The 288,358-nt window shown below is 39.1% G+C and overlaps 7 protein-coding genes across 8 annotated transcripts; 4 read left to right on the top strand and 3 right to left on the bottom strand.

Moving 5' to 3' along the window:
- Nucleotides 1-56,792: 56,792 nt before the first annotated feature.
- On the bottom strand, nt 56,793-64,211 carry drd1b (dopamine receptor D1b). Its single transcript, XM_035952312.2, has one exon. The coding sequence runs from the start codon at nt 62,384-62,386 to the stop codon at nt 60,992-60,994; it is 1,395 nt and encodes a 464-aa protein (XP_035808205.1). The 5' UTR covers nt 62,387-64,211; the 3' UTR covers nt 56,793-60,991.
- A 20,054-nt stretch (nt 64,212-84,265) lies between these two features.
- Nucleotides 84,266-111,598, top strand: rad50 (RAD50 homolog, double strand break repair protein). Its single transcript, XM_023279113.3, has 28 exons — nt 84,266-84,373; nt 85,806-85,943; nt 86,147-86,230; nt 86,512-86,663; nt 86,787-86,972; nt 87,142-87,346; nt 87,620-87,748; nt 88,686-88,851; nt 91,228-91,286; nt 91,517-91,651; nt 92,241-92,447; nt 92,770-92,952; nt 93,228-93,385; nt 93,492-93,667; nt 94,273-94,510; nt 96,792-96,981; nt 97,273-97,399; nt 98,277-98,470; nt 98,720-98,830; nt 99,314-99,406; nt 99,646-99,759; nt 100,134-100,261; nt 100,469-100,570; nt 101,726-101,848; nt 109,148-109,233; nt 109,342-109,484; nt 109,650-109,783; nt 110,701-111,598. The coding sequence occupies exons 2-28, from the start codon at nt 85,815-85,817 to the stop codon at nt 110,885-110,887; spliced, it is 3,939 nt and encodes a 1,312-aa protein (XP_023134881.2). The 5' UTR covers nt 84,266-84,373; nt 85,806-85,814; the 3' UTR covers nt 110,888-111,598.
- Nucleotides 111,599-127,818: 16,220 nt separating this feature from the next.
- Nucleotides 127,819-130,364, bottom strand: pou4f3 (POU class 4 homeobox 3). The gene is made up of 2 exons (XM_023279124.3): nt 130,117-130,364; nt 127,819-129,699 (listed from the first exon to the last, which is right to left on the bottom strand). The coding sequence occupies exons 1-2, from the start codon at nt 130,237-130,239 to the stop codon at nt 128,761-128,763; spliced, it is 1,062 nt and encodes a 353-aa protein (XP_023134892.2). The 5' UTR covers nt 130,240-130,364; the 3' UTR covers nt 127,819-128,760.
- A 4,308-nt stretch (nt 130,365-134,672) lies between these two features.
- Nucleotides 134,673-153,795, bottom strand: rbm27 (RNA binding motif protein 27). The gene is made up of 21 exons (XM_023279112.3): nt 153,605-153,795; nt 152,045-152,163; nt 150,465-150,592; nt 150,146-150,225; nt 149,301-149,512; nt 148,527-148,838; nt 147,544-147,771; nt 146,186-146,368; nt 145,167-145,313; nt 144,892-145,045; nt 144,195-144,348; nt 143,839-144,066; nt 143,585-143,716; nt 143,089-143,214; nt 142,870-142,944; nt 142,537-142,716; nt 142,230-142,334; nt 139,639-139,866; nt 139,027-139,110; nt 138,798-138,917; nt 134,673-137,220 (listed from the first exon to the last, which is right to left on the bottom strand). The coding sequence occupies exons 1-21, from the start codon at nt 153,661-153,663 to the stop codon at nt 137,119-137,121; spliced, it is 3,156 nt and encodes a 1,051-aa protein (XP_023134880.1). The 5' UTR covers nt 153,664-153,795; the 3' UTR covers nt 134,673-137,118.
- A 216-nt stretch (nt 153,796-154,011) lies between these two features.
- On the top strand, nt 154,012-176,427 carry lars1b (leucyl-tRNA synthetase 1b). The gene is made up of 32 exons (XM_023279111.3): nt 154,012-154,169; nt 154,450-154,571; nt 156,392-156,479; nt 156,615-156,695; nt 157,037-157,174; nt 157,784-157,945; nt 158,172-158,284; nt 158,453-158,516; nt 158,742-158,830; nt 159,041-159,266; nt 159,552-159,639; nt 160,563-160,639; nt 160,831-160,884; nt 161,006-161,146; nt 161,428-161,505; nt 161,724-161,809; nt 162,039-162,104; nt 163,021-163,103; nt 164,432-164,570; nt 164,838-165,050; nt 165,823-165,880; nt 166,268-166,331; nt 167,379-167,562; nt 168,246-168,336; nt 168,529-168,669; nt 169,494-169,634; nt 171,251-171,361; nt 171,591-171,701; nt 172,983-173,087; nt 173,962-174,057; nt 174,313-174,445; nt 175,326-176,427. The coding sequence occupies exons 1-32, from the start codon at nt 154,164-154,166 to the stop codon at nt 175,529-175,531; spliced, it is 3,555 nt and encodes a 1,184-aa protein (XP_023134879.2). The 5' UTR covers nt 154,012-154,163; the 3' UTR covers nt 175,532-176,427.
- A 153-nt stretch (nt 176,428-176,580) lies between these two features.
- plac8l1 (PLAC8 like 1) lies at nt 176,581-183,468 on the top strand. Its single transcript, XM_023279127.3, has 5 exons — nt 176,581-177,808; nt 178,164-178,352; nt 178,774-179,006; nt 180,528-180,664; nt 181,015-183,468. The coding sequence occupies exons 2-5, from the start codon at nt 178,327-178,329 to the stop codon at nt 181,144-181,146; spliced, it is 528 nt and encodes a 175-aa protein (XP_023134895.1). The 5' UTR covers nt 176,581-177,808; nt 178,164-178,326; the 3' UTR covers nt 181,147-183,468.
- A 25,052-nt stretch (nt 183,469-208,520) lies between these two features.
- Nucleotides 208,521-225,382, top strand: LOC111574498 (glutaredoxin domain-containing cysteine-rich protein 2). Of its 2 annotated transcripts, none has more exons than XM_023279126.3 (6): nt 208,521-216,105; nt 216,534-216,687; nt 217,132-217,315; nt 219,296-219,405; nt 221,781-222,008; nt 224,093-225,382. In XM_023279126.3, the coding sequence occupies exons 2-6, from the start codon at nt 216,631-216,633 to the stop codon at nt 224,264-224,266; spliced, it is 753 nt and encodes a 250-aa protein (XP_023134894.1). In that variant the 5' UTR covers nt 208,521-216,105; nt 216,534-216,630; the 3' UTR covers nt 224,267-225,382. The 2 variants fall into 2 exon arrangements, with proteins under 2 accessions (XP_023134894.1, XP_035808203.1); XM_035952310.2 differs by lacking the exon at nt 208,521-216,105 and adding an exon at nt 216,132-216,337.
- The last annotated feature ends 62,976 nt before the right edge of the window (nt 225,383-288,358 follow it).

Raw genomic sequence — 288,358 nt, 5'->3', positions numbered from 1 at the left:
CATCCACCAGGTGGCGCTGCGACCGAGAGTGTATATTGGCCAGTGGATGTGATCAGGGTCAGACTGTGATTCCACATATAAAATTTCAGGCAGATCGGACCATGTACAGGCTAGTTATAGAGCTTTTCCTTCTATCCACCAGGTTGCGCTATGACTGTGGCTGTATTTCAGCATGTGAATGTCATCAGGGCTGGACTCTGATCATACATGTAAAGTTTGAGGCAGATTGGAGCATGTTTAGGGCGGTTACACAGCAGTTGATGTTTCATGGCGAAGCATCAAAGTTCAGGAGGCCGCCATGGCCACGCCCTCAGACTTTTGCGGAGCATTTTGATAACTTTTGATCACCCATGTGTGTAGTACATCCTGGCCGAATTTCATCTCTCTCGGTGTTACCCTGTTTGAGTTTATAGCTTTTGAAAATGTCTAAAAATGACCCAAAATCGTCAAAACATATGACATATAATTCAAAATGGCTGACTTCCTGTTGGATTTTGGTCATGGGTGTCAATTACATTTTTGTGTGTCTTGATGAGTTACATATGTGTATGTTTTTATGTTCAGCTAATATCATTTCCTCTGGACAATGTTTGTGGTGTTAGAAGTGGACGTTTGTAGGGAGTTTTCAGTTGCGATACTTTAATGCATAAATATTTGCAGTGGTGGTTTCACTGCAAGCATCTACTGATGTCACCAGTGAAGTAAATAAAAACAGCATTTGTTGACCTTTACGCCTCTCAGTGTCTGCAGTTAGTTTAGCTGAATCAATGCAAAGATATTTCTATTTTTCTACATGACAGGAATGTCAGTGAAATCCAAATGCTAAGAATAAACAAGTGATCTGCCTGGTCACAGATCCCACTTTAATCCAAAATAAAGACTTTGCAAGGAAATGAACTTGAAATATGAGCCACCAGTAAAAGTTGTGATCAGACAGAAGGGCCTGTATTTTATCTTTGGAGAAGTTTAACATGTAAGTTTGTGCAGCTGATCAGTGGTGAGGCCTGTGGATGACTGGAGATGTGTGTGGACACTTAGACGAAGCAGCAAATGTGTTGAAAATGAGTTGTCTTCTCAGAGTCTTGAAGATGTTTTGTCAGAGCTAAGAAAGAAGTAAGAGATCCTGCAGGTGATTGTTGAGTGGTGTTGAGGAATTTGAATGTAGAGGAATAGCAAAGAGATTTTGAAGATATTTAAGCCATAAGTTGTATTTTATTTGTTTGCTGTTCTCTCCCATTTGTAGTGAAGAGAAGTGATTTGACATGAAGAATGTGATTTGTGTGGCTTTGAAATTGTGTTAAAATGTAAAAATGAGTGATGAGGAGAAGAGTGTGACTTTTTAGTATTGTGTTTTTTAGCGTGTTCTTTAAAAGTTGTAGGTAGATTATGTTCTTTTTTTGATTTTGTGGATTGTTTTTTTTTTCTTTCAGTGTTGATGTCACCGCCTTGACGAATAGAAGAAAAGCCTGTATTTGGGTATGTAGGACCGGTAGTCCAGAGGTAGTGATGGTGGTTTGGAACCTGGAGAGTGCAGGTTCAATCCCCCACTCTGCTCAAGCTTTTTTTTTCACATTTGGGCAAAATTCGCCAAAAATCTTCTTGAAAGACTCTTTGCGCTCTTTGCGCTCTTTGCGCTCTTTGCGCTCTTTGCGCTCTTTGCGCTCTTTGCGCTCTTTGCGCTCTTTGCGCTCTTTGCGCTCTTTGCGCTCTTTGCGCTCTTTGCGCTCTTTGCGCTCTTTGCGCTCTTTGCGCTCTTTGCGCTCTTTGCGCTCTTTGCGCTCTTTGCGCTCTTTGCGCTCTTTGCGCTCTTTGCGCTCTTTGCGCTCTTTGCGCTCTTTGCGCTCTTTGCGCTCTTTGCGCTCTTTGCCTTTTTCAGCAACTTCTTGGTTTTACAGGAACCACCCTTCAACTCCAATCCACTGACACTCCACACCACAGACCACAACCTTTCCACTCCACTATCATCCTCCGCAAGGTTCCCAGTGGGGATTCGAACCGTGACCCCCCACATGACAGACACACAACCTATGTGTGAGCTATCTTTCACACAAGGTCCTTCGTGGACTTTGTTGTAATGATGGTTGAAAGAGGTTGTCATACAGCCAAAGTATGTATATATTGTAAATAAAGCTGCTGTAACAATGTAAATTTCCCCTGGAGTGGGGAGAAATAAAGAACTTTATCTTATCTTTATCTTATCTTAAAAAGTGTCAAAAGAGCCCTGGGCTGGATTCGAACCAAAAACCTCCTGGATGAGAGGCAGATAACTTACCACTGCACTATCCTTCCTACTGGGTGTAACTGTTAGTTTTCGTAAATGATGGTACACAAAACTATTAAGGAGGTGAAGATAATAAAGGTACTAAGGTGGATTTCAACCGGGGACCTTCCACATGCCAGGCAAAAAACTTACCTCTACACCACCTGTCCTACAAGATGCTGCTCTAACTTTGCTTAAATGATGCTAGCAATTAGTACTGGAGCATCCAAAGGACACATAAAAAGTGTGAGTGGGGATTTGAACCATGGACCTTCAACATGTGAGGCACAGAACTTACCTCTGCACCACATTTCCTACAAGGTGTTGTTGTAAATTGGCTTAAATGATGGCATCAATCAGTACTGGAGCAATCAAAGGACAAATAAAAGGTGTGAGTGGAGATTTGAATCATGTGAGGTACAGAACTTACATTGTAGGTTTGTTTCTGAGACTGAATACACCCAATCTCATCTGATCTGCAAAGCTAAGCAGGGTTGGGCCTGGTTAGTATTTGGATGGGAGACTACCTGGGAATACCAGCTGCTGTAAGCTTTTTACTTCTCCTCACAACCTGAACAAGACACTGCTGGTCATTCACAAGAGACAGCTATCAACTAAAACCTCTTGGTTTCTTTATTATACACTCTATGAGGTGGATAAGCTGCAGCTCATGCTGATTTATTGCTGGTTCTGGTTGGAGCCAAAGAACAAAGGCGTCACCTGTTGGAGCAGCTGATGTCCTGCAGCCTCTTCACCACAGAAAGCCTCTGACAGCTTCAATTCTTTACACTCTGACTGCAAGACACCAATCACATAGGAACATATACATGTGTGGAACAAAGAGCTGAACTGACACTCAACATGTGTTTGACCATTTATTGATAAAGACATTCAAACATGTCTAGAGATAGAACACCAACGCACGGTGTAAGAAAGGTCAGAACAGACTTCACCTGCTCAGGAAACTGAGGTCCTTCGGGGTGCAGGGAGCAATTCTGAGGACCTTTTATGGTTGTGTGGTGGTATCAGCCATCCTGTATGGAGTGGTCTGCTGGAGCAGCAGCATCACAGCTGCAAACAGGAAGAGACTAAAGAAACTGGTTAAGAAAGCAAGCTCTGTCCTGGGCTGGTGTTAGACAGGAGGATGATGACAAAGCTGTTGTCTATCATGGAGGACATCTCCCACCCCCTGCAGGAAACAGGACCATCACCGGCAGCTCCTTCAGGGACAGACTGCTTCACCCACAATGTTTGAAGGAGGTCCTTCCTTCCTGCAGCAGTCAGACTGTGTTCAATCAAACCTGCTCCCAGTAGTTCAGATCACCCATGAAGTAACTGCAATAAAATGTAAATAAGTCAATATGTGCAATTTCACAAGGTTTTTTTTTTTACAAGCATTTCTATTTCTTCTCTAAGGAGAAAGCATCTATTTGTATCTGTGCACTGAGTGCTGCTTTTCTTTTTACTTTTTTTCCTATCTGCTACTGCCACACTGAAAATTTCCCCACTGCAGAATCTACCTATCCATCCATCTATCTATGGTCCATCTACCTCCCTACCTATCTATCCATCCATCCATCCATCCATCCATCCATCCATCTCTCTCACAGGTGTGGGGGTTGATTCACCTGTTCTCAATCACCTTAATCCACGAAGGCCCGGTTCTTCATTCTTCCGCTCTCTGCCAGACCAGAGACTTTGAAACCAGAACCTTTCTCCTACAATTAGTCTGGTTTCCCCTTTTTGTTTTCACCTTGGTTTAGTTATCCTTTCTGTGTTGGTTTTAGTTTCATTCGTTAAATAAACTCCTTGTAATCTTTGACCTGTGTCTGCAGATGTCCTGTGACACCAATGATCCCATCTGATATTTAGCATGTTTTCAATTATTGGTCCCATTTCTTAAAAAAAAAAAAAGCCCCCTGAAATCTGATCAGATAAATGAATGTGAAACTACTTTGGGTCTGCTGCAGCTGCCTCCCTCTGATCTTGTTCCTGCCCACAGCACAATCTGATCAGTGAAACACTGAAGGACAACTTCAGCATGTAAAACATAAATAAGCAAAGGCTGCAACTCGTGATTATTTTAATTTTAACTTAACTTTATGTGCTGTTCAAAAACTTTATTTTTTCTGCAAATGTGTAGTGATTCCAAATCTTGGTTATTGATCTCCTTGATTACAAAAAAAATCTGTATCGACCCGGAAAAAAAACAAACATGTCAGGCACCCTATGATGTTAACTGTTTGCCTGAATGTTTTTGTTTAAAATCCTCAGTAATAACCTTTGACTGGTTGCTCTTAACCCTGTAAAACTCACTGCTGCAAAAATACAACATCAGTTTATTTTTTAATTACTATTTTCTATTATATATATCTGAAATAAACCCTAATCTGGGGTCTGACAGCAGCGTGAGGTCAAAGAAGCTGCCATCAGCTGCTGCACTTCTGTCCGTCCAGCAGATGGAGCCATGGAGCTGCAGTGAAGTGAAGAGCAGCACAAGGCAACCACCACTTCCATCCACTGACGCATTCAATTTGACTGACGCTAATGTTTTATTGACTTCCAACCACTAAACCAATAAAAGCTGCAAGCAGCGTTGGACGAGTCCTCGCATCCGAGCGGCCCGACTGGCCCACGCATATCCACCAGGAGGCGCTGCATCTGAGAGAGTAAAGTTTCAGGCAGATTGGAGCATGTACAGGCTACTTACACAGCACTTCCTGTTTCATGGCGAGAAATCCAAAATGGCCGCCAAGTGGTGCAAAGATGTGATTATTATCCCTTATTAATCCCACGAGGGGAAATTCTGATTTTCGCATCTCTCCCCAATTGGAGGAGTCAGAGCGATGGGTCAGCCACAGTACAGCGCCCCTGGAGCAGGAAGGGTTAAGGGCCTTGCTCAAGGGCCCAACAGTGGCCACATCGGGGCTTGAACCTCTGACCTTCTGATCAGTAGTCCAGAGACTTAACCGATTAGGGCCGGACTCTGATCATACATGTAAAATTTCAGGCAGATTGGAGCATGTACAGGCTGGTTACACAGCACTTCCTGTTTCATGGCGAGAAATCCAAAATGGCCGCCAAGTGGCACAAAGATGTGATTAGGGCCGGACTCTGATCATGCATGTAAAATTTCAGGCAGATTGGAGCATGTACAGGCTGGTTACACAGCACTTCCTGTTTCATGGCGAGAAATCCAAAATGGCCGCCAAGTGGCACAAAGATGTGATTAGGGCCGGACTCTGATCATGCATGTAAAATTTCAGGCAGATTGGAGCATGTACAGTCTGGTTACACAGCACTTCCTGTTTAATGGCGAGAAATTCAAAATGGCCGCCATGTGGCGCTATGACTGTGAGTGTATATCAACCTATGGACGTGATTAGGGCTGGACTCTGATCACACATGTGTAATTTGAAGCAGACTGGAGCATGTACAGGCTAGTTAGACAGCACTTCCTGTTTCATGGCAAGACATTCAAAATGGCCGCATTCCGCTGGTAACTATGGCCACGCCCTCAGACTTTTGCGGAGCGTTTTGATAACTTTTGATCAACCATGACTGGTGTCCATCCTGACCAAATTTGAGCTCTCTCGTGGTTACGCTGTTTGAGGTTATAGCTTTTGAAAATGTCCAAAAATGACAAAATTGTCCAAAATATGAATCATATTTCAAAATGGCCGCATTCCGTGGCTCGCCATTTAATTAGTTTCCTTCACATTTTTCTGTTTGGAATATATTGCGGAGAAACATAAAATCAAAGACACACGATTTCCAAAAGCGCACACCTCCCGAATGTCATTAACATGTCATGTTGATCTAACCACATCATGCTGATTAGCTGATGCAACTCCTCTCAGGACACAGGTTGGAAACAGAGAGGGAAACAAACATGAACTGAGTAGCGAGCACAAACTTTCATGGCTCAAGGAACACGATGGAGGAACACAAACCGACAACACAAGTGACGGCAGAAGGATGTGAAACAAACCAGAATAAATGAGGAAAGCGATCAATACATAACAGCAAAGGAAAACCAAAATGAATAAATAACTGAACAAATCCATAAAGAAAAATCAAGCTGTATCTACATTTTACAAACTTCTCCATATTATCAAATATTTAATGATTCATAAGTCTCTCCATATTAGTGTAAATTGTTAGCTTATATGAGAAATATATAATATTCTCCTGTTTATGCATGCCTTTGCTGTAAACTTTTGTTGATCACAATTGTGGAAAACTGGTAGTAATTTAAAACAAAAACAAAATATATAGCTAAAAAAAAGCCCTGTTTTTTTCTGAGGTTACGAGCAGCGCAATGAATGTGTTGTACTCGCATGGTTTAATCAATACATCACTGGAAAACACTTTGCATGTCTTACAGATGGATGTTGGCAGCTCACTCCCCAGCAACAACAAATCTGCACAGTGTGGAGCAAGGATAGTAAACAATCTACTCATCAGGTTATTTCACAGATGATTTCCTCTGATCAGGCTGATGTTGTATTAATCGATGACACCACATGCAGCAGATCTCAGCCACAACAAGCTGTCATTCCACATACATCTCTGCAACAACGAAACAACAGCAGACGTGTTGGTGTGACGCATCTGTACTAATTATCCTGTAATACATTATCCTCATTACCAACTTCTCTGTTTCCCACGTCTCTATAAATAAACGCCAGTAAATTAGCACTTATTTCTCTCTTCTAATTACATATATATTTATAGTTTATTGATTGTGGCATCTGCACGCAGCACTGGAGTTCTTGTTTTTAAACCGTGGGATTCGCGATATGCCAAAATACCATATTGAGCTTCTAACAACAAACCTTCTTGTTCATACGGCCTCTGACCTGATATTGGCAGAAATTCTTAATTCACTGCTGATCTCCATCACACCAGCAGGGCATAAAACAAATTCAGTTTTACTTTGGAAACTTTTACTGGTCTGCTAAAGTGCAGGAATGCTGAAAAATCCTGTGGGATTCTATGGCAATTTACTCTCAAAAACTGAAATCTACCTGTCAACCTGACATTGCAATGCTAAGTAATTATGTCATAAAGTCCTAGAGATAATGAGTGCTATAGACAGCGCTGTGCTGCACAACTACAACATGTATTCCCAGCAAATGTAAAACATGTGATGTTAAAAAATGATCCACAGCAGCTATAAAAGCCTCTCTGTCATTGTGTACCCTAAAGCGTATGTTTGACATATGACTCTCTAATGACTACATGTATTACACTGAAGTCTTCATTCACTGATTTGGCACATATATGGATGCTACAGTGTGGATTATTTCAGCCTTGTAGGAAATACAAGGAAACACTGTCTGCCAAGGAAGACCACTGATAATACTAACTTTGTGCACGACATTCACAGACACATTTTCACGGATTATCAAACCAAAAGCAAGAACAATCTGACTAAGCTGTCTTGTACTAAACAACGAAATCTGCATTTTTTCCCCTTCTGGATACACAGTGGTGAAAGATGTTTTCAGATTTTGTATTAAAACAAAATTTACTATACCACAGTGTAGAAATCCTCAGTTTGATCCTAAACTTTCTTATTTGATTAGAACTTATTTGTTGATTATTTTGTGTATTCTTCGATGAAATCTGCAAAGCAACTAGTTTCTAAAATTTAAAATAAATGTAACAGTGGAAAAAGTGTAATATTTCCCAGCAATGCAGGCATAAAGTAAGAAAGAATGGAAATACTCAAGCAAAGTGCACGTAATTAAAAACCGTACTTAAGCAAAGAACTTGAATAAAAGTGTTCAGCTAATTTCCCCAATCTGTCATATTTTGGGAGAAAATATTACTAAATTGCACTCAGATCCTTTGCAGAGTTCCTTCAATTTAGCAGACTGGTAAAATTTCCCAAAGTAAAGCTGAATCTGCTTCATGTGCCATATTTATTCCGTAGCCTTTAGATGAAGGGTAAATACATCAAGACTAAGAACTCAAACTGAGGAAGAAACATGCATCTGATGTTGTTCTGACCTGCTGCATCACTCAGCTTCACAGCTATTTTTTTTATTTGGGATCTGGAGAGATTAAATTTTGTCAAGCGGCTAAAATAAAAAATATATAACAAACATAACAGCTTTTATGGGACACTAGGAGATAAGACAGGCTGGAAGATTTATGTAAAAAGCGTATCTCAAAGAGGTGAAAGAGAAAAAATCTCTCAGTAGGACTAGTCTGGTGAGAACCCACTGGGCTGTTTCCCCTGAACGGTTTCGATGTGTTTCAGTGGATGACTGCCAAGCTGAAAGATAACCGCTGCTGAACCAAACAAACTGCCGCTCATGTGTGACAGGGGAGGCCGAGTGGAAACAAACAACGCATCGAGTGCAGACCTCTGACTTAAAAATAACTCACTTGGACTTATTATTTCTGTTCCACCCACTTAAAAAAAAGGCAAGCCCAGCTATTTAAGAAGGGAAATAAATCCGTTATTGAACCATACTCAAAGGAAGGAGGCGTAATATTGAATAAAAAAGAAAAAAGAAGGAGAAATACCATGAGCTATTTTAAACTCAACTGGTCTCCATCTGCAAACACTTTCACTGTATCACTTAACTGCTGTGTATTCCTCCTCTAAAATGACCAAATACTTTCACATAACAGTGTGTGTTGTATTGTGACTTCCTCCTTTCCACCAAATAAATGTAAACACACATTTCTGTCAGACGTTTAAAAAAAAATAGAAGGAAAAAATGAGATCCAGTGCAACATTTCCGTTCTGTGCTGTTATGGAAAGCAGCGAGCTTATGACGGCCCATCACTTGAGGGAGGGCTGATCAGCCAATCAGATTACAACCTGAGTGATCCTGTTATGGTGTATGCATCTGCTCATGTGCACGAGCAGCTGTGGTGTAACCCTGTGTGCACTGTGCGTTGACCTTGGAGTCTTCCTATGCTGGCACTCAGGATGTGACTCCACAAATAACCAGTGCCAAACATTGATTACCGCTAGCACACAACGCCGCACAGTGCAGTGTAGAAAAAGGACAGGGACAGAGATATTGGCTGCACAGTTAACAGTTATTTCCCCGTCTCTGTCTGACTGACTGTCTTTCCCTCTGTGGCCATGCGCTTTGCTGCACTTTCCATTACTCGCAGGCATAGCAAATACAATATCGGTTGGTCAGTGAGTCGTGCACTATCAGCAGCTCAGTCAAAAGGTATTTCAAAGCCACCCTCGGACCTGCGAATTTAAACAAAAGATGACAGAAAAGCTTCTCTTCAGTTAGCTGCCCTTTTCTGCCTTCAAGATGGAGAGTAACAGATGCAGATAAACACTTTTGCAGTTCGACTAATTTCATTACCGTCTGGAATCTGGACCTGCTCCCTCTTTGTGGTGATGTGAGGTCAGACAGATGAATAGGAAGCAACCAGCCAAACTCTTAACTTGATAATTTTCTCTCACAACTAACCTGCAATCCTGAGATTTAGAGTTAAGCTCTTGTTGGCAGTCATTCCAAGGTCCCCTGCAATGTTTACAGACGCATCCTCCCTAATTTTAGGAAGGCAGGCATGGCTGTAATGGAAAGTGACACTATCTAGCCAGCACTCTTACTTGCTGGAGGGCATTTTAAAGCTGCGGCTGTGGCAGTAGCCACCCGGATGAAAGTCCCTGTGACCAAAACGCTTGATTATTTCCACGTGCACAAGAAGCAGCATGATCACCAGCATACTCGAGTGTTCATTTTGTTTTCAGCAGCAGGGGATATGGTGGCTGCAGGCAGTGTTAGCACTTAAGAGAAGGAGCTTGATGCTATGTTGGCACTAGTAGTAGTGGTGTCACAACGGGTCTGGAAGCACTGAAAGGTCACAGCTCTCTGATCATCGAGGTCTGCGGGGAATTCCACACATCGATCTGCGAAATAATGAGTCTCTGCCACCGTCCTCCACTCAAACCTCCTCTGTTGTTGCTGTAATTTTAACATTGCTGATTTGAAAATTAATGTTCATGTATGCAGTCATCCATTTTCCCTGGAAGTCAGAAGTCAGAGCTGAGAATGACGCCACACTTCCTGTTCAGCAAGTGGGAAATCCAAGATGAGTGCCTTTGTTTAACACACAGAACACAATATTATTATAACAAACACTGCAGCAACATGTCCACAGATCAAAGTTGAACTGTACATGTGTGTACAACTAATTTAATGAGAAATAAATACAGAAGAGCGCACACAGAACACACCATTAGCTGTCCTCCAACTCCTAAGTGCACAACCATTTGCACTTGAGTCTAACTAAATTTCCTTTTGCATCGTAAGACATAATAGATAGAATAGTGTGTCAGAGTGATTTGTGCACCAGCAGCACTGTAATTTTGTCACTGATATCAGTTGCCACCAAAAGATATTTGGGAGGACTTGGATATACCAATCGCTGTTGCATAAAACTGCATAAAATTGTTGTTGTTTTATATCTGCATGTTATTAATGCATTACATAAACATATTTTAGCTGAATAAAAATGTAAAATTTGGGCCAGTGTGCCGGATTTTGTGGCAGATTACAGCCAACTGAATCGCCCTCACTTATGCCTGTGGGAGAACCAATACTGAAACATAAATATTCAAAAGGTCTTATCTAGAGGCACCGTTTGGTTTTTCCACTGTGGGATCCTGGCTGCACAACATGTTGAAGTCTGTTGAAGAGACGTTGCTTTTTATGTAGATATGAAGGGACAATGAAAACACAAAGATTTTACATGTGATTGTTGACTGATGAAAACATAATTATGAGTACTGTGTTCCATTTCTGTTGAGAAATCCTTCTACATGCTCCATGTTGCTTCTTTAAATCTCCATAAATGTATTTAATAAAAACCAGTTTTGACATATACTGTATATTAAAGGGTGCAGGTAATGCACAGACTGACTATAGAACTTTCAGATCATTGCATTGGCACAGCAGGGATCCTGATGCAAAAACTCAGTGGCGATGCAACTACATGCTGGCACGAAGTAGAAGGTCTTGTAATGTGAAAAGCTGTGCAACGTTCTGGCATCTGAAAAGCCTCATGGATAATTTATTCAAATGGGAATAGTTGACAAGGGCCCAGGTTTGGTTTTAACATCAGCAGAGAAACTTCTTTTTTGTCAAGTAACCAATATGCATAGGGGTGTAGAAACATGGTCTTTATGTGACTCAGAAACACACCCACGACAGCTCAGACCTTTTACTTTTTCTTTATAGGTGTGCATTTATATCTGAACTCAATTAAGTTGTCACACATTCCTATTTCAGTTCAGGTTACAGCGGAGGTTGAAGCCTACTGATATCCTAACAACAGGCTGGAGGTCAAGAACAGGACCAAGACATTAAAAAAGACATTTCACCTGATGGGAAAATAAGAATTTCTATTCAGCTCAGCTTGATATTTGGCATTGTGTGGAAAAAAAAACACTGTGTACCTGATGGAAACTAAATGGGATACAGTCAAAACAAAGGTAAAAAGAAAAAAAACCATCAGAATGATGTGGTATTTTCTTTGGGGGTTAAATTCTATCTTCTCTTTCCAGCTCCTTGAAAACCAATTACTGTGTGGGTTTTTATGAGGTTTTCTTTTCAGTTTGGTGTTAGCTGATGGACCGTAAAAATGTCTTGGACAGTAATGGAAATAAGTTCAGGATTTAATGCGAATGTGTGTGTTATATTATACACCTGAATCTACACACAAACCAATGAAAACCATGCCAACTCCACACTTTGGGGATATGTTTTTGTTTGACTGTCAGTTTGCTCTTTATTTTCAGCAGGGTGAACAGGCTATAGTAAGACTGCGGTCAAGAGGAGCTCACCATAGACAAACATAGTCAAAATTGAAGTTATGATCATGCATTTGGAAATGTTAATGCATGTGATTGCAGGGACTCAATAGAGTGGTTCTGTCCAGTATAATGACATCAATGTACATTCTATTTAGTTTAAGTTAATTAAACATATATTTAGCCAAGACCTGCTTTCTCACAAGCAGATATAACCAGACTTTACCGCGGCATGATAAGCATTTTTTTCCCGAATGAAGGATGTTAAAAACAAACAGAAGTCAGAGAAAAGACAGATTTATTCAGTGAAAGGAAACATAAGTAAGAGGAGAGGAAGAGCTGATAGTGTGAAATGAAGGCCCCAACAGCTATGATAGAGGCAGATAGAAATGCAAACAGTTGGTTGTCCTAAACTGTTGTCATATTCAAAACAGGAGACATTTCCACCAGGAGATATGCTATTAGGTTGTGGTGCTCAGCCGAGACAGAATGGAGAGACAGATTGTCTGCCCCAGCATGCTAGAAAGCCCTCAAGAAAGGACAGAAACAACAACAAAAAAAAAGTTTTAAGTTGTGTAACATTTACCCCCATAGCGCTCCTCCTGCCCTGTCCTCATGCTCAGCTTAACCGCTACCCTGAGGTAAACTCCACCAAATGACCAATCTTTCTTTTTTTTTTTAAAGGAATGTACTTAAAGAATATTTTTTTAAAAACTGAAATGTTTGTTTCTACTATTACTCTGGTGACTCTTGTTGCTGCTGTAGTTATATAAAAATTCTCTGATTTGTCATGATGAAGCCAGAAGAACCAAAAACCTGTTGTTTGCTCATGAGGAAGTGCTTTAACCTGTAAATGGAGACAGGCAGCTGTGTCAGTCAGACACTTTACACTAACCTTGCTATCTGCACTCAGAAGATAATCAGCGCAGAAGTGCACAACACAGCTGTCGTTGAAAAATCGCAAAAGTCTTAAAAAGAACAAAGCGGGAAGCTCAGCAGGCAGCCTGCGACTTTTCTTTCCTCGTTTTTAAAATGTAAGAAACAATGAGACAAAGAAGCTAAAGTTTTGCAAAAAGCCAGCAACCATCCACCACCACTGTGATGGTAAGTCCTGAAAGAAATGACACACATGTGACCCTCTGGTAAACTGCAATGAGCAGATAATTGAGGTGTCACATCACAGCCACTCTGTTCCCCGGGGCAAGACATGACAAATGCCAGAAAAATAGTAAAAGGACAATGCAACCAAACGGTTCCATGTTCCATAGCAAGAACAGTGTTTTATTCCTGTGTGTATGTTCAAATAGTGTATCAGTTTTGTTTTACAATATCACCTAATGAACAGAGCAAGATAACCACGCCTTGAAAAACTCCCGGTGTAAATCAAAAGTACTGAAATAGCCAGCAAAGAAACAAGAACGCAATTTATAATGTGGAAACCCTGCTGTTATCACCAGTATTCTATTTCAAAGCAAGCTCCCCTTGGGGATAAGACAAGAATAGGAGCAACTACAATAGATAAGGTAAAAACCCGAACCAGGTCAGACGGGGGAGACTTGTAGACTTCTAAAATATATGAGGGAGGACCATGATTCACCGTATGTCGAAATGCAGAGGAGGGAAACTTGTGGAGAGAGAGATTATGAAAATGAATTCAAACATATGTAGAAAACAGGAAGGAACATTTGAGAGGAAATGGTCAGGTAAATGTGTCAACACTTCAATGCTTTCAAGGACTAAGGAAAGTGTGAAACTCACCATATGGAGCTTAGAATATTGTAGCAACAGCCTGCCAACAAAGTGCAGTCAATTTAAACAACAAAAAACATACACACACCTATTTCCAAGTACTTAACAGGTATTTTCTTGCATACCTCTTTCAGAACATGCTGCAGTTCTTCTGAAAACTGCAGAATTGCCTCTAGCATGTGGTTCCAGACTGACGGTTCATATCAAGGCTCTGTGGGGGTCATGCCATCATCTTCTGCTGCTGAAGATGGTTCTTTGTGACTCCGGCTGTTTGTTCATGGTCATTTTTGTTCTGTAGAATGAATCTAGCGCAGACCTGACATTTCCCTGATGGTATTATGGTGTCATGTTGAGCCTTCAACACCTCCCCTCCTTCAAAATACCACCTGTATCTCTCAATTGGCTCAGCATCAGGGCTCACACTCTATCATCGCCTCTTTCTTCTTCTCACCTACAGTAAATCATCTCACCTTCTGCCCCCCCGTTCTTTTTTCCCTATTATACAGCGCTGTATGTTCAGTTACACACAACAGCTCGGACGTCGAGTTTCTTGGAGGTTTTGAGGATTTCAAGGAGTGAAATGCTCATATTTGATACATTTTTGATACAAAAAGTAAGACATCATTACTTTCAATATCATGCTGTTAAAGCTCTCTCTGTGTGCTCTTGAAGCGAACCCAATAATAGGTAACAGTGGGAAAAAACACACCAGAGTAAAAGCTATGAAGTTGTTACATCTAATATATCACAATAAACAACACCTCTGCAGATGCTGTGAAGTGGTGAAAAAAAAAAACTTAAAGATGCAGCTGTTTTAGATAATGTTGTCATGGAAATGAGAATTCATAGATTGGACCGAATAAGAAAGTTAATCTGTTGCCATGGAGACCCACTTCAAATGACCATCCTATAAAAACTATGTTTATTCATTTAAGTTTTCTCAAGAAGCTACTCATGCACCGACTTTCGATCCTTGCAGCAAATCTGTATGGAAAAAATCTTTGATGCAGTTCTGTCAGTCTTAGATGCTGTGTTGTTTCAATCATTTGTTTTCAGAATACATATTGAATTGCTGGCTTAAGAAACTCTTAACTGACAAGTAATGTGCTGTCACATGTTTCATTTTTCTTAGGGGAAATGCTAGATTCTTGGGACAAATTCAAGACAAGACTGTAACATTACAGTGCAAACCCTGGTGATTCTCAGTCCTTTTACTATGTTTTCCCTTTAATGCAAAGCAATTTGTGCTGCAGCAACTCAGCTCAAGCTGCCTCCCGATGAGCAGTGAGGACAGTCTGAATGTTGATTCTATCTGTTCAGACTGTTTTATCTGAATACTTGCAAGTAAAAGGTACAGTTAAAAAAAGAGTGAAAATAAATACTCTGCAGCCCATTTCACCTTGTGAGAGAAAAACCCTCAAAAGCAACACTGCCATATCAATACATAACAAAACTAATAATAGAGCAAAACAACAACAAAAAAATTCAAATACCTGGTTTGTTTGTGCACTCTGTGTCACAGTTGGTTCCAACAGATGGAGAGGAGCATCCAAACTGAGTCAAACCAAGAGAGGCAGAAAAGGTTTGATCATTTATTTTAAAATGCAAGCGTGTGAGATTAACTGAAAAGACATAAAGGCAAGACAGTCAGATAAATGAGTGGGGTTGATTGGAGAATTTGGAACAGAGGAAGTAGGTGGCAAACAGGTGACTCGGAGCAGAATGAAAATCCAAGGACATCTGATGGATAAATGGATGATACAGAGGATACGAGAGAAACTACACAGTGGGTTTCACTCTGGTACTTTATCATGTGAAACAGACTTGCAAACTGAGGTTTTTACTGATGCATTCTGTAGCATGTTGTCACCCAAGACTGGCTTGTTGAATCCTTTTGATCCACCGCTGTATCTAGCTTTTCCGCTGACTCTGAAGGCTGGTATCTTCTACATGCATATGTTTCACATTCTAGAGTCTGGTACTGCTCAAGCACTCTGTCTTAAAGAGAGATTCTCCTGGAAACTCCCGCGACTACCTTCATACATCACACTAAATGGCCACGTGTTCACTGGAGATGACAGCTTGAATAAAAAGCCAGCCAGTGGGCTCATTATCTAGATAAAGTGTTGCTGAGCTGCACGCTAATGAACCTAGAAAAGCAATTTATCTATGTGAGTTTTGTTTCAGAACTTCAGATGTTGCTCTGATATCAGACCATTAACACGGTGGAGCACTTAAATATACACTGTAAAGAAAAATCCATCCATCCATTTATTGCTTAGTAGTGGGTGAGAAAAGGGTTACGTATGAAAAACCAACCTCCATGATTACAAGAGGCAGCATTCAACCCTTTAAACCCACGGATTCACAAGTTACCAGCTTGATGGATGTTGAGTGTCTCTCCTGTGAGACACAAGGCTCATGTGATTTGCTAAGCAACATACATAATTGATGCTATGTTAAGTGTGTAGAGCCTGTGAGGACTGGAGCATCCTGATTTGCTTTTATATTAATAGCAGGAGCTCAAACAGAAGTTTACCATTACTAAGAAATTTTAAAAAGAAATAAAAAAGACAAGGTAGTCCACGGTTGTTTTCTAATTATGCTGTTTGGGAACAGATTGTTGCCGGCTACTGCACAGACTACATTAAAATGTATTTACATTTGCCCTTTACGGACCTTGCAACATATGCCTTTATCCTCACATAGGGCCCTTCATAATGTGTATTTTTTCCCACAGAGACCAGAGGTGCAAATGGGCCTCTGGTGTTCCTTCAGTTTTGATTTGACAGCTGATCCCTGTGGCTGCATTAAACATATATTCCACCACATCCACATCCCACACACTGTCAAGAATTATTTAGCCTGAGCAACTTAAGAAAACACAAGCATACATATGTGCATAAATAAAAAAAAGAAAAAACATCTTCACCAGTTTGACTGCACATATGACCGATTTAGAGAAAAAAAAACTCTCTCGTTTAAATGGCTTCCTGTGTAAAACATGTCCAGAATCCCATGAGTACACACAGAAGTGGCCAGAATTGCAGCAACATACTAATTTTCCACTCTCAAATATGAATCTCTGGTCTTCACCTTCATGCAAGAATAGATAAGAAAGAAAAAAAAACAAATGTATTTACCTGCTTTCGCCTGTCTGGGAGGTTTAATTTGATTTCCAGCTCCTACCTCTGTTTCAGAGAGACTCTCTTTATCTTCCTGGCTTTGGCTGGCCCAAGTGTGTATGAGTGTGTATGAGTGTGTCTGTCTATGTGGAGCAGGCCCATTCATCATCCCCGTTACCCGTTCAGCTAATGAATCTAACCCTGGCTACACCTCAGGGACAAGAGATGGGGTCAGAGATTGTCCCTCCAAGATGCACGAAACCCCTGAGAAGCCACACATGTAGCAGACCACAGTCTTAAATCTTGCAGCAGATTACTAACTGGCTTAATACATCCCACATCAAATACAGACAGAAATCTCCAGCTGTGCTCTCTTTCACTGTAATTTCACCCACCATATTTTTTGAAGTAAGTACTTCAGTCAATGTGGAGTCTTTAATTGTCTTTTTCTTATACAACACTGAAATTCTGAGAGGCTGGATTTGAATACTGTCATTCAGTGATAAGACTGAGCCTACGCATTTTTCTTTTTTTTTTTTTTTTTGCTCTTGCCCGTCCTCTCTCTTTGCCCTATCCAATTTATTCTCTTTCTCCATCCCTTCTCTTGCTCGTATCACAAGCACAAAATCACTACTCTGAGACCTACATACCAAAAATCACTCAAAGTCACACTGATCCAGCTGCCACTGTCAACCTGGTTCAGTTTCAAGTGCAGCAAAGTCAGTTGGATTGACATTTATACATCCTACTTATCTCGGTCAACATGAAAGTGAAATACCATGAATGAATGCAGAGATCAAGCAACTGCCCTCTGAGAATCCATCACCAACATAATCTCGTCCTCTTCAGCCTTCTGAATTTTGAAATGCAAATTACATCACATGCAGATCCCTTATTTCCTGCCTCATCTAGAGGATTGCCAACCTTGTTAAGGGAAATCTATCCAGTCTCACATTGCAGTTGGCTATTGTGGTCCATGATCTTGCTATGGAGCCACCTAGATGACTTATATCAGGGTTCTCCAGCCTCAACATGCAGGTACTTGCTGTTAAACCTGTTCTATCTATCCATTGTTTATACCAGTTTATGCTTTACAAGGATACAGGAGGCTGAAGCCTATTTTGGATGAAAGTACACAAAAGGAAGACTACATTTTGGAAGTGTTGCCAATCTATCAGAAAGGTGAGCATATTCTGAAAGATAACCAGTCACTCTAGTCACACCTACATTCAGTTTACCATCCAGTTCACCTAACCTAGTGAGAGTTTCCCTCTTTTCATTGAGGGTTTTACTTTGCCCTTCATGAACTTTCTCTAAAAGCACACTGACTGATGTGGCTTAAAAGAGATGTCATGTGCTGTTATGTCAACCTACAAGTCTCCTTTTTTTTCTCCCCCATGTCTGTAAGCATGCATCCCTTTAATATATTCAGAGACAACCCAGCGAAGGTGCTGCAGCTGGCACAGCAGAGAGAACCAAATACCTCATCCATCCCCAAGCAGCCTTCAAACAACCACCACTCCCTGTGCCTCAGTGTTGCTCTACAAATGGAACAGTCTTAGTTTTTTTTTCTTTTAAATCCTGTCACACAGAGATGAGATATTGAGGGTTCTTTTAATGCTTGCTTCTCAGAGTTTAAACACCTCTATCAACCCAGATGTTATTGATGCAGATTGTTTAAGGCAACGCCCATTCTATTTCAGTGTGGTGTTTTTCTGTGGCAACAAAGCCTTACACTTGGCCATAGGTGCAGCTTTGTGGTCAAGGATGCTGTAGAATGCCTACAACATGATAATGGCCAAAACATGCTATTGACAGGAGCTGATTTCAGATTTCTCCGTGAAGAATCTGGGCCAAGGCTGGTAGAACCGCTTGATGTAGATGTAGAAGAAATTCAAGTTCATATCTCTCCTTGCCTGAAGACGTCTCTACCAGTCGGATAGTACTTCTTAAGATCCATATATTGAAAAAATGCTTCATGTTAACAGTGTACTTTGTCAAAGTGGGTTGTCTACATAGGCTAGGTTAATGGAAATACATAGCTACCCAACCACATCGTCCCCATCGTTCCCTTGACCTACTTCTCGCATTCGAGCACCATCTAGCAACAAGAACCTCACCAGGATAATGAGAGAGGTTATACACCAGGTGGTGGGAGGTGACACATGACAAATTGATCACATGTACGTTTGCTTAAAATAGAGTTGAATGGAATAGTAATAACCTTGTGGGATTTATACTGCAGGGACTCGCTGGACCTCTCATGTTTCTCCCATCTGTTGTCTAAGATACGAGCCAGTACCATGCTCACCAGCACTCGCCAAATAGCCACACAGTATCCTGCATTTTAATCAGGCCTGGGTGACTGGGCAACAGCGTGACATTGGTGTAAAAATATCCTGAAAGGTTGCACAGGACCGGTTCCTCTGACTTGCTCTTTGAGAGTGAGTAAACATATGAATTAATGGGGTTAATTGCCTTCAAGGATCAAGTTTAGAGAAACAGCATCATCATCATCATCACATCATCTGTGCATATCAGATACAGAAGATAGCTTCACATATGTAGCAGAGAGAAGTGTGATGGTAATCCTGAGAGTTGCTTAACCTCCACTGGAAAGAGGTTCAGGAGACCCAGATGTAGCAAAGCAGAAGAATTTTTAAGCTCGATATCAAGGAGAAAGTCAGTGCAATGTCACCCCAATTCTGAAAGTGTTCCTCCCCTTGGGGAGTAACTTATACAAACACAAGCCTCTATCTCACTAATAAGCAACCTGTGTTTGAACTGGGAAAACAGCACTTAAAGAAGGAAAAAGTCCTTCACAATAAAGATAACTTCTCTTTCTTCTTGTTCTTTTTATGGTATCATAAAATTATGATGAAGCCACATAGACTATCCCACTTCTTTGGTTATTGCATATTGCTATCTAACATCAGGCTTGCAGGTCTGTTGAATGCGTGAACTAAAGAAGAAAAATATATCTCTACAGAGGATTTCCAGCAAATGTTCTTTTTTTGCTCCAAGATTTCTTTGTTGATGATAAAATAAAAAAAAAATCTTGCCAAACTGGCAGATTATTCAGCCGCTGGCATTTGCATCACCTTGAGGTAACCTTCCCCATTTATAATTTTCAAGTTAGGTCAGTGGATGGCTTGCATATTTTCAGGCACAGAGCTAAAAATATAAAACATGTAACCATAATCCTAACTGGAGCAAAGAGGCCTGTGCCCTATGATAGATGGGTCATTGGAGGCTCAGAGTCGACATGGTGCCAGCAGGGAGAGCACAAACAGCAAAGGAATCTGTCATAAATGCCATGTACACACTCATTATGAATAAATAAGAATAATTTTGTGGGTTTTTTTCTCAGTTAGACGACGCTCTGGACAAAAAAAATTAACATTCTGATAGGCCATTTGAGGCAAATAAAATGGCAGGAGGAACTGCCTGCTCTGCCATCCTCCTGTGCACACCACAGCAAAGAGCTGGCGTCTCATACTTCCAGATCCTACACACGGATGTCAGTCTTGGAATTCCAGCTAAGTTAGACAGGGATATGGAGGAGGACAGAAAAAGGTGCAGAAAGGTCAGAGAGGGAAATGAGAAAGTGATGAAAAGATTTAATGAACCTTTCTGTTAAAGACAGAAGATCTACATTTCAAATAAAGACAATCAGAGAACGAAGAGAAGGTTATCTTTCTTAATTAGAAGACCTTTAAACTATTGTGCAAATTATTGATGCCTCAACAAAAAGAAGCTGGAAAACCTTTCCAGACTTCCCATTAGCTGATGTCAAATGTTTATGTTGCTTCACTGTTTTTGGGTGTATTCAAAAGTCGTATTATTGCAGTAAAGCACATTTATTTCTTGTTTTCATGGATTTGGAGGTGCATATTCGCCTCTGTAGGTTTGCTGAAGCTAACTCAAACTGGAGGTAATATCCGTGAACAGCTGTCCTTAAGCCATTCTATTGATTTCTAATGACTATCAGAGACAGCTCTGAACTCCAGCTTTTGTTGCTCCCAAACAATTGCAGTGTTCATTGAGCTTTATGTCTGAGATCATTAAATGTTTACATCATTCCCCTTATCCAAATATCCTAAATTTTCCATTGCCTTTTGCTGGGAAACACTGACATGATGCTGCCGCCATCATGCTGCAAAAGTAAGTGCTTTAGTCTGTGATGATCTATGTCCTATATTGCTGGTTTTTTGAAATGTCACAGTATGAAACGCACCAGTGCAAATGATACATTTTAGTTGCTTCAGTTTTTAGGGTTGCAGTTTTGTGCATGTTGGCTCACTATCATGGGTTACTGGGAGAACTGAACATGACAGATTTACTGTTAAAAGCAACTAACTTCTCCCAATACGACTGTCAAACTCATTTACAATACCATTTATTCAAGTAATTGCACAACCACCAAGTTACACTGCCTTATTCTAGGATATTCAAAGAAACTTTTACCATGTATTGGAAGTTTAGGAGCATTACTTGTCTGGTTAATTTGTGTTTTTAAGGCATGTGTGACTCTGTGAAGGTAATGTCAGCTGGTTTGTCAGTCCACCACTGTGTTCCAGAGTGAAATATTTTGACAACTGCATAGACTGCCTTGATATTCTCTACAGACATTCATGGTCCAACAGGATAAATCTTGCTAAGCTCTACACTTTTCCAAATCTCCCACCAGCAGGTTGCAATTTATAGCTCAGAGTGTTGACAATTGTGGAATTAATTGCAATGCAATGTGTTGCCGACAGTGTTAGTCTTTAGGGACTTTTTCATTCAGAATAATCATGGTTATGTTGGTGCATAATTATTTGTGACTACAAATTGTTGTCTGCACTTAAAATCTACATCCGACGTGGCTTTTTCCCATGGAGTCCACCATACAATAGCCCAGGACAGTCAAATCAACCACTGGTTCCAGAGAAATCCTTTCACATTTTTGCCTTCAGGTAAAACCGCTGTAGATTTTCCTACACACTTGAAAAGCAGCTAGATGCCACTAAATCCTATATACTGGCACTGTACTGTAGTATTACAGCCTTATGGAAAAGTAGTATGATGGCAGACTCTTCATCTTTTCAAATTAATGTCTGGTTCAGTTCATATTTTGGTGAGTTTGGATGGCAATGGAAAAATGTAATCAATCACTTGTTTTTTATTCAAAAATAGATGAAATTTAAAATGAAATTCAATCCTTAGTGTTTCCGCCAAGGCACACAGTAGGAGTCTTTGTTATTTAATTGGTTGGTACTGCTGGCACTGGAATGCAGAGTTGGGTTTTCTACAATTTTTTCCTCATTATTTAACTCTGCAATCCTTCAAAATGTCATGCAATGTCACGTAATGCTGAAAACTGGTCTCATTATTATTGTTATTATCATTACCTCTCCATCGTCATGTTTCCAGTTCAGTTCATATGTTTTTGCATATAAAGAGATGTAATACTGGGCTGTGGTACAAGTTTTAAAACTGTAACAAATGCAAGATTCACATATGTTTGTTTGTTCTAAAGCAGACAGTACTAATGCTGTTTTATGATAAGGGAGAGATAAAAATCTGGTCCTTTAAAAGATACCTCCTTTTTTACTGGAGTAGATGTACGGGTGTATCTTTGTCAAAACAAAAGGAGGCAAGAGTCAAGATACAAAGAGAGTCAGTGAGACTGACCACAGGGGAGTGACAGAGTCTGTCTAGAAAATCTAAGCAGGGTTTAATTTCCCAGAGGGACCCTGCAGGGATCTTGTGGTCCCCACAACACCATTCTGGGTTGAAGAGAACTCAGTATGATCAAATGAAACCAAATGGAAACCCTACCATAAGAGACAGGCCAATTAAAGCTCAACCAATACCCAGAGTCTCAGATGACCACTGACAGGTCAGATTGTATGTGAGGAGGGAGATAATCCATGTTCAGTGCTACCACTGGCTCTGAAACCTATCAACTGTGTGTTTATGTGGATGTGTTTTCTGTCCTAGCTAAATTTGATTAATATTTGGCTGATATCTACTTAAAAGCAGTCTTCTTGTGCAGTGATACACTGTTCCCTGTGCTCCTGCCACATTTGGAACACTCCTATTCTGTATTTGCTCTGGATCTCTTCACTGTGTCAAAATGGCTGATCCTTTAACTTGAATGTCATTTGGGGGAAGAGGAAGAACCGACTCTGGGACCAGAGCGACAACTATCTTGGTATGTAAAATTAAACTGCCATTTTTGCTGAATGCGCTCAGCACTGACTGTCTTGCCCTGGGGGATGATGCTACAGTACACCATCCTGAGAATGTCAACCAATACAAAGAACAAAGTCTTGGTCACACTGCTGACCAAACGCAACTTCGTCAGTCTTGGAGGCTGTGAGCTCTCCCATTGGAGACTCTGTTCTTGTCTCCAGGTTCTGTTTCATGCCAAATTTGATTCAAATTTTGCTCTCTGTAGGTCTGACATCCATGGTGAAACAGTAAATGCGCAAGTCCAAGTGGTGGGACTTTCAGAGACAAGGCAGGTGCAGGGGCAGATCTACTGCGGTGGCAGTTAAAAGATGCCTTGCCACCCTGGTGGCCACCCCAGTTCTGAATGATCTAATTCAAAAGCATGTATACGAAAGGTTGTGGCCAGCCTCAGAGCAAAAGTCTATCATCGAATAACAAGCAAAATTCTGATGTCCAAGTGCTAGTGAATGCACCATGAAGACGAAATGGTTCTGTTATACAATCTCTGCTACTTCAGATACAAGGTGATACAACTCCCTCTATGCCACCCCATTAATATTTCTCTAGAACCACCCCTGGACAGGTGCACTTGGAACAGTGTATGGCTGCACAAGAATAATGCTTCACAGAGGACATTGGCCAGATTTGCGTTTGAAAATTCATGGTTGCAAATCATATGTGGACATATACCTTCTGTAGGAGGTCACATAATTACATTTTTACACACTCAAAGTGCAAATGCCACATGGATTCCAAGTGTTTCACCCTCAACTCATGAAACAAGATCAATTTAGTGAGGAGTTATTATTTTAATTAATTTTATAGCCATTTATAGTTTTATTTTAGATTAGTACACATCAGCTGGAACTGTTAAAAAGCAATGGCAAAGAGAAAAAAAAGCTTGATCTGGTCTCTGCATGCAGTCATAGGACTGTGCTTCTTTCATTCTAAGTACAGCATTAAGGCGTCATGAGGGGAAAATCATTAGAACTATAGGGAAACCCAGGAGTCACACTTTTATTAAGAAATTCTCAGTTACCTTCATGAGTACATCATTATACATTCTTTAAATGTTCAGGATCTTTATTTGGGGAACATGACATATGGGTTAAGTAGCCCGCAGAGACAATGCCCTGTGAATAGCTAATGTGTAAACAGAATTGCTTAGTGTTAAACCCAAACAACTGTTGGTGATTGATATTAATAACTTGTCTAACATGTTGCTGAAAGTAATCAGTTTCCGTGTGATGGGTGTCATTTATTACCCTGTTCCATTATACCACAAGACTCCTGCCAACTTGCGTTGATCTTGGCTTCTTTCCAAACAACAGAGAAAAAACAAGCACTAAGCTTCTGAATAAACATAAGTAGCAGCATGAATAAAAATGAATATCAGAAAGTAATGCCAATCCATTAAACTGTATTTCCACAGAGAACATTGGAAAGTCTACCTACAAATTGACTATGGATTAGAACTATGCTTGTGCTGGTACTGGAAAGATGCTTTTAATCTTTTCAGGAACAACCTAGTTCCATTGAAATCCATGTATGTACATGAATTGCTATGGTGTCATCATACAAATGACATCAAGATAACAACAAAAAACATTACCTGAGAACACAGAACAGCCAGAAATGCCATTTGTCACCACAACATAACTGGGGCAACGGAATATTTAAATGGAATTTAATGAAGACAAGGTGGCTTGTAAATACATGGCAGTGTGAAGTCATGCTATCATAGCTTGTTAGTGAATGTGAATGTTTTGAGAGAAAAACTAAAGATTAAAAAAGGCAAATGAAAGAAATAGTGTATATTGTCTGTGCTGTAACTCCTGGACAACATTAGTAGTAATACTAGTAGTCTACAGCCATGGCAGCTGCTCCTTAAGGCTGTACAGCTGTTCAAGAAACATCAAGGGCTGCTAAGAATAATGGAAATTCCTATTGTTTAACAGACAGTTGGGCATAAAATGCACCAGTAATGACAGTGTCATCTATGGAGCCATGCTACAAACATGGATAAAAATAATTGCACAATAAAAAAGAATGCTATTAATCTGAAATGTTTTAGTGCAGACCAAATGCTAATACAAGGTTTCCTAAAAATAAATCCTGAAAGAGTTCTCTGTCCCTATTAAATGGAAAGTATAAACAGGTTTTAACAGTGTGCCCTGCTTTTTTATTTTTCATGACTGTGTAACATCTCAAAAGTTTACATCACACTTTCTTACATCACATCAGTTCTGCCGTTTTCTAAAATTAACTACAAGCAAAAAACCGTGAAGCCGCCCCATGAGACTCACTGTGTCAGCTAAAAGTGACCTGCTCTTTAATGAGCATTTTATTGTAGGCACTAAAAGGAAGTTCAATGAGAAGCACATTTATTTAAACTACTTTAAATTCCCCCAGTACCTAAATCAAATGAGAATGCTGAACCAGGCAGGCAGATACATGTATTTTATCTCCTTTTGCTGAAGAAATTGACAGTGATTTACACAGTAAGTTAATGAACCAAACTGTTTTAGCAAGTGCATTTCTGAATAGATTACACAATTGAAAATATCTATGTGACATCAAGTTGCTACAATAAAATATTTCAACCAATCTTGTGAAATGTATTTCAAATGTAACCAACAAATTTCAACATGTAAGAACCAAAAATGTCATTTTTTTTGTTTGTTTTTGTGAAAAATAGGTTGCAGGAACCTGCTGTCATAACATGCTGCAGTTACACTTTCCTCTTGAGTCAAGAGAATTACTCACATTTCAGCACTGGTGATAAATGCGATTAGTCCATGTCACACAAGAGGAAACCCTGTTTAGTTTGTTTTTAGCTGATTGGTGTTGAGTTTTGTCTAAAATTTAAAAAAAATAATGTTATTGCAGTGTAGGATCTAGTGGCTGCACCACAAATTAGCTCAATTCAATTTACAAATATTTATTATAAATATAAATATACAGAAAAATGTTCAGTATATATAGAAAACAATCTCCAGGTTCTGACTGTACTGCCCACAAATCAATAATCTGCTTTTCAGAAGAAACCTTTCTCGGGGGATCTAGTTCTTCCAATCCAATTTGTGCCCATACATGATTAGAAAATAGGTTATTTCAGTGAATGGATGAACTTTACAACAAAAAAATGTAATTGAATTTGTACCACTGAGTTCTGACCTCCTGTGGTGAGAGCTTAATAATATTCATGAGTACAGCGTTCATGATATATTTATGTATTTATATCATCAACCACAACATTAAAACCCCCTGGCTAAAATTGTGTAGATTCCTTTCATACCACCAACACAGCTCTGATCTGTCAAAATATACACTCCATATTACCTGTGAAGGCGTCCTGTGGTGTCAGGCACAAAGATGTTAACAGCAGGTCCCTCAGGTCCTGTACAGTGTGAGGCGCTTCAACTGAGAGGACTTGTTCTAGCACAACCCGCAGATGTCTGATCGGACAGAAATCTGGGCAATTTAGAGGTCAAGCCAACACGAATGATATCTTGTCATGTTCCTCGAGCCATTTCTAAATAGTTTTTGCAGTGTATCAGAGTGCATTATTCTGCAGAAAGAGTCCAGTGCATTCACAGAATGAAGGGGTGTACAAGGTCTGCCTCAGTGTTTAGGTAGGTACATGTCAAAGTAACATCCACATGAATACCAGGACCTGAGGTGTCCCAGGAGAGCATTGCTCAGAGCATCACACTGTCTCAACTGACTTGTCTTCTGTCCATAAGTACATCTTGTTGTTTTCTCATTACCAAGTAAACAACACGCACAGACTTTGCTATTCACATGATGTGACAGGAAATGTGATTCATCAGACCAGGCTATTGTTCCGTTGCTCTATAGTTCCATTGTAGGTGACTTAAGAGGTGGATAGTAGTCAGCATGGGTACTCTGACTTGTCTTCAGCTATGTAGCTCCATATACAGAAACCTGTGATGCACTGTGTGTTTCTGACTCCTTTCTATCCCGGCCAGCATTAAGGTTTTCAGCAGTGTGTGTGTGACAGTAGCTCTTGTGTTGGGTTTGTGCATCAATGGACCTTGGGTGCCCCCACTCTGTCACTGGTTCACCAGTTGTCCTTCCTTAGACCACTTTTGGTCCGTAGCTGTCTAACCACTGCAAACTGAGAACACCCCACGATATGCTCTGATGCATTCTTCTAGATGTCACATCTTGGCCCAATAAGAGTAAAGCTGTCCTTATCCTAACTTCCAATAGTCAACTTCAGGAACTATTCACTTGCTACCTAAGGTTTACCACCTCTTGGAGGACGTCAGTGCAGTAAGATAATTAACAGTGTTCACTTTAAGTTTTAGTGGTTTTAATACTGTGGCTGATCCATACACATCGAAGTAGGTTAAGTCTGGTACATGTTCAACATATCGCCACATAAAAAATACATGAAATACATTTGCATTAACCTCATTGAGATGCCTACAAATATTTATTATGCATAGAAGTTATTTCTCAGACCCTCTACTCCTTGTAGAAGGAGTTCTGCATGTGTGAGCATCGTTGTGTGTGTGTTACTTTCAAGTGCCTAACTGGGACAAAAAGACTATTACTGCTGTAATACATTCATGTTTTACAACAACAATTCATATTATTACATCTGGAGTAATGGAAATGTAGAGCGTGGTGAAAGATTTTAATAATTATGTGTGTGTTAGGCAGGATAGACGGGGAATATAGAAGAGAGAAAAATGAAGGACGGCCATGAAGGTGGAGAGGGGAAAATGATAAGCTTTATATGTCATCCTTGGTGCACACAGATGCTAGTTGATTTTAGAAATAATCACAATTTAAAAAACAACTTACTACTTGATTTGCATTCCTGTTCAGAAACAAGAATAAATAAGTATAGACTGACCTGATTAAGGAATAATATACTTTGCTCTCCAAACTATGATGACAGTAGGGTGAAATCCAGCTATTTGAGAAATTTGAATTTGAGATTTAAAAAAAAAAACAAAACTGTGAGACAAAGGTACATACTTTAATTCACACTCTTCCTATCAAATTACCATACTGTGCGGCTTCTGCTCACAAACCCTACCTTACAGAAGAAGCTTGTCAGTTTAAAATACAGCTGCTACTCATTTATGATTTTGCTGCCAAAAGAAATACATCAATTCAAGAATGAGATTATTGTAAGATAATGCAGGCAGAGCCCAGGTGACACATAAACATGAAGGCACCTGTAAAGAGTGATCTTCTTCATATCTTCTGAATGGCCAACCCTTTCCAAACCTTTGAGATATGAATTGTCCTTTAAAGCAGACGACCAAACCGAGGGAGATTCATTTTATGATCCCAGAGGGACAGAGGCACCAATCCTCACAAGTGCCAGTGATTTAAGCATGCAAGTGAGGGGAGTGCAGCCATTGAAGACTGATGTCTGGCCCTCAGGACCTCCTGTACTGCACACAGAAGAATGAATGGAACAGCTATATATCTGAGATTAAATCTATCCAACATCACTGGATTGGGATTAACAGTAGCAAGAGCTAAATGTCTTCGTAGGAACTCAAAATGCTCTTATGAGCTAATTTATTGACTTGTTTGAATGTATATACTTGTATTTCAACATCAGATCAGATGTTTATATTAATTTGGCAAAAGGGCATAGTCTATGCTTTGCAAATGTGTTCTAGTAATTTTTTAACTGTGAAGGATTAATATGTCATTCTTGGTTTCTTTGTCTGTAGTAATCACAGTAATAAATGTTTAATAAATATAAATCCTTTACTATTGTGTTGTGTTGTTTAATTCAAATCATTTTTGATACTTTACTATGTGGTTAACTCCATCCTTAAATCACTTTGTACAAAAAGAAACTCAGAAAAACTGCTTTTTCCTCTTATTAAGATGACTTTCAATGCGCTGGATAAATAGCATAATAAATTATGCTTAATGATGCTAATCAATACTGTATTTACTCAAAGTCAATTGAATTTCTAGATGTATTTATAGTTAAATATTTAGTTCTTTTAACTTACCATTGGCGCTGTTCTATACACAGAACACTATATCTATGCCAACACAGACTGCTTACATATTACATGGACAAACATATATGTGACCAGAGTCTCATTTTTAGTCATTGTTTTTATTGATTTCAAAGAAGATACATAAGATGTACACTTTCTGAACACACAAAATCAGTGTCACAATATGCAAACGCCACTACACACCTAAATACACTCTTTGTTTCCAGAGCAGACATGTCAAACAAAGCGCGCACACACACACATATGCACACACACACACACGCATGCATGCACGCACACACACATAATATATAATTCAAACTGCGTGCTTAACTGCAAAACCCTCCCCTGAGGCCTGAGCTCAAGATGCTGTCCAGCTCCTAGAGGGAAACGGCTTGGTTGCCTCAGTGAGCCATCGGTGTCATGCAGCACAGCAGGAAGCAATGCAGGGACTGGAGTCAGTGTAACATTTAATAGCCCCATTTTAAATCTGCAGCAGGCGGAAACCGTAGTGATACTGTGGTTGCTTTCACACCTGTGGTTTGTGCTATATGGTCCAGATCAAGGGAATAAAAACATTTAGTGCTGGCTTTCAGCTCTGGTCTAGCTTGCCCTCACGCTGTGTTTTTACCAACAAACCAAGAGCAGTAATAATGAAGTCATTTGGAGTGACAGATCAGTAATTGCATCAGCAGCACTATGCAAACCTGCACAGGGAAATCTAATTCAGATAACTGACAGCAAGTGTTCCTGCACTTCAAATCAGCCTCATCTTTTTTTAATGATGACAACCAGGTAGAAACAGGATGACAAGGAGGGTTCTTGCACTGTAACATTATGCAGTGGGAATAAGCAAGTACACTTCACTAATACAATGCAAAGAGTTGGATACAACAACAACACAACTCTGTTGAGCTCTTTCTTACTTTGATCAGGGAAATCACTTACATGCTGATGCCCTGTATGCATAAACATGGTCATCTGCTTAATATCTAATCATATACATGATGCCTCCCCTGACAGATGTGAAGACATGCTTGTTGCACAGTAATTTTAGCTTTTGAATACGTGGCAAAAACTACGTATTCATTGTCAGCAAATCTTGTGTTTGATACATTTGGTCTCCCAAACAAACAGCACCAAGTCTGAGTGAATTAAACCGTAACTTTAAAAAAAATATATGAACCAATCTGCAATCTGTTACCTCTCACATGTGACATGAAGAGCATTTCCTCAAGATAAACATAAGCAAGACAAAGAAGCTCCTCCTGGACTTTTCAAAGGAAGGTTGAGATCATTCCACAGATGAAAGGCTGGAGAGCTTTAGCAGCTGTAAGTGCCTCAGGACCACCGTGGACAGTGGACTGATTCTCAACGACTATCATCTTCAAAAAGTGCCAGCAGCAGATCTACCTCCTACGCAAGCTGAGGCATCAGGATGAAGCCCCTCTCATCCTCCGCAGGTTTTACATCTGCAACACAGACTCATGTTTTCTTTTTCCTCTCTGGATTGGTTTAGGCAGCTTTCTGAGAGGTCAAACTGCAGAGTGCTCATTTTGGGGTCCAAAATCCAGGCTTCAAGTGGCACTTTAACCGAGAGGACAGTGACCAAGGCAAGATCGCAAGGGACTCAGCTAATTATTCAACACCTGCTTTCATATCCTGCCCTCTAGCAGGAGAAGTGCTGCCTCTGTATCAAACACAAACAGGGGAGTGTGGCCAGATCCCCTCTTCTTTTTGGCTTTCAAACAAACATAACCCCCAAGAAACCCTCAAGAGTTGGACCTTCTATGTTAACGCCCTCATGCAGACATACACACACAGAATTAGTAGAAAGAATTGATTTTCTTTAAAAAAAAAATAAATAAAAATTCACACGTCTTTTAGAATCAGGTTATACAGCGGCGTTTGGCACGTTACGACAACACAACACAACACTGACCAGCAGAAGGCAACACATGCAAGACCCAACATTTAGAAGATTATGCCAAATTGTAATCAATTTTATTAGAGTTTGAAGGCCTGCCAGAAAGACTAAAAGGATGAAGGGAGTCAAAGAGCTGAAAGACCCTGATATTGCCACTTCTAACCTAACAAGACAGCCCACAAACAAAACTAACAAACACAATCAGAGAAAACTAGACTACTGGAGCTCAAAAGACAGTAAAATGAAAAACAACAGGAAGATAAACAAGGGAGTAAGACAGCAGGAGGGCTGCTCCGTCTGAGAGAGAGCTTCCTTTCTTTGAGCTTTCTTTAAATAGGCCTATGGGCCAGAACTACCCACTAATCATTGGAAAAAAATAGGAGCACTTGAGAGAACAAGAGAGGAAAGGAAAGAGGGAGGGAAACACAAAGAAATGGGGAGCAAGTAGCAGTACTGACACAAGCAATATATTATTTTAGTGTATTTATTTCTTGCTATATGAAAGGTGACAGTTGCAGTAAAACCTACAGATACGAGACACACTTTATCTTCAGGACCTTCTTCAGTACATAGAAGGTCAAAGAAAGATACTTACCGAAAACCTTTCCTGTCCAGTTGTCATGGTAACGGGTCTACTTACATTATCTCTTAAACAATCAGAGATGTTTTGTATTTTATGCTCACTTGTAGTACGATCAGTTGGCTGAGGATGTTGGGGAGAAGGGACTGTCAGAGTGGAGGTTTTGAGCCTTTATTGTTCTCTGCTGGATGCGTAGTTGTTGCTATGACACAACTTTGCTAGTCTGCTGGAGTGCACTTGGAGATACAGGCACAGCGGATCGGCATTTACATGTACGGCTCATGTGTCCACAAGTGCATGAAGGTCCACCGTACACAAATTTCGGTTCAAATTTTGAACCCCTCCGTTGAAAATTTGTCTCTACGTTGGATACTTAGTGGCACATTTTAATGTAGCTGTAAGAATATATTTAAGTGCTAATTAATGTAATGTGATATTTCTGTTTTGCATTATTGCAGCTGTGCTTTACTATATTGTCAATTATCGTCTTTTTCCACAACACAGTGTGGCTAAAGTTGTCCTCACATTCTACAGTTTCATTAGGCAGACGCTTTTATCCAAAGTGACATATATCTAAGAGTAGATACAACACAAGCAAGGATCTACTCAGGAGAAAACAACCTGGATAAATGCCATAAAATATATCTGCTATCTGCATGCATCTACATTACAGTGTATTCTTCTAAGTGGAATCCAAGCACACTAGAAAGTAATATTATAACAAAAACTACACAATAGGGTTGATTGAAGAGTTGGAGAGGACAGAAGGGTCAGGAAAGAGAGAAAAGGGTGACGGGATATAAAGAAGAGAAATTATGCTAATCCACTCTTTTTCTCATTCTTTCTGTCCTTCCTTTCCTTCCATTTCCTTCTATTTCTTCTATTATTTTTAGCTTCTTTTAATCATTCTTCTCACTTTCCTTTTCCTCTTTCTCTTCTCTCCTTCTCTTTCCTGTCCTTCATTATCCTCTTATTTAAATCCTTCTTTGGTTTCTTCTCCCCTCGTTCATTCTTGTCTTTTCTTAATCAGTTTTTAAGATGAATTCCTGAAAAGACTGAGAGCAGATATTCCAGTATTTTCTCCTCTAAAGGTTCAATCTGTGACAAACTGTTGCAAACCATCCTTACTATGTTCATCTAAAGATCCGCTGATGTGTTGTACCAGAAGCTTAGCATTTTGCTGGATCAGGAGCTTGATCTCCCCTACAGCTTGTTTTCCTGGTTGTACCACTCCTCCTCCTTGGCGAGTCACATCTCCTCTGTGTCTTTGCTCTGTTTCTGCAGCTCCTCTGTTTGTTTGAAGACCTTTTTTTTTTAGCTGCAAAGTCGGAGCTAAGACGATCCTCCAGAGCTTTGCACTTCTGTTCCCATTTCAGTCTCTCTCTGGTGGGTCTCTGTCTGCATCGTTTTCAGTTTGGCCAAGTTCCCACCCACCACTCTGTTCTCACACTGGTAACTGCATCCTCTTTCTTTTGTGATGTTGCTCAGCTTTGTCCCATATGAAGCGAGATGTTGCATGATTTGGCATTATCTGTACCATAAAACCATAGAAATTTGGATTTCTTTCTTTATAATTTACACCAAACCAACAGTCGTTTGGATTTGATGTCCATGTGTGGATTTGCACAACAAACAGACTTGTCTTGTGACAGTATAATGTTTTTTCTTGAAGTTCTGGTGACATATTTAATTTCAAATGTCTTCTGTGTTGGGAATAAATGCTGATCGTTTCTCCTTATATAATCTCAGGCAAACGAAACATCCTTCAACATGTGGTCATCTCATGCTGAACAGCAAAACACGAAGGTGCAAAGTGGGTGCAAAAATTGTTTGTCGGATAGATGCTACACCTTTACTCCACAAAAAAAACCTTTTAGGTTATTGAAATAATCTTGCCTGCAAACATTTCTTTAAACAAAGACCTACAAAGAAATTCATTCTTTAGGAACCATGAATGGTAATCCAAAGAACGTCAGCATCAATAGATTCTTGAATACACCCTTTTTAGTATATAATAATTATCATCAAGTCCCATTGAAGAATAATATGTAGTATACACTAGCATTATTATTACAATTCTTAACTATTTTTACCAATGTGTAACTTAATGTATCATAATATTGAGTACATTTTTGATATTTGACAGTGATTTCAGCTCTGTCTGTAGGACTTGGACAATAAAGAACCTCTATATGTCTATTTATCACAGTTAGATAACCTGAAGGCACCGAGGCAGGTGTGATTTCAAGAGAACATCACACACACACTCACAAAGACTTGGAAAAGGAGGCAACAGAACCAGACAATGGTACATAAATCAGCTGACAGGAAAATAGCATGGTTTTCTCTCTTATCTTTTAATGGCAAATTAACTCTTGATGTGTAAGAAGGTTAACAACAACGACAACCATTAATTATGTGAAGACTGAATATGTAGATATCAATGATGGACAGGACTTTGTTGAGGCTTTCAGCTCCACCTCTTATAAGTGACACAATAAATGAGAAAATTAACATGAACAGGAACAGTAATGAGTCGGAGGCAGTATTTTTTAAAATATGTTTAGGGCAATTCAAATGCCAATGTAACTAATTAGTTTGACTCTACTGAGCAGATTTTAAAAGGAAATACTAATTAAATGCTCAGTAGCCAGGACCAAACTAGATACACAAAAAGTGTCGACTTCCAGACTTAAAAATTAACAATGAGGAAACATGTTTTCAGAGTCTTCCCTCCTGCCTTTCCCACTTTACTGCACATTCTCCCCAGGGCATGCTGTGACATAAATTTGCAAGAAAATAACATTCCAAGTTCAAGATACCTGACCTCTCCCCCCTGGACAGGTGTCACTTCTGCTAGTGTCAATAAAACCATTCAAGCTGTTTTGATGAAGCAGCACTGGAAGGAAATGTAATTGAGCCGAATCTTTACTACTGGATAATCTCCTCACACAGCTCATGCTCTGCGGGGAATTGAATCAAGCACAGCAAGAGCACTTCTGGCCTAAATCAGCCACCCACCACCTTCTCCCCTGGCTCAAAGCCTCATCAATCAGGCTTAATCACTTCCACTTAAAAATGCACCCCCTCTGTTATCTGGATGCGTTGTAGCTCTATAAAGCCAGGAGCAACAGAATTTACACTGATGATACCGAGTGTTTTCTTTTTCTATTCCGTGTTTGGTTGATATCTGCAGGACTTGCTGACAAATTTGATCTGTTATCTATAGTCTGGGATAGACCAGCCTTTTGCAGGAAATCCATGAAAGCGATTGAAGGTGCGTTTGTAGTCGGCTATGCAAAGGCACGAAGCGGGAGCAAATATATGCAGGCTGATGTTAAATCATTCAGTGAGGAGGACATGTGTTAGCTTAGTTGAACACACAGAAATGCTTCTAATTAACAAGGTGGATAAAACAAAAATTCAGTCACCTCAAAAATTCAGATCGACAAAGTCGGAGGTGGGTCTTGCAGTGGCATTGACTATTGCTTACATAATTACATAGCTGACTTATTGCTCTGTGTTTTTACTTTATTGGCAAACAAACTATTGGGTTCTCCTCCATTTTCTCACTTCATCTAAAAGGAACCCATCTGAAAAGTTTGAAGATTTTAGATGCATTTATTCACATCACTTCAAGAAGTCACCTATGTCTAAAAAAATGTTTGTTTTTTTAACCCTTTTAAAGAAACTGACCAGTTTTGGCTGGTAAGGCTCCTTTTTCCCCCCAGTGGAACTGAGCATTTCAAACAACTATAATCGAGGATTGTAGAAACTTAAAATGATGTGTCCTATAATTTTTCCCTCAGTCAATGGATATCCCCAACGACCAAGGATTTTTTAAGTTTCTCTTTGACAAATTCTCTTCCTTTCTCTCATTATTGATTGTCACACCAAAGCGACCTCTGTAAATACAGAGAAAGAACAGAGAAAAGTTGGCAGCTTCAGGAAGGGAAGTTACAGTCGAAGACAAACATGCAAAGATGAGACAAATTCTAATATTTTATTTCATGCAAACTTGTTAATTTGTGTACACAGAGTCAAGGCACTTGAAGACATTAAATCACGATCACAAGTGCAATTAGTGACTGAGCCAATTTGTAAACGAGGAGAGAAAACAGGTATCTGAAAGCAGAATGCAGTCAATTTGCTTGGTAATAAGTGAATATATTATAGTTGTTGAGAGAATAATTTTATTGGAAAAAACCTTGAACCTTCTGTTAGCTTAATATGATGGATAGATGATACGTTTGTGGTTGTCAATGATTAAACCACACAGTACTGTGTTTGATGAATCTGAGCAACAAAAGCTTATAGAGAAAGCAACAAAACTCTCGATGGGTCAGAGGTAGATGTTTTGACAGGGGAGATGGATGTTATAAAGAAAGCACAACACAACTAACCTCATGAAGTCCTGGCATGATGTCGATATCACTCGTGTCAGTCAGAGAATCTAGTCTACCTTCTTCTTATTTCTTCGGCTGTCATTCCCCTGTAATTCTTGTCTCATCTGTCATCCTGACAAGTTTACATTAATCTACTTGGCCCCACTTTTTCTTTTTATGTATTCTGCCTTTTATTATCTGGATGTCTCTCATCTTACATCATTTTGTGAGGAGAATATGAGATTGCACTGTCTTAAAATGATATCTAAATTGCCTAGGGCAGCAAGACCACAAAGTAAATAGGAAAAAACTTTGTCTGACTACTACCCCTGCAAGAGTTGCTTGTTTGATATCTCTGTTATAAATGTCACCCAACTAAATCAAAAGCAAAAGGTAAAAGCAATTTTATCTTGAGAGGTTGGAGATGAAAATACGCTCTGGGAGTAGGGTGGAGTTCCCAGGAAGACATTCTATTTTTGCTGTTCCCTAGTGACTAAACTGCAAATTTCAGTGCAGAACTCTGCAGAGATTAGTGGGACAAAAAAACCCCCCCAATCAAATCTCCAAATTTAGCAAGAAAATATGTCGCTTGTTTAGGCATGTTAAATCACACAGAAAAGTATTTTCCACTCTCACGGAAAACTTGTCTGTTGTTCCAAAATCAGTTTAAAAAACGGTCCTATTATTATAGAAAAAAATATTTTACGTTGTGGCAGTGCTTTGGTTGACGTTTTTAAGGTTTAGGTATAATAACTTCACTGGCTGTGAATCCTCCCATTTCCTTGCAGATCTCCTGTTTTATCTAATCTGTTGTGTTTCTTATTCATTCTCTCTGTTTCTGGTGGGTAAGTTGTGCTTCAGATAGTTAACCCTCGTGTCATGTGTGGAAATGTGGAAAAAATATATATATTTTCACAGTGAAAATTTCCACATTTTCGGGAATTTTTGGAACATTTTTTGGTGGAAAAAAAGAAATGTTTAAAAAAAAAAAAAAAAAAAAGCATTTCTTTGAGAACATTCAGAAAAAAATCCACCAAACTCCAGTGAAATTCGCTGGATTTTGGTGGATTTTTTTCTGAATGTTCTTAAAGACAATATTAGAACATTTACTGATATATATGGAATCACTTTAGATATTTTTCGGATTTTTTGGGGGGGGAGATTTTTATTCATTTTTTGAAAATATTTACAATTTTTATTTTATTATTTTTTTAAAAATTTTATTTCTTTCCAAATTTGGGATTTTTTTTTAAAATAAAACTTTTAAGGGAAAGTTTTAAGGAATTTTCTTCCTGAAGATTTGGCAAATTTTTATAAATTTGGGGACTTTTTTGCTGAATTTTTGGATTTTTTTCAGACAAGGGAACAATATTTTTTGGTGCTGTAAATGAGGACAACAGGAGGGTTAAGCAGGTTGTCCTATAATAATAGAATGGCAGTTCGATGTGCCAAACTGCCCTGAGCAAGACACTGAACCCCAAGCTGCACCCAATGGCAAGTGAACACCTTACACCACATTGGTGCCATTGCTGACTGCCAATGAGAGACACTGTAAAGTCAGTAGAACCTAATTAAGGTTAAAATAGGTACTATATATCTGCAGATCATTTCTGTCTCTCTCCTTGTGTGTTTTAGGCATACCAACCTACTTGCCAGTTCAGCTGAGACTCATCCTCCAATCAACCCTCTCCTGTATTTAAAACCTCACTCCATTCGTTATCAGAGTTTCTCCTTGCTCATGTGCTATAACCTTACCCAGCCTCGGCCTTTGCTTCCGAGTGTTATTTGAAAACTAGTCTCACCTCGTACCTCCTTCTGCCTCAGGTTCCCATTCTTCTCTAGCCAGCTTCATCAGCCACCATTCAGTCAGCCATCCCCCTCATCTCACACCATGCTAAGCTTCTCCAACAACTCATCTTTTCAGTTAACCCCTTCAACGTCTACTCCTGTAATGCTACAGACATTCAGTCACTCACCCGCCATATATTTCCTCTCCAAGCCTCCCTTGTCATTTCCCAAAGATTATTGCAATAAATTGTTTTAAAAGTTGCCAGTGTTTCTTGTTTTCTGCTGCTGGATCCAGAAAAAAAAACAGCTGAACTACTTAGTTAGGCTTAGAGAAAGATTATGGTCTTGGTATAGTTATGGATTTTTGTTGCCAAGGTTATGGAATGACTGCGGGCAAGCAGTTTTATAAATTGGCAAGTGATTTTCCTTCAGTATCGGCTAACAACACCTACAAGTTTAAATAATGTTCTAAAGTTAGTAAGTCAGCATAGTAAACTATGCATTAGTAGAGCAAATAAATTGTAGCTGGGATGACTGCTGGCTGGAAACAGGTAATAAAGAGCAGTTCCTCTATTGAAATCTAACTTTCTTGACACCTCTATCTGAAATTGTCATTTGGTCACCATCTAGAGGGATGCTTTACAGATAGAGATGTTGCTCAATTGAACACTTAGGGGCACTTGCTAAAATGATAATGCATTTCCTAACCCGTGAAATACCTCAGTTTGTACTCATAGATTTACAGTCATGAAAATATGACCTTTCTTTCCTTAACAAGGACTCACCAGGCAATTTGCTTTGCTGTACAGAGACTTGGGAATAACCTTGACAGCAAAGACGTATTTGTTTTCCACTGAGGCTTTTCAAACATATCTCGCCCTACCTATACCTATCTCTTCTCCCTTTGCTGCCATCCTGACACCAGCCCTTTATTTTCTTTTTCTTCCCCTCACATAAACCTCTCTATCCATTGTCGTTGTTTCTCTGATGTCCGTGATGTGCAGGTGGAGAAGAAACGCCCGTTGACACTGACTTTCTTAATAAGAACTTTATTAAAAGAAAGAACAGTATCGTACAGACAGGAGCTGTCTGGAAGGATGTGGCCCAATGATCCTCCTCGAACAAAGACCAACGGTCAGTTTTTATACCTTCTAGCAACGTATAAAATTACAGCATCTGGTTTACAACCCCACTAAAGAGTGACAACTCCTCAGACAAGACTCCCCTTCTGTGCATTCCTAAGGGTCACAAATCAGCTATAGGTTAACAGTGGACCCCAAAGTCAACACAGCATAGGATTTCTGGAGCCTGAAAACACATCTTCAGTACTTACTACCATCTGTTAAAAGTTCACTCTATGGTCAACAACCACCAGAACCACCTGTTAGTTAAAAGTTCACTCTATGGTCAACAACCACCAGATCAGATACTTCACCATCTTGCTCTTTTCATTGAGCTACATAATATCTGGCATTAATCAAAAGAAAGGATTAATGAATTAAACCCAAATAAGTAAAGCTCACAGCTTGTTTAGCATAGCGTTATATAAAAGTCTAAATTTCAGTCTCTAAAACAATCTCAAAAACTGGACTATTATGGACAATACCTGCCACTGCAAGTTTTTTGTGAGAGACCAGAAAAGCATCCTCTGAGGGATATCATCATACATCACGTACCTCTATGTTGCTTATATACGTGATTATTGAGCCTTGAAATGACTTGCCAAATGTTTGTTGTTTCATTTGGTGTATTTACTGCACCTGCAACTAAAATTTAAAGTAATGTGCTTTTCCGGTCTCTGTAAATGCACCTACAATCATCTTCTCACAGCCCATAAGGGTTTCTTAAACTTCTGAAGCAATCCGCCACAACTGCAAGAGACAGTGAACGTCTGACTCAAACACCAGGGGGTATAGTGGGAAGCAAATAGAAAAGTCTCACCATGAATGAGCAGCACTGTTGTGTACGTGTGTGTGTGTGTGTGTGTGTGTGTGTGTGTGTGTGTGTGTGCATGTAACTGAGGGAGACACAGTGTGCATCATTCACAAAGTCAGCCTCATGCAGGGTTTTAAACACAGCATGCAAAATAAACAAGTCATTCAGCAAAAAGGAGGGGATGCGCTAAATTTTTCCCCATCTGCCATTCCTCTTCCTCTCGTGCATCCTTTCAACCCTGCTTCTCCTCCTTTAATCACCTCCTGTGTCAGTCTCCCAACAACACTTGGTTTATTTATTCCATGAATCCCTTCTCAGTGTGTTTATCTCTTGTTTTAATTGGTTCCCTTTCTCCTTTTTTCTTCCCCCTGCAGTGGTCAGCTGCTAAGTGATTCATGCCTCCACCCCTCACCCCTCCATGACTGTAGCAACTCCTTGACCATGTCTGCATGTCTAATCAGTCCTTCAACCTCACACAAACACACAGAAACATAAAAGAAACAATTTAGAAGGAGGAGAGAGAGACAGATGACAGATAGACAAACATGCCATTAGTCAGTGGCATATGTCCTTGTGGGCTTTCGTGCCCTTTTTAAGAGTTGTGTCTTGCTCTGATTAACATTCCAAACCAGCTTCTCGAGGCTTTTTACCATTGTGGAAAATGGACAATCTGCACTTGTCAGGTATTATTTATACGTTTTACAGAGATAGATATGGCGTTGGCACAAGGGACAGTGTCCCTGACTGGATTCTTGGCCAGCACACATTGTCACATTTTCCAAAGCCAGGTTCCCATTTCTAAATTACACCTCTTAGAGTCCAGACATGTCAATACACTACTGATATATTCACCTCAATTCCACATATATTTTGTGTGTGTTGTCTTATCTGTATACCACCAATCTGTAACCTCTTGTAAAAACATCACATAGTCTCTAGCTGTGGATAATATTACTAACCACATTCTGTCTGCCTCAGTTTCTGTCCACAGTAAGCACAGACCACATGAGGAATCTGTGTTTGTTTTGTAATGATTGCCATTCTTTGTGAGTCTGGCTTTCCATTAAGCCATCCTTCTGTACTGTCGATATCAGTGCGGCCGACTGTTGAGCCAGAAAGGAAATCCCATGACAGGGTAGACATGGAGTTGATGTATTGGCTCACTTGAAAGGCTGAAGCTACAAATCAACAAAGCTCATTGTACCCTGGGACTCAAAGGTCTACTGCACAGGTGAAGTCACTGTAAGTGGGTGAAGGATAGCTAGGAGGGAAAAGTCGTGAGATATCTGAATTCCTTCTAGTTTATTTCAAAAATATTGAAAAATATATAAAATTCTACATGAAAAACAATCAAACCAGTACATATGAAATTACAGTAAATGTCTTGTCTGTTTTCATTTATTCAAATCAAGAAGTAGTGTGTAATATCCTGCCTCACAAAAAACTAAATATAAATGGTAGCTGGACCAAAGTGGCTTCAGACTTCATTTTGAAAGCAGCTGATAAAATCAAGTGTCAAGTAATTAAGATCTGAAAGTAAATTGAGCTCATCATTAAGTAGCACTTGAGATAGTTTTTCGTCCATTGAGAGAGTTATTGGCACCAAAAGGTAATGATGTCATAAAGTATAATGCAAGGCTGATTTGTCGCACAGCTTTGGGAAGCCACATTACTGATATAAGACTTAAGAAGCTTATAAATATAGGCCGTTCCCTCTGCAGAGAATCTAGGTCTCCGAGATAATAAATCATCATCATACAAAGAAAAGGTGCTCTGACAGCATTGTGAAGAGCACGCTGGTCTGTGCATCTAAGTGCAAAATGTACAGCAAGTCTTGGGTTACCGTTTCAGTTGTGTGGCCACAATCAAAGCACTTTCAGAAAACTGGCCACTTGAGACAAGAAGTAAAAATAGTGCAAATGACATTTAGGCAAAACACTTATTGAAGGTCATAGTGTGTGTATAAATTACATAGGTCTACATATGAATAAAAACTCATTCTTAGAATAAAAAAAATAACCAGTTGATACTGTAGCAAACAGAGAAAGGGTTGGACAATCCTGTCTTCCAAAACCTATGTTCCTATACAAGTGCATTCTCAGTTACATGTACAGCTTTTGCTTAGTAGGCTTACTAAAATATTATGACTCAGGTTAAAATTGCCTTGAAACTTTTCCTTCATTTTCTCAGTTGCCAGGATGACGAGTCCATCTAGAATATGATGAATTAAAGAAGTAGTTGGAAAGCTTTGCTATAAACAGCATGACATTTTAAAGGTATTATTAATTATTTTAAAGCTATGAAATTAGTACACACTGACGCATATATTGTTTGATTAGACAAGAATAGTATGCAGGCATGCACGTTAGTTTTAACATTAACGCCACCACAGGATCTCTCTTTACTTCAGAAGTAAGGGGAAAAAGCCCCATGGATCTTTTGCATTTACTCTGCATTTTATGCTTGCGTTTTCAAAGAACCTAGCACTAATGCTCAGACTTGCCAGCCCAGAGTAAAGGTCAAGTGTGTGTCACAAAGAGCAAAGGCTCTTCAAGCCTCTTCAATTATTCAGATGAGAGTCATGTTCATCACCTTGTAAAACAGTGCGCAGTGAGTGAACACACACACTGTGCATAAGAAAAGATCAAGGGCCACTTTGTGTTACTCTGTGCCTTCTGTCTCTGCATAAGAGTTCCCAGGTCTTTTTCATATAGACAAAGCTGAGAAGTCATAGCTTTATGTCACTCCTCTTCGGTTTTATATATGCTGGCAATATCACCACACATGATCACTGTTTCCACAACGATGAATTGAGGATTGCTTCAGTTTAATTTAACTCATCTTGAATGTTAGGTTGTCAGACTAATACTGAAGGTGGTGCATGTTGTCTTTACACTAATACATCAATGTTTCATTTAGAATCTTTTGACCGAAAGTGCAAAAAATTCTGACAGGAACAAAGAAAATTGATAGGAAATGGGATCTGAGCTTCATGATCACATTAACCTGAATGTGACATTGTCCCACTGCCTCATAGCAGTTTACTTCAGTCTTTCAAAAAAAAAAAAAATAGGTATATAATGATGATCTACCTCCACAATGTCTATTCATTATCTTCACTGCCTATTCAAAATATAACACATTTTCAGATCAGTCTTTTCTGATATAAATGTATACATGTGCATGCTGACATGAGTTTCAGTATCCCTTGAAATCATACATTGCTAGTCAAAAGTTTGGACACACCTTCTCATTTAATGGTTTTTCTTTATTTCCATGACTATTTACATTGTAGATGCTCATTGAACTCATCATAGCTATGAATGAACACATATGGAATTATGATGTAAACAAAAAGGTGTGAAATAAGCACGTTTTATATTTTAGATTCCTTAATATAGCCATAATTACTACTTTGCACACTCTTAGTATCGTCTTGATGAGCTTCATGAGGTAGTCACAACAACCCCTTTAAGAAGGCAAGAAATTCCACAAATTAACCTTGACAAGGCACACCTGTGAAGCGAAAGCCATTTCAGGTGACTATGGCATGAAGCTGATCGAGAGAATGCCAAGAGTGTGCAAAGCAGTAATCAAAGCAAAGAGTGGCTATTTATATTATATTGCACCTCCCAGACATGTTTTTTTCCCAGAAAGGGCCTGGACTCTGATCCTGGCTCCTAAAGGAGGTGAGAGGAGCAATGGTTGGTGGGGGCAATGTAAGCCAGGAAATGAAAACATGGAAGCCTTTAAATAACACTGGCACGAACATCACACAGGGAAACATGGATGGAGTTTCTCCTTATGTTCCGCTCAGCTTGTTGGCACCTTTCGGCAAGGTCACCAAACAAATCCTCCGCTCATGTGCCTGAATTGAATTTTTCAATATTTGTCCATCCAACCATCTATTTTTCTATACACTGTTATGTCCTATAGAGAGGGCAGCTGACTTAGGGCGAAAAGCAGTATACAACCTGGACAGGTCACTGGATTTTTCGAGATGCTATTGTCACTGCCTACATCACTAATACAAAGGTTGTTTTTTCCTGAATTAGGAATTCAAATGCCTCTGTCTTACTGCTGAACTTTTAGGGAGGGTTTTCATTCTCTCATTGTATTTCTGGTGTTTACAGCAGACACCCACTGGAAGCATAGTGTTAGATGGACACACTTACAAGCTGCAAAATCGGAAATACAAGTACAGTTGATAACTAAATATATTTAACCTCAAGTCGCACAAGGAAGGGGACAATCGACTGGTCCATCTCTAAGTAATCTTAATCAAGAATAAATAATGCTTGTTTTAATCTCATATTGATTTTGCGTGACCAACTGCTGTCCTGCGGGATCAACTGGCTGCCAGGGAAAACTCTCTGTGGTTCCACATGGTCAGTGTGATCTTACTGATGAGGCAACTATGCTTTTATATCCTGCTAGTCATGACAAATTGGTTAGCAAATCATCAATAAAAAATGGAAGCTATAAAACTCAATAGATCCCCAAAACAAAGATAACCGATGTCTTTTTATCTCAGTAAAATTCATCTAAACCAATTGAGTGGGTTAAACCTGCCATATTGTCAAAACCCACTGACAACATTTCAACAAAATCATCTGCTTCACAATACTAAGATAATAGAGTGTGATATATTACCTTAACAATACCATTATCCTGAAAGCAGTGGGTGTAAATAAAGCATCCTGCAGTGTTAATGGTTTCTCTAGATGCTGCCATCCATAAACAGTCACTGGATCTGCAAGATCTGCTGTCTCCGGGACATATTTTTTGCTTTGTTTTTGAGACAAAGGTTCCACATCATTTAAAATTCTTGGCAGGTACACAGCAAAAGGCCATGCTTAATTGCTGTGACAGGACAGTTTTCTCTGCCCAAGTAAATCTCACTAAGCATCTATTATGTCAGCTTCCTTTATCAAAACCCTCTCGTCTCAGCAGGGAAAAGACATCCATTCAGCAATTTCACTAAAGTTTTTGTTCTCAAAAATGGAAGTTCTTTCTTTGTGGTTCATTTACATTAAAATATACAGTATTCGGTCATCTGTCATCTCTTTCTTTACGTTTGGATATTTGAAAGTCTGAGTCTAAGAATTTCTAGGTAGCCCTCTCAAAGAGGAGGGTAGGAAATCTGAGTTTTATTTTCAGCTTTATGCTGTTGATGGGAGGCTTGGTTTGAGTTTGTTTGGCTAAACATGCTGAATACATACCACTTTACATTATATAATCTGAATAATTCATTTTGAAACCAAGTGGATCTGTATTTTGACTAATTATATGCATATTCTCTGAGAAAAATAAATGTAAGTAACGTGGTATCATCGAGGCAAAAAGCTTGCAAATATAGGGATTCATTTGAGTGTACGATAAAAATGCTCTGAATTTTTATTTGGTTCCTCTGGACATCCTAGTGCAGTCTAAAATAGGGCACACCGGCGCTGCCTCAGGTGAGTTGGACAAAAATCATTACATTACAAATAAAAGGAAGCAAAGAGGAGACAGGTGCTCAGTGCGGCACAGAACATAGCAGACACAGCACTGTTCAGGGGCAGATAAACGCAGCAGCTGCACACAGTCGCAAACATATAACACTCCCATAGCAGTAGATAGATGCATCCAGTACATCTGCACATGTATATATGATCACTTCATCATCCTGCTTTTGGTAACCAAACTTGACCTACTGAGGTGAGGTGATACTGGAAGGTATATTTGTAGTGTTTGCTTGGATGAAACAGAGGAGTATAAATGTGCCTTTTCCAGATCATTGATCCATTATTTTTGTCTTCAAAGTATAACTTTAAAGGAATCACAATGAACCCAAAACATGATACTATAGAAGACTACAGCTTAGGGAAGCATCAGAGTTCAGTTTTACTAACAAAAAGGGCTTTTGCAGGGCTGCAAAACCAGGCAAGCAACTAAAACTAGAGAAAAGGTTGTAATGGGATCTCATCAGCCACTATATCTGTCAAAATGGTGATATTCTGACCAACGAGTACCCTGTAGTCATTGCTACATTATTATTACTACGCGAGCACTCATTAACCATTGGTTGGATCACATGCATCTTTGAAGTTGGCTTTCATTTTGATCTCAGCTTCCCACCTGTAAAGTTTAGTGACTGCAGAATGCATGGTTGTGATTCCATCACATTATAGAATCTGTCCATAGACCGATGTATAAACACCTGTCAAAGCCATATTTGTGGTACTTTCTGCTACAGTAGGTTTTTCCATAATTACATACTCACAAGATGAAAACATGACCAGGTATGCTCTTGTGGCTGGAAAAGGGAGCAGTCAAGGCCAAAAAACAGACAAGAATAGATAAACGGACAGCTATGTCACTGGGCACAAAGACAAGCTGGTGAGTAAGTAGTGGCGAGCTGAGGGTATAAATACTGCACAGGCTGGTCAGTAAAGTGGAATCAAGCCAGCAGAAGGGTTTGGAAGATAGGTTGATGGACCTGTGAGGAGATCATGGACACAACAACAAGCGACTGTTTGAGTGAATGACAAAAACCTCCAAACCATGGCAGAAAGTCTTGCAAGTGAAGACACTAAAGGCACTTCTAACATTCATTTTCAAATGTCTTGATGGTCTGAAACCCAGCCTTTCTCATTGAGAATAAATGTAACGAATGTCAAGGGTTTAAATGTGCTCGTCTTGAGTATGTTTAAACCTTCCAGCTGCAGTACATACAGAATAATCATTTTAATCTTATGACTGTGATCGCAAGTAATGCTCCGCTGCCCCGCTGCAAATCTTAGCATCAAAAAACAGACAGTCTCGCTCCATGTCGTCACTAGTCTCCTTCACAGTCAGACACAAAATGTGATTGAACTTCTACTTTCTTCTTCATATGGAATTTTAAAAGAAACATTCTATGAATCTAATAGACTGAAACTTATGGCCATGACAGCCAGCCATATATTCCTGCAAGGAGAGCCAAGATATGTAGAGAGCCACATCAATTAATTCAGAGTGAAACGGGCCTCATCTTTAATTCAACTGGGGGCACTTCAACACACATGAATATGAGATCTGGAGATCTTGACAGAGCACTCTGCAGGAGGCCTTTTGCTCATCCCGAAGCCTGTGGTAGAGGATGGAACGAAGGTGGCAGTCAGTGCCAACATGAGTGGGAGAAATGGAGAACAAGGGACAGTCAGCTTATTTGTGTGAGGAGACAAAAGTGAAGATTTAACACATGCGTTCATAGGGTGAAAGATGGAAAAGAAGAGCCTGGATCAGAATGGCTGGCTTGAAAGGATTTGGCTCAGTTTTGTTGTCTTCTGATACTCCAACGGCAAACAAAGAGACAGAGAAAGGTTTTTTCGACCACCTGAAGAATTTTGCCCAGTATTTAATCTCTTTTAGACTCTGTATTGGTCTTGTCCAACTACTGAGGGAAAAGTCTGGCCCTGGTAAAAAAAAACTCCTGACTGGCTCACTTGGTGGATAGCTCAGTGACAAACACCCATGATTTGGGCACGGGAGATTGGTGGTTCAGTTCCTGGTCATGATGCAGTTGTCCAGCGAAGACCCATAGGCAAGGTTCTTAGTGCTACCACGCTTACCTACCATGGGTTGTATCTACTCTTAGATGTATGTTGTTTTGGATAAAAGCATCTGTTTAATGACATTGTAAATTTACACACACACACTATGTTTGTCTGCTGCTTTGTGTTAGACCAGCTTGGTCTCTGCTGCAACATTTGAAAGCAAGGTGAGCCCTTTAGTGTCAAGTCCAAGATGATCTAAAAGACTTTTAGAGGTTTTACATGTAACATGCGGTTAATATTGTGAAAGTTCATATTTAACACAAGTCACAATCATTTGATAAAATTAACCAAGTCATTTTGGTGACTAATTCTAACCAAACAGTGAGTGAAAATAAAAGTAAGCAGATACTGAAAATGTCTTAAATGGCTCAGATGTAATTCTACACCATTGCTTCCTCTAGAATATGCAGATCAATGAAGTCCTCACTTCACATGATCCAACCATCCCTCCCTACTAACTGCAGCTCAAGCACACCAGCTCACATAAGACACACTATAAAACAACTCTGAACTACACAAGGTTTGTTAGGTATGAAGATGGACATGCACACAGAAATACTAAAACTTGACCTCCACTTGATTGAAAAAATGATGGACCAACACAAGCCATAAACCTCAGCATCCTGGATGAAAACCATGTGATTTACTCACCACTCCAGCATCTTTATGAGATTTTTTTTCTAAACTCTATTTGGCTATTATACTATACTTTCTAATTCTAAATATCTACTGATGTTGAATTTTGGTTGACAACAAACTTCATAATTAAAAAACGTGGTCTGCTGTCCCCATTAAATGTACTGCTTATAGTTGTGAGAGGAAACCAAAAGCGAAAATTCTGAGGGTTTATCCATGTGAGTGACCCCTTTCATATACATGTACCCATGTGATCCATTCTTAATAGAGAAACATCGATTGTGACTGATTCAAATAGTGAAGTCTTATGTTTTATAATTAGATTTACAGTTTATGTAACAACCTGGCAGCAACCTCTGGATGGAAATTGGGCTAAACTGAACCTAACTGCATGCTGGTAAATTGAAGCTACAAATACGTCCTACTCTACATTGCTGTTCTACAAAGTTTTCCATTATTGCTTCTTTTGTTGGATTTTCTGAAGTTTGAGATGACAACTCACTGTCCGTCTTTGTTCTTCAGATATACAGTGGCAGACACTAGTCCATGCTGACTATTTCAAAACTGATAGCAGAGAGAAACTGACCCGAAACTGATATCAGCAGAATGATTGTGCAGAGTCAGAGCATCTGAATAAACAAGTGGTGATCAGGCCCATGAATTACAATATATGTTTATGCAGTGCACTGTCTCAACATTCCATTCACAAGTGTTGCACCTATATGTTTAAATCAAATAATGCATTTAATTTGTGATTTCACTTTATGGCCTACTAGAGAGCAACAGCCTTGACTTCTAAGTTTCTGGATTTGCAAGTGAAATGCTATGCTAAAACTTTCAATAAACATCTGTGCATGAGCAGTTTTGTTTTTTCTAGGTTAGGCTTCATAATTATGCAGTGTCATAGAAAATACCCCACACACATTGTTATTTTTCAGTGACAATGCAATAAAATATTCCACCAAAACAAAAGGTTGGTACGAACGAAGAGGGAAAATGGCTTGCTTGATATGACTTGAAGGACTATAAATTAGCATTATGATAATGGAAAATGGAAAACAACTGGCTTTGCATGCAAGCCAGGCCCCAGAGTGGAGGGTACAACCAAGAAATGGCAGAGGAAAGAAGAGGAATGCCTTTATGAATAAAACATAATGTGAGAAGACAAGAGGAAACTTTTGCTACTGAGCTTACTGAGACTTATTGAGTGTAGAGACCATTAATGTAATAATGTCCTGATATTGAAAAAGAAAATGTCTGAAAATGGATCTGCACTTAGTCTGATCGAAAATGGAATAAAACTCAATGATGTAATAGTCTGACTAATAATCTCACAAAAATGTTCTTTCTGATAATAATAATCCTTTTTGTAAACAATGTTTGTACTAGTATATTGGATTTGGAATGGAAGAATGAAGCAGACTTTGAGCACCATACAGTCATATGTACATGGGCAGGAACATGCAGGTCGCATTGAGTGAAAGATAAACTGACTCCTTGTGAAACCACCTTGTAAAAAAAGATCTAAAATACCTTATCAGAGAAGCAGCTGAGCAGCACCATAAGCCTTCCCCTTCATGCTTTATACCACAAACTATCAACAAAACGCTGCCTCATGAAACAACCACAATCCAGTGAAACTAGTTATGGTAACCTGCATTTAATAGAGGTGTACATTATCATTCATACGTTACGTTAAAGAAATGAATGCTTCACCTGGTCCTAAATGTTCAGAATGTCGCGTTTAATGTCAAATTGACATCAACTTCTTTGTCAAGTGACACGACAATATTTTGACATACTGACATGTTATGACACTTTCTGCATCAAAGTGACATGCTTTATCACAGTTGATGTTCTGTGTGTCTCTAATTAAGCAAAAATAATACAACAAACTGAAAACACCCCCAGGACTACACTCTGCATGCAAGTTTCTCCCTATAAGAAATGATTGTTTGGCAAAGTATGAAGTTCCATAGATGCCATCTCTGCCAATTTCTGTAGGATGTCAGGAAAAAACATTGATAAAATATAAGGTTGTAGTGGCATTAACAACATCATACATGCTAGTCAGAAGTTGTTGCTTGTTGATGCCCACTTTTTTATCACCTCAGTCAAGATAAAGCTCCCTCTTTGAATAGATTTCTGTCTGGGCAACCACAACCAAGTAATAAATAGTTTAGTTTCTTTTATTCATCATATATTCATGGAATCTGTATTTTCCACAAAATACTAAAAGAAAAAAAAATACTTTCACACTTTCAACAATCCAAACATTTGTCATATTTATACATTATCCATTAAAGTATTACATCAGTTTGGAAAAAAGTTATTAAATCATATGCACAAATATTATTCCAAAATCAATCAGGTCACTTTATTGTTGGTCAAGCTGTTACATTAGCTGGTTGTATTACATTTTTGAACAGGCTAAGTGCATTTTCAGGAATTATTGCACTCTTGGATGTTACACTGAGTTCTAAAGATAAAGCTAAATAAAGAAAATATCACTAAGAAGTTGCCACTCACACATTATGTTACACTACATCAACCTCAATGCTTATTCATATGATTTTAATTCTCTAGGTTTACTATAATTACTGTAAGTCTTTATGTAACACCTTGCCAGTCTTCTTCTGCAATGCAACAGTAATGCTGCTCATTAACCCTCCAGAATTTACTTGGGCAACATGATAAGATTTATTGTTCTTATCATATTTACTATGACATTAATAGGCTGGAAAAATTCCTTTTTTAAAATGTTGTTTGTTCTTTATTAAAATCTAACAAATATGTTAATTAACTTTAATTAAGGAACATGTTAACGAGATGAAGCACTTCACAGCAGAGGGAGTGTGAGTCACTCCAGTGGTTTCAGAGAGGAGAGGAAAGAAGATTAGCTGGAGAATATGTATGGATAAGGAGTATGAGAGTATGTTCAGTAAGGAGAGAAAAGTAGAGGAGACAAGAGAGGAGCGGATGAGAGGGGAAATGCTATTAGGCTTTTCAAATCAGCACAAAGCAATAAAATAGAATTTAGCCTTTAAATGTGATGGCACTGACATGTTATTCAAAGTCTGTGTGGGGGAAAGCTGGAACAAGAGTGAGGACAACTTTCTTCATCTTCACAGAGTTGAGTGAGTGTAAAGTTAGTGAGCTGTTTTTAGTGACAGTTCTGTGATCTTGTTTGATTCCTTTTGATTATCTTGACAGTTTGATCCTGATTGTATTTGAAGTTGTTCTGTGCAGTACATGTGCATGTGATGTTACGTGTCATGTCAATCATATTACAGTTGACTTCAACAGGAATCATCTGAAAATCAACTGTAGAATTAGATGTAACCAGAAAAAAAAAAAATAAAACAAAGAAAATGAAACGATATGTAACTTAAACATCTAATATAGAAACAGCGAGAAGGGGGCAGATGGAGGTCTTCAAAACAGCCATCTCAGCCAAACTGTAGCAGTGACAGACAGGGTCCTGTCAAAGGGAGAGCGTTCTTTGTTGACGCCTTCAAAACAGAGTCACTGAATCAACAGCATCGAAAACAAGGTTATGATGCTCCTTGCAGTGAGGTCAGACTCAGCCTTTAAAATTTATGATATTTCCGTGTGGCAACTTTTACAGCACTGTAATGCTGTCATCTAACTGCAGCAAATTCTTTCATTTTTTATTCTTCAAGGGAGCTGACGAGTCAAGCAGATGCTATAAAAGTGATCAAATTACCCGGCCCCTTAGTGTTGAGCAGGGGCACTTGAGTAATGATGGAAGTAGCTGTCAAAAAGGCCTCAGAGAGTTTTCTGGCAGAGACTGAGGTAAAGACAGTGGTTCAAGGACATGTTCCTTTAAATGAATACTAGACTACGCTGAATTAAATGAAAAGATGCAATGAGATGAAGGAAAGTCCCACGGGCAATGGGTGGTAGACAAGGCTGTTACAAATATCAGGGATCTTTAGCATAATCAAGAACAGCAGTTCACAGAGGCCTTGCATGTCTCTCAGGGATAACATCGGAGAAGCATCTCACCCTCGAGAAACAAACATGGCAAAGTTAAAGGATGTGGGAGGCTGTTTGAAAACAGTTCTGTGGATCATCACCAGCCTACTCTACCATTACCGCCCAAATTATTATTTTTTTGTCATTTGCATTGTAGAAGCCAGAAATATCTTACCTGAAAACTCTGGATTCCAGCAGATATCAGGGATCAGTTATTTGCTAACTTGTGCATAGTAAGTCTACCCTTAAATTAATTATTTTTGCACCTCACACTGTCGCAGAGCGACATAATGTTCAAATTAATCAAATTGAGTTGGGCGCCAGACAGGGGAAATAAAGGTTATTACTCCCCTGTCACTTTAAATATATTTTCATAACTATCTAAGAAGACAGAGGAGAACCATAATCATCCATTTCATTAAAGAATAAATGAGAAAAAATTAGGTCAAATATTACTCCAGTCAAAATTAAACAAGGAAATGTCTCAGAATAAGGTCATTCAATCAAGAGAATACCATCTTCAAACCACAAAACAATAGAAGATACTCTTTCAATATTCAAAAGCGTCTTAAGTAGTTGAAAAAAACATCCAAAAAGTAACATCTGTTCAAGAAAGAAACATTTCAGTTCATTTTAGAGCTGAAATGAGATATGAGAGTGTTGGTGAGGGGCTAAGAAGCTAAGGAAGGTAGCAAGGTTAGTGAAAGTGATAATGCCGCCTGAGCAGAGGCAAGAGAAAAGGGGAGAAGCCTATAGAACTGGTAAGAAATAAAAGAGGCTTACCTTAACCTCGGTCCAACAAGGCACAGACGTCCATGTAGCCGTCCAAACAGGTCATAGAGGTGGTGGAATGAGGTGCATTCAGTCCTGCTTCAGGGATCAGCTCAGAGTCATTGCTTTCTTATTGATCACATATCACATATAAAGCTGGTTCTGGGTTCCACAGCCACTTTATTGATTTTAATGCATCCAATTTGGATTAGTCTTTCTGAAATCTCCTGTCCGCACCTTCATTCTATTGCTCCCCATGCCTCCTTTTTTTGCCACACTCGGCTCACAGGTGTTCCTGCTTTAAGACCTCACTTCCTCTCTATACTTCCTGCCAAGAGAGGGAAAAAAAGGTTGTTCTGTCTGATTATGATCTTCTTTTCTGCTACAATACAACATGTTAGCACAGAAAATATATTTAAAATGCTACTCCACTGGACTCACTGTGGAAAGATACTTAAAGTATCAAATTCATCTAAATTAATCATCTGTCTCATCCCACAGAAATCCTCTTCCTGTACAAAATGCACTGCCTGCATTACCCACAATGCAAGTCACGTTCTTTTTTTCGCAAAAGCAACATCCATCCATCCATCCATCCATCATCTATACACCGCTTAATCCTCACTAGGGTCATGGGGGGCTGGAGTCTATCCCAGCTGACTCAGGTGAAGGCAGGGGACACCCTAGACAGGTCACTAGTCTGTCACAGGGCTACATACAAAGACAAACAATCACTCTCACATTCACACCTACGGGCAATTTAGAATGAGCAAAAGCAACATTAACATTCAAATGTCGTATCACACTTTATGCTACGATGAGGCCATTTATGATGTGAGATGCAACAGAAATATGACTGGTGTAGCTCTGATGGATTGTGGTCACATAAATTTCTATCATCATTGTATAAGGTAAATAAAAACCCACACCATCTGCCTCTGGCTGCAGATTTGAGGTGTTGAGTGTTCCGGTAATGGCAGCATTCAGACAGTAACACAATTTCCCCCCAGAAACTCAGCCCGTTTATTCGAACTGGTGTTATGAGTCTCTGAGATTGGCGCAGTGTGATGGGAATGGCCAAGAGTGAATTTAATAACCATCACACCTTCGGCCACTTCAGGATGCCCTTTTGCACTTTGTGTTGCTGCCACCGACACCCAAAACGTTCTACTTTTTACCCGTCTTTGAGCTTGCATAGTTCAAATATGGTCTGCTGATTGAAATTACATTACTGAGAGCAATTTACATGTGTCAGACTTTAAGCTTGGATAGAGCTTTTCCACATATGCAGTGATAGACCAGTAAACAGACTTTGGTGTAGCCCTTGAACGGTTTCCAAAGATAACACAGCTCTGATCACAAGTCTGTCTGTTGCAGGCAGTATCGTGTGTTTCCACCTATCAGCCAAACAAGTCATCCTGAAATAAGGTCAGGAGTGGCATCAAAATTATATGAGCAAGTGAACCTTGAGGGGAAGGAGCAAATTGAATGACTGTGTTTAGTCCTCTGTTAATCCTCCGGGTTCTCTATGTGACTAAAGCAATAATAGTGTTGCACTTGCGAATAAAATAGCAGTTTTAATATTTATTTTCAGTTAATTTATTTTGTATTTAGTGAACAGAATTATTCGCTGGAGGCAGGGAGGACGGTGTTTAATTTGTGAACATGTTTTAAACATTTGCTTGATCAACTCTGTATACCCTAATATCTATTAAGAGCCTAAAATTCAAAGGAAGTGCTGCCTCATTTTAAGCCATTCTGCCTTCTGCTCTCTACTATATCAGAAAATGTGGAGGGCTCTTTATTTTGGAGAGGATACTGCCTGCTGTTTCTGTTAAGTTGGGACTGAGCAAAGGAGCTGAATGAATGCTGGTGCAGTTACATAAGCACATAACAGCACGGTGCATGGATGCACACACTCACGCACACGTACACACACCATGTTGCATTTTGCTGCCTGCAGTCTATCATTAACCTTGACTGTATTTCCACTGTGACCCGACTCCTGTCCCTCTCTCCCTCTCAGGCTGGATCAGGATAGGTTAACTATCAATAGTAAAGGCTGATATGGGAAGTGCCGGCATGTCGGTAGTGCTGAAATTTAAAGCTAGTCATTTTTTTTAAAAAAAAACTTAAAGCGTATTAATGTGTCGTTTCCCATCCTATGTGCACACACTGCAGCATAATCTGATAGCTCTCAGAAATGTACCTCTCTGCTGCTGCCAGACTCTCAACTGGGCTTCAAAACATTTCAGTGAGAAACTGATAAAGCCTTCAAACACCGTGATACATCTCCTTTTGGAGCCATCAGGCATGTCTCTATATGTTCTAACGACTCACATTAACACAAACCTGCTTTTTCAGGTTTCAGGTTTTGCTGATTTTATGTCTCTTATCTACACATCCTCCAGGGGTTGTGCAAAATAAAGCCAATTATATTACACAATGCCTAGCAACCATATTTAAAGAACATTATGCTTTCTTGTTGTCAGAAGGAGATTTATCTTTGTGTCTGAAAGTTAAGCGATCGCCCCCATCTGTGTTAAATGGATCTTGTGCCTGTTCTTTAAATACTAAGTGGTGCTTCCCTGTCAAATTAGGCTCTCTGGATAAGGGATGACTGTTTGAATCCTCTGATAGTTGTTCTTTAACCATTATTTCAGCAAATGCATCGTGACTAAGAGCAAGCAGGGGCTGTGTAAACACTGTAATGGGCTCCAGCTCACATTAGCAGAGACGTGTATGTGTTGACAGTGTGTTCAATATAGCCAGAAAATTGAATTTAGTCACAAGTTCTTTGCAAGAAAAAGTAAACAGAAAACAATGCAACCAATCTGAATGGAATTTCTGAAGAAAGGCTACCAGGGCTGTGGGGAAGATTGCTTAATTAGCTTAAGAGTGTACATCAGATTAGTGAATTTATGTAGCAAGTGCAATCCATATATTAACTTACAGGGGAATAAAGCTGGTTGATGAACAAGCAAACATTTACATTGCAGATGTGCACACTGCACAAACTTTGAGTTACTTTTTTTAATTCCAGTGCAATCAATAGGCTTATTTAACTCAGCAAACTAACAAACACTGACTTCAGTCCTGAACTGTACAAGCTCTGCTGTGATCCAGTTTTATTCTGAAATACCCCTGTATCATTTATTTTTTTTCTGACATTATTGACCACATTCTAGGTGGTCAAAAATGTTTTGTCTCTTGAAGATCAGACTCATCCTGAAGCACTTTTCCCAATTTTAATATATTCAACCGTACAGAGCTACAGTAGACTAATCCACTCATGGCTGATTCTTACTTTGCTTAATTCACCACAGATATGCAAAACAGTGCTTTGAAGAATAATTCACTCAGACAGTTTAACTCTGAGGTCATGGGGTTTGTCAAGTCTTAGTAAAGAAATCGCACGGATTTTCATTTATTTTTCCTTTCAGGTTAAATGGTGATGAAAAAAGTTCTAACCAAGCAACTGAAAAGAGATTATTGATGTTCACTCACACTCTATAGGCATGAAAATGAAAAGGCTGGGTCCTCACAGCTGTCCACACTCCTACACACTACAAACCCAAGAGACCGATCAGTAAGGAAAACGTAGGAAAACATCTAAAAGTGCCACAATTCTTGTCTGCTAAGGGAGGTATTTTTTTCCTTTCAACAGTAACTAGCAACAAAAAGCCGTTTTCTTCATTGTAGGGGGTTAATGCTCTTCAAATGTGCAACTGTGTGTCTGCATGTGTTTACACCCACATTTAAGTTAGCAAATGAGGCGGGAGAAAGAAAAGAGGAGGACATGTCAACTGTCAAGGGGCTGTCAGGTTATGTAAATGCAGGGCGAAGGCAGGAACACAGCGAGGACACCATGCTCAGGGAGCTGGAAAAAAAATATGCGTCATTGTTCAAAATCAATCCGCATCGATCCCCCGCAGTGACATGATCTTCCAATAGCCACAGAGTGTCAAAGGTAACACATCACTCACATCCAGGCAGAGAGCCCTCTCCAATAAAACACAAAGCGCTGATGAAAAAAAATACATACATGTTTATTTTACAAGAAGGGCCCGTTTTTTTTAAATACTTTTTTTAATACAAACTGTAAACTAAATACTGTAATAATTCTGAAGGGTTATAATCTTTGACATCACTTTCATGAATGGACACCAGAAACATGTAAAATAAATAAATATATAAATAGTCAGTGACCATTGCATTTTACTGTAAATTATAATCCCATACCAGAGAAGAAAAAAAAACATACAGCATGTAAGTTTGCTACACACATTAAGGATTTCTTGAAGATAAAAAGCACTTGTGTTCATCACGACTACATTTTGAACATCATTGTACAATACTCTGTACAATACTACTATATCCCTGCACTCCACAACCCTAAATACTGCCATTTAATGTTTCTTTTTTTTTTACATGAAGCTCTGTCACTGAATTGAGGTTGAGGTAGGGACTCCGTCCTTATTATAGACAGTTAAATAAACTGAAACATCACTATTCAAATGTCTCCACATTCCCAGGGCCTGGGAGTGTTGTTCAGCCCTATGTCTACTGCTTCCCTTTGCCAGTCATCGGAGGAAGAAGAGGAGGAGGGAGAGATTCTGCACTGTCAGATTTGCTTAAGTTGTCATACCTCATGTAAGTACACTGATTGAGAGACCTTGTACTGTCACTACGGTGCCCCAAAGCAACTTGTAGGGCAGCCGGAGGGAAATGCTCCAGATCAAACAAAACATTTTGCTTGTGGGACTATTGCCTGACATCGCCCCTTCTCCAAAATCAAAGCAGTGGCAGCTGGAAAGATGACTCACCGAGTTGACAAGGTGAAGGCTCAGGTTTTTTTTTTTCTTTTTTGTTGGCTTGTTTTTTGTTATTTTTTTAAATGGAGCCACAATACAGCAAGAGATCCTTTCCGCTCTCAGCTGGAGGTATGTTTCTATAAATGTGTACATACAGCATATACGAAAGAACATCTGGTAAACCCATGAATGCCAATGATCTCACAAGAAATGGCAGATTAATCTCAATATCATGACGAGTACCCATGCCCACCCCCCCTCCCAAATCTCAGCTTATAAAACACTGGTTAAATCACAGCATATGCTACAGTACAGCCACATTCAGCCAGAAATAAAAGGAATTTCGGCCAAAAAACAGATTTAAAAAAACCCAAAACAACACATTAATAGAACAATAAAGAAACTGCCAGGTGGGACTTTGATTCAGCTCTTTGACTTAAATTACAGAAAGAAACAGGCTCTGTCTGTTTAATAATAAATTCAATCTCTGTTAACATCGGGCACGCTCATCAAGTCGACAGAGGCAGCCAAGAGAAAAAAGAAAGAGATGGAGGGAAAAAAAGGAGGTGTGTGGGAGTGGGAGGGAGTGAAAGGGGAAGGGGAAGGCAGTCTTCCCCAAGGCAGTTTCCTTCCATGTCCAATCATGACAAATTAGGTGCAGTTCATGTTTTATTGCATGTTTGAGCAGGCTTGTGTTTGGAAATAATTAGGAAGTAAAAATAAAGGAACTGGTGAAGAGTGAAAGGGGAGGTCTGAGCCGAGCTGATACGGCTGATGGGACAAGAGCGTACAGTGGGGGGTTACGGTACGTTGTGGCACTTGAAATAGCTCGAGCACTTGTAGAATTAATTCATAATTCAACACTGCTAATCCAAATTGCACTTGATTTTAAAAATTTAAACTGGTGGAGCAGCAAGTGGCTGAGGACAGAGAAGGCAGAGAGGACAATGAGTCGCGTTTGTGTCACAAGCCGAGCCACATATTGAGCTAAAAGCTTCACCCCCCCCAATCCTACCCCGCGTTGTTGCCATCCAGATAGCATTGGATTTTCCAGAGCAGGAAAATCAAATGCTTCATTCAAGACCAATTCCCATCTATTGGATCAGCTCTTCCTTTCTCTGATGTGCAACAGTTTCACGCCTTCATGGACACAAACAGCACGAGGTGGACGCTGAGCACAGAATGTCAGAAAGCATGTTGCAGAGAATTCTTTCCCCGGCAACACTGAGCAGAGCAGAAGGAAGTGCTGCAGAGATTTTGACTAGAGAGCTAAATATGTCTGACTCTCACAGGTTTTCAAAAATTTTGTTTAAGTCAGTAGGAATTAGACTTTCGTTTTATATTATGTAGCTGGAGATCACGAATAGGGAGTTTTCTCTCTTCTTCCTATATTCTTATTTCCTTGATTCTAATCTATATTTTTTAACAAGCACAACAACATAACTTTAGCTATAGAAATAACACAATCTTCTTCAATCCATTAATAAAACACATCATTGCTCCATTAAACTCAGGAGTTTTGCTGCTGCAGCCTTACTTTGTCAGTGCTGTCACTAACATTAATTATTAGCAAATTCTACATAGTGCCAGCCTTGAAATTACCATTGTGGAGTCACTTTGATCAGTGCAAACAGTGGGTTTGTTTGCAAACATGAGATTTTGAAAATGCATGTTTAAAGACACACTTTATTTCTCTGTGAAACAGATTTCAGAGCAAATATGTGCAATGAAAACCTTTCATAATTCAACTAACTTTCTTAAAATTGCCTTTTTTAAAAAATAAATAAATAGAATTATTCGGACTGATCTTAATACTTGTAAACTGCATATCTTAGTAAGGAGTCCTGATTTTTCAAATGCATCTGTACAAAGAAAGAAAATACGTCTGATATCTAAGCAATCCCCAACATGGTGTTTTCTCTTTGGCTCCACCTCTGCAAAGCGAGCGACTGTCACACTGCATGCTCCACATCGCCACTACAGCACAGTATGGCTCCCAGCATGAACAATTTACAAAATCGGATATCTGCAAGTTTGCAAAAGGTCACTAAGTGTCATTTGCGTTCTGGCTGAGTGAACTCTGCTGCTGCTGCTGCTGCTGCTCTGCCTCCCCTGTCCAAGTGCCAGAGTTTTAGTTTACACATTTACATTTTTTTTTAAATTGTCGACTGATGGCATTTGCCAAAAATAGATTCATTAGCACCACTAAGTGGGAAGAGAAAGGACTTAAATGGAGGGCTGCCAAAGGAGATAGTGTGGAAGATGCAGAGGGAAGGAGAAAAAAAACATAAAAGGAAGGTATGGTGCAGGTGTAAAAGGTCCCTGCTCACAGAGAGAACGGTGGAGGCGAGGAGAAAGGAGGAGAGAGGTTGGCAAATACAGGCAGCATGAAGGAGGAGGGGGATTTGCTGACTGACGAAAGGACAGCAGGAAAATGGAGAGGAGAGGGCTCTAGAGAGGGTTTGCTGAAAATCGGCAAGAAGAAAGGGGAAGAAATGGAGGAAACTTCAGGTGAGCCGGTCTGTTCAGTCCCAGGATACAAGGGAAGAAAAGAAGACTGTAGCATTGACTTTCTCCATTACCATCCCTTTCTTTCTCTCACACACATCAGCTGGATCTGTGAGAATTTAAAATTTAACAAGAATACTAGAATACAGTAGAAAAATACATGTGCAAAACTGAAAGAAAATGAACAACTTGGCTTACAGTATCAAACTCCATTACCTTCCCCTTGCTTGTTTAAGCTTGAATGAGAACATTGTTGCTTTGGTGTCTGAGGAAATCAAAATAAATTATCACTAATAGAAGTGTTTCGACATTGCAATAAAACTGCTGTGTACCGAAGAGAAATCATTGCAATAAACAACTAATTAGACTGTACCAAAACCAATTTACCCACATTGTTCTCTCTTTCATGAAACACATACGAAGCACCTAGCTACAAGATATTTTACTAATACTACATGTTCCTCCACTGTATATACTGTGTTGAAGTCCTTCCAGAAGAGTGTCAGTACTGTACAGTATACACATACACATGCACATGTATACATCTTTGGAAATACTTAAAAAAAAATGTATACATGTGCATTTAGCTAGTGTTCTGCTTTAATATTCACATTATCAACATTTATCATCAAATGTGTCAATTTCATCAATAAATGCTGAAAGTATTTTGCAGATAGTTGTATCCAGGATAAAGTGCCTTTACTTTAAAACATTCTGTAGGTTTTTTTTTCTATGTAGGTTTTTGTTGACAGTCTTATGGTCCCATAAATCCCACTCACTGGTTCCCTGTCAGGCATGTCCTTAGAGATGTTTGTCTCTAATGTTTCTTCAGCTGTCCCCCTCTGTGAGCTTTCCTTCCCCTCTGTGTGTACATACACGTTATTTCGATCCACCTTTGCCTTTTCTCAACATGACACGGCTTTATGCTGGCCATTCTGTGTTATGGGATTGATCTTTTCCAGTGTGACCTCTGTATCGCTGTCTAAATTCCCAGAGATGGCTGGGGAGTGTTTCTCCAGGGCGTTGTTTACCACCCCTGCCTCGATTTCACCTCCACATCCGTCTTTCTTCTGTAACTCCTCCTCCTGACAAAGGATGCTGTGGGGAATCACATAGCCGGCCGAGTTGTTGCCCTCTTTTGGGATGTGGCTCTTGGGCTGATACTGACAGCTGGGATTCGAGGTAGGGGCGCCCATGTTGTTGTTAATACTGACGATCTCGATGGCGTTGCTCCCGGGGCAGAGCCGGTGGCAGCCCAGGAGGATGGAGAAGGCCTTGCGGAAGTCGGCGTTGAAGGCATAGATGATGGGGTTGAGCGAAGAGTTTGCCCAGCCAAACCACACAAACACATCAAAAGTGGTGGAGCTGATGCAGGGGAACTCCGTGGAACCGTCCGGCAAGTTCGCCTCACAGAACGGAACCATGCAGTTGAGGATGAAGAAGGGCAACCAGCAACACACAAACACACCCATGATGACCGAGAGCGTCTTTAAGACTTTGGTTTCTCGTTTGAATGACATTTTGAATGAGCTCTCACTCTCCATGTTCGAAGTATTCCCCATGCTGCTGTGGCGGTTTTTGGCACTCTCTGCTGCCCGCTCCAGGGCAGATATTCTCCTTATCTGCTTCTGGGCGATGCGGTAGATCCGGGTGTAGGTGACGATCATAATCGCCACTGGGATGTAGAAACTGATAAGGGAGGACGAGATGGCGTAGGTCCTGTTAAGGCTGGAGTCACAGTTGTCGTCAGGGGGCAGCTCACCAGAGTACGTTCCATTTAGCTCTGAGTAGCCGGTGGTCTGAGCTCTGTGCCAGTTGAGCTGGACGGGAATGAAGGAGATAAGTACAGACAGGGTCCACGCCACACTGATCATTAGACACGCCACTTTCGGGGTCATCTTGCGTTCATAGCGGAATGGGCTGGAGATGGCCCAGTAACGGTCGACACTAATCACACACAGGTTCAAGATGGAGGCAGTGGAGCACATTATGTCAAACGCCACCCAGACGTTGCAGAACGCCCCGAATGGCCAAAAGCCCATGATCTCTGTCGCTGCCTTCCACGGCATGACCAGAATAGCCACCAGAAGGTCAGAGATGGCCAACGAGATGACAAAGAAGTTGGTGACCTTCGACCTCAGGTGTCGGAACTTGGTGACGGCAACACACACGAGAGTGTTGCCTAGCAGCGTGGTGAAGATGAGCAGGGAGAGGAAGCATCCTGTCAGGACACGTTTGGATGAGTCCCTCTCGGAGGTGAGCTGCTTGCCATCTCGAACCGTTGAGAAATTCTGATCCATTGTTTATGTTGCAGTGCTAATAAAGCGAGAGAGGGGGTGGGTGAGGGGGGTGTCAACAGTCACCCCATCACATCCCCAGCCTGCAGCAGCTGTGCCTCTCCGGGGAAGAGTTTCAGACGGACGGCGTAGCTGGTGGAGAGGTAAACTGTCTCGGCACCAGCTCTCCCACAGACTGGGTCATCCATAGGCTCTTTGTCACAGCCACCATTCTCGTACAAGAGCTGCTATAAATATTTCAAAAGTCTCTCTGTGGAAACTTGCCCTCCAAAAATGCCTGGTTCACAAATTCCTGCAGCAGCAGTGCAGGCAGCAGACATTCTAGTTCGAAGGGGAAAAGGAATATTCCAGCTGTTTGCAGTTGTTGTTTTTCTAACAAGCACTGTAGTCATGAAATAATCTGAATGCAGCAGTGAAAATAAAAGATTTTAACGTAAAGTTCTTGTTCCTTTTGCTCCTCTCATTGCACACCTCTGCTGTCAAGCCCTCAGCAAAAGTTTCACAACACGCTGTTGCCGAGCTTTTGAGTAAACGGAGGCTTGGTCAGTCATTAGCCTTATATACCACCTCATCAATAACTTCCATTGATGATTTTGGGGCTGCGTTTATCTGATTTGTTTAATGATCTTCGAGGCGTGTCCCTGTGCTTATTGGTCCCTGTATTGACGCTGATCCACCCCGGCTGCTAGGTGTTGCCTTTTTTATATTTCTTTTCTATTTATATCTCTTTGAATGCCGATCTCTGGTAGTAAGTGGCACAGTCTTCAGTTAACATTTCCAGCTGAGGTCCCGTCCCCCCAAAAATAAACAGAATTCAAAAGTCCAATTTGAAAATAAAGGAATTAAATGCCCAATTCATTAGGGAAACACACCTCTCGTTTTATGCAGACATGCTGCTTTAATCCAGATGCGTTTCTGTTGTCTTTTGGTTTAGTTTGGCTGCGTGTGAACACAGCAGAGCGACCGCTTTCCTTTCAAAAAGAAAAAAAAAACGAAAAAAAAAAACATTCGAGTTATTTTGGTCACCCACCTAAATCATCTCTGGTTGTATAATCCCTGTTTCTTTGCAATAGGGGAGCAGATTCTCTTTTTGTAATGTTCAGGTTTTTTGGACACCGTGCGCTTCGCTCTGTGGATGTGGACAGCTTCGGAGCACTCTGACGCGTCTTGGTTAAAAAATGTAATCCAAAACTCAGTGTAACAAACTAATAATAAAAAAGACAAATAAAATCAGTCCCACATCAACATCTCTTCGGCGTACATCCAACTTGTATCTTGGTACGAAGTGAAGGAGCTCACCCTCTCCGCGCTCTCCTCCATGGGGAGTCAGTCACGCTCTCTCTGCTGCGACGGTCCTCAGGTGTTTTTTTTTTTTTCAATCAGTCCTTATGCTTTTCTTTTTGGGGTCATCCTTCTGTCGTGCAACATTCGGATCCTATGTATCTGCGGTCCTGACTGGCCCGGCGGAGAGCAATGGGAATGACTCTGGTCTTTCCAAGAGCGTTTTTCGTGCGCGCTCCTCTCTCTCCGCTCAGCTGCTGCCTGCTGCTGCTGCTGTGCGCCACGGTCTCTGCCACAACTGCTCCATTTATCCAATGAGAAAAGGAAGGGTAAAGCCATATAAATTCACTTTATAGAGCGCACGGATTGTTTGTCAGAGAGTTTCCCCCGCATTGGCAACCTGTGCGTCTTGGATTTACGGCAAAGGGATGGAAGCTTTATTATAGGAAGGAAGAAAAACTTTTCTGTTCCTCAAATGATGTGAAAATCTGATTTGAGTTTCACTCTGATTTACCACTTTTAAAGCCTACATCATAATCTTCCTGTTTGATTGTAACAATAATACAGGCATCTGCTTTATTTGCTTGCATCTAACAGAGCAAAATCTCGAACATCCCTGCCATAAAGTGGTAAAAGAGAGAAGAAGAGCTTAACATGAAGGTGGCGTGATGTCCTGAGATGAACCTGTAGCCAGCAGGCATGCACAGAAAGGCACAATGAGGCCATCTACTGGATGCAGGGCTGTAGGAAGGGTTATGTGAGAGTGGGAGATGACAGGCTGAACTGCAGCGTTGTTGCATTAACGTCACCTCAGTAAACATGACTGACCAACACTGAATTACAGAGTCCCAGGAGCCAAGCTGCAGCAGGAAGACCCATGAATTAACAGAGATGCTGAGTGCTGAGACATGACACTGTGTGTGTATGTGTCCGTGTGTGTGTGTGTGTGTGTGTGTGTGTGTGTGTGTGTGTGTGTGTGCGTGTGTACATAATTGTGTTGCTCACATTGTGGGGACACATCTGGTTGCACATTTTTGGGATGCAAAGCAAATCTCATAGTTGATTTTAGTGGGAATATTTGATTTAAGATTAGGGTTAGGTGGCTAGAATACAGGATAAAGCTCCAGGAAATGAATCTAAGTCAATGCAATGTCCTCTGAAGTGATGGCAAAACTGCTGTGTGCATGTGAGTCAGTGACAGAGAGAGAGAGAGAGGGAGGTAGATGTGAATTACAGCAGCTAATGCTATCATGCCACTGGCTGCCTGGCAGGCCTGGCCAGTTTGAATATTAACTATTTAGCAAGATGAAATCCTCAATGGACTCTGCCTGTGTGTGTGTGTGACTTTTGTTTTGTTTTTTTTTTTTTGTGCATGTGTGCATGTATGACTGTGCGTGTTTCTGTGTGTTGTGCTGATGTTGTAGACTACATTTGTGTGTGTGTGTGTGTGTGTGTGTGTGTGTGTGTGTGTGTGTGTGTGTGTGTGTTTGTGTGTGTGTGAGTAATGCATGTAGACAAGCCAAGTGTAAGAGGCCTGGCAGACACAACGCCCACATTTCCCTGTAGCACAGAGCCAGGGTGTGCGTGCGGCTGACAAAGTTCAAACCGAGACCACGTCACACACAAACACACACGGTCTCGCTCATTCGCTTGCACACACGCACACACAACCAGTCATGCAGGGTGATTTATGTCTGCTCCAAAAAGCAAACAAAACAGAATAGAATAGAATAGAATAGAATATGGCTTCAGAATCAACTGTTAGGTTTGACTTTATACATTTTTCTCATGGATTATGCAGGACAAAAGTCATGTACGAGTTAGATGTTTCATTTTATTTCTCTTCGAATTCACACAAATATGGTTTTACGTTTGATTTCCCAGCACAATCTTTTTGTTCTAGAAAATTGCAAATCAATTTTGAAATCAATATGTGCCTCAATGAAAGTCCTTTGATTTTTTTAGAAGTGGCCATCAAAAGTATGCTAGCACATCTGCTGGTTTGGTTGAAATTACACAAAACCAAAACATAAATGCAGCATGTAAAATCATAATTCTGTTTCTATGTCTGTAAAAGAGTTAAAGCCAGCTCTGCACAAAAAGCTTTCGAGCTGTTCAGCAGGTGACAAATTCTCAACCGAGTTCATTCACATCCTGGTCAGGTGCAGCTTTAAAGGACAATGATCAGCTAGTGTGACCAAAACACAGTGACTATAAAAGATCACTTTAAAATGTAGCTTTATTCAAATGACTCGATGCCACAGATGACAAGAGGACGATGAGAATGGGCTGATGCCAACATGTCAGTTAGGCCACTTGAATGTCCACAACCCCATCATTTGTCATGAAAGAAATCATTTCAGACAGGTTGATAGGACAGATAATCTGACACATGATGCTCTGGTGTCTGTCAACATGACAAAGTGCCCAAAAATGTCTACCAACTTCGCCAAGTCGACAACACTCCAGATTTCAGATGTATGACTCTTAGCTGAATTGTGATTTCTGGTCTATGACCCCACTTTCAATCTGCACATTATCATTTCCAATATGGTGCATACTTGGTTGTTTCATGACATCCATTCTGTTGTAGACATGCTGTGTTTCTATTTTTACTCAGTACTGTGTTGTAAGTTTGCTAATGAACTAGGGTCGGAAAGTTTGCATAATTTTCATGACACCAGTAAGCGAGGCAGCTCGACTCCCCATGGGAACTTAATCAAGTGGCACAATTTGCCATTCTGCTGCTCCTCAGTTATTCCTAACGGCAATGAATTGGAGGAGATGATCTAAAAGCTCTCTGGAAAGACTTCTCGCATCACTCTATGGTCTATTCTCATCTCCGAGGGCAGTAAAAGTGCTATCCTTTAATTTCTGAGGATTCATACTGAACCCAGTCCAATTATGCAAGCAGGTTTTCATCCATTCAATCTGTGAAGGAAATGCCAAAGATGTAAAGGTTGTTGGGGGGCCAAAATCTGCAGAGGACGACTCTGATATTAATATCTGGCACTCAGCACAAGTTTCATAAAACACCTGAATATTGAATAAGATTCAGACAGCAATGATCCACACATACACACACACACACACACACACACACACACACACACACACACACACACACACACACACACACACACACACACACACACACACACACACACACACTCATACATTTGTATTAATGCTATCATAATAGATAACTGCTGCCAGAAGGGATGTGTGAAGCCAAGCTGCATCATCAACACAGCACAGATGATTTGTATATGAACACTGGCATTCATGCTGTCAAGCAAATTCCTCTAATTAAAACAAAGCTGCCTTTGCATAACAACTTATTTGGGACAATTTCCTGAGTTATCAACCAAATGTTCTGCCCTGATTTGAAATTCAAAGCTGGCGCAGTAAATTTAGAGAAGTTAATGTAGAATCCAATTAAAATTATTGCTTTTTTATGATATTTACCAGAGGCAGCATTCATTTCTTATTAGCAGAAGCCAAGACAGTTTCTTCTACAGTAAGTTGGGCAATTACTTCAAAACACTCTGGATGCTGTGATGCAGATCTGTCTTGAAAGAGTGTAATTATGCTTCAAAGAAGTGAAAATGCTTTCTCTCACAGAATGTAATCTTTGAGTTAGATCAGAAATGGCACAGTAAATGTTTAGAGACAATGTAAATATGTAGCCAGCTGTGATGATGATACAGTATGTTTGTTGTTTTGTTTTGTTTTTGCATAGTTTTCTGTTTGAAATTCTTGATTCCTCCCCCTTTAACAAAAATCTAGAGACCATACTGTCAAAAACATTTTGAGCTACTTTTTTTAAGCTACTTTGTCTGTCGACAAAGTAGCTTAAAAAAACATCAACAGTAGCTTTCAATGTCAGATTTCTTTTTAAAGATTTTTTTTAGGAGAGCAAGAAATCCCATTTTAAAGTGATAATAAAACATCATAGGAAATTGATGAGACTTGCATCAAGGTTTTCAGTGTGTCAAGTCTGTCAACAGCATTATTCTCTGTGAAATGCCGGAAAATAGAATTTAAAAATAAGAACTGTCAGATGTTACTGAGCCACGCTTTTCCAGTCTTTTACTGATGCGTTACAGATCATAGAAGGGCTTGTGTGTGTGTGTGTGTGTGTGTGTGTGTGTGTGTGTATGTGTGTTCATATGTTAGAGGTGAGAGAGAAAAGAAGGGGTCAGGAAGACCATGAGACTAATCCGTCAACAAAAAAAGACACCCCAGCTTGCAGACTAAGCGTCCTTCTCTCTCGCTCTCTGTCACACACACTTGCTCTCTTTCTTTCTCTTCCTCTGTCCTCTTCTAAATCCTCTTTGTCAGCGTAGCATCCATCAGGTCTCTCTGGTTGTTGTTGTAGCCTCTAACCTCCTAACACTCAGCATGAAGAAAATGCGCTTCGCTAATCTCACCGCTGAGATTTACCAACTGATAACATTTTTCCTTACATTCAACAACGTAATTACACTCACTTAAGAAATCTGAGGCAATGGAATCAGCCTATAGTGTTTGTGCATTCTAACATGTATAGGGCTGCTTTTTACAGTGTGTGACAGCATTTTACGTGAAGGGATACTAGAGACCTCTAAAGTGATCTCGCTGAGCCATTAGGTCTTTAATTGTCGCTTTGCTTGAATACCTCCAGAGCTAAAAGGGTGTTTATTTACGCTGCATGAGACAATGTGGGCAGAGGTGAAAGCATGCAAAAGTGAAGAGATGACAGGCTTGGTTGAGGATAAAAAGACACTTTCATCATCAGTTGCAGCCATAGAAAAGCTCCGTGGGGTCAGGTTCAAAAGACTATTTCATAAAATATAAATCCAGAAACAAACATTCAAGTTTCACACAGTTACAAAAAGACATCTTTACTCTGGTGGAACCGTTTCATCTGGTACCTCTGTAATCTTGCAGGGAATTTCCAGTGGTGCACATGCACTGAAACCTGTTGTGATTTTATCTCGCTTACTTCCTCTCATGCTCCGTTGTCTCTTCCTTTGCATGAGGGGATAAAAGATTCGCTGCAGTTGATATTTTTGACCATCTGTCTGCAGTTTCATTTGTTAAAGTAGGTTGGTAAAGAAGTGGAGGCATCGGTCACGCAAAAGGTTAATCTCTAAGTATATTACGCACATGTACATTTGTTATTTCTATCTTTGAGAGGACACTCATTGATCTAATGCATTCCCCAGCTCTTTACCTAAATAATCTCATCTAAATGCCTGATCTTGGGGTTTAAATTGAGCCAGGGTTGTCTGGTTTGGCACATTCATTCATCAGTGCTCTACCTCACTACATCTATCTTCAATCATGTCTATGCTTTTACAGTGTTTGTCTTAATATATCAGACAGTTACGAAAAAGCATCTTCAGTCATGCCATTAGGTCTGACAACTCCAACCTGTTGCAACTGTAGAGTTTAAAGACTGTAGCAAGATTCAAATATCAGGATCCCTATTTATATTGAAACAAGTTTTCCTACAGTTTGCAGGTCAACCTCCTTCTCCATCAGTCAGATGCTGCAGATGCTATGGATAGCAGGATGGGAGGAAAATAGGGGGAGAAAAATACATCAGAAACTCACAGAGAGACCATTTTTTGGTTCGTAACTACATGAAAATTGGTTTTGATATTCTGCCTAAAAACAACACACACATTGATTTTACTAAATGCTGTTTACCCTCATCAGTACACCTGGTGTCCATGCGGAGCCCAGGGGTATGTAACTTGTGATATTTTAGTATTTACAAGTTGGATTTTTTAGTCCCTTTAGGTAGCTGTCACCCACATAGTTGCCATCACATACACCAAAGCTTATTTGATTGCAACTAGGTTTGTGGTGTTTATATAAAAAAATCGTTTGGGGCCCCAGACAGACGTCAGCCGAACCCTGCATCTTTTATTTATGTATGTTTGTGTTATGTTGCTCTTGTGATGACTACTTCAGTTGCATTGTGTCATATTTCAATTCAGGAGTTCTTACACTAATATTGTACGCAATACACGCCAGTAATCATCAATAGTAATTTCATTGTTTCTTTCATATTCATATGTATAGATGACACACATTTTAGGAAAATGTATATTGAGAGGATATGAGCAGGTACAGAAATGTGAAACAGATGAAATACTACTGGGGTCCACTCCAAGTGTACGGATTAATGGGTTTTGCCACGTGTACTGATGAGGGTTAGCACAATGTCGGCCGACCTGAGATAAGCAAGCTAACCGGTACATTAGCTGGCCAGCTCCAGTTCAAGTTGAACTGTTACTGAATTTCAAAGCAACTCTAATTACAACACGGCTCGTTAATGTCAGCGCGTTTGATAATATCTAGCTGCAACATCGATCATGCCTGCATTATTTTAACACTGCAGAATTGAAATAAATTTCACATTAGTGCATTTTAATTAACTGACATCAACTTATTTTCTTTTGTCTTTTTTAGTTAGCAGTTCAGCGGTTATGGCTCTTGGCCATTGATCTGTAGGTCGATGGTTCAAGCCCCAGCATCACAAAGTTGCCACTGATGGGCCCTTGAGCAAGGCCCTTAACTGGACCTGCTCAAGGGTGGCTGTAGTGTGGATGACTTTGTCCTCAGCCCCCCCAGCTTCCTAACAAGCTGGAAGATGTGTGCAATGACAATAAATTTCAATACTTTTTTTTGACATTGCCACATTCAGAGCAGTGAGTTGCCCAGGAACATTAAGCCTTGTAGTAGAAGTGCTGTCTGTCAGATGATATCAATAATAAGCCTGATCTTAATAATCTATGAACTAGTTTAGGCCTTTGTATATAGAAATATTTTGAATGTCACTGTTGCTGAAACCACAAAGCCCTGCACCATATTAGAAATTCCAATTTAGACTTGCCTTACCTCAACCCTTACTCTAACCGAATTCAAATCAAAACACTACACCACATCCACACCCTCAAACACACAAAACTCTCTCTGTCAATCTATAGCCTTTAGAGCCAACTAATAATAAATCACAGTGCAATCAAAACTTTGTATTCAAATAGGCCACTATGGCAGACTGTATGTTTTGCTATTGTTTTGATATCAGCCATGAAAATCAATTATCCATATTACTGGAGAATTCATCCATCTTTACTTACAATCCATCCAGGTCTCATGTTTTTTTTCAAGGCCTCTCAGTACCACAGGTTATGTCACATCTGAAATCATATGATGCTGCCAAAGAACTTGAGACACATCTCAAGACATTTGTCCCCCTAACATCACTGTAACACTTTGTCACTCATGACACAATGACCTGGAAACTCCAACAGATACCATCAGAATTTGTATCACTGTTCTATTTGAAAAACCTTCTGCTAATTTTGCATAGCTTGGGTCAGATTACAGTATATGCCACAGATCAGATATCCTTCACAGAAATTAGCAATAAATGACACAATATGCTAAGTGATGTTTTCTTCTTTAAAAAATATATTACTTTTTAGATGTAGATTCAGGATAATGTAACAAATTGCAGTCAAATTTGCTTGAATTTTGTCTTATGTTTCTTTTGGAAGTAAATGTAACAGTTCATACAGAAGTATGCAAACAAGCGCAAAATCCATTTTGTGTCAAAGCAGTGAAAAGTAAGGGACAGTTTATTCCATGCTGATTTCTCTCCTGCTGACTTTGTGAAGACTAAGTTTGTCTCACAGATTTCCTAAGGCGTCCCATATGCTGGTAGAGTTCACCAAAGGATTAGGCTGCTAGGCAAACACATTTTTTATCTTGGTATTACTGTGTTAAGTGTTAAGACACAAGCATCTGTTTGCTGACTATCTCATGACCTTCTTCAGAATTTTAATTGCTTGAGAGAAAAGCTTAATTTAAAGCTGCATTTTATCGTCTATCTTTGTCTTTCTCTTGTCTCTATGCCATACTCTGCACAGCTTACCACCAGATTCTTCACAAAGTATTGCAGTCTTCATTTATAAGGAAGCTTTGCAGCTCAGCTTAAAAGCACACAGCCTTAAATCCAAGTCAGCTGCTGTAGAATTAAGCACAAGAAGTGTTCTGGACTCCCAGCGATGGATGTTTAGGTGGCGATTTGCTATAGCAGCACTAATGAAAGAGACAAGCATGGAGCCGTGTGAAACAAGGCATTACACAGAAAACAATGATGAATGACGCATCTTAACACCCCTTTCTGTTGAAACCTTTGCCTTTTACAAGCTTAATATGATTCTTTCAAAAGAGGATCTTGCAGTGTGGCCTCTGGCTGTATGAACTCAAGTATGAATCTGTGCGTCTCAGCTGGGTGGCTGTGGAGAAGCAGCCACGGGGTGTAATCAGCAGTGAGCGATGAAAAGAGAAAAGGCAACACAGGGCAGTCGTTTCATGGAAAATGCTGGATTGGAAATGGAGTGAGAATGACTTTACGAAAGATGATTTTTCTGGATGATAGTTCGATACAATGGCAAAATTGGTGTGCCATTAGTTGCTGTACAGATATCAGGGAAAGTCGATAACGGTTCCATTTATTCATCTTAACTGGTAGTTGGATGAGCAAATCAGCTTTAGCTACAGGCTATGACCAACTGTTGCAGGACCACAACACACATCTGTACGCTGTCATTACACATAGTCAAAGACACAATGATAGGCACAGTTAGACAAATACATACATATGCACACAAATAAGGAAGAATTTGCACTCGTGTTTTGTACAGTTTTTTGCAAACTTGTTCCTTGTATGGTAAAAATGATACCGTACTTGAATTCATGTTGAATTTCAGTTTAATACTTATTTGAGTTTTTAATTACATAAATGGGTCAAAATATAATTGCGGGACTTTTTGTAACAGTTGACAGGTATCATAGTTGACATTTTTGTTGTTTTTGGGCCTAAAATCAACATGGCCGCCTATAACCAAACACCACATGGCATTTTTACAGAAAGATTCTTCTAAATAATATATATACAATTGAGTAAAATTGAAATTTAAAGTTATTTATGAAGATATTGTAGTAAACCTGTTGACATGCCATAAATCCACACTTGACTCACACACTACTTTATATTAAATAACTCAGAAAGCCTTGGAGTCTGGCCAGTCTTTTCTTCAGGAGGAAATGACATCATGTGGAGCAGGTCATGTGATCTGGAATTAACACACTTCCTTGAGAGGTGTTTTTGGAATGGATAACTTAGTTGAAAGTGATTTCTCGGACACAGATACCATTTGTTCTTTTCCATATGAAATTTGATATATTGCAAAAAAAGAAATATCTGTCATGATTATCTCAACTTAAATAAAAAGAACACAATCAATTTTTTTTTGCATAAGCTCATTTTATTATTGTTTAGCTAATTAGAAGGTGGTTGTTATTAAATTTGGACGGTTATTTAGTTGTAATTTTAGTGATATCAAGTCATTTTTTTTGGTTAAGTGATTGTTTCCATAATAAATAATTATGGAATTTGTAAAGACATGATCATAATGAACATAAAAAAAAAAATCAGTTTTTTTATTTTCAATAAAAATATATGTAAGATGTTTCCCATGGACTTCAAAAGTCTCTCAGTTATATGCCGACCCAAATACAGACTTCTTGCAGCTCATATGGAACTTTATAATCCAACAGTGTTCAATAAGATAAGATAAATGTTAATTAGCTCATTCAGGGAAATTAACGGCAAACTCTTGGAGGTTATATGCAAAGTTCATCCATTTCACAGTAAGTGGGCTTGTCATTCCTATGCATTCATTCACCACAAGGGTAGTATTGTGGTGGTAACCGACTCAAGGGAAGGGACTGAACCTGGCTGGGCTCTGAAGATCAAAACATCCCTCAGAAAAACATCAATATGGCTGTTTTCATCTGCTGCTGTGAAAGCAAGACTTTCATCAATGCTGTTGCCACTAGACCAGCCATCAAAGAATATCCTGGAGTCTTGTCTTTAATAAAGCTTCACAGCAATTGTAACACCTGTTTGCTCAATAAAGATTGATAGGAATAGCATTAAAATCACTGAACAGTTGTCAATAAAGTGAATTGTATGTAGAGTTGAAGGAGTGATGTCATATTATCAAGTCAGTGAATTATAGAGTAGAATAGGTCTTTTATTGTCACAGTTCAAAATGACAATAAGAATCTGTACTAAACTGTGGACAGCACCGGGCCACTGCATCCACACATGCCGCCATATCAATACATATCAATACATATCATATTATGTTAGATGTTAGCATCACAAATTCATTTAACCACAAAGTCCAGTAGCTGTAGCATTCAGTTCAATAAGTGTAGTTAAATTAAATAGAAATAGCAAGCTCAGTGCTGGAAACACGAGAGAAATGTATTACCCAACCATGAAGTAATTAATACATGCAAGAGAAATTATGAGAAACAGACAGCAATTTAATGCCTCAGTGGAAAATAAGAAGTGTAAGGAAACTTGGCAGATGAACGTGGACATTTATCTCTGATGCTCAGTGAGAGTCACCTCAAAGCTATATCTTCTGTTGTTGGTGAAATTAATTTATACTGTTTTCTTTTTCTCAGTACAAGTTTAGCAATTCACCAGAGGCAAAATTTAGACTAAGTAAAATTTAACATACCCAACATTGTTAATTTACCAGGATACTTGATAAGAATTATTCGTGAAATTAATTTTGAAATAATGTCACGCTCCTCAGGCACTCAAGTTGTAAAACATAGTTAAATATTAAATAATCTGCATCTGCGACTGCTGCAGTGTATTTTTGAATATAAAATATGTGTGTATAAAGTTTGCTCTACCTCTGACCCCAAACACATGTAAAACTACAATAAATAAATATTATTATAGCAATATTAAATAATACAATTAAATCTGAATAATAATCTAATTAAACTGTAATAATAATAATAATAATAATAATAATAATAATAATAATAATAATAATAATAATAATAAAATAATAATAATAATTATTATTACTACTACTATTATTATTATTATTATTATTATTATTATTATTAATAAGAAGAAGATTAAGAAAAATAATGCTAATATATACCAATACCAAAATATATTTGGTATTTATTATTATAATTTATAATAATAATAATAATAATAATAATAATAATAATAATAATAATAATAATAATAATAATAATATCTATTATTATTGTATTTATCCTAATATAAATATTACACTTAATTTCTTATTCATACAAAATAAATATTATTATTGCATATTACAGTGCATCATGCTATTTCTACAATATGACTCCTTGTGTGTGGATTACAACTTGAATGTTTTTGTAATAAAGCAGAAGAGAAGAAAAAGGCATTTAAAGAAAAAAATTTAGCTTTTTTTTTGGATAATGAAATGAAATAAATCCAGTGTCAACAGAATGCAGCAGTTAAATAACATTGTCTAAATGTCTGAAAAATGATTATTAATGGGAGGTAAATCAATTTATTCCTGTGAAATCTTGTTTTTTTTTAATCATATATAATTAATAAAAACACCAAGAGTAGCTGGAACATTACATCTGCAACAGTAAGAGGCATGAAAGCAGACATCATTATACCCCTCTTGTTCATAATAATTGCTCTCTTTCATGCTGGCTATCGTGAGTGAACTTGCTTGGCTTTACCTCTCCTGATTTCACACACCAGCTCATTCTTCATCATAAAAGTTGCCCCAAAGCGGAATGTACAGAGCTCGTAGCTGAGATGAGATGGAAGGAACAAACAATACAGCGAGAGATTCTGACAATGTGTGGGCCCTGAAGCATCTGCTACAACTCAGCCATATCTCTGTTCCTCAAAACAGGTTGACAACCCTTTTCTTTTGCTGGAGGATTTGAACTTCAACACTGTATTAGAAAGTATGAAGAAACCTAAGCAGCATCAGCTCATCTGCTGTACAGATTCATGTTGTCACATTGCCATGGGGGGTGTGCTCGATCTGGTGGGCGGTATGTGTCAAAGTAGCATCCACATGAATGCCAGGACCCAACTTTTCCCAGCAGGATATTGCATTATGTGGAGATGATCAATGTTATTTACTCCCCCCGTCAGAGTTTTTGGGCTGATCAGTGTATATCTCCTCATCTAACCCTCCTCCAAGCATGTAAATATCAGTAACCTGAGCATATTTTCTAAATGTCAAACTCTCCCTTTGGAGGAAAAGCTATAAATAATTTATGATTTCACAAGTTTCTAAGAACAACAATTGTGGCACAGCTGTTGACACGGCTCACACGGTGGAAATGAGACTAATGGTTACGGTTGTGAAGCTAACAGCTTTGGCATCAGGGTTAAATTAAAAACTCTATGTGTGAGGCACGGAATGGTTTATAGAAAGACCCTTTTCACACAAGTGTCGTAGTGAGATAAACAGAGCTGCAGCTGTGATAAATAATGATTTTGTCTGACTCAGGCGGGCCTGTATGAGTCAACTGTATATTGTTACGCAAATATTGATAATTGGCTCACCTAAATCAAGCATGCACATTACGAATTTTATTAGGTGTATCTGCCAATCACGTGTATAAAAATAGATTACCAATGTGGCAGTAATTCTACAAGAATAAACAGCCAACTGGACATACAGAAGCCCACTGAGGACACTTCAGTGACCTTTTTCCTGTCATTTACAATGTGCTTTCATTCTCTCCGTCCACATCTTTACCCCTTTCACTTGTTTATGTCCAGCAAACTCACCCTCTCTCCACCTTCTCATAATTACTTGGTTCAAAATTGATGAAATCCACTTGTCCTCATGATTAGTCACCAGGAGTGGAAACACACCCAAGGGCATAGAGGCATCCATGCAGATAAGCAGCTGCTTAGTAAGAAGAGTGTAATTGCAGAACAAAAACAAATGCTCTAGCACGAGCTGTTCGATGTTGAATTATGGATTCGACTTTATTGGATGCAAAGGACATCTTTGAAGCACATGGATGGGATCAAAGCACTTAGATATGCCAAGTGGGAACAAATTAGTTGCATGTGCGACATGTTTAGTACACACAAGCTCTGTGTATGAACTTTTCATGACAACAGTCTTCTTTTCTATCAGTATTTTACTGCGGCTCTCTTTTCATCTGGTGTCACAGTCCACCTTCTCTTCCAACACAATTTACATTTCATTTCCTCTGCATTTTCAGTGTACATGATTTCTTACACAATCATATATATATATATACACACACACACACACACACACACACACACACACACACACACACACACACACACACACACATATAATTATGTATATATATAACACTGCCTGTTTCCAAAAAAAACCGCACAAAACAAACTGAATGTGGAATTGCCTCATGTAGTTGTCCCTACACAAAGAAATACTATACAAATTAATAAATAGAATTTATACAATGTGCTGAATATTGTCTAAAGAAAAAAAATATTAGCTTTTCTCAATGGCCAGTCATTGGCAAGTTGAAAATCCAGTTTTGAAAGAGAGGGAGGAGGTGCAATAATAATTTAGGTATGACTAATGGTCCACATTTCCTGTTAATTTTTAGCCTGAGGTTTCTCATTCACCTACACACCAAAGGTGTCAAAGCTCCTCCAACTGGGAGCAATTTGGGGTTTGGCATCTTGCCCAAGAATACTTCAGCACGTGCAGCAGCCAGAGATTGAATCGCCAACTTTACAACCAACGTTCTGTGTTTGGGTGGACTGTTTGTCCATATACGCATCGATTTGTGCATCCCATTCTTTTTCAAATTTGGCACAAACCTTCACTTGGACTCAAGGATGAAATGGTTCGATTTGGTGGTCATGGGTCAAGGTCACACAAATGTATAAAGGGGTAAAATGCTGAAGGGATTCCATTTTATATCCAAAAGGTCAAAAGTCAAGTCTGGACAGACATGAATGTAAACTGAAAGGTGGAGGCACACATTGTGAATTGGTAACTGCAGTTGTTATTTTTATCACAAAGTTGGACGTCTTTGTACATATTAGAATATGTATTTTTCAAGCTTGCCTTTTAAACAATACTTGAATGCCCACATGAGCACTGAAACAAGTTTTGCCTGATGGAACATGATGAAACTGTTCTGAAACTGAACTTAGCTTCAGCGCAGAACAACATGTTCCTTGACATTTCAGTGTTCGGCATGGCAAATGAAGATACACTTGAGGTTACGAGGAATTAGTTTCCATGTCATTCTTGAATGAGCTCATTTAAAAGAAGAATGTTTTGATTTTGTCCTGATTCAGGAGAGCCTAAGCCAAAAAAAGCTCCTCTTGACAAAAACAGCAGACATGTCACATCTGTCCGCTCGAGCGCAAAACAGTGGAGCGGTGTGCTCTTTGCACAATAACCACAAGCATGTGATGGTGATTAATGACTACTGGCTGACTAATTAGGATTTGTGACTGTGTGAAATGTTACAGTGGGCTGTATGCAAAACAAGACTGAATGAAGATGAAATATGTCAGCCTAGACTAGAAATATGAAACATTTTTCTGACAAGTATAGATTTGCCAAAAACAGATTGGTTTTTTGTGGCAATTTTGCAATTATTTAACGGTGCACAATGGAGAGAAAGACAGAGAGCTTAAGGACTGAATGATATTTAATAAAGATCCGGCTGGCTGGGAGTCAAACCAGGGGACTCAGCTGCTGAGGGCATTTTAGCCCATGTGGTGTGTGCCCTTACCATTCCATCTGTTCACCCTGTGTGTTTGTTATTGTTAATATTACACTGTAATATGGTTACAAGCAACACGATTTTAATACACAGCTTAATCTGAGTTATATGAGTGCCCCAAGGTGTGTAATTAAAAAGCAAATAAATAAAACATGCTTTACACAATGCCTACTGGCGCTCTTAGACACACCCATGTGTGAATGACAAATTGGTAGAAAACTATAGAAGTTGACAAATGTCGGATAATGCTGTCCAAAGATCCAACAAGAACTATCTTTAGCTTACATCGCCACTGACACCTTACACTCTCAAACAAGCCATGCAACAGTGAATATACAGTTGTGCAGAAGCGAGGAAGCAAACAAGGTTTGAATTTCCCCTTTAAGTTCTCTTTTTTATTCTTTACACAAGAATTTTTCCTCACTTTTTCTACATAAAACGTCATCTAAAGAGTATGAGAAAGATTGTGCCACTATCTGTCTTTCTGTAATCCATCACGTCTAACCGTTACCTATCACTACAGGCTTTGTACCCTACATTCAGTTGTGGCCATTTGGAACAGACGTAAACACTTCAGAGGTGCTGGAATGACATTCTCAAAGTCACCTCTGAAAAAAGAATCAAAAAATGTGAAGTCTTTCAGAATTATTATTTTAAAGGGATAGTCTGGATCACTGATGCTCAACCTATGCATGGTGCTGACTTGCCCACTGACCCTTTTGTAATTTACAAGGAGAATAAATTGATCTGCACTGGTATTTTTTGCTTGTTTACAGAGCAAATATTCAATACCGCCCCTTGGCTGTTGCACAGTAAATCAGAAAATAAGAAAAGCTGAAGAAAATGGCTTAATGAATATTCATTTCATCCGATAAAAACTACCGTTTGTTTATTAAATGGCCCCAGACTTCCTGTCATTCTGCAAAAGTGGCCTCTGGGTAAAGCGAGTTGAGTGTCCCTGGTCTGGATGTATCCTGTCTTTATCTTACATAATATTTAATCCTGTCATCAGTCATGTCCTTTGGAGCCTTTTTGACCCAAACTCAGTGAATATATGTGTAGCCACGCATGAAGACAAAGAGCAGAGTCTTTACTGAAGGACACACTAAAAGTAGCTAAAAAAAAAATCCCCATTCCACTATGCCAAGGGAATATTTTGTTCATATTAGCTAATGGGAGTAAAGTGAGGTCCTCCAAAAAGTGTACACAGGAGAGAGCGAGATGCAATGCAAACTTTCAAAGGAGTATCTTACTGTAAACCTCAGTCACTGAGTATTTTTTAATCATTAAAAAAGTAATTTTGTTAGTTTACTATTAGGCAGTAATGGAAAATGCAAAAGAGTAAATTTCATTGTTAGTGCTATTTAATCTCCCTTTGTGCAAAGGAATCTCCGGTGCAAAGGAAAATATATTTGTTCCTGTTCTATTTTTATTTCTTTCCCCTGACCTGAAACCTATCAAGTGCTTTTTGGAAGAGGACAGCCCCGTCCACTCAAACTCAAACTCCTTCTGACAGATCCTGACTGCGTGGGAGGGGCTGTGCTAGATACGTACAAACAGCAGGACTTTAAAATCAAAAAGAAGGAAAAAATGTTCTAGACATTGCAGTGCTTAGACCATGAAGCCCTGAGCACATCATAAATGTGAAGTCAAATGGCCAAAAATGTCTCTCTGACTAGAATGTACTATAGATTGCCTGGTGAAAGAGAATTTCTATACAACTGTATGTGTATTTAAGTGGTGTGATTTATTTTGGTTCTTACATACTGAAAGGGATTTCAGGCTACATTTAAGTGAAAATGTGTGTGAAAAAGAAGCAGTGGAGAAAGCAGAGCTGAGGGTGGTACTGGAAGAAGTCACTATTCATTGGATGTTGGTGAGATGAGGGTGAAATGTGGATTTTTCAGAGCTTGATCCATCTCTACTTTCACTTCCCTTATGGCCTCTGGCCAAAATTGACCCTTTCAGAGCGCTCAATATGGGAAAAAACTAAGTCCAGCAGCTCACTAAATGAAATTGTGGGAAAAAAAAGTAAAATTAAACTTTTGCAGTCGCTTTGAACAATCCTTGTCAGTAACTTTGCTAAAGTAATTTATAATTCGCACAAAATGTGTAAACTCAATCCATCACACAGCATTTGGACCGAGAGAGCACTCTGATGTGCTGAGAAATCAATGAGCTTTTCATCTGCTCATATCAACCTGCTCTCGCTCAAGATGCTTTCCAGTGAGTGGGCAGCACAGAGGCTGATTTGCCATCCAAACAGTCCCTCGGGACTTAATAAAATATTGGCATAGCAATTTCTGTGAAAGGACTTTTTAAAAAAATGTCAAAAACCAGACAGTTCAGTGAAAGGTAAGTCTGTCAGTCTGGCTTCTGCGTCTACGACATGACTGGCAGTAAAAAAAAAAAAAAAACCTAACAAAAAAAACCCATTAATGTATATGTAGCGGAAAAAATGTAGCTGCTGTTATTTTGTACTATATACTTAGATTGTTTTCCCTTTAACTTCTTCTCCTTACTTCTTTGTGCCCTCTCTCCTTCGTCACATCTTTTCCCTCATCTGTTCCTGCTTGCTTTCCAACCATATTTTCACTATAAGTAGAAAACCAGCTGGTTCACAGGTGTGACTATCAAAAATGCAACGTAAACCAATCCCATTAGCCATTTAGTCGAGGGGGGAAATGGGGGTTGACCATGGGCATGTGGGATTAAGCTTTCACACCAATACATGCACATAATCACACACACACATACATACATACCTCCAGTAGTCCAACACAAGACACAAGGTCATGGCATTTTCATGTCAGAGCAGGATGGAAATAGAAAGAGGGCCATGAGCTGGACAGACTGAGGCACAATGAGTCAGTGGGCTGACAACACAGACAGACTGAATCAGTGGGCTGAAAGCAGAAGGCAGTGTGTGGGAGTGTGTGTGTGTGTGTGTGTGTGTGTGTGTGTGTGTGTGTGTGTGTGTGTGTGTGTGTGTGTGTGTGTGTGTGTGTGCGTGTGTGTGCTGTTGCCTTTCAAGGGGGAAGAGAGAAGAGAGGACATCAGAGAGACGATGATCTTGGGTTTTTAGGGGGTTAGCTGCAGGTGGGGAACACCAGACCTGCAGGTCCCTGTGGATGTGGGCAAACAGTTCAAGCCCAAACACAGGCTCAAAATAACTCCTGCCCCCTTTATTCCAATTAAATCCATTCTCTCCCTCCTTTTCATTCACACACACACACACATACACGCAAATACATATTTCTCTGCTGTCTTGCAGGTAATATGCTGTGTTGTCTCCTTTTATACCAAATTATACTCCTACATATAGTGCAGTTTTTACACCTGGGCTACTGCAGATTAGTGTTTTAGCTACGGAAATATATGATAAAAATATTCAGATTTCTGCTGAAGCGAACAGAATATGATTGTTATCGGACCTAGCTGGCTCAGATACTGCAGCAGCCAACAGTCTCACTAAAACTGTCGCAGCAATACTCCAATAAATGGGTGCCAAGCAATGAGGGGAGGGGAGGGGAGGGGAGAGGAGGGGAGAGGAGGGGAGAGGAGAGGAGAGGAGAGGAGAGGAGAGGAGAGGAGAGGAGAGGAGAGGAGAGGAGAGGAGAGGAGAGGAGAGGAGAGGAGAGGAGAGGAGAGGAGAGGAGAGGAGAGGAGAGTGGTGTGATCTGATCTGAAAGTTGGAGTTCTGGCTTTTCCACAGGGAAACACTGTCCTCTTGTGGTAGGTATGATAAGATGAGAGATTGTCAAAAACCTGAATGATAAGAAATGCTCTGCTAGAATAGCATCAGTAAGGATAAGTCATTTACACAAATATGTTTTATGTAGGGTATGTGTCAAGATAAAGGCAATTTTTCAAAATTCAAACAAATAGCTTATGTTGTGGCATTGAAAACCACAATCCCATTGACAGTGACATGCAAGCACCTTTAAATAAAAAATAAGCCATTATCTACACACCGTTTAATCCTCATTAGGGTCGCAGGGGGCTGGGGTCTATCCCAGCTGACACCCTGGACAGGTCACCAGTCTATCATCAGGGCTACACAGAGAGACAAAACAAGCACACTCACATTCACACCTACGGACAATTTACAATCACCAATTAACCTGAGCATGTTTTTGAACTGCGGGAGGAAGAACCTGGAGAAAATCCCTGCATGCACAGGGAGAACATGCAAACTCCATGCAGAAAGATCCAAGGTCCAGACCGGGATATGATCCGGGGATCTTCTAGCTGCAAGGCGACAGTGCTAACCGAGCCACTGTGAAGCCCTTTAAATAAATATGAAGTTAAAAAAAAAAGATGTAGAAAGTATACACTACCATGGTAACCACGGGTCAGAAATGTGTTGCCCCAGAGCCAGATATACCTGCAGAGAGGACACAACTAAAACTACAGGAAAGAGGAGACATAACGTCACTGAGATGCCATGGCAGCATATAAACGTATGGATAGAGAAAGAGAGCAGAGATGCCCAGTGCTTCTCCGTAAATCCACCCAGCAGCCTGGGCCTACAGCAGCATAACTACAGGATGGTTCAGGGTCACCTGAGACAGCCCTGACTATAAGCCTTATCAAAAAAGAAAGTTTAGTAGGTAGGGTGTCTGCTTTCTGAACCCAAACTGGGAGCTGGTCCTGCAGGAGAGCACACTGATGGCTGAAGGTTGCCACTGTACTTTCGGAAACTGTAGGAACTACAACTAAGTTTGCACTCTGAAAGCAAAGTGCTCTGTTGGGGTAACATGGTACAATAAGGAGATCTTTAAGATATGATGGAGATTGGTCATTAAAGACTTGTCATGTGAGGAAAAGAATTTTAAATTTTATTCAGTATATAGATTGCTGTTTATCAGCTTGAGACGATAGTGTCTTGTGTTTTCTAAGAGAAAACTAATGCATGCACAAATGATATTACCATAATAGAGCAAACTGAAGCGCTTCCTCCACCACACAGAATTTTGGAAAACTTCTCTTATTTCTACACAGTGAGGTATTTCAATCAGAGTGCATCTGAGGATGTAGTTTTCAAATGTTACAGTAAAGAAATGTAAATAGAGCCCAATGAAAAACAGAATTGATGGAGCTGATGCTGAAACAGAAAAAAATCCCCACATAATTCATGTAGATTGTCATTGCAGATGTTACTGGTACTAAGACAACGAAATGCACCTGATCAGATATGCAAAAGTTGCAGGAGGGTGCATTAAATATAGTATGGGTGGCTACAATATGTTGCAATATGGACAGAATTAACAATGTGAACACAGTGCTATGAATATATAGCTGCAGACACAATATAAAACACCTAAACTAAACGTACAGGTAGAGATAAATAGTGATGAAAGCAGTATTAACAGTCTGAATAGCACAAACTGTATCAACAGTGTAAACAGTATGGATAGTACAAACCGTATAGACAGTAAAATAAGAAACTTGCAATTTCTTAACTCTAATTTTGACAGTTTTCAACAGCCCTCTATATTCTCCAAACATATTAGAATTCCCACAACGCAGCTATGACTTTTGGCTTTAGTCTACTACCCAAAGACTTTCAGTGACTACGTTTGCCCTCCCACATATACAGAAAAAAAAACTTCTTAAAACGCTGGCAATAATTAAATAGATATTCGAAGCGAAAGGAAACACTAAAGTCTTACCAAAACAGAAGAAAAGTCATCACCGGTCAAAGTTTCTCAGCCACCACAGAAGAAGACGGAGTTCAACTGAGGTGACTCTTTGGTATAGATTTAGTTTTAATAGAAGCTTCCTGCATTTAGTTCATTTTGTGTTTTAAAATAGCTTCCATTACATAAGTGGTGAAGCAGTCGTTTAAATTAATAATCGTGTCGTCTGTGTACGAAACACGACGCTCAGTAAGAATAATTCGTTGAGTTGGATTGCATATCTATACATTTGTATTCTATGTCCCACTCCCGGAAGTCAGCCGCTGTCTGTCGTGTTACATTTCCAACAACGCGAAAACTGTAGTTGCACGTCTGAACACCACAAAGATATCTACTTTCGCAGGTGAGCAGTTTTCACAGCATTAGCAAACATATATGTGGCATTTTAACCAACCAAGACCGTTCTCGTGTTTCTCTGCGGTGGTGCATTCTGCCAAACTGTCGCTAACTGCTGCGTAGCATGATAGCCAAAGTTCGTCGTTAGCTAACCTGATGATAACAGGTACGTTAAGCCTCCAGGCGCACCAAACAAACTGGTCATAATAGGGTTTAAAATGCACTAGTTTAACATGTTTGGGCTTCCTCTGAAACCCATGAAAAGGGAGATTAATTTACTACACTTATAATATAGTTTGAAACATAGTAGAACGAATTAATATCTTAACATTTCATTGTTAGCGTTTAGAAGTAGGCATGCGTATCTCTCCCACGCCCCCTTCAAAAAATTAGCTAGCTAAACGTCGCGAATGATTAATCTGTGTTGCTCCTGAGATCCTCGAACAAAGGCAGTTTTAATGACACATAACTTATAGTAGCACGGATTATGTTTGTGCATGTTTGGGATGAACGATTTGGGGAAAGCATCTAAAATCTTCAGCTCAGTGTTCACAGTGTAATAGATTTAAAACATAAGTGTCACAGGTTGCTATCATGAAATAATTTTTATAACCCTTGGAATGACCGCTTAAACCCTGGTTCAAATGTGCAGCCTAATGATTATCCAGAATAAGAGTCTTATGATTCCCCTCTTGCATTGTTCCGAATTGTGATTTTGATTTAGAAAATTGCTTAATTGTTCAATATGAGTTAATATTGTTACTGTAGTGCAGTTGTTTGAAATGTTGCATGTAATCTTTTGGACACATTCAGTGGGAGTCCTTAGTTCCCAATTTGGAAACTACTGGCACTCCTTTATGAAAGCAAAAGAACACCCTCCTGTGCTGGTTCGATATAAAGATGGCTTGTTTAAAGAAACTACACTATACAAGTTGTGTACTGAATAAGCTCTGCATACAAATTGGTTGTTTCTCATAGTTTTACTACATATTGTGAGATGAAAAACATCTTCAAATCAGTTGGTGTCCTCAGAGTTGGCTATTCTGTAATTTTAAAATACAACAACTCAAAGATATGTTTTTGATGACACCCCAGTCGAAAGTTTTGTTCCCTTTTGCAGCACAGATACGATATATCGTGATAACCAACTTGCTATGTCTGCTGAAAGCTTTATCAATGTCGATTAGTAGTTTGCATAAGTTTGTTTAATGCAAACTTGCTGCACCCAGCAGATCATTGGATGCTATCAGTTGCTACCACATAGCCTTTATAAGTATGACTGCAGCTAAATTTTAAGGTGATAATACTAATCAGAAGTCAGTAATCCTTCACTGTTTTATATGGTCTTTAGCTGATGTCATGGTGAAATGAATTGGCATGGTCTGTTCCATTTTTAAAAATGCTGTTGATTTAATTTGTGTATTTTTCTTCTCTTTCAGAGAGCAAAAATGTCAAAGATAGACAAGATGAGCATCCTGGGGGTGAGGAGCTTTGGGATTGAGGATAAAGACAAACAAGTCATCTCTTTCTTCACTCCTCTGACAGTTCTGGTTGGACCTAATGGAGCAGGGAAAACGGTATGAAAACATTCACACAAGAGCAAAGGGTAACTGTGAAACATGACCACGAACAAGAAAGCTGACAGTACATGTGAAATGACTTGGCATTTCCATATTTTGCAAATGGTCACTGCAAAAGTTGGAGACAATGTTTCAAAATGGGAAATGCTTTTTTAAATTCTTGTGCAATATGTCCTTCATTTTCTTTCTTATGTTTTTAGACTATTATTGAATGCCTTAAGTATGCAACATCAGGAGAACTTCCCCCAGGATCTAAAGGAGGTGCTTTTGTTCATGATCCAAGAGTAAGTTTGTCTGCCTGTCAGATTGATTATTGGTCTGTAAATTCCTCTACTTTAGCAATGTTCTGCATGACTAAATCTGAATACAGTTAATAAAATTAAAGACAAATTTAAGTCACTTATAATGACGATAGTGGGAGTCCTAATCACTTTATATCTGTGCTAGTAGTCATCATCAGCACAAGTTTTAATTAAGTACAAAATAAATAAATTTATCTTTCACTGTCTTGTTAGATTAGTCTGTGCACTTTTATCCATGTAAAAGTAATTCTCTACAATTGCAGGATGCCCACGAGACAGATGTGCGAGCGCAGATTCGACTCTTATTCTCAGATGTCAATGGAGAGAAAGTATCCATTCATCGCTCCATGTCCTGCACTCAGAAAGCAAAGAACTACTCCTTCAAAAGCTTAGAGCAGGTCATTACGAGAATGAAGTAAGCCACAATCTCGTGTTTTTCAAAGGTTTGGTTTAATGTTGGAAAACCTAATTGGGGGACTGTATTTTAAGGCTACATGTTTTCTTTCTTCATATGTGACTCCTATCGTAATTCATCCAGAGATGGTGAGAAAGTGAGCTTGTCTTCTAAGTGCGGTGAGCTGGACCGGGAGATGATTTCTTCATTGGGCGTATCAAAGCCTGTGTTGAATCACGTCATCTTTTGTCACCAAGAGGAGTCTAACTGGCCACTTAGCGAGGGCAAGGCGCTCAAAGACAAGTTTGACTCCATATTCGCTGCAACCAAGTAAATGCATTCTTTTATGTTTGACTGTTTTTGGAATGCCAGCGCATCACATTACCTAACATTAATTTAAAGCAAACATGTACCTCAGTAAACATATTAACCTCTGTACACCATAGTGATATTGTCAGGATAGGGAACCTCTATAATTATCTTTTTGTCTTTCTCCCAGGTATATCAAAGCTCTGGAGACGATGCGTCAGCTGCGTCTCAAACAGACTCAGACAGTCAAAGAGTGTCAGGTGGAGTTGCGCTACCTGAAGCAGAACAAGGAGAAAGCCCAACAGATTAGAGACACCTTGGCCACTAAGGAGGCTCAGCTGATGGCCTCAAAAGACAGCATCCAGCAGATAGAGAGCCAGATTGATCCTCTTGAGGTAGGTGGGATTGGCCAATTTGTTTGCATGTTAATATAAATATATATTTAAAAACTAAGCCATTGTACGCTGGTTTTGGTGAAAGATATTTCACATAGTTGTGATCTTAATTACAAATGTGATTTTAGTGTCTTTTGTCGAACATGTTGAGGGATGCACTGATAAATCAATGGACTACTTTTCTTCATATACAGTGGTTTTATAGAAACCATGTCTGCATCATCCCTGTGATATTTAATTTTCATGTTTTTTTTGTTGTTTTTTTTTTGTCAGAATCGGCTGATGGATATCGACACAAAACTTGGGAAAGTGATGAAACTGGACAATGATATCAAGGCTTTGGAGAGCAGAAAGAAACAGATGGAAGAGGACAACAAAGAGCTGGAGGAAACAATGGAACAGGTAACCCAACTATATATAATAAACTATTGTGTAAAAAAAGTGTTTTCTGTCACAATGAAAATATTAAATTGGTAATTAATGCCATGAAGAAACACCACTTAACGTATCAAAATCACCCCGTAGTCACCGTAAATAGCACTGATGCTGGAGGCAACAAATCGACTGAAATACTTTAGAACTCGACATGAAGCTTTGTGGATAAATAAAGACAGTTTAAAAAAAAGAATGAGATTGAAATTGAAATGCATGAGCAAAGATGATGACCTTATAAAGAGGAAAACACATTGTCTTCCTATTTGTCTCTCTGTCAGTGGGTTTGTTTAGCAAAACACCTGCTTCATAGTACTCTAGACTCTACTTTGTGTGAAGTGTTATTATCCTAAATAAATTAACAGAATGACAACAGATGGTGAATGACGTTGAAATTCTGCAGTGACAAGTCAGTTCATCAGTAGCTTTTATTGATATAGATGTCTTTTATGACTGCTGGGCCTTTCTGTTTCTCTGTCTGTCAGATGTTTGGCCTTTCTTGGCTGTTTTTCTCTTAGTTTGAACAGTGTTTAATGTTGTGTGAGATTGAGTAACTGAGTGTTCCTTGGTGTATGAGTTGCTTGTTTTTGGGAGTGGCAGAAGCAAATGTCTGAGTTAAAAATTGTGAAAATTTTGACTGCTCTCTTTCCCCATTTTGTTGCCATTGATCTTGTTTGTGTCCTGTAGTTGCACTTGTGCCTCAAAAAATAGTATAATAGTGATGTAATGCTCTCGCTGTATACATGTATGCATAATGTGTGTTTTATCCAGATCAAATTTTCATTGGTGAATGCATTTTTATGCTGGAAGCCCCCACTGCAGTGAAACATGTCATCCTGACACTTCGCTGAGCTGTGCTCATTGAGCTTTAGAGCCACTCTGAGCCAGTGAACTGTGTATGTGGCAGGTGTTCCAGGGTTCAGATGAAGAGCTACAACAGATTTACCAGAACCACCAGAGAACCGTGAGGGAGAAGGAGAGGCGGCTGACAGACTGCCAGAAGGAGCTGGAGAGAGCTGGACGAGAGTGTCAGAGACTCAACAGAGTCAAGGCTGATCTCCTCGTTGAACAAGGTACTTGCACAGGCATCAGTCTGTAGGGTTCAGCCATATGTACAACTGAGTATATTTTGATATTTTTGTAGCAGGACTGCTTAATAGCATAATTAGGGCTAGAAATATTTCATAGGATAACGTTTATTTTTTTATACCGACAAATCAAAGTAAAGATGGTTTTTACCTTGCTGACATGTTTCGACTGCAACTGCAGTCTTCTTCAGAGCATCATCCGACGTGTGCTGACGTGTCCTTTTTATCATGTGACCACGCCCCCTGCCGCCAGGTGGTCTCTGGAGGATGGAGTCCCAGGTATTAGACGGTGTAGGCCCCCCTCGTCCCGGTTCATGGAGCAGCTCGCCCACTTCCTGATCTCGATGGCCTCCTTGATCCATCGTTTATGCTTGTTGGTCTCCGATGTTACAATCCTCCCCCTGTCTCAGTCCATGATATGATTATTTCTTTTGCAGTGATCCGTGATGGCTGATTTTTTGTTTCTTATTCGGCTTTTTCTTTTTGTGTTCTTGTGAGTCGTCCAGTTGTTTCCTTTTCGCATTCTGTCTGGTGTTCTTTTCATCTTGTGCTGAATGATCCGCCTGTTTCTCCAATGTATGTTTTCTCGCAAGATTTGCACGGAATCTCGTATATGATGTTGCATTTATTGTCCGGTTCTATTTTGTCTTTGGGATGGACTAATAGCTGTCGGAGTTTTGTATGTGGTTTTACTGCTGTATTGATGTTGTGTTTTTTCATTATGCGCTGTATGGGTTCTGTTACCCCACGGATATATGGGATGGTGATTATGTCTTTGTTTTTATTGTCCGGTTGTTGTGTGCGTTTTGTTTGTGTTTCCTTTTGTTTTTTTACTTTGTTTTTAGCTTGTTGTTTTCCTTTGTTTATGGCCTATGTCGGGTATTGGCAGTGTATGAGTGCGTTCTTGATGTGTTTTTCCTCCTCCTGTCTATCTTTATCGTCTGTTATGTTCATAAAATATTCTAACTACTGATAGTTTGTGAGCTGTGGGATGTTCTGATGTCCAGAGGAGGTACTGGTCTGTATGTGTAGGTTTCCTGTAACCTGTGATCTTAATGCTGCCGTCTTCTCTGTGGTGTATGTTTAAGTCCAAAAATGAAATGGTCCGGTTTATTTCTTCTTCATGTGCGAATTGTATATTTCCTGTGTCGTCCATGTTATTCAGATGATCGGTAAGTTCTTGTGTGTGTCCAGATTTTATTATTTCCAGGATGTCATCAACGTATCGTTTCCAGAGTGTGGGTCTGCAGTGTGTGGGTGATGTGTGGATGGCTTTCGTTTCTAGGTCCTCCCTGAAAAAATTACTCATTATTGCAGATAGTGGATCTCCCATTGCAAAACCTTGTTTTTGACTGTAAATAACTCCTTTAAACTGAAAATAGGTGGATGTGGCAACGAACCGGAGTAGTGTGATGATGTCATTTACTGTAAGGTTTGTGCGTTTTTTCAGTGTCCTGTCCTTCTTAAGTCATTCTTGTACGATAATGTGACGTCAACGGGGTTTTTTGTGAATAATGAAATTACATCGTGTGAAATGAATATCTCGTCTTTTTGTACTGTAATATTGTTGAGTTCTTGTGCCAGTTGTTTTGAGTTCTTGCAGTGATGTTGTGATGTACCGAGGAGGGGTTTGATGATTTCTACTAAAGCTTTTGAGAGGTTGTAAGTGACTGATCCGATGCTGTCTACAATGGGGCGCAGTGGTGTGTCTTTTTTATGTATTTTTGGTGTCCCATATATCCGGGGGGTAACGTTAGCTGTGGGAATGAGGTGGTTGTAAGCTTCCCGTGTTATTTTATTGGTTTCTAATAGTGGCTTGAGCAGAGTTTTTAATCTCTTTTTTGAGTATTTCGTTTGTGTTCCTGTCCTGTAGCATGTTGGTTAGCTGTTGTTCGTATGTGTCCGTGTCCATGATGACTGTGGTTCGTCCTTTGTCGGCCGGTAGGATGGTGATGCTGTTGTCCTGTTTGACTGATTTTATTGCTTTTGTTTCTTGCTTGGTGATGTTACTGTGCGGAAATTTTGCCGATTTTAAAATGCCTGCTATTGCGTTTCGGAGTTCCAATTTGTGTCCCTGATGCTGTAGTTTCTGGCATGCTAATTCTGTTGCTAGTATGAATTCTTCGTGTGGTATTGTGGGTGTGATGGCGAAATTGAGGCCTCTTGTCAAAACTGTTTGTTCAGGTTCCGTGAGGGTGCGTTGTGATAAATTTCGTACCCGTATGATAATTAACGACAAAATGAACATCATCCAAATAGAAATATTTCAGCCTTAGATGATGTTTTTTTTTTCTCTTAAATATGTAGCTATATTTTCTTACTTCAAAAGTAACTGCTAAAACACGCATATTTTTTCCCCAGGCCGTCTACAGCTGGAAGCTGACCGCCACACTGAAAACATCAAGAATCGTGATGGTCTGGTGAGAGATAAAAACCCTCTGCTCTCTAATAGTGCCGCACCGAATGTGTTCTTAGTTCGTTGTTTTGTAGAGGTGCACTTAGTTTTTACAACATTTAGCTATTGTTCCAATGGAGGCTTTAATTAATTGTATTCATTTCATTCATATACACTAACTATGCATATGGATAAGTACTATTCCTTATACAAATAAATAAACCTCACATATTTCTTTTTCCCTCTGTCTTGCAGGTTCGCTCTTTGTCATCCTATCTGGAGATGGAGGGTTACGACCGGACACCTTTTACCACTCTTCAGCTTGAGAGTTTTCATCGTCACGTCACACAGAGACTGGAGCAGGAAAAAGAGACCGTTAGTCAGGTTATGGTAAGAAATGTTCAGTTTGATCCTAAACATCAATCCTTAAATACTGATATTTGAAAAGATAGTAGGAAGATTATACACCAATAAATAAATATCTAGTTACTTTGCTTTCCTGGTTAATCCTATTAAATGGTAGCAGCAGTCAGTAATTTGTGTCTGATTAGTCTTTAGCCACAAAAAGTTCAACATCCTTGAGACAAACTGTTCATTTGATGTCTAGTTTATATTTAAAAATCCACAACCTGTGATTATTTCTCATGCTAAAATTTTAAATGCAAGACACAAGAAATCTACTTCCCTGATAAGGCCATTGAATGAATATGTTACTGTGAACACACTTGTGTATATTGGATTACAGCCGGAAATAAAATTGAAGATAAGCACAGATAAATGACAAAAGAGAATACTAGTGTTAATCATTGATTATTCTTCACGCTTAAGCCCAGACATTCATTTGAAGTTAAACTAACAAAAACATTAAGTGTAGGAGAATTTGAAAGGGGATTATCAGTCAGTCTTCTGAAACCAATTCTAAATGTGCTAGTCATTTTCAGAATGACTTACTGTTATTCTTTTTGTTTTGTCCAATCAGGCGGACCTGCAGGAAAAGGAGCGGCAGAAGCAGCAGTCGATTGATGAAATGAGAGATAAGAAGACTGGCCTGGAGAGAACAGTGGAGTTGAAGAGAGACCTGCAGGGAAAGAAGCAACAAGAACTGAGGAATGTCAGGGCAGACCTGCAGAGGCTCGAGGGTTCTTCTAATAGACTGCAAGAACTAGAAAATGAATTGGCTAAAGCGGTGAGACTGCACACATCGGCTGTGACAAGTTTGCTTAGGTTTTGTGAATATCAATGAGTGATAGATGTTTATAACAAATAACTTTGGCTCTTTTTCTCGGATTGATTTGCACAATCGTGTTAAAGATCAGCTATTTGGATGTGAACATGACTGTCAACTTGCTATGTGCATTTCTTACTGCATCTAGGAGAATTTATTTGTGTTAGGTTACATATATATTTGTAATTGTCTCTCACAATATCCCACTGGCCTCATGCATAAAACAAAGTTTCTTTTTATGTGTTCTGGGCTCGCTACATTTTGTGTTTGTTTTCCTCTTCAGGAGCGTGAGCTTCAGAGCGCCGTTCAGAGCTCCAACGTGGATGAGCTGAAGGCTGAGGTTGTGGAGCTCCAGAGAGAAAAGGCTGAACTCGACTGCACACAGAGGCAACTTGATCAGGAGATGGAGACGCTCAACACACACACAACTGCACGCACACAGATGGATATGCTGAAAAAGGACAAGGTAATGTGTAACCTACAGTCACTAAGACAGGGTTGATGTTAAATATTTGCCCATTCCTCCTGAGAACAGAGCCCCCACTGCTATTAAAATGTTAAAAAACATCAGAAACTCGAACTGTTCTACTACACAATTTGTTTCTCTTTCTGTCCCTTGCTTCAACTCCTGAAATTAAACCAAGTGTCCCTTGGTGATAATCTAAATTTGTTTGATTGTCTCTTCTCTATGTTTTTTTTTTTTTACTTCCCTTCTTCGTCTTTCCTCATTTCTTCTTCCAGACAGAGAAGGAGGAGCAAGTACGGAAGATCAAGTCTCGTCACAGTGAGGATCTGGTCTCCCTGCTGGGCCACTTTCCAAACAAGAGAGAGCTGGAGGACTGGATCTATGCCAAGTCCAAGGAAATCAATGGCACCAGGGACAGACTCGCAAAACTCAAGTTAGTTATTTCGACTTAAGTACACATGTGACGAAAGAAGATGTTTTACAAATATAATTCTCTGTGGCATTGACCAATGTTATTATGTATTTTTTATAAATGTCAGTAAGGACTTGGCATCAGGTGAGCAGAATAAAAGCCACATCGCTGCTGAGCTGCGTAAGAAGGAGCAGCAGTTAGCCGGTGATGAAGAAAAGTTCTTCAATGTGTGCGGCAGTCAGGATCTGGAGCAGGACCTGGGAAAACTGCAAGAGGATCTGGAGAAGATATCCAAACAAAGAGGTAAATGGTCTGGAAAAGAAAGTAAAAGGAGCTTCTTAGGACTTGACATGGTTAGTTATTGTGGTTGTAGATCTCTAAACAGAGAGATGAGATGACATGGGGACTAATGGAAAACCTGAAAACCTAACCTAAATAGCAAGGCTAGTTCTAAACAAATTCAGAAACTATATAATCTTTCAATTTGAACAAAATCAGCTAAAAGTAACTGAAGTGGTGAATTTATGCAGCAAAATACCACAATGAAGAGACAAATTTAGCATGCATTTTTATACTATCAGACAATGCCTGCCATTTGAAACATGTGTGAAGTACAATTATTAATACTTGTCAGTGATGAAATTACAAACAACGTGATTTTGTTGCAACCATATGATGACAATTTATAAGGTTAGTATTCGTAATAGTGATCTTTATGCATGAAACAAATAAAACAACGAAGGAGCAGATTACTAGATTGTGTAAGCCTTCACAAGTAGCGTTTGAAGTCATGCATATTCTTATTTTACCATATTTCTTAGTTTCTCATAGTGACTGAAGTAGTGAAATCACCATGATATTAGTGTCTGATTCCTTTGTTTTCTCCCACTCCCCCTGTCCTGTTATAGCGATGCTTGCTGGAGCCACAGCAGTGTACACTCAGTTTATCAGTCAGCTGACAGAGGAGAGGGAGCCCTGCTGCCCTGTATGCCAGCGAACGTTCCCCTCCGAGTCTGACCTGCAGGAAGTTATCACTGACATGCAGTCAAAACTACGCCTGGTGCCGGACAAACTAAAAAACACAGAGCAGGACCTGAAGAGGAAAGAGAGGAAGAGAGATGAGATGATATCTCTCAGACCTGTAAGGTACAGTGTGCCAGTGTGGATAGTTGCTTTCAGCTACTGTGAGGCTGGAAAGAGAGATGTCACAATACTTTGGACAAAAATGCTTGTTGGATCATCCAACAGTGCTAAACAACTTTTATGGCTCTCCAAAACCTCTGACAGCAGGCTTTTTGCCCTGATTTGAGATGTCACTTTTCAGTATTAAAGATTGTAATATTGATATTATTGATATATAGAGAGGTCCAGGGTCCAGCCTTGACACATTTACTTTTCAGTGTCACCTTCACTACCTCCAACTGTGCATATATTTTTGCAATTCTGGGTCTAAATTTTAGTCTAATAATGCAACACTCATAAGTGGCTACAGAGTAGAAGAAAACATGGCAACTTGCAAATATCAAATATTATTTTTTCATTACTGTTAGGAGTTTCTCAAACATAATCGCCCTGAAGATCAATCCCCAAATCTGACTGACCCTCTTTAGTCAGTCAGATTTGCATGTAGATAAAGGGTGCATGGATAAACAGAGACTTGATTTTGTTCTCTAAGTGAATGCAAACTGGTCTGATATTCTGCTTCAAAAACATGCCTGTTGATTTTTACTAAATGTTATTTAACGAGACAAAAATCTGCTTGAGATAAGCTAACAGACTCTTACATGAAGCTGGCTTGAGAGCTCAAGTTCAAATTAAATTGTAGCGCTAGTTGGCTGGTTTGAGCAGAATATCAGAGCAGCTTAAATTACACCACAGCTAGGTAAGCTAGTCTGGTCATTGTCCAGCTCTAACATCGGTAATATCTTGGTATATTTTAATACTGCAGAATGTATAATAATTCCCTTTTTAATGTAATTATGATATTCTGATCCATCCATATTAATTCAATTATATTGATATTGTCTCCTCAAGTGGTAACCTAACACTATTATGTTTCATACAGATATACAGGAGAGTGTACTTGCATAAATGATCATGTGTATACAGAAATATTTTGTCATTGTTGCTGATGTGCACACACACAGGTGCACCTATGGCAACCGTGAAACAGATTCCCTGGCGTTACAAATTGCAATTTAGCAACCTGGTTATTTCCATGTTTAAATGATTCATTGATGATTCTGTAAAATGTTAGAAATAATTAAAAGTTTAACAGACTTTTAAATTAATTAGTGCTAACAAAAATCATCTTCTAATTCATTATTTGTTTACACTGAGAAATAATTGAAATGAAAGGTGCACTTAGATTGCTTTAGAGTAATTAGTGTGTAAATAAGCTCATCTCCCTTCCTCTGCAGTTTGTTTGTGAGCAGGTTTTATGAAGACTAATCCACTAGAGGGAGCCAGATTCTCATATTATCTCACATTATCTCGAGAGTTATCATGTCTGTTCATGAGCTAGAAAGAAACCCATAGTTGTGCTGTGATCTACCAGCTACAGTTTTTATTTAAGACAACATTTTACATCAAAACCTAATTAGCAAGTAAGGTGATATCAAGAGGTAATCTTATCACAGTGTCCAGCTTGGTTTTTTAGACCCATCTTATGGATGTCATTAGTATATTAGAGTTTACGCTTCTCAGTAGAGATGATTTAGTTTTTATCACGAGTTTAATTGTTAAACTGGCATCATTTTTAAGGTTGAAGATGGACCTTAAATTGCTGAAATCATTTTATTTATCAAGTCATAAAAGGGTTAACAAACCAAGTAGATTAAAATCTGTTAACCAGCTGTAGGGGGGGTTACTGTTACTGCAAGTGGTTACTGCTGACACCTCCAGTGGGAGGGAAATGGCTGCTGCCATGGTTGCCATGCGGCCATTGCAACCACAATAGAAAAACACCACAGAAGCTGAATTTACGGGTACTGAGTTGTGTGAATGATACGTGTCCTTGCTTGGAGAGATTATACACGTCAATGATGGGAAATTATACTAGAGAACTGTCTGGGACTACTATACTGAGAAAGACGTTTCATATTAATTGGGTCATACCGCTAAATATTAACCCCGTTTTAAGCTACAACTTACTCTACTAAGCTCTGTGTTAAAAGTATCCAAGGTGGATAGTAGCAGTCTCTACAAGATGATGAGATCAGAGATAGCCAGAAGCTTTTGGGCTGCATAGTAGGCCCTCTTATTCCTGAATAAGAAAAAGTCTTATTCCGAATGTAGTAGAATAACAATCCATCATAGCCAGCGGTTTTAAAGTGGAAACACAATTTGATGTACAGTTTAAATGCATGTAACATGCCCCTTTACTCTCCACTCAAAGTATTATTCTTTTCTTTGTCATGTTTCCCAGGCAGTCCATTGTACAGTTTCAGGAGAAGGAGTTGCCTGAGTTGAGAAACCGTCTCCAGACTGTGAACAGAGAAATTGAGAGGCTGAAGAATGATGTGGAGGAGCAGGAAACTCTGCTCGGTACCCTGATGTCTGAGGAGGAAACCGCTAAGGCCTGCCTACAGGACATATCTCTGATGGACAGATATCTGGTACTAACTTGTTGTCTGTCTCCATCTTTCTGATCACCACAGTCTCCACCATGTACAGACAGTTTAATAAAGACACAGTCAGACCCTGCACGTGCTCTTCCCTTTTTCTCCAGATAAATCTTTGAGACCAATTCTTTTCACGTTCTGTCCTCTGTTAATCTTATATCTAATTTACAAATAACAGGCATCAAAGAATAATGATTATACTTCTATTTGAGTTACGTCACAGTGAGACCATTCCTGAAAAGTCATATACATTACTCTTTTCTCCCATGTCTTATTTTCCCCCAGATGGATCTTAAAGAGGTAGAGAGGAAAATCGCTCAGCAGTCAGCCAAACTCCAGGGAGTAGACCTGACCAGAACCATCCAGCAAGTCAGTCAGGAGAAACAAGAAACTCAGCACAAGCTCGACACAAGTAAGATGACACTATACACCCGTTTAGTGAAAACATTTTATTTTATTGTATTGATCTTATAGTAATGCCTCCATTGTTATTTCAAGCACCTTTACTATCAATAATATTTAAGCCCACAAGTACCACACAGCTTAACAATACAGTGATCAAGAGAACAACTGAAATGGTTTCAAACATGTATTTGCTGACTAGACTGAAATCAAAGATGTTCAAGGTGGTAAAAAATAGCAAAAAACTGGACATACTTCAAATCTCTGTATTGACCTCTGTTTGTGCAAGTTGCAGGAAAGCCTAAATCACAATCAATACACTTGTAAGCTCAACTGGATAAAAGATTGATGTCCAAAACTAGAATAATGTCTTGTGATTATTTGTGAAGTTGTCATTTCAACTCAATATATTATGGTATCGCTTTGTTGTAGTTAGTGTCTGGAGAGGGTTTATGTTCTGTACCTGAAAATTTTCAATAAATAAGTCATCCAAAATATTTGCATCCAAAACATGCAAAACAACAAACATATACATTGATGGCACATGCCTAAATTTGCCCCCCAAATGATGACTGAAAACACATGTATAATTCTGAAGAAACGTTGGTTTCCATATAAATAAATAGACTGTCTTTATTCTGTTTGTGTCCTTGTCCACGAAACAACAACTTATGGAGTTTTTAATGTGAGCTACCATGTGCAGCAGTATGAATATCATCTAAAAGTATAATCTAAAAACGCGCACTGTTATTCTGCTGTACAGTAAGTTGCTACTGCACATCTATACATTGTTGACCTCACATTAGACATTGCATGGGAGGCAGATTGATGTTGGTGCAGTTGTGCAAATGTGTTTTCTATGTCTTTGCTTATTTGTGTTCTTTCAGCTTCCAGCAAGATGGAGCTGAAACGTAAGCTGATCCAGGACCAGCAGGATCAGATTCAAATGCTGAAAAGTGCAGTGAACGAGACAAAAGCAGAGAAGCTTCAGCTGAGCAGTGACATGCAGAAACAGCAGCAGCTGGAGGAGCAGTGTGTCGAGTTCACCACAGAAATACAGGCCTTAACCAGGGACATCAGGGTACGTTGCACATTTCCATACTCACAATGTGACATAAGTCACATAAGTTAAATACAACCAGCATCATATTCTGGTATATTGGCATCGTGTATGGCTTGAAATGACTAAGTCTCATCTTGGTGAGCAGCTGTATTTTATTTTATTTTCTTTTCGCACTATTATTTACTAATTTCAACATTTCTAGTAGCATGCTAAACAATTACAACCTGTTAACGGCCTGTTTTTTTCTCTCACTCTGATGTCAACCAGGAGGCAAAGGAACAGCTGTCCCCTCTGTCTGCTGCTCTGGAGAAGCTGCAGCAGGAGAAACAAGAGCTGGTGGAGCGCAAGCGGCAGAGGCAGGAAGAAGGGCAGGAGAAGGTGGACGCATTCTGACATTTTCACTGTACTCTTTCTCTGTACTTAAAACTTATCACAGATCAGCGTCAAACTGTTGTTTACGTCACGTTGGAGATGAAATGTCAGATTTCCTCTCTTTGTTATCTCTTTCTGCTCTTAACTGTTCTCTTTTAGTAGTAAGATGGACTTTCCCATTTATTCTGTTACGTTTCTTTTACACATTCTCGGCTTTCCCTTGTTTCATTATCAGTGGGTTTAGCAATAGTGAAATCCTAATGTTCAACAGTGAATTAGTAGCATTTTAAAAAGGTCAGTTATAAAAAAACACTATACATTTGGCCCCACATTTAATCACAGCCTAGCAATTAACATGTCAGCCAAATTACACTTCCTAATACTGACTGTTTTAAGAGCATTTTGCTTTTCTGCTTCTATTTCCTTCACAAATTACTCTTGAATATCTCCTCATCTTAATGTCATCACTATTGTGACTGTTACTGACAGATCAATTCCATCAAAGAGAGAATAAAGGGGATCAACATTCTGGAAAGAGACATTACTAAATATGTCGATGAGGGAAAAGACGAATACAAAGAGGTAACAGGTTTTCTACAATCATATATGATACATCAGTTTTTGTGATCTCCCCATAGTTCATTTAGTAATGGTTTTGTGTAAAAGGTAAAAAAAAAAAAAAAAAAATAATGATGTTTTTTGAGAAACTTTGTCATTCTTTCTTTGGTGTTACCTGTGGAAGCTTGGCTATAATCATATTAAATTGTTAATTTTACTGTATTGGAGAACAGTTGTTTTGACACTGTCTGCTGTTGTTGCAGCAAAAAGAGTCTGAACTTCAAGAAACCAACACTCAGCTACATGAGGCTGAGAAACATAAAGAGAAAATTAATAAGGAGATGGGAAACATCCGTCAGGACATAGACACTCAAAAGGTATGAGCTCCGGTGTTGTTATTTTGATTCTCATTTTCTGTATCTTTTTGAATTAAAACGTAGTAAAAGGAAGCTTTAAGTTCAATCAACCTTTATAATATTTGGTGCCAGTAAAACTTTAGTTACTTGAAAATGTGAAATGTTACATCCACATTTGCATTTCCTTGACAACAGAGCAACAAAACACTGTGCTGTATGTAGACTGGGTTCCTGGCTGAACTTTACCTAGTTTACTACCAAGTTGCATGAAGACAGGGGAGCCCGCAATTTTCTTTAATTCACTTAAGTAGCTCTTTGTAAGAACCTGCATGGGTGGAACTGCAAAATGCTTTTGATAGCAATCAAAACCTCGTTAACTTTTTATCAATTCTCAGGTCCAGGAGCGCTGGTTACAGGACAACCTGACTTTAAGGAAGCGTGTAGAGGAGTTAAAGGATGTTGTGGCCAAACGTGAGGCTCTTATGAAAGACATGGGCGACATGCAGGTCTTGCAGCTCCGCCAGTAAGAACACCGCACTGATATCTATCTATCTATCAGCTCATTGCATTTAGTAGAGGTGTGCCAAGCTGCACTGTAGCAAACAACCTGGGTCTCTTTTTACCTTAACATGGTCACACCTGAATGTGTGAATGTTGTTTGTGGCCAAGCTGTCAGTTGTATTAGAAGTGAGACACAATGTTTTCACTTTGTTTTTCTGTGGTTGTCCAGAGAACGTCGTGAAGCAGAACGTAAGCTGGAAGATTTGAAAAAGAACCGCAGCATTGCACTGGGACGCCAGAAAGGCTTTGAGGAGCAGATAATGGAGCACAGGTGATAAATGCACGTGTGTTTACATATACACAACTGAACCAACATCAAGAACATCGAATTGCATGGTCATAAAAAATGTTGAAAAGTCGTAGAGTTTGAAAATCCATAAAGACTGTAGAAAAGTCATGAAAAAATAAATCTAAAATATTTTTATGTGGTTTAGTGAATATCAGTTTTAAACAGGGCAGATTATTTTTTAATTGTTTTATGTTAGAGTAGGAAGACAGTTTTTTAATCCTACACTCAAAACATTGTTGAATGGACATCCATTCTAGGGTAACAGGGACGTTGTGAACATTATAATTCCCTCTTGTAAAGATTTACTCCATTGCTCTGATGTTAACTGAAGGAGTTCAAGAAGCAAGGAGTCTTGAATTAATCTGTGCTTCAGCAGAGAGTCAATGATCCACAAAGAATTAGCCCATAAACCAATGGCTCAATAATTATCACATCTGTATGAATACATGTTCATCAATCAGATTGCTGCTGCTGCAAAACAATCGCTCTTCCCAGCACGGAGACCCACTACAGCCTGTCACCACAGAAACTTCAGTTTAAAATACTGTCATTGTGATGACCCTCCACTTGGACACCAGGTGTGCCTGTTCAGAAGCTGAGGGTCGTCAGCTGATTGAGCCACACCTGGGATCAAGTGGCTCAAACTGCATCAAACCTCCCTCACTTCCAGTGTGTGTCTCTCTCTGACAGGAGCTGTTTCCTTCTGCAGCTCCAGAAGCCTGGTTTTGGTTTGGTTTGGTTTATAGTCTTTTGTGCACCTTGTTGGCTTGGTTTTGCAGTACAATAAAACCTTTTTTTTCAGTCACCACCCTGTTGTTGTCTCCCTGTTTTGTTGCAGCTTCAGAGCCGAGTTGTAACATCATCAATACTATATTACTACATTCATTTGCGTAATACAGGGTGCATGGTATACTTGAGATCAATATATTCTGTCTAAATATGTGCAAATAAATGTTAATTATGCAAATTGATGTAAAATAATCTTTCAAGTCCTCTGACCAAAATGTATGTGAACCGTTGATAGTGCTGGGGAAATAGGATTTTACCTGCACATTACCATTAACAGAAGCAGAGGTAATTTTTTTTTACTTTTAGCTATATTGTTTTCTATAAATTTAATTTTCTCTTTGATTTCAGAAAAGAGCTGCGAGAAGATCAGTACAGCAAAGCTGATGAACTCTACAAAAACAAGATGATTACAATGAGGACCACAGAGCTGGTCATCAAAGACCTGGATCTCTACTACAAGGCTCTTGATCAGTAAGTTTTACCTTATTGTGTACTATATACACACACATTCCGTATGTGTTAACCACAAAATATTTCTGAGTCTACACTAGTAAGTTAGGGACTATATAGGTAATGTTAATAGTGATGTCTTTCTGTTTTTGTTCAACAAACTAGTTATGTGAACTACTAAGACTACTTTCTCCCAGAATTGTAATATCTTACAGTGGGAGCTAGAAACAACTGTTAAAGGGGATATAACATATATTGATATCATATGATTGCTGTGACATTTTTTCCCACAAATATCAGATGGTGACGCTAGTAGAAACAGGTGTCTAATATGTTTACTGAGTCACATAGTCAGCCTGGGAAAATGTATTTTGACACAAACTGAAACTGGTTAATTGATTACAGGGTGAAACTGCAGATAAATGACAAATGCCAGGTATGAGCATTGCAGATTTGCTTTGTAGAAGGTGTTAATTAGACGTGGTTTACTATGGTTGTAATTGGTGTAGAACCAAGAAGAATTTGGAAAGTGCCAAAGTTGAAAAGCAAAGACAGAGAAAACCATAGCAAAGTGTTATTTACCTAGCTTTAAAAAGAGCTCTAAAATTACTTTCTCCAACTGCAGTGAGAACTCTGCGTGAGGAAAAAAAAAAGTAAAACACGTCAATAAAACATCACTAATTTACTGTTTGTATGTTTAGAATACTGTACATGTCACTTTTAAATATATTGTAGGAGTCTCAGTGACTATTATGTAGGATGAAGCCTAAATCGACTCTGCAGGACGCCTACACTCAGCGTTTTATAAATGAATAAAGCTTTGTGTTTATATGTAGGAAGTGGTCTTGGAAAGGTTTAGTTTGCACATTCAGCGTCATCTTTAGTAGTTTTCTTGTAATGACACATCTGCCTGCTGTCTTCATTATCAGACTCTTTGAAGTTACGCCATCAGATCCACTGTTAGGTTTTTAGGTTGTCATGAAGGGGAAATGATGTCAGTCCTCTAATAATTTTCCCAGACTGTGGCAGTTGAGGCTGAAAGCTGATGCCCCCTGAGAAGTGTTTCTATTACTTAGCCCACTATTTTTGAAATAAATAAGGTGGAAAATGGTCAGAATGCTCCAGCCACCTCCTTGCGGACAACACAGACCTGTCAGAACTGGGTCACCATTTACAAATCCTCCAGAACACTGGCTATCTCAACCATTCAGAGCATTTATTTGTGAATGAAACCGTTTCCGTCCTAGTCTCCATGTATTTCTGAGCCTACGGCAAATGTTTTTCTTTGTGAACTACCAAAGTCTTGAGGATCAAGCATGAAGAAATTCTTTAGACTCTTGAAACCAGAGCACTTGGCTGCTCAACACTGACTTTTTTTTTCATCGCTGGCATTTTAATGCTATTCATTTGTCTTGGGGAAACTTTGCTGAATAAGCCTTTATCTTACCAAATTCATCTATGCTCTGAATTACTCACAATCCTTTTCGCAGTGCCATGATCTTTTTTCAGTTTTTGCAAAATATCATTGCCTCTTGCAAGACATTGCGCTATTCCATACATTTTATCTTCAGAACGATCTTTCTTGCTTCTCATATAGCAAAGAGCTGTGACTTGCTTCATAGCGTGGAAGAGCCTCTTTTGTTACAATCCCCTGGTAAACTAATTAACAACCCTGTCTGAGATTGCTGCCACTAAACTGAAATCATGTTGATATGTCAAGTACATAGTAACTGAAAATAACTGGGAATGCAGTTTAGCTAAGTGTAACGAATGAACTGGCAAGTCAGTATAGATATTGCTACTAAGTTTCATGGGAGTTAAGTGAAAGTGAAAAAGAATTGGAGATTGACTAACTTTGTGCAGCCTGCTGCATTTGATGTGCTCCTTAGAGTCATAATAAAGTGCAAAACAGGGCACTGTGTTGTGTGTAAAAGATAGCAGAAATTGTTTAATTTCATGTAGTGCAGTCAGGAGATGGAATAATTGTGTGCATTTGCACTCACAAGCACTGTTCAAACCGGTATATTATAGCATGAATACAGCCAAATGCATGATTTTCAGTGAGCGCCATGCTTTTAGATTGTTGCAGATACAGCTAGTTTCAAGGTAGGTTTGGTGAAAAAACTGTACAGTACTACAGTACTATAGTATTGTGCTCAATTGCAGACAATCAGTGATTATTCTGTTTCATTTAATTAAGTTAAACTGAGCTACCAGGGCACTCAGTTTCCAACTTGTAGACACCCCCACTACCTAACTACACATCCCCAGCATACAAAAAAAATGACTAGATTTGTGGCAATGGGATTAACGGTTTTTACTGACCTCGAGTTAGCTTTGTGTAGGTGGATAAAGTCGAGGCAAAACGTATGGAGTGAGGTTGAAGTTTCCCTTATCTTCATCATAGCACTTCATCATAACACATTAGAAAGTGTTACGAGTGTGAGCTGCACTATGAAACTAGGTCTAGTGCATTATTCAAACATCTTCATTGTATACAGACATATCCCAAAGTTGCCACACTTATCTATTCTACTCTATCCTAATTGATTTTAAAGTTGACTAATTAATTTTTAAAAAAATATAATACCAATTCACAACATAAGCCAAACCTCAAATAATTGCCGCTCAAGTAAATGCTTTTCCAGTGTAAAGATTTGTTAATTTTCTTTTTCATATATACACATAGCACAAAAAATAAGGACATTTGTGTTTGGTAGATCATTTTTGTTGTAGCAACGCTCCTTGGAAAAAAAATCTTACACTGTTGGGAAGTCTGTTAACGTCCCTTTTAAATGGTGCCACATTTGTTAGGAACATGCATTTGTGAGATGTATGTTGTGCCTATGAAAAATTTGCCAAATCTTCACTGCCGATGCCAAACAGCCTATTCTGCTATTGACTCATGTTTTATGCTGTTTGGTGGATTGGATGATTGAAGTCTGAAGAAACAAGACCTGTCAATAGCAACAACAAAATATGCTGCATGTTCCCTTCAAATGTGGCACCATTTAAAGGGGAACTAAACAGGCTTTCCACCGGTAAAAAGTTTATTGCCAAGAAGAATTGTTACAGCACAGAAATGATCTACCAAACACAAATTGCCTTGCTTTTTGTGCAATGTTTATACTTGTATGTGGTTTTGAATTGCAAGTAAGGCCAAACAAGACAGTTTAAAAGCCCCATTGGGCTTTTGAAAGACAGACTTCACAAAAGCATCTGCTCACATGAACTGTGCCTTTTAAAAAAAAAATAAAAAAAAATAAGACTAAGAATGAGAACAAGAATTATTGATTTCATAAGGTTGACTTACAAAGTAATCTCAAAGACTTTCTTTTAGCTTATTCATCAGTTCACTGACAAACTGTTATAAATGCAGACAAATTCATGCTAAAAGTGTATTGTAACGGCACAACACAGAATAATCAGTGAGGTAAAAAAAGAGCCTTTTCTATTAATCTGCCATATGCAAGTCACTGAATAGGCATAGTATCCATGAGATACACCACGTAGATGGTTGCTAACATCAGTTGCCCAGCAGTGTGAGAAAAATGTTTTATGGGCTGAAACTTAGGTTAATGTGTTTAGAAGGATCACCTAGGGGTATGGTTAAAAAGAGCGCTGCGTGCCAACATGAAAACCGCATCCCATCACTAAAGGGAAAATGAACTCTTTAACAAGGTAACTTCCAGGATGATGTCAGGGTGCCGTCTGCCAGATTAAATTCGTAGAAGTTGGGTGATGTAGCCTGATAATGAACCTCAATGTTAAAGAAAATGTGTGATAGACTGATTTCAACAAAAATCCACCTTTTGCATATCTGTTCTGAGCATTATGTTTGTTAACGCTTTTGACATATTTGACTGTCACATTCTGTTTTATCACCAATTAGTATGTAGAAAACCAGGCAGTTGGAGAAGGCTCACATACCTTGTCCTGCCACTGTCTTCTCAACAATGAAGTTGCATATGGGGGAAAAAATGACAAAATATTTGTTATTTTTTTTTATAATACATTTGATACATTATCCAGAATGTCCAAAATAACATTTATTTTCATCATTATTTCTTATATTCAACAATAACACTTTTTTCAATGATGAGGGCATTTGAACAAATGAGAATCAGGAATGTATTCAATGAATTACCACTGCTGAAATGCATTAAATGCCTATAGAAATAGTCCAAGAAATAACCCAACCTTTGTCAGATGCGTGTTCCATGCACTGAATTTATCACAGAATATGAGGTTTCTTTTTTCGATATATGACCACATCACTGTCAGTGGCATCATTTTAATGTGGCTGCAGGTTTGTATTTGATGTGTTGGTTGTTGTGATAAAAAATGTGCAAATACTGTGCAAAATTGGAAGCATAACACATCTTCAAATGCTGAGGAACTGGGTTTGAGTTTTGATTTAATTCAAATAAACCACCAATATAAAACTATTGTACAAGGTCATGCACTAGGCCTTTTCTTTTTCTGTCGCGTTCTTTTCCCCAATTCTTACTTTTCATTTAATCAGCATGAAGAAATTTAGAAATCGACCAAAGTCAAAGTGTACACCCATGGTGACCAGGCATTTATATCCTTGGATGTATGGATCGCTCTGACAGAGACAATAGGTTAAGATGAAAAGCCTCAGTAAGGAAGTGTGAGCTCACGTCACAGATTCTATCTGAGACAAAAAGGAAAAACATTTACCCGTATGTGTGGGTTCAAGCATCACTGTTTGACTGCAGTGTTATCAAGATTGAAAGCCGACACTATATCCAGGTCACAGTTTCTGTGTGAACATACAGAAAACCGTCTCATGGTAAGACGTTTTGATTTAGGAGTGAAAAAAAATCTAAAAGCGACTCACTTACTTTGCAAAAATATGTTTGTGCAGATCGTAGATGACAATGATGCTAATGGGTCAAAACTTGTGTGTGACTAGGCTCAGGTGTTTAGCAGCTAGTTAAAGTATAATTAATGTATGTTATTGCTTTTGTCATTGTCACTGTCTAAAAATATGCTTTTGTAATTCACATTAAATAATAAAAAGAAGCCTTTGAGGTTTCCTTTTATTCCATTAAAACCAAAAGAAATATTTTAGTGGAAGGTGTTTTGTTTAGTATACACAGTGTGCAGCTTTTAGTGTATTCAATGTGATAGTTAAGAACATTTGGAAAAAAAGTATCTTGAAATAAGCTTTTTATGCCTTCATGCCATGATATTTCTAGCCAGAGGCATTATGGTTTTGGGTTTTCCATCGGGCTGTACATATATCCATCCCATTCTCATGTACACGATGCAGTATCTCTTAAACACTGAGGAATTTTCTTAAAACGTTCACTTGGAGTCACTGATGAACTGGTTAGATTTCAGTGCTCAAAGGTCACTGTGGTCTCACAAAACACTTTTTCTTTTGGCCACAAATCAATAATTCATTCTCTAATTATTACCAGATAACACTCAAATATCTTACTGGATAAATTAGTAAAATGATGACACTTTGTATCCAAAAAGTCAAAGATCAGCTGTACTCTGATCACAGCATTCTGCAAAGAACAGTCTTCTGGCCATTATTCAACACTGGAGCAGAGGAGGAGATTGTTTCATATTTGATCAGATACTGATGTGGTGGCACTACTTTTGAGGTCCTACGTATTTAATTCATTTAAAGCCTTCGTCACTATGTCGTCACTAAATCTGGAAATGTGTTGAGACTGAAAACAGCCCTTCCTTAGAACAATGCAATGCATTTTCCTTCAGGTATGAGTGAGACGTGCGCTTCAATCCAGGAAGTCCAACAAGACTCTTAGCTCCACAAATTAGAAGGCTAGTCGAGATGGTAAAACACCACACAGCATTTTATAGTACCCTGAGACGGTATTTTATCACTCTGGAAAAGTTATTACATACAAATATTTTCAGTGGGAAGATACGCATTAGAAATGCAGCATTCATGAGAGTAATCTACCAGGAATGTATTAGGGTAAGTGTTAGAGATTAGTTAGACAGAACTTCCCCTTGGGCATCAATAAAGTATTTCTATTCTATTCGACTGGCAACACCTTGCTAAAAGTTGTTCCATTGCATTACTGCAAATATTTACAGTTTGCCTTTTTAGTATCCCTCCATCTTTTTAATGTTTCTCCACCAGAGCTCACCAAAGAGATACTGAATGAATTTTGCACTGAATATACCATACTTTGACTCAAACTGCTAAGGCCTTAAAATAAGCTTTTACATTTATTTTGCACAAAATAAGAGCTATGCATTTTGATTTAATTTTACTTGATATTATTAAAGATTATTAAGATATATTTAAAGTTTAAGATAGAAATGCTTTTTATTGGCACAGATATGAAATCGTCCTGTTCTTCTGATCATGAACAAGTCATGTCGTAAGTCATGAATATGGAAGCAATCAGATATACCTTCCCTCTGTTGAATAGGCAGTCAAGTTAATAAACTGCAGTAGGTCAGATGAATGATAAGGATTGCTCTGCTTCCTCTGCCTTTTTTTTTTTTTTTTGGTTTTCATCATGGTTCCGCACAAACTATATAAGGCTATGAAAAAGCACTGCTTGTTATACTGTTATCAAGCTGGTGTTTTCAGACCACATTTGTGTTTCTCACCAGTTTGCTAGATTATAAACCAAAATGCTTCTTGGTATACAGAAAAAAAACATCCCATTGACCTCATATCTGATATGTGCATTTGTATAGTGATGTTTTTTTCAATATTAAATGGATTTGGTGGGGAAAAAAAGAACAAAAAAACGTTGCTGCTGTTATCGTTTTGAAATCAAGCGATCAGAAAGCAGCTTCTGGTGTGAAGCCAGTCAGACCACACATGCAGCAAACCAATTAAACCTGCATAAATCTTGGTGATGGATATCTATTTGTGTCAGTTTCAGAGTAATTAGCTGAACTTTTTGCACACGCGCTTCAGTGTGATCTTCATATGTTCATTTTTGAACCAAGTGTTTACTGTACTATATGCAGCACGAGTTCCCATGTTATATTACAGCCTGTTGTTTCATTGAACATTCACTTTCACAGCAAATACAGACACTGAAACTAAGTATTAACGGTGGAGCGCAATGTAATTTGTTAAGATTTTTTTATACTAGTACATTTTTCTACGACATTTTGAAATCTGGAAATCACAATTCTGTCTTCACCTTGTCACTTGATTGTCAAATGAAATTGGGTAAAGTGAGATGTCCTGCAAAACAGTGTCTAGTAACAGTGACTTTTTGAAAAGGTAAATACAATATCTTGTCCACAGTTGGGTTCATACCTTTGTTTTCTTTTTGTTTTGTACAGAACCATCATGAAATTCCACAGCATGAAGATGGATGAGATCAATAAGATCATCAGAGATCTGTGGCGCAGCACCTACAGGGGTCAAGGTGCATCTCACTCAAAAAATGTTCTTCATAGTTTTTGTATGCACAGAGGTTTCTGCTCTCATTCCTCCCTTGCTCACTGTTCTGCCTTTGCCTCTTGCTCCTCTCCAGATATCGAGTATGTGGAGATCAGGTCTGATGTGGACGAGAATGCTTCTGCTGGAGTGAGGCGAAGGGTTTACAACTACAGAGTAGTGATGGTGAAAGGAGACACAGCTTTAGATATGAGAGGACGCTGCAGTGCCGGTCAGAAGGTGCCACAAATTTTTTTTCTGTATTCGCACCTACATCACATAAAAGTCTTGTCTGTGTGTAATAACATTGCAGTATTGGATTACAAAACCTCAGCAACAGGTTGTAGATATCCAAAGTTGTTTTGTTTGATCAATTCATTCCTTTTTTTCCCTCTTTGCGTGTAGGTGTTGGCGTCCCTCATCATCCGTCTAGCTCTGGCAGAAACATTTTGTCTGAACTGTGGGATTCTGGCCCTGGATGAGCCCACCACAAACCTGGACCGGGAGAACATCGAGTCACTGGCACACGCCCTCGTGGAGTCAGTATACACCCATGCACCGTTTTTACCGTTACACTCATGAGGAACATCATTTGCTGACCACCGGATCATACCTCCAAATCTTACCTGCACCCTGAAACTCATTTTAGCCTCAAAACTAAGTCTTAATCTTCACAACTGAGGACAGACAATTGAAGAAGTCAGGGTTGACGTAAATGTTTGTCAGTTTATCCCAAACTCACTGACCTCAACACATGGTTAGAAACACAAAAATGCTCGAAGGCCGTTATTGGACTGATGATATCTCTGCACCGCCAAAAGGCTGCTTTGATGCAGACATGTTGCTATAGATACTGGTAAGAAGATAGAACACAAAACAGACAAGTATAAAGGCAGTGCAGATATGTGAAGGCTCCTTTGAAGATTTCTGAAAAGTTATCAATAAGATCATAAAGCTTGAGTAGTGCGATGCTGCAAAGCACTGCCCAGTACGTTATCACAAGTAGGCATTTGATCATGTTGAAGAAAATGCTTTTCTTGCCATACAACTCTTCGTTTTTTTTTTTTTTTTTTTTTATTGTACCTTTTGTAATAGCCCCCACTGTCCCTGAAAAAATGAGAAACCTTTTTCACAGAATGTTGTCATCAGCCTCAACACACCTCTGTTACTTTATGGCTTTTACTGCAGCAGCTGATGTTATGCAGTGCTGATAGAAGCATATTGGTACAAATTTACAATATTTAGCATATCAGTTTCAAAGTGCAAATGTATATTATCAGCAAAATTTGGATATCCTGACATGGCAGACAATAAAAACATACATTTTATATTCCCAGAATTGATAGAGTTGGAATTTGTGTGTTAACAGTTTCATCACTCAGCTGATATTTGACTTACTCCAGTCTGAAGTGTATGAATTTTATGCACTAACTGATCTCTTTCCTCTCCTCTCCAGAATCATCAAGAGTCGCTCTCGCCAGCGTAACTTCCAGCTGCTGGTCATCACCCACGACGAGGATTTTGTGGAGCTGCTGGGGCGCTCAAGCTACATCGAACACTTCTACCGCATCCGTAAGAACCAGGACCAGAACTCCGAAATCTCAAAGTGCAGCATCACCTCACTCTCATCCTATGTCCACTGAGCAGACAAGTGAATCTATGGACTAATTTGGGAATGCACAGTAATGCTTTATCTTCTTGCTCTCGTGTTCAGTTTAGTTTTCAGACAGCAGGAAGAAAGTTCACGTTCTGATCACTCTACTAACTGTCTACAACATTCAGTGATATGAACATTACTCAGCAGTCCCAACCAAAGAGACAGGTAACTATGCATCTGCAACACAGTACATGAAGCCATTTCTGTTCTTTCTTTTTCCCTATACAGTTAGAAAGTAAGTCCAAGAAACTCCTTGGAAGCATGCCTTGTTGATACTGTTACTTTTTAATGTTCAATCATTTAATAATTGCATCCTCCTTTCCACCAAGAAACTAGCAGATGAAGTGCCTTACAAAAGTAGGCTTCTGTTTAAAGGTTCTAGTGATGGACAACATCACAAATATACATTTAAAGACAAACTGACACTAAGTAACGAACCAAATCCTGTGTGTTCTGCTGTTACTGTACGGCACTAAAATGTTGGAGTGAAACAAGTGGGACTGCCTTTATAGATATGAAACTGAAGCATCTTCTGCTTTGTAATCTTTACGATGGTATTGTTGTTTGTAGTCTTTACAAAGTGCCCAGTGGCTATCAGATGGTCTGCAACAGAAGGAGCACCTTCTGGATCAAAGTTTGGGGGCGCCATTGCAGTTTACTGCAACGTTCTGTTATTAAATTTCTTGTGAAACACTGAGGTTGTTGTTGTCACTGGACTAAGTAATTTCTTGCTACAAATGAGTTTTTACTTCTTTTTTTTTTCTAAACAACTCAGCAACCAACCCTATTGATCTATTTCAGAGAAACATAGCTGCTTTTTTGTGAACTTGCTCATCAACCACAACTTAATCACAAATCTTATCTGACACATATGCTGCAAACTGCATTTCTTTTTTGTCATGGGGAAATGTTGCAAAGGCGTGGGCAAAGCAAGTATAAATCTGGTGTTCGCAGCCAAGACCTCAGAGCAAACTGCAAGCTGACAGTCGAGCAACCCGGTGTGTCAAAGTCTTATTGAAAATAGCTTCTTCCAGAGATTTTTGAGCAACAAGCATGGAGATGACAGTGTTTCTGCTGGTGTCTGTTGTGACTCTGCTGGGCGGTTCAGCTGTTGCTGCTCCTACCCATAGTCCCAACCTGGACCATATAATTGACCTGGCTGGAAATTTCAGTCAGTCTCTTCATAAGGTAAGACAACAATTTAACGATTTATTGATTCATTATCCTGTTAAAATCTTTCATGTAAAAACAGGTGTTAGAAATAATAAGTAACCTAATTTTTCTATTCCGTATGGTAGGACTACTTTGTGGAGGATCTGCAGCCTTTGGTGGATGCTGGGTGTAAGGTGAAAAGATTGTTCTCTTCGATACAGTTTTCTTTATAGTCCATTACATTGCCAAAACTATTCTGTTGCAGTTTTATAAAAGTATTTTTTCCAATTATATTTGCAGCGCTCTTAATTCTACTAGACCCCAAAAGACATGCTGCAATAAAGATATCAATGATTACTTTGCATAATTCTGCATACGTGTGTGTGTGGTTTGTTTCCAAAAGCTAATATCCTTGCTCCCTACAGGAGGCATTCTACTGCAAAGTGTCTCAGATCCTGCACTCGCATGAGAAAGTTTGGAAAAACAAGGAGGAAAAGGCACTATTGAAAAACCTGGATGCATTTCTCAACAGCACAAATGTGAGAATTCCTTCATTCAACATTATACTTGATAAATGAGATGATCAAGTCTGTATTTAATACATTTATAGGATTAATCTGGAGTACTGCACACTCACTGTGGCTACAGATGGATGGACAGATGCAGCTGCAGTGTAGAGTAAGAGCTGAGGAACATTAAGGATAGTGGACTGATCCCTCTTGATTTCTTGTGTTTCAGGTGAAATGTGAAGCGATACTAAAGGAGGTGGGGAAATCCGTCGTCACCAAGCCAATTCCAGATTTGCTGACACACCTCACCCAATGCATTCAGTGGAGAAACCTGAACGGAAGCAGGACCCCTGGAAGCACGACCCCTAGAAACAAGTGACCTGACAATTTATTAAAATGTTTGTTTTTTGTTCAAAATTGACATTTATGATGGCAAAGAAATTTATTGGGTGATATTTTTTCCTAAAGTTTTTTTTTTTTTTAGCGTTTTTGTAGCGAGTTTCGGCCAAAGTCTTGTTTTTTGTCTTTATGCTATTGATAGTTTTTTTTTTTTTTTTTAATAGCAAGCAATATAGAGTGCAGTCACAAAGATTTGTCTGAATTATCTTTGAGGTGTAGCAAACATTGTTCTGTCCTGTTTCATCTGTCCAGCTAACGGTCTGCAATCAGCGGAGCAGTCGCTGCAGTGAAATGACATTGCTGTAACTACACCTGCATATTTATTTTTGTGTTTTTTTTTTATTTAACATAATTTAATAAGTTAAAGGATGCTCTTATAAATTTGAATAATGTATTTATTGTAATTCTCTCACACAGCATTGAAATAAGTGTTTACAGAACAATAAATCCTATTGCCCATGAGTGGAGCCTATATGGAATTGCTTTGTGGTGTATAGCATGTTAATCTACATAAGCAGAAAAAGCATTTTATTGTGTTACTTTATATTTATTTTAACTGATTTTTATGATGCTGTATTTTGGATGAGTCATATTGCTTTATTTAGTCCCAACTATTTGGAATGTTGCAATATAAAAAGTTTCCAAATTGATTTTCAACATCTTTAAACCCCACAATAGCTTAGCTTAACCTCTATTGTTAGACATAAATTAATTAATTTTTTTTGTGCATTGGGAGAATTGACCCATATTGGTTGATATTTGTGACATTGACCTTATGCACTAGAATGTATTTGATATTCTCAATTTAACCAGGTATCTGTTGAGCTGAAGATGTATCATACTGAGATATTTTTGTAATCAATTCAAAAAGTTTCATGCCAAAATAAAACTATGAAAAAAAAAACCTTCATAATCCAGCCTTTTTCATTTTTTGCTTTTGCTGTTGGTTTAGTGGGGAGCCACAAAATATAATACTATTGCTATGTCCATGTACAGTGGGGTCCAGAAGTCTGGCACCGCTACTGAAGATACTTCTTTTTTTGCATCATTTTGAATTTAACACAAAATATTTCACCACATATCAAAACTTCTTGTGTCAGGAACACTTGGGTGCCAGCACAAATATTCCATGTGGTTAATGTCAGGTGAATATTCCCACTACCATGTCACAATGCGAGATTGATACTCTGCTATGTTTCTATGACCGACGTAAAGCTCTCACCTGGATTTATCAAAAAGTGGAACTTTTTTGCAGTCATCCACTGAAATACATTCGTTTCCTCTTGTGAGAAATACTTCAGAGATGGTAATTCTCTTGGACAGCAACTTGACAGGCCTGCTGGTTAGTCTTTTGTTCTTTAGCAAAATTTGTTACCTTCCTAAAATAATGACTTAAGTCATTTTTTGACAATTTTTTTTTCGCCTGAATAATCTCATGATGCTGGCCACCGCTGGTAAAATCACCTACATCCTCAGTTGAACAGATCATGCGATTCTACCACTGTAGTATAATGGCCTAGCTCAATGTTCAGTCTCGTGTGGTTCAGTTTTTTGTGTTTTCTGAAAAGCCTGAAAAAATGTCTTAGGCCATTATTTTAAGAGGGTGTCCAAATTCTATATCTGTGATGAAGTTGCAGTATTTCTGCAAAGTGTTTTACGGTCATGAGCAGAATTTTATATGCACTTATAAACACCATGTATCTTGGCAGTCTTGAGTTTCCATTGACTCCTGTAGCTCTTACATATCGATCATTGTCACAAAAAAAATCATGCATTTCGATTGTTTTAGGTCTCATGGAAATATGACAAAATCAGCCCCAGAGCATAATACTACCACCACCATGCTTGAAGGTAAGGCAAGGCAGCTTTGTTTGTATAGCACATTTCATACAGGAGGGCAAATCAATGTGCTTCACATTAAAACATTAAAAGCATTGGAACCATTCAGACAAGAATAAAGAGCACAATTAAAATGATATATAATAAAAGAAAAGAAAAGAAAATTAGAAATATATTAAAAAATAAAATTACTGTTTGCATTTAAAGCAAGTTAAAATAAGCTAGAATAGAAAAACGGTAGCAAACAGAATACTCTTGAGCTTTGATTTAAAAGAAGTGAGAGTTGGAGCGGGCCTACAGCTTTCAGGGAGTTTGTTCCAGAAATATGGAGCATAATGAGTCAACGCTGCTTCACCGTGTTTAGTTCTAACTGTAGGGACTGAAAGCAGACTGATGACCTCAGAGGTCGAGATGGTTCATAAAGCGACAGCAGATCAGCTATGTATTTTGGGCCTAAACTATTAAGTGCTTTACAAACTATCAGCAGGATTTTAAAATCTATTCTCTGGCAGACAGGAAGCAAGTGTAGAGATCTCAGTACTGGAGTGATCTACTTTTTTGGTCCTTGTTAGGACTCGAGCGGCAGCATACAGTATGAGCTGCAGCGTCTGATGGACTTTTTAGGGAGTCCTGTAAAGACACCGTTACAGTAGACTAGTCTACTAAAAATACATGCATGGACCAGTTTTCTAAATCCTGCTGAGACATTAGTCCTTTAATCCTTGATGTATTCTTAAAGTGATAGTGGGCCGATTTTGTGATTGTCTTAATGTGTCTGCTGAAATTGAGGTCTGAGTCAATGACTACACCAGGGTTTCTGGCTTGGTTTGTGCATTTCATTGCAACAGACTGAAGTTGAGCAGTAACCTTTAACCTTTCTTTCTTGGCTTTCTTAGGTAGTTTTGGTGTTGTTAGGATTACGGGCCTCACCTTCTGTCCTCCAAACATATTTCTTGTCGTTGTGGTCAAATAGCGCCGTTTTTGTTTCATCTGCACATTGAAGGCCATAAGCCAAGACTTTTTTGCTACCTATTAAAACTGTAAAAATACAGGAGTTTGTTTTTTTTAATCTAAGCCATTTATCAGCAATGCACAGTATGGGCATCAGTACATGCTCTGTTGGTTGCACTGTTATCAATCTTCTACTTTCAAGCCACATAGCGGTTTCTTGGCAGTAGGCTAGATTATAGACAAAATGCTTCTCAGTATTCAGGAAAACACGTGTTCAGCTCCAAATATCTTATCAATGTACGTGTGAGTAAGAATATCAGATTTTTGCTCTCATTGCAGAGTTCATGAAGGACAACTGTGCTGGTATGCTGTGTTTCACACACACATGGTAGGCACCCAGAGTGGGAAGACTGGGGGTTCAGGCAGCCCTCTGGTGGCTTAATCTATCCATTAGTGGCACAAGACTAAACCTGTGTTCTGCAGTACGCCTGGTGTCATGAAGCGGTGGTTACGCAATTAAATTCTGTTGCTTCATTTTATTTGTATCACTTTAGGTTACTGTCGGTGGTTCCTCCTTTTTTTCCGTTATCTTTTTGCGATTGATACCATCCTCCATTAAAAAGTAAACTTGTCTGCAGTAAAAAAAAGAAACTGACCTTTATTTCTACACCATGTAAGGTGATCATAGTGACAAAACTATGAAACCAGTTCTTTGTTCTTGCACAAATTTTAGAACATTGCTGACTGTAAGAAGAATGGACATTTTAATGACACATTTGTATTCGTAAGATTTAAATTATTTGTTGGGTTGTTTACAGTGGTACAGTGATTGGATTTGCTCTATTTCCCATCCCTAGAGCTGAGAATCCTTGAGTAACAGAAGAATATGATGATTCTATGTGGTACGTAAAGCCTTGGTTTAGATAAGTGACAAAGAGTGAATGTTTACCCATGAAATCCAGAAATTTAGACCTCAGCACCGCAACAAACTTGTATTTACAGGCCCCCTACAATGACAATCTAGTTCCTTTTTTTCACTTGGTTAAAAAAATTGTGTTTTTTAATAGAAGAAGAAACAGTGTAGAGTTGTTATATAGCATGTAATCAATTATAAGACATTGAAGGGTTATTTTCATTGAAAACAAGGTATAAGATGTGTGTTATATATTCATGTCTTGCCATTCTGTGAAATCCACACGTTATTTGACGCTGTCTCTGTCTTTTTTCCACTTTATTTGTGTTTCTTTGGAACTGCCTCAACTGTTCCAGAGATGATTAATGACCACAGCCTTTCCTTTTATCTGATCTTATCTGTTTTCTGCTCTTTTTTTTGTTTGTTTGTTTGGGGTTTTTTGAGTTGCACTGTGTAAAAGTTGATGCTTTGAGGCAAAAAGTAAAAATGGCTGAGAATTTTATGCACACAAAAAAAACTAAACACGTATGTAATACTGTAAGGATCAGCTCATTGTTAGTTGGCTTTAAATGAGAGTTTTTGACTCTAAAAAAGATACATATGGGTCAATATATAATTGAGGAACTTTTGAAGTCCATGGGATACATCTTGCATACATTTTTATTAAAAGTTTAAAAAAATAAATAAATAAATAAATTTAAAAAAAAGATGTTTTTTATGTTCATTATGATCATGTCTTTACAAACCCCATAATTATTTATTGTGGAAACAATCACTTATTAATAAAACATGATTGGATATCACTAAAATGTCAACTAAATAACCATCCAAATTTAATAACAACCACCTTCTAATTAGCTAAACAATAATAAAATGAGCTTATTCAAACATTGTTTTGATTGTGTTCTTTTTATTAAGTTGAGATGATCATGACAGATATTTACCCATTATTTACCCTAAGTTCCCCATTACAAAAACACCTCTCAAGGAAGTGTGTTAATTTCAAATCACATGACCTGCTCCACATGATGTCATTTCCTCCTGAAGAAAAGACTGGCAAGACTCCAAGGCTTTCTTAGTTATTTAATATAAAGTAGTGTGAGTCAAGTGTGGACAGTGTTACTACAATATCTTTATAAATAACTTTCAATTTCAATTTTCCTCAGTTGTATATGTATAATATTAAGAAGAATCATTCTGTAAAAATGCCATGTGGTGTTTGGTTATAGGTGGCCATGTTGATTTTAGACCTGAAAACAGCAAAAATGTCAACTATAATACCTGTCAACTATGTTACAAAAAGTCCCGAAATTATATATTGACTTTGATGACCGTGTCACTGTTTGGACAGCATGTAATTTTGCTGTAGGGCCTTTTCTTGGCAAGCTGGTAGATTGTTCTCTGTTTTCACACAGGCTAAGTTCTTCTGCAGAGCTTTCCAGGGTCTTGGAGAACAATTCTATCAATGGAACGACAAAATAAAAACGGCAATAGGTGAGTACTGTGATCTTTATGAGAAATACGGCAGAAATCTTTGATACCAATGCTAAAAAGTTTACTGTAATCTTTATTTAGGGTCACGAAACTGGAGTGCAGAAGGACAGTGAAAGCACATTCATGGAGGGCTGACCTGATTTCTTCTCTTCCAGGTAAGAGACACTACAGGGGCTGACAATTACACTTTATGAGATTGTATTATCCAGATTTGTGGAACATCTATGTTCAGGAGGGAAACTTCAGTGAATCTGAAAACATCAGTCCCTGAACACTACCCACATCCAACAAAATATAAACTAAACTGTCAGCCAAAAGCAACTTCTGAGTGCTGTGTTCTGCTATAAATGCAGTCAAATACACATATTTACTATATTACATTGATGCATTATAACCAAAGTTGCAGTTGTTGAGTATACTTAAAAATAAATGTATTAATCACAAATATAGTCTATGTAAAATTTCAATACTCTTCTCATTCAGTACCTTCAAACAGCTGATTGACTTCAGGGTTGTTTTCAAGATGATCATAAAATATATTTAAAATAAGAAAACAATGGATTATGCTTCAGTTTGCTGGTGCACATCTATTGATTATTTACTTTTCAACTAGACCACAGGGTCCTACGATTGTTATTTATGTGTGTGCGCAGAAGCAGTGATGGATATTGAATATAGCAATGCGGAAACGTTTAGAAGTTCAAATGATTGTTGAAATATTAATGGTTCTGTAAATCATTCAGCCCACAAAGAACTTCTGGAGAACCCTGTTTTCGTGGAGTGCACTCAGCTAATCGGGGCGCCCCAGAAATACATTTGTGTAGCTGCTGTTCCGGGCTGTGGTGAGCCGGTTGCCTCTCTCAGAGAAACACGTTTCACCACTCTTTTCCCCCTTGCCTCGGACAATGTACCCGTCAGTCAGTGACTTGATGCAATGTGAGAGCTATGGGGAGGCTTGCTCTTGGTGGTGCTTGGGTCTCTGTGTGGCGCTGAGCTGTGTGTCTGTGCGCTACTGAACCGTGGCTCCCTCATTACTTAATAAAGAGAATCACTCTCCTTTTCAACAGGGCTTTTTATAGAACTGTTGGAATATTCCCAATACTTTGTGTAACCTTCTTTTCTACGTTTTTTTTTCTTTTTCTTGAAGGACTTCAAAGGACAAATAAACTCTCAGATCAATTTAGCTACATGCTCGGGTCACAGCCGTGCATGACCATTTCTTTGTAGACCAAACATCCATGGAATTTGTTTAAGAAGTACTACGGTGACATAAAAGTACGTCATTGCAAGTAAATGCCCTGCATTCACAGTCTAATTAACATTTTAGATGCATTATCAGCAAGATATAATTAAAACTACTCATTGGAAGATGTTATATAATGTAATTTTACTTATTTAATAATATTCCAGATCAAAAAGAAGCTAGCTTTCACAGCAGTATAGAATAGAATAGAATGCTTTTAACTGTCATTATACACACAAAATGTACAACAAAATTAAAGACAACTCTTGTGGTGCCAAGTACAAATAAGACCAAATAGATAAAAGTATAAATATATATACAAAAGGAGCCGATAAGACAGTGAGAAGAACAAGCATGACGACATGCTACATGGCTTAAGTACCCTTGAGTAAGACACTGAATTGAACTCCTTAAAAGCTCCTTTCAATGCCACATCTGAATTCAACTGACTTCATACTGATTTGTACTTCTTGAATATATACACATTATATTTAGATTAAAGACCCCCTCCAGTGAAAATCATTTTCTGGGGTTGGAAGACATGCCAAGAGTGAACTAAGCAGCCAACTTGCCATTGTGTAGTGTAGAGTATTTTACTGCAGTTAAACACTTGTTGGTGAGCTGGTATGCTGGAGCTGCCACTAGTAGGGAGGGATGCATGGAGAGAGAGGCAGGGACATCATCCATCTGTTTATTCTACAACTAGTTCATTTTAAGGCATGAGGGGATGATTTTCTTTAAGAAAATTTTGACGTGTAACTTTGATATGTAGAGGTGAGTTTAATGGGGTTAAAACAATGACTGCAGAGGGACCAAAAAATATATTTGGCCACAAACAGCTGAGATTGATCAAACATTTTTGATTAAAGCTGCTTTTGAAAAAATTAAAACTAAGTTGACTTCATACAGGCTTCAAATCCCGCTCAACTGAGTGAAAGTCCTCTATTCAACCTACTGTAAAACTACATTCTACTCCTATCTTGGACTCTGCTGCTCTTTATAGTGTTTCACCTGCCCTGGGTGAAAAGTGCTGTGATTGGCTAAAGTCTTCTGTCATGAGTTATGTTTGTCCTTACGTCTGTCTTTCTGTGCGCAACATTACTCAAAAACGGATTAATGGATTTGGATGAAATTTCCAAGGAAGGTCAGAAAGGACCACCTGATTAGATTTTGGCAGTAATGCAGCTTATAGTCTGGATCCACGGTTTTGTTAAAGATTTCTGTATCATTGCGACATAGCACGGCGTCACTGTACCTATGACAACAAATGAACACTACGTCGGCTGCCTGCTGACAATCACATGATTGCTGTCCTACTACAAATCCACCGCTGCGGACTTATAGGGACTTATCAGTCGGAAATCATACGATGACTGAGCAGCCTTGGTGGAGAACTGACTGTACAGTCTGAGTGCTTTTCTTGTTCACTATGTAATTACGTTGTTTTTTGGCAAACCCTGACCCACGTTAACTGATTAATTATCCATAGAATCAGCCATCTTTGGTATTTATTTTTACTGTTGATGAAGGATACACCCTCTGTGGTAGATTTGGAGTAAAAAAAAACTGGCCCAAGTTTTAAGGATTTGTTACAAACTCAAAAAATTCAACAAAGATGTTTTGGAAAATCAACAATTAAAACACGTGTGCCATTTATTTATTTATTTATTTTTAGTCCTACTACTAATTTGGGTAATGGAAAACATCATCACGGCTCCCAATTAAAACTCCATGTGGAAATGCTTGCAAGTATGCAAATATGCCTGATTCCCCCTAAGGCAACATTTCCTGTTATTCCACTAATATACACACCGGCTTTGTTTCTCTACCTGATGGGATCTACCAGACATTATGCTGTCATTCAAAGAATCCTCTGAGTCAAAGGCCTCGCAACAAGAGTTAAAGTCTTTTGTTCGTTGACTCGGCTCCTGTGAACATAAATTTATTTAAGTGTGTAAAAGCTGATTCTGGATCATCACTTGTATATAAAGCAGCTTGATAAATATCGTTTTGTTCTGTTCTTCCCCCTTCATCTGTACGCACAGAGACTTACACGCTCAGCACTCGTTGCCTCTGCTGCTTCTTTATTGTGTTCCTGGTCGATTAGCCTCGGGGCTGTCTTCGGGGCCTGGGGCCAGTGGGAGCAGACAGGGGGAGGGCGGGTGGCTGCATCTGCTAGGGGACCTCCTTCAGGGGCCCCGCTGTGGCCCGGCTCGGTTTTCATGTCTGTCTTCAAAGGCACAGCCCCGTGGAGGGAGGGAGCGAGCGAGCGAGCGAGCGGAGAAGACAGTGGCACTGCCATTGTTATTTTCCCATGTGCCCTCCATCAGTATACAGTATGTGGGGTGATAGAGCATGTCAACACTGAGCTGCTTTTCACTTCCCTGTTTACACGTTTTCTGCCCTCAAGACCATCATGAATACAGAATGCACCGACTCCTCAGCACTGTGGTTGGTCAAGCATTCCATTCTTCTCTCATTTTATTTATTTGGTGACAAACTCTGGCTTGTATACTCTATTGGATAACAATTAAATGTCAAAATTCATTACAGGCAAATCTCAGTCAAAACACCCATGTGTAGTACGTTTCCATGGCCTTCTCTAATGTGTGTTAATCTTTTTTTTTTAAACTCTAATTCAATTTTGCATTTACAATGCAGTAGTAAATTATTTTAGCTTCCTTTGCCTGTTTTTACAGTTTTCATCTGCCATATATAAATACACAGTCATGGAAAAAATTTTAGACCATCCTTGTTTTCTTCAATTTCTTGTTCATTTTAATGCCTGGTACAACAAAAGGTACATTTGTTTGGACAAGTATAATGATAATAATAGAAATAGCTCATAAGAGTTTAATTTAAGAGCTAATATCTAGCCATTTTCCATGGTTTTCTTTATCACTTCAGTTCTTCCATCAATAGCTATGGCATTGTACTGCCAAAAACAGCTTTTAGGATTCCATGTTTTCTTTTCTGTCTGTTTTAGTCACATGATCCACACAGCCGTTAGTTGACAGTGATTCTTGACACAGGAACAGATGAGTGCACGGTCATCTCACCGGGTACAAAGACGCTTCCTGTCGCGACCAGCAATTTGGTTTTATCATGTTCGCCGTGTTTTTTCTTGGTGTAATGAACAGCTGTCTTGGAGAAATTCAATTTTTTTGCTACCTGTCTCTCACTCATGCCAATTTCCAGCAGTGCCAAGATGGCTGCCTTTGTGGCTTCACATATTTCTTTTGTTTTAGGCATTATGTGAGAGCTGACAACTTCTGAGTTGTGCTACGGCTTGAATGTACGCAGGAAACCACTCTAGACCTTTGCATGTGCAGTGCTGCTGATGACATGAAATGACCTCTTATTAAACTCTGGGAACACAATTAAGCTTCAGCATGTCAAATAGGACATAAAATAGTATGTAATCAGCTGCACTTTTTGTTGTGCTCATTGTATTCTTTAGGTAATATACCTTTAGTGGTACCAGGCATTAAAATGAACAAGAAATTGAAGAAAACAAGGAGGGTCTACTAATTTTCTTCCATGACTGTTCTTCTGAGCTTTGGCAGCAAAACAGTTTGAATTGCTCAAGATTTCAGTGAGTTCACACAAATCAAAATATGAAAATCCAGAGTTAGGAGTTAATTGACAGGCCTTGGATGGATAAGAACTTTGGGTTGGATGATGCCTCGGCTCTGCAGGATGGTGTATTTTACTCGCGCCTCCTGTCCTCCTGGTAGAGGATCCTCTGGGTGCTCCTGCTGTCATAGAGAGTTAGTGTCAGACTGTCCGAGCCAGCAGGGATGCACTCACCTTGACATGATCAACTTGGAAATGAAAGGAACTAAATCCAGACAGTCAGGATAACAGACGTATCAGCCATTAGAGATTCTTTCGTGTTTGTCTTACTTATTGTTCTTTCGTCTTCCTTGCTAGCCTTTCATATGTCATCTTTGTTCTTTTGCATCCATGTTTCCTTTATTCCTTCCTACCTCGCTTACCCCCTTCAAACATCCCAGCTTATTTTCTTTTCTTTATTACTTCCTTCCTTCACCTTTTTCCTCTCTGTTTTCCAACTTATACCTTTCCCTCTAGCAGTTCCTTTCCCTCCTTTCGTCTTCACTTTCTTCTGCCTCGCTGCGCTACACTTGCATTTTCTTGGAGAGGATTATTCTGTTCAGCAGACTGCGTGGTGATTATATGTTCATATACTCTAATCTGAGTTTGTGTGCAGACCTGCACCTGACCAGCTAAGTGCTTTGTAGAAAAAAAAAATCACGCCACAGTGAGTTATTTCTGGCTGGGTTAGTCTTATTTCTCTGGGCACTTTGATAATGGAGAGGACTTGAATAATGAATGGGGTGTATAATACTGTTCTTCAGACCCGCTGAATGAATTAAGCAAGTGCATATAAGTGAGTTTCTGTGAGTGTCTCTAATATACTCCCCTCCTTTGTCCCTCCCATGCTCTTATTTTGTATTTTTGGAATTGGAATATTGACTTCAGCAGAGCTCAATAAAAGGAATATTGGAGTTGATTTGCTAGAACACTTTTAATGTATACTGAAATATAACCAATTAGCTCTCATCTATTATCACTGACAGATCTGTCTATCTCTTAGTGTGTGTTCACATCTCAACAGTCTCTGCATAATGCACAGTGTGTTAATTAGCAGACAGCTTGACCTTAAACACACGCTCTACGTTTTTCCATCTCAGAACATCCCTGGTCTCTTTGTGTAGAAGCATTACTGATAGGTCAGAACATAGATGTGTGCTTCCTTTCTCACCAAATTTCTCATTCAATCTATTTGATACAGTACATTTGAATTACATTTAAGTGAAAGCAACATGGGGCACATTTTCGCTTTAAATATTTTAAGCAGTGCTTAAGAATGTTGAGAGGAAATGTTGCAATCTAATTACAATGTAGAAAAAAATCCTGATAAATTTCACAGTGAAAAACTGTCAAACCACGACAGCAAAAATCTGTAAACTCTACAACCATTTGATACAGTTTATACAGCACTGAATCACCGTCAATAAGTTAATCAGAAGAAATATATTTATTTATAATAGGTTATACAAATTTTATTTTATATGGTATTTTTATATAAATTTTCAAATTTTTAAAGGTTAAAACTTTTCTTTACAGCAAAATATGGAATAAGCACTTTTTTAAACCATAAAATCAACAGTGACAATACATTTCTTTACCGTAAATGAAGAAAATGTTTCTCATAATATTACGGCAGTGTTGTGGCAACCGTAAAAGCTTTTATTTTTTTTTTACAGTGTATGCTTTTTTAAAAATGCTATCCACAAGTTGATTTTAGTTGTGGCACATATTGTTTTTATGCCATTATATACTGATAATTTATTTAATTGAGTGTAAATAGTGAAAAATGGGCCCATCCGTCTGACCAGCTGTCCAAAACCGAAAATATTCAAGGCACAATGATAACAAAAAAAAAATAACAAAACTGAAAAGGAGAGCATCTTCACATTTAAGGCAGTGGCTTCAATCAATTATCAAATTTGATGCAGACTCATTTTTAATTATGTATTTATCAGTTAACTTTATACAAAGTGTAATAAATGGGAAAAGTTGCTCCAAGTATCTTGGAGAAGCTGCTAAAGTTCATGTAGGTTTAGTTTGTTACAGTGTCTTCTGTCTCTTCATGTCATCTAACGTCATCTCTTGATCTCAACATTGTCTCCATAATGTTGCGATCAAGGCTCTGTGAGGGTCATATCAGGTGTTGCAGGACGACTCCTTGCTCTTCTTGTCGCTCAGAATAGCTCCAAGATGCGCGATGGATCAGAATTTAAACGTTTAAATTGCCTGAAAATGTCACACGCTGCTGCAGATGACTGAGTAGTTGAATTTGCTGCACAACATTATGATATGTTGTATGTGATTACTGAATATTTCCAAGGTCCTCATCTGCAAAATAAGTTAAAAAAAAAAAAAAAAAAGGTAATTTTGCACAGTATAAATAGACTGCACTGTTGGTGTTTTTTCCACTATAAAAAAGCTGAATATAAACACACAAATAATGTGGTTTCACACACTAAAGTGTAGGGAAAGGAGAAGGAAACAGGAGCTACAGATGAAGCTACACCTTCAAAAGACACCCGCTACTTTGGCCTCAAGTTTCTGGACAGTAACACAATCTCACTCTGAGTGTCTGTGTGTGTGTCCATGCTTGTGCTGCACGCAGGTATGTCTGTAGAAGTGTGGGTTGGTCCTGTGCAGGTTTGGCTTGTGATGATAATAGGAGGTGACTAATAGAGAGCACAGAGGTAGCTGTCTTCCTTTGCTCTGGTCACATGCTCATTTGTTGCTACTGGCATCAGATGAATTATTGAGTTTAGGGTGTCTTGGCTCCCAGGCCTCCCCTCACATTCCCTCAGTCTGCTCCCATGGATGACAGCCACCCTGTGTGTGTGTGTGTGTGTGTGTGTGTGTGTGTGTGTGTGTGTGTGTGTGTGTGTGAGAGAGAGAGAGTCCATGTGTGTATATATGTGCATGCATTCTTCAGCAATTAAACACAGCTTTCATCCTCATTCTGTCAGAAGGGCTCTTCCCTGCTTGAAAACATCTCAAGTAAACACACACACACACTCTCTGTTTCTCTCACACCCTCCTCTCTACCTCTGTAGCCTTTTCTATGCTTGTCTTTTATCCATCTGTGTGCTTTGTCTTTTTTTAAATGTTCATTCTGTCTCAAACATCAGTCCTAATTCTAAAATTCAGCCAGTTTGTTTTTAACTTCAAATCAATTGCAGTTTTATTCCAAGTGTTTATGTGAGCGCGCGCGCGTGTGTGTGTTTATATATAGCCGACAGATAATGCACGAATTGACGCCCCAACACAGACCTCGATTATTGCATGTGAAAATGCAATATACCTTTCAGTGTTGCTGAATAATTCAGGTGCCCTCAGTCGCCACATGCTGCCAGCGCTCACAAGTCTGCAGCTCAACTTACCACATAGCGAGTAGGTTATGATATCAATACTGGCATTGCAAAGATCAATTATTCACACCGCCAAGCTCCTTTTTAACCTGACATTTACGTCAGCAACATCCACATATCCAACACAGAGAAGTCAGGCTTTTCTTGGTGTTATTCTTCAAAATTAAATCAAAATATGTCCAAATTTAAAAATATAAAAGTTTTAGAAAGAGGCGTATTAATGACAAACAATTAAGATTTTCATGTCATCTTGCCTCGCAAAGTCACATTTAACACCATAAATCGCAGACTACGATTAATTACCTCTCATCAAAGAGAATATTAATAGGAGCCACAAACGTTTCCGCGTAAATGCAAAGTATTGATCCCCTGCATGGCTGAAACAACCGGCCGACAGTCTCACAGGGAAAATTGCACAACCACAGGCAATGTTGGCTGTGGGAGGATTCCGGAGGAAGCTTTTTGTTTTTAAATTCAATTTATTTATCATTATTTTTCGAAATCCGTCGTTAAAATTATGAGAAAAGGGTTGTTTGTGTTAGCGGTTATACTGCGCAGACAGGGACTAATCCAGAATTTGGAGTAAAATTACATTTTGGCAATGTAGAAAAAGTAGAAGGCGGCCTTGAACTAATTTAGTAAAATATTTGGAAAGATAAATAATAGTAATACTAAAAAAAAAACAACAACAATAATAGTATTAATTTGGTGCGATGTTAAATGCGTAAAGTCGTGCGTCTTTACGCATGTCAATGAAATTAATGAAAATGAGAATAAAATCAGATTAACTGAAATAAAATATATTAAAGCGGATATATACTTACTTAACAACTCAGGAGAAAAAAAAATCTTACTAAATTTCCTCGTTTCCTGGGTCAACCTGTGGTGCATCCAGTATCTCCCCAGAGTAACCATACTTCCCAGTCTGGCTTCTACTCCCAGCTCCTCCACATTACTTCGTTTTATACCAATATATAATTAATATTGCATCGTCATTATTTAATAATTTCAAAGCCCATGCACGACATAACCCTGTGACATGAGGGCATCCATAATTAAAACTGCACTAATTAGAGAGAAAGGGGCCATTAGCGGCGCGTGGAGGGACACAAGTTTTGCGCGCCACCGTGTGAAAATCACTGCGACAACGGAGAGGACCCCTTCCTTTTTTTCCCCTGTGCTGTTTGTATCATATACGACAATGCATAGTTAATCCCAGCAGAGGTCTGGGGATTTATAAATAAAACAGTCTAGCGAGGTCCCACAAAACAAACAGTTTACAAAGATTGTATCGCCCATCGGTGCGTCTCAGGATACGCTGATAATCTCCCTTCAGTCTGTAGTTCAGCAGTTCACGTTACATACAGGCCTGAGCCGTAGAGTCGAGATTAAAATACCACCATTAAATAAATCACAAAAATAAAGTCGATTCAAAGGATCTTTTTTTTTAGAAAATAACTAATAATTTATTAAGTTTAAACTTCACACATTTTTCAAGTGAACTCAAGAGTAGTGAGGGGAAAAAAATAAATACTTATAGGTGATGTAGGCCTGTATATAGCTGGGCTATATAATAAATATATACAGCTCACCTGTAATGCTCCCAAAACACATCAAAATACTAAAATATAGCAGCAGCCAAAGCCACACGAATGTGCCTCATGTAAGACGGTGCCATTCCCATTTATTTTAAATAATTCAAGATAAATAGACTCATAGTGTCATACCTTGTGAAAGAGTTATTTTTGTGCGTAAATTACCACCACACAGTTCACGAAGAGAACGGGTTCATTTGCAAAAATAGTGGTTTAAAAAGTGATCTTTTTTTAAATCCTCATATGCCAGTTAAGTCTCCACATTTGGATAAAAAAAATAGGTGACAACACATTTTAAGATATGATGGTGTACGATTATGAGCCAGTGATGTGGAGGACAAACTCTAATCTGAATCACTGTTGGAAAAAAAATCATCTTTTTTTCACAAAATCATCTTTCTTTACATAGCATCAGTTTACCTCATCACTGCAGCATCAGAACTCCGTTTTTATGGATTAAAAAAATGAGTTAATATCCCTGAATGTGACAAACTGTCAGGGTGAAATTGCTGAGAATTACTGTGTGCAAGATACAAGATCAACAACATCAAAATCACCCTCCTCACACATCTATAACACATTTGATAAAATCGGGGGGAAAAGTGCAACAATGAAGAGTGAGTGACATGAAATGAAAAACTGAAGCAAAAGTCTTTTTTTTTTTTTAGACAATCCCAGACGAGACGTGAAGAGCTGTTGATAAATCCCTGTTAGTTAGGCTACTTAGGCTATTATTAATCACTCGATCAAAAATGTAGTAGGCTATTTTATTCATGATGTGTGAACCTCAGTGCACCGCAGAGTATTTCATTCGTTTCTGTTTTTGCCGCTGGTTGCAGAACCACACTCGAACCACATTCTTTTTCAGGTCCAGTTTTTCGGCGATGGCCGCAATTTTTTCCGAGGAGGGCCGCGGCTGGATGGCAAAGTAAGCCTCCAAAGAGCGCTTCTCCGGCGCGGCGATGGAGGTGCGCTTTCTTTTCCTCTCGTTTCCGTTGAAAAGGTCCGGCTTACTGCTTTTCTCCCGGTACGCAGCCTCGGCTTCCTCCAGCCAGGCCTGGAGAACCGGCTTGAGAGCGATCATGTTGTTGTGGGACAAGGTGAGGGACTCGAACCTGCAGATGGTGCTCTGGCTCAAGGAGCCCACTCCGGGGATCTTGAGGTTGGCCAGCGCCGACCCGACGTCCGCCTGGGTCACGCCGAGTTTGATCCTCCGCTGTTTGAAGCGCTCGGCGAAAGCTTCCAGCTCCCTGGGATCCGACTCCACGTCGTTGACGCACGCCATGCCGCCGTGCACCGACAGAGAGTGAGGGTGGGCCATGGTGGCCATTGCCTGGTGCAGCTGCCCCATGGTCTGCAGGTGGTGGTGAGGGTGCTGGTGGTGGTGCGCCGTCGTGGTCATCCCCGGAGGCTCTGGAGCACCCATCCCGGTGACGGCCAGGCTGGTGGAGAGGTGGTCCAGGAGGTCTCCGGCCTCCAGGGTCTGTCCGAGGTGGTGGTGGTGGTGATGGTGGGAGGCGATGGTGGAGGGAACGTGGGAGATGGGCACGGTGGTGGAGGAAGAAGAGGAGGCTGAAGTGCAGGGGACACTGCTCATGGTATGGTAAGTCACGTCTGGTTTGAACGGGTGACTCTTGCCGTGAGAGACAATGCTGTCAGCAGCCGCCAGAGCCTCTGCCCTTGCCAGCAGGCTCTCATCAAAGCCTCCGAATATATTGCCCTGCAGCTGCAAGCAAGAGTGCGCATACTGGAGTCAGTGGGGAATTCTGTCAGGCAGCTCGTAGGATCTAAAAAACATTTTCCAAAGGCAAGCAGCGCCGAGGAGAGGAGAGAACCCTCCTCAAAGCGCAGATCATAAAAATTAATATGAAAGCAAGAGCATTGCTTGAATAGACATGTGGATGAGAGCGGAAGGGGGGAGGAAAGGGGGAGAAAGGAGGAGGAAGGGGGGCGTTGGGAGGTGGGGGAGAAGAGGGGGAACACAGACAGAGCAGAGAGAGGAGAATGTGGGGAGAGAGAGAGATAGCAGGATAGAGCAAAGTCCTGTCAAATCAACTTTACAGACATTTCCAGTGTGATTTTTTCCCCTCCTCTCGCCTCGCTACTCTCCAGCCACATTCTCCCCCCCTCGACCTGAACGTACCTGCGGGGCGGGCAGACAGACTCTGCGCATGCCCTCCGAGCCTGAGTGCAGGCCGGGATACTTGGGCTCGTGCAGAGCCGGGTGCATGGAGAAATGCTGCTTGCCGTTCATGGTCATCATCATCCTCCATGCAAGCACCTCTCACGCAGTGTGGCCCATGACATGGAAGCCAGGCAGCGGACAGCCACAGAGCTCCTTTGCGCTCCTTCACCAGACTGAGCTGTTAACAGCAGGCAGCGCCTCCCGGCATCCCTCTCTCCCTCTTCCTCCCCTCCTCCTCCTCCTGCTCCTTCCCTCCCACCTGCTTCTCTGCTCAACTTACAAGTTGCGAAAATTGTGGCCTCTGTGCGCAAGCGTCGAAAACATCAACTCGGACGAAATCACTATTTAAAAGGCAGTTGAATTCTCAGTTTGGACATTTTTGCCACTGTTTGGATGGAATTTTGCTCATTTTTTTAAGTCAATGATATCAACACACTTTATCACATCAACCCCTATAGCCTATATAACATAATTTTGTTGAAAACGTGTGGGTTTTACGCACTAGTCTGTCATTTGTAACCGAGCATGTGGCCAAATGTCAACATTGTACAAGCTGGATGAGGAGAGAAAGACTTTGCACTCTGCCAACTGCATCAACACATATTGCATAGTATTAGGAGTTAGTTTTGTGTGACAGAAATGACACCATGTCGTCTGTGCTCGAATTATTTCAGCACCACGGAGAGCGCAGCACCGAGCAACAGCATTAAACAATAAACCTAAAACACAGAGAGGATGGATGGATGTGTGGATAAAAGAATAGTTGTGGCCCTACATGCTCCAAACTGTATCTAAGGCCTGCAGATTCCTGACCAGTTGACCCGACATTCTCGGCCCATGCGAACGCCCATCCTCGGGGCTGCTTTACAGACTTCTCATGTGGCCTCCTGGTTAAAACTCATGAAGCCGCGGTGGACGGGCCGAAAGAGGAGCCAGGCGGACAGAGGCGGGCTGATGACACAGCGGGTCCATCCGATCCTGCCGGCCGCCTCTCTGGTTCCCGCAGACTCTGAATAATTTAGCAGCGCGGTGGCAGGCATCCATTACCACGCTGGCATGTTCTTATTCATTACGCAGATTAAAACAGCCAAGATCTTTTCTCACCATGCAAACCTGTTGCAGCCAAAGAGCCAGACCTGCACAGGAGAGGGGGGGAAACATACATACATACACACACACACACATACACACACATACATACATACACACACACACACACACACACACACACACACACACACACACACACACACACACACACACACACACACACACACACACACACACACACACACACACACACACACACACACACACACAGGCTTTCAGGCCTTAACTCGGATTTGTGCATGTTGTATTCACATAATCCTGCAGACTGATGGTTTAAAGGTCCTCTTGTCATTTTTAAATACTTATAAAACGTGCTTTGATCATGTTTCTGTTTATGTTTTTTTTTCCATTTATAGGAGCTTAAATTAGAGTGAGAAAAACTTCAGTGTTTTTAATTTGATAGTGGATATAAACTGTCTTTTACATCACTGAAAGATCCTAATAGACTTTGCCATCCAGGCCTCAAGTTTCCACATTACACTGTAAAGTTGCCAACTGGAGTGGTTTCCAGTCTAGTTGTGATGTCAAATCATGCCCTCATGTTCACCCCTGAACTCAGATTTTAGTGGAAACTTTCTATTTTCAGGTGAAAAAATAACATTGATCAAAAAGCATTTTGAGTGGAAGACTTTGAATTTTAAAAAAGGAAGTCAAACTGAAACTGCTTTTATCTACTAAACCTTTGATCTTTTTGATGTTGTGAACTGACATGAGTACAGGTGAAATTCATCCACATAGGTTCAGTTAAAAACATTAAAAACATTTTTTGTTTTTTTTTCTCAAAGAAATATCTTTATGTGTCTGAGTTTGCTTTAAGTCAGGTGTGAAAATCCATGTTTGACTCCCACTGAGTTTAAAAGACATTATCCTGAAGAAAGAATCATCGTTTCCTTACTTCTTAATAGCTGCTATATTCCAAAGATCATTCATAATTTAGTGGCCAGTGTTGACAACTTTGTCATCTCGGTGCTTTTCATACTCCAAAGTTGCACCAGACACAAAGAGCTTTGTCATATTTGTGGCCAAATGTGATAGAAGCTTTTATTTTTCTCTTCACTTTAACATCTGGCAGCTGCAGCTCCATTCCACCAGATGTGATCTCGGCATTTATTGCCGAGTGTCATGAGTAGTTATTATTAAAAGCTTACTTTTGATTATATAAAGGTGAAAATGTCCAGGTAGACTTCATCAACAGTATTTTAGCAATTGATTATTGAAAATATGAGCAGGTTTTAATAATCTTTACAAGACTGACTGCATCAAAAACATGTCTTGTATTTCATATGTATACATAGTTGTCTTTTTATATGCAGCAAAGTCTGGCCTACATTGATTACCTCAAAAAAAAATACATATATATATATAATGTAGTGTATGTCCTATTCATTCAAACTAAGAATGGCCTTTTCTCTTATTTGCTTTCATACAATACATCTACCACTTTTTATATAATCACAAATTTACAAAACTTAATCATTCAACTGATTTTTTTGAGGTCATTGAGGTCATGCATTTTCTAAGTTAAAAAAAAAACAAAATTTGACAAATTACATATATATATTTTTTTTTGTTTAGAAATGTCAGGTATTCTAATGATTCTTTTCTACCAGTGCTCATTCCTTCACTTCCTTCACCTCCCAGTATCCAGGTCGCTGTGGGATGGTGTCCCAGGAACAGTTGGCTGTCAGGGCCCTGGTTTAAAATCCCTTCCCACGGGGAAAACCCCAAAGTTCTTGCATTAAGTTAAACAGATTCTGAGTGTTTTCACTTGACTTCATAAAGTAAGAAATGCTCATGGATAATTCAGTGAGATTTTAATATGTAGCAGGCTGGTGTGATTGAACTCAGTCACTGTGACGTGGTGGGATTTGTTTGGGGGCACGAGTGTCAAAGTAACCATCCGTGACCGTGATAGCTTGGTTTATGATTAGAAACACAATGGAAGGTTGTTGAATGAAGGTTGTTGGGATGCCTCTGATTGTCTCACAGCTGTCTCTGATTGGTTGCCAGGCGTCTGTTGTTGAAATCACCACAACAGTTAATGAAGCACTGGATTGAACTGACACCAAATTGTAAAAAATGTATGACGATTTGAGTGCAGCTCCTGTTTTTGTCTCTTGTAAGTGGACATGGAATGAGAATGATAATTCACTCCAAGATGTCCCATTATAGGAAAAATAATGTATAAGACAGAAGTTGATATTTTTGTACAGTAAAACATCTCAGACTCTGTGGCTTCTGCCGAGCTCCTCGGAGTTTTCCTTCATGACAGTAGATTAATTGAACAGTATTTTCTGTTGAGCGTAATTGCATTCAACGTTAAGAATCCACAAAGCAGAGAAAGAAGATGTCAAGCGGGGTCGTGGGGTGGTAAACTCTAAGCACTATACCCCATGTCACTTTCAGTCACATCAGTAGCACTTCAATAGCACTCCTCATACAAAAATAATGACTTTACAGAACAAATACAATAAAATGAGTCAATATGTGTTATAAATGAAAGACTCAATAAAAGCAGGGACTGAGGAGTCAACTGAGGAAATGCTATAATTAATAAATAAATTCAACAAGGTAAATTACAGGAAAAGTCAATATTTAGAATAGTAGAACAAGATAAATAAAAATATAAAATATATATTAAAAACATTTTATTAAAAGCGTACAAACTAAATAAATAAAAGATAAATACATAAATAAAAAGCAAAATTTAAAAATAATGAAATAACATTAATGGATACATTAAACTTATTAAATAAATTAAAAGCCACATTAAAAAACATTGTTTAGAGTTTGCTGTTAAAATATCAATATCTGTCATCATCATAATAATGTTTATAACAGTCTTTGATCTTTTCAGGTCTTCATTAAATCTATTCCATAGTCCATAATAACAACAGGATTTCTTAACATGGGCTGATGATATTGCCAAAAAAGAAATATGTCATGATTATCTCAACTTAATAAAAAGAACACAAGCAAAAAAAAAAAATAAAAAAAAATGAATGAGATCATTTTATTATTGTTTAGCTAATTAGAAGGATATCCAGTCATTTTTCATTAATAAGTGATTGTTCCATATTAAGTAATTATGGAATTTGTAAAGACATGATCATATTGAACATAAAAAAACACTTTTTTTTACTTTTTATAAAAATGTATGCAAGATATATGGTCTTCAAAAATCCCTCAATTATATATTGACCCAAAAATCAAAACATTTGAGCTGCTATGCCTCACATGGATCTTCCATAAACTTTGAAATACTTTTGAAATATATGTAATACTGCTCATATCTGAGCAATGTTTCAGTATACGTGCTTATTCTGGAGTGCAAAGAGTTTATGTAATCTAATGAGAACCTCTGATATCCACAAACATGTAAAATGACAGAGACCACACAAGAGTTTAAGGTAATATTTTCTGGAATGCTTTTGCTTGCATTTTTCCCCCCTTTGCCAATGCTGTCAATTTTCTTGCTTTAAATCAAAAAGGTCATTTTTTGTCTCTCTCTTCACCATCCAATCAATAATTTATCTTTTTTCTTTTCTTTTTTCTTTCTCTTTTTGATCATTTTTTACAAGCACCCCATTCCTCCATCTTTATTGGCAAAAGCAAACATGCTAGTAAATTAGAAATCCATTTTTACAAACAAAATACATGAAGAAAATACATCCACATCCTGCAAATATAAACAGTAACAAATCCAAAACTATTATCCAATAAACATTTTACAATTTTTTACACTATTGAGTGATAGTAGCATACAGAAGATAGTACAAAAAGTGGGAGAAAAGCTTCTCTGAATCCTCACTGAAGCAAGCAAGGACCTTGCCAGTACAGGTTGAACCCCATCAGTGACCTCATTTAAAGAAAAAAAAAAACCTCAATGAAAGGGAGCGTCAGTCTCACACCTCACTTTGACTGACGGTGTAGACGAAAACTTTCAGTGGGACAATGAGGTCACCAGCAGGCGGCTTCTGAGCATCAACAGTGAGATATGCAAACCAGACAAGAGCACGACTGACGTGTGAGGTGGGAGGAAGTCATGTTGAGTCTTTCAAACAGTTTTCCATTTGGTACCGGTAAAGGAAAGGAAACCATGCAGGTAGAATTATGCATGTAGATACCAATAGAGAAATGTGCCTGCATGTGTGTGCACTGACACTGCTGCAAACTCTCGTCTCTGTTTTGGTGTAATTCTAAATGATTAATGGATATGCTGTGATATATCAAACACTTCATTAAGCTGTGTGTTATTTGTTGAAAAAGAAGCTGAAAAATGTAGTCATTAAGCACGTTTCCTATGAATTTCAATAGACTGAATTCCTCCCACCCTGAGGATTCTAAAGTACAGTATATGCAAGGAAGGCAAAACACAAAATGTACACTTTTGTCATTGAATTGTGGTTGCAGAGTGCGTTTTGAGCGCATTCTGGCAATATTCAGATAGAGGCGAAGCTGCACTGATGCAAAATTAATAGTGTGAGGTGCACGACTCTCAGTGTCTTTCAACAGAGTGTTTTTTCCACAGCTCCGAGCAGCTTCGAATGTTTTCTTTAAAAGAAATGTGCTACTTTAGATGACTAATTTAGTGAAATAACAACGCGGACTGGTTTGAACACAAATTCAAAACTCTTGCGAATAAGCAGAGACGCTAAGCACTCTTGCTTGACCTTTTCTACCTGATACGACCTTGTCATTCGTTTAAAATGACAGAAAACAAAAAAAAAACAAAAAAAAGTACAACAGTAATTTCTCTTTCAAGCATTTACAAAATTTACAAAAGTAAATCACAAATCCTGTAAAAATTCAGCAATCCGCTGATTGTGTAAGGCAAAGAAATTACATATATATATTTATATATATATATTAAAATCAACTGTTCAGTACATTCAAACACCTGTCTATGGATCTCACATTTTTTTGAAATGGGTGATCTGATCTTTGTCCTGTCAGGCCCTTTGAAGGCGACAGATTAGAACAAGTGGAAATGTTACACACTCTTAGAAAATGTAGAACCCCCATCTGGGTGGATATTTACACAGAGTGGCACTGGACATTGAGTGAGCAACAAAAACTACAAGTGGGGAAAATGTGAATATTCACTATGAGACTGTGTGTGACACGCGTGGACACGTTTATTTGTAAACATAGTTTGGGTTTTCCTATTGCACTGGTATCCTTCTGTACCTGCACTGGCTCTACTACGGTACAGCGTCAGCACCTCCCCGTGCCGTGAGTGACTGGCTCCGTTTATTTAAGAATTCCGCCACTGAACATTGTGGGTGAAAACAAATCAAGCAAAGTGAAATGGAAACACAACCATACCATACTCTGCCAATATAGGTACGGCACAGTGCATTAATGCAGTGGAAAAATAAATAAATATCTCTCTGGTAGCAACAGAGAACGTTCTATTGGTGATGGAATGGCTGTCCCTGAACTGAGGACAAGATTTTTTTTTTTTACAAAAAACTGGTGAGAAAAGAGCTTAAATACAGTATGTATAAAAATACCTATTCACAGTAGACACTAATGTGCATTACTGATATTAATCATCTGGTAAGCACACTGAAACTTTAGTAGGTTTTTCTATCTATAAGAACAACTTAACATTTATCTTTCTCAGCAAAAGTGAGATGTTTAGTTGAGGGATACAAAAATTGTCGACCCTCTAAACTTCTTTTGATGTACAATAAAGTAAAGACGTTTTTACTTTGATTAGAGTCTAAAATTACTTCGTTTGAAAATACTGTGAAGGAAAAAAAAAAGTGAGTTCATTTATACTGAAAAACAAAAAAAAAACCACTGGATCTGCTGGAGAGCAGGTGACGATGAGTCGTGATCTCTTCATCGCCTCCAAGATCGGCTCTCATACTCGTCGTCTTCATCGTCGTCCTCTTCCTCCTCCTCTTCGTCCTCCTCTCCGGGCAAGTAAGAGCTAGCTTCCTTCTGTTCGGATGAAAGAACACCCATCGGTAGATTTAGCTTCATGCTTTTCTGGAAAGATTCCTGAACAATTAAGCTCACAGATTAATGTGCTGCGTCACAAAGGAAAGATTTTAGTCAATGCTACATCATATGTGAGAAGCTTTACACCAGATATGGCTTTACTTCGTACTGCTGCGATGTGTGGTTGTTGTAGTGCTGGGGTGTCAAACATGTGGCCCGCGGGCCAAAACTGGCACTCCAGAGGGTCCAATCCGGCCCACAGGACGACTTTGTAAAGTGTAAAGATTACAAAGAAACTGAAAATTGTAGACCGTAACAAGTTGGTTTGATCATAAAGTAAAATACTATATTGCTCATCGTTCTTTTGTCATTTTGTGTCTCATTTTTGTAATATTTTGTCTTGGATTTTTTTGTCTTTTTTGTGTATCCTTTTTGTCTCGCTTGTGTTGTCCATTTTTTTTGTTGCTTAGTAACTTTGTTTGTCTCTTGTTTTGTGTCATTAATCTCATGTTTTATCATTTTGTTTGTCATTGTGTGTCTCATTTTTGTAATACTTTGTTTTTGTTGCTTTTTGTCTTACTTATGTCATTTTGATCATAAAGTAAAATACTACATCATTCACCTGGAACTACATGTTTTGTTCTTTTGTAGACACACTGTAGATCTGTAGGTTGTAATGTGTAAATGATAAACTTGAATTTATATTTCTTAAGAAATTTCAGGTTGTTCATAATGTTTTGTAAAAAGATAATTCCTTAAATATGAACATTTTTGCACTAAAACCAAGGAAAAATTTGGAGTTGTGGTTATTTATAGATCATTATGTTATGATTTTACTGGTCCGGCCCACTTGTGATCAAATTGGGCTAAATGTGGCCCCCGAACAAAAATGAGTTTGACACCGCTGTTGTAGTGTGACATCTTGAAATTCTTTGGAATGTTCGAAGTATTCTTGATTTCATTACCATGTAAACTATACCTTCTTATCATCTGTTTCTAACCTTTCTAATGTACCAAATCGTACCCATTTTCCCGGTCTTAGTGGTTTCTCTGGGTTTCTGGAAGATATTTAATTGCTGATGCCTCTCAAACTACACAAAATGGACTTATTATATCCAAAATATGACCAACATCAAGTGGCTATGAATCAAAGGTACAAAAAGACATATTTTCAGGATGATTACCATGCCCCTTTAAAAAATAAACAAAAAATTACACAAACCGTAAATTTACCCTCATAATAGGAAGACGACAACCTCAAAAACGTAACTCAAAACATGAAAATACAGTATAAGGATTTCACCTGACAGTAATGCAGTTTTACTCAAGGGGCTAAGATGCTCTTAGTACTGAGAGGCTCGCTCTGATTTTCCATTGGGAGCTGTAGTGAAAAATTTAGAAGCACCGGAAAGAAATGTACAAGTAAAATCTGTGAATAGAACTAAAACTTCCAAAACTTTCTCCCCCACTTAGAATTTCAAGTTGTGCTGAACACCGTCTTCCTTCCTTGACTATATGTTACTAAAAACATGAGGCTGTGTTCTGAATCAAGTGTGTTTGTATGTGATGTGTCGTACCGCGTTATCCTCATCTTTCGCCTCCTCCTCCTCTGGCTCTGTTGTAACTGAGGGCGTCTTGGGCTTGTACCAAGAAATCTGCAGGACACGACCCTTGAACTTTGCTCCCTGGTTGGCTGCCTGGAGAACAGAATGGGAGAGGTGACTGCAAGTTAAAATACCAGCTTTTATTGATAATTCATAAAATATCAGGATTTTTTGAACCAGGAAAAGCCAGCATGTGACTTACATTCTCTGCTTCACTCCGTGTCTTAAAGGTCATCACGACACTGTTGGCATCTTGGTCACGGAGTTCCTCGATTTCGCCAAATTTCTAAGAATGAAAGAAAAAAAAACTGTATGATTTCACATAACATGAAACAGAGTTACACAAATCAACAAAAGTATGACTCATCAGTGGCAAAACTTCTAATGAAAATATCTTTGGGAGAGTTCTAATTTATTACCAAGAAATATACAGTCATGGAAAAAATTATTAGACCACTCTTGTTTTCTTCAGTTTCTTGTTCATTTTAATGCCTGGTACCACTAAAGGTATAGTACCTGAAGAATACAATGAACACGACAAAAAATGATTCCATAATACTTTATGTCCTATTTGACATGCTTAATTGTATTCCCAGGGTATATAAGAGGCCATTTCATGTCATAAGTAAATATCAGCTCTTAAATTAAACTCTTATGAACTATTTTTGTTGTTATCATTAAATTTGTCCAACCAAATGTACCTTTAGTTGTACCAGGCATTAAAATGAACAATAAATTAAAGAAAACAAGGGTGGTCTAAAATCTTTCTCCATGACTGTATGTATCTATATGATATATATACACATGTTCTCACCACAAAGTGAGGCATTAGCTCTTCCTTCTCCTCCTGAGTGACCCCTAAAATAGCCAGGGCTCTGGGTCTGTGGTCCACCACCATGCGGTTCACGACCCCGCCGCGAGCCATCATGTCCCGGTTTCGGCTTCTGCCTCGGCCCACATGCACTGCACCAGGCTCCGCTGCCATCTTCCCTCGGCCCCGACCTCGACCCGCTGGAGGCCGGATCAGACCCAATCGAGTTGCCTAAAGGAGGACAGAGGGGGTGGTTTAATGTTACACAGTAACTAAGTGAATGTTGCTTCTTTTCAATACACAGATAAGAACATATGGACTTTATCTGGCTGTATTAAAAAAAAACATTATGACCAGTTATTGGAAACATAAGCAGACAGTGTTCCTTGATTCTGCACTGTTGCTTTAAATATAAAAACAGATATGACAGGAAACCATCACATGCCATCAAAGTGATTATGAAATTATCAAATCTTTATTTAGAAGTAATAAATTCCTGAAAAATCACAGTAACACACAGGCTAAATATCACAGATCTCCAGAGCTCAAACATTCTCCACAAAGTCAACTATGGTTTCGTACTCTGTCACTCTCTGTCCTTTACCATTAGTTGTCACTCTTCCATTTTTAAAGCCACATCTTCTCGCTTCCTAACCACTCCACAACCTCGCAACCACTCTCCCTTCCATTTGTCCCTCCCTCACTTCCCCCTTTTAATTGTCATCCCGCGATTTTCTTTCAAGGACCAGCGACTCAAACTTTAATGAGACGGGGCTCCATCAGCGTCAGACTTGTGTCTGATTTGGCTTCGTTAGCGGCTGCTCCTCTGGGTTTGCTTAAGTGGCTGCAGTTTAATGCGCAGAAGGAGGTCTGGGTTTGGATGGATTGGGGGGCAGGAGGGGGGAGTGTATGCATTTTTAACAACTAGCTAATTTAGGACCTTGAGGTTAAAGAAGAAAAAAAACATGCTAAGCAGGGTGTTGCTAAGAAAAGCTATCTTGTTATTAGCCTGATCTTGAGACACAGTCAACCTTATCTGTGTTCGTGTGCTCGGTGAGTTTAGAGGGGAAAGGTGATATGGGCTCAGTCTGAGCTGACTAACGAAGTGCTACCATGACTGACAGTGTTTGCTGGGGCCAAAATAAAATCAATTCAGATGGCTTTTAAAGCCACATAATATGTTATTGTGCCAGTTTTCATCTGATTATAAAGTAATGTCAAAGATTAGAACTATCAGATTCGATCCTTACAGCAGTCGCACACGTTTTCTTCAAAAAAAATTTCTATGGTTTACCAATTCATCCCGCCCTAAATACAAGTAACACTCATTCCTTCCAGCTGTTCCAACGTTAAAAACAACTGGAATGTAATAGCACTATTACTGGTGGTATTTATTTCTCTCTGGGAATGAAAGCAAATTATATTATGAATTTTATTGGTGACTGCCTACGTGTGTGCAGACACCGTTTCTTTCCTCCCTTTGCAGAACAGAAGCGACTACAATCTTATCTGCAAACTTCCTCTAAGGCATTTCTTGGTATCACATCCTCCAATTCAGCGCTCAAGAAAAATGTTGATGATGCAAGATGCTGTCACTGTGTATCTCTCTGTGTGTGGTGCGTCTTTGTAGACCTGTTTGTGGTGGTGCTGGCTGGTTTTTCAGATCATTAGTCAGGGGTATGTGCTCTTTGTGTATGCACGGTTTTCCATAACATTGTAAAAGTTCGGCAGGCTCGCAGTATAGGAGCTTTAAAATCCTAACAGATTTTGAAATCAAGTTACTTCACACATATAGACAGAAATATTCACAGATATTTTTTCTCTAATATCCGGCATGCACACCCTGCAAGATGGGAAAATAATGGTGTGCAAGATATTATTATGAACGTCGTTACTACATTATTGCACAGGAAAGTAGATACAGTGCAGCAATTTGCTGTAATGGTTGGCAGGATGCGGTTAGCATGATTTGTTTATTTATCTATGAAGTGAGGTTTTTCTAAAGATCAGTATGAATATCTATAGCTAATGGTACGCTAAAGGGTTAAAATGTTTAGCATGGATAGGTATAGACTGAACGAATCAGTTAAAACTGAACAATGTAAGGAACTTTAATGTCTGTCTTCATCTTCTTCATCTTTGTGGGATGTGGAGTGGAACCGGAGAAGAATACATGAATGTAGTTAACAGTAATGTTGAGTCAAGTTTAAACTGTGGAAAAATGTAAACCACAAAATTACATTTTGAGCCAGGTCTTGTGACATTTTAAATTCCACAATACTCAAAAATTCTCCACCATTATGGGGAAAAAGGATACTGTACCCGTCAAAGAAAAGTGGAGGTTGCCATATCAAACTGAATTCAACTTATACAATAACGTGGCTAGGCTTGCAAGCATTTTCAGTCTGTTTATTCAGAGTCTTTCATAGTTAAGCAGCAATAAAAGTGTTTGAGCCATGCACTTTAATGTGCTGTAGACTTGGGAATCTTAGAACCTCAAAAAGACAGCCTGAAAACACGAGCACGAACTGATGCCCCTCCATGCACAGCGCCTATGCCCTAGAGACCCTATAAAACCCTGATGCGTGTATTACCTCCACCTGTAGTTGCCCTAGTTTCCTCTTGAGGTCTGTTGTGTCTTCTCCAGAACTCATCTTTTTGTGAAAGTCCAGTTCTGCATCTAGCAGTTCCTTCTGGGCCTGGTTATATATTCAGTAAAATAAAATATATAAAAAAAAAAGCTCACTAAACACAACAATGTATTGTGTGTCCAACAAAGTTTATCAAAGGTAAAACATAAGTGTGCAAGTTGGTTTGTCAAATACTCATATCATATTATGATATGAATAGGAGCAAGCCTTTCTTTTAAAAACAAGCTGAAGAAGCAGAGTCTGAACTTACATCAGTCTTGGTTTTGGGCTGGCTGTGGTTGGTTTTGCCACCTGGGAGGACCTGGGAGGCAGGGTTCATTTCATTCTGCATCTGGGTAATCTTCTCCGTTAGCTCCTTCAGGGTTTTCATGATGTTGGCTCTCTCCTCAGGTTTCATACCTCGGTTCTTCTCCAGGCGGTTTATCAGTGCCTAGAGGAAGAAAGACAAGTAATGAGAGAGAAGAAGGTGTAAAAAGAAACTAAAGAAAGAGAGGACAAAGGTAAGATAAACACAATATGTGATGAGAAGGCAGGAAAAAGAACGGAGTACAGAGTACAGTTAATTCAGAGATAAATGTCTTACTTTCTGACACTCAATCTGTGTCTTTAACATCTCCTGCTTCTTCTTTCTCATATCTTGCTGAAGTTTTAAGGCCTCCTAAATAAAAAAGACAACAAACATTCAAAAGTGTGGAAAATACACTATTTCCGGTGGTGGAAATATTATTTTCCAGTGGTAGCCCTTGACACAAGCAAATGGCTAATCCCAGCTGTTATTCTTGTAGCAAATTAAGCAACATGCCTGTTTCTTCTTAAGAGCTTCCTGTGCTTCCAGTGCTTTTCCCGTTTTCCCAAGGCTCTTGGAGGATGACTTGAGGGCTGTGGGAGTGTAGGAGCTTTTCTGGGTGTTTGTCAGTGCAGGCACCACCTAAGTGGCAACACAGACACATTTAGGTTGTCAGAATGAGACTGTTGACAGCAGCATACCTGGACGTTAGCAAGAATGTATTTTTAATTACAGAGAACTCATAAATCAATGTCACATCTCAGGATTTCAAAAAATATCTACTTGGTCAATACAACAGCATGAATGCTATGTAACAAATATTAGATGAACAAACAGAAACAAATATGCTGAATAAAGGTAGTTCGCCATTGAACATCAGCATGTGTGTAACTCAATGTATCCCTGTGCAGCCTCAGAGAGTTGTTTAATTTGGGTGACTCAATCAACGATGCACAGAGACGCAACATGCCTGGTATTTTCTGCATTCTGCTCAAGATAGATTAAAACGTACAGTGACAGTGTCTGTGTTTGGATTCAGGGTGTCCGGCTTGGTTGTAGCTATGGTCCCAGCGGCTGCGGTCAGGTGCTGTTTGGGTACAGTCTTGTTCAACACATATGCAGCTGGATTGTGCTGCTTAATCCCCTACAGACAGAAGGAAAAAAAAAGAGTAAATCAAATGATGGGTTAAAAAAAAATTATTAGACTGAAACATCAGCATAATAACGATGCAATGACTTGTGTATGTTTCAGCTCTTTATACTAACCTTATGCATGTTGCTGTGCTGCAGAGCCTGGCTGGGTGCCGACCCGGCCGCCTGGCTGCCGGAGCTCTGGTCCTGCTGCCCTGTGGTGTTGGTGCCAGGCTCACGGTGCCAGTACACGCGGATGAAGCGGTTGTTGAGGACTGCCTCGATGCTGGATATCGCCCGCCTGGCCTCTTCGTTCTTTGTGTACTGGATCAATGCTGCCTCTGGGTCTCCGCCAAACACCACCTGGATTGAGAGCACAGTGTTCAGGTTTGATGCCTTTATGCGATGACACAAATTCCTCTGTACAGCTGGACTTAGTGAACTCGGTGGTGAACAATCCTTCCAAAAAGCACACACACAATGCATTTTACCTGTATATTGACGATGGTTCCAAACTTGCTGAAGTGCTCATTGAGCTTGGTGATGTTGTTGAGGTCACGTGGAATCTTGCGCACCTCCAACTTGGTGTTCACATAGTGATTCCTCTTGGGAAAGATGCCTTTATGTTGGTTGTTAAAGCTCGGCCTAAAACAAGAAGAAAATTGTGATGTTGACATGTTAAGTTTGACACAGCATTTTACTTTATCAGAAAATAACAATGGAAAAGGCAGGCAGGCAAATCAACATTTGGGCTCACAAGTAATGAAAGTAAGTGAAATAGAATTAAGTTTTATGACCTGAGATGACTTCATATTGAAGTTCCTACAAGCCATATATAGTTATATTTTTAGGAAGGCTAAATGGCAATGCTTGACACTCAAGGTGGATTACAGGTTTAGTCTTTGCAAGAGAATAGCATCCTAGTCTTGGGGATGTTTGTGTGCATCTGCTCCTACAAGTGAGACCAAAGATAGGCTGCTGACCTGAGTCACCTCGGCTTGAAACAAAGCTCCCTTAGCAGTAATGGGAAATGGGGCGAGGCACCCAATTTGATCAAATTTCAGCAGGCTAGCTTCTTCAAATTTCTTTACAAAACCACTACTGCTGTACACAATACAAGCAATTCTAGATTTTCTTTATGTGCAAGAGTTGTCTCTCTTTTCCCAACGTGTGTCTGTGAATCCTTACTTCTCCATCCAAGGTTTTTTAGCTGCTGGTCCATCGGTAGTAATGGGTCCGATGGTCCTCTTCCTGCTGTCTTGTTCAGTGTTAAAACGTGTCGCATTACTTCCAGGAGTGCTGGTTGCTGTGGCAGGCTCTGTCTGGATCACTATGTTGGCAGCTAAACGATAAACACAGAGATACAATAACAATTAGGCAGTAGGAGCAAATCAATCTTTGGCCCATTTCTCAAGATCAGTTTTTGGAAAAAGATGCGTACTACAAAAGGAAGTATTTGCTACCTCTGGAGCCTTGTCCTTCGCTGGAGGTGAGGCCGATGAGGTTAGAGCGTTGGGTCTGCACGCGGGGTATAAACTGCCGATATGGGTTACGGCCTGCTGCAGTCAGACCCGGAGATTCTGGGTTGTAGCCCTCTGGATCATAGTTGTCTAACGTGTAAAAAGAAACATACACACACACACACAAGTTGTTAGAAGGAACCAAAAAGTAACGCATTTAAGCATTAAATTGAAATTGCTTAAATGTGTTCAGTGGAGTGACAGCAATCTGTGACACTAGTTGTGCTTTATGTAAATATAAATATTTCATATTGTTGAAATATATATACACACACAAATGCATGAAAGAAGAAAAGAAATTAAAATTACAGTCTACTGACAGACATAAAAAAATCCAAATAACAACATGATCATTTTTTTACACTTAACTACAGCTTAATGTATCACAAACGTAAAATTAGGAAAACAAGACACTTCATAATTCTGGCTATCAAAGTTGAAATGAAGCAAAAAGAAACATTTAGTTTGTAAATAACAAAAAGTAAACCCATTACATTTGAACTACATCTTACATTTTCTGTATAACTGAAAATATTCATGAGCTGACTTATAGGAGAAGCACTCAACACAATGAGACATGGCAGAGTTGCTGTTAACTTCTCTGTGCCTCTAAAGTTAATAAACAGTGCTACCCTCTGGTCCACAGTTGTTACTACAGTCTGAAGAAACGCATATACATCACAAACTGAATAAGCAATGTCATATAATAAAACTCAACAAGACTGAAAACAGAAAAACAAGGCCCTTGACAGTCTGTAAAACATAACTTAACTCTTTCTGACTTAGTAATTTTCATAATACAGTAAACTTAATCTGCTGTAACTAACTTTGCACAGTAAATTAAAAGTTAAAAAAAAAAACATTTAATATAAATGAAAGGAAAAATCCAATCAAAAGCAACAGCAGTGCCCCTCCAAAAACACATAGCCCCAAATCTGAACAGGAAAAGCATCTCCGCTTACATTCAGACTGGACATATTGGGGACGAAGAGACACAGATGAGGACGAGGAAGGAGGTGGAGGAGGAGGAGGAGGAGGAAGAGTAGGTGGCAGTCCCACACCAGGCGGTCCGATAGGAGGAGAGGAAGTGATTGCAGATTGGTGGTTGGGGGTGTCAATCCCACTGGTTGCTATCAGTGGGGGTCCTGAGGGAGACACAAGCCCAAGCTAATTTCTCAGGTATATTGCAGGTATTACAGTGAGTGAGTATGTAGTCTGAACTACTACTGTACATACTTCTATGGTATATAAGGGGAGTTCAATGCAATGGGTAAACTGTATTACCTATTTTACATCTAGCAAGACTAAAAAAAATCATCACTGTTTAACAACTAGCAAAATAAAACACAACAGACTGCAATGTTTTAGTGACAGTAACATCCCAAAACATATAATATAATATAATATAATATAATATAATATAATATAATATAATATAATATAATATAATATAATATAATACAGAAGAGATGTAAATACATAATTTACGGAATTTGGACACGTACAACAGAAAAGCAAAGAAAACAAACTGTTTTTCCTCTTTTCTTCTGTCTGACTCTATTAGTATTTAGCTACACAGCGATTTTTAAGCCTTGCATAAAATTTGCATCTAAACAAAGATTTTTAATTATTCAAGGGTGGGTAAGCGCATTATGAATTCGACAAAACAGGGCAAAACAGAGTTGCTCCGTCACTGTGGAAGTGAAAGGCAAGCTGGTGTGCATGATAGGTGCAGTGCAGAGCAACCTCAAGACAAGACAGGCTGGTTTCTTAGACTACCGAAAGAAGAAAAAAGTTTAAAAAAATTTTTAAAAGAACTTTCCTTCTCTGAGTGTGCAGCGTAAGTCGCGAGAAGGTTGTCACACATAGCATGTTATTTACAATTTATACTGATAATACTATATAAAAAAGCTTAATTTTCAATGTAAAAACTTCAAAATGCCTTCCAATCCAGACACTGAAAGTGGATCATTTGAATGTACTATTTGTTTATTTCCTTGTGTTTAAAAAACATCACATATATGGATACAGTGTTCATAGGAAAGGGTAGTCACTTAGACCTTAAATGACCAAAGACAAAATGTGACTACAATGAAAAGGGAAATAATAGGAAAGTGTGTCTTATAGGACAATAAAGTTTTAAAGGGGTGGATAAACTCTATTCTTGCTCTGGCTGAAGCGGTTTGCAGAAATCACAGGTCAGCGGTTGGTTTTACAATTATGCTAGCCACCGAAAAATTTAATACAGACATCAAATTGCACAACTTTTACTGACTTCTACACGTTGCAATCTGTGCACCAAAGCGGAGGTAATACTTACCCGCCATGGGGAAGATGCCCGGCGGTGGCGGCTGGCCGTAGGGTGGCATCGAAGGCATCCTGAGGGAGGGGGGCGGCTCAGTGATTGGGGGCATGGGCAGGCCAGTCGGGGGCATAACGGGTGGGGGCGGGAACGGAATGATGTTCGGTAGATTGACATCGTCGACAATGAGAGGATCACTGCCATGGTCGAATGGACACAGGTCACCACGAACACAAAACCCTTTTTCTGTGTGAGCGAGAGAGAAACAAATATTTAATAAATAAGAATTTTCATATCAACGGTGTACAGGTGTTATTGAAGAAAGGCTAATAAGTCATCTAGGCATTTTTTCTCCAGGCGCCCTTTGAGTATGTGACCAAAGTTTATTCACATGAAACACAAACAACTATAAGGAAAATAACAACAAAGGAAAAATCAATGAGAGGGAATATAATAGATGAACAAATGCCCGCATTCAAAGCAAGTAGAGTTCATGCATTTACCATGCGGTCTCATTAAGGAACTGGGTCCCTAGTGGCTGTGTTTGAGCACTGTGTCAGTGGGTAAGTTTAAACTCTTCTGTGCCTCCGTGTAGAGGAGGATGCAGGCCTCCTAGCTTTCCTGCCTCCCTCTGGGGACATGGGAGGGAGTGCTAAACAGTGGTCATTAGTGAAGAGACTAAACAAGGCCCTAAACCCTCATGGGACGATATCACAAGAGCCAGAGCAAATTTTACAATCACTATGTCATGTACTGGAAAACTGTGTTGAACATTTTCTTTCAATCTGAACAACAACTTCAGTGTGATTGTTTGTTTTTTTTAGTGCATAGACAGCATCTTTTATATACAGTCTAGTAAAAAATTTACGTTGGGCCATAGCAGATAAATAGCTGTATGAAAAAACGTTTCAGCAAAAAACACAAAAACAGCAAAAATAAAACAGAAGGACTGACAGAAAACAGGAATCAAAGGAAGTGATAAAAGAAAATTCTGGTCCTACCATCATAATCCCTGCAACGCTGTTTAAGTGAAGCACTTTTATTGCTGAACGGCTTGCCGACGCCATCTTGCCTCTGGGTGCCATAGTAGCCAGACCAGCTGTCTGTTGTGCTATCTGGCAGGTGAGCTAGTGTTGCCACAGGACCCCCTCCAGCGGACGATGAAGAAGAGGAGGAAAAGGGGTGCGGAGGCGTGGGCAGGGGCAGGGGCAGGGGCAGGAGAGGTGACGGGTGCTGCTGCTGGGAGCCAGATGTGGTGGAAGAGTTGTAGGCGTCGGTATCCTTTCTTTCCACCTCAAACTTTGACTTGAAATCTGTTGAAGACAAGCAGAGACATATTTAAAAAAACAACACAAAACGTATTACAGTTCTCTAAAGTCTGTTAGGTTTGAGCTTTTTAAAAGCAGCTGCTTCTCTCATCATGCCAAACACAGATATGCAGATTAACCTTGTGTGTAATAAGGCCAATTCCAGCCCATGTTGTTGAATCCCCACTGATACAACTGCAAAGCTGTCCACATCACTCCTTCTTTCCTAACCACTCCCAGCAACACTGACCGACGATCCAAGAGAAAACTATACAATCAGCTACATTCGGAACTTTGCTCAGTCTCTTCTCCACAATCTAAAGCGCCTCACATCCAGGGTGGCTCCAGCAACACTTCTGCATCACTAATGCACAGTTCAACAGTGCTTACAAGAGCTTCAGGAACTTCTGCACTCCTGGGTCTCCTCCCTTGTGCTGTTGTCATTGGTTGTGGGGGTAACTTTCTCACCTCTGCCTCCTCTGTGCTCCCTGTCCCTGCTCTTTCCTCGGCTGCCACTCCTGCTCCGGCTGCGGCTTCTGCTCCGGCTGTAGCTCCTCCCACGGGGGCTTCCTCTGCGGCGCTCGTGTCGCTCCCGCTCGCGATGGGAGTCGCTGCTGCTTTTCCCATGCCGATCAAAGTCACGGCGCTTGCGCTCATCTCGCCTCCTGTCATCGCGGCTCCTTTGTGGTTGTAGAGTTAGATAAAACACATCTGAATTACTATCTTTGGGCATGTTTTAAATGCAAGAGTCCAACAGGTACAGTTAACAGGTATCGAGCAGGAGTACCAGCATAATCCCTTTTATTCCCTGAACGTCGTTAGCATTAAAAGTCTTCTGGCGTTTCATTAACAAACGCTTTTACGCAATGAAAGTTCAGGAAAGTACAAATAATCCAAATGAATTAAATCAGTAACGAATAACACTATTTCTGTGAAGTTAAAAAGGGATTATGGCATGATTACGCTGTTTTAATTTGCAAAATATAAATTACACAATAAAGCACATTGCACTGTTGTTTTGAATCATTGTACAGCAGTCGCTGTACTATCCCATCCCCTGTAACTAGATGCATCACAGCCAAGGGACAAGTTACTGGACACAAGGGCCTTCATCAAGCTGAAAGCAGGACTCATGGGGTTTGAAACTAACCATGCAAATATAGGCACACGACAAAATCTCTACACAGCGACACCATGCAAACTAAAGGGTTTAGTGCATATTTCAGAATGAGACAGAAATTTAAATGCTATACACATCTGTACATGCATTTTGCTTGGTGAGATTAAACAAATCCTTGAAGCCACAGTCATACCTTGAGTCATTGAAGTCAGAGCGGTTCCTCAGAGGACTTCTCCTTCGCCTGTTTTCTCTCTCCTCTTCTGGGGTTTCAGCCTTGAGGGAAAAACTGTTAAGTTACATCTTAAACTCTCCTCTAGTTTGTATTTTTATCATCGAAAGAGATTTTTGACATATAAACATTTCATCAACGCTGTGATCTAAACCGTCAAAAGCAAACAGGATGTCCATCTCTAAGAAACCACTATAAAGACGATATGTAAGTAGACTCATTTCCAGGAAAGCTATTTATTGTCAGGGTTCAAGTGAGGCCAAAAGCATCTCTCCCAACTTACCTCAACAACATCAGACTTGACTGCAGGTGGTTTAATCTCCTCTTTAGGAGCTTCCTTGGCTGCAGGATTTCCCAGGTAGTTCTTGGTCGTGAGACACTCAAAAAGTTTATCGACAAATCCTACCGTCTCTGCAAGAACAAAATTGATCTTGTGAATACATTTAACCTTCACTAGAACTCTGTGCAGCAAGAAAAAGGTGCCCTCAGGCATGAATTGTACTGACATTCCAGCTGAATCACCGTAATCACTTTTCTCCTGCAATAAATGCTCCCAAAGAATAATGAATAACACACACAGAAACAGCAGACATGAAACAGAGAAAAGCTGCTTGATAAAAATGCACGATACACCATCATAAAAGGAGAAAATGCATTTCCACAAACTAAAATACACTTAAAGAACATAATTTAAGCCCTGTGAACTGTATTAGTAAAATTCTGATGGGCTTTAGAGTTAGTAACTTCCAGTATGATTATGTTTACAAATGGTTAAAGAATCAGGAGTGATTAACTTTAATCAGCGGCTTTTTGTGGGACCAAATTGCAGTTTTAAAACCCAGAAGTCTTGATAACTGACAATGTAGTTGCTGTGACGTAGGTGTTAATCACTAGCTTAATCAAACCCTGTACACACATTATCATCCTACACTGATTGCAACACTCTACAATTAAAAGTAAAGTGGAAGATTTGTATAATCTAAACTGTGCAAGAAAGACGAGCATAAATCAACTCAAGTTCTGCATGTTGATGTTTGATGAGACATGCTACAAACATGATAGGATGTATATAAGAGTATCTTCAAATGACATAACACTCCATCTGGTGGCCATAATAGGGATTCACAAGTGGTAGATGGTGTTTATGTACAGGTGATTGCATTGCTGAATGTATAACTTACACTTGTGCTCTGGAAGAAATCAAAAAAAAAAAAAACACTCCTCACCTATAAACCCGATCTTCTATTAACATGATATCGTCTTGTAGGATGCAAACTACATAATGCCAAAATAAAACTACCCCTTGGTAACACACATGACTTCTGAGATAATACTCCTAACAGTGAAACTGTAAGCACTTCTTATTTCCCTACATTTGCACTATTTAGCTCTCTGACCTATATCAAGCTACAACTTTAAGTGTTTTTGAGTGGAGGCTAACATTGCCAGTTCAATTTTCACTGTCAGTTTTGAAAGCTAAGCTAATGTGCCTCATCTATCACACTTTATGCCCCATGAATTAAAGATCTCTTATTCAAAATTATGTTTGGCTTTGTTCATAATCAACCTGTTTCCAAAAAGCTAATTTTCTGTTAAGATCCTCATAAACTCAACCACTATTTTCTATTAATCTTTTCACTCATTAACATCCACAATGCCACCAGTTGTGATTTCCATAGGATTTGTGACATAATTGCAAAGCCTGTACTGTCTGATATGTGCGAAGGGAATAAAATAATTGTTTCTCCCTTGCTTACTCAGTGATGGGAGTAAAATGTTTGCCGCATTGTCTTGATCTGGAAGAGCTTAATAGAAAAACTGAATGTTGTCATATTAGCAGAAAGGCCTTCTGTGAAGTCATACCTTTTTGTAGAAAGACATCAAGCTGATCAGCACAAAGAGCTTTCAGCTCCTTCTCCGGTTTGTCCTTCTTCACAAGAGCCACTACATAGTTGGCTAACGCAGAAGGGTCAGCATCACATCTGCAAGTTAAAATACATATATTCTAAATTACAGCAACCCAATCTGTTACTTTAATTATGCAATGCAAAAAGGAAAATGCAAGGCAGTGTTTCCCAAACTATTTAATAATTTAAAAAGGAGAAACAGAACTGGGGGGCAAAACACATTCCTAATTTTTTATTTAACCAGTTGCTATATACTGTGTGACAGTGGTGTTCAAGTATCTGTGCACAAAGAAGTTTTGAAAACCAAATGTAATCACAGCTTTACCAAGCTTCCAATCCTTTAAACCGAGTGGAATAAAGACATCATCATCAACTTACACAATATTTATATGCAAAAACTAATTTTTTTTCAAAATCAAGCTTAAAGTCCTCTCTCAGCCAGCAATTAGTGGATGCACTGCAAAAGCATGAAAACAAAAAGTCTTAACAAGTCCAAGTCAGTTTATAACTACCTACATGACTACTAGCTGACATATTAAACAAAACGATTAACTCTCATGGCTGCCGTCGTGTCCATTTGACCTTAAACAAACGTCAGCACTCCTGATCAAATAACAGACAAAATAACTGACCAAACACCCTATGATCAGATATTAGCAACAACAACAAAAAACACAAAACAAGAATGCAGCTACACTTTTGCTTCAAACGGGGAGTCGATGTTCCTGCAACTAAGCCAATTACAATTTGAACATTTAATTAGGAAAGCCACCTCATTTAGAGTCACTCCGGGAGCAAATCAGACCTGACAGTAGTTCAAGAGCACGACTGTCAGTAAATGTTGCTGCATCACCTGTTAAACAGCAACTGCAACACCATCGACTCCTCCACACTTTACCCTCTTTTACATCATTTTGTCCAATATTTCAATCAAATATTTCATTCAGCTGTTTGGACTCTTTGGAATAATCTTTGTGAACTTCTAATTCTGGTAACTGTAATCATTTTGGCCTTGGGAACAAGCAGAAACAGAGTGTAACTATGGTAACTGACAGAACAAATGATTCATACTTATTTAGCTATTAAACGTGTTTAACTGATACTTAAAACGTAACTTTGTGACATGACGCTTTGTATATTCAACAGATATTTTAATCACAAGTACAAAAATACAAGTTAGGCTTTGTGTTGAAGCTCAGTGGCTTGCTACAGAGCTGTGATAAAGTTACACTATCGAGCGCACAACTGCATGCCTAACTACCCCAAAATAACACTGCGACAAACCTCGACAAACGCATTGCATCGTGCACAGTTTACATTTGTGTTATTTAACCAACTGCAAAAGTAATGTCGCTTCTTTTTGCTGCAAAAGGCCAGCTAGCGGCAATGGTGGTTAGCTAACTCGTGCAAGAAACTGCAATCTGAGTCCCCATTGATGCCTGGCTAACCCACAGGCTAGCCCGCTAACGTAGCTACGTAGCATGCGAGCTAAATGTCATTTCAATTCAACACTCACATTGGCTCCAGGAGTTTTGCCAGCCACGACTTCAAGGCTTCCACATTCTCTATGATCATCGTGAGAAAGACTACAATGCTGTCTATAAAAAGAAAGTGCGTTTCGACAACCCTACTTTCATCGTCTATAAATTTATAAGCTTTAAGGCCTTCTGTCTCTCCTCACTGGCAGGTCGGGCGAAATGTTTTACGGCATGGCAACAAAAGTCGGGTTGTCGTAACGCAGGCCCCACGACGGACGTTGTAGTGCAACCAACAATGGTAAAACTTCTATCTTTACAAACAGCCACTGGTAAATTCGCCGGCCGTCCGCTAAAACGTGTAATATTAAAACAAATCTTTACGACATGAATTAATGTGCTAGTTTGCCAGATATTAACAATACAACGGCAAATTACGTTTACGGACTACATTTCCCAGAAAACTCGCGGGAAGCTGACTGTGGGTGTCATCAGCCAGACACCGGTGGCGTGGGTTTTCCTTGTCAAACTGGACATTAGTTCTACTGCTTCTTCTCTCTAAACAACAGAATAGCAAATAACTCGTAGTGTTTGGACAAAATGACGGTAGGTTAAATGTTGTAATTATGTGCTGTTCAAAACGGCTTATGCTAATTTAGAGGAAGCGGACACGTTTTCTCTTAGTGCGTTATCTTACTGTAGCTGTTAGCTAAGTTAGCTAACATGAGCTGCCGAACCAGTTGCAGAACTAGAAATGTGACTCAGTTACACTAGATGTAACAGCGGTTTTCTTGATCAGAAGTTAATCAGTTTACGTGCAGCTCTCATTTGTTTTCTTGTTTTTTTTAGTGATAATCTCATATTCTTTCACGACATTGTATTCTAGGAGCGGAAAGGAACCGCAAAGTTGGACTTTTTGAGAAAGATTGAATTAGAAATCCAAGAGAAATGGGAGAAGGACAAAGCATTTGAGCATGATGCACCGACAACAGTTGGGGAAAGCACGAAGTGAGTAGCTTCTTTATCTTGGTATCATGAAGAACCCTGAGTCTTTCATACATTTTATTGAGGTGGTTTTAATATGCAGCTGTACGAGCATTTGGAAAGAAAGCAGTTCAGTGAGACTGTTGTGCTCAGGAATGTCAGGGCTGTTTTTGCAGGTGTACTTCCCTCTGTAGTATTCTTGATACAACTAACTATAGTACATCCATTGTTTGCAGAAATCTTGTAATAGATATGTAGTTTTTTTCTCTGTTCAGCCATTGAAAAGAAAAAAAAACAAGCCACACAAGTGACAGTGAAATCCTGAGTGCAATTTTTGCACGCAGGATAAGCCATTTAACCAGCTGAACCCCAAAACCTGCCAGGGGCTTACAAGCCATGTTTTTCTGTGCAATAATAATGAAATTGCACTTTTTATCAAAGCCAGAAATTGTACAAACAGAAAGAAACATCAGATGTTTAACTTTCTGACTCTTGAAATAAAAATGTGATGTTTCATCAAAAACACTGTATTTAAAATGTATTATTTAATAATTCTCTAAAAATAAACATTGGATACTGTAAAAAAAAAAAGCTGCAGTTCGCGCAACTGAGAAGCCATGACTGATTCAGCTACTGCCAACTGCTGTTTAAAAAAAAAAAAATTGAGACTTTTTGAGTGACTTGCCGGCTGTGTTTACATATAGCAGATAGTTAAGAGAGTCAAGTTGTGAAGTAAAAATCACTCTTTCCCCTTAATAAGGTATTTCCTTGCAGCAGTTAACTGAAGTCATCCTAAATCATCCTAAAGGTCATCTCATATTATCCTACAGGTTACTGCCCTTGAACCCTGTTCCCCTTTTACTTATCTGAACTAAGGCTGTGAGCACCTTCATGCCTTGTCTGACCTTAATATAGCCATGAGAAACACAGATGCTGTAGAAAGAAGACATATCAGGACTCCCTTACCTGGTCCAGATTAGATATTGTCTAGTCTGATGTGCCTGAGCAGATAAGTTGACTCCATGTTAGGTTGTAATCTAAATCTGGCGTTTCTTCCAACTACAATATATACCCGAAGGTCGAAGAGAGTCCTCAGAACTGATGCTGGCAATGCTCACATGAACTTTGCTGCTTTGTTGTATCACTTCTCCTGACGTTAGTAAACCTTATTCTCAACCTAAGCCATCTGAGTCTCTGATGTGTCTCTCTGAGTCTGCTTCCTCATTCTCTCGACATTGATCAAATTCGACAGCACAGATTAAAGTAAAACATACTTCATCAATAAGCTAAATGCAGCATGGCTCAGAACAGTAGAACAAGTTGTCAGCAAGTTGTTGGAAGATGCATTCAGCATGATGAAATAATTTTCTAGAGTTAATGAGTAGAAAAGTGAGAAAACAACTCATTTGTAGAGGCCGTAAAATGTAAATAGTTAAGCATGTGCTTTTCTAGTGTTTTAGCACTTATTTGTATTTGGAAAGCTGTTGTACATAGTGATTACATTTTTTTATTTTTAAAAAATAAAATCAAAAAAGCTCAATTTACTTTCCTTTTTAAAGATGTATTGCATTATAACTTTATCATCTTACAGAAAAAACATTTTGGAGTGCTTGATCCTTCTATCTTTTGTGTTGTTTCCGTAGAGATACAGAACTTTGTATTGCAGTGAAAAATTAACCCACAGTGAGTAAAAATGTGACAGAAGAAAAAAAACACCTCTTGTGGTTTAGACAGTTAAACTAATGGTTGCTATTTCCCAGTTCACAACTTTGTGCTTGGAAAGGAATACCAAATATCAAAGCCTTTTTGTCTTTAAGATTAACTGTCTTTTTTTTTCTTTCCAGCAAAAACAAGTACTTTGTCACCTTCCCCTATCCTTACATGAATGGCCGATTGCACCTTGGTCATACATTCAGCCTGTCAAAGTGTGAGGTAAGTTTGCGCATAGAAACAGACGGTTCAACACTGAAAAATTACCTTTGATCAACATCTGTGATAGACAGATTGAGATTCAAATCTTGGGATCACTGGTTTCTTATCTGCTGCTGTTCAATTTTGTTCCTGCAGTTCGCTGTTGGTTACCAGGCCCTAAAGGGGAAGAAATGCCTCTTCCCGTTCGGGCTGCACTGCACAGGAATGCCAATCAAAGTGAGTGTCTTTTTTTTTTCCCCCAGTCTATTATATGAAGTTCAGTTCAGTTGCAATGACTCAATGCGGTAGAAAGTAATTTCAGGTATGATAATTGTTACCTTTGTCTTGTAGCGAAGGTTAATGCAGATTCTTTTTTAGGACTTAACATCTGACAAAGTCCTACCACTTTTCACTATAAAACGAAATATACAGGTTGTTGTAACCAGTAGTAATATTCTATTTTATGAATATTTTAATAATTAATCTCTGCCACTAATCCACTGTCTTAAATTCTCTCACCTACACACACTGACTTGTTAGTTATTTTAGTATCCATAAATCCATATTGTATCCACCAGGCCTGTGCAGACAAACTGAAGAGAGAGATGGAGCTTTATGGAAATCCTCCACAGTTTCCAGATGAAGAGGAAGAAGAGAAGGAAAAGCCCAAAACATCCGATGAGATCATCATCAAGGACAAAGCAAAGGGAAAGAAGGTCGGGATCGAAATGTCAAAATTATTAACATTTTCCACACTAAATTTAGTTTATATTTTTGTTATAAACATTTGAGCCTTCTTTTTCAATAACATGAATTTACATAGCTTAACACCTGAATAAAAAGCATTAACACAAATCTGCGTAACAGGGGTATATCAAAAAAAGCAACTTGGGGTTCAAACGTGTTTTTTTTATTTAAGAAAGGTTAAAGAAAAAAGTGTAATATATAATGTCTTTTAAAGCAAGTAGATTTAATTTAAAGAAAAGCTAAAATACTGTAAGCTGTAATGAACGGTGTCCTCTTTCAGCAGAGAACACATTGTTTTTTGTTCTGTTATTTTGTGTGTGAGGGGACATTAAATCTGCTTAAAAAATATTGTAAATGAAATAAAAATTAGGTATTTGTATGTAAAAGCCCTACATTATAAGCTGTTTTACCTGTATTTTAAGTAATTGTAGTATTAAATAGCTAGTCATCATTATCAAAACCTATTGGACAAAATATGCAGTTGTTTTGAATATTTTAGTCATGTTTATTATTTTCTGCTTTCTTCCCCTTACCTTAGCATTGCATTTACCTTCCTATCTTTCTTATTTCCCTGTTAGAGTAAAGCAGCGGCCAAATCTGGATCCTCCGCTTTCCAGTGGGACATCATGAGATCTTTGGGCCTGAAAGATGATGAGATTGTCGAGTTTGCCAACGCTGAACACTGGTTGGAGTACTTCCCTCCTCTGGCTGTAAAAGACCTCAAACAGATGGGAGTCAAGGTGACTAATTCTAATAGTCCAGCAACAAATGTCTGTCTTTCACTGTTTTGTTTCTGGGTTTGTGTCTGAACCCTCTTGTGATTAGCATTACTTTTAAGAGTAAATTACAGTTGACTACGGAACATTCATGCAATGTCACAATCAACAAAACTAAAAAAACAAAACAAAAAAAAACATTTATTTTAGTCAGCTGTGTTTAAATCCTGGTGATGATCTTACCTCTTAGGTGGACTGGAGGCGTTCGTTCATCACCACAGATGTGAACCCCTTCTACGACTCTTTTGTCAGGTGGCAGTTTGTCACTCTGAAAGAGAGAAAAAAGATCAAGTTTGGCAAAAGGTGAGATGGTATTGATATCTGCATATAACTCTTTTGCTTGTTCTACAAAGTAAAACAAAGAAAGGAAAGTTTTTCTAGCCATATCCAATACTCTTGGGCAGCTTAATTTGATGTTGGATTGTGTGTTCTTTCAGTACTGTAATGTGAATATTCTATACTCCTCTGCAGGTATACTATCTACTCTCCCAAGGATGGACAGCCATGCATGGACCATGACAGGCAGACCGGAGAGGTAAACTTACTCAGCTCCATAGAAGAACTTATCAATTCTTAAAAACTAATTTGTTATATGATTATTTATGATGAGTAAAATATAAATGACCTGACATTTTTGGTCATATTGAGTTTTGTTTTATTTATGTCACATAAAAACCCCCTCATATTTAAAATTGTAGTGATTAAAAACCGGTCTTCATTTGAGTTTTTTTTTTCTACAACATCAATTCTTCACTTGCAGGGAGTTGGACCTCAGGAGTACACACTCATCAAGATGAAGATTGTTGAACCTTACACTGCAAAATTCAAATCCAAAGTCTTTTACAGCAGGTAACAAAGTCACAAATACTGAACACCGTACTGCCAGTGACTCCTCTTTAGGAGGATGCTGTTGCATAAACGAGCTTTTATGTTCTTAAATTTATCCTAGGAGCTTTAGAAGAAGTAGGATAATGAGTTTAATTCTGATTATGTAATACTATGACTTAGTCTTAACTTGAGACAGAAGTAAAGTTCTAATGCTTGCTGTTCTCCCCACAGTGGCATGAAAGGCAAAAACATCTTCCTAGTGGCTGCCACTCTTAGACCAGAGACGATGTTTGGTCAGACCAACTGCTGGGTGAGGCCTGACATGAAGTATGTTGCCTTTGAGACAAACAGCGGAGACATCTTCATCAGCACCAGCAGGTCTGCCAGAAACATGTCTTTCCAGGGCTTCACTAAGGAGAATGGAGCTGTGCCAGTGATCATGGAAATACTGGGACAGGTACTGCTTATTTTTACTTGTCGATCTCAGCCATGACAGTTGAATTTAAAGGAATATTTTTTCATGTATTTAATTCAACACTACTAACTGATAGAATGTAAAAACATTTAATCCATTGTCATGTGCAAAATATTAATTTAAATATCTTATGTATAGTTCATGTTGTATGTGTTCCTTTATACCAGCAGAATCAATCATTACTCCAGACAGATTTTCACAGTAGGATAGGGTATGATGCACAGTGTGAATCAAATCAGGCTCTCCAGCATTTTTGTGTCTCTCTAGGATATTCTTGGCAGTGCCTTGAGTGCTCCTCTGACCTCCTACAAGATCATCTATGCTCTGCCCATGCTCACCATCAAGGAGGACAAAGGTACAGCTCAAGAAACCTAGATGATACATTAGTTAATTATGTTTGTCTTTTAATGTTAGCAATTTGTCCCTTTAGTTGCAATGCTACAACTGTTCCCAGGCTTCTTAGTTAGTCTTGTTCAAGCAACAGGAATATCCCCATGTGTGACACCTTCCTCTCCTTTGAACTTAAGAGAACCGTAGCTGACAGTTACTGAAAAGCTGCTTGAACTTAATGCATTTTTTTTATAAAGACAATTTTTTTCCCAGCTCCTTGCTCCTTTAGCTGTTACTGTGTAGAGGACAAGGTTTCTGCACTTAGGTTTATCCTTTATGTTTTCTAAGATCTGGTCTTATGGTCTTAGAGAAGTGTATGGAAAAATACTGGGTTCTCAAAATAGCACAGTAAGGTCAAGGTGGAATTCAAAAGTGTTGTACTGAGATGTCAAAGGATGGAAGTAATGGGTTCTTTTTTCCCGGGGGTCGAGCATTTGCAAACATACGAAATGGACCTAATTGCAGAGTGCCTCTATACTGTTAGAAGACAGCATTATCTATTTTTTCTTGTCTGTTTTGCTCGGGGGTGCAGTTTGTCTGTTTGCATTCATGTGTCCTGTTGATGAATTTCTGTACACGGTCATAATTGGAATTTCTAAATGACTAAGCTGAAATGTCAGAATTTCAATATGAATGAATCTCTCATGCCCAATGTGTCATCCTGCTTCTAAGAGGTTATGGAGAGTAATAAGCAACAGTAAATCTCAGTTTTCACATCACAGTTATTTATTTGTCCCATCATTGTCTCCTCAGTTAATTAGTTGCGTCAGTGTAGCTGTATGACAGCGTTGGCTTTTTAATATCTTTGAATGTGTGTAGAATGGAGCAAATTACAGCATCATCTTATAAATTTTATGCATTGTTGTGCCTTGCCTGTGTTTTCCTCAGGCACTGGGGTTGTTACCAGTGTACCATCCGATGCTCCCGATGACATTGCTGCTCTCAGGGACATCAAGAAAAAACAGGTGATGTGATTTATAGATAAGTACACATCTACTCTGAACTCGGTACGCTTTTGTACCTGCAAAAACAGTCTTTTGCAGTCTATTTGGACCAAACTCCTTAAAAGACAAACTCATCATCACATCCATTCTTTCAGCAAATCTTACATTTAGCATTTTATTGATATTTCTGTTAATTCTTGCATTTCCAAAAGGCTCTACGGGAGAAATATGGAATTGAGGACAAGATGGTGTTGCCTTTTGAGCCGGTAAGCTGAACTAATGAAAGTGCATTTGATTTCCCTTTGGTGACACTGAACCTACCAATTCAGTCTCAGATGATAAATGCACTATTAATGTTTGTTTTTTTTTTAATTGTGTGCACGTCAGGTACCAATCATAGATATCCCAGGCTATGGGAACCTGTCAGCTCCTCTGGTGTGTGATGAGCTAAAGATCCAGAGCCAGAATGACAAGGAGAAGCTGGCCGAGGCCAAGGAGAAGGTCTACCTGAAGGGATTTTATGAAGGGGTGAGTGCCCTTGGTGCTTAATGAGTAAAAAAACAGCAACATAGGCCAGCAAAATACAACCTCTCTGGAAACCCCCTGTGGATTTGACTTTATTTTTCTCCCAGATATGAATCAAGTAATTCACACCCTAAGGCCAGACTAAATTATTAATCACCTGGCTATTTATTTTGTGTTGCCCTCAGATAGTTTGGCTCTGTCTGCTGCTGAAAAAAACATCAGCATTTTCCTCTCATTGTTGATAGAACTGGTGATGATGTTCTGTGAATGAATTCCTGTCTCAGATCATGCTAGTTGATGGCTACAAGGGACAGAAGGTTCAGGATGTCAAGAAGCCAATCCAGAAGATGATGGTGGAGAGAGTAAGACACTCTTTTCTAATGCTACAATCAATTGAAAATGACAATTAATAGCAGTCATATTATATATGCAAACACAATTTGACTTTATCCTATATTATGTTTGATGTTACTTCTGTCTCTGCATTGCTAGAGAGTAAACATGCAAAACATGCTAGATATGTGCAGTGTGGTTTCGGTTTATTTTTTAATGATGTTGGCTTTGTGCTAATTCATCACAGGGTGAGGCCATGATCTACATGGAGCCAGAAAAACAGGTTATGTCTCGTTCAGCTGATGAGTGCGTGGTGGCTCTCTGTGATCAGTGGTGAGTACTGCAAGAATGGTAATACTACAAAAACTGACAAAACTGTTTTCATCTGGGACCTGAGTGGATCTCAAGCTACATAAATTAACGGAAGTGTTGTTTGGTTAATGGGTTCTGTTCATCATTACCACAAAACTTGAAGAAATAATGATAAAGCTATAACTCTTTGAAACATTGAATGTCTGATGCCGTTTCTAGTGTCTTTGATAAACTTCATCTGTGTCTACAGGTATTTGGACTACGGAGATCCTGAGTGGAAACAGCAGGCTAATGAAGTCCTCAAGTCTTTGGAGACGTAAGACTCTTACCTCTGATTCTCTGAATTCTTTTTATTGTCAAAGTTTGCTTTTGCAGAATGCATATTTGTCAGGGCTCTTGCAAAGGTTGAGTAAATCTTATTCAGTGTTGAAAATACATTTAAGTACTTAATTGCCTGCCACACTGAAAGCTGATAACAGTTTTATTTCATGCAGAAATCTAAAAAGATAAATAGCTGCTTTTACAATTGAATATACTCTAATGCACATTCTTAACTATTTTCTGACCAAACAGCTGAAAGACTCATCCAGAAATATTAAAAGATAAAAATAATCCTTAATCCTGGTTAAATTATAGAGTCATGTATCTCTTTTTACCAAAAAAAAAAACATTTTATGCTATTAGTTATTAAAACAGCAGTTATGTCAACCTTATCCACATTTAGTTTGAAGATTTTGTGGAACTGCATCAATCAGCTGATCAGCAGGAAATTAATAGGATCATTAAAATATGTTAAATCTGTTCAAAATGACCACAAACTGTCCAAAATCATTTTAAATACATCCAGAATTACTCAAAATGACAAAAACTTGTCCAAAATGGGGGGAAAAAAAACGATTTGACATGTCTCTGAAATGACAAATATTTGTCCAGAATGAGTTGCAATTTATTCTGAGACAATAAATATTTAAAATAATTGGAGATTTGTCAATAATTACTAAACTATTGTTCAGAATCACTGTAAAAAGTTTTTCAAAACGGCAAAACCCTGTTTCAAGTTACTGAAGTACGTCTGAAATGAATCCAAATTTGTCTAAAATTACTGAAAATGCATCTACAATTAATTAAAATGTGTTCAAAATGACAAAGTTCATGTTTTTAACTTCCAGAATGACTGACAAACGGGTCAAAAAAGCAATTTGATGTGCTCTATTTTGCAAAATACTACACAGATTCTGTGACGAGACCAGGAGAAACTTTGAGGCAACCTTGGCCTGGCTACAGGAACATGCCTGCTCTCGTACCTATGGTCTTGGTAAGTGATATCCTCTTCTGTTTATATGTGGCTGTGTGTAGAGTAAAAATGTATATGAACAATATGTACAACATAAGCTTTATTTGTAATTTTGATGATGGTTGCACCATCATCTTAGTCAAAGCTAACATCTTTTCTTGTATTAGGATCAATTTTGCCACTCTGTGAAAGATAAATAGGACTTTAAGCTTCTTGAGCTAATATTTGAGTGATGTTTTTGGTCTATAGATGGAGACAGAGGACTAATGATAAAGCACCTAGCAACAGTCCGCCCCTGTTCATACAGGAATAGATGCAGACTGAAGGCCAGCTGGCACACTGTACAGGCCAGTACAGTACAGTCTAGGCCCATTGGAGAATCCTACTGTAGAAATAAGAATATGAAGCACAAAGTCACTCCAGACAGCATACCAGACAAACAGTGTAATATACCTCTCAGATACGTTATTGTCAGGTGCATGTTATGCAGACTTTTCTCTCGTCTCACTTGTGCAGGCCAAAGAATTTACTCTTTGCCTGAAAGTTCAAATGCAAAGATGCAAGCAAGTTATGTATTTAGATTAATAGGACAGAGGTAAGTTGCACCGTTTCAATTGTTTCAAACAGAAAATCTACAAGCCACACATTGACTGTGACCCAGTCTCAAAATATTTGCACTTTGTAAATAAATTATTGGTTCCTTGTGTCTTTCTGCTCTGCACCGCAAAATGTTTTGTATTTGTTTTAAAGTTATGTTCAATTGAATGTAAAAACGGAGTGTGCAAGTGTAATCATCCAAAATGTGTATTGTCATAGACATGCATCCACTGCCAATGAAAAGTAATTACTTCTCAAGCTTTTAGTAATTTTTAATCATGGTAAAAGATCTCAGTCGAATCTTATTGGGAACTCACAAACATGAGCTTAGCAGATTTGAGGCTAAATGAGTTGTTTGTCTTTCATAGCGTCTTATTGACGAAAATTGCAAAAAATTAAAATTTGAGGAAAAGTCGCAAAAATCCAGGAGTTAAAGCAGCTGTTGCATCTGTCAAAACAACAGGTTGGCTGCTTGTGGTTTGGTTTGGTTTATTGGAGAATAAAAAATTATATCTTCTTGTTTATAAAGAATTATACGAGGCCAAGGCCATATTCCTCTGCATTAGTGTTTTCCTTGGCACCAGTATGTAAGCAGCTTGATGAGATGGCACATTCAACAAAACATTGTGTCAGTAAAGAGACAGCAAATGTCTTTGCTTATAGTTTTGTTTCATTTTTGTGATTGTGTACGTGTCTTTTTCTGTCGACGTGTTTGTGTGTCTGTATGTGTGCACGTCCCTTGGTTACCATAGGAACGCGACTGCCTTGGGACGAGCAGTGGCTGATTGAGTCGCTATCAGACTCCACCATCTACATGGCTTTCTACACGGTAGCCCACCTCCTCCAGGGAGGTGTCCTCAACGGACAGGGGGGCTCACCACTGGGCATCAAGTATGAATACAACACATTCACACAAAACATGCTCATGTCTGTACAAAACAATAAATTGGTGTTGAACTGTAACCAATGCATCTATAGTGTAACCCATAACCTTCTCCACACTGAAAATAGCAAAGAGAAGTGAAGTACACACTTTCAAATACTGGATTATGTAAAAACATATTGTCACACTGAGCATTTAACTGCTTTTTGTCACCTTACGTTAACCCAGTACATCACTCCTTCCCATCTTGACCTCATTCTTTTTCTTTCCCACAGGCCAGAGCAGATGACCAGGGAGGTTTGGGACTTCATCTTCTTTAAGACGTCTCCATTCCCCAAGACGGACATCCCTAAAGAGCACCTACAGAGGCTGAGGAGGGAGTTTGAATACTGGTACCCGGTGGATATCCGTGTGTCTGGCAAAGACCTGGTTCCCAACCACCTGTCTTACTTCCTGTACAACCATGTGGCTATGTGGCCCAAAGACAAGTGAGTCTTCCCCACTTAACTGAGCAGTAGAGAGAGGAGTGAATATATGAGGGACTAAATGCATAACGTGTTAGAATTCACAGTTATCATGGCTACGGGAGAGCCTGTTTTTTAAGCAGAAAAGTGTAAATAACAAAGTTGATTGACTGTTAAATGAATAGTTTGACATTTTGGCAAACACGCTCTAAAAAATCCATCTCATTTGTGCAATTCATGCAAAAGCTAAAGTGGGAAAACAACAATTCTGCATTTTATGGTTGATGTACCAGACTAATTCTTGGCTTAGACTCTGAACTTTTGGGTGTTTGCGCTGGTTGCCTGGTAACCAGTCCTTTTAGGTTTGCCCAGTTTTACATTTTTGTTTGGCTGAAGTATGTGATCATATTATGTTGTTTTATTTCTCCTTCATCTGGTGTCCAAACTAATAATTCCGAGCTAACTATAATTAAAAGCTAATAAACTTCAGTCACTTTGTTGTAGTCATGTGAAAAGTTTTATTTATTGTGAAGCCTTACATTTAAACACAGTTCAATATATTATCCTTGTATTTGATAAATCAATTGCAGAAAAATGTCTTTATTAATATCATGATGATGATTTTAAATACATTTCCCAGCCCCTCTGCAATTTTATTCTACTAAAGAGTTATTGGATTTCAGGCATCTTAAAAAGTATTGATTTAAAAAATGAAGCAACAACCTTGGTTAGAGGTTAACTTGATTATGTTGATGGAGAAAGTGACACTAATTAGAACGTTTTCTCTCATCTACAGTGGGAAGTGGCCACAAGCTGTGCGAGCTAATGGGCATCTGCTTCTTAACTCTGAAAAGGTGTGTCAAGTATTAATGGTGTGAAATATTAATCTGTATATATTAATTCTAAAGTCTTTGTTATTAAGGTTATACTGTCATGAGAAAAGATCTGGTCCATCTGATGTGTTCTTTTGTGTTGCTAACCTAACAACTGACTGATTTAGAACATTACAATTCAACATTTCGCAGCTAAAACTGAACTTTTATGTCAGTAATTAACCTGTTTTATGCTGTTACAGATTTAAAATGTTAAATTGCGCTCTCTTTTTTGTTTGTTTTTTTTTAAACACCGAGTTGGCCTGAATTTATAAATGTATTACCCTGCGCTTTGTTTTGAACTCATGTAGGTGGATACTTCTGGATGCTAACATCTATTCTTGTTGTTGTTGTTTTTTTATTCACCAGATGTCCAAATCAACAGGAAACTTCCTCACTCTCACCCAAGCCATTGACAAATTTTCAGCAGATGGTACAGTCATTTTTTCTTGATTTATTTTTTTTCCCCCTCTTTCTAGTTCTTACCTTTTACTCTTCTCATATCTTGTGATTTTTCTTTTCAAAATATCTGTTTTGTAATGGAAGAAAAACACATCACATGTAGTTTCAGAGGAGATTACTGTGTTCTCACAGTGCATGGGCCATTACACTTGATTATACACTTCTTTTATCCCCTGTTGAGGATAATTTAAAAAAAAAAAAAAAAAACCCATAAGATAGGTGAAAGTGTTGATATCGGGTGTTATGAGCTATTGTATATGTCAGAACCTTTATACTGCACTCCAAGTAATGACTTCTGAATATTAATTTAATATGCATGCTGTAATAAAACTGTAACCAGGAAGGCAGTGTATATTTAATATGTTCGCTGCACCAGAAGCAACTGTAGTAGTTTTCAGAATTTGAGTCTTATGTTGTTCATCTCCATTGGTTTTCTGTCTGATTTTGTTTTGAGCCGTCATCTTTAGCTTAGATCTTTTTCCCCTTGCATTAACCCCAGTATCCCACCTACCCTTAATATACCTCAGGGTTCATCTGGCCATCATTCCTCGTTTCTTTTCTAGTGTTTGTTTGTTTTTGCGGTTCTTATTTCCACCTTTTTTTGTTTTTATGTTCTGAAAGGGCTGAATAATAGATAGACGTCTCTTGTGTTTCTAGAAGCTGTCCTGCCGTGGGAGTAAAGAAGTTCATGGTCTGACAGCAGATAGATGCATTATGTTGACTTCCTGTCTAAGAGCTTGTAGTGATGTCTGCTGGGTATCTGAGATTTTCTCAGACTGAAATATTTCACGAAGCCTCTGAACTTCACCTGTCGGAAAATGTTTCGCAGAATACAAAAGCAGTGCTCTGTTTGGTGTTTGTGAAATGATTAGAGGACCCAAATAGTGGTATATTTAGGTAGAGTAAATTACAATCGAAAACAGAGACACTGACCATAACTACATATCATCTCGAACCAAATTATATTGGGTCTCAGTTCTTTCTGCTGTTTAACACACCTCTTCATTTCCTGTCTCAGGTATGCGCCTGGCTCTAGCCGATGCCGGGGACACAGTGGAAGACGCCAACTTTGTGGAGACGATGGCTGATGCTGGCATCTTGCGCCTCTACACTTGGGTGGAGTGGGTGAAGGAGATGATTGCCAACCAGAAGAACCTGAGGACAGGACCTGCAGACACCTTCAATGATCGGGTCTTTGCCAGGTAAATAATTAAATTATGAAACTAAAATTATCTTATGAAACAAGGCCATGTACAGGAGTATTTTATTTATTGACACGGAGAACGCAGAGCTGACTTTGAACCTTGATAACCCAGCTGAACATCCTTGAACACCAGCATGTTTTTACCATGTGTCAAAGGATCATGAACAATTGGAATATGTATTGAACTCATTGTAAAAGAAAGATGCCCAATTGTCTTTTAGAAAACAGGAAAACTGTTACAACTGTTGAAAAACAGTTAGTTTTTTTTAATGTAACAATAATTTATTCATATGAGATGGAGAAATGCTGCAAATGCTCACTCCTAATTTAGAAATAATTACTGAGATAATTAAGTGATTAATCTACTGTTAAAATTGTTGTTCATCTCTAGTCTATTTTAATCAGAAATTGAATCTTGATACCATAATTAGCACGAGTCAGATACATTATTTCTGCAGACAATCTTGAAATTGAGGGACTTTATTATTATTTTTGAAGTGAGCTTGTTTCTCTGTACATTGCATTGTTTTGTTAGTTTATGAGCTCATGTGACTTGGCACTCATAGGCAAGAAATGTATTTTAGTCTTTCAGAGGCTGTATATTTCCTTTGGGATATTTTTTTTTATATGTCAATGCTGATAATTTGTAAACTGATCAAAATAATTTTGTGTCCTGTCTAGTGAAATGAATGCAGGTATCATGAAGACCGAGCAGCACTATGAGAAGATGATGTACAAGGAGGCTCTGAAGAGTGGCTTTTTTGAGTTCCAGGTAAATATGTATAAAAAAAAAAAACGAAAGTCTCTTTTATCCAAATATTATGGATTCTGCAGAGAGGGCTGAAATGGTAGCATAGCACGAGTTGGAACTCCTGTTTGGAAAAGGTGTATGCAACCATTTGAGAGCATCTAATAACCGATGACAAGGCTGATAAACCTTTAAAGTATTTTACTGTGTATTTAGGCTGCCAAAGACAAGTATCGGGAGCTGGCCATCGAAGGCATGCACAGAGATCTTGTCTTCCAGTTCATAGAGAGACAAACTCTGCTGCTGGCCCCCATCTGTCCACACCTTTGTGAATACACCTGGGGTCTCCTGGGTAAGGTAAGAAGCATATAGATTTAGCACTGTGCTATGATTTTCATGTTCTGAGTATCCCAGGTGCTCTGACTGGGTTCCAGTCTGATTTTGTTTCTCGCTTCCTTTCTGTTTTTATTCTTAAAACCACTGTATGCTTTCAGGTAAATCAGAAATACAGTCAAATGAATCACTTTAATCCCTTGTGTTCATTTACATTCATGAGTACAGGTAGGATCAAGAAGCTAAAACTCTTAGGTTCGTGTAGGTTTGCAGTAGCGCAGGCCTCTCTTGTTCATTTACCTGTGTGAAATGGTTACAAACATATTCTCACTGTTGATGTTCATGTCTACTGGGAGCCTGTCTTCACACTCCAGGCTTCTGTCTCTCAGCAGTATGAAATGAATGTTCCCAGTGTGGCATGCATCCACTAGCACAGAGAGCCAAGAATATTTTTAACACTCAAATTTTATGAATATGAAGAAGTGCTGCTATGCTGGAGGTTTTTCAGTTGTCGCTTAGCAACAACAAAAGCCCCACAACCGGTATTTTCTCCAATTATGTGTTCAAAACCACTAGCTAAAGAGCTAAGAGGCACTCAGTGGACACATAGGTACACACGTCAGTCTGGGATTCTTGCACATTGCCTGTTTAATGTGTGTCTGCTTGTTTTGTTATGATGGCAGTGTGACCTCTGGCTGTGTAGTTAATGGGTTTCTAAAGCTCCGGTGTGCCTCAAGCTTTTCTAGTTTTGCTTTTTGACACAAAAAAAGTATTTTTTTTACCAAAATAACATTTTAACCCCCCCTGCTAACTCCTCATCTGTCCTTTTCCCTCTTTCTGCCTTACAGACAGGCTCTCTGATGAAGGCCTCATGGCCTGTGGCTGGCCCAGTTGACGAGATTCTGATTCGTTCCTCTCAGTACCTCATGGAGACCGCACACGACCTCCGTCTGAGACTAAAAGCATACATGCTTCCCCCCAAAAACAAGGTAAAATGTGTCTTCCTGCCACTTTACTCCACGGTTGTAATGGCTTATTAAATGAATTGTGCAAATGAATAGTCATTTCAGAATTGATTGCTTTCTTTTTAATAGTTTGTATGAAATCCAACACTTCTCTCAAATTGTTCATTAAGTAATTGATTTAGCAATTAAATTGGAGGCAGCAGTGTGTCAGAGTCTCCTCTCCCTCAGGTGTTGTTTAACAGTTTGATAGCTGATGTGGAGCACAGTGATGCAGAAAATGGTAAAAAAAAAAAAAAAAAAAAAAAAAAAAACAACTGCACAATAAGAAGCTTGAAACTATCAGGCACCAGCAGGCAAAAGTAGAGATTGGGTTTTAGCAGCAATTTATCATATCTAAATCCATTGTGCAGTTTAATCTAAATACTTTCATACAAGCACAAAACTAAAACTCAAGTTTTGTCAAATAAAACATTTTTCTAGTAAGATAAATGGTCAGCTGCATGCTTTGTTTTGGATATTTTGTGTCTTTACCTACTAGCAGAAGTAGAAAAAACGGGATATGTGAAGTTTTGAATAGATTTGTTTGAAACTAAGCTGAACAAAAACATGTATTTTACCAACTTGGAAATGGATCAAAAAATAAACAGAAAGGCAAAAAGAGTTTTTGGTTTTGGTTTTGTTTTGTTCTTATGGTCCACACCTCCCAGTCTAACATGTAGCAGTTGTGGATTTTTGATGCTGTCTCTTTGCGACTCTCCAACAGCATTCTGTATCCTTTTAGATACCCTGGAAGACTTAAGTCTGTGTTGTGTTCACAGCAGGAAAGTTAGTCTATTGTTTGTTAACCGGTCGGCTCTTCGATACGTAGCTGTAGGCAGCTGAGAGAAAAGCAAAACGAGTATTGACAAAATCTTAGACAGCCGATATCTCAAGCTTCCAGGCCACTGTTATTGATTGGCTGCACATGTTTTGTTGCTTGTTGCTTTGCAGGATTGAAAAGATGATGTGAAAAGAGGAGGAAAGGGAAGACAGGAGAGTCTGTTTATTATTTTAAAGTTTTCATGCATGACGTTTGTTAAGAGGCAGATATATTTTGTTGGCAAGTGAGCTTCCAGTCGGTCAGGGTGAGGAGAGCTGAACATGTGGCCACAGTTTCACTCATCACATGATTTTGCAAATGTGCAAAAATAAATAATTGAAATAATTCATTATTAAAATCAAAATAGGGTGATTGATTTTCAGAAGGAGTATTGTGTGCTTTATTAAACTTCTAATAAAGCTGACACATTTTGTGCAGTCCCATTATTTATCTAAGGTGCCCAGTAAGCAGCTTCATCTCGTTTTTATTTACACTGGTGATATGCTGTCATATCAGGATTCATTTGTGAAAACACATATGGTACATGAGTAGAACAGACTTGACAGCTGTCACGTAAAATAAGTTCACAGATCCCCATGTTTGCTGAAGAAGATCACACAGTCACACAACAGAAACAGCTGGCTTCTTGAATAATCCAAACACAGTCTGCATTGAATTGAGGCCACCTTGTGTTGTGTTTCTGACTATAAAGAAATAATAAGAAATAAATGAGATGGATTTGGAAAGGCTTTTTTTATTTTATTCTGCTTTTCTTCAACAGAAAGGTGACTCGAAGCCCCCAGCCAAGCCTTCCCACTGCACCATCTACGTGGCCAAGACCTACCCTCCATGGCAACACAGTGCCCTATCCCTGCTCGGCAAGCACTACAAGGTGAGGAACAGACAAAATCTGGCATTTGTCTGTTTGCTATTTGCAGAAGTACAGAGGCCCATAGCATAGTAATGCGCTAAAATGCTTACGCTTGTCCATCTGTATTTTCATAATTGTATCTTAGATTGTGATGTTAGTTAAGGCTGTGTTTGTGTTTGGCTATTCTATGCACCCTTCTTTCTGTTCCTGTTTGGCCCAGTTATTTACCACTTCTTTTTTATCTGTCCAGAGCAACAACGGTGTCCTTCCAGACAACAAAGTGATAGCCAGCGAGTTGGGAGCCCTGCCTGAACTGAAGAAATACATGAAGAGAGCCATGCCTTTTGTAGCCATGATCAAGGTAAATCTGATGGAAGGGTGACACTGTTGTGGTATCTGTGTAAAGACACATTCACTCCCCTCCTCCTCATTCTGTTCTTCTCTACCTGCATCACTTTTAGAACTTTCTATGATTTATTATTTTAAATATTGACTTTAATGACAGAATTCTGCAGACAGATAACCCTCCTTTGTGTTTTTAATGTATTTTTTGCTCTGTTTTCATTGAATTGGATTTGTTTACTCCCTGAGGAGCTGTTTGTGCAGCTTGTCCATGAGGTGGCTCATCTTTTGTGTTTACACACAGTGCAGCTTCTGATTGGTTCAAAGTGTGCTCTGGTAATTTGATCGAAATAGAGTTTGCATCTTCAAAAACATTTTTTTATGTCTCCTTTTTGTGTCACACAATGACAAAATTGCAGTCAATGTGGTAAATCAATCCGAGCAAAGAAATTCCAGGAATAGGTTCAATGTGTTGTTTGATTGAAAGACGACAAAACACAAATTTGACAGGCTGTCTCAGCCCCTTTCTGTTTGTTTACAACAGCCATAAAAATGTGATTTTTTTTTTTTTTTCCCCCCATCACCAACTTGACTACAGGTATGTATGTCTTGGGTCACAGTTGTTATTCTCACCTTTCGTATATCGACAGCATTGTATACAGGTTATATTTAATTCCTATCACACTGTCACCTGCATTACTACTGGCTAAAGCAGCATTTATTGATACACCCAGGTATTACAGAATAATAAAAAAATACTTAAATATGAAATTTAGGAATCCTTGCAGTTATTGCTTCCTCTATAATAAACTTTGTATTCACCCACGTTCAAGTGGGTAATAAATGGTTAGAAGCACGTTTCTTATTAGAATTTTAGATGTCATATCTCACAGGTGCTCTGGGCTTTGTTCAGGTGTTGCTGTTTCACTGCAGTGATGAAACAGAATGAACCTAATAAATAATCATGATGAGCTTTGCATTTGTCCATGGTTTGTCTTTCAAGCTGGTCACACAGCTTGTTTCCTCTCCCGCCTCCCCACGTTTGATAGTTTGTTTTGGCATCTTTTGCTCACAAATCTTTTTTCTTAATAATCTCATCGTGACAGCATCAACATAACGATGAACGTTGTGCAAAATACTGAATTATAAACAAAAACTTGAAATACTGCATTTTCTATTATTCTTTCAGCTGCAGGTTTGTTAAATATGTATCAACTGAATGCATTATGTCCAAGTTTGTTGATCGTTTGTGCTTGTATTGGGGATTCTGACCATGTAGCTTTTACTTTCTATTCTTTAGGAAAACCTGGAGAAGAATGGTCCCAGGGTCTTGGATCTGGAGCTGGAGTTTGATGAGCGAACAGTTCTCATGGAGAACCTGGTCTACTTGACTAATTCTCTGGAGGTAAGCAACCACTTCTGAGGGTTTTGTGAGCTCAATGGTTGATGCAGAATGATGCTAAATTTGATGAGGCTGCACAATAACCACAATGAACAAAACTATTATATGCAGAGTTGAAAATGAACATGTTTACATGATTAGGTTCTGTTTGTCTTCACGTAATTGTCAACATGCATTTGCAGCGTTTTAGTTTGCTCAGAAATACCTCGACTTTAAAGCCGAGTTTCAATACTTTTGCAAAAGTATGTTGAGACAATCCTGAGCTCACTTGTCAGTCAGAAAATCCCTTAATACTTTTGTCTGCACAAAAGCTTAGCCTTGGCAAAAAATGAAACCCAAAGTCCCTAAGATACTTTGGGAAACCAGCACAGATTTAACAGCAGAAAAGGAAATTTCTGCATAATGTACATCAAAGTAATAACCTGAATCAAATTCCCATGTTTCTGATAAATCATAGCCGGAGATAAATTGATGAGAGAAAATACGTCGGGACAGAAATATGAGGTATTATGTAGGACTGGAAAAGGATGATATATTACTTACCTCACAAATGTTTTTTTGTGAGAATGGTCTGCAGAGAAGAGGTTTATGTGGATTGTGTGGGCTGTTTGACAATTTTATCCTGCTGTAAAAACTGGTCTGATGAATCAAGCTAGCTTTAGCCACCTTGGTCTTTAAAGAACCAAACTACAGATTTTTAATCAAGGGAATATGTGACAGACTAGTGCAAAAGCAGACATGAGGTCTGTGACCCCTACAGGAGCCTAGCTAACACCACCAGCATTTGCCACACACACCTGTATACACACACACACTATCTTGTGGACTAGACGGCTCAGCTGATTATCTTTTTTATTCACATTGTTTCCCTCGACAGTTGGAGCAGATTGATGTCTTGTTTGCATCGGAGGCTGATGACAAAGTGAAGGAGGACTGTTGCCCAGGGAAACCATTCTCTGTTTTCAGATCAGAGGTAAGTGCTTTTGGCTGTGTGTTGGCTGCTCAAAGTTTGACTTTGTGAGTGTTAGAGGTAGAGTTTTGAGTTACTTTTTGTACTCACTCATTTGTCCTAATTTTGTTCGGTGTATTTTCTGTATGTTTCTACATGTTTTCTCCTGTTTGTTTGACTGTGGGTATCCCTTCTAGTGATTAACAAAGCGATTGCTGTGCACTCAAACCAACAATTTAATTGTGTGCTGGGCATTGTGTCACGCTTTTGTCTCCTCAGCCTGGAGTGTGTGTGTCCCTGGTCAACCCTCAGCCGTTCAACGGCCTGTTTTCGACCAAGGTTGACATCCGACAGGGGGACAGCAAAGACAGCATAATCCGAAGACTATCCAAGGTCAACAGACTCATCAAAGGTTTGTAGAACGAATCTAAAATTATTAAACCTGAAAATCTATTTAGAGCTCTGCTGTGACACTCTAAATAGATCTTTTTTCACTGCAGTTATTTTGACAGGAAGTAGGTAAACACAGGTTTTATAAGTCACATTAATGAAGGCTCTGTACTGAAGTAAAACAACCTTCATTACAGTCGCCAGTGACACCTGTGTTTACCTCCTATTTTATGTGGCTGCTATGAATAAGGTCTATTATGTTAGAGGGCACCCTTCCCTCTTTTTTCTCAGTTCATACATCCCACTTCTATTCCTCATGTCTCAGTACCTCCAAATTGACATGCAAGTGGAACACGCAAGAAACAGACACAAAGAGAACAGAACTGAGGCAACATTGTCACTTCAAAGCTGTAATTTGAATGTGATCAATTCAATGTAATTGGAAAAAAAAGTCAATTAAATATTACTTGTTCCAGCTGCGTCATCTGTCCATTGTTTTTGTTATAGCCTGCTGCTGTTAATTTTTTAAGGCAGTTCACAATGTGGCATAAATAAGACAAACAGAATAAAGTTGAAATGCATGAGGTTATGTAAAAACAGTTCAATAAATGACCCAGTTTTCTTTGTAGCCTGTTATCCCTTTCCGTCGGCTTTCTGCCTGCTGTCTTGATTCTTGTTTTTCCATCCTCCCTCCTTCCTGTCTTTGCTCTGATTTCTCAATCTTTTCAACCCTTAATTTTTAATCTTTCTTTTCGCCATTCTCGTCTGCACCCTTGTTTCTTACTCCCTAATCCCTCTGCTGTGTCTTGGCTACACCACTTTCCCCTTTTTCTGTATTTTCTCCATTCATTTCTATTCTCTCCCTGTCTTTCCTTACCTCTGACTCTTCTCTCTTCCACCAGATCTGTCCAGAGTGAAGCTGATGAGGTACGAAGACCCCATACTAGGACCTCGCCGGGTGCCCGTGCTGGGACAGGAGGAACAAGGCAAACTGCCCATCTCCAACAAATCTGTGTTCAACATCAATCTGGAGGAGAAGAGAGTCACTCTGGCTGACAACGGCCTCACTGTAGACATCGGGGACACTCTGGTTTATCTGATCCAGTAGAGTACCATTCACTCTCTCACACTCAGGCGCATGGGAGCACGTTCAGCAGTGAATCTTTTGTAAAACATTGAAATGCATCATGAAATATTACAATAAAGTAGGTTAGTTTCACTCAAGGCCACAGAACTCTGTCTCGTAGGTGTATTAATGTTTTATAATTAATGTTTCTGTACTTACACCTACTCCCCATGGTGGTGGTGATTTAACATATCATCTCATTGTTTTAGCATTTTTTGTTCACTGCTCAATGTGACCTCGGGTTATGCTGAAACTAGTGGGACCCGAGAAGTTTCTTTCTATCTTCTGGTTTTAAAACAACTCATACAGTTATTGTACATTCAGATCTGGGTTTTGGTTTTGGCTGTCCGTCTGAAACAGTTCTGTGCTGAAGGGGTGCAAAGACAGTTTGACAATATCCCAAACCTGTCGCAAAAGTTTTTATTTTATAACATTATCTTTTTGGAAGCATAAGACCAGAATTTGTGTTCTGTTCTGCAGGACTCAGGACACGAACCCTGGTCGCCAGTGTCTTTTCGTTGTGTGTAAAGTTTAATCTGTCATTTTTCTCACTCGTCCACTCTTCTTCCTGCCTGATATCACGTATAGGGAATTAAGCTTGAAAACAAATCTTTTTTTTGAAAAACTATCCACCAGCATGTCCTATTTTGTCACTGGCCAGCTGCTTCTTTTACATTAGCACATGGTTAGACTGCTCCTGCACCCTCCTGAATGCCGGATGTTTTCATATAGATGGTAATGTGTCTGTTGTGTTGTCTGACACATTGAAGGTGAGGCATATTGTTCCTTCGTTTTTTGTCAGCCTGTCAGACAGCTTTTCTATTTTCTAGCCAGGGACAGTGCTTTTCCAGAGGAAATAATAAAATATGAAGCCCCTATGTTGTTTCTTTCTCTTCTTCTCTGTCTTCCAAGCATAACCAAACAAGACAAGTGTTCCCCACAAGAATAAGACTTAACTCAAGTTCTGGTTTTAGGGGTAGTCATTGTTATTGGCCCTTTGGTGTAGATGCTGAGGTCTGTGTGAACGCTCTTCTGATGAGACTGCTGTGTACGAAATGTAGCGGAGGTGGTGGAGATGAGAGACTTCAGTGTGCAGACACCTCGATGACTTAGATAGGAATGTGTAATGGAGGTGGAATCAGTAATATACTCTTTCAGTTGACTGAATAAGTAAAATGTTTGTTACGCTTTTGTACTATTTTCAATCTAAAGGGAAAAGTTTAGGGAAAAATCTTCAGTCGCTTTCTTGAAGACTAAGCTAGAAGTTTGAAAATGAAATTAGCAGCTTAGCAAAAACACAGAAAGCAGGGGAACAGCCTCTGTCCTAAGACAACAAAATCAGATTACTGGCATTTCTGAAGCTGATTAATAAGAACAGAGTGTTTCTTTGGTTTAAAAAGTGCCAAAAATGAAGTACAAACAAACAAAAAGAATGCAGTTTTGTGTTGAACTCCTGTGTCAGAATGCGTAATTCCCTGCTCGTTGCCTAGCAGTCGCCCAGTGCTATAAAAATAACCATTTAGTTAACTAGACTGTAGGTAAATCTGTATTTCCTTCCTTTAACCTGAAGCTAGAAGTGCAGTTGAAACTATATTTTTAGACTTGCTAGACCTCAACTTACAAGTAGGTGAAATCTTGAGCCCTTTTCAGTGTGTCCTAAATGTCACATTACTTGTGTTTAAAGGTAGAAGTTTTAAGTCATGAATGTATCCTATGTATGTATCTAATATAGCTGTTTTTTATTGTTGTGCACAACAGACTTTGCAAGCAAATGTCTCCATTTCAGTTCTGCTACAGGGAGTTCCTTTAGTTGTGGTTTAAGGGCTTTTGGGAGAATGACTATTAAAAACTATTAGTCAAAATGCCAATAATCATATTAGAATCTGCTTTTCAGAGAAGCGTCACCTTTTTAATCAAGAATCCACAGAAGAGTAATCCTCTACAGTACATTTTCATCATCCTGGACACTTTGTAAGTCAAATAAAAAATATTAACTGTTATGTAGCTGCTACATTTCTGACTATTTTGTGACCCTGGCTAAGCCCCCAAACTTATGATAGTTTCACTACGTGTCCTTCCACCACGTAGCTCCCCTCACTTCTCCCATTTTCACACGTACAATATATCAATCTATATTTAAAGGTAAATGTCAGAACACAGGAAATGCTCAGATCCCCTCCTATAGAGGCGACCTGCTTCTAAAATACATCTATCACTTCCCAGCTCTTCACTGTGCGAGTCTGTGTTTGTGCCTTAAGGGTAAGTGGAACATCTTTTTTTTAATACATCAATTTAATAGAAACAGTGAATGTCTTGGGTGAAACACTCGGATAGATTTGATTTCTTTTGTTGGAGCTTAACGATTACAAATGCACATAATTTGTGATATCAGATGTTTTAGATGTGCAAGTGCTTATTTGCAAGACTTCAGGATATTCTCACCTTCTGGTGTGATTACATCAAGTGCATGAATGCGTCCACGTTATTTTATGCCCAACAAAAACTGTTCACGCACCCTGACGTGCATCTGCCCTGTCTGCATTTGCCGTATTAGCGGGGTGCACAGTAAAGTCTCAGACGGAAGACAACTACAAGACTTATCTCTGTCACACAGCTTCTGGCCGAGCCATCTGACTGCTGGTTTATCTGCTCCGACACACACCCTCTCACTGGGAAAGTGTCACTCCTCCCCCTCCTCCACCTCCTCATTCCTGCTGACTCCCTGCTCACTCTCCTCTCTCGCCTCCTCGTCTCACCCATCTCTGTAGCTCCTAGTCATGGAGGAGACAACAGTCACACACCAGTAAGTGTCTTCTTTTGTGTGTCCCTACCAGTGCACATTGTTGTCACACTGAACACAATGGAATTACAGGCAACAGCTCTTTTATCTTACCCTTCCTTTTTATGCTGCTGCTGTGTTTATTCTCTTATTATATTTGGTAATACAAAAGAACCTGAAGCATTTTTTTAAATGCTCCTTCACCTCCTGTGTTTGCACTTCTTGCTATAAAATCTTGCAATTTGCCTTCACTGAAATTGAGTGTGAATGAATGAATTGAATTAAATTACCGCTTAGAAGAAAGATAAACAGTGGCAAATTGGCTCATTTTAGACTGTTTATGCTGCAGTTGAGCAGCAGTAGAAGTTTAGAAGCTTGACAAACAACGGTGCACCTCTCTGCTCTCTCATCTAAAGATTATTTATTTATTTTTATCTAATTGCAGACCTCGGCTTTCAGCCACCGAGGCCTCAGCATCAGCATTTCAAGAGGAGGAAGTGGAGGGCTTCACCACAGGAAGTGAAGATAACCGAAGTTTAAATGAAGTTTCTACAGTGATGGACCCGGTGCTCACACAGCCCGGCCTTGGCGTCACCACGACAACCATCACCACCATCACACAGACAGGAGGAGACTGGAGCACCGGCCTGTTTGATGTCTGCGGAGACAAGACGACATGTAACATATGCACACAGCCGGACACTGTATTTTCTTCAGCACAGCGCTTTCATGTGCAACTCACAACTTTGTGACTCTGACTCTTTGTACACTGGGTTTCAAATAATCCTAGACAATAAAATACGCATATTATTGCAAGCCGATTTTGTGATTTTAAAACACAAAACATATCAAGCCAAACTATTACGCAGAATGTAGTTTGAAAATATAAAATTTGTCCTAGTGAAGCAAAAGCAGATAAGAAAAATCTTTGGTACTTGTTGCGTGAATAGAACTTAAATTTAAATGCAATTTAGAAAAACATTCATTACAGAAAAATCGACCTATTAAAACTCCAGCTCTCCATCGTTATCCCTACTTCCTCAGTCATCTATCGGATTTGTAGATCCATGTATAGTTTCTGTCTGTGATACATTTGAGGATTTCAGTATTCCCTTTTCAAGGCATCCTGCTGCCCATCCTCATAGATCTTCCCTTTGAAGGATGTTACACAGGTTCTCACTTAGGCTGAGGTCAGGGGATGATGGTGGTTGCACTATTTTATTCCCTACTTTTATTCCCATAGCAACCAAGGAGTCAGTGGTGTTTTATGAAGCACAGAATGGGGATGTGGGCTGCATAAAAATAATGTCATTCTGGAAACAACTATCCTTTTTTTTTTGACAACTTGGCTGGAAATAGCATAGAATATCATCAGAAGGTCATATTGATCCCTTCTCCCAGGGATCCTGAAGGAATCTAGCATTTCACTACCAGATCAGCCATCTCCTTGATAACTTGCTGGATGACCATTTACCAACCATCAAGCACCCCATCCATCTTAACCAACCAGTGTAGCAAAGCATTTGCCTGTGAATAAGCAGATTAAAAATGATTCTTCATGTATTTCTGAGCCTACTCCAGGTGATTCTCTTTCTGAACTGGGACACCAGTAGTCTCAAGTACTCATTTGCTTGTCTTTTATAGCTGCTCTTTTAATTCTGTTAATTTATCTTTTGGAAACTTTTGTTAACCTTCATCTGTTCAGTGAGTCACTCAGAAGTCTTTTAACAGTCCAATAATCTTGCATCAATTTTTATGAAATATCAATAATTCTCATTTCTCATGCAAAACAATGCACTGTTCTTCTCTTTTTTTATCTTTTCCACGTCATGAAAAAGAGACTCATAGGTTCCCGTTTAATTAAGGTCATTTGGCAAACTAGTTATAACAGCCTTGCCTGAAATTTATACCAGTTATGTAAAAGACAGGAGAAGTAAAACAAGTACAAGCTTTCATTGATAAGTTAAAAGCTAAATGCTGATATAGCTGAAATGCCACTTGCGTGATAATTTGAAACACAGTGCATAATGTTTTTAACTTGTCTTTACAAAATTAAATATATGTAATAGCCGATATATTATCTTTTTTTTTTCAGCCCCGACAGAAACATTTAAATGGGATTTTTATTTTGTCTGTCGCAGACAAACACTTAATCGTTACTCATGTACATACTGTGCTGCCCTGTGGCTGTGCTTGCAGGTCTTCTCGGGGCTCTGGTGCCTTGCTGTTTAGACCTGAGTTTAGCACATCAGTATGGGGAGTGTCTGTGCATGCCTCTGCTACCGGGATCCACTTTTGCCATGCGAGTTGGGATCAGGGAGCGTTACAAGATACGGGTGAGTGTATGTAGCTGCATGCAAATGAATATTAGTATCCTTGGACACGTGAAAGGTGGACTTTTGAAAATGGTCACTGCTCATAATTGCATTGCAGTAAAATAGAAATTTTAACTGTAGAGAATAAAGGTTCAGTGTGGGGATCTCTCAGGAAGTTTTAAGACTTGACAGGAAATGGAAAACCAGTAGCTACCAGGAAAATGGATTATCAATTCTGTGTTTATAATATTTATGTCTTCTCATGCACATACACCTCTTTTTTCTGTGTCTGCTGCATCGTTTTCATCTGCATGTGTGCTTCTTCTGTATGTGTTTGCGTGCGTCGGATTGTCCTGCTTATTTACCCACAGGGAAGTGTGTGTGAGGACTGGACCACAGTGTATTGCTGTTACCCTCTGGCTGTGTGTCAGATGATAAGAGAGATGAAGAGGAGGATGAAGACTCAGACCTATCATGTGTCTACTGCACTCGAATGCTCCTGAAGAAACTGTAGACAGTGAAATGAAGCTCTTTAACAATACAACAGATATTGATGGGGGGACCAGCAGAGATTACTGGTATGAACTTGCATCAAGAATCAATACTATAAGGTATTATCCTGAGGATCCCCTAGACAATAAATGAAGCCTGACCTACAGCAGTAACAAAAAAAAAGACTGAAAAGGACAAACTGTTTTATTGCATAAACAAGGAGTAAAATTACAGCTGCAAGGTTTGAACAATGGAAAACAACCTTTAAACTGCTGCAGGACAACAGTTTTGAGAGAATGTCTTGAATAAACATGGCAACAGAGACCAAAACGTACCAGCTACATTTGATTTAGCAGTAAATGTCTGGTACACCGATGTTCAAAACTCCCTTAGTTTTGTTTCATTAAAAATACATTGCCTGGTCAAAAAAAAATTAAAAAATTCACCACCTGGATTTAACTATGCAAATAGGTAAGAGCCTTCCAATGGTTAATTACTGCAGTGATGAATACGTTTCAGCTGGGAACAACTTATTTAACTCTAGCTGATGCAGTGAGTAGCTTCTCATTTCTTAAACAACCATGTTGGAGGACATATCCTGTGGTCATGGAAAGGATGTTAATCTGTCTCAGAAGGGTCAAGTTACTGTCTGAAACTACTAAAATCAGGTGAAGAACCGTCCAATGCATTATTAAAACCTGAAAGATAGTGGTGAACCATCATCTTCAAGGAACAAATGTGGTCGGTCATGTGATCTGATGAGTCCATATTTACCCTGTTCCAAAGTGATGGGGGCATCAGGGTAAGAAGAGAGGCAGATGAAGTGATGCACTCATCATGTCTAGTGTCTACCAGCCTGTGGGGGTTAGGGTTATGATCTGGGGTTGGTCAGGTTCAGCAACGTTATGTTCCCAAAGAATGAGGTCAGCTGACTACCTGAATATACTGAATGACCAGGTCTTTCTATCAGTAGAACTTTTCTTCCCTGATGGCGTGGACATGTTCCAAGGTGACGATGTCAGTATTCATGGGACTCACATTCAGAATGAGTAGTTCAGGGAGCATGAGACATCATTTTCGCACATGGATTGACCTCAACAGAGTCCACACCTCAGCCCCATAAACCCTTTGATGCACAACATGGGTCAAAACACGCCCATATTCCACTGAATATGGGTGACTTTTGACCCATGTTGTGCATCAAAGGGTTAAGAATCTTTGGGATGTGCTGGAGGAGACTTTGTACAGTGGTTCGACTCTCCCATCATCAATATAAGATCTTGGTGAAAAATTTGTGCATCTCTGGACAGAAATAAACGCTGTGACATTCCAGAAACTTATCGAAATGATGCTGCAGTGAATGAGTGCCATACTCAAAGCTAAAGGCAAAATATTAGAGAGTGTGACTTTTTATTTTGGCTGGGCAGTGTATCTTTACAGGCATTCACTTATGTTAACTCAAAGAACACCAACTACTTAAGAAACCAAATGACTTGCCGGGTCAAAATGAAGCAGTGCGGATATTTCCTGTGCTCCTTCTAGGTTCACTTGGATTTAGTTTCACATGTGACATTAGGATGAGATTTATAGATATCATCCCTAATGATAAGGCCGTGTGCTCATTGCTTAATCTGCGTCTCAAGGTCTAGAAAGCATTATGTTTTCCCACTTCATCTTTCCTTAATGTCTGAGGGGGACTGAGTGCATTAATGCGTCTGGTGACCTTTGGCATGCCAGACAGAATTTGAGGGCTTGAGCCGCACAAATCATACACAAGATTTCACACTTACTTTACATCACTTTCTATCAAAAATCACCCCTATGATGTGATGTCAGTGAGCTGCATGGAACATCCAGAGCACAGGGAGACATTGCTTTTGAAAAGGACGTGTTGCCTTGGAGTTGTCATTGTTTTGAGCAATTTCATGTTGTGGTCAGAGAAATCGACTGAGGCTGTTTCTGAGGCTGGCATTTCAAATATGTTGGGGCTAAATTTGACAGTGTAGTAAAGACAGGCTGATCTTTCACATGTGGAAATCTGACGAAAACAACATGCCTCAATGAATCGGACTGTTCAGAAATGTTCAACATGTATCAAATTATTTTTAATGAATGTAAAGATAACTGTGCCTTGATTAAGACTACCAAATTAGGTGACAGTTTAAGTGAGCATAATTGTTTTTGAGAGTTTTAATTTAGAAAGTATGCAATGGAACAAGTGTGCAAGTCTATTCAGCATGCAGAACCACCTACCTGATCCGCAGCATACAGGCCGCAGTGATTACAGTCAACAGTTCAAGTACAGTTTGGTGATAATAAAACCTATTTCCATATTTCGGTTATTCATTTCTCCATTTATTCCTTGATTCACCTCCAGGCATTCGATCACACTTGAGATCTGGTCCTGATTGCTGTGGTTCCCTGAACCTGAAACACCAACCACAAAATGGAAAATACCATTTATACACAAAGCAGATGGGTCCTCAAAGGGCAAATATGTAATTTGTTAACTCGTACAGATGTGCTCTTCCACCTAGCAGCTGCCTCGGATGAAACCGAGAAAGGGAGAAATTGGTGAGAGAGGGAGAGAAGTAAATAGCAAAGTCCAATCATATAATACATATTATAGACTCCATATTTCAGTGAGTTATATCGTGGGGTGTAAATAGATATTTTTAAATCACTGCAGTTCTAAATTGTACATTTCTCTTATATCCAGGTATTTTGTTGTTGTTTATTACAAGTCCTCCTCCTTTACCACCCTCTCAATTGACAGCCAAAGAAATAAGAGTAAAGAAATAAAAATGAAATACAGAAATATTAATCTTTCTGTATGAGAGGCATTTTATATTTTAGATCGCATTTGAATTGGACCCAAAGGTGCTTGCTATTTCTGCCTATAAATATTCCCAGGCTGTAGAAGGCACATAAAATATTGCTTTGCATTTGGGGGGGAGGGGAAAGGGGTGGTTGATGTCCCACTGTGGACGTTGTGAATTCACACGTTACACACAAGACCAAAGAACAGCCTCCATCACACCACATCAAACAAACAAGAATGAATCATTTTCTCTTTCTGTGGGGAGCTTGGCTGAAGTACTGAAGTATTTTAGCAATTAGTGGCTACCATTAGCAAGTAGGGTGAGCTGGCTTGTATAGTTTCTTTGTGGCAAGTTTGCTTTGGACAGTGTAGTAGTCTTGCAACTAGCATCAGCATTTAGAATTAGCACTAGCAGGTTTGGAGAATCTATATGTTGTAAATGTACAGTATTTGAACAGAGTCATAGGTGTGCTGGTGTGCTCGAGCTGCAGTGAGTGGGTTAGGTGGGTGGAAAAAGAGGCGGACACTTCATAGATCTGCACATTTTAGACAAAGCAATGCTGTAGAATGACATGTAAGCTGATTTAAAGCAAGAAGGGAATACTGTAATGGGGGAAAAATATTTTTAGGGCTTTAGTCAATGTTTAGAGAGGGACTTCAATACTTAAATATTGACTTATTAGCTGTTTCTAGTGTCTGAAATACTCCTTCTGAAGTAGTAGCCATTACTAAAAGAGACTTTTAAACATTCTCCAAAGCACTGTTTTCTAGTTTCAATGGCTAGTTTATTCAAAAACATAATAAATTACTGACCTCAACTGATATCTAGCCATGCATACAGTGTGTTTCAAGGTTTGAGATTTATGCCTCTTCCCAAATACATTCAGCACTAACATCTTTTTGTTCTCAATTAACGAAACCAGTCACTAACAGTTGTCCTTTTTTTTTTCCATCTGCCCCATTTATGTCAATGAGAGTAGGCACAGAGAGAAGCACCACTCTGTATAATGCAATAAAATTCAGCAGCACCACAAACTACTGCCTCCAAAGTGACCATAAAGTAGAATCAATACCTCTCAAAAACTGTTTCAACAGATACTGAACAATATAACCTTCGCGAGGAAAGAATTAGTTTCAGTTAGATGCACCTAAAAGCTGGCTGTTGAGCCTATGTTTTCACATATTGTATGATTTACTGATGCTTATGGAACAAAATATCAAATATCATCACGACTTTAAGGGCTTACACTTAAATCCTTCAACACATTTCCACCTTGTTCCTTTCCTACACCAGCACACACACTGACAGCCTGGCCTTACGTCATTTCTCCCACACCCACCTCCAGTTTTGAGCCATGTGGGGGCAGTGTTGCCCCAGATCTGGGTACTGGTCTAGTTTTTTTTTGTTTTTTTGGACTCTTCCAACTTCTCAGTGGGGGTGAAATCAGTCTTAAGTGCTGATGTGGGGTCAGAATTGGGATTTCCACAGCAGTACCAGAGGTCAAGATACGGAACAGTGAAGCTCTTCCTAAGTCAGCAGTCAGACAGGGACCATAAAATATCTCTGCTGATTTTCTTTCCTGCTGCTTCAGCACGAACACAACTATCCCCGCAGATGCATCAGGTGTAGAGTACAGGCTGTTATCGACAACAGCCCCTTGGGGAGGCGTGTTTGTGTGTGGGCGGGTGTGCACGAGTGTGTGTGTATGTGTGTGAAATACGCAGATGTATCTAGAAAAGGTCCTGCCATGATTATGAACTGTTACTCGGGCAGGAAAGCCAACAACACATATTATAAAAGCATCAATAAATCAAACCCTCCCCAATAAGAAAGGTAGAATGTTGATGCATTCACACACTATGGTTTGAACTACATATTCGTGCATTTTACTTGCCCCTTCTTTAATTTCTCCAACTCTGAAATAAGCAGACTTGCGCACATTATCCCTGTTGAATTCTTTATTTATGCTCACCGTGCATCTCCCCATCCTCCTCGCAATAATCTCAATAATCTCTTCTCGTCACCTTCCCATCGCTGCTCTCTTTTGTTTATTTCTTCCTCTTCTGTTGCTACAAAAAAAGAGAGAAGAAAAGAGGTGTGGAGCGACCTGCTAAGCTGGAGCAGGCGTCCCCCTGGTGATAGTTCTATCCAGGACAACAAGCACCACCTGGGGTTTACATAACACACAAACACACACACACATTTCCTCCGTCTTCTTATCACTTTCTCTCTGATACCCTTTTTGTTGGAGGAATGATTTGACTTGAAAAACCTCTGTCATACACAGGGATTATGTTACTGGAGATTTTCCGTCTTTTGCAGTATTTGTTTCTCAGCAGGTCTTTATTCTCTGCTGAAGAATTCATCCTTATATTCTTCGCATGACATGAAAAGACAGGAGATTTTTTTTTTCCCATGTATTAAGCTGTGCATCATTTCAGGTCATTAAACAGTGGCGGTTGCCAGAGCTTCCTCCAGAATTAAATAATATAAACAAATATGGGCAATGTTTACAATTTTGTCATGGATCATGTTGAATTATATGGTCGCATTTTCGAAAAATGAATGTTTTGAAAGCACTACACCAGCTGATGATGAATTTAGTAACAACAACGCATTACTTATATGCATATTTGCAAATTAGTAATGGTCACATATGGCACCTTGAGGTAAAGAATTGATTTCTGAAACAGTTTATGTGCAATTGAGCTGAAAAATTCTACCTCAAAGGTGTATAAGTGTCAACTTTAAACCATATTTTATGTGTGAGCTGAAGCAATGCAAGACAAGTGTAGGTCGAAAGAGGTCAAATAGATTATGAAGTTTCTGCCAAAAAAGAGTGCAGTCTCACAAACCACACCTCATGTTCCCCAGTCAGAAAAAAATAAACACATTTTCAAAGGATCAAGGCTTACAAGTAGCACATAATAACCCAGAGGAATATAAAAAAGAGATAATCATCAGAACAAGTTATCATTACCACAAAAGCACCCCATCAAAAGCACTGCACAACATTTCTCATGCCCCAAGAAGAGAAAGAGAATGAAAAAATGGAACACAATGGAGAGCAGCAAGACAATTCAAGACCTCCTAACACAACTGTGAGGACTGAAAGCTTTTATTTCTCAAGCAGTGATGCCTCTCTGTTGAATGTAATGTCACTCACTCCTCTTTTGTTGAGCACTCCAGAGAAGAGGCTCTTGCATAGATCCTTTAGTGCTCGCAGTTGTGTCAGGATGCTGGTTTATACACAGAACTTCTTGCTCTTTTTTTGTACAAGTGTAATTTTCAAACATTTTCACACTTTTCGTTGAGAACCCATGGAGCTCCAACACAGAAAAGCAAGTGCTTGCAATGTTAGTGTGGGTTTTTTTGTGATTTTTTTTTAAGATCGTCCTCCTCCAAAAACTTGTATATTTTGACGTGAGCATGGATTTTGAAATGATACGTTCTTGGCAGCGGACGCCTCAGAGGCCTCCTCTCCTCTGTAACTGTGTGGTCAGATTTTTGATTTCTCCCTGCAGACTTGGAGGACCCATATTGTGTGATGTCAGTACAGAGCACAAGTCTTTAACATCCAGCAGAAAAAAACCTTAAGGGATAAACACTTCCTTTGAAGGTGCCATGATGACTTCTTTCTTGTGACAACTTCAAAGTGAATGTTTAGGTCTTTCCCTCCGTTTGCCAGTAGGACTTCTTGCCATTTCACTGTGCAAGTGAGGAATCTTAATGCCAGTCACTTCCCACAGATGCCCTTGCTTACATGGGGTCCCTTCACCCCTGGTGCCTCAGTATAGGCCCGTTCATGGATCTGTCTAATGTCTGGATGCAAGGGGTGCAAACCTGAAATCACAGGCGATGATAAACTAATGTAGTCTGATGATTCATCTGTTTACCACTTGGCAGATTTACATTTCAAAAATGTCTTCAGCACACTGTGTACTGTTAGCTGTCATATATCTAATTTGCTCTGCATAATAATATAATAAGTGTGGGCTTCTTTTTTTGGTCATCCAAATGGCCTGAAATTGTCTTAGAAAAAGCACCTCCTTTACAATTTAATTTTTTAGGGCCTTGATTATACATTTTTTTTTGGCCTTTTTGCAGCTTTATTTGACAGTCATAGTGAGAGGAAAACAGGGAAGTGAGGAGAAGAATGGGGGAATGACCTGTAGCAAAGGGCCATAGGCAGGAATCGATCTCTGCATGGCTCCACTGTAACATTTTAGCTTTCATGCATGGGTTGCCAGGTCAACCTGTTGAGCTACCTGGGCACCCGAGGGCCTTAATTAAATTATATTCTTTAAAAAGCAGTTCCATATTTTGGGAAACATGATTATTTCTTCTCTGGTAAGTTATGTGAAGTAGCTACTTCTTAATGAACAATACCAGCGTTGTTTGTGTTTCAAATTTGCTTCCAGTTTTTATGCTAAGCTAAGCTAAACAAATCACAACTCCATTTCCAGACTCCATCAGAGTGATAAGAGTCATAATTTAGCAGAAAACATTTCTTTTGGTACTTGTGGATCATCTCAATGACATTATAATTTCTAAAAATCTACAAATGTGTACTTTGAATTATTGCATCATTTTACATGTTGCATGCAAGAGGATGGCAGTAAAAACAGACGATATCGTTTCAAATGACTGCATTTGAATGGCAGCCTTTATTTTGCTTCTGTTATTTTGTAGAAGGAATTGTCAGTGCTGACAAGATCTTGTGTTGTCTCAGGAGATTTACATTATTCACTCTATTTACTGCTGGCTGATGTGACATGGAAGGGTCGAGGGCCAGCAGGTCTGACAGGATGATGCTTCACTTTGAGCTCCGGGGGCTTGTGTTCAGTAGCATCTCAGTGCGGTCAGTGGGCAAATGTAGAAGACTGCTCGCTGGAAAAGGTCAAGTCTGCTGCGATCACTTTGATAAACAAACCTTTTACAATAATTATGATATCACATGTAGGCTAGAGCTTACACTATGGAGACGGGTGTCTTAGCTTGTGGGCAAGTCAGGACTGTGTTGGTGGGAAGGAATGTCTAAAAATTCTACAGAGTTGGTGGGATTTGAAAGGAACTCAAACTATTCAAAAATCCTGAAAATCTGTGATTGATTTCCTTTGCTAAAACACTAATAATTTATATTATGGATACGTTTTACTACTTGCCCACAATTACACAGGTTGTGCTATGTTTTTGTACATCTTTAGCATGGGAAACTAACATGCTACTATTTATTCCACATTATCTTTTTGCCACATCATGATGTAATCTTGAAAAATGTATTTTTTTCTTATACATAAATCTCTTACATGACTCTCACAGATAAGCCCCTGCTATGCTGTCGCCTGTCATTATCCTCTGGGCTGAGAAAACTCCTGCAGGCCGTTTTCAGTCTGTCAGTCTGGCCACATTTCTTTTCATCTATACATCTTTTAATGCAAATGGACCTACTGTCATGTGACCTAGAAGTGCTCACTGAATACTGCATGTATGCATTTGTAGAATTCCTCATAGCTGACATGGAGCGAAGGCTTGTTACAGGCTTGCATGTGTTGCATAATGTTTTTATCTCCACGGCGCACACGCTTCCACAGTCCTGCCATTGATGTAGGTGTTCTTTCATCTGCTGGCACCTCAAACAGGCCTATGTGTGCGCTTGTGTGTGCACGATTACATGTCATAGGGCTGCAGTGCGGAAAAATGCGTAGGTGTTACACGGTGAAGGCAGTTGCAATGGCACAGAGAGGAAGAGAGAGCCGAGTGTGAATGAACTGAAGTCTTTGGGATTCATCTTCCCCATGCTTCTGCTTCATATGTGGTCGCTTCTCATCTAAACTACAAACATATCAGCTGCAGAACCCTGATGATTAAACTATAAAAGCCTCTGACTCATATTTGGAACTTCTGGTGTGATAATTATATCAGCATAATTAGGAATCTACACTGTAATAACCCGCAACATGCATCTTAATTTGACTGATTACACACATGAACACACTGAGAATTTGAGTGGCTTGTTTTGGTGATTTATTGTTGCTTCTCCAAATAACTGGCATATACAATCCATTGTCAGTCTGCCATTCACAGTAAATGGCACTCTGAAGTAAAACATCAGGAAAATTATGTATTAATGAAAGCCAATTAAAATTTTTTAAAAATGTGGAGGTATTTTATTCTGTGTTGTATAGGCTATATGTGTTTATATATTGGTGTGTCACATGAAAAATCTGGCACTTTTCTGAATGTTCCATCCTCTTACTGTATGCATCCAGTCAGGAACAGTTCAGCGTTTTGTGAAATACGATTATTCAGTGTCTTGTTGAGAGTCAGTACTCTTGTGGAGGTGATTAGCCTAGCTGAGCATTAATAAGCCTAGCTGTAACATAAAGGAATCAAGGATGAGCTTACAACTAGTCTGGATCTCTTCAAAGCTCAAAAAAGCACCTATTTACACCTTTAAGGTTTACAAATTATCACACTAACAAGGTAAAAATCAAATTTTAGAATCATTTTTATCCTCTAACTAAAGAATTTAGCATTTAGATCACCACATCTGTGCAGGATCATCTCATCAGGGACTTTTTATTTAGTATTTAAACTAAGTCAGGCTAACAGTTTCCTGTTTTTTCCTCCTTTTTTCTTAGATAAACTACTCTTGGCTGTATAGCTTCATATATGAAATGGTCAGACATGGGGGTGGTATTGATTATCTTATCTAACTCTCTGCTAGAAACTAAATAAGAATGTTTCCTTTTCTGCAAAAACCTCCAGTGTTGGATAGTGTTGTGAGGGTCGGTTGTTCAACTGTGGTTGGTTCTGCTTGCAGCTCGCTTTATTCTGAAGGCAGTTTTAAAGATCTAATTGCTCACTATATGAATCGCAAACTGAATGTAGGAACGTGGAAGCAGACAATAGCTGTGTTTACATGCCCATAATAATCTGATTATCGCAGCAAGGTACCACTGCAATTAGGATATTTACATGGGTTGGCGGTTTCATTAATATTCCTCTCTCCATGCTACAGCTGCTGACTAATGGCTGAAGATGCATGCTTCATGTAATGTTCAAATGTCAAAGTGTCATTCCGGCATTCAACCCTCAAACCTAATGACTCTCTCATGGTGCCACAGAGATAAAACCCTGTGGCTGCACTCATGAATATTGCAATATTGAACTGTTCAGTGGTTTTAATACTGTAGAAAATGAACAAAGATGTGTTTTCAGACAAGACCACCGCATAGCCCCAGTTGAAGTACAGCATGTTAGTCTGTAGCCTTGAGAGTGTTAATAAATGATGAAGCAATCTAAGGGACAGAGTGAAATGTCCTAACAAGCAGAACATCTTTCACAACATATTTCAGAAAATGCCGTTAACATTTTAATGAATTCGTGTTTGAGTGAAGCCAAAATCCCTCATTAATTATTAACTAATTGAAGTTGTGAGTATGCTTCCTTCTGTTTACCTTCGGTGTTGGGAGTCAGTGTTCAACCAGCCCATTCAAACATTCCCTGAGCTTCACGTTTGCTGATGTGGATTTTTCCGATCAAATATTCATACGGAGTGATGAAAACAGATTTACTGCTTCTTCTGGGATTTCATAAGAATTACCCCGAGATCAAGCTGCAGACTTCCTTTTCTCGTGTTTCTTTTTTCTGGTTTTGAAATAAGGTTTGTCGATTTGAATTTCCTTTGGGAATTTAGTATAACTGGAACATTAGTCAATCTGCTTCCATGTCCAAACATCAAAAAAGTAATTAGCAAAACAATATAGCGCCCGTGCATGTCTATATAAATACACACACACACACACTAAAAAAGAAATGTAGATGGTGCCAAGTGCACTAGTTTTTAACAGAATCAAACAAAACAAGTAACTCTGTGGAGCTCATTAAAACACATACAATTCAAAGACTTCTAATAAACTAAATATCTAAATCCCATTTTCTGTGACAGGTGTGTGCATACATACACATTCATGCTAGTGTGAGGGTTTGTGTGCTGCAGTATCATTATTTTTTCCTTCCATTTAAAACTGTAGGCTTCTGCTCTGCCCAGGCAACAATCTGCTCTATTTGAAAATGTCCTTCGACAGCGTTCAACCTCTATAAGATCTAACCCTGTTGAGAACTCTGATGTTTCTATATAAACATAATATCCACACTCAAACAAGAAATGCCTCTTTCACAAATTGTTCTAGAGAATGTGTGAATGGATAACATTGCTAATGTCCACTGGCTTAAGACAAAACAGTCAACTGCTTGTGGTTCAGTTCTCTTCTTGCTGCCAGCATGTACTACTAAGCTGATTAATCCTTGAAAAGATAAGTTATACGTGACTGTGTGAGTGACTTAAAGGCAGAAAATGGAGCGATGAAAGCTGGTTTCCATCATTCAGCATGATAGCAGGAAACTAGCCTCTACCAGTAAATGGATTACCTTATCATAGACCTCTAGATGAGTGTGTGTGCTTACTTGTCACAGTTGTCACTTAGAGATATGACCATAGGATTTTCCTTACAGGTTGGTGGGTTTAAAGCTTCTCTTATTCACCTGTTCATATCTCTTCTTCCTCCCTCATTCAACCCAGGTGCCTTAATATGGCCGTAAACTATATGCTGTGTTCTTTAAGAGGTATTTACAGGTGACTTTATTTTGGAAGATTGATTTGGTTCTCAGCTGTTCCAACAGAGATCCTGTCGCTTGGTAGAAAGTAGCGCCGATGAAAGCTGTTTTACAATGAGGTTTGTAGAATATAGAGAATCTCTGGTGAGTTGCTGCTGTAATAAAAATCATTTTTCATTCCTTTGAGCACTATAAAATAATTTCCAAACCCTTTGTGTCTTTACTGTAGAGGCAGAAATGTCAGAGATGAATATAGGAAAACTTTGCCAAATAAATACAAAACTATATTCAGACTTATATTCAGACAGATATGCAGACTTTGTTGGTCTTTATAGTCTCTCAACTGATCTGGGTGAAAAGCTCAGTGATTGGGTGAAGTCTCCTCTCAAAGGAAGAAAACTGAGCCAAGAGGAGGCGCTGAAGTCTAGTTTCTCCTCAGACCAATTGAATTACAACATGCTGAAAGGTTATTGTGGAATTTTTTGCCCAATGATGCCAAAAAATGCCTGACTTCAGCAGCTTTAATGAAGCTCAGTAGTATTTTTCAGCATCTTGGGACTGACCTGGATTAATCTCCCCTGACAGTTTCATTTTCAAGTAAAGTGAGTGATGCTGATGAAAATGCCGGCCCTATCTAGCCTGTCTCTGTGTTAGCTTAAAGTGGCCTACTTGCAAATTTTCAGCTATATATAGTCACTAATTGCAAAGACAGATTTCGATGTACATGTTCTACATCACTGCCGTGCGGTGCGGATGTGTATTTGCATTGTAGACTTTTTTGTTTAGACTGGAAATCTTTGAAGAACTGATCTGACTTGTCCTGATTCGATACACCTCACCAGTCTTGGAAGATTGAAACAAATATTAAAGATAATGTGAGACTATTGAGGCCCTGATCTCCCCGTGTGAGACGTCTAATCAAAACATAGTCTGCAGAGTGTGAACAAGTATGGGAGACTATAAATAAACCAGAACCAAAATGTCTGTCTTTCTTCAAACACAGCCCAGGCTGCGATCGCGCGAGCGTGTCCAATCTAGAGTGCCTAGGCGATGCAAACATCTTTTGAGGATGACATGTCAGTCAAACGAACAGGAAAACAACGGAGAGCGATGAGGCATAGAGGAGAGCAACTGGTTGAGGTGTCATTCAGTATATAGAGGATATACACACATATACAAATATACACGGATGGAAAAATGTGTGTGTGTGTGTATATATATATGAATCAACTACTAAGCAAACTTAAGAAGAACACAAAATTTTAAGGAAATGTAGAAGAGAGGGTGGAATATTTAGATAGGCAATCAGACACAGCAAAGAAGCAAACCCTCTTTGAGAGAGAGAGAGAGAGATTAACTGTAAGAGATTGTTGCCACAATGAGAAACAGTGAGTGAGGTACACAGAGGCAACAGGGATTCAATTACAGAGCATTGTTCTGACTCCCACTCTCAGGGACACCAGCAAGCATCAGTCTGTCAGTGGCAACAGCAGGGTGGGAGGAGAATGTGTGTATGTGTGTGTGTCTGTGGGGCCAGTTTGTGCATATGTATGGAGGCAGTGCATTGTGCCATATGTGTGTGCGGCATCTCAACATGGGCGAAAAGATCTTGCGGTAACTTTGCCTGTGGTCGAGGAGAGTCTGGCCTGAGGCGAGCCCTGCAGAAAACAGGGAAATAAATGACAGGCTCCATCTCCCAGCTAACACCGACATCACTCATTCTTTCATTAGTATAGCTGAGAGCCGCGCAAGGATAGCGAAAGACAAAGCAAAGGACAGAATAGTGACAGGGGAGACCAAACGAAAACACAGGAAGAAAGACTGTGATAAAAATAGCGATTGGAGGGGGGAATGATGCCACCGATACTGCTGGTGCAGCTCGGAGTTTCACTGATTGTCTGAAGAAGGAGGCGAAAGTTGACATTTCAAAGTTGACACCCGGTGGAGCAATATGCAAAAAAAAAAAAAAAAGAAAGAAAAAAAGAGAATGTGCTGGTAAAGATGGGCGAGAAAGAAAACAGGGAGAGGAGGAGAAGCCAAACGGAGAGTGAAATCATTCACAAGAAAAACAAATGACAGCCAAAGTGCATGGAGGTCCTTAGATCTTCCACATGACGGACAGGAGGGTAAAGCAGATAGTGTGTTTAAAGCATTGATGTGTTTGCATTGCTGAGATCAATGCCTCAGCATTTCTTGTGATGAAATTGTGTTCTCTTCTTTGCTGTGTTTCAAATTCCACACTGTGCCTTTACAAGCTCTTACCTTCTCACAACTTCTGTCTCATCACAGTGGGGAGTTATTCTAAAAATAAGGGGAGAGGTCACCTGACTAACTTGTACTCTGAACACAGTAGGTGCCTGAAGACAAACTCAAGTTTGAGAGCACCACCAGACACCCAGTTCTTTTTTAAGATGGTAAAATGAGATGATATTGAGTGTTGAATGATGCACTGCTGTAAGCTTTTTTTGAACTTCTCTGATTAGCAACTTGCTGACTGCATGAAATGCTGCTGCAGCTCAAACATTCTGCAGAGTGCCATGAAATTAGATTAAATGTTTGAATGAAATATGGGACATAGCTAGTTTAAACTGATGCTTAATGAATTTGCTCTTTTTAATTTTTGCACAACTTTGCACAACCAGGTGTTGCTTTGATGTATAAATGTCTTAATTAGCCCTTTCATTCCACCCATATTTCAGCTAGAGCCCACTGCGGTTGATTCCAGGTGTAAACAGACTTATTGATATGTCTGGTCTGACTGCACAACCTGCACTGCACATGACAAATGCAGCCGAATGGAGAGAATGCGGCACCAAAAGGGTTAGAGGTCTATTTTCCACTGGAGACAACCATGCTAGAATTATGGATTTTTCCCGGCTACTGCAAGGCATTTTAGACTAATGCTTCCATGAACAGCCTCATGCTGTAATTTATTACAGCGGAACCACCTTTTCCCCTCACTATGCCACGGTAACGGCTGCAGCTGAGAGAAGTACCCACAGACGGTGGGTGAAAAATGAGAAATAGAGGTGATTAAAGGTCAGAGAATTAGATAAAGTGGGGGAGAGGAAGTGATGATAAAAGGGAGGCCTGTGTTTAATATGGAATGTTTATCTTGCCATGTTGTCGGGGCAGAGTTCTTACATTCTGTTGCTCTCAGGGAACTTTTAAATGGCGATGGGTGAATTAGAAAGTTAATTCACACCATTTTTAAACTATGTTGACAGAGGAAAAGTTATTTTAACATCAGAACTGCACAACTGATTTGTTTAAGTAGATTTGTTATGCTTAAAATACACAGGAAATGTGCGAACAGGTAATGGGAGCACCTTGTTTGGATGTTGACAGCACACCAAGGTCACTGAAATGGGCAGTAAAATCAATACCTTCAAATAGTGCCTTTCAAAAACATCTGTCCTTGAGCATTCTTATCTCTTCTCTTCCTCCTTGAACATGATCACAACCCTGCAGCAGTAACCCTGATTAGCCCTTTAGAAAGAAATCTGCATGGTTATAGCTGCTGAGGCTGAAATTAAGCTGATGTCTAAAGGGGTGAGTTAGATGGTTATGTCCTGGTGTTTGTTACCTTGGGTGTGTTAAAGCATTTTTATGTACAGTAACTGTGCCTTTTTTATCTTCCAGTTACAGCTGTTTATGTGTTTCCCCCCCTCAAATCTTGACATTTAGGAAAACAGACAGACTGCATAATGTTGCCATAATATCTTCCAGGATATATTCAGTCCTCAGAACCCATGCAATTTTGGGTCTTTTTTTTTTTTTTTTGTTTTTGTCACATTTTTACTCACTGTAGGCAAATTTGTGTTAGTTTTTTCTACTTAGTTTAATTTTTTTTGGTGACTTGTCTCACTTAGACTTGCTGTTTAGTTTGATTTTAACTCACCATTTGGTTAAACTTGGCGAGCAACACTAAATGGTTAACTTTCAGCACCAAAACTACTTGCTTAACATTACTGAACGAATGGTTTGGGTTCAAATACACCCTTTTGAAACATTAATTATAGGTTGTAAGATAAATTTTTGCATTACCTGAATTAGGCTGCGAAACCATGGTGCCTATTTCAGATGTTCACTGATTTTTTTGGTTTAACAGGACACCCCGTGCATTGAAAAGTGATGCTGAAAGGAACCCACTGTCAAATGCGATGCCAGTTGGTCCAGGCAAAGTAGCAATATGTGACGACCAGCTTCAGTACGTAGTAAGTACCTTTTTGTATTAACCTTTAAAAAAAAAAAAAAAAAAAAAAAGTACAAACAGGTGTTGATTCAAGACATGACGTCTAGTGAAGAGTAGTTTTCTGCATGGCAGTTGTCTTTTATTCAAAGACCAATCCACTATCTTGATCCCACTGGGCTTCATTGCACTGTTCTGCATCCAGCATAAATTGATATACTTCATATGGTCATATTTTACTGAAATTCAAACACTACACAAGCATTTGTCAGGCCTGCCTCGGCAGGTCCTGGCTAGGGCCCCTCCCTTCTCCTGTTGTTTTTTTTTTCTTTTCAGGAATTCTGATTGCTGTGCAGGTGAGAGCCTTTCCAGTCATCAGCAGAAGTAGGAACAGCTGTGCCAGGACAATCAGTCTCCTGCTTCTCCTCCTTATCTTGGAACTTCAGTCATCAGTACGATGCCAGATCGTGAACGCAAACAGTTAGTCTGCAAACCATTCAGTCAATCCAAGCCATAGTTTTGTATTTTTAGTAATTGTGTCTTTTACTCTCCTCAGTCCGGACCCCCACCTGCTGCTGGGACTGCGCCTTCCAACCTCTGGGTTTTTAATGGGAACCTTGTGTACCAACGGTGATTCGGATCCTCTCAGCCTCCAGGACCACTTCTGCCACCACAGCTCCAACCACCAGTCCTCAGCTCCCCCCCTCCAGCACTGTAGCACCTTAGCCGGCAGTCCGGCCCCAGCACGAGCAGGCGCAAGGTGATTTAGATTAGCTTTTGTCATAGGCCTGAGTTGATTACAGTATCAAGTTTCTGGCGAGGTTTTGTTCAGTGTGTTTATGATGTTGTTCTAGTTAGTGGACTTCGATAATGGTGTTTTTTCCTAGTGAGCCTACTTCCCCTTTAGCTCTAGTATTTCAGTTTTCCTTGTGAGCTTAGTTGCTCTCTTGCTCGACTATTTTCTGTTTCCCTAGTGAGCGTAGTAGCTCTTTTGCGGAGTTGATTTAGTTCTTCTAGTGAGTTTAAAAGTTTCTCTTGTAAGCTTGGTTGCTGCTGGACTAGACCTCAGTAGTTCTTCTAGCTTTCCTGCCCAGGTGTTGCCTGCCGTGGGTTAGTCTCTACGTTTAGTGTATTTGTATTATTGTCCGCCCGCCATTAGGGGCACTCGAGTTTTGAGTCCCGTTTCTGTTTCTCCCACTAGTGACTCGTTGAAGAGGAATTGTATTTCCTGTTTCCATTTGTTATTGTAAATAAATCATTGTTTAGTGCATCCGTTCGCCTCCTCCTCTTTTCCTGCGCCTGAGCTTCTACGAAAACCTTAACAGCATTCCTACGAGGGTTATTGTTTCACGTTCCTAACAGGACAGTATAGGAATAGAAAAACATAGCAAGAGAAATGTGGGAAATTAAATTTTGGTGAAATGACAAGATGCAATGTATTATTTGTTTCAGCAGCCAAGGTCAGGAATATGACAAATTTTGGTGCAGAACCCTGTTTGTGGATAATGGCATAATCCATCACGTTTGGTTTCTCTCTCACACTAGTATATGGGACCATAACAGGGAATGGTTTGGATGAAATAAGCAGAAAAGATCAGAATGTAGAGCACTTTTATACACTGAATTTGCCCAGAAAAGAAAAACTGTTTGACAGAAAATACATTTAAGCGAGTGAAAGAATGATTTCACAGGAGAAAAAAATAGTATGTGAAATATGTTTTGCCAATTTGTAAAATTCTCTTCATTGCTGTAGGAGGAATGGGGAAAAAAATAATATTGTGTTCATGCTTTAGAATACAGCCAAGAAACTGCATTTGTTGTACTTATGAAATAATGGTGTATGGTACCTAATGGTAGCAATGTTCTCATGATTTGACTTAAATTTAATTGCATACAAAATCAGTTCTTACAGTGACTGAAAATGGATTCTTGGTTCCATTTATAGAGAAGGAGCAGCTTTTTTTCTAGCTCTTACTACACTATGGGACAAACCAACGCTTGTGTTTCAACTTCCCTGAAATGCAATATGTCACAGAACTAGTTAAGCTGACAAACACAGCAGAAAAGTATGTGGTGACATTATCATTCTGAAACTTCTGCATGCCTAAGAATAATAATAATTGAGCAGAAAAGCTTCTGTGATGCACAAGTCTCATACCATGTAGGGATCAGCGGTTCAGGCTGTGGATTGCTGATCAGAAGGTCAAGGGTTCAAGCCCCAGTGCTGCAAAGATGCCACTGTTGGGATCTTGAACAAGACACTTAACCCCAGATGCAGCTTATTATAGCTGACTCTGCACTCTGACCCCAACCAAATACAACAAAGTAGACCAAAAACATAATTTGGTTGACTTCCCATGTTAATATTTAAATTAAGCCTAACCTGATAAGATTTTGCTGCCAAAGTCTCAAAACAGATTAATCAGCGATGCAAAGTGTGCCACGTTAACATTCTGTTAACTTGCTCCAGAGAAAAGTATCTCAAGGCACCAAACAGCTTCAGGTTGTAGTGGAGAGCCTGATGAATTAGTGTAAATTTGCAAATGTGAAAAGTGGCCTTGAAGTAGTGAAAGCAATGCCATTTGACGTGATATAATTACTATTACAACCACACTTTCATGAAGCATTTTGCAGAAACGAAAAACTTGAAGAAATTTAAAAAGAAATTGAGTCCTTTAGTCACATGCAGCCGTTTGTGTGCAATTTTTTGTGTTTGGTTGTTTAATTATTCTCTGTTTAAAGTGTCACTTGTGGAGTAATGTCAGGTGAAAAAGGGGAAGCAAAACATTACTTATCAAGCAGGATGTGGTCTTCAACTAGAAATGTCTCTGTGACTGCCAGAGGTATCAGTCATGAATTCGCTGTTACTGGGTTTTGTTTGTTTTTCTGCCGCTCTAATTAAGGTCCTGAACCTTTTGAAAGTGTTTCAAAAGTGGCGACCAGGAGAGCCCTGTTTGGATAAGAGGGTCATCCCTTGGCTGGGGGTTTTGCACAGTTAAGTTTGTTTTAAGAGAAGGGAGGGAAAAAAGAATGGGTATGTATTCACAGGAGGTGTTTCTTCACATTTCTCTGTCAGTAGTAGAAAAGCATTGAGAAAAAGTGGACTTTTTGACAGGCACTTGGTGTACAGATTCTTTGCAAATCTGCAGGGACTAAGCACTACATTCTAGTGTCAGCCATCCGCAAACACCTGAGGGAAGCGGGACTAGCGGTGTTGACACAAGTCACGGTGTATAATTTGCGGGTCATGAGGCTGCAGTACATTGGCACAGCTACACACTAAAGCACCTGGATAGAAGACAGACTGTTTATGCACATACTGTACTATCTTAAGCCTGGTACTTATCCTTTTTGGGCAACATATCACAGAATTCTGATGGATATGTAGAGAAAGCCAAATATTAAATATACCCACCTCCTTTCCAGTCTGGCTTATTCTGGAGTTCTGCACCTGAGGGAAAAGGTGACGACAGCAAGGCCAAAGGAGTTCTTCTGGAATGATCTGTCAATGCAAAGAATAAAGAGCAAGGGCAATATTAGGAGTGGGGATGTACAGCAGGCCTGACAAAGATCCTTCTGCATGTTGGCTGCTCCTCTTCCTCACTAAATCCCCTGAAGCAATGACAGCTGTGAAGGAGGAGGCAGATAAGGCTCTGGAAGTATCTGGGCAGGCAGTCTTATGCGGTGGCCCTGTGATTAACCTGATCTGTGACATGCTGATGAAAATCCTGGATACTGCCATGGATGAAACCTTCAACACGCTCCAGGCTACAGAGGTGTCAATATGTTCCAGAGAGGATCTTTACCATCACTAAAGGGAAGCCATTTGTTTTCCATATCTTGGTTTACTTAATGATTCTGGTGTTGCCATTTCTAACTCTCCTGTCATTGCAGACTGGACTGGCCACTCTCACCTTTCCTACTATCCCACCTGATCTGTCCTCATTTTCTTATCTCTATCCAATTCCCCATTTAGATTTCCCAGTACTTTCCTATACTCCTGACTCTGCAGTGTTCCTTTTTTTTTTTTTTTTTTTTGCCTCTTTTTGACCTCGCCTGAATCCTGGACTCAGCCTTTGCCTGCTCCTTTTGTGTTGTCTGCCTGCATATTATTTTTTAATCTTGCAAGAAATCTTCACATGCAAGTAAATTATTAGTTTTTTTTCTTTTACCTGCCTAGCTTCATGCTGTGCTTTGGGGTTCTTCATCCCATCAGAGACATCTATTCTTGGAAACATGAGATTACACACATCCTTGTAAATTCCAGCTTCAGCTCAAGTTTGGCTGCCAAAATTATTGTCTTGAAACTGAATATAATCGATGGTATAAACTTGTGACTTTGATGAAGAATAACCCATAGAGCTTACTTTAACTACAATTCAAAAGCAATGTCTAATTTGTCTAATACATGCAACACATTCATGCATATTGGAAAATAGATCTGAAATTTCTGACAAAGTAATTTCTACAGTTTCTGAGTATGAATCATGTATAGTAGGAATACTTGTGTTCAGGTAAATCCAGTATTTCCTGATAGCTCTTGAATGCACCACCACAGAATGAGATTGACTCCTCCAATGGTAACTGAGGGTATTTAAGGCACCTGTGGCATCATGGCTGCTGTTTGTTTCTACTTCCTGGTTGCCACATGGGCTCCTCTGTGACTCTAAGGTAGGTGGTGTTGTTGGGATTGCTTAAAGATTGCTTGTGGTTTTAAAGATTTGATTCATTTGTATGCACATAGTGATTAAGATGCATTTGCTTGATGGTCTTCTGTCTACCTCACTGTATTGGTATCTGTTTGGCTGAGGTTTGCGATGTGGAAATTTGTCTGCTTTTGGGTATTGTGGATGCTGCTGAGCCCTTCTTGGTAATACACAATTTTGTCAAAGTATGAGATTTTTCTTTAGTCGGTTATTAATGTAGCTTCTGTTTTGCCTTGTTAGACTTTGTCTTGTATTTTGGATTGATCCAACTGGTTATTTGTTAACTGTTGGTTTTTGTTTGAGCTGTAGTTGTGATTAGCCCCCTCTTGTGGAACTAATTATCATGAGTTCACAAGTTGTGGGTAAGCTTTGACACTCCTGAAACGCTTTGAAGTAATTAGCTACTTTCTCGCTGCTGGCTTCCACCCTCTTTCCCCTCCTTTTGCTAATGTTGTTGTGCTGAAAGTGTTTTCTTGAATAGAATTGCATTGTTGAACTGAATTAATGTATTGTAATAAATCTTTTGATGCATTTTTATAGATTTTATTTATTCTTGTTATGCATTTTTAAGCAACTGTGTGTGTAGGCTCTTCCAGCTATCCGGCATACAATGAATTATTTATTTGAATTTTCTTTTCTGTTTTTTTTTTCTGTTTGGAATCATCCAGGTTTATACAACAGTTGCTGGGGTGAGACTTCCCAGGTGGTGTCAGGTTTGCTAGATTCTGTTTTTTTCCCCTTTCTCCTCCATCACCACACAAGCTTAGCGACTTTTTCTGTGTTTTGATAACAACACCGAGAAACCTGAATACACATTTTCAGTTTCAAAAGCCAGTTTGAAGCTAATCCTGCACAGGCAACATAACCCTTGTCTACTAATAACATGCTGCTCCCTTTAGCACACAGTTTGCAACAGCATATCAGTGGAAAATTCCAAACTGGGTAGAACAATGCATCTGCTTCTCAGCCAGCAGAACCTGATTACATCTCGGCCTCAAACTGCACAGAAGTATATTAAGTGAAGTGCTTTCCTCTTGGCAGTAGTGGCACTGTAGTGTACCATTTACTGTAGTTTGGAGCAGATGGGACAAATGGAATGAATAACCACTGTAAATGATGTTGAAAATGAGTGTTTCTGCATAAGTATGACTTCTGGTATAGTTTCTTCTGCCAAAATGACAAAGAAAACCAACAAAAAAGCTCAAATATTGTCTGGCATGGTCTGTCAGTACGTTTGACAGAAACAATATCCTCTTATTTGGACATTAATGTAAATAGAATAATCTGGTTTAGGTGATATTTGATGGCTGCGATGGTCAGAGTATTTCCTCAGTGTGATTAGAGTGCAGGTTTTGAGGAAAATATCAAATTGAAACGGAAAGTGATCTTTTATTCAAACTGAGGTGATCAAGGCCAAAGCATACACAATATTTCTAACCTCCAATTCTTCCTGCGTCATATTCAAACCATCCCTTTCTTTGTTTCTCCCACTTCCCCTCCCTCCCCTATGTGTTCTGTCACTACAGCTTAGCATCATATCCGTCTGCGGCCTGTACTGATGCAGACAACCATGTGTAATTAAAGCTAATTGTGTCGGAGAGCGGTTGATGCTCAGTCTTGGTTCAGGAAGGCGACTCAGAGTATGGAATAAATCAAGAGGTGTAAGTCTGAGCAGTTGTGTGTTACTAAGAGAGATGGAGCACAGAAAGCGAAGAGGGGGGGAGAAGGAGAGACCTTTGGGATGTAACGGTGTGACAAGCAAATCAGGCTTAGAGGGAGGAGAAGAGAGAGATCAGGGACTGAAAGGAGGAGGAGAGCAGGAATGGAGGTCAAGGTGGAGGAGGAAGAGGAGGAGGTGTGGAGTGGAAAAGAGTGGGGAGACGATATCATCCGCCGTGGTGTTACACAAGTCTGCCCCGCTCAGTGTTGTCAAAATTTATCAGCGGACTGGAAAGATGCTAAATGGCAGCTCTTTGCTACAGAGGGGTTGTCAAGAAATGTGTACCAAGGAGCAGGTGTCACTTCTATCTTATGCTCCAAAAAACCGGTATATTTTTATTTAGGTCATATTATATTCAGTCCTGTGAAATAATAAGTTGATGTTTACTTGCTATCTATAATTAGCCGTATCATCTGCTTTAAAGAGCATTGCTTCATGGTGTAAAAGATAACAAACTGAATGCTGCAGAGTAAAATTACACTGATTACATTAAATGGGGTTTGAACAAGTTGAATAAAGTGGACATTGATTTTATGCATTTTTACTCAGTACTCCACCAAGGTTCCTCAGTCGTTGTATAATTTCCTATGGATAAGTCCCTGTAAGTCTGCAGTGGTGGATTTGTAGTAGGATCGCAATCATGTGATCATCAGCAGGCAGCTGATGTAGTGTTCACTTGTTGTCATAGTTACAGTGATGCCGTGCCGCTATCTTGCAATGACACAGAAATCTTTAACAAATCCGTGGATTCAGACTATAAGCCTCTTCACCATCAAAATCTAATCAGGTGGTCCTTGTGTAATTTCTGATCTTCCCTGAAAATTTCATCCAAATCCATACGTCTGTTTTTGAGTAATATTGCACACAGACAAACAGATGGAAGGACAAACGTACACGGGTCATCCCATAACTCCATCATGTTCCTTGGCAGAGTAATAAAATAGAAACAAATTGATTAAAATGATGTAAGCACAAGTTCAGAATACAAGTACTGGAAGCTTTTGAATTAAACTGATTAGCTGGAAGGAGTGAAAAAAAGATTACTGTTGAAAATGGCTACTTTTGGGGCAGGTGTTTTAAAGAGAGCTGGTTCCAGCAATGGGCAGAATATTAAATACAATTTCACCAAGTCTAGTCTGAACTCTGAGCACCACTAACTGACGGTCTGAGAGACCTTCCTAGCAAACACATCTGATATATCTGGGCTCATTCAAAGACTTATAGACAAGAAGTTGTGCCTTAAATTCAATTGTATGCTTAACTCGAAGTTGTTCAGTAATCTAAGAATTGGAGTAATGCTTTCTCTCTTCTTGGTGTTTATCTGTATTCTGGCAGCAGCATTTTGAATGAGTTGCAAATGTCTAGCAGTCTCATTAGGAGGCCAGTTTGGAGGCCAATCTATAAATACTTCATTAGGGCTTGAAGGTTTAATTTTATTGGAGAAAAATGTGGGACACACACATCTTATCCTGTTTTTGTTCTAAGATTTTCTTACAGCATTATGTAAGTCAAAGCACTTTGTTCTCTATCATATTCTATCACATGTATTTTAGGACATTGTAAATTGAAAATTTAGTCCCAGATTGACTACAATAACTGTAATGTGACACTTGATGCACAAGCATTACCACGAGGTAAATGGGTTTATTTACGATTGTAAAATGACCCAACACATTCTCTTCACATTAATGGTTCAATAATAAGTGCACTTAATCTAAAATGCAGGACGCCACTCCTTTCCTAAATGTTTATGGCTGATGTTTTTATGTAGTTTTTTAAAAGCATATTTTGTAGCTTTCATCTTTGTGTTTCATTATTTACAGCACTTTCACATTTACAGTGCATTCATGTCATGTTTTAATGTTTCATATTATTGCCTCTAATGTATTTGTGCATTTTTCTTTGTTGTTAATGAACCTTACATATATGTTAGCAGTGCGTAGCATTGTTTAACTGTGAGCTACAGCTGGTGATATGATTCTGTTTTTTCATTTTTTTAAAATTTTTATTTTAATGCTGCCGACGTGCCTTCGGCTGAACAAGCGGCGCTTTTTAATTGCTCATGCACCAATTTGTTTCTGGCACAGCCAACCTTGTTTTTGCTTTTGCTGTTGCTCCATTGTTGTGGGTCTCTGTGAATTATTTTATTCAGAGGTTCTTTTGTGCACGTGCATTTGTGTGTGTGTGTGCGGTAATATCTCTTGTTTCGGGCTTATCATACAGGACTCAGGAGGAGATGGACAGGCTAAGTAGACAGGATGTGCAGGCAGACAACAGAGCCAACCAAGAGATGGTAAGCTGCTTTTTGTTGTGCAGGGGGGGAAATAAAAGAAGCATTAGCTACAAGAGCAGGAAACAGGACACACTAATACACACACATACACACAAAGACTTAGTTAGGCATGCAGTACAAAGTAGCAAACTGCTTGCCTCACTGCTCGTCTTCTAACCAGTCAAGCATCATGGTTTGGGGCTCCAGCAATGCTTCTCCCTCTGCTGTGTCAACGACTGAGAATCTGTCTAATCTTCTGATTACTGGAAAACATGATTACAGGCCTCACAAAACATTATAACAACAGACATAACATTAGATACCAAAATGATGTCCACATTGTTGTGTCCTGCTCTGTTAATTTCTTGAGTGTTTATTGGTGCTTTTGTGTTGCTCTGTGTTTTGTATTGGGGATTGTGACTGTATGAGAAGAGACTGAAACTCAAAACACCTGCAGCAAATATATTCAGCAGCCTTTGCTATAAACATTTGAAGTGATGCCTGTTATTTTGTCATTTCTTGTGCATAATCCTGTTATGCATGGTCATGTTATTATAGATAGTGATATCCCCCTAAAGGTCATCACTGGATTTGTTTGTCCTGTAACAGCCAATGGGATGCAAAACCGAACTCAGATTATATGTTCTTCTAGCTGCTTTAACTCGGTCTTACATGCAGAAGCAGAAGTTCTTTTCTGAAAAATTAAATCTTGACTCACTTCTGCTCTAATATTTTCTAAAAACAAACAAAAAATGCTGAAATGTGTGCAAGGGTTTGTATCAGTGTACAAACAGAGGAAAGGTTAATCTCTGAACAAGGAGCCATTTAAATATAGAAATCTACATCAAGCTGGAGCAGTGAGTTAAAGTGGATACACAGAGCACAGAAGCCCAGCCACTGGCTGTCTACATCGTTATTAGTCCAATTATATTGCTGGATGGGAAAGGGAGAAAGAGAGATTGGGGAAAGACAGCAGGGATGAAAAACAAACGTGACACCTCAGGGAATTCATTTGCAAGAATTGCATAATCATAAAGTACATTTTTGGAACTTTGCAGACTTGTTGTGGAGCATAATGTATGGCAGCAGAGAGAAATCACCAAATAGTATGAGGAGTTCATTTTCTAAAGTAATTCATTTCTGACATTTAGTTTTCCATTTACTGTCTAGCATTTACTCTTACATGTTCATGGAAAATTAACTTACTTGTTGGTTTGTTTTCTTTCATCTTGCAAAATTTCCTTTTTGCTTTGAACAGTGTATTCTTCTTGAGGATTGGTAGCACCACATGGAGTACCAGTGTGTGGAAGAAATAAGTGAAACACTTGAGAAATGCTAAAAATGTGTGATCCTAAATCAGCTGTTGCAAGACAGGTGCAAATGGCTGTCGTTTTATTGCAGATGTGGCTTTCAGTCTTCACTGTGGTGATAATGTGGCAAATTTTACTCCAATGTGAATGCATGTGGCAGAATTGAACATGTGACCTGTTTTCTGTGATTCTGTTTAAATGTCCAGTGGGTCCCAAGCAATGCAAAGGCTTACGTTTGCGAATTTATTAGTTGAAGTGTTACGACTGGCCCACAGGCTGCAACAGAGAAGGGCGATGCTCTCAAATTGTACTATATGCTACTGAAATTTATTAAAGTAAAGCAAAAGTCACAATAAGATGGGGTTTCCGATTCAGAGGTGTTTGAAAGTTTGTGATGGCAGTGGCTAATGTTTGGTGCGTGTTGTTAATGTGAAGCAAAGGAAACATACGAAAGAACAGAGATTGCAGGCCTGAGTACAGTAGAGACCTGCACTTCAACAGGCAGGCTTAAGATGTATCATGATTTCCAGCTCCGCCCAGCCAGAAACCTGCATGACAAAACGCCAAACACACAGGAGATGAGACACATTTATTTTTGTATTACCAGGCTAATATAGAATGTGATTTGTGAGTCTGATGGGGAAAAAATGTATGCAGATATCTGTTGTGGTGTCTAAATCCCCACATTGGGTGGTGCTCAACATCAATTCTGACTCCCAGCTTTTTTCTTTAATCGTTTTTTTTTTTGTGCCGCCATTGTGTGTGTATATTGGATTAAGGATTGTCTGTTTGCTTGATTTCACTCCAGAGTAAACTCTCTCTTCTCAAGTGACATCTGCCACGGCCGTCTCTCTCTTTGCAGTGCAGCCAGATGCTCTTGAAATGAAGGACTCCTCTAAAGCCAAGAAAGCCATCAGATGGAGACTGAGGCAGTCAAACACTGCCTCGATATTCTCGTGCTCCTTTAGCCATTTCAGGACACAAATAAACAACAAAATTCTGGTCTCTGGTACAGATTAAAACAAACCAGTGCATGACGCTCGGTTGAAAACTGAATAGTGCAGTTTCTCAAAAAAAGATTAAAGATAAAGAAGAAAGGCTAAATTAATATTATAACTATAGATTCTGCATGTCTGTCTGTTCTCATGCTGAGACTTGTGTGCAGCTCAGACTACAGTATGGATCAAAATTTTCAGTTATTTACCGTGTCAGCCAACAATCTATCAGCTCAGCCAAGGTTTTTTTTTTTTTTCTGTTTCACAGTTGGATTCTTTCCTGTATGGATAATTCAAGCTGTTTGAATTGATGTGTGCTGTTGAAGTTGTTGTGTTTTACTGCGACATGGTAGATGGAACAGTAAAGCATAGGAGGTATCGTAAAGCACAGGTATTGATTCATCATTGCCAGGCTTAAAGAACGGCCTCTGCACTGAACCTTCATCATATGCTTCACTATGTTCAATACAGGTGACTACGCCAAACTTATTTGGCTTATTTAGTCTGACAATTAAGACAATGATTTTTATTTATTTATTCTTTTTACATTAAAGGTTTTCTGAAACTTATAATTTTTTTTTAAATATTCAAATGAAAAATGCCTCAATTTATAAATTTCCAGGATAGAAAGCTGAATGTTGGGGAAAACAGGGTCCAAAATGTCTTTTTTAAAAAATGCATTTATTTTATTTTATTAGCACATTAGACTTTAGATATTTTCATCAGTAAACGATAAACAACCAGAGAAAAATCCATTTTGCTGTATTTTTAGAACTAAAATGTTCTATTAATAAGGATGTTGCGTGAACAAACCATGTAAAAGTCAAAATCTTATCTCAGAGCGTGAAAAAAAATTCACAAAAAAATGTCCTTTAAAGCTATGTGTTATAATTGAAATCTCAAGTCACACAAAATAAACATCCAACTGTGTTTTTTAGATGTTTTCTTTCCATTTCTCTGAAAGAAAACGTCTTCAAAGTGACCACTGCATGAAAAAAAAAGTTTTTGCATGTAGTGTATCACCTTAAAAGAGTTTTGACACTTTCTAAATTTACTGTCTGATTAAATTTTACCTTTCTGAGTATTTTAAAGGATATATCAATTCAGACACACTGCACTGCCCATTTACTTTGCCCCAAAATAAAAAGTCCTGTTCAACCCAAGTCAGGTCTACAGAAATGGTGTGACATTTTAATCCCCAGGTTTAACAATTGAGAGTTATGCGTTTGTCTGTGACATCCTTTATTATGCTAATAAGGCAGGTTTTTCTATTTCAAGTTTGCTTGGTACATTTTGACAACTGTGCAGGGGATTGGAATCAAAAGATAAAAATAATCTGCCACCGCTGAAAAATGAAAATATCTATCATTTGGGTACTGCTACCTTTTCTGTTTGGAAACTGAAGATTTCATTTGACGGGCGGACCGAGTTGCCATGGAGATGGTTTTACTGCCACCACGTGACCTACGTCAGTTCAAATTCAATCAGTCTCCAGGGCCCTTGTCGTTGCACTGATGGAATATTCCCAACAGATGATATAGAACTGAAATCTTTTTTCCTACAACGTCGTCCTGTCTCCAGGGTGGAGCAGCAGACATCTTAAGGTGTTGAATGGCTTCTGGTATGAGCTTGTTTCTTGTGATTTCCAGACTCTGTCTTGACGTTTTTATAGCCAATCCAATGATTGGACACCCACTGAGATGACTCTTGTAGCTCTGGAGGAATTGTCTGTGTCCATGTTGACTTTTACCATTGGTTTGGTGTGTATCTCTCTTCATTTACTCACTGTATTGAAAGGACTTTACCATTGAACCTTTATATTGTCTTTAATTTTTAGAGTTATAATTAAGATGCTGATTTGTTTAGGTGCATTGTAAGTCTCCGCATGGTGTTCAGAAATGGCAGCTTACCATTTTCTACAATGGAAAATTTACCCTCATACCAAGTCCAGTTTCCAGGAGATATAGCAGCTATTCTTAGCGCAATCACTTCACAATGTTCCATGCACAAATTACCTATAATGATCCCACTGTTCCTTGAGTCTGCTTTTAACAAATACCCAAAATGATCATGAGCTTTTCATGATTTCAGCCATGCCAGTGGCAAGATTTCATCAGATGGATCGGCATGAAATGTGGTGCAGACATTCATTGTTCCCAAAGGATGATTCCAAATGATTTTATCTCCAGCTCCACCAGCAGGTTGCTATTTTTGCTTTTCAGGGAAATATCTCAACAGCTGTTTGATTGGATACCACATTTCACAGCCATAGTGGTCAAAAATATATTTGAATAGCCTCAAAGTGTGGTTAATATTTGTTGTTGTTACTGTTGGTACACACATTAATGTCCCCCTTAGGATGAATTGTGACCTCTTTGGTGATTCAGAGGATTTTTGTGCAGCGTCATCGGGTTAAAGATATTTATTGTTCCAGTTTTTTGATTTATAGAAAATACTTGCAAAACTAATAACACTTTCTTCAGCCTTAGCTGTACTTTGCATTGGAACGCATTAAACTAAGATGATGAATGGTAAACATTTAACCTGCTGAACATCAGAGTGTTAGTTTTGCCATGCTGAGCAGGCTGTTATTACAACTAAAGCATAGCTCAAAGCTCTGTCTGCGGCTGCTGTGTCTAAACACAGCCTCACAGAGCTGCGAGCATGGCTGTATAATCCAAGTCTTCCTAAAATATTTATCTGGACATCTGCTCTTAAATTCTATTCCCTATTTAAACTTCTCCTTAAATTTAAGAAACACTCTTACTAAAACTCAAAAGCAGAATTCCGTTTGCTTGTACACCTTGAGCCATCTTCAATTATTATTTTGTTGAACTATGTAACTACACTTGCTTTACAAGCCATTTGGAGATTTTGAAATGGGATTCACCACAAAATTACAAAGCACTATAGGAGTATCCACCGATTCCCTGCTCTGATTCCCTGCTCTGATCCCCCTGCTGCTGTCCTGAATCTCATTTTAGCTGGGATTGCAGTTGGTGGAGACAGTCATGCATCATTTTTGAGAGGGACTTTTTTTTTTTCTCCTGAGGATGAAATTAAACTGGGGTGGATGGGGTCACAGGAGGAGCCCTTTTTAACATCCCAGACAAGAGTTTCTGCATGAGCTTGAGGTTTCATGGGAGCTGAACACCACTGTCGTCAGTGTTCAGCTAATTAAAATGAGATAGAAAATCAGTCCCAGTGAAATATTAAATATTAACTTGACTGTGACTTGCAGCATCTATCATTTGATAGACACTGTAATTAAGATAATGAAGTTTAAATGCATTAGTAGTTCTATTTAAAACAGTGCTGCTCCCAATTTAATTAAGTGTTAAAGGTGTCTTCTTTGTCGTAATTCAAGTCTTTTTGCAAACTTTGCAAACTTAGGCATTTTCTAATTCTTATAAGTTCTTTTTTAAAAAATCTATTTTACTATAAAGGACCACACCATCCATGAGATGCACATGACTTTATCTTGCTTTTGCCTTTTTAGCACATAGTGTACAGTGTTTACTTTATGTTCTTATTAGCTCACATGAAGAAAACCCTACTTACTGTAAATAGATTATTTTAATGCAAATCCTCCACAGACACCAGTAGTGTTGACCTTTGTGCATGCACTTTTACAAATAAATGTTTTGTTTTAGATTCTAATGCTTGTTTAATAATGGTCCGAATCACTTTGCATTGATATGAACTCTTATACTGGAAACAGAACAAGAACTCTTCTGCACATTATAATGATATTAGTCCTGCTATTTCATTATTTATCTTTTTGATAGCATATTATATCTCCATCTACAGGTTATGTAATCTGGGCCTTTGCATGAAGTATGATAATTGCAGTCCATTCAATTATAGTGGCAACACAGAGGAAATGAAAGTAGTGAAAAAGACCCAGCGCTAGTCTACTGTCAGGGACCAGATCTTTTCTTGCCTTTCTTTTTGTCTGTAACCTTCAGAGTGGATGTGACATTAGTGTCTTCAGACATGATTTGAGACAAATACCATCTTTCGTATTCATCTGTAGCTTCATCGCTCCTCACTTATCTCTCCTTGCCCCCCCTTGCAGTCCCATCTATCTCTAATTTCAGTCTTCCCTTCCATCTTCCTCTCTCTCACTTTCTCACTCCTCCTCCCCGATGCCTGTCAGCCGCCCGAGGGCAGAGCAAGAGAGTCAAATAGTACAATCTGAGGTTGCTGCTGAAACTGGTAGATAAAGAGAGAGAGGGTGTGGAACAGAAGTGGTTTCAATTTATAATGACAAAGCTCTTGTCCTTTTTATTGTGTGTGTATCTGTGGTAAACACTAAGTGATCACATCATGTCATAGTTACAAACTCTTTACATGGCACCTGGGGTAATTCCACCTTCCCCTAACCATCTGCCTTTGGGATAATGACCGCTATTGAGTGATTGACGTCACAGTTTCTTACAGACTTTGTTCCTTTTCTGCCTGAAAATAGACGCTGCTCTTATGAGAGTCAGTCAATACCATTCCCCTTGGGAGGACAGGAGGAGAAGGAGTACAAGCAAAATAATGAGTATGTATCTTCTACTAGTGAGAGTTTCCCCTTCTTTTTTTTTTTGCCTTTTTTTATTTGGGAAGTTGGAGAGTATACAAAAATGGATGGCAAGGACATATGCTGCCCTCAGGCCCTCGCAGTGAGACTTGCCAAATATAATACCCACACTTCCTTAGGGTGCACTTGGACCCCGCGGGGAGAAAAATCAAACCTAGCACACACATGCTCCTATAAACACAAAACGATAATGAACACCCATTGATCCGGGATGAGGTAAGGAAGGGTTTGGGGCATAAACAACTGTGCAATCTGTGCACGGGGCAAAACAAGGCAGGAGTAGATCAAAAGATTGAGAGTGGAGCAGTGTGCACTCCTCATACCTGGTTCATGGATACTGCACAAGATGCCATTGTAATTTATTCCCGTGCAAATGTTAGACGTTGCATCAGGCCGTCTGGGGGACTGGCTTCCATGGGTTTAAATCTGTGGCTCAACGAGGCTTGTCTTGGGTCCCACTGCTATATTATCGCTACAGTGAAACCAAAACTATTATTTCTCATTTTCAATCCATACTATTACAGCACTGAATATGGATCTACTGTGAGCACAGAGCATGTATTGTATCTGAGTGATGAAACTTGTATCGCTTATTGTACTGAGGCAGGATAATGGGGATATTAGAATATACATGAACTGTTAATGTGGACACACAGAGAGACATATTTATAGTGGCAATCATTTAAAGCAAAAGCAGTGAGAATCCTGGCACATTAAATGATTCCTTCCTTGTGATGCACCCAAAACAATTTCTCGCCTGAGTAACCGTACTTGCTTGTACTACAATCTGATTAAGCTGACTCTCGGTCTGGGAAGAGACAAGAGAGGGTCTCCGTCCGCTTGCACTACTCTCTCTCTCTCTCTCTGTCTCTTTCTTTTAAATCATCCATTCACACTCTGCCTAATAACAGTCATCTGTAATGAGAATTGTAAGACTGATCCCGACATGCATGGGGTTAATGGCATCCATTTGTTAGATTAGGCTTCATTCTGTAAAATGGCCTCTTTAAGATGCTGAAAAAAACAAAAGTTGCCACCGCCATCAACACACTCAATGCATGGATAAGAAAACTTTGGAAAAATATGTATAGAGATTATTTCAAATATGTATACATTTATGGATTGGACTTGACTTATGTATTTCCATTAGCACTCACAGACACTGAGGTACAGGGTTCCAGTGACGATGCCAGCATATGCATTCACACAGACTCAGCACAGAGTCTCCCAGAATTCAGCTTCACCACTGGCTCTCGAAGATGTGATTCAAATCTTAAATGAGTCTCTGAATTAGTGAAAGATGTTTAAAAGAATGCTGACAGCGTGACTCATACCCAATTAGCCTTAATAAGCCAATTCTGGAAATGACAAAGAATAAAATTAGAGAGCGAGTGATTCTTTTAAATGATGAGACCATTAAAAAATAGGCGTATGATTAGACTGATTGCTTTATTTGGAATAAAGATTAGCTATCTGTTTGTGCTTGTGGGCACTAACAGGAGAAACTTGGCTTCTCCTCGGTAGCTTCAGCAGCATTAATCTTCTCATTTCATGGGGCTCAGTAAAGCTCAGTACAACAGTGCTCAAAGGTTATAAATTGAGATACTATAAAACTCCACATTCCATAATGTAGTGTTAAGGGTTGGATATTGCTTCCATTTTCAAAAGGAAATAGTCCATGACATGTCATTTGACTAATATACAAGTTGAGAATCACATTTATTAGTTCTACTAATGTACAGCTCACTGAGAGAGTTTAACTAACACGTGTCTTATTTTATGTTACAAGAAGAAAAGCTTTCTGCATCGGTGAAGTGAATCTACTTACTGTATAAATCTTTTTTTCTTCTTCTTTCTTCTTGTTTTGACATGCCACAGTTGAGAAAGCACAGGTATAGCAAAACAAACGTAGTGATTCTCATTTTCAGGTTTGTGATATTATGCATGGTGCCTCATTGTCACACTGTCATGGCTTATTGTTACACTTGAACAAAGCAGAAGCATTGTTAATTATTAGTTGCACTTCTGCCTTTCTTCCTGTGACAAGAGTTGTATCGTGTTTGACAGGAAAAGGTTACTCTATCTCATCAATTATTGAGATCCAGGTTTGAATAGGAAGATAATTGCTGTATGTGCCAACTCTGTCTTGAAATACTGGATGGTTCAACAAAAACGTGCTCACAAATGTTTCTATCCTTCAAAAGCATTGTTAGCTTTTATAAGCAAGAATTTGTTGACTACTTAGTGTAACTTCCATTTGCTGTTCCATATGTTTGACAAATCTAATGAGTTTCTTCCAGAGTAACAGTCTTTTTAGTGCAAATTTCCTCTTAGTGTTTCCATAGATGGTGCTCCCTTGCTGAGCTGTGGTGGAGGATCATTTCAAAAAAAAAAAGAGGAGTTTGGCATTAAAAAGACAGTAACTTTGGGACTTTAACACTCTGACTCAGACTACTGATGCCTCATATTTGCTTCAGCAGAACTTTGGAATTTAATGGTGCAAGGAGAGAGGAAATTGACTTTTTGTCACACATCTCTTAGCAAAGAAGTCAACTTTTTGTTGCTAGCATGGCCAGAACGAACCATTAAAGTAGCTTTATTGTATATATGGGCATGTGAAGGTTGATTTGAACACACTTGAAAGAATGTGTGATCTATTATAATGGTGCCACTTCCTAACACTACCTGGGTGGAAAATGACTTGGTTACAAAGTAATTTTCCACCCATTTGTGTATAGCCTCTTCATCCTGTTGAGGCTCGCAGGGGGCTGATTGCAGGGCTAACTCAAAGAAACAAATAACCATGTCCACTCACGTTCACACCCACAGCCAATTTAGAAGCAGCAATTAACCTACCAGGCATGCATTTGCACCGCAGGAAGAAGCTGGAACACTTGGAGAAAATCCACGCAGGCACAAGGAAAACCAGCAAACTCCACATAAAAGGGTCCAGGTTGACTAGCAGGTTCAAACCCCCCATTGTGCCAACTCTCAAGTACTTTGGTAGCTGTACAAGGAAATATAGCAAATGTCAGTCTTGCTGCCTTTTACTTCAAATGCTGATTTTGAAAGCATCTATGCTACCATAGGGGTATAGCGACAAGACAGTGTGACTTACAGATACGTCTGGTAAGTTCACCTCAGTTTAATGTCTGAGCTGAAGTAACTTTCTCATGTTTTGGCTTTGTTATCTCAAAGATTTGCATTTGTGATATAAGTCTGTTTGATCTTTCTGTCTGATCTCTCTCTCTGAAAATTCTTGGATTCCAGTCAAGGTCCCAGAAGTGTTGCCTTGTGGAGTAAAAGTGTGAAAACTTCACTTTTTGAGGGGTGGTGCTGGTGGTGGTTGGGTGTTATGCCACTAGAACTTTTTGAATTAGACTTTCAAAGAGACTAAGACTGCTCATTTTTCACGTGTGCACACAAAAACACCACAGGAATATGTTATAAAGGCGAGGTGTTATTTCAGTGTGATACCTTGAAGATATTTCACCTCTGATCCAAGAGGTTTCTTCTTCAGAACTGAAGAAAGCTCTTGCTTGAGAGGTGAAACATCTTCAAGAACTAAAAAGAGATGTCTAGTTGCCTTTTATTGACATTCTTAGAATTACAAAGACCTGGATGACTGAGAATCTACACATAAATTCATGGATATATTTTGTGTTTTCTGCATGACAGAAGCAGACATCAAATGTCACGTTTACTTTTCAACACGGATGGACTCGGCTCCAGGCCAATGACAGGTGGTTCTACAACTATCTAACAACTCCCACACACACAGACACTCACACATGCACTGCCTCACTCACTCTTTCTCTCCCTCACATACACACAAACACTCAGAGCTGCACACTGGCTCCAACTACCTTCTATTTTGGTGATCATAATTATTTGATGACGGGGCTTCTGGTTACTCAACCACTCTTTTGTACATGCGATCTCACCATGAATAATTTAGCACTGGCAGCTAGAAAGGTGGGTCCCTTAAAACAGCAGGTACAGTCAAACTCTGGGGGAAGGACACACAGAAAGAGCTTTATCATTCTATCTTTATCATCCACCCACTCCCTCCACTAAGCTCTTCAGCTGGACTCCCATATACTCTGTGCTTCGATCGAGCTGTATATCAAGCCAATTTTAATCCATCTGTCCAAACATCCTTTCATTGCAGCAGGCACCATAGTGTCCAGGTAACGTCATTTCACCACAGGTAAGGAGCTTCTTGGATGGACTGACACTCTACTACATCCCCTCTTCAATCAGCCACCATGGAAGAACTCCAGAGAAAACTGAACCAACGCTATGAAGGCACCAAGCCCAGAAAGGTGAGTTATTTGCAGAACCATATTATTTCAGCTTCTGAGGTTTGAAGTACTTTTATAAATCTGTCATGTTGAGTAAAATGCATGTTTAGGTTATTTTCAGGTATCAGGCTTTCTCTTCGTTATTTTTTAAACAACTGCTTAAATATCAGTGGCTGAATGATGTACATTTTAGCACACAACAGTCCTCTGATGTTGTCAAACTGCAAACCGAGAGAGAGGATGAGACGGGACGTCAGCTTGCACGTTGACACGCTGCAAATGTTTGAGTGCACCTCTCTTGTCTGATCAGACAGCACCTTTTTCTACTCGCAAATCTTCCTCTGCTCCAAGCCAGCACGCTATGCAAATCAGACAATGTGCTGTGGCTGCTGATGCATCCTTTCAGCATGAAAACCCTTTAGAGGAGTGGAGTAAAAACAAGTCACCTTCCACTCCAAACCGCAGGTGAGGTTCAAGCTGGCGTCCTCCTACAGCGGTCGGGTGCTGAAGCACGTGTACGAGGACGGTCAGGAGCTGGACAGTCCAGAGGAGAAATACCCCCACAGCTTCGTCCACCGCAAAATCCCTCCAAACCACCTTGAGATGGAGCAGCTCTGTGGGTTTGAGGATACTCATGCAGACCAACAGGGTAGGTTTTCATCACTGTGCACCATACTGTATAACTGTCTTACTTTGGATGCATGTCTGCACTTTGGTTTGGTTTGTGTGGGCTATATTGTAATTAAGGAAAGAAATGAGATCCGCATGTTACATTGGAGAGAGGTTTGCACGAGATGGTCTAAGCATGTTCAGCTGCTTGATTTTACTTTCACGATTATGATATAGCTGTGCATGATTGATACTTCTCTGTGCAGTGTGTATTTGTGGTCCCATTAAATCACCTACTGCACTTTTAAGCATTTAAAAAAATAAATAATTCTGCAGATTTGTGATAGTGTATAACTGAAGGCTACACTTGTACAGTCTCAATGCAATCAGCACAGGCCATTATTTTGGTATGCGAGGGCAGCATGGGCCAGTGGAGGTCAATCAGACTGTGACACTGGTACATGGACAATTTCAAAGATGAAACACTCCAACATTGGACCATTTTAGAGTGCTTGTGAAGAGTTTTTAAAAATATGTTTTTCAGTTAGAAAGTACATTGACTCAAAGCATGGCGTGATATGTTATCAAAGGAATAGTTTGACATGCTGGCAAATGTGTGATTCCGTTCGACAATTATTTGCCTATTTGTACCTCTAAAGCTTATAAATTAACATCTTGTCACTGTTTTGTTGTTTTAATGACTTTGGTCTGGGTGATATCATGATAGTGATATGTACCAGCGATAGACACCTCATCAATAGCAACAAAGTAATTGTTCAGTAGCATGTTTGCTAGATGTGCCTAAATCTGATGCTAACTGTCATGAAATCCTGTGACCAAAATGTAAAATTTAGTTGCATTAACAAACACCATGCATGCTCAATCCATGGCTCATATACAACCTAGCATACACCTTGATAGTAGAGTGTGCTACTCTCCCAGTTGGCTGCCCTGCAGGTATGCTAAGGTGTGCTAGTCTGTGACTGCTCAGGAATGTTGTTACCCCAGTATGCACTCATAGACCTCCTCAGGTGGAAGCTATGACCAGCTTCACGGTCACAGTTGACAGCCTTTTATTTTGAGGTGAGCGAAGTTGCCGGTTGGGGTCATGTGTGGGGTCACATGGTCCAGGCCACACAAAACCTTAACCTTAGTGTGATGCTGCAGCTTTTTCCTTCTCATTCTCTGTGTGCCTCTTTGTTTAGCATGTTATCTTAATTTATTATGTATTGAGGAGAGATCAGCCCTTTAGTTTTATTAGTTTTATTCGTGAGTGTCCATTTGGTATTTGTGGGTGATTTTATCGTTGTATGAACATTAAAATCATTACCTGTTTATACTGATGAGTTGAATAAACTGTTTAAATTCAAAGCAGGGTGGTTAAGTTGAAATGAATCCTTTTTTCTGCTGCTATTTATGAAAAATCTATCAATAAAAATGCTTACTAGTATCAATACTGAGTGAAATTAAAGGCTTTATTGTGATTTTTTTTCTTGTTATATTGCCCAGCCCTTAGACAACCCATGCTGTCATCCCTGTGCAACCAACAAAAGGATCCACAATGTTTTTTAATCTATTTTTAGACTTTCTCAGAACACAATACTACATCACATGCAATGGTTTGGCCTCCAGTGTTGATGTTCTTGTTTCCAAACATTGATCCTGGCCCCTCCTCCTGTATGACGAAAAGGAGGTCATGAAAGAGAGAAGGCATTCATTGGTCATAGACCAATGTATCTCTCTTATCTCTCTTGGCCAGTTCACTGGCAAAAATGTATGACTATAATTGGCTAATCTCAATAGACATAAATACGAAGTCTAAATCTGTCATTAGTGAGAACCTGGGGCTGCCAGAGGTAAACACTTGTGACTTTAATTGATTAAACACATTCACTGATTGATCACTGCGCATCAATGCGTCGGAAACACAGTTTGTGCTGTTTGCAGATGAAACTTGAGTCAGAAATTTCTGGTGCAAATTCTCATTCTATCCTGACAACATGTTTTCTTCTGTTTCCAGGTGTCTATCCTCCAACAGGGCTCATTGCCCAGAGAATAAATGTGTACAGAGGAATGGGAAGCTACAAGCCTGCTGCTAGCCAGACTGACGAAGCAGAGGGAGACGACAAGGTAAGCAATGCGGCTCGCTGGTTTTGCCTTTGCTGAATTTTGATGTTAATCAAGGTGAGAGTTACTGTAGATTAGATTTCTCACTAGCACTGCCAGTTTTATCTGTCTGAATGTTTGAAGCATTAAGACCCGTCTTAACTGTCTTAATTCATCTGTCATTGCAGTTTAAATAAGCTGAAAGCAAAAACAGTCACTCTGTTGCTGTTGGATTTTGATGAGCGTTGATTAAAATGTCAGTTTACTTCACTGTGATCCTGAAGGCAAGAAATTGGCAACGAGACTGAGTCATGGTGATACTTAATTAGAAGCAGTGATATGTTGAGAGGGAGTCAGGATTATGGTGGCAGAATAAGAGGGGAACAACATGTACCAATAACTGACCATTCATTGTGTGCGTGTGCAGATCACCTTTACATACATTTCCTTATCTAGTGAATATATGTACCATTTATTCAAAGCAGCAATGGTTTCATTTTGACAATGATAGATTAATGCTCTCTACGCCAACTTCACTCATGTGCCCAGAGCTTGTACTGCTCCAAATTCCCCGTCTACCACAGGCCACGGAACTCTCTGCATTGCCTTACTTCTGTTGTGATATTTTGTGCTTTATTTTTGCATGCCCCTGAAAGTGTTTTGGCATAGCACTAAAGTTTTAATAACCGGAATCCAGCATAAATGTTATGCTGTGAGCTGATGCACTAGAAACCACTGGACCTATCCCTTTGTTTGAAGGGTCAGAAGTTAAAAACGTTCTTTGACTTCCGCTCATCAATCAATCAAATGGAAATTTAAAGGCATCATGGCATCACGGCCTTGCATTACCTTTTGCTCTTATGTTGACTCCTCCTAGTATATAGACAGTTTGAAGAAGAGCAAACAATAACTCAATAGCAGTGGCTTTAACTGTGCCTGACCACATCCTGAGATCCTTTATCCGTACGTTGGGCACATTTCGTCTTTCCTTTATGGGTCATTTATGCTGTCTATTGAATTAAAGTAGGAGTAATGTGATTTAGAGCCATAAGAATTGCCACTTACTTTATGGATGTGGTGTCTTTCTGACTAATACCTACATGAGATGCCTGTTAACAAGTTATGATTTGATTTTCAATGGTAAGTTTATATTTTTGGAGCATGTTCACTATGCAACGTCTTTTTGGATACACTTACTTAGCAATTATGTTTAGTTTTTATTTAAACTATCAAATACTTTAGATATACACTAATGAGCATAAGAATCGCATGTATACATGTGCTGAAATAAACTCAATAAACTCATACACAATCATCAGCCCATGTAAGGTAATTTAATAATTATTCGGAGGAGCCTCAGAACAAAACAAGCAATCCAGACCTAAAATAGAAAACGAGATGGATCCTGAGTAATTAAAGCTTCAACGGCATGCTGCTCGACGCAAATTGTACAACAATTAAAGTGGAGCAACAACAGCATCAAAACTGTTCATCTGACAGGAAAAAGGCACTTTTCCTAACCTGCTGTGGCAGCGGCTTCATTAGCGTGGCGGGCTAAGAGGGAGGTCAGCTGCATCGCCTGCTGGCTTCATGTCAGTCTCATTCTTTTATCCTCTAAACAAAGGGAACATTTGGCCCTGGTGACCGAAGTCAGTCTTTATTGCATTTATCAGTGGAAGACAGCAATCTGGAGTTAGTTTCTCCTTTAAGGGCGTTATTCAAGGAATGGCACAGTGGTCCCATTGGGGGCACCTTCCTTACAAGGCCTCGTGGCTCTCAGGCTTTCTGATGTCTCTTTTACAGCAAGAGAGAAGCACTGAGTAGGATGTCTGAATAATGCAACCTATTAGATTATCGTGAAAAAAGAACGTGTCAGTGATTTGCAAAGTAATTACTGAGTCATTGGTACTAATCAACAATGCAGCTCTGCACAAAAGATGCAGAGATGCCAATCATTTCTGATGGACAACCAAATGCAGCCATTATGAAGTGAGTTAAATGTAATGAATGAATGAATGAATGAACACTTTGAAATATCAAACAAGCCATTAATTTTGTTAGTACCAAAGATCAGGGGATTTATTCTCGACTCTAGATAATCATTTAGGAGGATGTTTGTGGTAAAAGAATTAGTTTCCAATTCCTTCACCAGAAGCCTCATTAAACCAGAAGACGGCTAAAAAGCATATTGTGCTTTACACAAAGGGTGTGACTCCTCAGCTGCCTTCAACTACAAATCCTTTTGCCGCCCACACAAAAAACCGACTGCTGAATATTTTTTTCTGGAAAATGTATGAAATAAGCATATATAGCATAGTTAAAGGCTCATTAAAATGCTTGCATTGTGCTGTAGTTGGTATAAACTGATAAAAGATTATTCAATAAAAAATTTTTGTCAGTCCTCTGTGTTAGACTTTGGCAAGATAATCATCTACACCAGCAATCTGCGCATCATCAGAGCACCAGCGAAGAAGCCTGACTCGCTGCGGCACCACACAGTGCCTCCTGTGGACTTGGAGGGATACCCAAAGGCCAGGGACAGGGGGAGCCGGAGGAGGGCTAAATCTCTTTCTGCACAGGAGGGGGAGGAGATGGGGGAGAGACAGATCAGCGACACAGATACCAAGGTAATGATCCTCGGCCAAATGATCCTCAGAGGTGTGGTATGGTTTTTATCACCTCATTGCTGTTTCTTGTTATTCTCAGTCTCAGCATGTCCTTCTCCTCTTCCTCCCCTTCTCACTTTCTCTGTCTCCTGCTATCTTTTCTTCACGTTGTTTTGTCACTTTCAACAGAATGGCTGCAGTGTCGTTTTTTTGGGTGTCTCATCCCACAGTCTCCTTTGTGTTTCCTTGTAGCTGCCACCTTATTTGTGTCCCTGTTCTTTCTTTTTTTTGCCTTAGAAACCCCCCTTTCTACTGCAACAACCACCAACCTATTGTCCTAGTGTTATCTGTCAACTGTGAACAGATACTGATGAGTCCACAGTTTTACTCTGCCCTTGCAGCATCTGCCTGCCACTTACCAGCCAGCAAGGATACCCAGCTCGCTATTATTTCCCTCCCTCTCACCTCCTCGGCTGATTACTGTTCTCTTCCCCCATCTCCCGCCATCCTTTTCTCACCTCTCTCGTTATTTTCTCATTTTCTCTACCTCTAAAAAAAGTTCATTCTCAGCCTTTTTTGTATTATTTGGCAATCTCACAACTCTTTGCTACTTGTTTTTTTCATTATTTTCTCTGCCTTTGTTGTCCAGACTCCAAAAGTATTTCACTGTCTTTTTTCATTTCTAATCTTAGTTTAATAGTTTGAGCAAATGTTGCAACTGTTTACTCAATCTGGAATTTGTTTGCACCATTACAGCTGATCACAACAATTTATTTTATCGCTAACCATGCAACAAATGTGAGTTTAGGTGCAAGAAAACATGGGCTTTCATTAAAACACAAGGATTGCATGCAGCTTGTCTTTATTACCTTAGTTGCTTTAACTTTTGTTGCTGCCTTCTGCAAGAAACTACATCTGTGTCCTGTTTTTTTTACTTCTGTTTTTTACTGCAGCAATATAGCAAGCCAGTCATGGACCATACTGAAGCGCAATATATTGTTGTTGTTTTTTTTTTAATCCCAGTGACATTTAGTACGTGCTGAACACTTTTATTTGCTGCTTGTGGTGCATCTCCGCTGCAAATATTTACTCATAAGCTAAGAACATTGGGTACTGTAGGTCGTTTTTTCCACTGTGGATTCTTATTATCTGATTCAAACAGTAGCCTGTGGTATTAACAAAAGCTATTCTCCCAAATTTAATAATGCCTCACTTACTTCAGCCCGCTGTCTATTTTGTTTTTTTGAGAAAGTGAGTTAAATAAGATTTCCGAAACACCTTTTTCTCCGTGCCACGGTTTTTATTTATTTATGGAGCCTCTTCTTCTGGAGCAGCCTTGCATTGCTAATCTGCCTATTACTTTGCTTTGGGATTCCTGGTGGAAATCATAAAGAGTCAGGGGTGAATGGCATTTAGTTTGTAGGAAATGCTTCACTATACCTCAACAGCAGCATGGTCACTCCATAGACGTCGCTCTAAATGTTGAAAGTTTTCACAAACAAATATTTTATGCTGATTAACCCCATCTGGTCGTTTGTTAAGATTTAAAAGTACATATCTTCTGTTTCTATCTGCTCCTCACTGTGTTGGTAATATTCAGGCAGATGCTCATTATTGTACACTCAGCAGGAATGACAAGCTGGCTGCAAAATGACCGGCTGGCTGTATGTTAACCTGCAACACAGCTACTTACCAGAAGCATTTAATTAGAAATAGTATTGGGGGGAAAAAAAATCTTTATGCCATTTAGGTTGTTTGCCAGCAGGCAGGCCAATTAGACTAGATAGTTGTGTTGTGGTTCAGGCTAAAGTTGCAAGTTAATCAGATTTGAAACAACTGCAGTGTAAAGTTTTGTAATATGTGTAAATGAAAAACTTTATTTTGTTATGGATAACAGTTATATGTAGTTTAAAAGTACCTGAGACTGACCTCTAATGACCAATTGGAAATGAGCATTTAACATTTGGTGGTCATCTGTATCCCTCCGTCCCTCGTCTTTCTTGCCCATTTACACCCCTTCCTCCCCTTCTTTCCCCTTTGCCTCACCTCACAGCTCCTCTCTCCTACCTCCTCTTCCTCCTCTAATGTGTTTCTTCTGTCTCCAGGAGGCCGACAGCTGCCAGCATTGTGGCGGTTCGGGCTGCGCTCCCTGCTCTCTGTGTCACGGTAGCAAGCTGTCCATGCTGGCAAACCGCTTCAATGAGTCCATCAGTGATCTGCGTTGCCAAGCCTGCTACCCCCATGGTCTGGAGAAGTGCCAGTCCTGCTCCAGTAAATAGCACCATTTGGCTGACACCCATGTCTGGCAGAGAAAGAGTGAGTGAGTGAATGTGAGTGTGTTACTGTGAGCGAGTGTGCGCCCAATGCGCTATCAGTTTGTCAGAATTGTCTCAGTGGCAATATTGCTCTAATCCAAAATGTTCTTGGTGGGGTGTTTCGAGGCACTACTAGGAAACATAAGCCATCATTGGAAAGGGGAATTGTAACTGTGGAGCGGACACAAAATCATAAAATACAATTACTGTGTGCAGTGAACATGGCTTGTGATAACACAAACACATAATCGCTTTTTTTGTTGTCACATTTATTTGCGTCTGCCGCCCTTCTTCCTGATAAAACCTGGTTCCACAACAGAGTTATCATTTTAATTAAAATGATGCAAACATTTTCCAGTTTATTGTATCTACTGGGAAGACTGCCCTGTTCCTATCTCCCCTGTCTATTCACCAGAGAGAATAGAGCTGCTTTCATCCAAACATGAAATGCTCTATGAGGGTAATTGATGCTTTTATTTTGTGGGAAAATGAGACAAGAGTTTTGTGATGGAGAGACAGGGGAAAAAAAATTACAGACTGAGTAAAAGATAAAAATAAGTGAGAAAAGGCTGGTGGTTTTATAAATGGTAACTGCATGGAGCAGAAGAAAATGACTAAGTTTAGCTCCACCCAAATCGATTAAAAAAAAAAAAAAAAAAAAGAAATTCTACTTCTTTGTGAAGGCTGATAGTGAAGAAAATGTTCAGTCATACGAACTCTAGTTGACCATTACTACTGTTGTTTGTAGGATATAAAGTTGCAAAACAAAGTTTAGACTAACAGTGTACTGTCTAAATGTGTGGCATTCAGCATATTGATTTTGGATCGAGTGTCACTAAGACTGTTTTATTGTGAAAGCATAAGAAATATAATAGATATTAAGACAAAAGAGGTGAGTGAAATAAATAACAGCAGTTCTGTAGAACAGCTCAAAAGGTTATACATAATATTAAATATTAAATTTTGTTTTTTTACAATTAATTAGTATTATTTTTCTGAGATTATTGACATTCTAAGTTGTTTCAAAGCTTTATCTACGCAGTTTTGACATATGAATGGAATAAACACTTAAATGCTTTATCAGTGCTTCTTTTATTGTGTCAACCAACTAGTCTTTTTGCACTTTTGTGTTATTAACACAAGGCTTTCATATAACTCAGATACATTGACTTCTCTATCTGTTTCTGCATGTACTGTATCAAGAACATCCCAGGATGCCTATGGTGACTGATATTTTGTGGCACAATTACAGTACATGTAGCAAATCCAATCTATAAAAATGTTGAAGTGCACAGACAGCCATCCTATGTTTTATTGCAATACACAAATCGTGGATTGATTTTCTTGCCTTCCGCACGAGTCACAAATGTCACTCTCATATCCGACATGTTTGATTTGTGCAGCGGCTCTAAATGTATCTTGTAGTCGGAGCTGCATCATAAATCCAAAAGCAATGTCTTTAACATTAATGTGTGCAAGTTATTCCTCAAATGTTTGTGTTACCAGCTTGAAAACCAAATGAAACATAACAAAACTGCAAATGCAACACGCTGAATAATTCCTAGTCATTACATCTTTGTCATTACACCTCGAATCAAATGCAATCAAGCACAGTGTTTTCTATCATGCCATTTGGGGCTGATTTAACCAAAAAGGAAAAACAAAACTAAGTGTTATCGCCTCGATGGCAAAAGGTTTTAATGTTGTTTTGGTTTTTTTACACTGCTATTGTCAGCTCTGGGTGATCACCGTCATGCAGTTATGCATTTTGTCTGTGGCAAGATTCCATTAACCCACTGTAAACTTTCATAAATTCTGCCCTTAAGGTTTAAACATTAGGGTGTGATGTTATCCACACAGACTGCATCACTTTTGTGTTACTGCGCTTTTGACGTCTGCTTGCAGTCACCAGTTTCCCCCTTTTTCTATTCAGTAACAAAGCCCCTCTAATATGCCTACATGTGCCGTAATCAAATATAAACTGCACCGAGCCGTGGGATATTTTGCAGTGGCTGCTGAAATGGCATTTTCTACCACTACCCTTATGCGGCAAGGCAGAGATGATCGATCAAAATGCGTGTCAACAGTGGAAAGCAGTGACCACATCCTCTAAGGTGTCACTGGCCAAAAGTCATGCCAGAACAAGCATCCCAGACCATTACAGCCCACCATCCCTGCCTCTGTGCCTATTTTTACGCTGGGCTTTCCATTGCTTTATCTTACTGTGTTAGATAGCCTCACATTGAGTTAAAGAGCAGACAGGATGGTTTAGCAGCACCCTTGCCAAAAGCCCCATCAGCAATCAAATTCCTGCTTTTTCTGGGATGAGAAAAAGGAACCTGAATCTACAGGCCCATTTTTCATTCTACTTTCTCTCTCTCTTTGATTGGTCTGCTTTAAAAAAAAAAAAAAAAACTGCCACCTGAGCTGAAGTTAAAACTGTGCTTTTTTTTTTTCAGTTCAGTCATTTCAGCCCCTGTTCTCGCTCAGTATTCCACAGGGTAAGCAAAGTGATGGAGAACTGGGTCACACAAGTGTTCTTGGCCTCCTCTGTCCTGCAGGACCTGGAGCCATGAGGGAGCAGGTAAAAACACACCAGTGTTACACTAAATGCTCTAAGGAAGCAGGAGTTCAGACAAATGTTATTCAATGGAGCATGAATATCACACATTTAGTAAGCTGAACGAGGGTAGCTGTGTGCCTGTTTGTTTATACAGGCTCGAGGAAAATGGATTCAGTAGAGAAGATGTAAGAAATGGCAGCCTGTTGATACACTGAGCAAATGACTTTATTATTAAGTGACCAAGCTACGAGAGGGCTTAATCACGTTTCTCACAGAGCTAACGATGAACTACACATGCTATGGTGGTTTAATTTATTTACAGAGAGCATTAAAAGGTTCTATAGACCTGAGTTTTGGGCATGTTTCTTGCATGTTTCTACCAGTGAACACTTTTGTTTCCTTTGTCACCCCTTAAAAAGATTACACTTTACGTCAATAGCACTTTTCATACAAATAAAATGCAGCAAAAAGTGCTTTACAAGTAACAGAAATAACAATGCAGTAAAACAATACAAACATCCCCCTACCCCGACCACCATTCGCACCCCACCCCCATCTGAAACTAAGGAGCGAGAGGAAACACTCTCCTATATAACACATTCAGTGAGGAACCCTGAGGTGATGAGATAAAGTGAAACAAAATAAGATAAAGTAACACTGATAAATGAAAAAATAGAAAATGTACATGATTAAACTAGAAATGGAGATAGAAATAGAATCAAAGCTTATTAAAACTGAATAGGAAATGATAAAATGAAGTAATAAACTGTACTTTAAATAGGCTAAAATATATCAATAGGTGAATAAACAGAGGAATCAGTAAGTAAAATTGATTCTTAGAAGAGCAACAAATACATAAAAACTATGAAACCAATCAAAAGTCGGATCAAAAAGGCAGGTCTCGAGTTTGCTTTGAAAAACATCAACACTCTGCTGCCCTCAGGTCTTCTGGAAGGCTGTACCAGAAATGTGGGCTATATAAAAAAGACATTGCCTCACCGTAGGTTTTTGTTCTGACTTCGGGTTTAACTGAAAAGCCACAACCAGAAGACCTGAGGGTTCCAGAGGGTTCATAAGATGAAAGCAAATCGGATAAATACAAAAGACCAAGGCCATTACAAGTTTTATAAACCAATAAAAGGATCCAAAAATCAATTCTAATAGCGACGGGTAACCAGTGCAGAGCCTTTAAAACCAGTAATCTGAGCTCTCCTCTGGTCTTAGTGAGAACTTGTGCTGTTGAGTTTTGAAGTAGTCGGAGTGTAATTATCGTCTCATTACGTTGATGAGATTAGAGAGGGACTGCTGAAATAAATACACTTTCAGAAGGATCACTAACCATATAAATGCGTAGGTGTGCAATGCAACAGGAAAACACATGATAAATGCATCCGGCACGTCTCAATCACTCATGTATCAGGCATTATTTAACACCAGGTAAAGTCAGTCTCATTTACTTGAAAATATTGCATTGTTGTGAAGCAGTCTTGGTGGCTAGTAAAGTTTTAGAACCAATCCAATTTCTGTAATAGTTGGCATAAATTCCAATGTGCTTCCATTTAGTAAGCTTTTCACCAGCCTGCAAATGGAAATAGTTCTCTAAATGATAGATCTTCGTCAGACCTAACTGACTATTTCACTGGCTTTTGTTTACTGTGCTTTGCTGGTTGGACACACTACACGTCTGCTCTTCTTGTGATATATTGCAGTCCATTATGCAAAACTATCATTTATTTCAGATTCCTATTGCCAAATAACACCTTGTTTAACCACAGCAGCTAGCAAAACAATAGCTTATGAACACAAAAGGGAAACACTTTCCCCAGGGGTAGCACCATCATTTATAATGCTTTATAGATACATCTGTGATCTCCTATCGCCCATTTGTAATATAAGACACAGGGAGCAGACTGGGAGCAGGCTATATCCATTAATCATAAACTTTCACACAGAAATATTGGACTGTGTAGAGACATTTCATCGGAAAATGCTAACTTTCTCTGTTTGGTTAGAACTGATCCTCCTGTGTGGGTCTTATTTCCTCGCTCCTCTGGGTAATCTCTGGAAGCAAAGCAAGTCACTTCAGATTTTTAATTTAGGAGTGTAACTTTTTGACAGCAGCTAAATATTATCTTTTAATCTAGTTAGTGTGCAGACACATTTCTATGTGCCTTTTTTTTTTTTTTTTTTTTGTCCTGAGGTTACCGCTGCAGGACAGTGATTGTGTAATGATTAGAGAGACTCCTGTCTGGATCAGGCTTTAAACCTTCAGCACATCAAGCATCACATTGTTTGGCAAAATCCTGCACTCAGCCCTCCACCCTCCAGCTCCTATTAGCTTCCCCTGACCTCTGACTTTTCCACAGAGGGAGTGGAGGCAACTATGACATTTTCTTCAGTTGAATATTATAATCCTCTAGATGTAATTACTAATCAGCAGAGGAGTCAGAAGTGATAAATCATACAAATATAATTTTATATCAGAGGTCAGATTCCTAGTGCCATGTGTAATCTTTCAGTTACTTTTTAACTGTATTTCCAGTTAAATAAATGCAGAAAGATAGCTTTTCTTTCAGGATCAAGTAAATGAAATGTGATCAGTGGAATATACTGTGATAACTCTGTGTTTGAATTAAGTTGACAAAGGTGTGAAATATTATATCTGGCAGACGAGAGTAGAATTATAGGATTGTGATTGAATTAAATATTTGGGAGGAACTATTGCAAACTGACTTTCTTTGATTGTGAATATGTTCCCCCATCTTGACCTGTCACACCTCGGTGAGCCTGTGTCCACCGCAGCTTCAGATTTCTGTTCTCGCCTGACAGGATTGGAACCAGACATTATCTTCTGCTGTTGTAGCCTTTCCGCCTCAAGCATGTGTTGTGCATCCTGAGATGCTCCCCTGCTCTCCACAGTTATAGAGAGATGTTATCTGCATCTTTTCTGCCAGCTCCAACCATTATGGCCATTCTCCTCTAACCTCTCATGAACAAGATGTTTGGTTCCACAGAACTGCTTCTTTTTTTTGTTGTTTTTCACACCATTCTGGGACTAGAGACTGTAGTGAATGAAAGTCCCAGAAGATCAGCAGTTTCAGAAATACTCAAAGCAGCAAGTCTGGCACCAACAATCATGCAATGGTAAAAGTGGGAGAGATAACATGCCAACATGTATTTTGTATGTTCGCTGTTATTTGTCATTCTATCCGCATGTCCAGATAGACAGACAGATTCGATAGATTAAACCTTTATAGATCCCACAGTGGGGAAATTTTCAGTGTTACAGCAGCACATACATGCAACGATGAATGATACTCGTTTCAAATTTGTGGACACATGTTCTTCAGGTTATTCTTTTCAGCTGCTGTCAGTTTATTGCTCGAGTTTCCACCTAAAATACTTCAAAGCTGCTATGTTGAATCTGAGTCCGGAAATATTTGGACAGGTCTTGGCTTTCACTTTTTTCTTCTTTAACCCTCTGAACCTCAAGTAGTTTTTGGATGTCTTTTGCTCCTGTCACATTTTTCCTTACTCTGAGCTCATTTTTGACTCCAATATAGCCTTCAGTACGTCCATGAAAAGATCACAACCGTGGTGAGCAGTAGAGAGACATCAAAACTCAAAAATATCTTCTGTTCCGTATCACAGAATTATAATGCCACAGATGACAAAAAAATAAAAATAGAGACTCCTGGTCACAGCAGAGTCCCTAATGAAATGCATTGAAGAGTGCAGAATTGGGATAGAACGAGATATGTTGGATAAAGTGATTTTAATGAAATATCACAGTTGTCACAGCTGATTAGTCCAGGGTCTGTTAGAAAATCAAAAATAACATGATTCTTTCTGTTTTTCCAGTCTTGAGCACTAATAAATCGGTGGTTTGTTTCTAGGATAACATGCCTTTCAAACCTGTTGGTGGGTTTGTTGCTGCCTTGTGTTTTTCAGGATCATCGCCATGGTGGTAGATATTCTCCAGCCAAGCTTTTAAGACAAGGGCTCGTCTTTTTATTCAGGTATTTTGGTATCCAGAAATGTCCTTTCCTCTACACCTTTTGCTCTCACCCATCTTTCTATCAACACACTTCTCCTTCCATGTTTTCCTCTATACCAAGCCTTCAGTCTGACCCTTTCTGGTCCAAATAACTTTATTTTGGTTTCATTTGACCAAACAGTGTGCTGCTAATGGTGATTGGACTACACTCGTGGCAAAGTTTAATCCGGCAGTATTGTGCTGTTTTTTTTTTTTTTTTTTGTTTTTGTTTTTTTGAGTGTGCAAAAATTTTCTTTTTGCACACCATCCATAGAGGCTGACTTCAATGGCATTTTAACTGTCTGAGCAGTCACTGAAATAGGTTCTGCAAATAGTGAGTTCTGCATCGTGTTAATCTTAATATCTTCTACCTCTTACTACACCTCAGTGTCTTTCAGCTTGCACTAATCAGCCACAACATTAAAACTACCTATGTAATATGATACGGATTCCTCGTGCTGCGCAACAGATCTGAATCATTGGAGTATTGGACGGTGCATATTTTGTGTCCTGTGGTTCCTCTATGGATCAGGCTTCTTCCTGTGCTTCCCATTGATACTCAATCAAATTGTAATCTGAGGACTTTAGAGGTCGGGTCCATCCGGAATAATGCTATTACGTCAATGTAACATCCACATTAATGTCAGCGTGCAAGGTTTCCTAGCAGAACACTGCACTCTAATTAGATGGCGGTTAGTGGTTTTAATGTAGTAGCTGATCGGCTTATAATAACTAGTCTACTTTCGCTCTCACATGTTGATGAAGTCTCACAGGCTGGTTTCTTTGTTGTTGCAGGTTGTTCCTTAACATATGGAGCCACTGTAAACAACCTGCAGGCCAAAACTGAGCAAGCCATGGTGTTTACAGATTCTTTCATAGGCTTGTTCATGCAATTAGCCGCAAATGGAAATTACGTGTTTAATCGCTATTGTTCCAGCAGACCTGTTTGTTTTTAATTTTATATAAGATTAAATTAACAAATAAGCTACACTTTATCTTGAAATAATAGTTGTATTATTATTAATAGTATTCCATATTTGAATGTGTTCCTGAAACTATAATAATACATAATATATAATGTTTGAAAACATCAGTTAATATATTTTGAGGTTCTTTTATTTCAAGGTAATAATGATTATCAGCTAGTGTCATTTGAGTTCTACCTGATGTTACTTTCCACTGCTGTGTTGTTGTTTTAGCTTGTGCTGTAATTGGATACTAGGTTCATGTCTTGTCATAGCAAATGAGACAACACTATCAAATATTGCTGTGTTTGTATAACACTGACACTTCGACATCATGCGCCCTAATGTAATGTGATGTGACACTTAGCACCCATTTGGTTTCTACCTCAGGGTGAGAGTGTCGACCACAATCAGAAGTTATACTGAAATCCTTTTAAAAGTTTGTGCCATTTTAAATTAACCTCATTTACCACGGTGCCATCCAGAGGAGACTATGTGGAAACAAGCACAATACTACAAGCATTCTCAGTCTGCGGTGTCAAAGAGACACTAAAACTGTGACGAATCTTTCAAATTACATCCCTGGAGTCCACCTCCAACTTTGTGAAAACTTCTAATGAATCTATCCGTTCCCAGTCTGCACACCTGCTCACGCTGTGTGTGGGAGAGAAAGATTCAGAAAGTTAAAGAGCAAATTAAAGTCTTGCTGTAGCTTTTCAACCACAGTCAAAGATGGCTCTTTTTACTGCCTGTAATTCCCATTCTAGAGGCTTGACTGACAAATTCTGCGTCCATCTGCAAAAAAATAATAAAATCCTGCACAGAGAATGTGATATTCTGCAGTTTATAGAGTTGAATCATAAAAACCACTGACCTATAACTATGCAGCTAATGATCAGACCATCAACCATACCCACTCATCTCTTTGGGTTGTTGTGAGGACACAGTGCTCGCCAGTGCACTGCTATAAATATAGGATTTACAGGAAAACACGTACAAAAAGAGGGAAGGGATAGATCCAGTTTACAATAATTAATCTTTAAAAAAATACAAGTTCACTCACAGGAAAACTATCATCTACCGGTTTAAAAAAAGCCCTGTCATCTAATTTATGTCATTTTTTTCAGAAAACTGGAGTTACAAACAACAACTGCATTATATGATAGGAGCAGAAATGGAACAGCTATGGTCTTCTCTGTCTTAATGCTGTACAGCCACTTAGGAAGGAGATTATTGCCGATTATTTGGAGTAGAGACCATGTGATTCAGACACTGTTGACATTTCGTATTGTAACAATATAGGGTTAGCAGTAGTAGACACAGCCTACCCTGGATCTGATCTGTAAATGCTGAGATTGAATGGACTGTGTAGATTTCTCTATTTTCTTTGCTAAAAATGACATATTTGATCACAACATTTTGATGGAGTCACCCTAATTTGCATAGCATATCCAAAATTGTACGTGTTGATTAAAAGCGCTTTCTATTTGACATAAAAGATGACCCAATACAAACTTAAGAAATGTAACATTCACATTAAATTTCTGTACAAGATTGATTATGGCACCATTTGGTACTGGGCAAGACAATAAAAAAGGAGACACACTAACATGCTACAGTGAAGGTAAGTTTGATAGTCTGTTTACTTCCTCCCTGCTAAATCCCTTCCAAGTAAATTCTCATTCCCATTACATTTTAAATTCTGCTGCCATCATTATGCAGCTCTCTAGGAAAAGGATTTTAAAAAGTTAAGTCAAGTCTATACAAATAAAACAGTTTCAAGTGCATCCAAGAAGGTGCTGCTTAGAACACGTCCTTATATTAATAATTACTCACACTCCTCTGAAAAAGTTTTTTGGCACTAGTAGTAAAGTGAGGGTGTTTTCAGAACTAACGCCATGAATAGTTTTTATTTATCCTTATATGAACTGCGGCAAAGAGGGGAAAAAAACACCAACATTTGGTGGTAAAGTACTTGGCAGTCAGGCTGTTCCAAGCATCTTAGGGAACTTGCCACAGTTCTTGTATGGATTTAGTCTGTCTCAGTCTCTTCTGTGTCTTCATGTAATCTGACACTATCTGCATGATGCTGAGATCAGGACTCTGTAGGGACCGTGGCGTTCACTGGAGGACTCTTTGTGCTTCTTGTACTCTGGTTGTTTGGATTGCTGATGTTTGGGGTCATTGTCATGCTGCAGAGTGAATTTGAAACTGACCAGAGGCCTCATTTGATTGCATGGTGGATAAAACCTTCAACATCCAATCATACCGTATCATTTCACAGCCATTATCCGATTAGAAAACCTCTGCAGGTATTATGATGCGGGCACAAAGATGGGAGAAGATGCAGAGAGTCAGGAATCCACAGGGCAGGTTTAATTGTTTCAGTTTAAAAGGCTAGACAGCAAAAATGTCTCCCCTGAACAAACATGGACCAATATGATCTGTCACAAACAAAACTTGCTTCACCGCTGCAGTGTGAAACAAATGCAAACACGCTAAATATTTATCAGACAAAATAAAAATCAGTTCCCAAACATTAACCTCCCAAGTGGATGGTGGAGTTTTGATACTTGCAAGCAAACATTTATCCAGCAGAAAAGTGTGAATCATGTCATTATCAGTATGTAAACAATGCTGCAGTGTAGAGTGTATATAGTGCTCCACTTAATTTATCTCTGTTTCCTTCTGTTTCTAAGCGGTCTGGTATAAAGACCCCAGTCTTTAGCTCTCAAACTCCTCAGTTTTGATTCTACTATAACAGAAAAACATTAAAATCTAATTTACCAACAATGATTCTGGAATTCTGGACGCTTGTGCTGATAATGACTTGCAGATTGAAATCTTGTGTAACTTTTAGGTTACCCCTAACTTAAAGAAAGACAATGTGTCAGCATCTCACATGTTTGTTATATCAGGAACATATCTGAGGGAAGACAGCTATTCATCTCCTAAATGGTGATGCACTTTTATTCAGCGAAATAGGCTCTGCTTCTGAAGATACTCCCCAGTGAATCTACGCAGCGGCGTATTATTCAGCTGGGAGCACAACAATCTGCACAATGCTGTGCTGAACGGAGCCCAAAAGACACATTGCGCTGAGATATGGGATACACAAAATGCACAAGGCAAGAGATATGATCGCTAAGTGTGGTAATATGAAGTGGAGCAGGTGCGCTGGTGGAAGGAGAAATCTGTCAAGCCAGTCAGTGTGCAGCAAGTAGCAGCAAAGAATCACCAGCCAGGCCACATTATGTGGTAGAGCAAAAGCTGGAGATGAAGACGGGTCCGTCGTCTTCACTGGATGTGATTTGTTTGAAAGCGATGGGCCTTTTGTGTTTCATCTGATGCTGATTACCTGGAGGCGTGTGCGACTAGCCGTGCGCTTTCACAATCACTATGAAGCCTCGTTGGTAATCATCCCAGAAACTCCCTCACAGTGGATTTTACCTTTGTTTTATTAACTCTCTGCTTATTATATGAGCTCCAATCCCCATCTGTCTCCCACAGTGTAAATACGAACGTTGTTATTCCTCAGCTGATGTGACTGAAGACTGATAAAATATTTTTTGTTGTCATTCAGTCGTGTGACACTCGATTTTTGCATGTGTCTCTGATCTTCTTGCTGCTGTTGTTGTAGCACACATTCACAGGAAAAGCCTTTATGTCACTGCAGGTGGACAGTGAATCTGAAGCACACTGCTGTTTAAGTCTTCACTCTGCACTAAGTCCTGCATTTTGTGTTCCTCACGTTTTTGGTTTTTTTTTTTGCAATTATTGTGGTTACAAATGTGTAACACACCAGAAAGGGCTTGCTACTGTGAGGGAAGATATGATTCAAGACTCCTTCCTGGGAGGAAGACTTTTTTTTTCTCATGCATAACATAGAAGAGCATTTTATGCTTGTGGATATGGTAATGCATCTATCACAACCGCAAATAGCCTTTTTGACATTAATAATTTAAAATATTTTGAATCAAAAGAATGGCAAACAATATGGATATTGCCTAAATAAATGTATTCATGTTATCAGAATGTTCTCTACCATATGTGCTCAAATGAGAGGGCTTTACAAATGGATTTACAGCTGAGATATCCATCTTTATCTAAGGGCAACTCAGTACTGCAGAAACAATCCCTGCACATGCAGTTAATATGAATAATGTTTTGTGCTGTATTTAAGATTTCTGTTGTTAGTAGAAGCAGGTGGTAGGTTTTTTTGGACAAACTAAAAGTGCTACATGTAAAATTTTAACCTCTGCCCTGTTACAAACACCCAAAATTTAGACTGAAAAATCTCTACTCTCTTGAGGTAATCAAGATTCTTTATGAGGGTCATTGTAAACAAAGGTGAAGTGTCAGGATCATTTATATGTGGCGAGGACTATCGGCTACTAAAGATGGTGGTTGTGTATGTCATAGCTCAGATAAAGACAACAGTGAGACCATTTATCTTTATGTCCCTTTTTAAAAAAAATCCTATCCAATTAATATGACTTAGAAACATTAATATAAAAAACATAAGTGCTGTATTCAAACTAAAGGTAATTTACCTTTAAATACAATGAGTTGCAAGCATTCAGTTAATGGTTGTAAGTTGAAAATGGAAGTAACTTAGTGTAATTCTCAATAACAACAAACATGAATGCCTGATGTCAGTAGTGCAACTTTGTCTTGAAAAGCGATGCGGACAGAAGGATGCAAATGTAAAAATTAATAACACATAGACAATTTTGGCAAATGTAATTGGTGGATTGTTGCATAACAGGTCATGATTCAAGTTCAACAAATCATGACTCTTTCTGAGCATACCGTTTAGATCAGTATGTTCGAACATTGTTATCTTTCCCAGTTTTTTGGTCCCAAACAGCATGTGGGAGTTTGCTGGTTTCTTTTACTTATGAAAGGCACTGAGAAGACATGCTGAACTCTACGTTCCATCTACAGTTCAGAGGTACTGTGTGGGCAATATGCATTTGTTTCTTCGATATTTACATTGCATTGCATATTTTGTGTAAACGAACCTTTCTCAAAGCGTTCTCATTTGTTAGTGATTATTTCTTGCTGCAAGCAATTGTCGAAACATTTTTTTTTTTTTTTAAATAGGCTTTCAAAAAGTGATGGGAACATGTTACCAGAATGACACCTACATGGTACTTAAATGAAATAAAATACACCTTTATTTGTGGTTGTCTTCAGTCCCTGTGATTGACAGGGGTGACGAAAAGGAACAGAGTTTCCATCCATGAAGGAGACAAGTGAAGCTTAGAGAGAATGAATGAAGGATAAAAAGGAGCAACCTCTGCTGTTGGTTTGAATAAATGGAAGATAAATCCTGAACTTAAAGTTGTGAAGGTTCTTTGAAGAGGACAAAAGGTGGGCTGATTAGATATTCCAAGAACAACTAGCGTATTTGGCGACTGGAAATGCCTTGAGGTGCCTCTGCCCATAGATATTGTACATAAAAGATGGACTTAACATCTGGATCTTAAAATTGAAGCTGAAGCAAGAGTCCCTTACAACTGCATTTTTTTTTGTATTCACCAGCAGGGGGTGACTGTTTTGGCTGCAATAAGTTGTCAAATTGAATAGAAGTCCTTAATAAAATTACCCTACTTCTCACTTGACCTCAGTCAACATTTTACTTTAGAGTTTATGGTCTTAATTTCTAGTTGCATGGTTTTTTGAGTACAGTATGATGTGCATTTTGTAAATTATTATCCCATGTATAGTAAATGGATGAAAAAAGAGAGTATGTTTTGAGGTGGGGCTAGGTTGTGTTCAACAGGTCTTACCTTATCAGTGTCACTGGGTTCTCAATCAGATTCACTTCTCATTTAGTTTGTCTGGCTTCAAAAGGCAAAGGTGACAACAACCAAATGCAAATACAAGGCTTCAAAATAGGAGTCCACAATCAATCTTTTATTTAGTCTATTGACAGACGCCATCATTAGTAAGTAGTAAAGTTACATGGGGCCTCTGATGAAGATAGCGGACTCTTCAGGTGTCCCAAGGCCAAACAGTATCCAAAGACTGTGAAAACTTCAAAATATTATGAATCTAAGTGTTTTAAACATAACCTCAGTAATACCTTGATGATTGCGTTTCAGTTTTTTTACTCTTATAGGTAGAAGAACATATGGTTGTAAATAAACAGGCCTGATTTTAGGTGAAATAGTATTTTTTGATAGAAGTGGCAACAGCTTCCCCAAAGTTGCTGTTGTTTTTTTTTTTTTTGTTTGTTTAAAAGATTCACATGTTGAAATGAATGAAATTACTTTATCTCCTTTCTGATGAAAAAAAACTTTAATTTCTCCCTATAAATTAATTTCCTAAACAGCCTCGTGTCTAACTGCAAAGCTGTGAGTCAACCAGGCTATCAGTTGTCACTGGCTGCCAGTGCCACAGAATAATCACCATAAACCCACCACACCAACCTTGGCAGCCCTATCCAAGCTGCTCAGAAGATACTCATCTTTGAAGAGCTGGAGTCCAATCAGCAAAGGAGATAGGGGTAAGGTATCAATTTACACCCTGTTGGGCCGCTCTCCAACTGGTCTTGGATTGAGACAGTGTGAGGCAGACTGATGGAAACACAGAAACTGAAAGATGCTGTGATGGGAGAAGCAGCTGTAGCTGCAGATTACATTATGGGAGAAAGGCTGATGGATAAAGAAGGATGATTAGTTTGGACAATGGCTGTTGTAAGAATAGTTCTTGAGAGCTGCTGGGGGCCACAAGTGTGATGTAGTGTGTGTAGGTCTGCGTAAGGCCAGGATTATACTCTCGTATGGACGACTGCTTTGCCAAAACCAGGGGTGTGTAGGTGGTTTAAATTAAACCACTTACTAGTCCTATTGGCAAACATGTTCACATACATGCTCAGTAGATCAGTGTATATGCTATCTATGTTGGACATAACCACAGAACATGTGCACTACTTTCCTCATAGTGTAGTTGCTGCACGGATTATTCACATGAACACAAATTTTCCATTGAGGGATCTGCTTACACTCTTGCAGGCTTAGATCACTTGAACTCTAGCAGACTGTATGCAGACTTGCAGATGCAGAGAGTATTACACCAGCCTTGTTCAGAATGTGGCATTTTCACAGCTTAGGGACTGTTAAATTTGTCTGTGTTGTTAACAGCATTCTTTTTGCTCACAAAAATTTCTTTATAACCTTTCAACATTTAACATTTTATCATTACTCGCATGTTAAAGGTTGAATGATTATAACTCCGTTGTCGTGCCTCATCGAACCAAATTGCGGCAAATCTGTTCCAGTCTGGATCAGTTGGTGTTGAAAGCCAGCAAACAAAATCACAGAATGTGTGATTGTTTGTGATTGTAATGTCATATCTTCAGATGCTGGTCATTCTCTTAATGCAACTGACATCAGTTATCAGTTATGTAACTTATGTGTCAAGAAATATGCTATTTGAAATAGCTTTGTTTCATATTGTAAATGGTGCACTCCATGTAATTAGTTGCCCATAAAGTTGGTAATCTTGTAACTTCCCCATTCCTGCAGGTAGCCAATTTGAAAAGCCGGGATGTTATACAACAGCTTGTCAAAATGCCGCCTGATGTGGTGTGTCTAAAACTAACCATCTCTGACTGTGAACAATTAGTTTGAGATGGAAAGTCCTCTCCAGGGGTTGCTACGCTAGCACGCAGTCAAACGGATTTTGAAAAAAAAGGGCTCAGTTTCACTTAAATTCCTCGCAGTCTTTAACTTTAGGAAAACTAATCTGTGTGCCTGTCAGCTCTTTTGATCCCTTGGCCTGCTTCTTTCTCTGCTGGCTCCTTTAGTGCCACCTCTAAGTGATTTATTTGTTACTAATTTGTTGGCATTTTACAAGCAGATGGAGGTGGTGAGTCTTCTGCGCTTTGCTTTCTGTCTCTGCCTCATATCCAGTAACAGTGAAGGAGAAAACTGACAGAAGGTGCTCCATTAAAGGCTCCCAGCGATCAACTGTGGAAGTTAATTTTCCAGTTGTTTCTCCTATAGTATTTGGTGGTGTAGTCGCCATGGACAGTAGTGTCAGAAAGCAGTTGTGTTGTTTCCTTTGGATAACTGTGTTGGGCACTAGATATTATCCTTTAATTTCTGAAAATACGCTCAACCTTTACAGAGAGACAGAGAGATTTCTCTCCACACAAATCCTTGCGGTGTGTTATTGATGTGGCTGATCGTTACTTTGCTCTTTATTTTTTCTCTCGTAAATTGGCCCAGTTGAACTGAACTGAGGAGAATTTTCAAGCTGCTCTTGCTTGCCAACTTTATAGCCTGCAGACTGCTTTAGAGGACATCCTTGACAGAATAAAGAGAATTCTAAAGCAGAAGTGACAGTGACTTGTTTACACTGAAGAACTACTAGTTATCCCTGAGACTGCTGACTTCATTATCTTGGAGCTCCTTTGGGAAGTAATGAAATAGGGTGCTCTGCTGTACTCATGAGGACCAAAGCACCCTTTGTGGATTGGAAGACTGGGGAAACAATCCACCAGAGTGAGGACACAAACTTTGATTCCACCAACTTTTGTGTATAATGACAAGACAATTGGTCCTGTGCCTGTAGTGAGTGAGTATATGTCAGTGGTTCTTTTTTTCTGCTAAAACTATTTAATCCTCACTGTGCATCACAAAATACACCCATGTAAATGAAAGCACAAATATGCACACACCTTTTCATGTAACTAAGCATATTAAGGTATACCACAGTATTTAAGAATCCTGAAGGTATGATAGTCGGTATTTGTATATAACTTAGGCTGCTTTTTCTGTTAAACTGATCCATAGATGCTCTATTAACATGAGATTTTGTAGTCTATAAGATGTGCCACTAGTGATCAGTCATGATACAGATAACAGGAGGCAGCCGAGCTGACAAAGATGGTGGCTACCGATGGGTGTACAGGTCTCCAATTTGAGGTTTTTCGTGCAGGAATGCAATTCAGCTGCACATATCTTTCTAAATGACCAAGCAACTGTCATTAAACACCTCCCTTCAACAAAATCGGATGTTTTAATTTTCACTTTTCACTATGTATGACTAATAAACTTTCAACTAAGTGTAAACGGGGTTTTGATAATTGTTAACATACATCTATAGTTTGAAAAGTCAAAACTACATGGTGCAATGTACAGTTATTATTTCTGACTTTTGAGGACAAATATGAAACTGATGCATTTTCTCTTTCATCTTACACACAGCATACTGCACCACTTTTGGTCAACTTGGGTTTAGGGTTCATCTGAAGTTTTAAAGTGTGAAATTGTGCATTATGAAAATTATACATGGCTCTAGGCTCAGTATATGATACGATTGGGAAAATGAAGTTGCCAAGTTAGTAATCTGTTTTCTATACTTCAAAGAGCAGAGATGATGGGTGGGTGGAGGGAGGGCAGACAGACGGCGAGAGTGAGAAAGAGGGAGAAAGAAGGAGATCTGGCAGGAATGCAATGCTTTCACTGTTGGGAGTGTTAAGAAATGGACTTCTTGTTTTGGAGATTTGGAGACACTTTGGGTGCTGTGCTGACTCTGACTTCTCCTTTTGCAAGTTAACTTCCAGTGAGCAACGAGCTCGCAAGGTGATCTGAAGTGACAGCATTGGAGACTCGAGAGAGTGGAGGGGTAACTTATGAGAACAGGACCGGTGTGAGATTTAAAAAGAGAGCCAGCTGGTGACAGAAGTTAAAACATTTTAACATTTTATTATTAAAGCACATATTCAGGATTCTGGCAAGCCGGGCTGTTTTTGTATGCCTTAAATTCATTTCTGTGACGTGGATTAAAATGAGGTGCCATGAAAGCAAGTGGTATTCTTTGACATGCAGATATCATGAAACCTATAGTATGTTCTGTGTTTGGGTTAAAAATAGGATGTGATGGGGCAGATCTGCATGCAGCCAGAACCAATCAAGGGATGTCTTCACAGGAAAGGAGATTCTGCAAAGAAACTATTGTTGCTTTTTTCCTGATATGAGCTGCGGGTAATCTGTTATTGCCTACCATGCTAAAGTTATAAGCATTTTAACCATTACATAACCAACAGTAGGCCTGAGGAAGAGCAGAGTGACCATGATGCAACTCACTGGCTGCATGTGCTTGTTGAACTAACTTGGCAAGGTATAACACCAGACAGAGAACTAAGGTAGACCTAGATAGATAGAACTAACATGGCATTCTCTTGTGGTTGCTTCTGATTGGGCTGCGGTCTCTTTTTTGTAACAGTGCTTGCCAAAGGGCCTGGATACTTTCACTTCAATCACACAATGTGGCCTGGGACCAGCTTGTGGCAGTGGATTTGGTGCAGTTCTATGTGAGCTTGCTTGGGGCGATTTCAGACTATGTTGTTCCCTTTGGAGCAACTCTATTGGACAAACACTCAAGACCCTGCGCTTTGCTGGACGCAGGAATCTCTGCAATCAACAGCAAGAAAAATCAAGCTGAAATGTGCCTATTGTGTCCCTTTAAGGTTTGAGCAGGAGATCTTTGAAAGTGGGCTTCCTATGAATAGAACTTTTTTGTCAGTGATGATAAAAGCAGTGCCGTCCATTAGGGGATTGAACACAGTGTTCCTACATAATGATATGCATTTTACAACCAATCTTTTCTTCAGGGGCATATAGAAATGCCGGATTAGATAGAAAAACATGTTCAACATGTAACAGACCCTAATTATGTGCGTTGTATTTTTCAGAGACTGCCAGGGAGACCGCCGAGTGTAGAATGAGACTGAACTAGCTCGGCTGGAGATCATGTTAGAGTGTAGTCAGGAGAAGATGAATTACATACAGTGTGAAGGAGCATATTTATGTGTGACCGAGTGTCTGCATGTTTGTTTGATGTATCTACCATACACGTACATATTGGTCAGTTTAAGTGATGTAATCTATATTTCATTAGCGGTAAGGGTTCTTTGGTGCTCATGCTGTTATGGGCCCTGAGAAACAGAATGACACCAATATATTATGTCACTCCTGTGCCATGTTTATCATGGGGAAAGACGGAAATCACTTTATGACTGGCCGTGAAAATCAGACATCTCAGCTGGTTGTATCTTTTCTAGTTTAATGACCAAATAAAAACAGAGGATTCCCTTCATAAGCTGCTGTCACACACAGTGGCCGTCTTTGCATGAGTTACCACTTTGTCTCATTTAGACAAAACGAGCAGAAGATTGATTTGATTTTAACCCCTTTATGATGAATAAAGCATTGCACTGCTCTCAATAGAATCTGTAAATTTTGCCACACAGCGTCTCTGAATACATTTGTGTTATGACAACAATAGGACAGATGATTTACAGGTGTGAGGGGCTAGGCATTGCTAGGTGCTAAAAAAATGAATATCATTCACCGCACAATATATATTATTGCAGCTGGAGCAAAGTGATGTGTATTTCTCTATGATCTCCAATTGAGACTATTCCAAAACCCCTTTCTTATGTGGAACTAAATCAAATTATGAATGTTTCTTGGTTAATAAAACAGTCCTTTGGATTCTGATGTATTTTCCTGTTTCTGTGTCCTCCATTCTATCTCTTTCATTTAGAACCTTATTTCCACCAATGGACCATATTACCCATCATCTGCAGAGATGCATGAGAGTGTAATTTGCCAGTGCACCTCGGATGAACAGATTCCTATTTCCTGTCTCTTCTCCTTAATGCCAGCCTCTGCTTAAAGCGAGAGGATCAAGTGAATCTCTGCGGCCAGGAACACACAGGTGATTAACAAGCATTTGTGGAATCGTGGTGAGAATATAGTTTGGATGTGTTCATGTGTGCGACTATCAGCAATCAATGTGTGCGTCCGTGATATGCATAACAATACACATGTGCACGTGTGTTCGTGTTTGCACGTGCTTAAGTGCTCATGCAGTTTTCTATTACTGCACAGCGGTGCAATCAAGTCACCCATATGTCTCTATAAGTGGTAGCTGTTTGTGGTGTGACTACATAGTATAGTACTTTGATGGGGGAGGTGATTAAGGCAAACACAGCTATCTACTCTTGACAGGTACCCAGTATGCTGTTTCTAAATTAATCCCTGAAGGAAATCACTGAGTGTATTAATTACAAGTGTATTTTAATGAGGTGATGACAAATGGCACTTGCAAATCAAATACTGTGAAAAAGAAAAAAAAAGTAGATCAAAGCATTCAGAGTTCATTTGAAATGTCAATATAAAAGGGGCAGAATTACTATGTTTGTATTTATAGATTAAAAAAACTGAGAAGCATAGATGAATGAAGATCAGATTTACCAACCCACATTAGCTCAAATATAATTTATTGGCATTATGAATATTCAGGAATAATCTGAGTAGATGAAGTTCACACTTACTCACCCACACCTCCTTCACACAATCAGTTGGAGCTACCAGCGTAAAAACACGGGAATCATCCTTAAATGCTTCCCACCTACCAACACTGTCAGCGCGATTGCGGGCCACATGATGTACAAACCCATGTTTGGGAGCTGGGAGTTCATGATTTAGCAGTTGCCACAGATAAAGCACTTAAATTCCATTCAACTCCTTTATCATTACAAGATTCTCAAATTAGAATTCTTGAGATTTTAGTCCCTGATGGTAACAAGAGCGGGTTAATACTTTATGTCCTAGAGTTCTGGGAGCAGACTTGAGTCTAATGATAAAGAAGTACACCAATAATTATTTCCTTTTTTACTATGATGTCATAAGAAACTGTAATCTGATTTCATGGTGCAGATAATCCAGGTACATTTTCACACAATAGAAGGCAACGTAAAAGGAGAGTTTCCTTGCTGAGAAGCTGGAAGTGTCTGTTGGTGCATGACTGTACAGGAATCCTTTTGGATGAAATTGGATACTAAAAACACTGGATTACACATATGAATTGTGCAAAGGCAGTTTGATTCCAAATCCTGCTAATGGCGGACTCCACCTCTGACAGTGGAAATGACTACATACAGCGGTAATTGCAGAGGATGTTCCTAACAATCAATTTTCCTGCCGACTAAATGGGATTTTAGATTTAGTCTTCTCAACTAAACAATCAGAAAACAATCAAAACTGAGCAGTCTCACCACAACGGTGAAACATAATCTGATAACATTGCACATTATCCTCCAAAACATGCCAAGAACTCACTAAATGAAAGATAAAATAACAAAAACTATGCAGGTTCCCATTGACATGCTTGTGCTGAATGTGCTCCGACTGAGTGGTTATGTGCCACTTTGTTCTGACACAACAGACATACAACCTCATTTTCATTTTGTAGATCAAATGGGTACTAAACTGCACTAGTTTTATGAGATGTTATGTCTCAGGTTTCATCTTGATAGTTGACAAGATCTGTACATTAACGTGGGGAAATGAGGAACTACAGACCCGACTAATGGCATTTGGCTTCATAACAGTTGGCCTTGTTCATTAGAAAATTCTAAATAATTACTTTACCATCTAGCATATGAAATGTTGACTAGTGAGACTAGCAACGGTTATTCATTTAATCAAGTAATTGTACACATACCAGGTGAGTGTAAATGCATTAAATGAAAAATGACAAAAATGACAGAATTTGGCTGGAACTTGAATTTCTAAGACTGTAACTTCAAGTTGTTGTTGTTTTTATAAAAGGTTGCCAAAGGTATTACAATGTAAAAGAACCACAAAACATTTTGTGGTGGGCTCATCATTTTTATTACATATTAGAAAGGTTGTTACATTAGTTACTGCAGTTTCTATTGCATTTTTATTATATAGTCTACGGTCATTACATTATAAATTGTACACATACATCTTCTACTCCTACATCTCCTAGACCAAGAGACAAGTGTTACTGAGGACTTTACTGTAATGTAAAGAAAATATGAGTCACTTGAATGTGGATATTTTTTTATTGTATTCGTTGTGCCCCTAACATTAAAGGATGAACTCCTGAGAATATACAGCCTTTGTTAGCATTTACAGTTACACACTGACTCTTCATGGGCTCTTGCCATGGTGAAACTGCTAGAAAGGGAAAATGTCAAATAAAAATAAGATATGGCTTCAGGACACAATATAGACTGTGCTGCTTACGATGGTAAAAAGAAGTACTCTTTATAAGCTTGGGTAGAAAGTTCAGGGCACCTTGGTTTTTTTTTTGTTTTTTTTTAAATCAAATCCTCTTCATTCTATTTGAAATAATGTGCATTACAGTATATGGCAGCTCTGCTCTCTGGAGTCTCAGAGCTGCATCTGTGGTCAGAGGACTCCTGTCTCTCTTATTCTGTTAGGTTTCTTGAAAATAAAGCCACAATCGATCAGCTACCCATCCTGCCATTCTCCTCCATCCCTCCCTGATTTCTGACCCATACTGCTCAAGTATGCTGGAGACAACATCCAGCTGCTGTTTGTCTTTGTTTCTCTACCAGTCTCAACTTTCTTCTCACTCTTTTATTTCTCCTCTTTGATGCATCATTTATTTGTTCCATTAGCCACCAGACAGCAACACAGAGTCGCTGGTTATTGTACACAGAGGCCTCAGAGATCAGCTCCTAACAGAAGGCTGTGTTCCCCAGTGTTTGCAAAGTCAGGCAAACTACACTAGACTACACAATTAGCTGTGAGGCTTACACAATTAAAGGGGCTATTCTGAAGGTGTGCTATGAGATTGGGAGAATGCAAAGCGACTGCACATGTTTTGCTTTGTTGTCACTTGTAGGAAACATTCTGAGTGACTGATAAATGCTTTGAAATTCATCTTTGGACTGACAAGAGTTTCCATAAACAGAGATATATATATGTAAATGTATGCATTTACATTCATGAACATGTGTTAGCTTCTTTTTGTTTATGCAGGATGGCAGAGGTTTGCGTCCACATGCTAGTATGGGCCCTGACATAGAGGCAGGACACTAGGGATGATTCTTTGCCAAGAAAGTAGGAACCCTTCAGAAATGTATTAATTCAAGTAGGTATCGCCGTTGGCAACACTTTCTCTGATGGTGGCCTCTGGTCAATAGAGTGCATCTTTGGAGGTCTGATGTGAGCACAAGAAGAAGCACTGCTCAGCATTATTTCAGGAGAATGCGTGATGAAAGAGTAATTCTTTTCCCATTTCAAGCAGCAAGCCAGCAGCTTATTATAGATAAAATTGCACTGCAGTCTATCCAAGTGGTGGACTGCCTGACCGACTGGCACCAGAGTACCATCTCTAAGAAATATAGTGTTGTAGCCGCTGCTGCAGCTCAAATAGCATTTCATTATCCAGCTCACCTGCCAACAGTCCACTGATGTCGCTTGATAAGTTTTTGCTGCTGTTGGAATTTAAATCCTTTGTTCATCTATTATTTTGTCATATCAGCTGTGGGCCTCACTGATGCACTTCATGCTGTACGTGTAGTTTTCCTGCTGCTGGCAGGGCACCTCCCAAAGGGTTTATTCCACACTCAGGTGCTAAGGATCACTGCTTTACCAGGCCGAGTGGCTCCTGAGCAAACATGAATATTGTGCTTTGCTGTCTTGGTTGTGTGCAGTCATGTTTGTGTGCTTGACAATGTGAGCTCTGTGGTGTCTAATGCTACTTTGTGTAATGTCATGACATCTGCCGGCTGCTATTTTCTTCTCTGCCTACATGCAGTATTTAAATTGACATCAGTTGTGAATTAATTTCCTCTAGCAGTTGGGCTCATTTTTCTTAGCACATGCTTTATGTACATTGCTGTTGATTTACAGGTTGTGAAACATGAACTCTCAAGTTTGAGTACTGCGAGCGCTGTGGGCTGAATTGATCAACTCTCCCTGGATGGTGCTCATTCATGTATATCTAATTTTCCGCCACTTCAGCTGAAAGAGCGTATAATTAGTTGTTACTAAAGATTTGATGGAAACGCAGACTTTTATGTTGTCACTTGTTGGATGGATTTCACTCGCTCTATTAAAAAGCTGGATAAAACAGACTGCAGATATGCCAGATGATGATATTAGCTGTGGCCACTCTGAATAACTGGAGGCACTTTACTGTATGAAAAGCAGCTTAATATGTACAAATAATCACAGCTTACAGTAAGACCATAAAGAAGGAGGGAATGGAGAGTTCAATCAGTTGGTATATCTTTTGAGAAGTGTTTTTCGCTGGGTGGAGAGTTGGAAACGATTCAGGAAAAAGCCCCTTGCGAATACGAACATATTTGCACAAAAGCACACACATATAGCCAAATGCATACCCACAAGAGCCTTTACCTTCATAAAATATAGCCAAGTTTTACACATATTGAGACATGGGTGTGTATGCAAGCATTACACAGTTGTATAGTGTTTTAATTTGCATGGTTCAAACAGCTTCTCTTCTATGAAATATGAGCACAGTTTGCATTAACAAACTTGACACGTTCTTTAACACATTGTCAACATTTGTGTACTCTTTGACATCATATCCAAGAACATCTGTAAGGTGAACCCTCCATCAATTCTGTGCAATTTTTCATTATATAAATTTCTAAAAATAAATCAGGAGACATCTCAGCTTAGCTCTTTGGCCCTCTAATAGGTTGATCTTTCTTGTAATAAGCCTCAGAACTTCTTACCCAATTAGGGAGCGCACACAGTGATTGAAAATGTCTCTGTGTAATATCAAAGGTTCCATTATGTAATAGGGGATGTTTCTGCATTTAATCGATAAATGATTCATAATAAGAACAGCGTTAAATTATTTAGCTTCCTCAACTTTGTGAGCCACGGTTGTATGCGAGTGCTGCTTTTAATTGTATCATGTATCATTCAGCCTCGGTTGGGTTGGAAGGCTTTAGACAGCACTTAAGTTGGTGCAGTGTGTTTGTGCAACTATTTTACATATTTTATCTTGAATAATAAATCAAAGTGTGCAATAATGCTGTGTTTAGTGTAGAGATGCCAAGAAAACTAATATTTTGTTTCCAAATCATGACAAACTTCTGTGATGGCATTTGTTTTGTACTGAAACCACTAAAGGAGCAGTTAATGCTGGACAATAGCATCGCGTGCTGGGTCAGTATATAATTGCGGGAATTTTTGTAACACAGTTGATAAGTATCATAGTTGACATTTTTGTTGTTTTCAGGTCTAAAATCAACATGGCTGCCTATAACCAAACAACACATGGCATTTTTACAGGAAGATTCTTCTAAAATATTATATGTACAATTGAGTAAAATTAAAATTGAAAATTATTTATAAGGATATTGTAGCAAACCTGTTGACATGCGACAAATCCACACTTGACTCACACACTACTTTATATTAAATAACTCAGAAAGTCTTGGAGTCTGGCCAGTCTTTTCTTCAGGAGGAAATGACATCATGTGGAGCAGGTCATGTGATCTGGAATTAACACACTTCCTTGAGAGGTGTTTTTGTAATGGGTAACTTAGTTGAAAGTGATTTCTTGGGCACATATACAATTTGTTATTTTCCATATAAAATTTGATATATTGCCAAAAAAGAAATATCTGTCATGATTATCTCAACTTAATAAAAAGAACACAATCAAAACTATTTTTGATTAAGCTCATCTTATTATTGTATAGCTAATTAGAAGGTGGTTGTTGTTACACTGGGACGGTTATTTAGTTGGCATTTTAGTGATATCCAGTCACTTTTTTATTAATAAGTGATTGTTTCCACAATAAATAACTGTGGAATTTGTAAAGACATGATCAAAATGAATATAAAAAACATTATTATTATTATTATTATTACTTTTAATAAAAATGTATGCAAGCTATATCCCATGCACTTCAAAAGTCCCTCAGTTATATACAGACCCTGCAATAGTGCCAACAATTGCAAGGACTCGCAAAACATTTTTTGATTCAGGTGAAGTTACAAACAATCGAAAGTCAAATTGTGTCAGTATTTCAACCAAAAAGACAAAACACTTCAAATTCATCTCACAACAGATTTGTACACAGAATTTAATGAAACATTGTGATTGCATGTTGTTATATTACCAACCTGTCATCACAATGTTCCCTTCCTAAAAATGTTATTGATATTGTCTCTAAATTGCAACAGCTGGATTTGGAGAACATGTTTCATGCACAACGTTCACAAAGGCTGATGTTATTTTGTTCAAGCTAAAATCACCCAGAGGCTACTGTCAGTCTCATTTAGTCTGTCAAAACATATCACACTCTGCATGTATGCATGTTAGCACGTTGGTTGCTTGGCATTTAGAAAAAATACATTTGAAATACATTTGATTGGTTTTCTTTTTTGGTGCTGACTTCATTTTTTGAGAATTTTCTCAATAAATCAGAATTAGAAAACATGCAAATTTCTATTTTTTTCTAATCTTGTTGGCTATAGTGAATTAAATTATACTTATGTTCTCAAAACATCAATATGCTCTCTGTTAGTTCGGACACACTTGACTGATGCTGGCTTGATAAACTTGTGAGGGACAGTAGACAACTAAAATAAGCAGAAAAGGTGAGAAGTAGAAAAAGAGAGAAGAAAATGCCAAAACGACTTTATATTTACAGATGTGACATGACAAACAACCCAAAAGAAATCACAGAATATCATTCATTTTGCACTTGATGTTGGTGTTGTTGATGAAGAGAAGGTAAAGACCATTTTCTATTATGTTTCAATGTGATCCTCTGTTTTGGTCACAAACCAGCCATGTTTCACAATTTACATCTTACAATGTTAATATCTAACTTAGAAGCAATATATTATTTACAAGCACAGGTATATCATGTCACTGCACAGATGTTGTCTGAAGGTCAAAAGTTGCGTATGATGAGTTGCTTCATTGTGATGCTACTTGGTATTCAAGGAGACGTCCAGAACTTCTTAACTTTCAGTGATGCATAATGAACAAGTGGAAAAGAAGCTCTGAGCTGATTTGAAATTGGACTGTGGTGGAGCCCGACGAAATGCTAAATCTATTAGATGAGAAGTGAGGAGCAGAGCTGTGCTCCGAGTCAAAGAGCGATCAAAGCCCAACTTTTATCTGACACGTTGCTGCAGTTTGACAGAGGGACAGAAGCGCTCAGACCAGTATGGATGAGGAGAAGGGGTGGCGGAGGGTGAGGGCAGAGAAGAGGAGATAAAATATGCAGTGGATGGATAAAGTGCAGTGAGAGAGTGAGAGGCGCATTAGCTCCGGAAACACAGGATGAACAGAATTTCGTGCTCTTGTGCTCTAAATGTCAAAGTTTTAAAGCTTTGTTTTCCCTAAATGCCCTTTAAAATGCAGTAATTGCTAGAAAATTTAACCAGAAAAAAAACACAATTAAAGGAGTTTTTTTTTAAAAAATCATTGTGAGGAAAATTTATTCTTGGTAAACTTAGTGTCTCTTTTTGTGCCAAATTGTTTGCGGCTTATCAAATTATAATTTTGCCAATTATATTTCATTTAAAATACTTGAAAATTGTCACCAATAATACATCTTTACTGAATTAAAATTCCTTGTATTGTGTGCTGCAGACACAATGACATTTTATTCCTATAAGACCCAATCAAGTGAGTTTCAGATGTAGAGAAATACCAACTTTGTGTGATACAGACAAGTTGCTAGACTTTGTGTTATGATAATTGCAGAGATTGACCTTTCTCGTTGTTCCATTTAGTTGTCTGAAGCTCTGTGGATGTTGCTTTTTCCACTTCTGTGTGTGTCTGTAGAGTCTTGATTAGCTTGAAGGTAGACGGTTTATTAAAAACACCTAAAGTGAAGGTCTCAGTTGCCCATTCCTCATTGAGGGGTAATTTGCAGGAGATGAGTATACCATCCTCCATGTCAACAAGAAGCTAATTGTTGTTTGTTTGCTTTCTTTTTCTTTTTTTCACGGACGTGAGCTGTTTCCACAGCGGAGCATTGGCGGCAGCATTAGTGAAAAGGGGGAAGGGTGGTGCAGTGAGGGAGGGGGAATACATATGCAGCGAGAGAGGGAGAGGGAGGCAGAAAAAGGGCAAGCGAGATTACGAGATAGTCATTATTGCCTACACTAATGAGAAATTAATTACATCACAGCTGGCTGCGCAGACTGTATTACTGGAGGCTGGATGTAGGGGGCAGCGTGCAGCATCAGTAGGACTTGGAGGAATTTGGGGCAGACATGATGGGCGAAATTTAGCAGCAATTAACTAACAATAAAGACAAATTCCAATTTGTGATTATAAAAGAGAGAGCAAAATAAAAGGCAAACCTTCGGGACTAGGACTATGTAGACAAACCTGGTGTCAGAGGAACCTAAATGTTAAAGGCATTTTTATGTTTGCAAGCTCCCACCCGCTGATATCTGCATCTTTGTCGTTACAGCTGGTGAAAGTGCAGTAATGCATATAGATGTGATTGCTTGACATTTTAAATGTATGCACATTCGAGCATCGCAGATACGTCTACAAACTGCCGATACTCCTGCACGCTGAGACATCATTACCTGGGCAGATTTAACTGTGAGCTTGATATTTCGCTATTTCCATTTCATCCATATCCATTCAAATCTGATATGAGATGAAAAGACAACTGTTTTGTTTCTTGGCTCGAGAGTTGACACACACAGCGGACCTGGGAGCGACTCATGCAGCGACTCATGCATTCACAGTTAATAGGACAGAGACGAAGTGACAACAGCAAATTTATGTCATATATGTACAAAAATTCAAAGGCTAAATATTCAACACACACACATGCTTGTAATCTGTACGACAATAGTAATTTTTTGTCTTAATTTCTGACTTAATAGCAGTAATTAAAATAATAGTACCAGATCAAAAAGCAAACTTTGAAATGAGAACATGTTAAACTAAACAAACCAAATGATTTTTGTTGCCTTGTGCATGAAGCAGTGATACTTGTACCAAATCTGTTCTCTTAAAAGCTGTACCACTAAAAAACTTAGTGAAAAATAACTGTAGTCTTTACGCTGTATTTGTTAAACCAGTGATTCAAACGGCTACAACATGCTCTCAAGTGTTGACTCAGATTCTTTTTTTTTTGACGCTCACATTCTGATATCTGTGTCAAAACAATTAACCTGATAATGTAACCAGGCTAGGGCACAGGGGTGCTGTGGTTAGCACTGTGTGGAGTTTGCAGGTTCTCGCTGTGTTTGTGTGGGAGTTTTCTCCAGGTACTCCAGCTTCTTCCTACAGTCCAAAGACACACATGGCAGGCTAATTGGTGATTCTAAATTGACCACATGTGAGCATGTGTGGTTGTCTGTCTATGCTTTAATCCCCCCTGGCAACCTGTCCAGGTGTACCCTTGAGGCTCCAGTTTCCGTCTACAGGTTTAGACTGTATGGTTGAAGGGTAGATGTAACACCACACACAATTCACTGTTCGGTATGCACCACAGTTTTGGAGTTGCAGTTCAGTAGGTTTTCAATAGAGTAGAAGAAAGAAAATAAATAAATGTATTTTGTCATTTATTGTGAGAAAATACAAACATTAAAAATTTTTGATTGCCCATAATTTTTAGCATAAAAGTTACAGCTCAAATGCGGCATACTGTCCATAAGAAAATACCCAAAGAGGAGTTCACTGTCAGGCACAGAAATAGACAAAATAAAAAATGTTCATTGGAAAAGCGCAACAGATTCACAATACACATATGCACACTATATGCTATATAACGTAATATGTGCAAAATCTACTCAGGAGTGCTTTTAATAATATGTCCTTATTTTATTACAGTGTATATTGGTATATAGCTTCTTTTTTTACTTTGAGAAATGCACAAAAAAGTCCCGCAATTATATATTGACCCATATTGTGTAAGTTTTGTTGGTAGTATGACGATGCCTAGTCAACTGGATTTCCGCGTCTTTGCTATCTTTACATTGAAAACCTCAGTGAAATGAAAATAAACCACAAACTTCTTTGTGCGATCTGATGTCCTCCTTTTCAAAATTCCCCTTAGCAAACCCAGCATACTCACCATAAGCTACCATGGATAAAAGCATCAGACAGCCGGCTGAAATGCATCTGCATGCGTCTGTTTGCACAGACTCAACTGTGTGCAGCTCTATGCGAGCAGAGGGTTCAGTCAGTTATGAAGAGCCCCGGTAGACTTGATATTCAATTACATGATCGAGTAGTTGTGAGGCGAGACCGATGGCCGCTGCATGCTCTGAAGGTATGTGCCATGGCTAATTTAGCTTTCATAATGAGATTGCTGAGAGGAGGAGGAGACTGTGGGGGCAGCGCTTTACAGAGGGATGAAGCAGCACAATGTTGCAGTCGGGACTTAAATATGTGGAATGGATAGTAAAACAAAGACAATGCTTTAAATTGCAGTTCATATAATGTGATAAATGTCTGAAGTACAACTATTTGTAGGATTAAAATGTTTGAGGAGAGGAAGACGTTATCAGAGGGAATTAGAAAGTAAGATGAAAATATCCACAGAAGAGAGGAATAAAGAAGAGGTGAGGGCGAGGTCAGTTTAGACAGATGAAAAGAAAGAGCTGCAAGTGAAGTGACTACGTGCTTTTATGCGTTTCAATTAGAAGAGAGAGGAACGGATCAGTCTCTATGGAATTAAGTCATTTGTAAAACACACATACATGCATACATACACAAACTCCAAACTAGCAAAATTACTCACAATATGTCACTCTTAGTCACAACAGTAATTATACGTCTATGCTTGGCTGTTATTGTTTTCAAAGGCAGAGATCACAACGGGGTCTGATTATATGTTGAATTTAAAGTTAAGAAAAAAAAAACTAAAATCCCCAAGATTTCAGAATTGTTCCATTAACCCAAATGGACAAAGTTTTAATTGCAAGAATGTTGCCTGAGTTCCTGTCTTCCCAGCGTCCTTCAGTACCACCCTAAGGGTAAGCTGAATATTTGGAGAACTGACACATTCGAAGCAGTATATTAATACAACATCCCTGGCAAGAATTTACATATATTACCCAAAGTCTGCACCTTGAAGCCACAGGTAGATTAAAACCAAACGCTAGAACTGGATAGAAACGGAGAGTTCAGAGCCTGTAGACTTTCTGCAGGCTCTGCTACCCTCATCTGAATGTCAGAGACGATTTGGAGAGGAGCCATATTTGCTCTGCCAAAACCAGGACTGAGAGACAGAGAAAACAAAGTTGTGTTTTTTTTCCCCCTGAAGGCTCTCATCAATCTGAATATAAGAGTGACTTATTTCATATGGGTAATTCTTCCCCACTGTGGCACTCGCTATACCTCTGTAAGCTTGAGGGGAGCAGGGCAGCAACCTATCTACAGTACAACAACAACAAACCAATTACCTGCATAGCAGACACACACACTGTGCTGCGGTCATGCACATGGACTGATGAGACAGATGAAATGTACTCACATACACAAATTAATGCTATAGTGCACATATTCCAGGCCTGAACATATTAAGTCTTTGTAGCTATATAGACTCTTTTGACTACAAAGCTGGTAAGAATGTTAAAATATGCAGACCTATGCTACACTTAGCTTGCTATCAGTAGGTGGTTATCAGATTAATGTTGTTGTGCCTGCAGGCTCTTATTGCTCGGTGTTGAGAGCATTATAGGGCAATGCATACACCTTGTTAAATTAGGTGAAGTACTACAATCTCTAAAAAGTGTGCCTGTTTCACTGTGTGTTGTGGCAAAGTTTGATGTGACTACTGTTATAATCGATCAGCTAGTATCCATAATAATCCATATTAAGCTTGTGACATATACATGTGAGACCACAGTTTGACAGTTGAAGCGTTTTTTTTAATATCCTTAAGGTTATATTATGAATTCAGGATGATTCCTAATTGGGTAGCCCATAATGGCAAACTGTAATCTTTTAGCCAAATACACTGCCTGGTTGTCATCTGGATATAACTATGCAAATAGGTAAGAGCCTTCTTCCATTGGATAATTACTGCAGTGATGAATACGTTTTAGCAGGCAACAGCTTATTTAACCCTAGCTGATGCAGTGAGGAGCTTCTCATTTCTTAAACAACCATGTCAGAAGACATATCCTGTGGCCATGCAGAGGATGTTAATCTGTCTCAGAAGGGTCAAATTAATGGCCTGCATCAAGCAAAGAAAACAACTAAGGATATTTCTGAAACTACTAAAATCAGGTTAAGAACAATGCATTGTTAAAACCTGGAAGTATAGTGGTGAACCATCATTTTCGAAGAACAAATATGGTGGGTCGTGTGATTTGATGAATCCAGATTCACCCTGTTCCAAAGTGATGGGGGCATCAGGGTAAGAAGAGAGGAGGATGAAGTGATGCACTCCTCCTGTCTAGTGTCTACCAGCCTGTGGGGGTTAGAGTTATGATCTGGGGTTGGTCAGGTTCAGCAACGTTATGTTCCCAAAGAATGAGGTCAGCTGACTACCTGAATATACTGAATGAGCAGGTCTTTCCATCAATGGAGCTTTTTTTCGCTGATGGCATGGACATGTTCCAAGATGATGATGCCAGGATTCATGGGGATTCATTGTGAATGAGTGGATCAGGGAGCATGAGATGGATTGACCTCCATAGAGTCCAGATCTCAGTCCCATTGAGAATCTTTGGGATGTTCTGGAGAAGACTTTGCACAGCGGTCCGACTCTCCCATCATCAACATAAAATCTTGGTGAAAAATTAATGCATCTCTGGACAGAAATAAATGCTGTGACATTGCAGAAGCTCATCGAAATGATGACACAGCGAGTGTCCGGCTTTTTTTTTTTTGGCCAGACGGTGTAGTTTTGGTGCCAAAATCAAACTTGAAATACTGTGATGGCAGATAAGGAAAAAAATCATTTGAATTGAAGCTCTTTTGAAATCGTTTTCTAAATGATTATACATAATGACTTTGAAAGGCACTTATCAAACTGAGCTCTCACGTGCTGTTCTGGAAGACAATGAAATGGCATATTGAGTCATTTCATTTGGTGAATTTGGTAATCCTACCATGGCTAGTAAGTGATGTGTCTGCGGGACACTATTTAATGAAAAATCTGCTCAGTGGAGCTGTTTGTCACTTGTACTGAGCATGTCATGCTTATTAAAGAGTTGGAAGTTCTCTTGGCATTTGTCTACCATTGTCTGTACAAGTAATTACTTTTACCTCTGATACCCTTGACACTCAATACAAACCCACCCACTTCATCCTCTACAACTCTGGTCTGTTTTGGTGCAATTCAGCCCAGCAAAATCCCAAAATCTCAAATGATGACGATGATTGCACCCAAAAGAAATTCTGTCGATGCAAAGCCACAACCATGTGTTTAGCATGAATGCCTAAAAAAAATCTGTTTAATATTTCTGTAGTTATATCTGCTTTTTTTAAAATGTATTTTTAATTTTTTTTTTAATCTCCACTGGGAAGTAGAACTGTAGGTTATGTAGTTGGACAAATAATAACTGCTGCTGTTCCCTCCTGGTTATCTTCAGAGAATAAATGTTTTTGTGATCAAAGAGAGATTTGGTTATGCAGCTTTATCTCCTTCAAAAACAACACAAACATTACACCAATCTCTCTCTCTCTCTCTCTCTCTCTCTCTCTAAGACGCTGCAAAATACCAGAAGCTACAATATGAAAAGCTTGTGGATTGACAGAATGTTGGCGGGCCCCTCAGGCACAGTTATCTCACGGGTGACTGAGCCAGGTGTGTGTAATCAATGAGTCTAATTAGGAGGTTGTTTACCAAACTGCTGATATGCAGTGGCCTTTTCACATTGTTTTTCTGGGGCAGGGCAGACCCATATGGGGATACAGGCTGCATATTATAACCTCAGAATTACACATGGAGGCAGGGCTAGCATCACACATACAGTACAGAGTGCACACAATGCATAAAAGTAAGATTTCTTTGGTAATTTCTTAGAAGTCAAAATCTGGCAGATGGACACAAATGTAGGTCTATAGGGCCCAGAGGTTCAGTAAAGGTGCTTACAATTTTGAAAAATGTATTCAGTCTGAAGATTTAAAACTCCACCTGACACATATTTACTACATACACACTTTAATACGCTAAAGAAAACAGTTGTTAAAATAGTGTTCACCTGTGGATTTATAGAGTGTATAGCATTAAAACATCAACAATGTTCCACAATATATCCGGTCTTTAAGACAAAACCCAGCTTCTGGTGATGTCTGTGGATTAACAGGCTGTCATTGACTGCAGCGGATTTGCAACCAAATATTAAAAGTGACAATTTGATTCGTGATTATGCTAGTTTGTCCAATTACTTTCAGTCCCTTAAAAAGGTGGAGGGCACATATTAAATGTGTTGTAATTCCTACAACACTAACCTGATTTGGGTGTAAATACCCTCAAATTAAAGCTGAAAATCTGCACTGAAAGCACATCTTGATTGTTTCATTTCGAATCCATTGTGAGGGTGTACCAAAATGCTGAAAATTGTGTTTATGTCCAAATATTTATGGACCTGGCTGTAGCTTTTGAACGCTGTTTAAGCTGGACGACTTATATATGCACTCACAGTAGAAAGACCAAAGTATACTGCCCAACAACAACCATGTATTTTGTTTCATACTCAGAGCCTTGCGTCATAAAGTCCTGGGTTCAAGTCTTCAAAATATACAAGAAGAATAAAAAGAAATGTAATCAGTTCACTATAAAAAAAAAAACAACCCTCTTTTATCAAATTAGCTACAAAAATCAGAGTCCTGCTTCTTTCCCTCCATGTTTCTCACGTGTAGCCCATGTTGCTTTTGGTTTCCCATCACTTCTTTGCCTCAGCCACAATTTGCACATGCCAGAAATTAAACCTCTGGACTGATAGTGATAGATAGTTAGGTGTAAAATGTTGATGTCACCGCATTCAGTTTTGTCTTGTGAGATTGTTCTCCTGTAAGGTTCAACTGGGAGTAGCGATTATCAGTGAGAAAGAAGAAACAGATGATGGTAAGTTAACCAGCAACAGAGGAGAAAATCAATGATTTCATCTACTTACATCGGATTTATTTAACAACTGAAAAAGAGAAAAAGGAAGAAAAAAAAGGGTAAAAGAAAAGAAGGCCAGGTCCCCCCTGGGTCTTTACAAAGGCTTACACTCATCATGGTGGAAGCTAACTTGAAAGTCAGAGGAGCAGTGAAGCCTTTGTCTACAAGTGCATGAATTTCTGTGCGTGTGTGTTTGTGTGTTCAGATGGAGAAGGTTCTGGTTGACCAGGCAGTCATTGTGTGGGCCGACACGGCGGGCAGCGAGGGCGTCAGAGCTGGAGAACACATTTAGTCTCAGAAGGCTGCCTCTGTCTCAACCTGCTGCTCAACTATTCTGAAGATGCTGCCCTTTGATTCTTCTCTCTCTCTGTCCTGATTTTGTTCTTTTTTCCCCTTTATTCCCTCTTTTCTGCAACTCTAACAACTTTTCTTCTTATTCTTTCCCTTTCTTTCTCTATCTCCCATTTCATCCTATTCTTTACCCCCTTCTTTTTACTCTGTCTTGCTCTAAAACTGTCGACTTCTTTTCTCATCAAACTGTCCTTTTTTCTGTCTCGTTGGTTTGATATGTGACACTTATTTTGACCTAATTCACTTTGATGACAGTGCTATTTTTGCCAGGCAAAAATACACCAGATTAGATTCATATATATATATATATAATATGAAACTAGAAAAGGTCATTATTTTAAATATTTAAACTTATGGCTCATAGTGTATCTAGAATAAGAATAAATGACTGTAAGGATATTGGGTGATAGACACTAAAAAACTTATGGGATGTCAGTGAATCCCCTCTGTGTGTTCAGGTCCTGTGCTGTGATGTGTCATGACTTCTGGGGGGGTTTCTACAGTAGGTAGCTGTACTCAGTTATTGTTTTCCAGAACAGAAACAGGTGGTTGCTTACTGTAAAGTCCTTTACCGCTTTGCTACGATGTTCATAGGTGCAGAGGAGATGGTTGCTATGGTGATTCTCTGCAGGTTGTATTGGATTCTGATGGTGTGGCTTATGATGAGACATTGTTAGGTTTCGTTCTGTGGGTTTTTGTGTACTTTTAGATTTTTTTCATTTTTTTTTTCATTTTACATTAATCTGGGTCATTTTGGACCTAATTTTGCACCTTTTTGTGCTATATTTTATTCCTTTTGTGTAATTTTTTGGTCATTTTGCATCTTTTTGTGATTTTTTTCCCCCTTTTCTCTCATTTGTGTGTCATTGTTGCTTCTTTTCTGTATGTTTGCATTATTTTTCAGTTTTTTAAAAGTCTTCTGTCATGTGCTCATCTTAATGTTGAATTTGTTTCATTTCTGGGAAGTTTTGTGTACTTTTAGGTAATTTTTTCCTCTTCTTTTATGTATTTTTTTTGCATATTTTCTTTAGTTTGAGTCATTTTTGGACCTAATTTTGTACTCTTTAGTTCTACATTTTCTTCCTTTTGTGTAATTTTTGATCATTTTGCATCATTGTGTGTAAATTAAGTTTTTCATAGCAAGGACAGTAAAGGTCCTTCATTTTAAACCAAAGACTAAAATTTCCCCAAACATAGCCAAGTTGTTTTCAGGCATAAACTTACCCTAACTTTCCTGAGACTGACATTAATCAAAGACACACATCCTTTAGATAATCAGAGTGCAGAACCAAGTGACCTATATGGCCATTTAGATTGGAAAACTTGCCGCCTCAGGCAATCTGTACAATATGACAATATAAACAGAGGCAACTGCCAAACCCTACTGTAACATTGACATTCATGCCAATAAAGTGTTATTAATTTGACTGTGAGTCACACAGAGAGACCAAGTGAAAGTTCAGCACCATGTTTGCAGCTGAGTAAACAGAATTAGTATAGAAGTAATTGAAGCATCCCTTAATTAGTATTAGCAGCAGCAGTAGTGGTCACACAGGGGAAGTGAGATCTGCCAGTATATTTGTAGCTCCAGCTGAGTGTCTGTGTGTGGGCCTAATTAAAACTGCACAGTCACATTCTGGGACTTTGGTTTAGTTTTAAATGCAAGAAATGCAGCCAGGGCTCAATATGTATAAGTTGTACCACACAAATTCTTTCTTAAACAGTTTTGACATGTTTGTATACATTTTCACAGTTACTGAAGTGTAAGATTTCCAGAAGTCCAATGTAAGATTTCAGATTCATACAGGGACATTTCCCCTTCATTTGCTCTAATGGAACTTGCTCAAAACTTATGGATTTCTAAATTGTTGCGAGCATACATTTAAGAGTTAGCACATCGAAATCGCATCCACAAAAACTACATTTTCAGACTTCTCACACTTTCACAAAAGCCCGTGTTTCCCAGTAAATGCCACTAAGACTATACATTTTCACTATGTCTGTATTCTGAGTAATAGTAGAATAATCTTTAAACAGGTATTTTTTTTTCTGTTGTTCTCATATTGCAGCTTTCCATTTTGGAAAATAAATGATGCAGAGTTGCCTCTCCTCTCCCTGTAGGTGTGCTGTTGTGTTGTACTGTGTGTCCTGCTGGGAGTCTCATACTGTGCCTTGCCGGTCCATTTTGATGCTCTTTGGCTGCGCTTAGAAAATGCTAATGAACAGCACAGCACTTGCTCCTCCCCTCTCTGCAAAACTGATGGGATGTTATTATCTGCCAGAAGAGTGCATAACGGGATTCCACATCCTCACTGATGTTTCTGTTGCTCAGCTGTACAGTTTTTTTTTCTTTCTCTCATTTACTGCTTCCTTTTCTTCTCTCCTTTCCTTTCCTCTTTTCTCCTTTTATTTGTGTTGATGCTCGTACCGGATTGAGGTTTTTTTTATTAGCTATGGAGTCAAATTCATACATATTTCCTGCTTCATAACAGGCCCAGCAAACAGTCCATATGAAAATGTGAGATGAGGCAGAGGGAGAAGATGCAGACTGTCAGTTATTAGGTCATTTCTATTCAGATTCAGCACAGAACTGATTTCTGTATAGCAGGAGCGATGAAGCCAGATGGTATTTACATACGACAACATGCCTTTGATAGTAAATACAGCTTTATTTTGTAAAAATCTTCCCGCACAATAGCTTAAACTGACTGTCACGTAAAACTTAATCCAACTAACAAGTAGGATGTTTGAACCTTTCAATGACTAAATCTAGTTTAATTCACCCTCTGAATAATGGGCATTAAAAGTAGTATTAGCTATCGCAAATCTTGTGGCTTTAATATATTTTAATGGGTATCTGTTTACTAACTTGCATCAAATGAATGTGAAATAGATTATTGATTGGCACAGCAGGTAATCCTTGACTGTAGATCTATTGACTGCAGAAGCATGTTCATCTGCAGTGACATGCAACACAAAGATCAAGCACCCAATGCAGAGTGCGATCAATCATTCCACCAATCAATTAAAGTACTGTTGCAGCAGCAGTATGTGGAGAAGAAATTAAATATCTTTGGAATTTGCTCTGCAGGACCCCAGCAAGGGGGGGGGGGAAAGTGGAAAAGCCATCATGTAATTAGTCCATTTGAAGAGAATGATAATGAATGGGATTTCTCATTTAAGTCCAATAATGGATCACATAATTAGCAGATGGTACAAACACTGTCTTTTTCCCACTGTAATTAATCTTTTGGTGGAACAGACTAACCGCAAAAGACCATCAACTTTATGGACTGAAAACTCACATCTCACTTCTCGGCCACGTATAATAATGCCTGTGGAAATACATTTACAGTAATAGATGTTACAAATTACACAGGAACCCACTAATTTAGATTTAAGAGTTTCACTGCTTAAAGTTGATTTAAAATTTATAGAAGAGTGGTAATATGAGGAGAAAAGATGATGGTCGATATTTATGAGATTTAAAGATTCCATAATTGAATTGTACCATCTTGCATTAAAATAAGGTTTTATTACAGGCTGGAGTAATATCGGATGATTTCCTGTGCAGCTGCTGAGGAATCTTCGCTTTGCAGATTACACAAAAATAACGTTTAAAGATTTTAATGGGTTTGAAAATGCAACCTCTGCAGTTTTCACAAACTGCACAAGATTGCCAGGTACTTGTCCACGGGGAAAAGGAATGGGCATATATATTGAAAATCATATACCAAGCAAGCACCCGTTGAGACTAAAAATATAGACACTCAATAGTTCTTGCAAGTACAACACTTTAGTATGCTTTTTACCTTAGACATCTGATAGTGCATTTGAAAGTTACCAAAAGTGTGTAAAAAAAACTGAAGCAATGCATGCACGGCCTTGATACATGTTTTAGATTTTAACAGTAATACAGCCAGAGTTGTTTTAAGAGTTTGTGCTGAGGAGTCAGAGAAGTGACAGGACTGGAGAGTGACAGGATATTAGCAGTCATGGTTAAATGGATAGGAAGCTGTTCCAGAAGGCTGGGGAATAGTAAACAAGAGGTAGAACACAGGAGAAGACTGGCAGGTGACTATAGAGAGTAGAGTGGAATGTGAAAGACTGAGGTGAGGTATTGACATGACTGATGAACCGACACGTAGCAGCAGAATAAAAAAGCTAGGAGTCAAGTGTGGTACTGACGTTAATACTGGAGCAAAGAACAGTATCTGGTGAGAAATCAGGAAGATGAACAGCAGCTAAGGCAGTGCGCTCTGGATTAAAGAACTGTTTGGAGATGCAGATAGCCCAGCCATGACAACAAAAAAGGTTTTCATCTTTTCCAAAAAAAAAAAAAAATAGTTCTCCACATTGACATTCCATTGGTTTCTTTCTACCTCCACAAGTTTTGAACTCCGGAAAAGAAGTGCATGCTCTTCCTTCAACTTAGATGGCCCTTTTAACACAAGCGGCACATCGTCTAGATGAGCTTGGCCCTTCAACAAAACCATGGAAAATGTCTAGATATCAGCTCTTATATTAAACTCTTATGAGCTATTTTTGTTATTATATTTGTCCAAATAAATGTATCTTTAGTTGTACCAGTCAAATGAACAAGAAATTAAAGAAAACAAGGGTGGTCTAATAATTTTTTTCCATGACTGCAGACAGTTGCTAGGGAGTTTTCTTTTTTCTCTCTGATCCATATGCACACACATGTCAACGCTGACATAGACACACTTTAGGATAAAAAATATACCACAAAGAACTCCCCACATATATACACCAACACTGCAGCATCAGCTAGCAAACATATAGATGGTAATAGGAGGCAAAGCACTGGTGTTTTTTCGCTGATAGCATGACAACACAAGCAGTTAAAACAAATGTTTGAAGTGAGCTCTGCATACATATAGAGATCATTTACATATCTAACGCCTGTATTTATACTATGAAGCAGACAGACAGAAAGCAAACCCCACTGACAGTGTGGTCTTCTCTCTGTTTATGATGCATTCATTGTTTTTTTATCCTGCTGCTCACAAAGCCATTTCCCATGCCACTTTTATAGATGCATCTTTCTTATTTCAGGGGCTGGACTCACATGATTGAAGAATTATGACGGCAATACCGCAGAATAGGAAACGAAAGTGCGCGGTTGTCTGCAGAAGGAGAGAGGCATCCATCAACCTGAGACCAGAATAAAGGGCAGCAATGGGAGTAATTATCTGTGGTGAAAGACAATGATGTGTGACTCGGTGGAAGAACTTCATAAGCAAAAACACTGTGAGTCCAATAACTCCTTCATCGGCAGCATGTACACCTAAATAAGTCATTGCAGATGTGAAAGACACTTTTTTTTTGGAAAACAGAACTGACTTTTCTTGACATCTAAGTACCTCAAGGATCTAATAACTTTGTATTTAAAGTCCATTGAATGAATTTGGGACATAAATACTAAATTACACCACTTTGAGGCTTTCCCTCTCTGCCCATATTAACTTAGAAAATTGGAAGATTCCCGTGTACCATTCTACATCTTCCTGGAACCTGGATGTGGCTGGTTGAGGCACTGAGTCTCTTTGCAGTCTGTTCCCAAGTGATTGTAAGGTAGGCACTCGCGCCATTTTTTCCACTTTGCCAGTTTATAGCATGCATAATCGGTACTACATTTGTCTCTGCTCCCTTGTTTGTAGTGTAGCTGCTGGGTTTCCGGCTGCTTATACTGAGTGATTGCTCCACTCAGGCTTCTGCCTCATGCAATTTCGCTTTCGTCTGAGGTAGACTGGTTCAAGCGTTTTTTTGGCCATGTTTATTTAGCTTTCACTGCGTTTCCAGCTATGTCTCTGGTGAGCTGATACAGAATGAGTTTTGTAATCCTTACCCTCCCGCTGTCTTGGTAGGCGCACCTCTGCTATCAGAGTTCTTCTGGGCAGGTGTTGTACCATGTTGGGTGGCCTTGTCCGGATCCCTGGTGGAACTGCTGTCTTGTCTCCGTGTTGTTTCTGCTCAGTTATATATTGGTTTTGTGGCTTTTGTTTGTTTGTTCTCTGTTACTTATGCTTCTGTTTTGCACTGCTGTTGGTTAATTTCTGCTTTTCGTCCATGCTTGACTTAGCTAGAAGTGACCTGAAGTTGTAGCACTTGCATTTCTTAAAGGTGTAAGCAGTGCATTTTTCACTTTTTGACTCTCATTTGTCAATTTTTTCAAATTTTTTTTGTTTGTTGTTGTTTTTTTTTTAGATCTCATGTTGAGGTTCCATTCGTGTTGGTCAGCTGTGCGTGTGATTGTGTGGGTGTGCGTTTAATGGGTACCATTTCTTTGTAGCCAGAGATGACCACTGTGGTGGTGCTTATCTGGCCCAGTGCTGTCCTGGGAGCGGTGAACCAATACATGGCCTAACTCTGTAGCAGGCACCGGCAATTATCAGTCGCTCGTCCGTGCACTCCACGATACTTGTGAAACTATTTCCACTATCTCTTGTTGGAGAGGAAGTCTCGAGCCTAAGCAGGTGGCAGTCTGACACTCCAGTGGTGGTGTACTCTTCATAGATCCATTATTGTGGAGAACTCAGTTGGACAGTGTGGCATTGTTTTGTACATGTGGTGTGCAGCATAGGATCCTTTCTCCCCCCACTTTGGTCCCTGCTGGCATCAGTGAGCCCCAGCTCTGCTCCTTGTTTCCTTTGCTTCATTAGCAGGCTCCTTGTGCAGGGTATTGTGCAATAACTGACAAAATTTTAACTTGCTATGGGAAATGGGGTGGCTTTTTTTCTTTTTACATTCTGCAAATTTTAATAACAGTCCAAAAGTAGTTACACTTAGAATTTCCTTAGGGTTAAATTCCCCCATATGGTTAGTGTGGAATTGATGAATTGGTTTGGAATCAATCATCCATTTGCAAGTTATTCTTTTGCATGAATGCTTGTTTTTTTTTAAATCACATTAGTCAATGTTTCTCCCTCTTTCTAGTGCATACATCATACTTTAACAGTGAGTGAATGCTACATAGAGAGAGGCTGTCCATGAGAGCAGCACAGAGGAGGAGGAGAGAAGGCAACATAGAGAAAAAAAGAATAGAAAAGTTTGTTTCTGTGTGTGCCAGCAGAAGTGTCCCATGCAATTAGGTCATTCTGAACAATTTGCAGCCGGAAGTTCTCATTAAAATCATCTGAAATTTGAGGTCTTTGATCAGCCTGCGGACCAAATGTAAATAGCATAGTGAACGTACAGACAGCAAGGGGAAGCCAAGATCACGAGAGACATCATTTCTACTTTGCAGTCCCGAGCTGCATCGTTATTGACTTAATGTTCCAGAGAAAGGAGGAGATGAACGCAGCGCTGTCACCGCTGTCGTCAGTTCTGTCACTTTTATTACCGCACTTTTATGCTTTTTTAACAAAGGCATTTTAGACATTAAGTCTATTAAAATAAGCTACTTTGGCAGCCTTCAAACTGTCACGGAGCTTGTGTGACACTGTGTGTCAATCCCTCAGACCAATTAGAGTGGTTGTGTATGCCTGGCTGCTATAGGTTTTTATTATAACCACCTACTGAAAGCAGACACAACAGGTTTTATATATTTTTGAGGGATTAAAGGGAAAAATAAGAACATACCTGCTGCGAACCACATTGGCAATCACAATTTTGTATAAATTGCTTCATTTGTAAACAGTGTGGTTCATCTACTCTGTGGTAAATTGCAGTTGACACATTTTTCATACCAAGTCATGCAGTTTGTAAAGGACGGTTGAAGCACAGAAACCAGCTTGAATCACATGTTGGCTGTCTGGGATTCTGTCAGGTTGTCCATGTTGCATTTCATCAGTGATGGACAGTGTCTCATCCAGGTACACTTTGACTACTGTCAGCATGCCATAAAAACTGAAGTAATCCACTGACTCTCCAAAATACACTTGTCAAACCAGAATATCTAACCTCTTCAGTGAAGTGGAGAGAAGAGAAAAATCCCTGATCTCTTCCTGTGTCTTCCTGTAATCTTTTCCACCCACTAACGCCAGAAACCTTTAGTGAAATACAGAGCAGATTGGCAAGCATTAGGCTACTACACTATAGTAAATGCATAGACAGAAGGTAGGAAATAATCCTTTTAAGGTGTGAAATCATTTTCTCTTACTCAAATTTCAGGGAAAAAATGTGCATTTATTACATTTTTATTCATCCACCCTCTTTGATTCTTTATACAGTATTTTAAAAGGAAAAAGCAGTAAGAGCCAGATCCTACTCTTGGGAAGAGTGAATATATTTTCCAGTTATTGTCAGTTTGAAACTATTAAAGGATAAGTTCACTTTTTTTCAAACAAAGCCAGAATATAATATGTGCTCATTTGTTCAATTAGAGTTTTTGCTGTGTAGCGGTTGTTTCTCTTGTTTGTACTGGCTCTCAAAAAATCCTCGTCAATGAGTCCATGCCTCCCATCAAAATATCGTCTTTCCAATAAAGAGAAAAGCATGTATGAGAACATCCAACATTTTCTCAAGACTTCAGGTGCTCAATTTTGATTGACTGCAAATTAATGTTATCTGTTCTTGATTTTTTTTTATAGAATAATGGTTATCAGGTTAGCTTGCAGCCTTGAACGTAGCTTCAGTGCTGATAAACATCATCATGTGAGAGGTTTGCCATCCATAATAGATTTAATATGCCTGGAAATTAGTCTCATTTACTTGGCAGAAAATGTGCTCTCACCACCGTTACTTTATCTTAGTATCTCTCTCGCTCAGCAGCAGAGGTGCAGAGAGTGGGGAGGAAGATGCTATTATATTCATGGACAAAGATTGCTCAGAAGTTTAATTAATGGAGGGAGAACATCAGTTGTTTTTTAATTTTTTTTCTTCTGTATAAAGAGGTACAATTGACCCATCTTTGTTTCCCACTTACCTACTCCATTATGCCCCTAAATGTCTTTTAATTTACTAGTCACTTAAAGAATATACAGAGAAAGCCCCTGAATATCAATATCTCCTCAGTTACACCCATTTTCACATATTCCTATTTTCACAGCATAATTTAATTGCACAGATGTATATATACTCATGCATATGCACATGGCCATTAGTACATGCACTGCTCATGTCAGTATATAGTGTACATGCACATAAGCTGCAGTAAATCCTATCATGTTCTTTGCCCAATCCTATTTATAGCAGTAGTGCATTGGCTAGTTGTATAGCATCATCACTATAAGAGGAACTCATAGCTATTAGTTCCCTGCAAGTTCTCCTATGGGAATCAGCTCTTTGAAGACTGCACTTATAAATGAAAGCTTCAGCACATGCTTCCTTCTTCTCACAATCCCTTCTTTTTGTCACAAAACATATATAGATACATGTGCGCTGTGACCACAGTTTAGCAGTAAAATCAAATGAAGGCAAATTTTTTTTCCACAACAATGTAACCACTGACAGGTGACAAGTGAAGTAAAAATATTGATTGTCTTGTTACAAATCAATGTTCTGCCAGAAAACCTTGGGTCCTGGCATTCGTATGGATGCTGCTATGACATGGGATACCTCACCTAAACATTGTTGCAGACCAAGCGTAGCACTCTATGACAACAGAATGCTACCTGCCACACACTGTTCAAAATGGGTCAAGGAGCATGACCAAGAGCCCGAGGTGTTGACCGAACCCCAAAATTCCCAAGATCACAATCAGATGGTGCATGGAAAACATCTGATCTACAGAGGCTCCACCAGGCTGCACAAGATCTGCTGCCAATGTCCCAGTGCTGGACACCACAGCACATCCCCAGAGATCCTGTGTCCATGAGCCAGTGGGTCAAAGCTTCTTGGTAGCATCAGGGGAACCTACACAATATTAGATAAGTAGTTTTTTTGGTGATTGGTGAATGTCTATTTGTTTATCTCTGTCTGTCTGTGTTTGTCTGCTTATTTATTTAGCTAAAGATGCTCTATGGAGACTGTATTACATACCACTCAATGATGTCTTTGCTTTTTGCTTAAGGTCATTGTCATCCTGAAAGGTAAACTGCTCCTATCGTCTCAGGTGTTTATACTCTGGCGGAGGTATTTTTCACTTTTTTGTATTCAGCTACATTCATGCCTCCTTCAAACACAACCAGTCTCCTTGTCCTTGCTACTAAGAACCCATTTCCACTGTCACATCATGGTTCGTCAACATATAAGCCTAAGCCTATAAACCGGATATAATTGTTTAATCTTTTCTCCAAAGAGTTAATTTTTCTAGTCTCATTAGACCAGAGAATCTTCTGTGGTATCCGAGTCATTTAAATTCAGTTAAATGCCAAACTCTCAGCATGTTGTCATATATTTACTCAAGAATTCCTTCTGTCTAAACATGACAAAGCCCTAATCGATATAGGTGTTATTGATGGACTGTTGCTGAGGTGGATGTCCTTCTGCTAAGTCCTCCAATCTCAGAGAACCTCTGAAGCTGTATTAGAGCGACCGTTGTTCCTTGGTGCTGGTCAAAGACATCACTCCTGAAAACTGTTGTGGTGGTTTCAAAATTCTTCCATTTCACAATGTTTTAGGCCTCCTATCTTCTTAGGTAAACTTTGTAGGTCTTTCAAACTGGAAAAACATGTTTGTTTCAGAATAAAATAATGTTTCTTTCAAACCATAAATGAGAATGCAGTTTAGTTGGATAAAAACATACTTTTGTGGAGTTGTCTCAAGGACAATTAAAATATGTCTGTTCTGATCACAGTCTGGAGTGCAGCTACAGAGGTTCTGAACACTTTCATAAGTGGGATATTTCACAGTTTGATTTTAATTGAATCTGCTAAATATTTAGCAAAAAATCATTACGAGATTAATGTATAGTGATGACTAACAATGATAATTTTATCCAATTAAAATTAAATCTACTACACAATAAAGTGTGCAAAAGGTGAAATAGTCTGAACCCACTGTATTTAACATTTAAAATATTTTCCTTTTCTGGACTATTATTAATAGCCTATCTTCTTTTTTCAAAAGTTAAAAAAAAAATCCTATTCAAGTCATCTGTATGGAGAGAAAATTACTAAATGCTTATTATTATTCCCTTTTAACTGCTTCCTAGTTGCTCCCACTGGTGCAGAATATGCAGCAGTGGAAGGCACATGCAATCACATGTGCTCACACAATCCCACGGATAGACAATGCTGCATGTAATTAAAAGGTCAATACATTGTTCTGAAAAGAATCACACTGAATGTTTATTCTCCCACATAATGAAAACTGAGATTGCAGAAGGTTGTACTTTGATTTATCTACATGGCTTCTTTAAGTACTGAACATTATTTCTGTGTCCCTGTGCATGCACAGTGTATACACTTAACAGCTCTACTGACTCCATGAACATCTATACACAGCATTGATCTTTGCGGATTGATGACATGCAGAAAGTCCAATTCCATTTAAAGCTGCAAGCAGCTTTGGTCGGGTCCTCGAATCTGAGCGACCCGGCTGGCCCACACATATGCACCAGGTGGCGCTGCAACTGAAAGAGTAAAGTTTCAAGCAGATTGGTGCATGTACAGGCTAGTTATACAGCACTTCCTGTTTCATGGTGAGACATCCAAAATGGCCGCATTCTGCTGGTCGCCATGGCCATGGACTTTTGTAAAGCATTTTGATAACTTTCGATCACCTATGATTGGTGTACATCCTGGCCAAATTTGAGCTCTCTCGGGTTTAGCCTGTTTGAGTTTATAGTTTTTGAAAATGTCCAAAAATGACAAAATCATCCAAAATATGAATCATATTTCAAAATGGCCGCATTCCGTGGCGCATTTCGTGGCACTCGGACCCTAATAATTCCATGGGTTTCAATAGGTTCCTCGCACCACTTTTTGGTGCTCGGACCCTAATTACCACGTGAAATATGAGAAATTAAGCTTTTAAAGTGTCGAGGTTTAAAATCTTATTTGCTGAAGCAATTAGACGTGAGTAACTTAAACACAGTTTAGGCCAGAGCCAATGGGATGTAGGAACTGTGGTGTCCAGCTAATGCACACCACCGTGATTTCAGATGCGTCATACAGATGGTAAAAGGCTGCCTCTCTAACACCTGCTGAGCATCAAGCACATTCAACAGCAAGACTCACACCTCCTCTGTAAGATACTGGCTAAAGCATGAAAAATGTAAATGTTTGAAGTCTTTCATCCCACTTCTCACACATGCTTTAGATTTTTCTTTTCTATGTATTAGTAATTTCCAGAGTTTTCCATTTATATTTAGCAAAGGTAATTTTATGCAAGTAGTAAACATAGTTCTATAGCTATTTAAATGTATTGTGATAATCTGTTATGCACTAGAGTCGGAAGCAGTTCTAACCACGGATGTACACCAAACCAAAACTAAAAGTTTTATTTTTATTTATATATATATATATATATATATATATATATATATATATATATATATATATATATATATAAATAAAAAAACAAATATGTCCTATTATGCTCATATCTTAAAACATTGCACTCAGGAAGTTCCATTTGTAAGGCCATTGAGCTACTGTGTGGCTCTCAGCGGCTTTACATGTTTAAAACCACAGTGGTGGAGCAGCCCTGCTACCTTTTCAGTTCACTAATGTCTATGGTGGCATGTAACTGCAACAGTACAAATAATACATTAGGTGCATGCAGTCATCCACTTCTCAAACTGAATTAATCTTGACTGTTAACTAAAAACCTGTAACGTGGTTCTGTCATACTTCCTGCATTCACCTATCTGGAAGTCTGCCAGAAGTGTTTCTTTCTTCCAGCTTTACAGGACAAGCAGTGAACTCATGTCTTCAGTAATCAGCGTCTTGCACATTGTCAGTCATGCAAATGTCCACCCACAACCCAACTATATGCCCAAAGAAGTGTAATTAGTGAAATCAGCTGCTGTAACATTTGGTTGGAATATAACCTGAGGTAATTATGTAGTGTGCCAAGTCACCACTTCCCTAAAGAGAGAGCTGCTCCTTGGTAATTTTGGAGGAAAGGGAACAGAAGCATGACAAAGCATCTTCATGGTCTGAGATCACAAATCATGCCATTAATTAGGCCACGCAGGTGTTTCTTCCACCTGTGTTATTATACAAAATCTTTTTTCTCCCCCACAACATTGCCTTTTCTCCTATTGAATGTTGGGGCTTCTGTTATTTTTGTCAGCTGATTTATATTTAACTAGATGCAAGATCCATCTTTGGCAGCTGTTATTTTGAAGTCACTGAAACATTTTTACTTAAAGTATCATAGAATGCACAGTTAAATTGAAATGTAACAATGTAGAAGGTCCTCAAGGTTCCATCCATCCATTATCTATTATACCGCTTAATCCTCATTAGGGTCTCGGGGGGCTGGAGTCTATCCCAGCTGACTTAGGGCGAAGGCAGGGGACACCCTGGACATGTCTCCAGTCTATCACAGGACTACATATAGAGACAAACAATCACACTCACATTCACCTACGGATATTTTAGAGTTACCAGCTAACCTCAGCATGTTTTGGACTGTGGGAGGAAGCCGGAGTACCCGGAGAAAACCCACGCATGTACAGGGAAAACATGCAAATTTCATGCAGAAAGATCCTGGGAAGGTCGGGACGTGAACCAGGGATGTTCTAGCTGCAAGGCTAAAGTGCTAACCACCAAATCACGATGCAGTCCTCAAGGTTATCATATGCAATCTTTTTGTGTCTTTGCACTCTAATGCTTCTGTTACTAATTAATGCTGATTAATTCCGATTAACTGCCCAGCTGACTATCTCTCATAAGGACCATTTACTGTATGAATTCTCAATTAGCTGAGCCTAACCCAACGGTAACACACTTCAGACCCTTGAGACTAAGGATTACATTTTAACTAGAAACAGAAGGATCAATCTACTTCCCTGTTTACCAATAAAGTCATGCACACAATATAAATAAAGCACCTGCACTCGTGGCTCCCCTTCTGGGAATACATTCATCAGAAATCAATAGTTCCCCATGAAAAGCACATTGACTACAAGCAGCAGGTTGTTTCAGTTCACTCCGTTTGAGTCAGCAGGGAGAGACTTTCTGCACTGACATGCATCCCACTGAGATCGACGAGGTTCCTCCCTCAGCGTCTCTCAAATCAAACGCATAAAAGCAGAGGTTAATAAGCTGTGGGTGTGCCTGCTGTCTCCGTTTAGTGATATTTTGTCGCTTATTCTACGAGCAAACAATACATTCTGGAACAAACCAAAGAAAGGCAGCAACATTATTACATTAGATCATTTTAAAATCTACTTTTAACTCTCTCCTTCATGTTATTTCCTTTGTTGTCAGCCCTCCCCACTATAAATGATCCATTATGAAAGCAAACCCATGTCACTTCATATTAACGTACCCCACAGTGTTACGCATCTCCCTGTGCACTACTGCATATGTATTTTGTCTGAGTAAAGTATTTGGCTGTTATATAAAGAACATTTGTAGTCAGGATTTTTTTTCATTTTTCAACTAAACAATGTTTCACACGTTTCAGCAATAAATGCCCCCAAAGTATTTTTTGAACTCTTGACCACTGATATTTTCTTATTTACATTCATTGTTATGGTTAAATATAAAAGGCTGTATTAAATTTGAGGGTAATTTGGGGTAAGCCATGTGTCGTCTCAGAATGGCGAACAGCTTTTGTGCAAATCTTGGCATAGCTCATACTTTTCTGCCCATGAGAATAACTCGGCAGAAGCAATCAAGTGTTCCCTTGCAGATAATCTTGTCTTTTCAGCTTTAAGCTCTCTCCAATAACCGAAGTGTTTTGTAACTACAGCAATGACTCAACCACTGTGCTTCTTTGAATTGCTGATGAACCAATCACTTGCTAAAAAATTCTGGAGAGCCAGCTGCCATTGTCACGTCAGCTGAATTGTTTCTTTTAAATCAATCTGGTGAAGTGACGCTGTAGAGTCACAAGATGTCAATGTAGATGTGGTCAGTGTGTGGTCCTTCTAGCTGATCGGAGATGATCATAATTTTAACTACTAAAATGCCATGCACGAATGGAGACACTGGCATGCAGTCCTAGATGTAGTAACAGCATGAATAAATCTGGAATCGATCGAGTTTTGGTGACTCACAGTATTAGTTAGTGTATAGTTATGAACAAATATTGACCAAAAGCAGAGGAATGTTTGTGAATACTAAAGACTTGACATAGAAAATGTGATATTCCATCAAATTGAAGGAAAATGTTCAGCAGCACCATGTCTGCCTGACTGATTTCATATAGTTTTTTAACAAAATGTTCAGGAAGTTTGAACATTTTGCACTTTCAACAATTGCATTCATGATTTCTGGATCCAGCTGGGATGCAAAAAAATTATGAAGCACTGTCAGTAAGACACTGTTTAGCAATTTTATGTTAGAGCACATCATCCAGTGGCCTATTTTCAAATGACAGCTAAAATTATTTTAAAAAACTGAGAAAGGACAGGATATAAGAGATGTCAAATTTTGTATTTTGTGAATTTCAACTTTGGCTGTTGGTCCATTAGAATCAGCTATTCATCCATACATCCATTCTTTATTCTGCCCGTCCATTTTCTGTGACCTATCTGACTCCAGAGTGGTGACAGGAAATATAGCATCCCAGACATGTCCTTCAAATGCATCTTCCCATTGCAGTTGGGATCAGCCATATGACATACTGTATACTGTAGGTGTCTTCTAAGGTGGACATGGCCAGAATGTCTCCACAGGGAGGAGTCCAGCAGACTTCTTGCTCAGAGTCCTAAACCTGCAGTTCTACAAGCTCTGAGTTTCTCACACACTCTGCTGAGGAAACAAACTTCCTATATCTGCAATCTCATTCTTTAAAAGTTCATGATGAGGTTTGGAAAGTTAATTACCAGTAAACAAAGACATTTACCTTCAGGGGTAGCTTGTTCTTTACTTTGAAAATAATATGCGGTAACTCTGGCAGCTGTGCTATTCTGGAGATGCTTAAAAAACACAGTAGGATCAACAACTTTCTCAAAACATGGAACTGGAATTTTGCAGTTTTTAATCACTGACCCTCAATTAAAGATGCTGACTCTCCACACAACCTCTATACTGTCATCTGACTATAAGCATAACCAGAGGACTTCAGCATCAGCAGAGAAACATAGCCATAAGAGAGTAACAAGACTGTCTTCACAGAGCCAGACACATTCTCAGAACGTGCTAGCCTTCCTGCCAAGTATCTGGAAATAGCTTTCACTCCAGCAGCACAGAGACCATGAACAGTAGGGTCAGTCAGGCTTGCAAGATCCTCAATCTTCTTTCTACCACATCTTTGTTCACCTTTTATAATAAAAGTCAGGGCAAAGCACTCTTTACCTTTTCTTGAGTCATCTGACAGTTTTGAGAACTGGAAAAAAAAAAACCTCCATGCTCTCCACCACAACAGAAAAAATCTGCGGTCTCTCTGGTCTGCTTCAACATGTCTGTTATGTGACTTAGCTGATGGCTTTCTTCATAAATTTCTCATAGGACTCCAGCCATGAACCCTTGAACCTTCTAGCCACAGTTCTGAGCAGCTGTTTCACTAAAGGAGGCTGTAAAATGGGTCTACTTGGACATCTCATTTTAGTGTTCGAGTGTAATTATTTCTGTTTTACATACAGAATGGAAATAGACTAAAAGATGCTGCATATGAAAATGGGAGAGCAAACTCTAAAATAACACAATCAGCCATCTCACTCTGTCTTCAAGCCAGACTGTTCCTCTCAAACAGGATCAATTTAAACCCTCCAGTGTAACCCTTATCAGAGTGGGTCTGTGGGGTGGATATCTCCCACTTTGCAGTCCTTAATGCAGAGTGATACCTGAATGGCCATTACCAAGACATTAATCTCCATTCAATTGCCTTCTGGGGAGTATAGTGTGGTAATAAGTTAGGGAAATGAATGCTTTTGCCAGCTGATGGTAATTCACTGTGTATGCAGGCTGTCTAATACATGGGTTGAGGTCTTTGATCAAAGCTCATGAAAGGTTTGATGGGGTTTAATAAAGATAAAAGGAGGAGAAGGTAAGAGAGAAGAGATCGAGACAAAAGGATGGGGGGGATTTTGATGTGTAGAAAAGAGAGGGATAGATATAACAGCGGAATATTTGAATATTTAGAGACGTGTTCCAGAAACACACAAAAGATATGAAGAAGATACAACCTCAGTGAAAGAGTTTGCCTGATAGATTTTATTAAGCTTCTACCTAGATGTTTCACTCTTTGTTGGACTCATCTGCAGGACACCGTGAAAACAGTTAGGAATATATATATATATATATATATATATATATATATATATATATATATATATATATATATATATATATATATATATATATATATATATATATACATATATATATATATATATATATATATATATACATATAATGAGGATTTAGCAGTGTAAAGATAATAGATGGATCTTTAGGGTAAAGGTCGGGAAGGTTGGGACACACACACACACACACACACACACACACATATATATATATATATATATATATATGGAAATAAATGAAGTTATAGATTGGGAAAGCTGCAATCTGCAATTTGAAATATACCAGCTTCACATAATTAATAGTTTTCTCAATATTTCTTGACTATAGAAGTGAGATAGAAATAAAGAAGGGACAGACAGTTTAAATGATTGAACAACGTGATATGTTACTTTATAGTTTAGTCCATTTACTGTAAGTCACACCTATGTTATACACGGGAACTAAGGCAGTATTGGATATTGGGCCGATGCTAAGCAAAATCACTCTGATATAGTGTGATAGTGCTGGCAGTGGGAAACAGCAACAACTAACTGCAGCCATCACTGGAGAAGCAGATAAAATGCCAAAAGAATAGAGAACAGATAAGAATGTCTTACCAGTACATTGATCTGGATGATCAGCCTTTTTCTGTGTAAAATATTTAGGATTTTGTCACCTCCTTAGTGTACTGGAGCTCAACTATTACCAACTGTCCCCACATAACAGAAACTGTACTATCAGAGCTCCATCATTTTAAGAAAAAAGCACACCAACAGCCTGTTTTGGGAGATTGTGGCCTTCAGCTTCACCAATGATGTCTAGATTCTCATCAGGTTAAATGCAATACTTTGATGAGGATTTCACTCCAGAGAAAGTGTTCTACATGCAAACCAGTTTTAAAGCTCTAAAGCTTTAAGATGTGGGGCTTTCTGAAAAGTTTTGCTGACGTTGAGGTCTGGGACAACAGCAAAAGCCTGATCAAGGCCGTGAATGATGCTGGACTTTCTAGCCTATTGTGCCACAACCTGGCATTCATGTTGGTGCTACTTTGGCATTTACCTAAACATTGCTGCAGACCACCAATGCCCCTCCAAAGGCAAGAGCACTCCCCAGCGACAGTGGCCTTCCCCAACAGGGCAATATGGCACATTACAAAAACTGCTCAGAAATGGCTCAGAAACATGACAGACAGCCCAAGGCATTGACCCAAGCTTCAAACTCAACAGATCCCAAGCCAATTGAGTATCCGTGACATGCCCACCCCACAACCCACAAGACCCAAAGGATTCCCTGCTAAGATCCCAATGCCAGACACCACAGGATACCCTCAGAGGTCCTGTACGTATTTATGAAATATTGAAGGATTTTTCTCAGTTTCAACTTATCAAGAAAGCACAGATGTTACCAATAATATTTTACTATATTCAAGCGTGTAAGCCATGACAGTGTCACACTGAGCTGAACCAGCATGTATAATACCGGGACACTGGAACTCATTTAAAAATAATATATATTTTTAAATGTTTACCTGTGTTTTTCCTCCTATAACACTTTAAATGCATTCTGTGAAAACAACATGCTATTATTGGCCACCATCATTGAACTGGAGAAAACGTGTACAAGGGCATTCAAAACAAAACCTCAGCGGTACGGTTTTAATTTAAGTCAAAAACAATGTGTCTCTGGAGTAATAATGTTTTTCCTCTGACAAAATGTAATTTCTGCAGTGTGTTGGCATCACACATACAGCACACCTCAGGTCACATCTCAACTGTTTTCTGTTTGAAAAGTTTTCTGTGCAAAGAGGCTTCATTTTTGCTTCGGTTTCATTGAGGTATTTATTTGCAATTATTAGCCTTGAAAATGTGTCACAGTAGTTGAGTTGTTTATTGATTTCTGATGCACAGCAGGTTTGCATTGCCAGTGCTTAAACCCTGACAAACACATTAGTATGAGGACTGTTAATGGCCACTTGGACGCTGCCATTATCTGCTGCACACCTGCAAGATGACCGTCACTGCATCAAGCATGAAATCCATTTAGCGCAGTTTGAAATCTGCCTCCCAGTACTGCCCTCTAAAGAACTGACTGTTCCTACTCCAAGGAGACAATATTGACTTCTGAGTTGACAGCAAAAAACTGCCGGCTACCTCCTTCCATGTTTTGTTCTGCAGTGGCAAAAAATCTATAAATATAATCTCCAAGGCAATGCAGCACAATTAACAGTTTGACAGTGCAGCTGCCTGATCTCCATCAGGTCTCAGGCTCTCTGCCTCTCCGTACGTCTGTTGATTCATCCATTTATGTTGACATTATGACATGCTGATAGCAATATTTAAATGCAGTGACCCATGGACGTGCCATGTTTTTCTTGTGGCTCATTTCCACATCACGGTCAAAGCTGTTTATCTGCTGAGGAATATCTCTGAAGCTGAATTTATACAGCTGGATTTGTACGCATTTCTCTTCATCTTTTTCACCATATCTATGGCAGCCACAGCAGCTGGCGTAAAGCCGTAGAGCTTCACCTTCAGTCATATCACAACTAAATGAATTATCTAAATATAATGAATGCACAACAGGCTTATCTGATATGATACAACCATTTTGTGTTGATGGTGATATCAGTGGCTGAGCTATACATCAAAACCTTTGCTGCAGATATCTATGTTGGCACTTCCTACAACACTTTGGGCTCTAGTTTCATACTGGTGCATATTCAAAAATGCAGTAGTGAACAGTGATCTAGAATTTTCCTGAGGTTATTCCTTGACTGGGCCAGTTTGGTGTCTTACTGGTATATTGTGTACCGCAGTGGGAGGAGATGCACAGTAGGGTTGTGGTGAAAACAATACTGTCAAACACTGCAGACTTACTGGACTGGTCAGCGGTCATTTTTTCCAAGGAAAACATTGAAATTGAACATGGAGGAAAGTTGAATTGATTTAAAATCACCAACTATAGCATACAGAAAACATGAACTAAAGAGAATTCACCTTAAAAGAGGCCTCATTTGCTCCTAACAGTGCACCTGAGCTGCTGTATTTTGAATCTCTGCCTGTCAAACATAACATTTCCCATGAGAGAAACTCCACAGGATTCCCAAATTGTCTCAGGAAGAGATCTGTGTTTAAAGGAGATAAAGGAATGAATGTGACTGTTCCAAAACACCTTCCCGTAATGAAGCATAATGCATTATATCTCACACCCCTTTATCCCACCCCATTACTAAGTGAGCCATGGGTGCCTCTGTTACATGCTAAGTGTAAGACGGTGAGGAATGGAAGCAGCAGCAGTAAATTAGGAAAAGATGAAAAGTTAGCTGCTAGTTCTGTGGTTGAAAACATCTGTATCACTTCTTGTCATGGTGGCAACAGCTGAAGCATCAAGCTTTCTGTTGCATTTTTGTGTGCTAAAATGAGGGAAACGGGACTCACTTGAGTTTCTTGAGAACAGTTGCTTTAATTTTAGACTTTAAGATATACTATGACCTGGATGACTGGCAATATTCACAGATATTATCATGAACATGACACCTCTTGAATGACTCAGAGGAACTTCTTTTAGTTTGGTATAACTGTTTACTTGGACTCAACAATGAACTGATTAGTTTCTGGAGGTCAAAGGTGTCTGCAACCTGTCGTCTGTCCCATCCTTACGCCCACAACACGTCCTGACTGCCTGGAGAGATTTTCAACCACTGGCACAAACAGATAAACTTGGACTCAAAGGTGAACTGATGGAGATTTGATGGTCAAAAGTCACTGTGACCATAATTTAAGAATATACATACAGTAATGATGACAAGTTTAACCAGAATGTTTAGTGTACGAAAGTTATGAAGCAATGATATTTTCTATCCAGAAGGTCAAAGGTTAAATTTGGGCATATAAACTGCAACTTGTCTGGTTGGTGGAGGCAAACAATTCTGAAGTAGTATGTCTAGTTTTTTTTTCTTTGTGAAAAATTGAAAGTTTCTTTACATTTTCTCTGAAAAATCTTTAAACTGTTTATTTCTTATGTCATTTCATATGAGTTTACAAATGTTGGCATCATGGGATGAGTTTAAAACACTTGCAAGATGCCTTCAGCTTTTCAGATTTTATATAGTTGTTTCCAATTAATTTTTCTTCTTCAATGCCATATGAAGCAACTGACAGGAAAGACAAGGAGAACCATCTGCCTGAGTGAGTCTTACTGGCTTTTTGTGAACTGCACACTCTTTTTACTCCCCAGATTTCTGGGTGGAACAGATGCTTTTGTACAACCTCACTGGTTTTCTTCAAAAACTTCAACCAGCCCTTTGCCTCACCATTTTTGAAGGAACTGAATTATTGATGCACCTAGAATACCTTCTTTGGCTGCCTATATTTAAGTGTAAGAGATTTCCCTGTTTGTATTTCTTAAAGTTTACACACTTAGGATATCATGCATACAGTATTTGGCATTCTCAGGAGATGGAACTGAGTGTTTAAGTAACTTACTGCTGACAAAAGTCAACATTCAGGTGCTGCACTTTTCTGTAGTTAATACAGCATACTTCTAAAAACAGGGAAAAATGACACAGACAGAAAATTGAACAAGACGGATAATTTTGTGATTAACTGTTGCATTTAGACTCTTTGGAAGTCTTTAAAAAGTGTACTAGATTTAAAAAAATACACAAAACAAAATACAGAAAAATAAAGGGCCATCTGGCCAAGAAAATGAATCAGCACAGGAGATATTAAACAAAATGAAAAGGTCATAAAGAGCATCCCAGTGGAAAAACTAATGAGAGCTGCAAGAGGTCAAGTAAACAGCATTTGGGCTTCATACATCCAAATGACAATTAGGGGGTCTTCAGCAGAGTTTTTATTGTTCTGGTACCTCAGGTCTTTAAGGATATTAAAAACTGGTATAAATTTAGTGCTGTAAAGTACAAGCAAAAAACAGATATAATCTATTTTCAGCACAACCTGCATTATATGAATACATATGTGTGTGTTCAACTTTCTCACAAAACTATCGTAGTGTTTGGCTGCTTTGAACGTGTGTCCCAAAGCCTCAGATAGCCGACAAATGTGTCAGTTGAGTGCTTTTCCAGCTATTCATGACAGGAGACACCCGAAAGGGTTAAAGCGGAACAAATCTAACACATGCACATGCTGACCTGTATGTACGCACAATTACACAGCCACAATGGCACAAATACATTAACTCTAAAAGTAAACTCCTACGTGCTTTCTGTGGCTGTCGCTTTTCTCCCTTTAGCATTTTCTTTTCAAGAGGAACCAATGATGATGCTGCGGCATGAATCTATCACATTATGTAGTCTTCAATATCAGTACCCAGAGGAGAATGAATCGGACACTATTAAATATTGTATTTGTTCTGCTGGTTCAGGTAATCTCAGGATAAAATGTAATAATGAATAATTCAATCTCAATTTATTCTCGCCATGAAATTCCATTCTCCAGCAGTATTCAATGAACGATGTAAGGCCTTGAGTTATTATGGAACCTTCTGTGTCCTGACTAAGGAGCCACTAATTCCAAAAAGGGAGCAATCTTGTGTAAGAATAATTATAATTCATGAATTTAGACAGGATGACTTAGAATCCCAAGTAAGTGATTATTTCACTGCATGAGGGAACTTTGACAGAACTTTACACAAGACTCTAGTTCTGAATGTGAGCATTATGTGCTTAGTAGAAATCAATTGTATTAGGCTACTGTAATGAAAACTGAAAAGTGAAATGAACAAACTGGAACTTCTACACTGTTTTCCCTTATGGGATTATGTCTTACAACAGTGGCAGTGCCAGTTGTTTCTTTTAATACGGTTGCATTTCTTCAATGTCCTTCAGTAAAAGTAGAACACTGGTTGTTACTTGCACTTTAAATAGAGAGCAGTTTGTAGCAGCAGAGGAAATTGACTACCACATTTATTTGCTGTTGCCTGTTGCACCCATTGGTCCTCAGTGATAGGTCTACTCTAATTTTTTGCCTCATTTTATCTACATTCTTGCTAAACACTGATAATTTTGTGCAGTAAACCAGCTGTGCTAGTTTTTCTTAGTCTATTATAATGGCAATGCTTGCCTCCCCCATGCAAATGTTCCACCAAAACAATTGCCTCATCTTTAAGTCATCCCTGTTCATGCATCCTATTCTTAGCCCCACACAAGATGACTATGATTGATTTTAAAGAAATACAAAGACTAGATGGATTGCTATTTAAGTTTTTGTACAGATTACATTTGTAGATGTTGTTGGCTTCATGCTGTCCACTGACTTTCCTTCCTGACTCATCCTAGAAACATTTTAAAATTTTCCAGTTAGAGTGGCCCAAAATTTGGTGCAGACCTTCATGCACCCTGTCAGGAAAAAAAATTAAATGTTGGTGATCCACACTGTGTTAAATGCAAACATAAATGCTAGCCAAGCATGTCCTCATTGAACTGCTTCTGCAGTGATAATCTTCTTAATCTCCTTTTCAGTCATTTTTTAATGGCATTTTCGTCAAATACTTGCTTCCTTATTTGATGTCTTTCATACATAGATGCGTAGTAATATTCTGTTAAGTCTTCCTGACTGACACAAGCTGCTTCACAGTGCAGACTGTAGGCTTCAGTAGAATATCATATACACCTAGCACAGTTCTCCTGCTTTGCAGTTTGAGAATATTCTCAGTATACAGTATAGTATATATTATTATATAGTATGGACCTTTGGCCCTAATGGGAATACAGACTCACCAAGCACAGCCCTCTGCCCATGGCGATAGAGCTCTCGACTAAAAACAATGTATAATGGTCTTTCTTCCTCAATTAATTCAGTCAAAGTGTCGTTAACCAGGACGTAGAGGGAAATTGGTGAGGGTTAAAATGCTTTCCGGCAGGTTCTCCTTTTGTCAATTCAGTGAGTACCCATTTTTAAAATTAATTTCTTTCAGATTCATCTTTGTATTTTGCAGCAACAAATTCCCTACTGACTCAAAATCCACTTACTTAACTTTAACTTTGTACGCACTAATATATTTGGATAAACTGAAAAAAAAATACCCAGCCAACACCTACTGAGGCTCCACTGTGAATGCAAGCTTTGTTCTTCATTAAGCAACACAAACCTTAATGCATTTAGCATTCTCTTCATCTGTGCCTGTTTTCCAAGGGTGTTTGCATTGACTTTGGCAGATCACTTTCTCTGGAAGAGAAATATGGATTTATTTAGAGAGATACAAATAAACAGTGAATAAAAACTTTCCCCCTTCAACAAAGTGTGAGAGAGACTGGCATAAAAAATAATTTAATATATTGTGTTGGAAGCTTATTATGATTCAAACTGATCAAAATGTGGTCCTCAGGGTGTGAAGATTCAAAAATAAGTCTGGAAGACAGGCTGAGAAAACAAATGTGATCAGTATCTCCACAAGAGACAAAATGCTGATTCATGCTGGGATGGCCGCATATCTCTTCGGCAATCCAGTGTGACTTTGAACAATCTTTGCAGATACTTTTTCAGGCCAAACAAAAGGGACATTATAATCCAGGTCACAATACTATTACACTTTCACTCTGTTTCCAAAGTGTTTTCTAGCTCTGAGTCACAGCTAACCTGACTAATCAAAGGAGACATGAAAGTGTTGCTTCTTTGAACCAGACTCATTAGCAGCAGCAACCTCAGGGACTCTGTGCCATTGCTAACAGTGTCCTGCCTAATCACGGGGATAACAGTGAGATTTAACCATACCAACACAACTCTGACAGCTGTGTGAAGTTTTACACTCAAGCCTCTATGCACATGCTCTGATGTCTCCGGCTGAGCAAATGCCTTAAATCTCCAACTCATATTCAAGAACACAGCGATGCTCTTTCATTGTAAAGTCCTTCCCTCTAGTTCCGCATATCCGGTGACAAGACTGCTTCTGCCACAGCTTAGGGTGACATAAGAAGCAAAGAAGTTCATTCATTTAGTGTAAAACAACATTAAAACAGCACACAGATTAAATAAAAAAACATTATTTTTTTACAATACAATGTTCTGCTGGGAAACTTTGGGTCCTGGCATTCATGGTTGTTGGTGGTCAAACACACACTCAGCTGTCCCAGATGGCAGCAGCCTTCCCCATTAAAGCAATGGTCAAGAATGGCTGCTGAGGAATTACTCCAACAAGAGCCCAAATTCACTGGGCATCTGCAGGATGAACCAGAACAATTCAAATGTACAGAGACCTCATCCTGCCACCTACTGAACCTGAAGCATTCTCTGCCAATGCTCCATTGCCAAACATCACAGGACACCCTCAGAGGTCCCATGTCCATGTCCTTTATGGCACCGCAAGGGGGACTTACAGGTTATTAGGCAGTGGTTTGAAGTCCAAAGCAATTAATGAAATGATGTGCATTTATTAAAGTAGCAGATTAAAAGAAAAATAAAGAAAAAAGTTACAGTGGTCAAAACTGGCAGCTTGTCTTGATCATTCAACATTAAAATCCATGACTAAGTTTGTTGATTTATCAGCACTGCAAAACATATTTACTTTCAAATCTGACAATAACAGTCAAATTGCTTGTGTTTTTAATTTGTTAACTTGTCTTAAAGGGTAGGGGACAATTGCCTAAATGATAATTTTGGTGAAATCTATATTTATTGTGTTTTGTAGCTGTTATAAACTTCTGAACTAGTTCTGTTTACCTCTGCCATTCCAACAACTAGTTAACCCCCAGCTTTACAAGCCAGGAAAACGTTGACCCAGGTGCTATGCAACAGCTAAATAACAAATAGCTGTCCAGCTCAAGCAGCTCTGGCTGTCAATCACAGAAGCCAAGAGCATGTTCTTTCTGAAAGGGGAGGGAACAGCAGCAGTTCATTGGTTTTCAGTGCAAAATAGTCAATTTGCAACAGCCCTAAAACCAGGAAATTAGCAATCTTTGGGGTATTTTGAGCTGAAACACTTAAGAAATACTGTGGAGATGTGACACTTTAATAAATATGCAGAAATGGTCCACAATATGGGACCTTTAATGGTTAATTGAAACAAACAGACTGTGTTCTATTTCCTAATAACAGTCACTTGTCAGGAAAACAGAAGCAGATATTGTTTTACTGTTGAGCAAAGTCTTGATTTCGCAGTTAATTAAACATTTCTCTAAAAATTCTACAGCATCCTTCATGGTACGCAGCCGTCATTGTGGTGTTTCTGTATTTCATTTCTCAGAGATCACTGTTTTTCATCCATCATAAATCAGTACAGATGGCTGTTTGAGCGTGACTTCTATCCAATTAAATGCAAGGGCTTTGTATAATTTGCTATTCTTTCTTTCGCCATCTCCTTGTTATTAGTCTTTCCGATGGAAATCGTTTCCCGACAGTGTGATGACACACCATTTTCACCAGGTCAGAAGAGTTCCTGTAATTATGTAAATCATGCTGGCTGGGACTGAGAGTTCAAGCTGGTCAGGAGGTTTGAGAGAGGGATCACGGGGACTTCTGCAGTTCAAGGTACTGTCAATGGCAGCTTTTTGAATGTGCATATTAGCTTGTGTGTGTGTAACTGAGTGTGAAAATCATATACTCCATTGTTCTCTTGTAAGTGATGCAGTAAAGCCAAGTACTGTGTGACACAAAGATTTTTAAATTAATGAAGGTCTTTCATTACAGAACTGATGTTTCATTTTTTTTCTTTTGTACACATTATACAATTATCTTGCAGCCGTTTTCTTTCTTGCACCAAGTGAATAGGTTGGTATTTCTGCATCAGGCTCTGCTGAAAAGTACCAGAAATAAGAGATAAAGGTCCAATCTTATTCGAGCGCAGATGAATTCTTTTCACTATAAAGAGTACTAATGGTTTATCCCCAAGCAACCTACCCTTAGAGACAGTACAATCAGATAAATTTGTGCAGCATACCTACAGTAAACACTACTATTTCTGCAACGGCAATAAACTGAGTCCAAAAAGCTGTATAACTGTCTGTGGACTGGGTTTGAAATGAGCAGCTTTTTAGATAATGGGAGGAAGTCCAGATGAATAAAAAGATAGTTCGAAGTAACAGGGAAAGAAAATTAGAAGGCTGTTGAAATATGAAAAGCCCCGGTTGCATGCAATTATATGATGTCTCCGATTTGTCATTTTACCTTTTACTGTCAACATCCTAAAGAAGTTGGGCTCAATATTTGCATCATGAGGTGAAAATAGTATCCGTGAAAAACTGTGAAGCTTTAAAGCTGCCCTGGACAACAAATCAGGTTATCAAAAGCTATTAAGAAGGAAATCCAACTATTTTCTGTACGACTCTATTTCCATATCTTGCTTTAGCCTATTTGTGGTTGAATCATTTCATAGATTTCCAGGCTGCTTTGGTATAAGTTGCTGTTCACACTCTACAGACAATTGTCCCCTGGGCTACTGTTAAAAGCAGTGGTGTACTATCAGGGCCAGCAAGGCCTTCTCTGCTGGCCTAAACTCGATCAGAATCACTGACTTACATTTTAATATTTTCCCATTAATCTTTTTACATTATTCCCTATAGTCTATTCTGTACATTGCATAGCGTGTCTCTGAGCTGTGGTGCTTCCAGCAGTCTATGTTTATATTAGAGCTTTTATCCAATCATATTTCACCCATCATGTCATGAAGTGATCCCAGGGCCATCTAGCAGGTGTATAATAATGTCTGCAGTTTCACATCCTCTAATTGGATGGCCAGAGAGCTTCGCCAAGACTCCTATCTGTAACGACCGGCACAAGCTAAAACTTTATCGTAAAAGTATTAATAGTTGTTTTTTTTAAAACCCACAATGGCTGACAGAAGAGAAGATATTGATTTGGTCATGGATATACTTAGAAAGCCATTTTCAAGGTGGACTTTCCAAGAAAAGCTTAGCCTCCATGGTGATGGAAAAGGACTTATTGTTGGAACTGAAAGGCACAGTTTGCTTGTACAACACAGTGATTGAACTCTTTGTGAGGAAAGAAAAGAGGATGGATTTTATGTTCAAATAATCACAAGTTTTATTGAGTAAAATGAATTATATTTACATATGCACCAATCAGCGACAACAATACGACCACCGACATGTGAAGTGAATAACACTGATCATCTTGTTATAATGCAGTGTTCTGCTGGGAAACCTGACATTCATATTTGACATGTACCACCCACCTAAGCATTGCAGATAAAGCAACCCCTCAGATCCAAATCATATTTAGCATCTTTGGGATGTACCAGGATAAGCCTGATCTAGGTTGGTCCCACCCTGCAACCCACAGGATCCACAGAATTCACTGCTGCTATCCTGGTGACATCCCCAGAGGTCCTGTGTCCATGCCCCACCAGGGCAGAGGATATTTAGCAGCATAAAGGAGACCAACACATTATTAAGCAGATGGTCATAATGTTATGCCTGATCGGTGCATGTTTGTCATTTTATTGGGTTAATATTGATGCTCCTGCTGGCTGTGAGGAATATGGTGCAGGAGTGCAGCTGTGGCTGCAGTGGAAGGAGGCTTGATGAATTGCTTTAATTAAATTTAAATGTTTCTGGCCTTAGTAATGGCATTCATTGTCACTACATGAGATACCTGTCTGTGATGCAACGTCCTGTTATACTGCCTTTCTGTATGATATTGATGGTTTCTATCGCCATGACGTCATGGTGATGGTATTAGGAGGTGGGTTGATTCAGGTAGGATGCCACTGAAGGCCTAGGTGTAAAATGCATGACCCGCCATTCGTTAAAAGCAAAGAAAAAAAAATTGAATCTCATAATTATGGATCTACTAAGAGAAGAAAGCAATCACAGAAACTTTGCGGCATTTCTGAATGTCTCATTAATGGGATAAGAAGTGAATATATATGACCTCATCATATGTAGTCTCTCTTGGTCGCTCCCTCAATCTCATCACTTTCCTCACATTCAGCCCGCAACGTGGAATCGCACCAAGAGCTCTGTGGTGGCGTTTACAGTAACAGGCTGTGAAAGTCTTGTCAGCAACCTTGTC

This window comes from Amphiprion ocellaris, chromosome 14 (assembly GCF_022539595.1).
Source record: "Amphiprion ocellaris isolate individual 3 ecotype Okinawa chromosome 14, ASM2253959v1, whole genome shotgun sequence".
Classification (NCBI taxonomy): Eukaryota; Metazoa; Chordata; class Actinopteri; family Pomacentridae; genus Amphiprion; species Amphiprion ocellaris.
This window is presented reverse-complemented; position numbering and strand designations above follow the sequence as displayed.

What these genes read in the sequence shown, in the direction of transcription:
- drd1b (XM_035952312.2), bottom strand. Translation starts at nt 62,386, where the DNA reads ATGGATCAGAATTTCTCAACGGTTCGAGATGGCAAGCAGCTCACCTCC.
- rad50 (XM_023279113.3), top strand. Translation starts at nt 85,815, where the DNA reads ATGTCAAAGATAGACAAGATGAGCATCCTGGGGGTGAGGAGCTTTGGG. An exon ending in ATATCTCTCAGACCTGTAAG is followed by an intron (nt 94,511 to 96,791) that starts GTACAGTGTGCC and finishes CATGTTTCCCAG; the next exon opens with GCAGTCCATTGTACAGTTTC. An exon ending in AGGAAGAAGGGCAGGAGAAG is followed by an intron (nt 98,831 to 99,313) that starts GTGGACGCATTC and finishes TGTTACTGACAG; the next exon opens with ATCAATTCCATCAAAGAGAG.
- pou4f3 (XM_023279124.3), bottom strand. Translation starts at nt 130,239, where the DNA reads ATGATGATGACCATGAACGGCAAGCAGCATTTCTCCATGCACCCGGCT. An exon ending in TCTGTCTGCCCGCCCCGCAG is followed by an intron (nt 129,700 to 130,116) that starts GTACGTTCAGGT and finishes TCTTGCTTGCAG; the next exon opens with CTGCAGGGCAATATATTCGG.
- rbm27 (XM_023279112.3), bottom strand. Translation starts at nt 153,663, where the DNA reads ATGATCATAGAGAATGTGGAAGCCTTGAAGTCGTGGCTGGCAAAACTC. An exon ending in TCTGACTTCAATGACTCAAG is followed by an intron (nt 149,513 to 150,145) that starts GTATGACTGTGG and finishes ACAACCACAAAG; the next exon opens with GAGCCGCGATGACAGGAGGC. An exon ending in AGCCCAAAACCAAGACTGAT is followed by an intron (nt 142,335 to 142,536) that starts GTAAGTTCAGAC and finishes ATATATAACCAG; the next exon opens with GCCCAGAAGGAACTGCTAGA.
- lars1b (XM_023279111.3), top strand. An exon ending in TGAAGGGATTTTATGAAGGG is followed by an intron (nt 161,147 to 161,427) that starts GTGAGTGCCCTT and finishes TTCCTGTCTCAG; the next exon opens with ATCATGCTAGTTGATGGCTA. An exon ending in CCTGGGGTCTCCTGGGTAAG is followed by an intron (nt 168,670 to 169,493) that starts GTAAGAAGCATA and finishes TCTGCCTTACAG; the next exon opens with ACAGGCTCTCTGATGAAGGC.
- plac8l1 (XM_023279127.3), top strand. Translation starts at nt 178,327, where the DNA reads ATGGAGGAGACAACAGTCACACACCA. An exon ending in CTGCGGAGACAAGACGACAT is followed by an intron (nt 179,007 to 180,527) that starts GTAACATATGCA and finishes CTGTGCTTGCAG; the next exon opens with GTCTTCTCGGGGCTCTGGTG. An exon ending in GGGAGCGTTACAAGATACGG is followed by an intron (nt 180,665 to 181,014) that starts GTGAGTGTATGT and finishes ATTTACCCACAG; the next exon opens with GGAAGTGTGTGTGAGGACTG.
- LOC111574498 (XM_023279126.3), top strand. Translation starts at nt 216,631, where the DNA reads ATGGAAGAACTCCAGAGAAAACTGAACCAACGCTATGAAGGCACCAAG. An exon ending in AAGGCACCAAGCCCAGAAAG is followed by an intron (nt 216,688 to 217,131) that starts GTGAGTTATTTG and finishes TCCAAACCGCAG; the next exon opens with GTGAGGTTCAAGCTGGCGTC. An exon ending in AAGCAGAGGGAGACGACAAG is followed by an intron (nt 219,406 to 221,780) that starts GTAAGCAATGCG and finishes AATTTTTGTCAG; the next exon opens with TCCTCTGTGTTAGACTTTGG.